Source organism: Anolis sagrei, chromosome 4 (genome assembly GCF_037176765.1).
Source record: "Anolis sagrei isolate rAnoSag1 chromosome 4, rAnoSag1.mat, whole genome shotgun sequence".
Taxonomy (NCBI): domain Eukaryota; kingdom Metazoa; phylum Chordata; class Lepidosauria; order Squamata; family Dactyloidae; genus Anolis; species Anolis sagrei.
The window spans coordinates 166,664,790-166,953,147 of NC_090024.1; the positions used below are offsets into that span (position 1 = coordinate 166,664,790).

Here is a 288,358-nt window from a genome sequence, read left to right on the forward strand (position 1 = left end):
ACAGAACAGACTGGCTTTCCATAGCAGATTTTCAATATGAGACATGTCAGATGGAGTTCATGTACATTGTAAGAACAAGATTCTATTTTTGGGTTGTTGGAGATATATTTTGACCAGAGCTCACTCTTTCCAGAACTGTTAGGAATGCATTGCTTTAAGGCAGAGAAAGGAGTCATATAGCCCTCCAGATGTTGTTAGATTACAAGTTCCATCAGTTCCTTCGAGCACAGTCAATAGTAAAGACTCTATGAGTTCTAAAGGGACTTTCTGCCCATTTTAATTTACATATAGCTGCAGCCTACTTCCAAGGCAGAATATTTAGTAGACCATTACTATTGCTGATCACATCGTACCAATTACTTTCCAATCTATACTGACTGAAAATTATGGAAAATACAATCCAACATATCTGTAACATGCCAGATGGTTGAGACGGACCTCATCACATGGATCCACTTTAAATTCAGTTTCTGCCTCCTGCAGAATTCTGGGGCTTGTAGTTTAGGGAGGGTTCTTTAAACTGCTCAGCCAACAGGTCCTGGGCCTCACTAAACTACAAACCCCAGATTTCTGCAGGAGGCAGAAACTGAATTTAAAGTGGATCCATTATCTGGTGTGATGAGACTACTAGGTCTAAATGTATGTTACCACACTGGCATTTGGGTGGCAGACCAAACCATGGTATGTGGTGGGAGGTACTAAAATCCCCCAAATTCTGCAGTCAGCATAGCTACTGGCTTAAGCTTCCTGGATTTCATCCTCCCTGCCCCCCCCCCCCCCCAATGGTAATACCAAGACACTACTTTGTTCTCAGAGCGCATTGGAACACTGTTATAACCCACATTATTTTGACTGGACAACAAATTTATTTGTGCAAGCTTCCCACTGTACATGCAAGCAGCACTGAGAAAGATTCTCTACTACAACCTATACCAACATAAAGGCCAGAAGCGTCAAGTTGAGGGAAAGAATTTCAAAGGTGCATGTGATGTATGGCCAATGCAAAGCTATACAACTTGTGAAGGCCTTCAGCTTATATTGACCCACTTCTGCATGTGGCCGTTTTTTTCCTCCCTCTCAGGCATCCAGGCTGAATGACCTCAATTGCCACAGTCAGTAAAAACACAAGGGACAGATTGTTTTGCTCCACCCTACCCTTCCTTCTTTGTGTCATGAGGAGAGTGAACACGTGGGCCATGTTCGGATTTTGCCTTAATAGAAGTTTGGGATCAATGGCTAAGTTGAAAGCGGAGAGGGAAAAAAAACTCCTCAGCAACCAAGTAAACAGCAGCACCCAGTGTATTGTATATTTTGGTCAACTACACAATGAAGAAAACAAGTCCATGAGCCCAGTTGAGGATACAAGAAGCTTATTTAGGCCTCTTGCTAAACTTGGACTGGGGCAGTCTTAAGTTAGGTTAGATGTAGTTATATTGAAGGAGCCAGTGTGGTGTCGGGGTTTGAGCGTTGGACTATGACTTTGGGAATCAGGATTCAAATCCCTGCTTGTCCATGAAACCCAGTGGGTGAGTTTTGGCACGTCACACTTTCGCACTCAGGGGAAGGCAATGCAAATTTCTTCTGAACAGACCTGGCCAAGAAAATGTGATACAATAATAATAATAATAATAATAATAATAATAATACTTTATTTGTAATCCGCCCTATCTCCCCAAGGGGACTCAGGGTGGTTTCTAACAAGATAACAAAATGGCAAGCATCCTAATGCCAAATAAAAACCTATGAACTTCATGGGGTTGCCAACAAGCTGACAGCAATCCACTGACAGTTCAAAATGGTGCAAACCGCATTCGTCCTCCAGTGTAGCTGGTCTTGGGACACTGGGGCAAAACTTCAGGCACCTTCCACCATCAATTGAAGCCTCCCCTCCAGGCCATGCATGGGCAAACATGGGCCCTCCAGGTGTTTTGGACTTCAACTCCCAGAATTCCTAACAGCCTCAGGCCCTTTCCTTTCCCCCTTCAGCCTCTTAAGCAACTTGTTCATGAGTACATAGGTCAGGCATGGGCAAACTTGGGCCCTCCAGGCATACATTCCTCTTAGGGTTGCCACTGATCAGAAACAACAGCATTGTAAACTAAAAGTATATGGAATGAACTAACATGGTGAAAAATCCCTCATTTGCTGCAAAGTCCTACAGCAGAGGTTGAAAACATATACCCCTCCAGAGGTTATGTATTGCAGCTCCCAGCATTCCTCACCTTTGGCAACATGAGACAGGACTTCTGAGAGTTGCAGACCAACATCTAGAGGCCTGTGTGATTCTCACCCTTGGTCTTATTTGTTTAGTTAGTCCCTAGACAGGGTGCAATGGTTTTAAAATTATGAGTCAATTGTTGTAATAAGTATATCTTTAAAGTATAAGTATTCTGATGTTATGCTCTTTTCATTTGTTATATATTTTAATTGGTATTTATGGTTTTAACCATGTCATGTTCTATTTATTGCAGCACAGTACAACCTCTGTATCTGCAGGACAGATACATGGCTTCATTTACCTGCCTCTGACAAAATATGTTCTTTCCATGCATTTTCTAAGTCTTCCTGCAATTTTCTAGTATGCTTCCATCGGAAATGCTGTGTAAGCATTTCTAGATCATCCAGTGCAACTCTGTGGTATGTTTTCATCAGAAGTCATTGCTTTGTCTCTAGAGTAGCTTGCTATGTCTTCCTTTAACATTTAAACATCGCTATCATGTCCCCTCTCAGCCTTCTTTTCTCCAAGCTAAATTCACCTGGCTTGCAGAATCGTTCCTTATAAGGCTTGGCTTCCAGACCTTTGATCATTTTGATTACCATTCTCTGGACATGTTGCAGCTTGTCAATATCCTTCTTGAATTGTGGTGCACAGAAAAGAACACGGTATCCCAGATGAGGTCTGACTAATGTGGAATAGAATGGGACTATTATTTCCCTCAATCTAGATACTATACTCCTATTGATGTAGCCTAGCATAGCAAGTGGGTTTTAAAAAAACCACAGAATATTTAATTTCCAGAAAGCACATGTCGGATTCTAATTTTTAATACAGTGTAAGTTAGTTTTCTGACTTGTTTTACTGTTGGTTTGAATTATGATGAGGCCTTTTAGATTGGAGATAAGCACTGGCAATAAAGCAATGAATTAAGCTGTAAGATCATCAGTTTCTTCTTTGTACACAAGAATACAATCTTCTACTGTTCCACTTTGCCAAAGGGGCTGCTGTGTGGGGGTAATACTAATCATAAAGCCACAACAATAGTGGAGCAGTTGTAACCACAGGGTCCAGATAGGTATGTGACTTGAACATGGTGGCCATGGTGCACATTTCACATCATATTTGTGTAACACAAGCCAATATGTATTTTTCATCATATATAATGGAACCCTTTTGCTGACAGGACTGAAGACCAACAGGTCAGGTTCGAATCCAGAGAGAGCATGGATGAGCTCCCTCTGTCAGCTCCTGCTCCCCATATAGGAATATGAGAGAAGCCTCTCACAAGGATGGTAAAACATCAAAATATCCGGGCATCCCCTGGGCAATGTTCTTGCAGACGGCCAATTCTCTCACACCAGAAGCAACATGCAGTTTCTCAAGTTGCTCCTGACATAAAAAAAAAATCAGAAATAATTTTAGGTCATTCTTATAGACCTTTTTGCGCTGAATTCAAATCTGTGTTTATTTTTTCTCTATCATGTGTAGTTTTTGCAAGGAGGCTAATCACATAATTAATGCAATTATGCACTGATACCAATTAGACTCTATTGATATTGGTGCATAAATGCATTAATTATTCAAATAGCCTCATTGCAAAACTACAAATGATAGAGAAAAAATATACACAGATCTGAATTCAGCGTGAAAAACCGTGTCAGAATGACTTAAAATTATATCTGAAGAAAAATACATGTTGGCTTGTGTTATATACAGCTAGACACAACCCAAATGGGTTCAAATGGCAAAGAGCAAGCTCTTAAGGTACATCTATATTGCAGAATTAATACAGCTTGATACCACTTTAACTGCCATGGGTCAATGCTATGGAATCCTGGACATTGTAATTTGGTGAGGCACCAGCATTCTTTGTTGATGTATTTTATGTATTATATGGCTACGTTGTAAGCTGCCCTGAGTCCCTATGGGAAATAGTGGTGGGGTATAAATAAAGTTTTATTATTATTATTTCTCACATCTTGTTTAGACTCTTGATGCCTATGTTTTAAAGTCATAGTGCTTGTTGTACATATCCAACTGCAAGATCGATTAAGTGAGTTTTGCACATTTTTTTCTGCACTGTAGAATTTTTGAAAAAATATTTTTGAAAAAAGATAAGAACCTAAAAAGGGAAGAGAGCACTGTCTGTTCAGAACGAGATAAAGGAAACCTTTTTAGGTCTATGGGATATAGGAGTCCACCTATACACCTTCTGTATATGAATGCAAGGAAGAAATCTATGATGATGGGGGCAAGAAATGTCTACACTGCCCAATACCCAGGATCTGATCCCAGAGTACATTATCTGGCAGTGTAGACACATATTATCCAGTTCAAATCAGATAATCTGGGATCAGGTTCTGGACTATAGGGCAGTGTAGATCCAGCCTAGGATAAGAGTAAACAACTGTGGCAGCTCTGGATGAAACTACATACATACGCACACAAAATCCTAGAATTCCCCAGGTAGACTGCAAAAAAAGGCGACTAAAATGATCTAGGGTCTGGAGAACAAGCCCTATGAGAAGTGGCTTAAAGAGCTGGGCATGTTTCAGAAGAGAAGGCTGAGAAAAGACATGATAGCCATGTATAAATATGTGAGAGGAAGTCATAGGGAGGAGGGAGCAAGCATGTTTTCTGCTGCCCTGGAGACTAGGGCATGGAACAATGGCTTCAAACTACAAGAAAGGAGATTCCATCTGAACATGAGGAAGAACTTCCTGATTGTGAGAGCCATTCAGCAGTGGAACTCTCTGCCCCGGAGTGTGGTGGAGGTCCCTTCTTTGGAAGCTTTTAAACAGAGGCTGGATGGCCATCTGTCGGGGGTGCTTTGAATGCAATTTTCCTGCTTCTTGGCAGGGGCTTGGACTGGATGGCCTAGGAGGTCTCTTCCAACTTTATGAGTATGATTCTAAAGTGAATGTAAATTGACTTCTTACTATAAAAAACGTTATCTTTGATGGTTAGCTGAAGGAAGCCTTGCAAACTATGTAAAACATAAATTGTGGCACCAAGAATAGCACTTCACCCCCCCCCCCTTAATCTCTGTTTTATATCCAGGGAATCTGGAAGCGTCAGGGTCATGGATACTTACAGCCATTTATCTGTTGTTTAGGTGGATTCTCAGGCAAGAATTGTAATTTACCTGGTCTTACCTGTTTCATCATCAAAACATCAACGTTGTGGCACAAATACAGTTTTGCATGGATCACAGTGACCTCTACAGCCCGTGAATTGTAGTTGTACAGATACATTTATTTTTCATAGGAGGCAAAGATGGATCTGTTAGTCTTTTCATACAAGCTGGGGAGAGGGGAGTGGCTCTTAATTGCTCATATAAAATACCAGTTTTGTTCAAGAGCCTAAAACAAGGCTCCACATGCTCTTCAATTTCACACTACAGAGTTACTCCTAGCACTTTCACAGCCCTAGATCTATCCTGTGGAACCTCAGCATTTCCAGTTTAGGGAGGGACATTTAGAATATTCAGCCAGAGAAATCTAATGCCCCACCAAACTACAAATCCCAGGATACTATAATATGTTGCCACAACAGTAAATGTGGAGTCAAAATGCCTAAATAGCCTGCAAGCATTAGACCTCATCTGACCTTGGAAATTAAGACCCCACCTACACTGCCATATGATACAGTTTCATAGTGTGGTTTAACTGCATTATATTGCAGTGTAGATTCATATAATGCAGTTAAACTGCATTGTATAACAGTGTAGCTAAGTCGGGTCACTTGGCTAGTACTTGGATGGGAGACTGCCACGGATACTAGGTGCTGTGGGCTATATTTCAGAAGAGAGAACTGCAAAACCACCTCTTCAGTATTATTTACCTATGAAAACCCTATGAAATTCACAGGGTGGCCACACATCAACTTGAACACACATACACAAAGTGCTGTAAATGTGTAGTGCTTTGGTTACCAACCTGTGGTCCATGGATTGCCAGTGGTCCGCAAGAACTAAAGTATGGTCTGCGGACTCACTGTTACTTGTACACCGTCGCAACAAGAGTAATTGGTATAGCGAAACCCTTTTATAGTACCAAGGCTTATTAAATATGGTTTTCTGTGGGCAAGCAGATGGCAACTACTGGATGTCATGTGTTCTGCATCGGAAACTAGAGCTGTTGTGATCTATCCAATGCAATTATCTGAATCAGCACCCCAAATAACCAAATTGAATCTAAAGTTGATCAAAAACTAATTTGTAACCCTTTTGGGGAGTGGTCCCTGGTCAAAGTGGTCCCTGGTCATAAAAAGGTTGGGAACCACTGCTGTAGTGCAAGAGGATCCACCATTATTTCACTACAAACTATCCCAACTACGGCAACTACATCAATTTCATATGATTTTCTTAAGCAAAAGTACATCTCATTAAAATATTGTTGAACTTTATTTCAAAGATACCTACAAACCTACAGGATTTCCAGATTTTGAAAAGATATGATTTATATGTTATTACTGAGGGGTTTTATTGACTTTAGCAGGACTCAGTTCTGGGGAAACATGTTTATAAGTGACTTACAAGTTTATAGTTGACTCAGAGCAGTAACGGAGCACCAGACAGATATGGTTTGATCCCAAGAGGCTCAGCATATGTTTAGAAAGGATATCCTTTGGTGCCACTCACTGCTACAATCTAGACAAGGACATTTTTATTGTTATAATGAACAAATAGCAGTCCTTGCTGCTGATATTTGGAGTGAAAATGAGCTATTTTATCATCCAATATTAAGATTTGAAATTGTGTCACAGCATAGAAGGAAGAGCAACTATTTCTCTCCTTCCAGGGACTTGGTATTTGGAATCTGTCACATACAATTATGAGTTGAGTTTTCACATAAAAGGAGTAATGGAGTAAGAGACATCCAAGAGGAATTTAAAGACTTCATTACATGCTCCATCTGGATTCCTTTGGCAATGGGGATTCTGCTTGCAGCATGATTAGCTTTGGAAAAGTCACACCAGTACTTTTTTTAAATGGTTCTTGACATTTGTAGAAAAATAGTACGGTATAGTTTATTGGACTTCAGTTAGTGAGAAAGTGCAAGCAAGTTGGCTACGCAGTTCCTAGAAGCCTTAGAGAAATGTTTCCCAACTCAAATATTTTGGACCTTACTCCCATAATCCCTAACCATGCTGACAGGGGCTTCTGGGAGTTCAAACTTAAACCATCTGGAGGTTTGAAAGGTGAAAACTGGTGCTTTAGAGAAATAAAAAATTAGAGTGTTGCACTGCTCCACCAAGTATATGCTAAAGCGCTGGCCTCTACTGTATCCATGTTCTTAACAAAAAAAAAGTTCTTGAATGCCCTCTTGGGAGCGTGGGGGCATTATTTCCATATTTGGGGGACTTCTTAGACGGCTTTGGACACAACAGTGGCCTTTTCAACAACAGGAAGTGAGCTAAAGTCTCCTCCTGTTTCAGAAAAGCCTTCTCCAGACTTCTTTTATCTCACTTTCCCCTCCACTTCCTGCATGCAGTGAACATAGTTTTTGTAATAGATCCCAGTATATACAGGCAGTCCCCAAGTTACAAACAAAATAGGTTCTGTAGGTGTGTTCTTAAGGTGAATTTGTATGTTAAGTTGGAACAGGTACATTTTCAAGAGCAACTCCAGCAAAATACACAGATATATTAGTTTGGATAGCATAGGGAAGGGAGAATACCCTTGTGATGTTTGTTTTGCTGTCTGTGCCCCCGTTCAGAAGATTTCACCTCATTTTTTGTCCCTCTGAAAATTGAATTTTGAAATATTTGGCTTGTGGAAACAAGGATTTGTGAGAAAGCTTCAGTGGAGACATCTTTTCCCCATGATAACTCTTACAGGAATGAATTTCCCTTTCTAGGGGTAGATTTCTCTTTCTTCTTGTTGTCTTACCCCTTTTTGTAACAAGTCCTGGACGTTTGTAACTCAGGGACTGCGTGTGCATATTATCGCCAATTAAAAACAACATCATTCCATAGTACTGATGGTTCATTTTATTTAAATATCTTGTAATGCTTGTGTTTGGGGTGAATTCTGTGCAAGAGTGGCAGTGCGGTCTTGGTACAAAGACTATGGCACAGAGTCCAACTGAAAGAGACATTCCACAGTGACAAGGAAGAGATAATCATTCACACTGATTGTAAGGAAAACCTACCGATTGCCTTCCCAAAATGCCTTTGTGCAGAAGCAATTCAAAGACACTCTTGAGAAAGAGTTAATGCTATCTCAGAATTGCAAATGCAAAAGGCAGCATATATTAAACAAGTACTATGCACATATTAGAAAGATAATGAGATGACATTAACAAGACAATGTATATTGGCATACAAAGAGTGTAAACTCTTTCAAATGTCAAATCTACCCTTTTATCACTTGTTGGTGCTTTTACAGTGTTAGCATTTCAGGAGTTAAAACCACAACAGAAAATAAGGCTAACTGATTTCAATTGACAGTGGCCTATCACTCGTCAACTCAAATGGCGTCAAGTTCTGTATTTATGTGATAACAGTGGGACCAGTGCGACCAGTTCTTTCATGAAGCTGCGAAAGATTCAGTGCAATAGAGATGAGAGGTGCCAACATTACCTGTAACAAAGGGAAGAAAAGGGAGAAAACTGAGGAGAATCAAAACACCCTGGTCAAAATTTCTTTCATGTTTATTATTCCCATACATCGTAGATTTGGTTGTTAGATCTGTACAGATGGCTACAACTAGAAAACTGGCACTTGAAGCACTATAATCATATGGTCATGGCATCTAGGAATCATAGAAGCAATGACATTGCAATGCAAAACACTAGCTTCTAACTCCTCTAGTTATGTCTTGAAACCCTTGAAGGCACAGATTAGATAAGAATACATTTGAAAGTCTATATCTGGAGTCAGAGCAATTTTAATATTTTGCATGCTTCATAATAACTCTAACTAAATCTTTTATAGAGAAATATGAAGTGTGACTGTCTTTCCCTTTGCCTTTTAAGAACACTATGTACTACTGTTTTGACTTTAAAAGTATGTAATGTACTGTAAATTGATCTGAATATCAAGTCAGTTTTTCAATTTTTATAATATGCATTTGTATTCAAGAGAAAGGATACTATTTATTTTGTAATTAATATATTGCCAGCATAGTATCTCGGTGCTTCAAAGTTATCTTCCTAGGGCTGTATTAAGATAATTCTGGGTTTATTTCAGAAGGAGGGAGTTCAACATTCAAAATGCCTTTCCAGGGAGTCCATTTACAAATCCTTACTAATTACTCTGACATCTAAATTCTTTGCCTTTTATAGCATATGGAAGGTTCACTCTCATTTCAATGGAGAACAAGATTATCAAGAAAAATGAAAAAGAATGAGATGAAAAGCTCAGAAAGAGAAACCTACCTGTGGGTCTTCATATATTTTGGGTGCATCTTTTTCATAGCTATCAATGTACAGTCGTACCGTTGCCCCAGCACTTCCTGTGCCACTTAGTCGGAAGATGATACGAGAGCCATCTGTAAAGATGAGCCTCAGACCCTGAAAATAATAAGGATACAGCCAATGTATAGATTTCCTGAAAGGCCCATTCTCAGTAAACCTTCCTGAATGTACAAACAAGAAAGACCTAAACAAGTAACCCAATAACTATTTTTGGAAGTTCTCCAGCTACCATTTTATGATCTCAGTTACCAGATATTCTCATCCTCATGTATAAGAAAACGACATATTTTGTGGACAAAAATATGAATTCTGATATGACTCAAAACCAAGCTGAGGGTCATTCTGGCCGTGATGGATTATCCAGAAACCATGGAGAACATCAAATTATTAATTATACAATTTATTAGGGTTGCATTTTACTGCCAAAAGGAACATCTTGTGATTTTGTTGCTATCATTTTAAATTTTTTTTGGCCAAAATATGTTGAGTAACTAAGGAGCCTGTGTGCTTTAACTCTAGCTATGCTTGTAGGATATGAGCAATCTGCAGGTCTCTTTCCAGCAGCAAAACATGTTAGGCTGGCCTCGAGGCTATGTGTGGTAAGAAGGGAAAACACTATTAGATGTCAGTGGATCATAATCAGTTACTCGTGTTTTCTAGGGACTTGGCATGACTCAAGTGGTGTGGATGTATCAAAGGATAAAAAGATACCTTTGTTTACGGACAGAATATGCTGGAAAGGGGTTACACAAAAACAAATCTCAACAACATTAAGGGCAAAATAGCCTGAGATAAGGCAAAGTAGGGCATGGAGAAAAATATGAAAAATAAAACAAATTGGGAAATTGAGGGATAAAGTTTTCAGATATGACACAACCAAACAGGGTCACAAAACCAGCCATGAGCTCACTAGCAGTTTCTCACTCTTTCCATTTAGAAAGGTGTAGAGGATTGGGGATGCTGAACCAGGGCTCTGGAGTGTTTGAAATCCTGCTCAGTCATGGATGCTCACTTGGTGACCTTAGGTAAGTCTTAGGCCCGTCGCAAACTCTGTTCCTGCGGGAGGAAAATTGCTAGCAAGTCCCTGACGTCACGAGACTCCGCCTCTCGCCCCGCCCCTTTCTCTGCCCCTTTCTCCGTGCGAGCGTGGTTTTTCCTGTGCTAGGGCAGCATTGCCCGCATTTTCTCTCAGTTGGCAGAATTCAACTGAGAGAAAATGCGGGCAATGCTGCCCTAGCAAAGGAAAAACCACGCTCGCAAAGAGAAAGGGGCGGAGAAAGGGGCGGGGAGAGAGGCGCAGGCTCATGACGTCAGGGACTTGCTAGCAAGGTTTTCTCCAGCAGGAACCTAGTTTGCGACGGGCCTTACAGCCTCAGAGGAAGGCAAAGGCAAGCTGCCTCTGAACAAAACTTGCTAAGAAAACCCCATGATAGGTTCATCTTACAGTCACCACAAGTCAGGAAGGACTTGGAGCTACACAAACAAACCAGGAGTCTCAATCAATGACAGCAGGTCAATATAGTATTCCTAAATAAGTTCAATCAAGAACCGGTATTACAAACATTTCGTAGAGCAGTGGTTCCCAACCTTTGGGCCTCCAGTTGTTTTGGACTTCATCTCCCACAGTTCCTATCAGCTGGTAAACTAGATGGGATTTCTGGAAGTAGATGTCCAAAACACCTGGAGGCCCAAAGGTTGGGAACCACTGTTGTAGAACAATCCCTTTAGGATACTAATCCAACTAGTTTCTCAGCCAAAACAAACTGGTTTTGTCAGGGAACTTTGAAGTGCATTTGCCTTCACCCTGAATGGAGATAAGGTTATAATTATCTTTATCAGCTCCACAAACAGCTAATCTTGTCATGCGTCCCCAAGCTCCCAACTATCTTTGTTCCCTTTATTTTACATATTACAGCAAGATTCTTTGGAGATATAGTGTTAACAAGGTCTCATGGCACTTAAATTCAGCTTCCTAATAGGAGTATAACCAAACAGCAAGGGTCCTAATTTTGGTAATACAAAGCTCAGCCAAACAGTCTTTTATAGTTATGGTAAGTCTAGAAAAGGGTCTCAAGACCTATTGGACTAAAGTGGCATGGCATAATTTGGTTGCAAAATGATAAAATGGGATTAGTGTATAAAGTTGCATGTGAGTAAGGGCATCATCATTAAATAGACTTGCATTGTGTCACTGGTGTCACAACAACATCAGTAATACCAGAACACATTTTTCAGTGAGTACCATCATTTTGTTACCTGGTTCCTTGAGATGCTTCCATCCACAGGATCGCTGTACTCAAAGTTATCTGCTTTCTCCACTGTGTATGACTTATCACCTGCTGATAGCTGCTTCCCCACAAAGGAACGGTCAAAGAACATGGTCTCTAGATCCTTCATCATCTTGTTAGCACCATCAGCATCCACTTCTTCATAGTCATATCTAGAAACAGCAGCCAGGAAGAGTTACTAAGGCAAAGATGGATGTTTGTTTGTACAAAATTACTGAGAAGTTTTTAATACAGTGAAACTCCTTAAAGAATGTCAATCTAATTTGATTTAACCTCTTTTCTTTATTTGGAAGTTTAGATGAAGCTCCAGAGCTTTTGCTCCATCAGATTTCAAGACTTACACAATGTTCAGACATAATGGAGAAATAGAAATGAAATGCTCAGATTATTAATTTGAGTATAAGTGAAGTGATAAAAGATATTGCACAAGATTTAGAGAGATGAGCATGATGGGATGATGTGGGATAAGGTAAACACAATTAAGACAATTAACACAAGATGTATGTATTATAATGTAATACAATATAATACTAATAATAATAATGTTTGTTTGTTTGTTTGTTTGTTTTGTCGTGTCAGGAGCATCCTATTGTGAGAGAATTGGCCGTCTGCAAGGATGTTGCCCAGGGGATGTCCGGATGATTTCTGATGTTTTATCATCCTTGTGGGAGGCTTCTCTCATGTCCCCGCATGAGGAGCTGGAGCTGATAGAGGGAGCTCATCCGCCTCTTCCCGGATTCGAACCTGCAACCTATCGGTCTTCAGTCCTGCCGGCACAGGGCTTTAACCCACTGCGCCACCGGGGGCTCCCAATAATAATGTGATATTATAATTATATATTTTATATTACATGTAATATTACTAAAATATTACAATATAAAGGTATAGTACAATATAGTAATATATAATACTGATATTGTACTATGTTAATAATATAATATATTATATGCTTATATATTTTGTAAGCTGCTCTGAATCCCCTTAGGGGTGAGGAGGGCGGCATATAAATGTCGTAAATAAATAAATAAATAAATACATAAATAAAATATACTGATAATTGTTTGTTATTTGTGGGATTCCTCTACTTCTGCCTTGCAAGTATTTAAAAAACCCTAAATGCATTGTTGAAATGGGGGAAGGGGGTAATCTCCTCTTTGAATCCTGAATGAAAAAGATGCAAAACCAATCAGAAATAGAACCGGTTTTCCGCATCCTACTGATTGCTAAAACAATACTGTTGCTGGTAAGGTCATATTTATCCACCTGTGAGCTAATGAAGAGAACTCCTTACAATGCTTGAAACGCTTGAAAGAATGCAGTACAGACAAAATTTACAAATGGACTTATTTTTAGACATTTATAGAAACTTACAACTAATGTGGTTATTTCCCCTCCTTTTGCCTTTTTAATTTCCTGCTTTTGTTATAGTGGAACATAATTATATTTAACCAAGATGTATTTTGAATGTAAATAAATTTAATTTTTAAAAAAGATGGATGAAAATGGCAAACATCTGGAGATATCTGCATAAGATCTTTTTTATTTGCCATACCTCTGTGCAATGTTTTGCTTCAGAAGAATTTAGTGAAAGGAAAGATATGTATATATAATATCATAGAATTTTAAAACTGGTATGCAATTTTTATTTCTAAATAACAAGCATCACTACAAATAACACCATAGTTGTTTCTTTCTCCAAAGTTGACTAGAAACACCTGTTAATTCTGTTCTATTTAGTGTATCAATATATAAAACATAAACTTCAATGAAGCCATTATTATGACCCCCACCTTGTGAAGAAGTTCCGCCCATATTTTTGCCAGTGGTCTTTCAGGATCTCCTCTACGCTCTGCTTGCGGACAGCTATAATCGAGAGCCATGCCAAGACAGCCCAGAGCCCATCTTTTTCACGGATGTGATCTGACCCTGCAGCAGACAAAAATCACAAGTGAACAGGAGAAAACAACTTGATGAAATACTGTACAAGTTCTTGGCTCAGCTTAATTGTACTTTGTTAGTTTGAGTTTCATGTACCCTCAACGGATGCCTTTGTATACAGATTTTGTATGCTGCTCAGAAGATCTCTATTTTCTTTTCCTCCATGCTTCACGAAGAATGAAGAAATGAAATTGGCATCATCTCAAAAATTTATTTCAGAAAATCATATGGGAACTACATTACAGTGTGGGTGAAGTGAAAGACCAAAGTGTGAGATCCAAATTACTAGAATGCTTTAGTGTAAACTCTTATTACTACTACGGCAAGCTCTCCATCTGATGGAAATTCCTCCATCCATGGAAACTACACTGATAGTGATCTGGTTGAATCTTAATGCATATTTCCTATAAAACCAGGTAGCCTAGAATACAAAACAAGAAATAAGGACTAGTAGACTAGGCCAACTGTATTCCAGAGCAATCTCACTTTACATGAACGTTTAGACCAGTGGTTCTCTACTTGTGAGTCCCCAGATGTTTTGGCCTTCAATTCCCAGAAATCCTAACAGCTGGAAAAACTGGCTAGGATTTCTGGGAGTTGTAGACCAAAACACATGGGGTTGAGAACCACTAATTTAGACATTCTTAATAGCGGACTTTTTAAAAATATAACAAAGAAAGTATCCCTGAGGAGGAGTGAAGCCATGGATCACTACAGTATCATCTTGAAACCCCTTTCCCTGCCCTTTGTCTTTCCCCTGCTACCCTGGATGCCTAAGGAACAGGGGCAAAACTACTGAGATGACAAATTCAATTAATCATTACCAAATTATTCAAGTTAAGAGTGACTTTCAAACCCCCCAATTTGTGCCATTATTGCTGTGTAAATGCATTCTGGCCTGAGTTATTAAGTCAGAGTCAGGCCAGAGTTTGTTGTTTCCAGCAAGCCGTTCCTTTGTTTTCCATTAATGGATGGCTTCACAACAGGCAACCATTAGATGCCATAACATAAATTATAAATAAACAATTACAGATAAAACAAGCAGTTAAAACATCAATTATTAAAACATCCACACTTTCATTTTAGAAGCCAGCATGTGATATGAAATGTAAATCATTAGACACGTAGAATTGTATCCTTACCAGTACCAAAACTCTCCTCTCCACATAGAGAAAGTTTGTTTGCATCCATGAGATTTCCAAAGAACTTCCAGCCTGTTGGTGTTTCATATAATGCAATCTTTGTAGCTTTGGCTACCCTGTAAAAGACAAAATCAGCATGCCAATCCATGATTTAATGGGAAAACATGACAGTGCTAATATGACCTTAGTAGAGAATAATGTTCTTGATCTTATTAACAAGTTCTGTACCCTGTGAACTTGATCTTTCTAAACATTAGTGGTCGTCCAGCATAACACGCATGCAATAACATCCTGCTGAAACATATTGATAGTGCATGGGGTGCAGATCCAAAATTAATAAGAACATCAGCCCTGGCCCTGTCTTATTCAACTGCTGAGTATGCCTGCCTCATCTGGCATAAATCTGCCCACACAAAGCAGGTGAATATAGCACTGAATGAAACATGTAAAATAATCACAGGATGTCTTAAAACTATACCTGCTGATAGATCTTATAAACTAGCTGGCATTGCCCCCCCCCCCCCCCGCCTCCCGATGTGCGATGGGAAGTTGCTGCCAATTGCAAGAGAAATAAATCAAGGAAAAGTTTCATGAGAACCACCATCACTTTTAATGTTTTTCCAGCAACAGCAAGAATATCCCCGTGGACCCTTATGAGGGTCTTCCTCTAGGGCAGTGGTTCTCAATCTGGGGTCCCCAGATGTTTTTGGTCTTCAACTCCCAGAAATCCTAACAGCTGGTAAACCAGCTGGGATTTCTGGGAGTTGTAGGCCAAAAATATCTGGGGACCCCAGATTGAGAACCACTGCTCTAGGGGCAAACCAAGAATGGACAACTTGGAAGTCCCTGAACTGACTCAGAAGTGGAGTGGGCAGATCAAAAGACAACCTGGCAAAATGGCACTGCCTAGAAGAATCCTCCACTTTGTGTGACTGTGGAGCAAAACAAACAACTCAGCTTCTGTATGCTTGCCCACAATGCCCTGCCTCATGCACAGAGGAAGAACTGTTTAAAGCTACAGACAATGTGGTCGCTGTTGCCCATTTTTGGTCTAAAATTATTTAGCTGCTTGTGCTTCTTCTATTTTATCAGTTTTATATATGGAATGCTTTTGACACGAAATGAATAAAAAACAATTTCTCACTTGCCCTATATATTTATTTAGTTACTGAATTTATACCCTTCTTTTCTTCCTTTCCCCTCTCTCAGTATTCAAGGCCTTTTTACCTTTCAAGCAGGTGGGAAAAGGAAAAAATGGTCACTCAAATTTGTAATAAAATAATCAACAATATGACTGGCAGACTTTGATAGATCAATGGTTATTTTGAAATGGAAGCAGAGTTTTCATAAACATTTCAGACGGTACTGCTTTTAGGAATGCACATTTACTGGATTCAAGCCATCATCTAAAGAGGGTTACTGAGCGAAAGTAATCAGATTTCAACATTTTGGAGAACACTGCCCAGCAAGGTCAGGTCCCAAAGGACTACACAGCCTGATCTATGGGCTGAAAAGGGCCTCCTTGGACTTTCTTTCCTGAGTAAAAACCACTCATGTTACATGACAGGACACTTTTGAAACCGGAGACAAATCTCAAAAGCTGTTTTGTTTGGCAAGAAGAGTAAAAAAGTGAAAATCTCATTAGGTAAGTCCAGGCTCCTCAGTCCAAGCCAATATGTTTGCAATATTTGACCTATTATTAATTTTTTGACTTATTTTTAACTTTCTTATAAAGGTATATATTTACGTAGACATACTTTTCCTCTCAATGAGCAAACTAGCTGCTGACATGGCGTATATTATGAATTACAACAGAACTAATGAAAGGAAGTTAAAACAGCAATCCTTCACAGTACAGGCTGAAAGAATTCCAACCAGCTATTTAAAAAAAACAAAACAAAACCCCAGAGCTATCACTCCAAAAGGAAGGAGGATGCATTGGAAGAGGAAGGTTGTATCCTACTAAATCTAAGTAGTGAGTGAATCAGCCAAATCACCACAGTTGGTGAGTTCCACAGATGGAATAGCATCAACAGAGAAACCACATGCTCTACTTCAGCAGGATCTCCAAAATACAAGGAGGATAAGACAAGAACATTACTCCCTCAAATAAGAATTTAGCACTCCCTTCAGTCACTACATTTGTAGCATTGCAGCAATGAACATTTCAACTGGGCATTTAGAAATACAGTTTAGATATCCAAAAACGGTAGATGGGGGAGGCAAAATTATCACTGCAATCATTTCAGATATAAAAGTTCTAAGTGCTTCGTTCTCAGAAATGCTAGAGTTTCATTTCATTTAGAGGAGCAGACTTTGAATTCAAGTGCCCATTGTCCTCATCCCATTTCACCCTTTGCTGTGTTGAAATACAGGGTTAATGCAACAGGGGTTTAAGTGAGGTGAAGGCATTAACCACTCAAATACTTGAGCAGGAATTGGACCCAATATTTTCATGCTTAGTATTAGAAACAAGAAGAAATTCCCACCCAAGGTTTGTGGATTACAAGAATGTTTGGATATAGCAGAGATGGACCAACTGACTAGGCTTAAACAATTGGCGGATTCTTCCAAATTTGAGGAAGAATTGCAGTCTTTTATTAACTATTTAAAAGAAGAAAATAATATTGGGTTTTTAATAGCATTAAGGGAAAAAATTAGTACAGGGATGTAGGAATAACAAGAAAAGAAAAAAGAGATATTAGTGACAAGACTAACAGGATAAATGATGTGAGAATATAAGAGTTCATATATCCCTTTGACTCACCCACAATTAAAGAGAAAATTCAATCAACTCAAAAAGAAAAAAGTTTGACCTTTTATCTCCTACCTATCAATTGCACCACTTGTGGGCATGCTTCGGGCAAATCCTCGAACTCCTGTTTGTTGAAAGTAAGGAATACTAAAAATATTTGCAGCAATAACAGCTACAGAATCTGAGGGATTCACAAAGAATCCATGTTTTCCAAGAATCATGTTGCGATCCTAATGGAGACAGAAGCAAAACATGGTTTTTAGCTTGGTAATACAGCTAGGCATTAATTATATACTTCCTGAAAACTCAGCTTATTTATTTATTGCATCAGAAGCGAACCAAGGGTACAGTTGCAATGTATTTAAAAAACACAAGTTTTAAAGCTTGGCATTATACTAAATGTCCTTAAAACTCAGCTGAGTCTAAAAGATTGAAGTTACTGGGACTTGCTTGTGCAGAGACAATGAATGGTGTAGTTCTAGGACTGCATGCAAGTGTAATTTAATTGAATACTGTCATACAATGATGGAGGTGGTAGATGCAAAAGAAAAACAGGACTTCTGCAGATATGATATTTGCATAGATAGGAAGATTTTGGTAACATTATTAGGGGGAAACCCAATGGACGCATATGTTGCATGTTATATTGATTATTTTGCATAGCATGTGGTTGATATTACTATCCTTATGGAAAATGGAGAACATTAAACAAAACATATGAATCTGAATACACATTTTCATTTGACTAGGTGCTCAAGAATCTCAGCTATCTTTTTAAAAGACTATACAGTGTTCCCTCACTTATCGCGGGTGTTACGTTCCAGGACCACCCGCAAAAAGTGAAAATCCATAAAGTAGGGATTTGTATGTATGGTGAGGGTGAGGTAGAAGCGAGGAGAGATTTAAAGGCACAGCACACTTTTTTTTGCTAGCTATCTCTGCTTTGCTTTGCAATCTCTCTTGATTGGCTGCCTCTCTCCTGAGGGGAGAGGGTGAAACCCCCTTCCACACTCCATCATTGCCAGGAGGAGGAATTAGAATGCCGCTCTTGGCAATGGCAACCATTCTTAAACTGAGAAGCAAAAACCCACGAAACAACAAGTCTGCGAAAAGCAAACCGCGAAGTAGCAAGGGAACACTATTTTGTGGAGAAGGTGTTGAACTGAGATGTCACCTTTTTGTTTTACATTGTGGCCACCTTTTGACAAGGATGGCGAACTTTTGGCTGTACAGATATTTTTGACTATAACCTTCATGCGAGCAGAAAGTACTGAGAGATGAAAGGTCCAGAACATCTGGAAGGCCACTGATGAATGGAAGCCTTACACTAATAGGAGACAACATGCCATAACTTCTAGTATTTTGATTATCATTCTTTCCGGTTTTGCTCATAAAAACATACAAACTACAACTTTATGAAGCGATATTCAGTACGGAATATATTTCCTTCACAGCTCTGAAAAGTTCAATGTAAATTCAATTTGTTTTTACCAAGGGTTCCAGCTATTTATGAAAGCATGAACTGTTTTAGTTCCAGATGTAAGCAAGAACTGTGCTTTCATGAAAAAGGGCGGAAGAACGGAGGACTAGAAGGACAGAGGAACATACCCCATCTCCATCAAAGGCTGCTCCAAAATCATACTCTCCTGTCTTCATAGTCTGAACGAGATCAGCAGCATAGGTTAGGTTTGGATCAGGATGGTGTCCACCAAAGTCCTCAAGAGGTATACAGTTTACAGCTGAATTTGCTGGGGCTCCAAGCTCTTCACAGAGGATCTTTTTTACGTAAGGACCAACAACTGATTCAACAAAACATGGACAAAGGAACAGATAGATGTAAATTACTAACTTTAAAAAATCAATCACAATTTAGTTTTTGCTGTAAAATCTTTGATCATTTAGGAATGTTTGATTTATGTTATTTGTAATGAAAGTTATCAATAGGCTTCTCACAAGTTTTTCAGTATGCATTGAATTATTAATTCCTCATACTGATGAAGGAAAAAGAATTCAACAGCAAAGGAGGTCCTCCACGTTTGCAGAGGCTAGGATCCAGGAACCCCATGAAAGTGGAAAAATAGTGATTTTTTTTATTTGAGATAATACTTTTCAAGGGATCTCAGGGTCCTTTAGCACAACCTTATGGTCATTTTCCAACAGAAATTCATTATAGAATTGCACTGAAACACTTACACATGCCTAGAGATGTGTTCTCTTCCAGCATGACTGAATGATCAGCATTCAATGGACCATAGAGTCATATTGGAGGACCTAGAGATTCCTAAAGAGAACATATTAATTAAATTTGTGAATGATCAAATCCAGAAAAGTTAAACCTGTGTATACAGAGAGTGGACTGTATTGCAATCCAAGGAGTTTGTGTGTTGGTAAAAAGGTAAATGTTTCCCCTGACATTAAATCTAGTCGTGCCCAGCTCTGGAGGGTGGTGCTCATCTCCATTTCTAAGCTGAAGAGCCAGCATTGTCCATAGACACCTCCAAGGACATGTGGCCAGCATGGTGCATCGTTGCCTTCCCACAAAAGCGGTACCTACTGATCTACTCACGTTTGCATGTTTTTAATCTGCTAGCTTGGCAGAAGCTGGGCCTAACAGCAGGAGCTCACTCCACTCCCCAGATTCAAACCACCAATCTCAGCAAGTTCAGCAGCTCAGCAATATAACCTGCTGCGCCACCAGGGGGTCCACTAACACTGGTAAGTGCTGGTAAGTCCTGCTAACACTTTTTAACTGCTGCGAGAATGACATGAATCATGACATCAATCAGTAGGATTTGTTTCTAAAAAAGTGGAAGCAGGATGGCAATATAAATCCTTTTTTTTCAGATTAAACAAGATACATAATCAAACAGTTGCAAAGGGCAGTAGCTGCATTTCTTAATTTATCTTGCATACCTCCATGCATGGCATCTATTCGAATCTTTAGATGGTTTTGACCTGAGAGTAACTCCTTTAGTGCGCTAAAATCAAAAATATTTCTCAACATGTTGCCGTAAGCTTCTACCGAGTCCACAATTTCAACTGGAAAATGAAAAGGAAAGAATTCATTATCTGAACAAATACTAAACAAAAGCAGATAATCAAGTAAGTGCCCTGACCATTTTTTAAGAAAGATAAAAACAGAAAATAATTTTGTCTAGGAATTGCACTCATTTTGAATACTGCCACTTCATTGTTTTGCAGCAAAAAAGAACACATGCAAAAGCTGCAACAAATAACTACCACCCTTCTTCTATATCTCCAAAGTTGTTAATTGCTAATATCTGACTAAATTAGTTCTATTGATCTTTAAGAAGGTAATTTATATTTTCAGTTGAATAAGGAGCAACAGGGCTGGCAAACATTTGCAAATCACTTGATATTTAAAACAGGAAACAATTAGGCATAAAAGGATAGCCCCTGTATCTTTAATAGTGTTGTTTTAAAAAGAATTGTAACTGTTAAAAGTTTCCTGTTCTCTTTTTGCATCTAGCCACCCTACTACAATATCTGACTTGCTAGTTACTACAGCAGGAGGATTATTATTGAGGAAAGTAATACCCAATTGCTGTAATTAATATAAAAAAGAAAACATATTTTGCTTACCTGTAAATGGTTTAAATTTATTTTCTAAATCAAACTGCTGTTTCCCAATGGTACTGAGGTCTACATTTAAATCTGGGCATATAGCATATTCTTCAATAGTTTTACTAATCTGGAAAATTTTGTCAGTAATGCCTTCAGGGGCAGGCCCTAGTAGGAAAGAGCAGGTATTAATGACAGACCACTTGAGGCAGAGTTAGCTTGAAAAGGTGCACAGTGAGAGTATTGCCCTGGGAAAAATATTAGAAAGGAAAAGATTTGATATTGGTATTTTTATCTTAATATAAAACTGTGCAGTTGCCAAAAATCAAATTTGCAAAATCCCTTGATACAAGTACATGTACACATACATATGAGTGAATGGGGGAACACAGACACCTTGGAAACCCAAATGGACAGTTCACTTTTGAATCATTATGAGCTGAGGACAGTACCTGGAAAAATCTGCACTAAAAAAAGTAAAGGTTTCCCCTTGACATTAAGTATAGTCGTGTCCAGCTCTGGGGAGTGGTGCTTATCTCCATTTCTAAGCTGAAGGGCCGACATTATCCACAGACATCTCCAAGGTCATGTGGCCGGCATGACTGCATGGAGCACTGTTACATTCCTGCCAGAGTGGTACTTATTAATCTACTCACATTTGCATGTTTTCAAACTGCTAAGTTTGCAGAAGCTGGGGCTAACAGCAGGAGCTCACCCCGCTCCCCGGATTCAAACAATATGCATATTTTCCATGTTACTGTAAGGCAGTTTCCCATATAGGGTGAGTATAGTCAATGATGAGGCATAATAGGAGTGAAAGTTGATCAACATCCGTAGGGCCACACATTACTCCCCCACCATCACTCACCTCCTGAGGATAGTGCTACCATGTGAATGTTCACAGAGGAAGGAGCAGCTTTGGAGGCTAGTTGTGGGTGTACCACATGTGCCTATTTTGCCCAGTAATTCCCCTTCCTTGCTGAGTTTTACGTTAACCAGATCACCTCTCTGGTAACTTCCAGCAACAGTTGTTCATTTCAATAGAATTTGCAATTATCCACGTTTTCCTGTTCCCACTGTAAGTTCAGGAATGTATTCCCCACAGATATGGGGGTTGTAATGTACACACACACATATATCTCTACAATCTAACCTCCAGTTTTAGAGGTTTTCCCACTATAGTGGGAAAACTAGATGAGGCATTGCAGCTGTGATTCCTAGTGGGAAGTAGTCCAGGGTGAGAGGTGAGGTACAGGGTCAAAATTACCTCCATTTGAAATGTTGTATTTGATACCAAAATCTCCATTAGGTCCACCAGGGTTGTGACTTGCTGTCAGAATGATACCACCAATTGCTTTTATTTTTCGAATAATACAGGAAACAGCTGGAGTAGAGAGAATTCCATTTTGACCAATTACCAGACGGCCAATCTAAAATCAGAATTGAAAAGAAAACTCATAAGAGCTCCCATAAGAAAAATATCGCAAAGTATCAGGAAAATATAGCAGAATATAGCACTGAAGCATTTTTAAAAAGTAGTTCTGTTTGTAATCCTTCCTTAGGTTCTTAGGATCTCAAGCAACCTCTGGGTTAATGACCTCCATGAAATTCAGATACTGCTGACACATCTTTAAGATAACTATCAAATACTGCATATGTGTAATCAATAGGTAAAGGTAAATGTTCCCCTGACATTAAGTCCAGTAGTGTCCGACAACAACTGGAGGTGTCTACGGACAACGCCAGCTTTTCAGTTTCAAAATGGAGATGAGCACCATACTCATCTCCATTTCTAAGCCGAAGAGCCGGCATTGTCCATAGACACCTCCAAGGTCATGTGGCCGGCCTGATTTCACGGAATGCCGTTCCCTTCCCGCCAGAGCAGTACCTATTGATCTACTCACATTTGCATCTTTTTGAACTGCTAGGTTGGCAGAAGCTGGGGCTAACAGCGGGAGCTCACGGCGCTCCCCGGATTTGAACCTGAAACCTTTCGATCAGCAAGTTCAGCAGCTCGGCAATTTATCCTACTGTGCCATCGGGGGTCCCATTAGTACTTTGTTACTACTAATTTTATTTGAAGGAGGATTAATATATTTGTGACATTTGTACCTCACCTTTCCTCCAATGAAATCAAAGTGTTATACATGACACTGATGGTCCCCATTTTCTTACAGCAACAACTGTAGATTATGCTGGGTGTGAATGGCTGAAGGTCAATGAGTTGGCTTAGTAAGGACTAGACCCTGATGTACCGAGCAACAGTCCTATACTCTGAGAAGTGTATCACTTGAAGAAGGCAAATTACAATTACAGGAAGATAACAATGGGACTGATCACATGGAGTTGTCCTCTTCTGTATTTCTTTTACAAAAAACAAATCTTTTTTATTTGTTATTGTAAAAGATATACTTTCCAGGCTTTTCCCAGGCAGGAGAGCAGCGCAAGAGGATAATTCCCAGCCAAAGAAGAACACACTGTTGTCCCATGCTAATTGCAGTTTGCCTGCCCTGTGTAATAAACGACCTAATGCGTTGTTATAGGTTTTTTGGGCTATATTGCCATGTTCTAGATGCATTCTCTCTTGGCGTTTTGCCTGCAACTATGGCAAGCATATTCTGAGGATGCTTGCCATAGATGCAGATGAAACATCAGGAGAGAATGCTTCTAGAACATGGCCATATAGCCTGAAAAACCTACAATCCAGTGATTCCAGCCGTGAAAGCCTTCAACAATACAAACTACCTAATGGCTTTCCATTGTCTGTCCTAAACAATGATGATAGCACTCTCACTTGGGTCTCTGCCAGACAAAATACCCCAGATTTTACACTAAGTAATTTTACATTAAGTAATATAACCAAAGACCAGTCTCAGCCTATTCAGAGTACACAGGTGTTGTCTGCAATATTTAGTCTTCAATAAGGTTCAACATTCAGGTATTTCTGACCTACGTTTGAAGCAAATTAGAATAACTGTGCTGACTTTCCTCCCACTTTGTTATTTGTGTTCTTTCCTTTTAGAGTTAAAAAGAGCGTCATGCCTCTCCTCTGGCCCCTTGGGGTGGGAGGTATGTGAACTTTGACTCAGCTAGCCATATTCAGGAGCAATCTGTAAAGGATAGTGTACAGTGATAGCTTGTTGAGACTCTGTGGAGGTTAATAAGGAGCTTTCTCAGCTAGGGTTCAGTTGGGGCGGGTAGGAAGAGAAAGAGAGAACATAAGTTAGGAAAAGAAAACACGAGCTGAAATTGGTGTAAATTACAACTCACACTTTAAATCGGCACAACACCATTCCATTTCCTCCAGCTATTCAAACAGTTATCTAGATATCCCAGAAGATGAAAGAAGGTCCCTAGCAGAACACAGTTATGGAAATTGTGAACTGACAGATCTGTTGAACTGTAAAGCTGCTGAACTGTAAAGCTAACACGCACACACACACGGAGTACCTTCAACATATTCAATATCCATGAATTCACTTCCTCTTTAAAAAAAAAATATCCCCCCCCCCTTCCTATATCCCTGGAATTGTTGCTGGCTCTCTAGGTCCTCCAGTGAAATTCAAGTCTAGTCAAAATAGAAGGCTCAATATTATCATCTGTTTTGATTTTTTCCACAATGAGTCTTGGCACATATCCTCTGTGGATCTAGTGATTGTATTTTATATACATACACATATGCTTCTATATTTCTACTCTTTTTGGAAGACAGTCTATTGGGAAGACAGGTGGGAAAAAATCAGCATTCTGGAGGAAGCAAAGACATTGAAGTGATTATTATCCACCACCAACTTTGCTGGACTGGCCACATTATCTGAATGCCCAATCAAAGCAGTTACTTTACTCTCAGCTCAAGAATGAAAAATGCTCTAACTGGAGGTCAGCTGTTACCAACAGTGCTGTGGAATTTGAAGAGGCATGAATGGAAGACGAAAGGGAGAAATGTCAAGAAGGAACGTCTAACAAACCCTTGTCATGACTGCCTTTCATGTGCAAATATATGTCCTCATTACGAAATACCATGTGGATCCAGAATAGGTCTCTACAGTCACTTATGGGCCCAATGCCAAAACTCTATCCTTGGAAGACTAGGCCATGAGTTTCCCTGTACTCAGTTATGATGACATAAATAGACAAATCTACAGTGCACTACAGTGGCAACTGTCTTGGACAGCAATGGCTCTCAAAGTGACCCATTTAAGGTGGAATCAGGTATCAAACAGGGATGTGTTATTGCCCCAACCTTATTCTCCATCTTCATCGCTATGTTACTTCATCTTGTTGATAGGAAGCTTCCCCCCGAAGTGGAAATCATCTATCAGACAGATGACAAGCTATTTAAACTCAGCAGACTGAAAGATAAAACCAAGGTCACAGCAACATCTGTTACAGAACTCCAATATGCTGATGACAATGTTGTCTGTCTACATTCAGAGGAAGACCAACATGCCACTCTAAACACCTTCGCAGAAGAATATGAGAAGCTCGGCCTGTCACTGAACATCAAGAAAACCAAAGTACTCTTCCAGCAGTCACCAACCAATCCCTCTCCAATGCCAGAGATACAGCTTAATGGTGCAACATTAGAAAATGTTGACAATTTCCGCTACCTTGGCAGCCACCTCTTCACCAAAGTCAGCACTGACACTGAAACACAACACCGCCTGAGTTCTGCGAGTGCAGCATTTTTCCAAATGAAGCATAGAGTGTTTGAGGACTGGGACATCCGTAGGGATACCACGGTGCTTGATTACAAAGCTATTGTCCTCCCAACCTTGCTATATGCCTGCAAAATGTGGACTACTTACAGACATCACATGCAACTCCTGGAACAATTGCATCAGTGTTGCCTCTGAAAAATCCTGCAAATCTCTTGGGAAGACAGGTGGACAAATGTCAGTGTGCTGGAAGAAGCAAAGACCACCAGCACTGAATCGCTGGTCCTCCGCCATCAACTTCACTGGACCGGCCACGTTGTTCGAATGCCCGACCACAGTCTCCCAAAGCAGCTGCTCTACTCCAAACTCAAGAACGGAAAACTGAATGTTGAAGGACAGGAAAAGAGATTTAAAGATGGGCTCAAAGTCAACCTTAAAAACTCTGGCATTGACACTGAGAACTGGGAAGCCCTGGCCCTTGAGTGCTCCAGCTGGAGGTAAGCTATGACCAACAGTGCTGTAGAAGAGGCATGAATAGAGGGGAAAAGGGAGAAACATGCCAAGAGGAAGGCGCATCAAGCCAACCCCGGTCGGGAACGCCTTCCAACTGGAAACCGATGCCTTCACTGGGGGAGAAGATGCAGATCAAGAATAGGGCTCCATAGTCACCTACGTACCCACCACCAAGACACCGAACTTGGAGGACAATCTTACTTGGACAATGAGGGATCGCCTAAGTAAGTAAGTACTATTCAAATTATAGCTTTCTAACAAGACATTTGTATAAGTGAAGGGGAAAATGTTTAATTAAAACAGCTTTCCTCAACAAGGTTCTCTCTAAGTTGTCATAAATTAGTTAGAATAATATAGAGTTAATCTTAGGGTTGTCATAAGTTGAAACAATGAGAACGCACATAACAACAACAACAAAAAAGTGGGAAATCAAATTACGATATGTGACATTCCTATTTAGAAAAGTGATACAGCTGTGATGGTCTTTTCCCATTCCGATTTACCCTGCTGTATATCTCTCTCATTTGCCTTTTCAGCTGTATTATTGGCCCCTGGGATGGTCCTGGGAGCTCTAAATACCCGAGATCAGATTCCCTAATCGAGTTAGCTGCCATCTGCAGTGCCTTCTTCTTTTGAGAATATATCCCAACAGGAAGGGGACCGGAACTACAGATCAGCATTCTAAATGTGGCTTCAACAGTACTTTAACCATGCTATAGTTGCAACTCTAATTATAGAAATCACAACCTAGGCTTGCCAAGTCAGGGAGCTACTAGCATTATATTTTCCTTGATTAAAATAAAGCATGTACAAAATGGAAAACGTGTTACTTAACTGACCAATCACATATGCTAGTTTAATCTCATAAGAAGAAACAACCTATCTGAAAGGAATCCATGCCTTCTCAAGACTTATTTGGTAAGCTTCTGGATTCATCTTTCCTAAAAGCGTAACTGTACTTGCCTGGATACTTGTAGAACTGCTATTCACACCTATGATGCAATATATTAATATTATCATTTATATTTACAGATTTTCTGAGAAGCATGCCTTGTATTTCACACAGCTACCGATGACTGAAGGCAAAAAGTAGATTCTCTGATGTCATGAAACACACTCCACATGGAATGTAATAACATTATATACTCCAATGGCTGATCATAAGGACAATCAGTGCTAACCTCTGGTTATCTAAACTGTTACTAAGGACTACCAAATGTTATTTTAAAAACCTTTTCAGAATTAAGGTGGCAATAGTATGCTCGGTTACTCACAGAGAAATTCTTCAGATTGTCAATGAGCTATAAACATTCTATAACCACATCCAAGTATAATTAACATTTGGTTGAAATGACCTGCTTTTTGTTTGTTAATTTTAGCTTTATATTTTGTGAGGTGGGGTCTTTCACACATGAAAAGGGTACTTGGAGAGTCTAGTAAGAGAAAAACAGAGGAAATTATGGTATTTTTCCTATTCTAGCCTCTCCTCTCGATTGAAAAATGCACCATTAACACCACTGCCTACTTCCAAATGTACAGAAACTAATATGATGGACTTGAAGGAAGACAAGCAAACAAAGCCCCAAAGCCCCCCAAAACCAAGCAATTCTGCCTCTTTATTCCATTAGCAAAGCCTAACTTAGATCAGATACTCTAAAAATAATGGGAGGTTCAATGTATTGTCAAAGGCTTTTATGGCCAGAATAACTGGATTGTTGTAGGTTTTTCGGGCTGTATGGTCATGTTCTAGAAGCATTCTCTTCTGACATTTCCCCTGCATCTATAGCAGGCAACCTCTGAGGATGCCTGCCATAGATGCAGGCAAAACATCAGGAGAGAATGCTTCTAGAACATGTCCATAAAGCCCGAAAAACCTACAGCAACCCAATTATGGGAGGACTGCTATGCATAGAAGGACACCACAGGAGTCAGAACTTGCAGGTGTAATTTTTAACAGCTCTCATACACACACCTCCACATCAACTCAGGGATTCTGGAGATCGTAAAAAAAAACTTTTTCAAGTTCAAATAGGGTTTAGTCAACATAGTTTAGAATTTACAAATCCATAGACGTCAAACACACTTCAAAACTCTGATCTCCGTATCTAGAAAGGTTCCAAAGTGAGAGGTATCACAATCAGAGGCCAAAAACAAATGAAGAGTCCTTTTATGTTCTGAAGATTGACAAATTTACAGTAGAATAAGATCTTAAAATGACTTAATTAGGGAGTGAAAATAAAGCAAATTCTGATGGCAAATAATAAATGAACAAAAATATGAAATAGTAGTTATAGTAAAACAATGTAAGGTTCTACACAGAGCAAGGATAAACAAGGAATGTACTCAAAGATTTAAATTCTATCAGTGTGGCCCATGCCTCCTCCGATTTGCAATGTTCAGTCCTAAGGAAAAGGTGTAGGAAGATAATAGTGTAAGAAAGGTTCTGGATACTGAATTATAAATTAGTCACTACCAGGATTTGTTAAGAAATACTTTTATGAATTTGTTAAATGTGTTCATAAATTGCAGTTTAATAGCTTCATCATGTTGGGAGTATGGTGACTTTAAGTGATGTGTGTGGAAGTGGACAACACTAGCACTATAGCTCGTGAAGAGGAACATGGGTATGGTAGTCCAACAACCTCTAGAGGACCACATACTCCTCACCCCCACTTTAAAGTCTGTTATAGAATGTTTTGGGCAACTGTAATGCTTCACTATTGGGTAACTTGTTGCTGCCTTTTAGAAACAATCTAATTTGTGTCATTTATCCTTGTACATCCAGACCAAAGTCTCCTTTGAAGAACTGTACAATTAGAAGCACAGTGGAAAAACTGTGAATTAAAAAAGAATGGGATTTTAAAAATCTGAGACAGAACCTCTCTAGGAATCTCTTCATCCTCCAGGACACCACTATGTACAACTTCCACCATCTCTCTTCACAGAATTGGACTGAAGGAAGTATAAATGTCTATAAAAGTGTTCTTTCCAGGGATCTCTGGATCCACCAGTGCATCTTTATAGCCAATTTCTGTGGATTCCGAGAGAACATTTTGAACAAATCTATGAATAACTAAAGCTTCAAAAGTTAAATCTTGAAATGTAGAGAGCTGAATGTAATTATTTTCCAATTAAATGATGCATAGGGGTTCTAAGGTATTTTAAAAAATAAATTGCCAAGAGGCAATTTCATCTTTCTCTTATTCTCTCTTTTCCCACAGAAAAAGTAGCTTAGGGATCCTGGAAGAATCCAGGACCATGCAACCAATCTGGGGTGGGAGCACATGCAGCCCCATTCCGGTACTTTGCATACTCCTGCTTCAATCCATTGATGGAAACAACTTTTAGCATGCTTACTTCATTACAGAAAGTTATCTTCATTTTGAAAATATTGACAAACAGTTATATTGTCAAAATACATGGTCAGCACTCCATTTTTATTCCATGCTTGGGCCTATTAGGTTGTACAAACACAGGTGCACTGGAGATGTTCTCAGTCTGTGTGTCTGTACTATAAAAGGGGAAGCAAAGCCATGACATTCATTTGATCAAGCTAAATATTTTATGCATCAAAGGGGAACAGTTATAATGATGCAGATAGAAGAGAGCCCTTTTCCTGATCTCTTATCTGTTTCTTGTGCATTTAGGAATGCCAGCACTTAACTTTCTGAGAAGATGTCTTGAAGGACCACACTTTTGTAACATACTTGAAAATGTCTAAATCCAAAATCATTTGGATAACATGAGTTACACATGATCAATTTTACTAGTTTGACAGATATTCTCAGAACTACATTTTCATTTTCATATAGAACATATACATAGCTATATAAGTATGGAAAATATTGATAAGAAAATGTTGATAATAAACGGTTCTGGCCCAACTTACCTGTCCAAACGAATCTCCCCTTATGAACCTGCAAGGAATTTAAGATAATCTGGAGAGGCCCTACTCTCGGTCCCGCCATCATCACAAGAATGGTTGGTGGGAACAAGAGACAGGGCCTTCTCAGTGGTGGCCCCTCGGCTATGGAACGCCCTTCCTAGGGAGATTAGATCAGCTTCCTCGCTCCTATCATTCCGGAAGAATCTTAAGACATGGCTATTTGAACGGGCATTTGAAAATACGGAGTAACTGGACATTGTTTTAATGATTATCGATTGAAGTATGTTTCATTATAATGTTTGATTTTATTGTTGCTGATGTTTTTTATTGTATATTGTAATTGTGTCCTTGGTGGCATTGAATTCTTTTGTAAACTGCCTTGAGTCACCGGAAGGCTGAGAGGGGCTGTATAGAAATGCACTAAATAAATAAATAAATATGGGAGAGTTCTAGGACAGAAAATGAAGTCAGCTCTCTACATTTTCGGTTTACCTTGTGTGAGTTGATTATTTGTGGATTTGATTAATACATTCTTTCTAGGTATCTGTAAGTTGTGCAGTGCAAATCTATGATCACTTTCCACCAGAAGCTGGTCAGAGTTCTACTAGAGGACTTTGAGATTCCTTGAGAGAAAATTTCTCTAAGTATTTCTAGACTGACCACAGAGTTGCACTGGAGGAAACAGTGATTCCTAGAGACGTGTTCTTTGAGCTAAAAAATTAGAGGTTTTTAAAATTGCTGTTATCCCTCTTTTGTGAGAGTCCAATGCCCCGAATCCTTGGGGAAATAGAAGCCCTACTGTAGAGAGATTCTTGGACTTTTGGTCCAAAAAGTCACTTTTCCAATCACTGGTAAAATCTGGTAATGATGTCATCATTGTTTTAAAGAGGGATGAAATTAATCCAAAGAAGATACTGCTATCAAGGGATACTGGTAAGGACAGAAAATGCTAATTGCAGGTTCAAGGAAAACCATAGCAGCAGATCGCTATTATATTCACATTCTACTTCTGAGCTTCTGATATGTCAGGTGTCTTTTAGATACTGGTGGATTTACTATCCCATTAGCTCCTGCTAATGTTGATAGATGGTTGTAGTTGTTACCTAATCATGTTGCCCAATAATACCTAAAGAGAAAAATGCTATGTATTCCTGCCATTGGCTTTGGGTTGATCACTATGGGAAACCAGATGCTGAAGAAGACAAGATCTAGGAGAACTCCCCGTACACTCTTAAATCATCAGTAGTTTATGAGAGAACCAGTGGAAGCTGTTTCAGACACCATAATTCCTCAAGCCTTCAACATCTGCTAGAGCACTTAGTACTATAAACTGCTTCATTGTAGCGCAGTCCCTACTTACCACCTTCTGTGTTTTGTGGGAGAAGGAAAGCTTCTCACTTCATAATAAGCTTTGGAACAGGCAGAATATAAGTGTATGTAAAATAATTTGCCCCTGGCTCTGGAGTATATGACAGACATTTACATAGAGCAACAGCCTTTTCTGTGAGAGTCAGCATGGTAAAGTTATTCAGCATTGGACTACAACTGTGGAGACCAAAGTTCAAATCACTGCACAGCCATGGAATCTTACTAGGTGATTCTGGGCAAGCCATACTCTCTCAACCTCAAAAGAAAGGCAAATACAGCCCTCTTCCGAACAAATTTTGCTATGTAAATCTATATCTCATACCCTGTGATAGGTTCACCTTAGAGTTGCCATAGGCTGGAAACAATTTGAAGGCCTAACAACATCATCAACACAAATTGTCCTTACCAGAGTTATGTGAGCTGTGGTACACCAATCTAAGAACAGCTGGTTGATTTTACTTTCTACATTCTAAAGAAATTGGACTTATTCAAATCAGCTGAATGAGAACTCAGCCGAGGTCCCATATTTCCCTTCCCATATCTTCCTCTGGAGCAACTACAAATGGTTTAAATACAAGAAACCATGGTTCATGTTAACAGTTTGTTTCAAGGAAGCCAACTGTAAGCCATGAGTTATAAAAGTGAGTTGTTTAAATAAAGCATAAATATTACCATAGTTTTGCTGTAAATCAAAACTACAGTAAATAAAAAACCTAATGCAAATACTTCTTGTTCTAAGACAGTAGAAGAAGGTGGGGATAGAGGCATATAAGTATAATTTATTTATTTAAATTTAAAGCATTTATATTCCACCCTTCTCACCCCGAAGGGGACTCAGGGCGGAGCACAACATATAAACGGCAAACATTCAATGCCGAAACATATTAGACCATATAAGGATCAATGTGACTAAGGACCTCACCACACTGAGGTCCACATGGCGGGCGATAGCTGCGAGAGTCATCATGCATCATGGCAAAATTGGTGGGCAGTGTGGGGAACCTGTCATCCCACACTGGCCATTACCTGGCTCATGGGGGGAAGGATCACCGCCCAGCTTCTCCCTGCACTCACCCCATTGTAGGCAACGAGAACATGGGAAGCCTCCTGTGTTCTCGTTGCTCTCTCTTACAATGTTTTCACCACAGTTCAGGGACGGAGCCCTGCTGGAAGTAGATGCCCATCATTTGATGAGCTCCGTCAGGCTCCGTCCCTGAATTGTGGTGAAAGTGTCATACAATGGCTAAATTTACCTGTATGATGAAGTCGTTATTCATGTAATGAAACACAGCTTATTGTGATGCTTGACCACTGCTATTGTCTTACATTGGTTCCTCGTTTTCAAATGAATGGTTGCAACTTCCAAATTGCTAATGAACTAATTGAACAACCAACAGAAATTGGCAGATATTTTTCATATGGGAAATAAAAAATACTACTTTGCTAGAATACATATTTGATTCCATTTCTACATGAGTAATATTCACACTTCATACGAGTGACATGCAAGAGACTCAAATAGACTTCTTGGGTCCTTTCTTTTTAAAGTTCACAAAGGATGTAAAATATTGTAATTGACTGTTATGGAATGATAGAAATAAATCCTACCTTATAGAACATAGCCAGAACAAAAAGCTGTTATATAAAAGTGACTATATACCATCTAATCTAGCCAACATCACTGTTTTCAAGCACTCTAGTAATTCTCATTGCACACCTATTTATATCCATTGAGAAACTCAAAACATGCTTTGTCAGTTCAGCTACTAAATGTCTCAGATTGAATAATGAAAGGATTTTTGAGCACAAAATCTGTCCTGTACTGTCTGACTACATCACTGCATTTAAAACCTAAAAGAAGGAAAGAAATGGGAAAAAAGAAGAAAAGGTATGTGATACATTTTCATTCTTGCAAGAGCATTCATTGATATAAATCCACTTCTTTGGATTGCAGTGCTGTTGTTTTTTTCTCCCACCCTTCCTCCTTTTCATCATGCAAGAGACTAACATAGCTACTCGTTTGAAAACTACAGTATTTGAACATATCAAATTAGAATTTGCATCACCTCTTGGAAGCCACACAAAAAGAAACAACTAGAAATACTTCTACATCTGTAAATACTTTCACCAAATATTCCAGCTTCTTAAAGCCAAACCAGAGAAAACATTAAATAACAATTTTAACACCATTATGTCAATTTTCCCTCTAAAATTTCTTTCCTCATTAATCTTTAATAGTCAACTAACAGTATCATTGCAAAAACATGTATTAGTGCATTAAAATTTTAGAGATCTTTGCATATGGTAAGATGGAGCCCATCAGAGATCCATTAGGTATTAGTGATGCAATCATATTTGATATACCAACCCCATTGGCAGCAGCCATCTGAACTATTAGTTTTATTGCAAGCTTATTAAAATATCTCCCATCTCCTCCAACCACCATAGTAGATCCTTGTCGATTCCTTAGGTCTATGGAAAAAAATATACTTTGGATAAAATTATGCAGGTAGTTTAGCCTGGTCTGAAAAATATATGTCTTCTTCCGTAATCCACTAGTTCCTGGTTTCTGATCATAGTAAGGTGCGGTTGACAAAGTCACTATTGGCAGTGGGTTATCTTCCATGATCCTTCTTGTATAAATACATTAAATATATAAAAAGGCAACAACAATAAAAACAATATTTCTTTAAAAATCAGCCTGGATAACTGGCAATTGCAGATCCTGGTTGGAGGTTCAGTGAAGCAGTTCTGTACCCTAAAATAGCTCCTCGAACCTTCAGCTGAACGTAGTTTCTGTAACAGTAGAACTTTTCTTGCACTTGCTTTGAAAGATCACTGTCAGAGAGAATACATACAAATCCACCTTGCAATCCGTTAGGGAAAAAATTGACAATCCTGAGGTTTTAAAAGCTTTTTGATCGTAACGGCAAAGCAGCTTGGTGATTTTGGAGTCACCACCAATGAGATTCAAAAGCAGTGAAACTCTGCCCTGTATTTTTCATTGGATGGAGGAGCTAGGCAGAGAGGGCTGTTATATTAGGTCAGCCTGCCGTCAAAAGCATTGATTGATTTGCTGCCATCAGGCTGAGCTCTCCAAATTCAAAACTAGAATGGTTTCAGTTAGATAAACAGACTCATGAAATGAATGATTTCCACCCATGGCTCTTTGATGTGAATACTGAGAACGTAAGCTTTGTTGGAAAGGTGCCATGCTAAAGTTATTTTGTGGAGTCTAGCAAGCTAAAGGTCACTCTTAAAATGGAAGTCAGGACTTCTCAGTTACCTGTAGTTTCTTTCTCCCTCTGTTACTTTAATAACCAGAAAGCACTGTAAGTGAAGTAGATAACCATCATATAGAAACAGCATAGTACAAATTCTCTCCTTTTTAAGTTTATTTCGAGTGGATATCCTTGTAAATAAGGTAAGATTTCACAGAAGAGCCAGTATGATTGCTGGGTGATTTTGGGCAAGTGACACAAGAAAGCCACATAAAAAACTTGAAGGCACACAACAAAAACAGTATTTCACAGTATCATTACTCAAAATGCCACTACATGCCTACAAATTATTTTGCAATTAAAATGAGTACTTTGCATGAACTGGTTTAAGAACATCTGGATTCTGCTGTCTATTACTAAAGTTTGCATAATGTGTGACTATAAATTCATTTGTGGCAATACAGACTTTTTTAATTTGCAAAAGGAGGGATCAAGGAACATGGAAAACAAAACAATCAAAAAAATTCAAAGGGAATGGCAAAAAGACTGGACACAGAGTCTAACAAACCAGACTAAGGTGTTTGCAATGTAAGAAGCTACACACATAGCATATCAGAAGTAGATGTAGGACCTTTTCCCATGAAGGGGGGCGGGGGAGCAGGGGAAAGCAGAGAGAGCTGTCTTACCTACCATTGAGGTCCCTCTTCTGGGATGGCCAGCCATCCCACATCCTTTCTCTTGTGTTTCTCCCTCTTTTGTTGTTTGGAGTCAGGGAGCACACAAATCCTGAAAACGCATTCTGGATGCTATTTTCATATGTTTTGGAAATGGAGTCCCTCAGAGTCCCACTGAAAGGGTCCTGACATCATGTAATAGCCTCTGTGGGACTCCCATTTCTGAAGCATATGGGGAAAGTGTCCAGAATGTGTGGGATGAAGTCCGTAATTTGCCACATGATTTAAATCCAAACAGCTTCTATTTTGATATATTGTCGAAGGCTTTCATTGCTGGAATCACTAAGTTCTTGTGGGTTTTTTCGGGCTATATGGCCATGTTCTAGAGGCATTTCTCCTGACGTTTCACCTGCATCTATGGCAAGCATCCTCAGAGGTAGTGAGGTCTGTTGGAACTAGGAAAAAGAGTTTATATATCTGTGGAGCTTCTATTTTGCCACAGCTTTTAATTATGGATATTCCTCAGTTCTGCCAAAGGTTCTAAGAGAAAAGTTTATTTTTGTAAAGGCTTTTAACACCTTTTCAGCTTCTCTTTTCCTCTTTATCCTTTGTCTAGCTGGACACTTTTATGTGTGTGGAAACATTGGCACTAAGATGATGAAAGAGGGCTGAAGAAACATAGACTTTCAATGTACGTCTCTGGAGCAAGAAATACGATAGAGTATGAGTACAGGGAAAAATAAGATCACATTACAGCTGATCATATTGCAGCTGTGTGTGCTTCCTACAACAGTCAAGGTAAAGGTGAGGCTCCCTTTTTGAACATTGTGTAAACAGGAAAACAGATGAAAAGTGGGAAATCAGATACGCCTGCTTCTTCTGCAATATGTTTTTAAACAAACAGCATGTTCTTAAAGCACATTGATCTAAACATTTGTTAATCTAAATGTAAATTACAAGAAAAGATGAGGCTGATGAAACCTCCAGCCGAGGTTTTTCAGAGCTATTTTGCAGACAAGATCTCGCTACTTCGCCGGGACCTCCCTGCCACAATTGATACAGTGAGAGAACTTGAGACCCCATGGCCACTTGCTGGGCCCATCCTCGACCGGTTCATCCCGCTGGATGCAGGGGCTGTCGATAGGCTCATAGCTGCAGCTAGACCGACCACTTGCTCCCTCGATCCGTGTCCCTCTTGGTTGGTGAAATCCTGCTTGGAGGGATTACGTGACCCTCTGTTGAAGATCATAAACAGCTCCCTTGAGCAAGGAGTCTTTCCAGAGGGTTTAAAAGAGGCGGTGGTCTCTCCTTTGCTGAAGAAACCAGATTTAGATCCCTCGGTTCCCTCCAGTTACCGCCCAGTTTCAAATCTCTCGTTCCTGGGCAAGGTGATTGAGAGGGCAGCAGCGGAGCAGTTGCAGCAATTCCTAGACAACACAGCCAGACTAGATCCCTTCCAATCTGGCTTCCGTGCAGGGCACGGGACAGAGACTGCTGGTCTCCATCACGGATCACCTTCGATGCCAGCTTGACCAGGGCGGGTCAGCGCTGCTTGTGCTATTGGATCTCACAGCAGCATTTGACACAGTCGACCACAATCTCTTGACCCACCGCCTTGCTGTTGCTGGAATCAGGGGGACAGCTTTAAACTGGCTGTCCTCCTTTCTTCACAACTGTGGACAGCGAGTGGAGAGGGGAGGCCTGGTCTCTGAGAGGTACCCTCTATCTTGTGGGGTTCCTCAGGGGGCCATTCTCTCCCCTCTGTTGTTTAACATCTATATGCAACCACTTGCTCAGCTGGTTCGAGGTTTTGGGCTTGAGTGTTATCAGTATGCCGATGACACTCAGCTGGTGCTGAAGATGGAAGGCCGACCGGACTCTGTACCCGATTGTTTCCATCAGTGCCTCGAGGCCGTTACTGGATGGCTGCGTGCCAGCAGGTTGAGGGTGAATCCAGCAAAGACGGAGATCCTATGGCTGGGTGGACCGGGCAGTGGGGACATCCATCTGCCCACCCTGGATGGCGAGGCATTACGGCCGTCATCATTGGAAAAGAGTCTGGGAGTCCTTTTGGATCCTCTGCTCACAATGGAGGCCCAGGTCTCCGCCGTGAGCAAAACCGCCTTCTTTCACCTGCGGCAGGCTAGACGGCTGGCCCCCTACCTGTCCAGGGACGACCTAGCTATGGTGATCCAGGCCACGGTCATCTCAAGGCTGGACTACTGTAACGCCCTCTACATTGGCCTCCCTCTGTCGGTGATTCGGAAGCTCAAGTTGGTACAAAACGCAGCTGCTCGGCTTCTTGCGGGAATTCCGATGAGATGCCACATAACACCAATCTTACTACAGCTGCATTGGTTACCAATTGAGCACCGGATCACTTTCAAAGTGATGGTACTCACCTTTAAGGCCTTGCATGGTCTGGGGCCAATGTATCTAAGGGATCGTCTCACCCCCTACCAACCCCAGAGATCCCTCCGCTCTGAGGACCAAGATCTATTGGAAGTCCCCAGTGTCAAGACCTTGCGTCTAACGGCAACCAGACGCAGAGCCTTCACAGCAGTGGCGCCATCAGTCTGGAATGCTCTGCCACCTGAAGTTCGTGCCCTGCGGGACTTACCAGCTTTCTGCAGGGCATGTAAGACATACCTGTTCCGACAGGCTTTTAATGTTTGATACTGTTGTTTTTAAATTGCTTTAAATTGCTTTTAAACTTTGTTAGATTTTAGCTATTCTTGTAAGCCGCTCCAAGCCCCAGGGGAGTGGCGGCATATAAGTTTAAATAATAAATAAATAAATAAATAAAAAGAAAAGTCATTCCTGGATGTATTTAGGAGAGCTCTGTAAAGTGATCTCTAGAAAGTCCAAAATGTCTTTATGTATCTACGCAAACCATACCAGATTTAGTTTTGCTTTTTTTTTTTTACTTTTGAAGAAAAGGTTTGCTTCCTCCCTCCTCCCCCTCCATTATTATTTATGACTCTGGAAGCAAATTTTCTGTTAAAGAAGTAATGCCCAGGAACACATCTATTTCATTAACTAAAGTACAGTCAGCTTTCTATAATCACAGATTCTGCGTGCACAACTTGGAAATACCCCCCCCCCCCTTTCTCCCATCCCTCAAAAACGAAGTGATTTTGTTATTTTACATTAGAGACACCATTTTACTACTCTATTGTATATAACAGGACGTGAGTAGTTACAGAGGAGAAACAAAATTCCAAAGGATACTAAAGGAAAAGTGTAAATCAGTATATGATATTCACATAGGACACCAATATGTATTTTCTCTGTTGCCTCATCTCTGACAAAACAGTGCTTACAATACAAAATACTGAAAATAATAACTAAAGGCAAAAGATGAAAGGAGAGTATATTTCTATAAAATCCTGTCTTTTCCAAAAATCCTGGAACACATGAACTTTGAAATGAGGCTAATTTCATAGGTAGAGGTTTCCCTCTTGTGGCTTATAGTGCAAATGCACACCCCAGAGGAAAAGTTATGGACATTTCTGGTATGCAACAGGATCTTCTGTTCGGTGCAGAACATGATTTACATATGACTTTGAAAAAAATATTTTCTTGAACTATTTTCTACTGGCACTATGGCACAAAACACTTTCTCTCTCTCCGAAAAGCAGAACCTAACTGAAGCACACTTATCGAAATACAGTCTACATAGTGTAGATTCAGAGATCTAACCTGCCATAGGGATTTGAAGCTGCTGGTAGAGATCTAGTTCCTCTTCTTGGTCATTCTTATTACAATGCATTTGACATACCCATATTTATTCGAGTCTAATGTGCCATTGAATCTAATGTGCATCTCAATTTTGAAACCCTGAAACCAAAAGAAAGTTTTGTTGCCAAATGTAATGCACATTGGCAAAAAGTGCACTCTTTATAATTAGGCCAAAAATGTGCACATTGCAGTTGCTGCCTGCTTAGAATTCGTTCTTTAAAAACAAAAGTGTTAGAACACCAAAGCTTTCAGCAATGGAAAAGAAACCTTGGGGTGAATCTATGCTTTAAAATGAATCCACTTTAAGTGCCCTGGCTCAATGAGATGAAATCATGTAGTTTTATAAGGTCTTTAGCCTTCTCTGCCAAAGAGTACTGGTGGCTCACTAAATTACAAATCCCAGCCATGGCAATTAAATTAAAGATGATGGTCCCTCAAAGAGGCGCTCCAGGTGTAGTTCCTGAAGCAGCTTCCCCTTTGGCTTGGGCTCAGCACTATGATTACAGTATAACACAATCATAGGCAAACTTGGGACCTCCAAGCGTTTTGGACTTCAATTCCCACAATTCCTAAACTGCTGGTATCCCAAGTTTGCTCATACCCGGTGTAATGCAAATCTAATGCATACTGTAATTTTGCTGATGTCATTTAGCCAATAAAGGTGAGATTCAGATTTAGGTAAATAGGGTAGTTTCATACAAATGCATAAAACATATTGTATGTTCAAAGCGGCAGGAACAACAAACTATCCAAAACACTTGCACTTTGCAACTTCCATTTATAAACAAGAGGTCTGAACTTATATATCAAATCCTGAGTCCACTGTCCTCTGTTTTCTTTCACAGTCTGATTAATAGTAGAGCTTCATTTTTCAAGGGACTGTATGTGGTTTGGGAAAACGTTAGAATTAAGTTTCTTAAAGCCACCATTTATACCCCCACTATCACTATTTATACCCTACTATCACAGCCACCACAGATATGCACAAAAGGACTATATGACCACGAAACATTTTAATACTTCACAACCTAATGAGCAACACAGGGAATTTTAAATGCTATCTGTCTGCTGCATAGATCAAGAACAGAAAGCAAGTCTTGTAAAAATATGTTAAAAATTCTAGGAAGTGATATGCTACAACAGAACACAGTTATGCACACTGATGTACACTTGGTCTCTTTAGATTCAAATCCCGGCTCAGACATGAATCTCAATGTACCTTGTCAGGTCTCTGAAAATGTAATATACTAAATAGACCTATGTATAATTGATTTTTTTTAGACAAAAATCCCCTTCCAAAAAAAATGGGTCATGTTTTTCATGGGTTAGTGTTGGAAGGTTGTGAGAAGAGGCTGAGGTAAGAATTGCCCCCTATGAACTTTCAGACAAGAAAATAAAACCAAATCAGTTTGTTTTCAATGACTTAAATTAGAGAGTACTTCCTAGGAATAATCCTCACTAGGAATAACCTCCATTACACATAGTGAGATTTACATCTAGGGAAAGATGCATAGGAACACACGAGGATGCGGAACAATGGCTTCAAACTACAGGAAACGAAATTCCACCTGAACATTAGGAAGAACTTCCTAACTGTGAGCACTGTTCAGCAGTGGAACTCTCTGCCCTGGAGTGTGGTGGAGGCTCCTTCTTTGGAGGCTTTCAAACAGAGGTTGGATGGACATCTGTCAGGGGTGTCTTGAATGTGATTTTCATGCTTCTTGGCAGGGGGTTGGACTGGATGGCACACGAAGTCTCTTCCAACTCTATGGTCCTATGATTCTACTTGTTTTGCATAACCTCATCAGTCCATCTTAAAATGTTATAGAAAAGTCATTTTGACCCGGAAGGTCATCTTTCCCTGAGCCACTTTGTTTTTAAATTCTAGCTATTCTAACAATATCTGCTTAGACAAACGATAGGAGAGTTCATACGGCCTACAATATTATCTTCAAACCAGTCACAATAAAAGTCTTAAAATAATTTGGAGCATTTCAATTTATAGTGCTTCCAGTTTTAAACTTCTTGACTATTTCATATAGTGATTTGATAAGTAGCAAATATAGAGATATCATACTTTTTAGAAAACAAATAAAAGTGTTTAACAAGTCACAATTAAAGTACTAACTACTTTCACTTAATGAGCCATCAAAATATACACAACGCTGGGTTGCTGTGAGTTTTCTGGGCTGTATGGCCATGTTCCAGAAGCATTTCAGAATGCTTCTGGAACATGACCATACAGCCTGGAAAACTCACAGCAACCCAGTGATTCCAGCCATGAAAGCCTTCGACATACAGAATGTTATCAATGTAATCTTCCCTGTATATGGTCAGAAACAAGTCTCATTAGTTTCTTCACAGGAAAAGCATGCACTGGATTACAGCTCAAATGGTAGTGAACACACATGCAGTGAAGAAAGAATATATTAAGGGTTTGTTTGTTTGTTTTTTTGCTACACTAGAGGTATAACATCTCAGAAGTAGTTATAATAAGTAGGTTCTTGTGGGTTTTTTCAGGCTATATGGCCATGTTCTAGAGGCATTTTTCCTGACGTTTCGCCTGCATCTATGGCAAGCATCCTCAGAGGTCACTACCTCTGAGGATGCTTGCCATAGATGCAGGCGAAACGTCAGGAAAAATGCCTCTAGATCATGGCTCTATAGCCCGAAAAAACCCACAATAACCTAGTGATTCCAGCCATGAAAGCCTGCGACAATACAGTAGTTATAATGTTTGAGGGCTGAACAGCGGCTGAACTTTTACACCTTATGCTATCACATATTTTCTATTACCTTTCATTGAAATTACATACTTTGCAATATGTTAATTATGATTGGTTTTAATGAAGACAACCTCTGTGGTGATTTTTCACCATGCCTAAAACCAGAGAAGGAAAATGTTTCACAGTGATAGAAGCACTGGGATTTCTAAAGTGATTTCTAAAGTGCAGAGTTCAAACCCCTCCATAAGTTAAGTCAGTGGTTCTTAACATGTGGGTCCCCAGGTGTTTTGGCCTACAACTCCCAGAAATCCCAGCCAATTTACCAGCTGTCAGGATTTCTGGGAGTTGAAGGCCAAAACATCTGGGGACCCACAGGTTGAGAACCACTGAGTTAAGTGATTCATCATTAGCAAAGAAGTTCTAAAATCTTTGTAATTTGGAAACATGTTTGATCCATTCTACACAGAGGTGGTGTACAGGGATGAAACAATACTAATAGTGGTATAATTGTCTAGTGTGCAAGGGCTCCAAATAGAAAGCATGGGAATGTTTTAGAAATTCATAAAGTCATAAAGAAATTCATAAGACTCTAGGTGAGTCTGCAGAACTTGCACACAGAACTTGACAAATGTCAGTCACCAGATATATGCCTATGTCTCACTAAATGTGAGCATTTTGCTTAAGAGAATGCCATTTGAAGAAAAGTAGATAATGTTAAATCTGATGCATTTTTCTGAGAGGTTGAAGTAAATGTAATAAGAATCCTGGGAGACAGGGCCTTCTCAGTAACGGCCCCTCGTCTGTGGAATTCCCTCTCCAACAAAATTAGATCACCCTTTCTCTCATGACCTTCAGGAAAAAAAACTTAAGACATGACTTTGGGACCAAGCTTTTTGTCAAATAATTGAAGCAATGCATTAAGTGGCCATGAATCAATGTGATTGACAAATGGAATGGCCCTGGATTATGTTTTGGATGACGTGATTTTAATTGAAGTTTTAGTAATTCATGTTTTAATTGTTAGGTTTTAATTGTAATTGTTTGTTTGATACATGCATGTATGACATCAAATACACCTTTATTGCTTATGCAGTAGGGAAATATTCAGTTGTGTGTGTGTGTGAAGGATTCTCTTTTTTACATTTTTGCTTTATGTTTATAGAGATCCATCCCTTCTCGAGCTATGCATAACTGAAAACTTAAGATACATTTATTTGCTCATCATTTACTATGTTAATTATTTTCTGTTAGTCAACAGGAATTCTCTGTATCCCAGAGTAGTTATAAACCTAACAATCCTTGAATGGGAAATTAAAACGCTCAGTCAGTGTAGACTAAGTCTGCACAATTTGTGAGCCATCAGTTTGGACATAGGCAACTTGCTACATATGCTACTCTATCAGTGACTCACACATCAGTTTGGCTGGAAAATCCAAAATATTAAATACTTGGAGGCTATAACCATAGCTTTGAAAAGTCACTTTGTTACAAGTTGTACTCCAAAGGAGGAATTTCCCCAAGTTTTTGCTACAATACATAGTAAACTGTCTGTCTGTCTGTCTGTCTGTCTATTTGTGGCAGCACCATGAATTTCATTGGGTTTTCTTGGGCAAGTAACACTCAGACATAATTTTGACAAACACTTCCTTTGAAATGCAAGAGTATTGTAAATTGAGTATCCCTTATCTGAAATGCCTGGGTTCTAAAGAGGCTGATATTTTCGATATTTTCAAATTTATTTTGGAATATATTGTTGAAGGCTTTCACAGCCAAAATCACTAGGTTGTTGTAAGTTTTTTGGTCTGTATGGCCATGTTCCAGAAGCAGTCTCTCCTGATGTTTCTCCTGCATCTATGGCAGGCATCCTCAGAGGTTGTGAGGTCTGTTGGAAACGAGGAAATTGGAGTTTATATATCCGTAGGTAGAATGTCCGGGGTGGGAGAAAGAACTCTTGTCTGTCGGAGGTAGGTATGAATATTTCAACTGCCCACGTTGATTAACACTGAATGGCCTAGTAATTTCAAAGTGTGGCTTCTTACTGTATGGGGGAATCCTTTGTTGAGAGGTGATTAGGTGTCATTATTTCTTGTCCGGAGTTCCCCTGTTTTTGAGTGTTGTTCTTTATTTATTTTAGAGTTTTTAATACTGGTAGCCAGATTGTGTTCATTTTCATGGCTTCTTCCTTTCTGTTGAAAGGAAGGTATTTTGCAATACTTTAATAAGCACTTTTGGACTCTCGCTTGCTGAGGTGTTCCTGCAAGTTTTTCCAAATCAGACAGGATATTTTAGGTATGTTTAAGGTATTTAGGCTGCTAATGCAGAGTGTCTACAAGTTAATATTTTTTAGAGATAAGAGTAAGAAAGTCAGGTACTAAGATATTTCCAGCTTCTGCTCCTCCTTTTGAAAGACTTCAGAAACTCTGTTCACTGTCACTTCCCAGGAGTAGAACATTCCATCCAGTTCTTGTCCCATTAATCCTTGCATAAGATACATGCCTGAAGGATAGTTACTTTGAATGAATGCTAATTGCTATTTGAATTGCTGGCAGGCATGATGCCAGGAATCGTTACTGAGGAAGCCACTAGTTTTTATAACTGTGCCAACAGTCCTAGCAATGAAGTTGGCAAAGAAATTGTTTTAAAAGAGGTGGGGAGGGGGAAGCATGAGGTGAGTTCATAGAAACATGAGATTTGAACTTTTAGCTATCAAGAGTGACTTAACTGCAGGGGTTTTTTTGCAAAGTAGAGGGCTGTGCAAATGGTTGCAATGCAACAAATAGGCACAGAGGTTAGTAGGAAGGCTTTCTGATTTCAAAAGAGGTATTTGAAATAAAGGCAACTTCTCAAAGTTACCAAAAAGAAATAGACTATTTGTAATTGAGAGTAACCTTTGGATGGAGACTCAAAGTAGGAGAAACCATATCTCTAATGCCTGAAAGGTTAACTTAAATGTCAAAGATTCACAGTGAGCAAAGAAGAGTGCTATCACAACACAGATGGTAACGAATCTGTGTGTAAAAATAATCCATTTGCTTAATCCGCACCACAATCCCAACAAGCACCCTAACTTCACAAGCACTAAGGGAGCTCAGGATTGTCTTTTACTTTGAATGCATCCTTTATGAGCATCTTTGTTGTTATGTATGCCTTCAATTCCACTCTGACTTATGGTGACCCTATCCTAAAAGTTCCTCGGAAGGACTGACTAGAGCAGTGTTTCTCAACCTTCCTAATGCCATGACCCCTTAAAACAGTTCCTCATGTTGTGGTGACCCCCGACCATAAAATTATATTTGTTGCTACTTCATAACTGTAATTTTGTTACTCTTTGTTATTGTAATGCAAATATCCAATATCAAGGATGTATTTTCATTCACTGGACCAAATTTGGCATTCACTGGACCAAATATCCGATGCGCCCAAATTTGAATGCTAGGGTTGGGTTTGGGGATTGATTTTGTCATTTGGGAGTTGTAGTTGCTGAGATTTATAGTTCAACTACAATCAACAAGCACTATGAATTCCACCAATAATGGAATTGGACCAAACTTGGCACATAGAACCCCCATGACTAACAGAAAATACTGGAAGGGTTTGGTGGGCACTGACCTTGAGTTTTGGAGTTGTAGTTCACCTACATCCAGAGAGCACTGTGAACTCAAACAATGATGGATCCGGACCAAACTTGGTACAAATACTCAACATACCCAAATGTGAACACTGGTGAAGGTTGAGGAAAATAGATTTGACATTTGTGAGTTTTAGTTGCTGGGATTTATAGTTCACCTACAATCAAAGAGCATTCTGAACCCCACCAGCGATAGAATTGGGCCAAACTTCCCACACAGAACTGCCATGACCAACAGAATACTGTGTTTTCTGATGTTCTTTGGTGACCCCTCTGACACCCCATCATGACCCCCAAGGATCCCGATCTCCAGATTAAGAAATGCTGGACTGGACAACATCAAATTAGAAATTACAATTTCAAAAGTTAGATGCACATTCATCCCCTTCCTAGGACCTACAAATACAAGATTAAAGATTTCATTTTTATTGCTCTTTTGGTCCAGTACCAAAAGTGTCAACAGAAAGGTTAGTTACACAACCCAGGGAGCGAATGTGGCATAGTAGTTTGAGTGTTCAACCATGCTGTAGAATTCATTCAGTTGAACACTTTAGCTGCCATGGGTCAATGCTATAAAATCCTGGGAGTTGAAGTTTGGTGAGGCCCCTGGACTCTTGGGCAGAGAAAATTAAAGTTGTTCCTCAGTTTTTTTAAACAACCCCCATGATGCCATACTATTGAGCTATAGTTGTTACAGTTGTATCAAATTGTATTAAATGTAGAGTGTAGGAAGCATTCTAAGACTCTGGAGAACAGCGCTAGAATCATCACTAAGCCATGGATACCCGCTGGGTGACCTTTGGCAAAATCTCATATTCTTGGCCCCATAAAACCCCTTTAAGGTTGCCATAAATCTTTAGTGCCTTGAAGACACACAACATTAACAAGCAACAAGACTCCACGATTTATTTCCTTGGCTTTCAACAGAACCCCTTCAAACTCTGCCATAATAAGAGTGAAGGTTACAAAGAAAGAAAATTAGTTAAAATTAAGAGTGCGCCTACACTGTGGATTTCATGCAGTGGTTTGCTCTTGATAGTATAGAGCAGGAGTCCACAAACTTTTTAAACAGAGGGCCAGGTCACAGTCCCTCAAACTGTTGGAGGGCCAGATTATAATTTGGAAAAAAAAAAGAATGAATTCCTATGCACACTGAACATATCCTACTCGCAGTGCAAAAAAAACACTTAAAAACAGTACAAGAATTAAAATGAAGAACAATTTTAACAAATATAAACTTATTAGCATTTCAATGGGAAACTGTGGGCCTGCTTTTGAGATAGGATTGTTGTTATTGTGTGCTTTCAAGTCATTTCGGACTTAGGTTGACCCTGAGCGAGGGCTGGGCCTTAGTTTGAGGATCCCTGGCATAGAGTCATGGAATTCAAGTGGTGCCAAACTGGATTAATTTTACAATGTAGATCAGTGCTGCACCCCTTTAATACAGTTCCTCATGTTGTGGTGACCCCCACCATAACATTGTTTTAGTTGCTACTTCATAACTGTAATTTTGCTACTCTTATGAATCGTAATGTAGATATCTGATATGCACAATGTATTTTGATTCACTGGATGAAACTTGGCGCAAATACCCAATACACCCAAATCTGAATACTGGTTGTGTTTAGGGGGATTGATTTTGTTATTTGGGAATTGCAGTTGCTGGGATTTATAGTTCATGTAAATCAAAGAGCATTCTGAACTCCACCAATAATAGCATTGAACCAAACTTGACACACAGAACTCCCAGACCAACAGAAAATACTGGAAGGGTTTTGGTGGGCCCTGACCTTGAGTTTTGGAGTTGTAGTTCACCTACATCTAGAGAGCACTGTGGACTCAAACAATGATGGATCTGGACCAAACTTGGTACAAATCCTCAATATGCCCAAATGTGAACATTGGTGGAGTTTGGAGAAAATAGACCTTGACATTTGGGAGTTGTGGTTACTGGGATTTATAGTTCACCTACAATCAAAGAGCATTTGATCCCCACAAACGACAGAATTGGGCCAAAATTACCACACAGAATCCCCATGACCAACAGAAAATACTGTTTTCTGATGGTCTTCGGTGACCCATCTGACACTGCCTTGCAACCTCCAAGTTGAAAACTGCTGATGTAGATGCACCCTGAGTCAATTAAATATCCCTTCAGCAGCCAACCTGGGCATTTCCAGAGGTTATGGGTGACCACAGGAGTTGGCCAAGTTTCTGGTTTGTAGGCCAACAAAATGACCAGCAAGGGAGGCCCCTGGCTTCAAGAGTGACACCATTTCCTTTTGCCCAGCAGACACGTGTCAAACATGTTTGTGTGCATGGAAAGGGAGTTGGGGAGGGATAGAAGGGAAGCAAAGAGTGACTCTGCTATGGAACTGATTGCAATTTGACACCACTGTTAACTGCCATGGCTCATGCGAGTTGCAGCCTTGCAAAGCCTTTCTCTGCCTCCCCAAAGGACAGCTCCCGGGGTTGCATAGCTTGGGATCAAGCTGCCTTCACTCTACACCAGACCAGGGCAAACTTGGGCCCTCCAGGTGCTTTGGACTTCAACTCCCACCATTCCTAAGTGCCTGTCGGCTGTTAGGAATGGTGGGAGTTGAAGTCCAAAGCACCTGGAGGGCCCAAGTTTGCCCTGGCCTGCTCTCCCCAGTGTGGATGGAGGAAAGGGCTTGCTGCTCACCCCGTTGGCGGCGGCGATGCGGATGATGAGCTGGATGGCCTCCTTCATGTAAAACCTGCCGTCTCCGCCGACCACCACGGTGGCCTCCTGCCTCTGGCCCGGCTCGATGACGGAGAGAATGCTCTGGATGAAATTCTCGGCGTAGTTGGCGCTGCCCTGGAAGACCTTGACCCGCTTGCGGAGCCCGCTGGTGCCGGGCTTCTGGTCCGGGTAGGCTTGCGTCTTCACGGTCACGATCTTCACCATGGTTGCTGGACGGAGGGAGCTGGCCTGCCTGCCTGCCTGCCTGGCCAAAGGGAAACTCGCCTACTTCTCCTCCTGCTGCTGCTGCTGCTGCTTCCTCCTTCGCCGCCTCTCGTGGCAGCCCCTTGGGCCGGGCTTCGGCTCCGAGCCGCCTTCTCTTCTTCTTAAAGGCGCAGAGGCCCTTTAAGAAGGGGCTGAAGGGGCATCTACAGCAGCAGGCATGGGCAAACTCTCTAACTTGGCGGGCCGGGAGAGAGGGGTTTCTCCCTAAGTCTCCTTCCTGCCCTTTCCTCCCTTTTCCTCTTCTCTCTTGGAGGCAGAAAGTGAAGACGGAAAACGTGTGGATCCCAAACGGGTTATTTATTTATTTGAAACTTTTCTATCCCGATCTTCTCTACCTCCATTGAGGGACTCAGACCGGTTCACAGCAAAGATTCAATGCTAATAATACAATCTAAAACAGGGGTCCACAAACGTTTTAAACAGAGGGCCAGGTCACAGTCCCTCAAACTGTTGGAGAGCAGGATTATAATTTGAAGGAAAAAAAAAACATGAATGAATTTCTATGCACATAGCACATATTTTATTTTTAGTGTAAAAAAACACTTTAAAACAATACAATAATTAAAATGAGGAACAATGTTAACAAATATAAATTTATTAGTATTACAATGGGAAGTGTGGGCCTGCATTTGGCTGATGAGATAGGATTGTTGTTGTTGTTGTGTGCTTTCAAGTCGTTTCAGACTTAGGTTGACCCTGAGCGAGGGCCGGGTAAATGACCTTGGAGGGCTGCATCCGGCCCCCGGGTCTTAGTTTGAGGACCCCTTATCTAAAACATCATACAACAGCAAAAGATTAAAATACATATAGAATACAATACATATAAATCAAACAGCCAAGATAATATCATGTCCAACTCAGTCTATATATGTGGTCCATAACTTTTGTCTGTAGCCACTCTCAGCCATTATTCTGGGAATGCTTTGTTCCATAGCCAGGATTTCACTAGCCTCCTGAAGGTCAGGAGGGAGAGGGCAGATCTGATTTCAATCTGGAGAGTTCCGTAGCCAAGGGGCCAACAAGGAAAAGGCCCTGTCTCTCGTTCCCACCAGATGTGATTGTGAAAGTGGCGGGACCAAAAGCAGGGCCCCACCAGAAGATCTTAACAGCCTCAATGGTTCATAGGGGAGAATACGTTCAGACAGGTAAACCGGGCAGAACCGTATAGGGTTTTGTAAGTTAAAACCAGCACTTTTAATTGTGCTCGGAAACTGATTGGCAGCCAGTGGAGCTGGCGCAAGAAAAGTTGTGCACTCCCTGTACCCCACTCCCATCAGTAACCTCGTTGCCAAGCATTGGACTAATTGCAGCTTCTGGGCAGTCTTCAGAGGCAACCCCACATAGAGAGCGTTGGCCTTGGTCAGGTTGAGATGGTGGGCAGGAGAGGAAAAGTGTATCCAGAGACCTCACAACCTCTGAGGATGCCTGCCACAGATACAGGCGAAACGTCAGGAGAGAATGCTTCTAGAATATGGCCATACAGCCTGAAAAACCTACAACAGCCCACTGTCTCAATTAAGATCCCGTATTGCCTACTCCTGATACAGAATTCTAGAGCTGGAAAAGACCCCCCCCCCCTCCCAAGGGCCATCTAGTCCAACCTCCTGCCATGCAAGAAGACACAATCAAACCACTCCCAATAGACAGGCTCTGAGGGAAAGGTTCTGGAGAAGGAGACTCCACACTCCAAGGCAGCTTATGCCACTCTCCAGGAAGTTGTTCCTAATCTTTTCAGTCGAAACTCTTTCCCTGCCATTTGAACCCATTGCGCTCCCTTGTGGCCTGGTCTCTAGAGCAGCAGAAAGCCAGTTTTCCCCCTCCCTCCCTCCTCCTCCTCCTCCTCCTCCTCCTCCTCAATGGGACATCCTTTGAAATCTTGAAACATGGTTCTCATGTTCCCTCCCTACCTTCTGTTTTCCTCCCAGCTCCCCAGGAGGAAAGGAAAAAGAGAAGGAAGAGAAGGATAGATGGAAGGAAGGGTGGAAGGGAATAGAGGGAGGGAAGGGAGAAGGAAGGAAAAGCAAAAGGATGGAGAAAGGCAGAGAGGGAAGAAGGGAGGAAAGGAAGGAAGGAAGGACTAAAGGGTGGAAGAGAAGGATGGAAGGAGAAAGAGGGAGGGAAGGGAGGGAGGTAATGAGGAAGGAATGAGAGAAGGAAGGAAAGACAAGGGAAGGAGGAAGGAACGAGAGATGGAAGGATGAAAGGGAGGAAGGGAAGAATGGAAGCAGAAAGAGGGAGAGAGGGGAGGGAGGAAAGGGAAGGAAGGATGGATGAGTGGAAGTGAAGGAAGGAGGGAAGGAGAAAGAGGGAGGTAAGGAAGGGAAGGATGGAAGGAAAGAGAGAAGGAAGAAAAGGATGGTGAGAGAGTGAAAGTCTGAGAAAAGGGTCCAGAGGGCCACATCTGTTTTGGACGTCAACTCTCACCATTCCTAACAGCTAGTAAGTTGTCAGGGAGTTGAAGTTCAAAACACCTGGAAGGCCCAAGTTTGCTTATGCCTGATCTAAAATGACCTTAACAGTTTAGAGAGCTGGGCCAAAACGAACAAAAATGAAACACGCCTGGCTTGATAACAGTACATGTGAAAGGGATCTCAAAGTCTTAGTAGGCCACAAGCTGAACATGAGTCAACAGTGTGCCGTGGCAAACTAGAAAAGCTAATAGCTGTCCTCTGCAGAAATAAACCGCTAAAACAAGCCAGTGGAGTTCTAGGCTGCATCAATAGGAGTGTAGTGTCTACTCTAGTCATATTCCAACTCTATTCTGCTCAGTTCAGGCCTCACCTGGAATAACACTGTGTCAGAGAAGGATAAACAACCAAGTGGCATGCAGCCATGCTTCTTGCTAGAAGTTGCAGAATTAAAAGGAGTTGCCACTATGAAGTTCCTGGACCCCATTCACACTACAAAATTATAGCACTAATATCCCACTTTAACATTGAATAATAAAATCATAGAGTTGGAGGAGACCTCGTGGGCCATCCAGTCCAACCCCCTGCCAAGTTGCAGGAAAATTGCATTCAAAGCACCCCTGACAGATGACCATCCAGCCTCTGTTTAAAGGCGTCTAAAGAAGGAGCCGCTGCCACACTCCAGGGCAGAGAGTTTCACATCCATGGTTCAGTTCCAAGGAATCCCAAGGCTTTAAGGAGAGGCATTTAGAATTGCAGGTATAGCACTCTGGTGCCAAACTACAAACCCCAGAATTCCATAGGATGGAACCATGGAACTCAAAGTAGAGTCACTGCACTGTAAATGTGTAGTGTGAATGAGTTCCAAGTGGAACTCTCCCTTTTCCAGCAGGGGAATAAGAGGGAGAAATGGCTGTTTATTGTTTGATTATTTACTCTCCACACCAGTTGGATGAATTCAAACAGTGCTAATGTCACATGTAGTCAAGTTCAGAAAAGATCCCCTTTATTTAAGTTGTGTTTATACTTAAGAGTATATGCATATATAAGATAGTATTGTTGCTGTTGACATTGGAGAGGTACATATCAAGGCATGTTTCAACAGGCTTAAGCTGTACTCTGTTCAACACAGGCACACTTAAATTGCAGCCTTCATCAAAGTCAGTAAATGCATTAATTTAATTTAATTCTGTGCAAATGTTAGATAAGTGTGTTCTGCTGTATTGTATGGTTCTTCGTTATATTAAAAAAAGCATATGAGGCTTTAAATATACTTTTTTAATATAACAAAAAGCATATTTAAAGCATATTTAAAGGCTGGCTGTATTCAGATAAATATTCAGTTTTCTAATACACCCAAGGCCAGATCTCCCATCAGGCAGTGAAGTAAGCCTGCCTCAGGGGAAAGAATAGAAAAGGGCAAATTGTGGGCTCCCCTTACCAGAAAGCCATTAATGCCATGAGAGTGGATGTGAGTGTGTTCTCCATAAAAAGCTGCTGATTGCTTCCATTGTTTCTGCTGATCTCACCCTTCAAATGACTACATTTTAACAGTTATGGCTACTTCCCATGGAATCCTGTCATTTGCTAAGGGACCACATAATTATAAATTATTATTTTTCTGGATTTACCAATCTGAAAGCAAACCTGTCACAGTTTCCTCAACAAGATTTGTTCAGTTGCCATTGTCTTCCTCTAAGCCTGAGAGAGTATGACTGAGAGTCTGAGGCTGAGAGAGTATGACTGAGGGGGCATGATGGCGCAGTGGGTTAAACCGTTGAGCTAGTGAACTTGCTGGCCTGAAGGTTTGCAGTTTGAATCCATGGGACAAAGTGAGCTCCCGCTGTTAGCCCCAGCTTCTGCCAACCTAGCAGTTTGAAAACATGCAAATGGAGTAGATTAATAGGTACCACCTCAGCAGGAAGATAAACAGGTGCTCCATGAAATCATGCTGGCCACATGACCAGGAGGTGTCTATAGACAACACAGGCTCCTTGGCTTGGAAATGGAGATGAGCACCTCCCCTAGGGTCAGAGATGGGCACCACCTCCAGAGCTGGAGATGAAAGGGGAAGCCTTTGCCTTTTTTGTGTATTTGTGTTTCATTGTATCAAGATATTGAATGTTTGCCCGTGTCTGTATATATACTGGAACCCACTCTGAGTCCCCTCAGGGAGATAGGGTGGAATATAAATAAAGTGTTGTTGTTGTTGTTGTTGTTGTTGTTGTTGTTGTTGTTGTGACTTGTCCAAGGTTACCCAGTGGCATCCTAGACCAACAGTCAAACAATTATACCACTTTTGCTTTCAATGTTCTAACACAGTTATAGCACTATGTCTCACTTTAATTCTGCCTAGATACCCTAAAGGCATCAAATTCCATCTGATTCTGGAAACTAAGCAGGTAGACCACCAACAAATACCAGGTGCTGTGGCCTATATTTCAAAGGAAAGACCTGGCAAACCACCTCTGAGTATTTGTTGCCCAAGAAAAGCCTATCAAATGCATGAGCTGAGTTGCCATAACCTTTGGTGGTCTCCTATCAGGGCTGATTTTTCTTTGGCCCCTTCCCCACAGCTGAATAAAATCCCACATTGTCTGTTTTGAACTGGAATATGTGGCAGTGTGAAGCAGATATTGTGGGATTTTCTGCCTTGCTATTCTGGGTTATATGGCTGTGTGGAAAGGTCCTAAATTTGCTAAATCAGGCAGGATTTCTACTACTGGTCCAGAGTACTGTAAAATTAATTTCAAAACATTAAGACATACACTCCTTATCATGAGCTAAAAGCTGCAAAACCATAGCATTTCACCCCAGAGAGCAGAAGTTTTACCCCAAGGCAATTATTGCTTACTGCTTTCTAGCCAATATTTCTATTCTGGTATCAACTTTTGAAAATCTGGTAGCAGTACTTCCAAAACCTGCAAAACATGTTTCTCCGACTACTAGATAATGGGACAAAAGAACTGTGTATTCAAACTATAAGCAATGATAGTTTGCCTTACTGCTTTCAACCACCTTACCAACTATTGTCTGTTCAGAAACATAGCGCCAGAAGAATTAATCTGATGCCCAAGTGTGGTTTGCTTAGTCATGTAAGGTGTGCCATCTTAGTTCTATCTAAAACCAACACAAATAATTCTACTCATACTCATACCACTCAGTAAGTGAACCCTACTAAGGAATAGCAACCCTATAAACAGGAGTGTGGGATAAATTCAAGTACCAACAATTCCTGTATTTTGAATGTGAACCTAAAGAACTAGACAGTGGTAATATATTAATCATTAAGTCAGGTAGTAAACTATCATGGATAAAGTCCAAGATTTTATTTGTCTACTGCCTTGAGTTTTGGATTGCAGAGCCAAAACGGAGCCCCTGATCTGTACCCTCTTTACTGTTAACAAATACGTATGGTCACACATAGATATATACAATACAGGTTCTGCTAGAGAAGCAGTTTGTTTGCTTGTGATGTGTATAGTGTTTGAACTATGACACAATCCACTGAGTCAACCTGTATATTATTTATGTTAACTCAAATTTCGAATTCTTCTCAACTGTTAGTCCTGTGTCAGAAACTTTGCTGTGACAGAAATCTATTACAAGTCATGCTGATTACACTATATAAATTATTGTTATTTCTTATCATTAATAATTTATTTTTCTTAAATTGCAAAAAGAGAAAGATTGGGGGTTTTTTTAAAAAAAAATGTTTAAAATACTTCAAGATTCCGTGTACTAGAGCCAGGTTCATGGTTCAACAGAGGTGAGCAGGGGCAGGTATTAGGTGTGCCATAATTGAGGGTGCATTGTTCCCTGAGGAACCCTCTTTCTACCCAAAAGAAGTAATGCATACCTGTGTGTGCATGGTGGATAACACTGTGAGGAGGGCGTGAATTTGGTTTCCCGCCAAGGACAGAGGTCAGAGATTGTTGTGTGTAGCAATAGGTGAAAACACACCGAATGTGATGAGGCACAGCCAGAGACTATTTAAGGTCTTCATACACAGTAGTTGGATCTTTACTTTGTGGCCTATTCTCCTACTTCTAGAGCAGACAGTTTTGGCTGGTCACTTCAGGACTGGGTAGGAATTTTCTTCCCTTTAACTGTTGTTTGTTTGTTTTGCCTATCCTCCCATCTGCAGGACTTTGATGTTATGGCTAAGTGTGGTGCCTGTAAATAGGCTGCTACTGGCAGATAACGGTGGAAGAAGACATGGTTTTGTATACCTTAATACCCTGTTGATGGAAGATAGACTTTTGGAACTATCTCTTTAGATCCTGGGACCTAGTGAGTAGGGAAGAAGTCTATCTTTGACCTGGTTGTTTGCTCTCTCTTGTAGAGTCCAGGGACATTGGTGGGGGTGTCCTGGGTTTGCCTTCCAGTAAATGGCTGACTGGGAAAATTGTTGGATTGTCCTCAGGGCTTAAGTGTTTCACTGAGGAGATAATCTACCCTCGACAACTGTTTTCAGCTGGGCCTACATAAGGTTGCCCCTCTGCCTTGTTCCTTTCTAGGTTTGACACAAATTAAATAAATTAGGTCAAATAAAGTGGCTCTTATTTAACCCCTCTTTCTGTGTCTGGTCCAATAGTTTTTTGAGCTTACAGGAGTTCTGAGAGTTCTTGTCAAATAATAAAGCTTGCCAAAATTAAAATTTAAAAACCTTAGAAAAGGGTTGCCAGAAGCTGAAAGGCACATAAAAACAAAATAGGTGGGGCCTGACCTGTGTCAAGACCATGGCACACAAGTGGATAAGGTTTAAACTTCTCCTCCTAACTATTTTTTCTTCTGGATTTAACTGCCTTTTTAGCCAGAGGCTAAACAGAAAAAGAATTCCAACAGTCACCAATCTTGGTAAATGCAGAATTGTAGGGAGAGGGTAAACTTTCTCCACTTGTGCGTGAGGGTTCCAGTTTGTGGACTCATTGTCCAAGTATGGATGGCCTTCCAAGTTCTTGTAAGATGCCTATGCATTAGGTTTTTTAATGTGTGGAGATCGGTGCACAGTGGATCAACCTACAGAGTGAGGGTCCCAGCCAGTGACATAGTTAACATGATGACAGTGGCTTCTTAATCTGTTGCAGCCTTCTTCCACCTTCACAGTTGCTGTAACGTGTATCATGTTATCTTCTGCTGCATCCGCTGTTGAGGTCTTTGGATTGTGCTCGGTCTGGAACCTCCCCCCCCCCTCCTCGGGAGTGCATAACTGGTGGTTATGCCCACAGGTTCATTGGAACACGCAAGCCCCCTCACCACGACAAGGTGACAATCCATTGAGGAAGGGCCACACAGGCTTAAGAATAAAACCAAGCAGAGAGACTAACCTAGACCTGATCTACTTAATATATTGGGTTGTTTGATCCTGAGTGGAAATCTGAACTGCTCTGATCTGGCACTATTTCCTATATTAGTAAAATGTACGAAGAGTTTATAGTTTCAGAAATGGTTGAAATAGTTTGGGTATTGAATTAGGGCAAGTTTTTGTTCTCCTGCAGGTATCCCAGTTTGTCCGTCCTCCTAAGCATCAGCAATCAGAGAGAAGAGCATGCTTTCTAAACCCAGAGATGCTATAGTTGTTCCACTCTGCCTAACATCTGTGTCATGGAATCCCAAGCATTCTCTATTCTATGTTATTGAGTTTGCACAAGGCTTTCCTGCCTTGAGATGCTTGTAATAGTGGATGCATCCAACTGCTGTTATACAGCTTTTGTTGTTGTTCTGTTACTTCAAGTAATTTCTGACTTACACCGACCCTAAGTCAACCTTATTATGGGGTTTTCTGGGGTTGAAAATATGTGGCTTGCCCAAGGCCACCCAGTAATTGAAAATAAAGTGCATAATATGATAGGTACATTGTGTTGACCAATTTACTCTTTGTTACAAAGGTAATCCTTGGACCAACATCCTGGTCTAAATCTAGAGCAGTTTCTCAACTAGGGTATTCTCGAATCCTTGGAATCTGCAAGTAGTTGGTGAGAGATTGTGACTGAAAGAAATTTCCCTCTCGTTTTGAGATGTATGTTTTATATGCAAGGGCTTTCTGAAACCTGCAAATTATTTAAAGAATTCCCCTATAGTTTTTTAAAAAGTCAAGATTAGCGATCTAATATTCTTTTTCTATTCTATTACATTCTGTCTCAAAGTCTACATCCAGGAAAACTGATGCACAGTGATGTAAGGTTCAATAGCAGAAGACTACAATACAACCCTTTTATTCCCAGAGAATATGTTCCTGAACTTATCATGGACGCAGGAAACCCTGTTGAAATGAATAACTTTTACTGGATACCTCTCTAAGATTTTCCTACGTCCTTCATGACCACTCTGTGGTAACATTTGGAGAAAGCATGCCATAGGACTGCCAAGATTTAGAACATTTCTAGAGAACGTATTTTACTGGGCGCAGGGAAGTGAAACATGAGTTGTACTGTACATCTGTGTTGATTTTTAATTTGTATATTCTAATAACTTGTAATAAATTTTGAGTCAAATCCAACTAGCAGATACTGAAATTATTTTCCATTTCATAGTTAAGCCTTTAAGAAAGAACTTGGAGGAGAATTTGGGAGTCCATCATTTAAGGGAAATGACTCCTAATTGCCTATTGCCTACAAGGGATGACAGGCCATCTTAGAAGATGAGGACTCTGAAAAAGGCAATTGAGACCCAAAGGCAATTGAGGCAGAAGCCTGTGCATTTCTGTGTATGCTCCTAGCTATGAACTCTGAAGGTTGACTTTCAGCTCTCAAGTGTGCCGAGTGAGTGATTGGCCTAACTGAGGGAAGTAGGCAAGAGCTCAAGAAAAAAAAATTGCCACACTCATTCCTATATAAAGGTTCATGATCAAAAGTCAGAGAAAGTTGCAGAATCTAAAGTTATGTAGGTCTCATGGAATCATGGGAGTTCCGGTTTTATAAAATCTTTAGTGTTCTCTGCCAAAGAGTGCTGGTGCCTCAGCAAACGACAGCTCCCAATATTATTTGCTTGGAATCTGACCTGAGTCCCCTTGGGGAGATAGGGTGGAATATAAAATAAAGTTGTTATTATTATTCAACAGCATTGAGCCAGGACTGTTAAAGTGGTGTCAAACTGCATTATTCTGCAGTGTAGATGCACCTGAATATTTGAAAGGGCAGCTATGACTTCAGGAAGATTCTCAAATGTAAAAAAAATATGTAAGTACCGAAGTCACAATAATCCATGCCATCATTTTTTCCAGTTTCCATCTGTTGTTCCGAAAGCTAGAAAGAGATGAAAGCTGACAGAAAGCGAAATCTTATGATTTGTTTTGAGTACAGTGACTGGTTAATAATGAAGCCAAAATGTGTAGCAATTGGATATCTGCATTTACAGAAGTGATCAGATAGAGGTAACTAAAATATTGTATATTTGTAAACACAAATATGTACAAAGTGGTTTAGAAAAAATATAAACAAAAGCAAACTATAACTGTAATACAAAATAACATTGCAATTATTTAAAACTAAGGCAGAGTAAAATTCAGATAAAAACAATCTTGTGAAAATGCCATGGGAGTAACGGTATCTTCTCTACTGCTTAAAAAGAGAGTAGTGATACACCTAGGTATAACATTCTGGTGCCCCTGCTGCCCCTAATTCGAAGTGCCACATCTGCCTTTACTAAATCATGAACATCTGGCAGAAAGATACAAAGCAAATATTTTAGATAAGCTCAAATGGGAGAAGGCTATTTTGTAAGTACTCTTGCTGCTGGGAGTTTAGGTTGTGTGAAAGGGTAAAAACAAAGTGTTAAATAGGTTTAATATTAACTGTGTGTTTGTATGGAGACAGAGATACACATGAGTACATATACACATATACCAAAAACATGTACCAGTAGGAACTTTTTCAGCCAGACTTACACAGACAGACTCTGCACTAATACTGTATTAAGCATGGTTTTAATTTTAGAACTGACATTTGCTTGCCTGGCATCCTGTTACAGTAGAAGAAGTCCAAGTACAAGACTGGCTGCAAGATAAATATAGCTTTTAAGACTTCTTGCACTTTCTTAGACAAGGTCATATAAATCTGATATCTCATTTAAATTATAAGCAGTAGTACCATTCTTTAAACTAATATATTTAAATGAATTAGTAAAATGCCCAATGTACAAAGTGCCCTCATAGCGGCAGATTAAAAGTGGATTAGTTTTTCATTTGCATTTTATTTTGCAGCAATAATATTTTGCATTGCAAATTGAAACATTCAAACCACATGTTCATGTTACAGTTTTTAAATGCCAAAGATTTCTCTAAAGAATTCTGGCAATTACAGTTTGAGATTTTTTCCACATCAATGTGTCTTAAGCTTTCTTTGAGAGATAAAAGGTTAGGTAGGTAAAGGTAAAGGTTTTCTCCTGACATTAAGTCTAATCATGTCTGACTCTGGGGGGTGGTGCTCATCTCCATTTCTAAGCCGTAGAGCCGGCATTGTTCATAGACACCTCCAAGGTCATGCGGCCAGCATGACTGCAAGGAGCACTGTTACCTTCCCGCCCGGAGCAGTACCTATTGAGTTACTCACATTTGCATGTTTTCAAACTGCTATGTTGGCAGAAGCTGAGGCTGACAGCGGAAGCTCATACCGCTCCCCAGATTCGAATCTGCAACCTTTCGGTCAACAAGCTCACCGGCTCAGTTGACTGAGTCTCTCATTTGGTATCAGCAATGGATTGAGGTTTTGGGTTTTAGCCTGCCACTTTTGGACTCTCACTTGCTGAGGTTCCTGCAAGTATTTCAGTTGGCATATGACAATGGTGGAATGAATTCTCCATTTTTACTGTTCTATACAAACGTTTCTGCAAACAAGCAAAATTAACAATGCTCTGTTTTTAAGCCTTTAACTGCCCCTGTTTGAATGTCCAGGATAAAAAGCTTTAAACCTACTTGTGTATACAAAGCTGTCCATAAATGGAAAAAAGTAAGAACAAGCAGTTATTTTATGCTGTCAAAAATTTGAAGGTAATGAGAATCATAACTATTATGAGGATATTCGAAATATGGAAGAGTGTTTCTGTTTTAAAAATGATGAGATAACTCAAACCATCCTCACATTGGAGAGCAGAAGCTGAAGCTTTCTTCATGAATCAGGAGAATGCCAGTTTCTAACCATAATAACTTAAGTCAGGGCAGAATAAATACAACTGTATATCCATTCTTCTTTATCATTCAGTGGCATTATGTGCTGACAAACCTGCATATAAAATATAGAAAAGAGAAAATAGCCATTTCTGTCTTCCATAATTTTTTGAAGTGTGACTCAATTATATATTTATATTGATTATAAAATTAATTATATGATATTAATTATATATTAATTATAACATTATTTTATTTTTTATGTTTTTCAGATATTATCCCAGGCTAGGTATAACACTTTTAAAGAAGACAAACCATAAATGAATCTGTATAGCTATACAATAACTTGATAATAGTTAATACAGTAGAAGAAAGACAAAATTAGTGTTGGTGTAAAAAAAAAGTAGGAAAAAGTCCTCTTGCAATGGCATGTTGCTACCAGTAGTAGCATGTTGCTACTACTGGTCCTTTCACATTTACTTGTGAGTATGTTGGAAGAGTTGCTAATAACATACCTCACAACATTTCACAGTTTAAAAAAAAGACTGAATAACATCCTAGTTTTAATATATACTGCAGATTGCCAGCAGGCTCAGGAAGAAGAAGAGAAAGAAAGAAGGACCATCTTCTTACATATACTATATTCTATCATCTACTGGTTTAAAAAAGCTCACTGATTTCTTCCTTTGAGTAAAGATATACTAGAAAAACATAACAATTTGATATATACCGCAGCATTTGGTGCGGCAGGAGAACTACAGATATCATGGGTTGTCAAAATGACCAATACATGGGATCTAAACACTTCCTGGAGTCTAAAATGATGAAACTGAGGCTATTGTATTTTGGCTATATCATTAGATGATATGACCCATTAGAAAAGATATTAATGATTGTCAAAGTGGGAGGCAGCAGGAAAAGAAAATTGCTTTATATGTGGATGGGCTTGGATATGATCAAGGAGCTCATAGCCCTGAGTTCGCAGGATTTGAACAGGATGATGACATGGTGTTTTGGAGATTTTTCATTCATACAATAAACATAAATTGAAGCTGATTTGATGGCAATAACAACAATCTTCCATATGTAGAATGGCAGGCTGTGAACTGCATGCACATTACTATCATATGCATATCTTTAAAGATTAATTCATTTACACCAAGCTGAAATGAGAGGTGGGTAATAAAAATATGTGTTGTTGTTGTTATTATTAAATTCTAGAGATACTGAAAAACCTAAACTCTGAAGAAATGACAAATTTAGAAACTTGCACTAACAACATTTCAAAAATTGATCCTTTAAATGTAAATAATATCTGCCCCTCTCATCCCTCTGTCCCATGGTGAATGAAAATTGATTGTTAACATTTTATATTTAACTAGCTTTCCCCTGCCACGCATTGCTGTGGCCCAGTCTGTGTATATGCGTTTTGTGTGTGTACATCAATGAGGAGAAGTGGTTTGTATTGGTTTTATTGGTTTTATTGCTTTTATGGTTGTTTTTGCCTTACAATAATTATTGTTTTCTGTTAATTGATGTTATCGCTAGAATTGCTGTTTTCTGTTAACTGATGTTATTTGTCCTACTGCTGTTATGAGATGCGGGCATTAAATTGTGCCTTGCTTTTGTAAGCCACCCTGAGTCCCCTCCGGGGATTAGAAGGGCGGGGTAGAAGCAACCGAAATAAATAAATAAATATGTGTATATGTGTATTTATGTGGTTATGTGCATGTGTCGTAATGTATTTTTTTGTTTTTTGGCTTTTTAGATTTCTTCTGTTGCGTTTTTCAGTGTCTTTATGAGTGATGGTCACTAGTTGTCCTGATTGGTGTATTGTGTCCAAATTTGGTGTCAATTAGCCCAGTGGTTTTTTGAGTTATGTTAATCCCACAAATGAACATTAAATTTTTATTTATATAGATGAATAGCTTTTTAAAACATTAACTTATTGTTGGTTCGTTTAGGATATACTGTATAGCCCCTCTCTGTCCACTTTCCATAAAGACTTGAAAACTGGGATGTTCCAATGTGCCTTTGAATAATGGTTTAGCTTCCGATCAGGCCCACCTAGCCCTAATTCTTGTTTTGGGTTTTTTTTTCCAGCACTTTACTTCCAGCCCCAGCCCTATTGTTCTGCATTTTGCACAAGCCTTGCCCTGCCATCTTGAATCAGAACATGCCCACTTTTTCCGGTTACAGGGAGTTGATGTTGATTTATATGTTTTCTGATGTTTTATTTTTCTGATTTAAGTTTTTAAAATTTTTAATTAAGTAACTTTCAATTCCTTGTTTATGGTGAGCGTGGTCCCCATGTAAACCACCCTGAGTTCCTTTGGAGAGATGGTGGCGGGATATAAAAATAAAGGTATTATTATTATTATTATTATTATTATTATTATTTTCAGAGTTGTCTTGTAAGCTGTTTCTACCCTGGCAAATGGTGAAATATAAGTATTTTAAACAAATTTATTTTAAATAAATACACAATTACCATCATGGATTTGGGTGCCACTTCAACAGCAAAAGTATTGAGTCCTCTATTATTTACGCAGTTCTTACTTTGCTCACTATTGAGATGGATGAGTGCTTTGCTTTCAGACTATTAAGAGAAAAGTAATATTAGTATCAAGATATTTAGAAACAACTATCAGCACAATTCATATTTGATACATTTGAATAACAACACATGAAAAAGTGAGATTAATAAGGAATGACTATCTCTTGGAAATATTACAACCACCTAGGAGAACCTAGAGATTTCTAGAGAAGTGTTCTTCTATCTGCCTATCTATCTATCTATCTATCTATCTATCTATCTATCTATCTATCTATCTATCCCAATCACATACACACACATACCACAGCTGTGGGGATCCTACAATTCTAACCCTTACAAAAAATTGAAGAAAATAGTCAGAAAAAAAGAAACTAATAGTTTTCATTAGGATGATTCATGTGATCCTTTCTTATACTCAAAGACCATCATTTATTTCCTGCCAGCTTGGCTTGAATTTGCATGTAATTTAGGTATGCTCCTTATGTGACCAGACGGAACACATAAACATAACTATTAATTACTACTAAATTTATGGAAGGTAAGCCGATCCATCTTTTCTTTTTTTTTAAAAGGAAAACAATAAAGACCAACCCAGGTTTATGGATCAGATTTCAACACAGAAATATTATGCTCAGCAAAAGGAACCCATGGTAATGTTGGAGATTTTACGGTTGGAGTTCTATAGCTGAACTACCATGTACATTGACTTTCAGCTTCAGTAGAAAACAGAAAAATTTAATACATATAGGGAGATGAACTATACGAATAGCTAAATCGGTTTTGTATATTAAATTCTAGGGTGGGGTGTTTTGTTTTTGTTTTTTGTTTGGCCTCTGCCTAGTTAATATGATCTGCTTGCTTCAATTAGCAGTTTGAATCACTAGCATCTGTGTCCCCAAACTGTGAATTCCCAGCCTGACACACAAACATACACATAAAAATAAAAATGTAAAATAAAAAGCTTTGACAAACACTGAACCCATTATATGCATTATACCTTGTTTTCAATAACAGCTGTGATACGTGTATCACTTTTGTATGTATGGATAATGATATTTTCACTGCGATCCATTGGCTTGGCATCTCCTTTATTAACAACACTCACACAGATGGCATTCTTAAGCTGTTCTCCACCGGTTTCCAAACAAACTGGCATAATTTGGGGCTTACATTTTTCTGCATAGATGTGAATAGAAAAAGGACATGCCTATAGAGAAAGAAGAGGAAAATAATTCCATATACTGTACTCACTATCACATTATGATTAGTAATGACCCACATCCTTGCAATATCCTTGTCTACTACTTCAAAAATGATTTACAGGCTGTCCCCAAGTTACAAACATTCCACTAACATACAACTTCTAGTTACAAAATGGGGTGAGACAACAGGAAATGAGAGAAATCTACCTCCAGGAAGGGAAATTCACTCCTGAAAACATTATCACGGGAAAAAGGTGTCTCTACTGAAACTTTCTCACCAATCCTTGCCTTGTTTCCTCAACAAGCCAAATTATCAAAAATCTGTTATCACAGAGACAGAAAATGCGGTGAAAGTTCAAGCCTGCCCTGAAATGTGTCAGGTTAAAAAAGAAACCTGTTTACTCATAACTTGATTAACCAGTTAAAATTCTTGCGTAAACCAGGTTTGGGGAGGGTTAGAACCCCCCCCCCCCCGGCTACAGCCCTGCTAGTAACTAATGATTTTAAAACAATTATTTTACACAATTATCTCTCATACCTCCACCAACTCCATTGCTCTGTTATAGCCCATTGACAGCAAAGTATTCCAGAGGATACTAAGTTCTCCGCTTTGTTCATTAGCTTCCATGAGATTCAGATCCATAAATCCTTGTTTTGTGAGTTCATCATTCTTCATTTCAAAATTCTCTAATTAAACGAAAATAAAAAGTAGATAATGTATGGCAACATTGGAAATAAGTAAAAGTGTCCTTTACTGTATCAAAAACAAATGTTAAGAATTTAGATATTACTCCTTAAGAACATAAGAAAAGGTATGCTGGCCAGGACCCAATGCCCATCTTGTGCTCTAGCTTATTTACTTAGTGATCAGTCAGTTGCCTATGAAAGGCATGAGTACAATTACACTCTTCATCTCAGGCTCTCCAGCATCTGATATACAGATGGATAGTCTTCTGGTATTAGGAACAAAATGAAGACAGTGAAATAGTTGAAGATTTTTCATACTTTGGTTCACTTACTAATTAGAATGGACACTGCTGTCAAGAGATCAGAGGACGACTACGACTTGGAAAAGCAATTATGAAGGAACTAGACAAGACCTTTAGTATCTCATTGAATACTAAAGTTAGTATTGTCCAAGCCATAGTATTTCCAATTTCTATGTACTGTTGTACAAAGCTGACTGCATCCTCTTGGACGAACCTGCCCAAGCTCTGAGATCTTAAAGAGAGACCCTTCTCTCAGTCCCACCTTCATCTCAAACTTGGTTGGTGGAAACTAGAGAGTGGGCCTTCCTTCTCAGTGGCTACCCCTCAGCTCTAGAACTCCCTGCCCAGAGAAGCCCTCCCTGATGTCCTTCCGGCAGTTGGCTAAACCCTTTCTATTCAGACAGGCTTTTAAAGACGAAGGTTTTAAAGAACAAATCAGAGGGTACTGTGGTTTTTAATGTTTTAATGTTTTAATGTTTTTTTACTGGTTTTTTATTATTTATTTATTATTTATTTATTATTCAAACTTATATGCCGCCACTCCCCTGGGGCTCGGAGCGACTTACAAGAATGGCTAAAATCTAACACAATTTAAAAACAATTAAAAAAATTTAAAAACAGCAATATAAAAAATCAAAGGCCTATCGAAACAAATATGTCTTACATGCCCTGTGGAAAGCTGATAAGTCCCGCAAGGCACGGATTTCAGGTGGCAGGGTATTCCATAGTGATGGTGCCACTGCTGTAAAGGCTCTGTGTCTGGTTGCTGTTAGATGCAAGGTCTTGACACTGGGAATTTCCAATAGATCTTGGTCCTCAGAACGGAGGGATCTCTGGGGTTGGTAGGGTCCCTCATGTACATCAGCCCCAGACCATGCAAGGCCTTAAAGGTGAGTACCATCACTTTGAAAGTGCTCAATTGGTAACCTATGCAGCTGCAGTAAGATTGGTGTTATGTGGCATCTCATCGGAATTCCTGCAAGAAGCCAAGCAGCTGCATTTTGTACCAACCCGAGCTTCTGGATCACCGACAGAGAAAGGCCAATGTAGAGGGCGTTACAGTAGTCCAGTCTTGAGATGACAGTAGCCTGGATCACCGTAGCTAGGTCGTCCCTGGACAGGTAGGGGACGTCTAGCCTGCCGCAGATGAAAAAAGGCGGTTCTGCTAATGGCGCAGACCTGGGCCTCCATCATCAGCAGGGGGTCCAAAAGGACTCCCAGACACTTTACCAATGATGACGGGCGTAGCGCCTCGCCATCTAGGGTAGGCAGCTGGATATCCCCACTGCCCGGTTGACCCAGCCATAGGATCTCCGTCTTTGCTGGATTCGCCCTCAACCTACTGGCACGCAGCCATCTAGTAACGGCCTCGAGGCACTGATGGAAATAATCGGGTATAGAGTCCGGTCGGCCTTCCATCGTCAGCACCAGCTGAGTGTCATCAGCGTACTGATAACACTCAAGCCCAAAACCTTGAACCAGCTGAGCAAGTGGTCGCATATAGATGTTAAAGAACAGAGGGGAGAGAATGGCCCCCTGAGGAACCCCACAAGATAGAGGGGACCTCTCAGAGACCAGGCCTCCCCTCTCCACTCGCTGTCCACGGTTGTGAAGAAAGGAGGACAGCCAATTTAAAGCTGTTCCTCTGACTCCAACAGCAGCAAGGCGGTGGGTCAAAAGATTGTGGTTGACTGTGTCAAATGCTGCTGTGAGATCCAATAACACAAGCAGCGCTGACCCGCCCTGGTCAAGCTGGCATCGAAGGTGATCCGTGATGGAGACCAGCACAGTCTCTGTCCCGTGCCCCACACGGAAGCCGGACTGGAAGGGATCTAGTCCGGCTGTGTCGTCTAGGAATCGCGGCAACTGCTCCGCTGCTGCCCTCTCAATCACCTTGCCCAGGAACGAGAGATTTGAAACTGGGCAGTAACTGGAGGGAACCGAACAATCTAAGTCTGGCCTCTTTTAAACCCTCTGGAAAAACTCCTTGCTCAAGGGAGCTGTTTATAATCTTCAACAGAGGGTCACGTAATCCCTCCAAGCAGGATTTCACCAACCAAGAGGGACACGGATCGAGGGAGCAAGTGGTCGGTCTAGCTGCAGCTATGAGCCTATCGACAGCCCCTGCGTCCAACAGGATAAACCGGTCGAGGATGGGTCCAGCAAGTGGCCACGGAGTCTCAAGTTCTCTCACTGTATCACTTGTGGCGGGGAGGTCCCGGTGAAGTAGCGAGATCTTGTCTGCAAAATAGCTCTGAAAAACCTTGGCTGAAGGGGCCTGATCACCACTTTTTGGGACGGTAGGAACCATCATTAGAGATTGAATTATTTATATTATAATCCTGTTTTAATGTTTACATATTGGTATATTTAAATGGTATACTAATGCTTTTATGTTAAGCCACTTCAAGTCTCCTTCAGGAGAGATAAAGTGGGGTATAAATAAATATAACAACAATGACAACAACAACAACAAATGAATGCTAAGGCACCATATACTGCAGCTGTAGGAAGTATTTCAACCTAGTATTAATCTGTTAGAGCAGATTAATTAGTTTCTCGTTAAGAACTAATGTCCTCTTTTTAAACAAATCATTGGAATAAGAAGATATTGAAAAGGAAAGGAACACAGCACAGAAAACTTCTCAGGAAATAATCCTTGATTTGACAAACAAAAATGTATCTATATAATTCTAGAGATTATAACATTCAGTTTCTTTATTGAGCAAGCCTTTTATGCTGCGAAAGCTGCTCAGTTCTACATCTTAGAATAGTACAATTTATGAAAAGCAATATATCTCAACTAACACTCAGATGTTCCCATTGCAGCTAATGAACTACACTGGTTTCTGTAAGCAATTGAAACATTCTCGCTTTGCAGAATATTGAAAATTGTTTTCTCATCTCCATAACAATACTAAATCTGTGCTTTATGTTATTTAAGAAGAGATTACCAGTTTATCAATCTTAAGGTTCAGGGGCTAATACAAACTGCTTGCACTTTGTTCTGAAGATTTATGGTGTCCATTTGAACCCTCCAGCTGATTAATTGCCCTGTAATCCATTTACAGCTTTCTCAGTTGCTTCCTTCTGACAAGCATATAAATATATGTTGACTGTTATGTTTGTTCCAGAACATGTGAAACAAAGGACGACTTGCTCTGTAAAGCCAAGTTGGAAATAAGGACTTGGGATTTCCAGGGGGAGTTTGACTTTTGCCTCTTTGAACAACAGACTTTGATGCCATAGCACAAACTGCTTTTGGAACTCCCTTCAGTTTCATTCTTCCTCAGGCACAGACTTAGTCACGCTATTCTTTGTGGATGCATGGCATTATATTAAAATGTGCCTGAGAAGTCCTGAATATTTTTTCAGAACAATATGGGACAGAATCTATCAAATAGTGAATATTTATGCCAGAATTAAGAAAGCACTGCAGATCTTTAAATTTCTAGTGAGGCTTTTATAGTCTTATCCAAATGTTGGATCCATTTTATGTGCTGTAATTTTTTATATAATAATAATAATTAATAAATTCATCTGCCTGACATCCATATAAGTCAGAATGTATTACTATCCTGTTTCCCCTAATATGTGATAATGAAGACCAAATAAAAAGGGGAAACACTATTTGTTTTTATTATCGCCTTTCATACCTCACCTTTCTCCACTCTGCCCCCAAAAGCTCAGACTTATACTTTTGGGGTAAATACTAATGGCTGGAGAGGAAAAGGAGGGCTCAATCTGCACAATGCTCCCTGAGCCAGAACACAACCCACGGTTAGGTTCATCTACACTAGAGAATTAATGCCTTGACACCACTTTAACTGCCTTGGCTCAGTGTTATGGGATCATGGGAGTTGTAGTTTTATAAGGGCTTTAGCCTTTGCCAAATAGAGCTGGTGCCTCACTAAACTACAACTCCTATGACTCCACAGCATTGAGAAAAAGTGGTGTCAAACCGTTCTAATTTTAAAGTGTAGATGTGAATCCAGTTAGGTATGTCCAGTTTTTTAGGGAGACATGAAACCTTAGAATTCACTTTAAAAATGAATTTGCTACCGAGCACAATTCAAAGTGCTGGCTTTAGCCTATAAAGCCCTAAATGGTTCTGGCCCAGCTTACTTGTTTGAATGCATCTCCCCCTATGAACCATTCCGGGCGATAAGATCTACTGGGGGGAGGGGGGGCTGCTCTCTGTCCCACCTTCTTCACAGGTGCAGCTGATGGGGGTGAGGGAAAGCGCCTTCTCAGTGGTGGCCCCTCAGCTGTGGAGCTCCCTTGCCAGTGAAATTAGATTAGCCCCCTTCTTCCTATCCTTTAGAAAACAAGTTAAAACCTGGCTATGGAACCAAGCGTTTGGAAAGCTGCACAGGGCTATATACAGCTACAAAGTGAATGGCAATGTGATTGGAACGGCTTCTAGATTATAATGTTTAGTCTATGTATAATCTTTTAACAGCTTGTTTATGTATTTATATGTTAGTGTTTTATGATTTTCATGATTTAACATACAATATATATTGTATTTTCTTTGTCTTATGTTAATGTGGCATTAAACTATTGCCAATTTGGAAGCCACTCTGAGTCCCCTTGGGGGTTGAGATAGAGCGGGGTAAAAATACATACATACATATACAGAAAAGTGATGCATTCATTTTTCTCTATAGGAATAACATCAGAAGACAACTTGAGATCAAAAACAAAAACTACATGATAAAAGGTCCCTCCAAATAAAACAGAAGAAGAGCTATCAGTGCTAACAGTCAAACAGACAAGGGACTTTGTATAGTATTTTAGCAGTGCTGGACTTCAAATAGTATTTTAGAAAATAACTAAGGGATGACTCCAAAGAGCAAGGGATGGCACCAAAGACCATGGAAAGAGCCCCGCCATTTTTAAAGACTGTACAAATTTGCCTTTGCTGTATACCTGCCTGTATATGAACTAGAAATAAAAAATAACCTAAAATTTGCCTTCCCCAAATAGCAAGAAAAAAGAAGGGAGTCATAGCAAGCACAACTGCTGATGTCATGAACATTTAACAAATGTCCATGACATGAACTCCAGAAGGCATTTCAAATGATAAAAAAGATGTACTAACTGGGAGGAAAAAAAACCCCAAGATTTTCTCATTAACAAAGGACTGCTGCTTGAATGGTTACAAAACGACAAAGAAACCTTACTATAGGAAAATAGGCATTTAGATCCCCTACAGTAAATGAATACAACTATATCTTTATTGTGGAATAAAATGGCCCCATAAAATGCTACCCAAGTCTGATATGAGATTTACAGAAACTACAGGAGCAGAGCCCATTGAGAAGATAAAGCAATGGAAGGGCTGATCTTTCCTCCCTTTTTTTGTTATCCTCTAACACAACACCCCATTAAGGACATCTGACAGTCTGACCTCAGGCAGTAGCAAAATAAAGCAAAAGGAAATGGAGCTGCCTGAAGAGGGAATGAAAATGACAGCCAGGGGACTAAAAGAGCTGCCTTTGATACTACAGAGGTGGAATCTAATGATGAGAAGGAAAAGAAATGAATGTGTGAAGAAATAAAAAGTAGTAACAATGGCACAAAGCAACTGCACATTCAGGAGTATCTGCCACAGTCTGCTTGAGATATTGAGTTATATTGATACATAAATGTATGATACAGTTGATACATTTTAATTAAATATTATATGGTGTATTGAATATGTTTAAACCACATAAGCAGTTAATTGAAAATTAAATTATAAATGTCTGTGTCACCTTCCTTCCACATTGCCTTTTCCTTGTTAATATACTATGGAATCAGCATTTCTGTTTAATCAGATATTCAGTTATCTAAATAGTATTTGCATATTCAGCTGCAGTCTTTCAGTTTAATGAGGATGTATCTACATATAGATAAATTTCAATTTTACCTTTGCACATGGCCCAAGTGTTTTCATCACATTTCTCACCACTGGTTCTCATTTCAAAGAAGTTGTATTCTTCCAGGCTGATGAAGCCATTTCCATCCAAATCAATCATTTCAAATATTTCTGATAAGACAGCTCTGAAAAGATGGGGAAGCAAAAGAGTCCAATAGATCATTTGCTGTCATCGTCATTTCATTTGTGAGACTCATCAATACAAGAGACTGTTTTGGGGCAATAAATATGAAAGGTATGAAGATCAAGACTGGAAATTTTCACAAAACTTGGTTTGCCTTACCTGAACTCTTCAGTAAGTTCCAACTTTCTGCTGCCATCTCTATATATGAGTTTGGCTTCTCCTCTTATTTCCTTTTTCACTTTGTTGAACCTACATCCTGTGGTAAAAGGGATTAACCAATAGCTTCCTGCACCAAGTTCCCCTCTCCAACCAAACACCTATGTGAAGAAAAAAGATAAATGTGGGATATTTTGATATTCTAAGGGCCCTTCTACACATAAAGTAAAACTCAGAAGTAACCAGAATTAAAAAGGAGTGGGTGAGTGGCTAAATGATGTTTGGAGAAAGTGTTTGGGGAACAGCTTTTCAGCTGCCAACAAAAATTGGGTTAGCAGCTGAAAAGCACGTGTTAAAAAGGTGCACTTAAAACCTGATTCTGTCCCCCAAAATGCACAACTTCGCATGACTGTATATCCCTGCAACCATGGAAAACATGTGACTTCCTTCCCATCCCCCTGTGTAGACTGTTCCAGAGCACAGGTTTATTTTAAAAGCTTGAAACCACTGTCAAAGACACACAAAGACACTGTCAAAGAGCCACAGACACACAGGTGGCTAAGGGAAGCAAACTGGAAAGCAATCAGAACTCTTTGTAGCGATTCCTTTATTTCTTATAATATTAAACAGAGCTTGAATTAACAGTTGGGTGAAGAGAGACAAGAAATCTGCTTGTGTGTACATTGAGATCTCCGCATGTGTGCATATGAGGTCCAGCACATCTCGGGAAGAATAAAAAAAACTTCCACCAGATATCCTGTATCCATTCTCCATCTTGATCTGCTTCAAAGGAAGATGTGAGGATGGTGGGGGACCACATCCCAGGACTGAGAGGTTTGTGTGTGGACTTCCTGTCAGGTCCAGGGATTTTTTGCCCCACTTCCAAAACCCGCATTTTGATACTGTCTGAAAACGCCCTAAAGATATCACCATTACTTGACATGTATTTCAAAGGTTTAGATATTGAAAGCATTCCCAGTGTGAAGAGCATGAAATCTAAAAAGAATCTAAATCAAAGATAATGAAAAATTAAAGTGAAGTATTAGGCTCAGAAATTGGAAACTTCGCTCCAAACTATGAGCCATCTACATTGCCATATAATGCAGTTTAACTACATTGAACTGGATTATATGGCAGTGTGGCCTCATATAATGCAGCTCAATTCAGTTAAACTGCATGATTTGGTAGATGGGGCCTATTACTCAAAAGTGCTTTTTTTTTTTAAGTGGCCGATGTGGATGCCACTGTATGCTGCAAACAGAGTGAATATACATTGTTTGGCACCTCTCCTCTGCAAGTCTGAGGTGTGCATATTCTCAAGACACCTTTCATGTTTACTGCCTAGAGCTGGTATGCAAATGGTGAAATGACTCTGTATAAAAGTACCATATATTTAGTCTAGAATAACACCTTTAAAAAAGATAAAGGTTTCCCCTGACATTAAGACTAGTCGTGTCCGACTCTGAGGGGTGGTGCTCATCTCCTGAAGACCCGGCATTGTCCGTAGACGCCTCCAAGTTCATGTGGCTGGCGTGACTGCATGGAGCACCGTTACCTTCCCATCAAAGCAGTACCTATTGATCTACTCACATTTGTATGTTTTTGAACTGCTAGGCTGGCAGAAGCTGGGGCTCTGCTCCGTGGATTCACCCCGCTCTGTGGATTCAAACTGCCAAATTTCGTTCAGCAAATTCATCAGCTCACCGGGGGCTCCAAAAAGGCTTAGCGTTTCATTAATAGTGATTGAGTCACTTTCTTGGATAAATGGCTTTACAAACTTGCTTATATGCCTTTATTATGCTCTAACCCTTATTTTAAAACCTGGTGCACATACCAGTATTAAAATGGTTACTCCCTTCAATGTAAGAGACTTAAAATGTTCTGACCTCTTTATTGCGTTGCTCAGTGAAGTTCATAAGCTGTAAGTAGTCTTCTGTTTCACTGTCTTTAAATATATACAAAGCTGAGTCCACTGCTAACCATGGTGAGCATTTCTCTGCAAAGAGTGACAAAATCATAGCTTTAGTTATTTCTTTGTTTGTTTATTTATACCTCTTTTCATCCAATGTGGAGCAAAAGAATCTAGCAATACGTTTGGAAAGGTTTTTTTTAAAGCTATAGTTCTAAGACACATAAAATAAAGTAGCATTTTTTTTGTTTCTCAAAAGCAACTGAAATGGTTGCTGTTCCCAGGAAGAAGGACATTCTCTGTCCATCTCATCTGGAAATCTAAAAGGCAATTTATTTGGTAAAAGGTACATATTCTTACCTTCCCTTTGGTGAAGCTTTAAAGGCTTAATGGTGATACATACTGTAGACGTTTGGGGTAAAGACAACTTGTATTTATGACTAATTATCTCACCACTGTCTTGCAAGAAGAAGCATCCTTTGGAGAGTACACAATGCCATTCCTAGAAACAAAATAAATAGGACACGAGATGGCACGCTGTTAGGCAATGACCTGGGTAGTGATATCTATACTCTGTGCTTCTTCTGGTGCTGAAATATTAGTACTTCTCCTTTTTGGGTAATTTAGTTGCTAAACTGACTTTATGGTACATATAATTTTATAAAAGTTCATCAGAGTTTATAAAAGTTACTTTTAGCACTATAGTTTTCATTATCCCAGTCTATAGTGGCTAGATACTGGGAGTTGTCATGCAAAAATTTACATTTCCAAGTTCTGAGGCTAATTGGACAACTGGGAGTATGCATCATCTAATCCCGTGTATTGTCAAAAGTTTTCATGACTGCAATAACTGGGTTATTCTAAGTTTTTGGACTGTATGGCCATGTTCCAGAAACATTCTCTCCTGACGTTTCGCCTGCATCTATGGCAGGCATGCTCAGAGGTTGTGAGGTCTATTGGAATCTAGGAAAATGGGGTTTATATATCTGTGGAATGTCCAGGGTGAGAGGAAGAATGCTGGTCTGTTGGAGGTAGGTGTGAATGTTTCAATTGGCAGTAAGAAGCCACACCTTGAAACTGCTAGGCCATTAAATGCTAATCAAGGTGGCCAATTGAAACATTCACACCTACCTCCAACTTTTCTTTATAAATAAACTCAAAGCTATCACTTGTCTTTAAGCCATGTGGGTATTACTATTCCTCATTCCAGTTGATAACTGAAAAAACAGCAACTTGTTAAGGCCTCCTTTGCAGTTAAGGTAATACTTCAATCAAAAACTTTCCATCTCACAGTGTACTTTCTTTGTGATTACAATGTATTGGTTTTTGTTTTATAAATATCCAGTTTAAAACTTAAGGTTTCACAAGTAAATGTTTGTGGATATTTTACCATATTTGAAAACGCAGAGGAAAATGGTTGCAATAATTTCATCCTTGTATAAAGGCATAAGAAGCCTGCTATCCTCTTAGAAACCATAAGATGGTGCTATTGGCCCCTTAATCCAAGACTCAGAGACTAGCTCTTTTTCAACTAATATAGGTAAGTATTTCTGCGTTTGCAGCAGGATATATGATATGGAGGAATAGGAATATTTTAAATTATAAGGAAAATGTATACAAACAAATGTGAGAAAGTAACAGTATCACAGTGATGTAACATCAAGAAGGTAAAATATATTTAAGCTATGACCATGGCTTTCAGTTTGGGATGCAAACATCTGAACAACTACTATGCATCTTGCCTGGATATTTCCACATAAGCTCCTGTTGAAAGGAATTTTGAAGTGGTGTCTGCAATCTTACCCACACTTACGGCATGTAAGGCCCACTCAAAGTGGAGGGTTGTAATGCACAATGCAGAAGAAGTCCACTGCTCTTTTCTACAAGTTTTGCTTAATACAAATCATTGTGAGAACAGCTGTGTTGTGAAAGGTTTCAGTACATATGCTGAAATCCAATGGAAAAGTCAAATGCAATGAAAAATAAAATATTGGTTTCTGGCAACTTTTGCCACACATTGGAGTGCAACTGCATTAACGAAGTACAACTGCACTGAACTGCTTTTCTAGTTTACAACACTGTAGATCTATTTTATTTTCTTACATATTTATTTCCAGTGGTTTTATAAGAATTTATTCCTGTATTGACCATATGCTACCATTCACAATATATCTGCAGATGACTCTTGTTCTTTATATCGTCGGGTTCTATCTTTAGTGAAGTGCAATGGGCTAAAGCAGGGCTTTTTAAACTTTACTACTGCCAACCTCTTTTCACCTGAATTTTTTTACATTAATGAGTATATAAAATAGGTTAAAAAATCAAGCATTTGCAAGGATTGCTAAACAGGCTGATTTTTCTTTTTATCAAGCACTAGCCGTCCCCTGCCATGTGTTGCTGTGGCCCAGTCTGTGTACATGTTTTTTTTTTTGTGTGTATATGCATATGTGTGTGTGAATACAGTATTTGTGTATATATGTGTGTTTGTGTATATATGTGGTTTTGCGTATGAGTTGTAATGCATTTTTTGTTTTTTGGCTTTTAAGTCTCTTCCACTGTGTTCTTCAGTGTTTTTATGAGTGATGGTCACTCGTTGGCCTGATAGGTGTATGGTGTCCAAATTTGGTGTCAATTCACCCAGTGGTTTTTGAGTTATGTTAATCCCACAAACTAACATTATATTTTTATTTATTTATTTATTTATTTATTTATTTATTTATTGTATTTCTACTCCATTCTATCTCACCCTGGAGGGGATTCATAGAAACTTCCAGCCTTGGCAAATATTAAAACTAAAATATAAAATAGTAATATTAAATTAATATTAAAATATAAAACCCTACAATACATGACGCATAAAACTTTAAAATCAAATAAAAACATATCAATACAATTAAAAACTGTTAAAAACACAGCACCTAATCCTGCTGTACAGCTGAAGCATTTTCTGCAGAATCCACTGTAAACAAACACTGCACAACAGATTTGTGTAAATATCGAAAACAGCCACTAGGTGATGTTCAGAAAACTTTTACTGTTGCCAATTTTTTCTTAACCCAAACATTTTGGGTTGGTACTCACAATTTAAATAGCAGTGATCTAGAGAACCATCAGAAGCATTTCATATTAATTTAAAACATTTATTATATGCCACCAAACATTATGAAAGCAAATTAATGTAAACGAAACAATAAACATGTTTTTAATAAGATGGACAGATCAGCTGAGCTCTATTTCATTTCCGAATTTATTTTGCAAATGTTACTAAAATTTTGAATAAATTAAAGGCAATAGTATGATAGCTGGGACCCTACGCTACGCTGCTTGCACAACATGGGTCTGAATTCGGGGAACACATGCGCGAGTGGGCGCACCTAGTGAGAGATGCAGCTGCGGTGGAGTCGTTGCAATGGAAGGAAGGATAAAAAGGAGGGGGTAAAGACGACTGATGGAAGGAAGGATAAAAAGGAGGGGGGGGAATACTGTTACATTACCTCACCCTCATCCTGTCCCTCCTGAGTTAAATTACTTCACTGCTATCCTGTCAGTTCACAGCGGTTGCTCCCAATGAAAACACAGGACTGCGCTCTGGTATCAAAGAGAAACTTTACTGATGGAAACATGGACATGCAAAAAGCTGAGATTGCTTGGAACCAGTTGGTCACTCCTTATATACACACACTCCCTTACTAGAAAATGCATTTCCCGCCAACCAAAAACCCAGCGCAATATCCCTGCAAAACTGCTAGCCGTTTTCTTCCAAGATCGGAAGCTGCAAGTTCCTTATCGATGTCCTATGTCAGGTCCCTGGTTCTCAGCGCCAAATCCAAGGCCCTGGAAACTGGGTTCTGACACTATCCTGCCACAGCTGCATCTTTCACTAGCTTCGCTGTCTCGCGCACGTGTTCATTAATTCTGACCCACATTGCGCAACTAGCATAGGGTCCCAGCTATCATACTATGGCCTAATTAAGTTTGCTTTTTTCTTCTATGACATGGTCAGATCAAGGGGTGCTTTTTTGTCTTAACTAAGCCCCAATTACAATAGAAAGTATGTGCCTGGTGATGCTAAGCAGCGATGCTGTGAAAGTATGAGGAAGGGATATGGGTCTGAGGATGCTGAACATTTCACAGCCAAAAATGATTATTAATAGCAGAAAGGGGAGGAACACAGATTAATTATCAGTTTGACTGTTCACTAATAATACTTTAGAAAGGCAGTATTCATTACTAATTTATGAAACCATTGAAACAGAACCAGTTATTACTAGTAGAAAACTATATATTTCCACACACAACATATCACCCTTGAACATACTGGAATTACAGGCTAAATTGCACAGGGGTTCAGATACCTAAACACACATAGACACATAAATCCTCAGAGAGGATGTTTTAAAATTTTAATATAGAACAAATGTCACTGTCTAGCAATGTTAAAGATATAAAGGACTTCAGAGTTCAATAACAAATACAGAGTTGTTATTTGAAACAAAAATGTAGCTCAAGAGAACAATCAGTTCAGTCTTCTAGCTGCAGTTATATTATGTGGTCATAACCATTCTTTCCCCCTCACACAAAGGTCTCAAGGTACACATTTTTAATGTATCTTAGTGGTTTCCAGCTAATGTTTTATATTTCTCTAGCTATTATTTTCTGTTGAAAGAAAACTAGTAAAGGCCAAATCAGGAAAGGGAAAACAAAGGGGGAAAGATCAATATTAACACTCTACAAATATTGACTTAGCAAAGTGACTTTGTTGTCTTTCTCTCAGAGGAATGGATATTGAATGAATGACTTATTTAAAATAAATTACTTGTAAAACTTATTAGTGTAAATAATAGTCAATATTTTCTGGCTACGGCATATATTTACCAATTAATGTCTTCTGATCTGGGTACGTTTGAAGATATTAATTTTCAATTATCCTTCCTATAGAGAATTGTGATACATAATCTTTCAGGCTACTTAAGCATTTAAAGTACTAATAAATTATTCAATTTTGCATTTCTCACAGAGTCATTAACAATTTTATCCAAGACTGATTTTCTTTATGGAAAACGTGGTTTGTTCTAGCAAACCTTCACACCTGAAAAATGATCCTAAATAATGGGATGTCAGCAAAACCAACATAATATAAAAATGTTTATAGTGTTTTTCAACCAGTAATGTCTATGTGCTATACTGTTGCCCTTGACAAGCAGTTAATAAGCTATATGCTGCAAGAGAAAGAATAATTGTTTTCTATTTAAAATGTACAATTTCCACCTGGTGAGGGGGAGCACAAGCCAAACTGAATTAACAGACAAAATTTACCTTTGTTGTATTTGCCTCAATTAGCCTTGAATTTTTGTTGTAGCTGGCACCCATACTGATAGTTGTGGAAACACAGGTTTTGTAACTTGGAACTGAAGAGCCTCTCACTTCTGTAACAGATTTATTCACTTGGCTGTTATTTCATAAAATGCAGAAATGCTTAGGCACACTAAAAAGAAAACTTATTTTATGTGTTGTCAAATGCTTTCATGGCTGGAATCACAGGAACTACCTAAACTGGGCTCTACAGGGCCAATGGAAGCTCCACCACAGATATCAGAAGAGCTGCAAGGCCAAGAAAAAGCTACGAGAGTAAAAACAAGGATCAACCTAGAGGAAAAGTGTTCTTACCATTCATCAAGGGAACCACTTACTTATTTAATTATTTATTTACGACACTTATATGCCGTCTTTCTCTCCCCAAAGGGGACTCAGAATGGCTTATACATACAATATATTATATCATTAGCATAGTACAATATCAGTATTATATTATATGTAAAGCACAGGAGACAAGATGGAACTGTCTTCCGCCCCTCTCTCTCTTCACTCTGGCCCAGATCAGCAGTTGGTGCCGGGGGCGGAGGCTCCCAACTCATGATATAGGCAGGAGACAAGATGGAACTGTCTTCTGCCCCCCTCTCTCTGTACTCTGGCCCATAAATATTTATTTATTTATTGTATCAGAAGCTAAATGAGGATATAGTTGTAATGCAGTGGTTCTCAACCTGGGGTCCCCAGATGTTTTTGGCCTTCAACTCCCAAAAATCCTAACAGCTAGTAAACTGGCTGGGAGTTGTAGGCCAGAAACATCTGGGGACCCCAGGTTGAGAACCACTGTTGTAATGTATTTTCTTTTTTAAAAAAACTCAGAGTTTAAAAACTTGGCATTATACGAAATGTCCTTTGACCAGTATCAGGCCACTTGGAGTACCTCTGGTGTTGCTGTAAGGGGGCCCTCCATTGTGCATGTGGCAGGTCTCAGACTGCATTGTAATAGGTAGTCTTCTACACACTCACATGTCACCATAAGTCGCAAACAACTTGAACACTCAGAACAAAAAAAGCATACATTCTAACCACCTAAACTGGGCCCTACATGCCAATGGATACTCCACCAAAGACATCAGAAGAGCTGCAATACCAAGAACAAGCCATGAGGGTAAAGACAAAGATCCACCCAGAGGAAAAGTGTTCTTACATACAGCAAAGGAATAACTGACTGCATAGGGAAGCTGATGAGGAAACAGACCCACTAAGAAATCCAGCAGATGCTACGTTCAGCAAAGGACAAGAGGGATCTTCTTACCTCTGCAGGAGTCTACCATATACCATGCAGCTGTGGAGAAGTATAGAACACCAAATGCAGCATTGCCCAAACACGAATCAAGGAATACACTGCAGGCTACTTCAACCAGAGAAGTCAACCGTAGCAGAGCACCTGATGAACCAACCTGAACACAGCATATTATTTGAGAACACAGAAATGCTTGACCACTCTAACAACCATATCATACTAGACAGAGAAGCCATTGAAATCCACAAGCATGTAGACAATTTCAACAAAAAGGAGGAAAACATGAAAATGAACAAAATCTGGCTACCAGTATTTAAAAAAAAACCCTCTAAATCGGGACAGTACATTAAGAGGAACCCCCCCCCCCCCACCCAAACACATACACACACACACACACACACACACACACACACAAACCAGGAGGATTCCTGACATGAAATCATCAGGGCCAGCTATCACTTCCAACAAAGGATCCTCAGGCAGCAATCAGCCAGGCTTTGAAGCTACAGGGGCATTAAATGCTAATCAAGGTGGCAAACTGCAACATTCATACTTGCCTCAAGCAGACACAAGTTCTTCCTCCCATCATGGACATTCCACAGATAAACCTCACTTGTCTAGTTTCCAACAACCTCACAGCCTCTGAGGATGCCTGCTACAGATGTGGGTGAAATGTCAGGAGAGAATGGTTCTGGAACATGGCCATACAGCCCAGAAAACTCACAGCAATGCAATTTGGACCAGATGAGCCTGCTTGGGCTTTAAGATCTTGGTGGTCCATTTTTAGTCCAGCATCTTCAGGGACACATCCAGTGGAGATACAAGGAAGGGATTCTTTCTGCCAAAGAATGCTGGGGCCTCATTAAACTACAACTCCCATGATTCCATAGCATTGAGTCATAGTAGTTAGAAGTGGTGTCAAGCTCCATTAATTCAATAGTGGAAATGAACCCACAGATGGAAAAGATACTTGGGAGAAGGCTACAATTTAGTAGAGACAATACAGAATTAAACAAATTCATGGTCTAACTATGAATAAGGCAACATGCTGTCTTCATATTGCTTATTCAGTATCATAATTATGATTGCTAAATAAAAATGTTAAAAAACCTGCAAACGACAAGGGGAACTGTTAGCACTACAGGGGCTACCAGAAATGGAAATGAGAGGCCAAACTGGGAAATGGATCTGTCACAACAAGGTATTATTTAGCTGTTTATTTCAGAAATCGAATGCATGCGCTAATCAAGATGTTCAAGGGAAATCAATGGAAAGGACTTACTATGTTTAAATATAAATACCGTTTTTAAGCATTGGTCCGAATTCTGTTTTCCTTGTAGCTTTTGGTAATGGTTTTGAAACTGGAGATCTTGTCATTTCTGACGAATTCTCAAGCTGGCTTCCAAACTGCTGACGCTTCAGTTTACTGTCAGCCTCCAGTTTCTCTAGTGCAGTCTTCAGACATTGTTCATTGACTGTCATATACAATTTACAAAACTGTAAACGAAAACAGACACACACCTTGGTCTCTTAAGTATTCTAGATGAAAAATAAACACAGGCACAACTAAGCAGGAAAAAGATCAATAGGTAAAGAATATTTTCCTCTGGAAACACCATCCTCATTTTATTTTCATGAATCACACTGAGCACTTTTGAGTGAAACAGTAAAATGGAGCCATGATTCAATGAGGAGATCATACATCCAAGAGAAAATAGAGTCAAAAAGTTACCCCAAGGTAAGATTTATACTATTGGACACATTCGTGGAAAGACTTGCTTTTTCATCATCATGGGTGATCACTCGTGGCTGAGTATGACTGTCTTTCAAGAGTTGAGTATTGGTGATGGATCTATAAATGACTACATATTCATAGTCTTTCACAATGACATAGATTTGAAGATGGAAGGCGATCACAACAAGGATCTGCTTCATGTGCCTTTCTCTTAGGACGTTTCTTTGTGTCTCTTTATGCTATTCTTGGAATGACTTGTTTATGTATAATTTTTAATGGATCAAAATGGGAAGCTCTAATGAACAATGTAGTCACTGTATATAGACAAGATAAAACCATGAGATAAAATAAACAAACCAAAGATGTGAACACAGAATGAATAGTTATATTTTTATAAAAAGACAATGCTTCTGTTATATTCACAAAGATAATATTGTGATAGCTCTACAGACAGTATAAAGTATTTGTAACAAAAAGCCTGTGAGCATCTCACACTCTGCACTTGTATTTTCTCCCATTTCTCTTTGCTATAAAAGGGGTATTCCTATATCTGCACTACAAACTCTTGAAGTAAAAGGCAGTCAAAAAGAGACTTTGGTGGAATATTATTCCTATTCGTAAACTCTCTATTTCAGCCATGGCAAAATGTGACACGTCAGATATTGTTTGATTGCAACTTCTAACATCTTAGCCAGTGTAACCAGGGTGATGGATGATGGGAGTCAAACAACTAACAATATCTATAGTGTTGTGTTTGGCCATATCTGAAACATTACTACTGTCATTCTCTAAGTATTCATTTTGCAATATGTCAAGCATGTATAGATCCTAACACTGTTATAGGCACACTTTTGATGAAACAGGAAAAAGCCTTCTTAACAACCTGATCACATTGGCCACTCTTTCGCCCCACGTCCTGCATCGCCTGACTTACCCCAAACCCCACCCCACTGGGGGGGGGGGGGAAGCAACGCTGCTGTTGATCCCTATGCAACATGGGAAGCCTCCCATGTTGCTGCCACAGTGGCACCTGCCAGTTCCATTTGTGCTACAGAGCCCCATCAGAAGTAGCTTTATGTTGTGGAATGGGAACCGGTGGGCTCCGTGGGGCGAATGGAGAGGAAACAGCATATGCTGCCAAATTTAAGCCCATCTGATGAGGTCCTAGGTGGCCTGTACAGGAGTCTCAGTTGGCTCCCACTCTGATCTCTTCTGGTAATTAACAGGTTATGGCAGAAGGGAATTCTCATCCAGAGAGCCTCATCAAACTACAAATCTCCGGATTCTACACAATGGCACTGTCAGTTCAAGAGGATCAATAGTGCTTTAATAGTATAGAGTGAAAAGACCTTACATCTCTTGTTGGTTATATAGTAACACAACCTCCGATGGTGCTATGGTACTTCATGTGAGAAATCTTGAACTAGGTTGTTGAAGAGTTCACAGTACAGCACCAATTCATTTCTCCTTCCACTCACAGTACTTTGCATCCAAGGCATAACTTGTGATAAGATATTTATAAGTAACCACTACATTATCATATTAATAAGCATATCTCAAATTCAGAACCATTGCACCTTTCGTTGTCAAAGGCCAACTCCAAATCGGGCTGCACTGTTGAAGGCTTCAATATGAAAAGCCATTCTAATATATCACTACTAAAAAGGCTCCGTTTATTAGTTCTTGACATACTGCCTTTTCTCTGAATGCCTGCCATCCCTATATTCACTGATTATCACATCTTTTCACATCTACATACATAATGGAATATCCTCCAATTGAGACAGGGTGATACCAATAAAATAATGTGTAGATACTATCACGGGTGAATCCTTCAGTTACAATCTTTAAGTTATCTTGTTCAATTAACTTTTATCCAGATTGGGTTGTTGTCTATCCAGATTGATTGTTAAAATTTAGCAGACAAAGACTCATTGGTTGGGTCAGACTAATGCAATATGTTCTATGCTGGACTGGGTGGCTGCCCAGTTGTGTAATACCCTCTTCTTGGAATCCTATTGTCATCAAGGCTGGTATCATTTCACTGTCAAGTCAAAACATGGATTTTATTAAAGCCTTGGGACCCATTTTTATTCAGTTCATATAATATGGTTAGAACTATATTAAATTGTTTTAAAACTGCCTGGTTTAATATATTTTAGTCTTAAATTATTTTTATTATTTATTGTTTTAAACTGAGCTGGTTGTAAGTTGCCCTGTAAGATACAAGGTGAGATGTAAATATTTTAATAGATAATAATAATAATAATAATAATAATAATAATAATAATAATAATAATGGATCCTATTTATTTTATGCCTAGTTATATGTTGTTGGTTTAAGTTTTGGTTTATGTATGTAAAGCATTGAATTTTGCCGTTATTTTTATGTAAACCACTTTGAGTGCCCTCAGGGGTGAGAAAAGGGGTATATAAATTCTGTAAATAAATTTAAAAAATTATTACCTGCCTCTCCCTGCAGTTTGAGGCAGGATAAAAAATTAGAGATAAAACATTATTAAAAGACATACAACAAGATACACAGAGTTAAAATAAAAGTTAAAATCCACTGATGAAATGCAGATTAAAATTCACAACTTAAAATTATACCTTGTAATAGTCAAACTTGCCATCACTGTTGACTTCAGCCAATTCAAAAATTGCATTAACTTCATCTAGAGTCATTTTGTCACCTCTCTGCAAAACAACGTCAGTCTACATTACTGATAATGGATGCATCAGTGTAATATTCTATAGTACAGAAAAAAATTAAAATAGTTAATACTTGCTAAATACATTTCAGTTGAAGTATACTTGAACTTGAAAATGTATGGGCCGTTATACCAACACAACTTTTTAAATTACCCTCCTTGGTCACTTACAGTTGTAAGGATTTTAGAAAGTTCACTATGGAGAAGACATCCATCATTATTTGTATCTGCACTTGCAAATGCTTTAAGTAGCTCTGTGCTCTTAATGGGTTCTTCTTGTTTTAAGATGGAACAAAAATCATCAAAATTCAATGAGAAAGTCTGAGGAGTCCAATATTTATCAACTGTCTTCTGAGATGGATTTCTTCCTGCTTGCTGAAGTACTGCATAATAAAGCAAAATAGTTGCATGTATTGATACTGATAATACTTTTGTCAAAATAGTATATATGGATGCAAATCCCCTTTTCTAGTAGTCTAAAAGCCTAGCAGTCTAAAGCCAGAAAAATTTGGCAACTAGCATTCACTCAGTGGCGTATCATTTCTTGGCTTACCTTCTGTACTTTACTTATTCCTGGAAGCAAGAACTCTGACTCTTGTTCAGGAAATATTTGTATTTTGTGTGAAGGTACAAACAAAATACAAATATGAAATCCTGGGATTGTAGTGTGATGAGGCACTATTTGGTAGAAAATGCTGAAGATCATGTAAAACTACAGGTCCCATGATTCTATAGCATTGAGCCATGGCTGTTACATTCTATAGTGCATTAATTCTATAATGTAGATGTGCTCCATATTTTAACTACAATTGCAGAGAAGTATAACAAGGGTGACATTTGTTGCTGATACAGTATTACGAAGTAGATTAGTACGGACATTTTTGACATTTGTTCCCTAGTATCGTTCCGTCTAACCAATGGTGTATCTAAATTTCAAAATTTTATGTGGAAGCATTCATCACACCCCAGAAGGCATATGTTCTATGGTAGCCTGTAGTTGCCTAACAAAACATTTGGGTCTTTTCCTTTTAACAGCAAACCCACAGACCTAGTCAAAACTCCTTTTTAAACCTACAGCTGCAAGCATAATTTGTCAAATAGGTTTCTCTGTAAAAAAGCAAACTGATAAGACATTTGAATCTGTTTATGTAGATCACTGAATAAAGGTAAATGCCCATAAGAGACTTTTATTATGTAGGTATTTTAGTTTTCTGAGGGACAACCCAGCATCCTACTTTAACCTTGTGTTCATATTCTTAAAAGACAATAAATAAATAAAATCCCACCCCACCTCCCCAGAGATAGACTAAAAAACTCTGCTGCTTGGTGCATTATTTAGACATACTAGGAAACCAGTACTTATGATCTGTTTACCAGATTCTTCATATTACTTTTTAAAGAAAGGTCTACTATGCATTAAATGTACCTTTTCTATAAAAAATGTGTGGGTTCTGATAAGTGACTATAGGAACATTTTAGTCTAGAACAATGTATCATATTTCTTAACTGCAAGTCATAAAAACAAAGATTTGAAGAAGTATATTGTAAATGTCAGTGTAGGACTTGTAGTATATCATAGTAATCAATATGGTATGTCACAAGATATTAATCAAATATCATATGTCACAACCGAGGTCACCTTGGTTTCTTGTCAAAACTGAATCAAAAGTTTGCAATGGACTAAAATACACATTTTTATTTGTTTGTTTTTTAAACAGTTTCAGAGGTCTCTAGAAATGAAATGGCCTTGAACTCTTGTCTTCTGTAATCTGACCTTGAAATAGACATGGCCAAACACTTGCCGTGTACCCAAGTGACATATGGACACAGATGAAAGAAGTAGCATGGAACGGAGAGAAAGCATTTGTTCACACCATTCATATTTAACGTCCTGATTAGTGGAAGATAATACTGAGATTTTACAAGCAGCAGTCCTGAAAATCTAATAGAGCTACATAACATATAAGGATATGGTAAAAAGAATTTAGATTGTCCCACGAAAATAGAATGTAGATGATTATAAACAGTAGATTACAATGGTCATTTTGTGTACATTTGTAGTCATGTATGTAAGTATACACATAGCAGCAGCTGTAGCATTAGGTCCTCTGTCTCAGAATGAGCATTTCTCAAACCACTGAAAATGCTATTCTCAAATCGTTAAAATCCTATTAAAACACTGCACCAGAAATGGGCAACCTCCAGTTGTTGTTGAGGATGGAGAACCACCACCTCACTGGCTTTACTGGGCAGACCTAATTATATCCCAATCGCCCCTGCTCAGCCCTGTTTTAATTGTATATTATTTCTGGAGCACCCCAGCCTTGTATTTGTTCCCACTCTGGTCATAGAAACACATGCCTTTGTTACATCCCATCTGGATTAGTGTAACATTCTCTTAATGGAGCTGCTTTTGAAAGTGCTCAGAAACATCCGCTGGTTCACAGAGCTGCCCAAAGAGCCTACTAGATTGGCTTGTTACGTAACAGGAGGTGGCTGCGAAGAACACGTAATGCCTTTTTTGCAACAGCTCCATGGGTTGCCAGTCCATTTTCGGACATAATTCAAAATGTTGTTTCTAACTTATAAAGCACTACCCAGCTCAAGTCCATGCTATTTCAGGAAGTTCCTTCTTATATGTACTTGTTTAGGCTTTAGCATCTTCAGGGCAGGAATATTCAAAACATGTTTGTTAGGAAGAAAAGAGACTGGAAAAAGATTTATTTTATTTTTTATGTACATGATTTTCTGATGCTAAGATACGGGATGCCCAAATGGTATACTTTAATGAGCAGCCTATAAACACAGAGGTATAGAAATATAAAATACAAGACAGTTTCACAGATATACTGAACAGTTAAAACACACAAGAAATATTTGGGATTTTAAGATATCATTCACATCCTGACAGTTTCCTCTCGTACAGCCCGAAATTTAAAATAAATAAAACTTACCCAAACACAGTTGCTCTTTTGATTTAATGTTTTCTAAACTGCTTTTAAAGACTGCTAGATAGGCTGCTCGGCAGTTCTTATAAAACATTTCCTCTTCATAATTCTGGAATCTCTTTGAATGAGAGTTTTCTGCTGTTTGTTCACTGAAGGGGGATGCATTGCTCTTCTCACTGCCAGCCATCCTGTGAATAATGAAAACATATTGAGAGACTCTTTCTTTTATTTGCATACCTCAATATTGGATCACCATCTGTCCACCCGCTCAGGTGGGAGGGGATATTCTCTGTATACTTCACTGTCTACAACAACAGCAAAGGGACTGGGGTGAGAGAATGTATAAATATTGTTCAACATGCATTACTATTTTTAAAACTTCTTTATTTGTATTTCTTAACCAATTCAAGGCAGTACACAACAGTAAATCAGATTTGTAGGTTGATTATATGACATACCAGGTGATATCCCAATGAAATCAAATGAGTGTGCCTGCTTATTCTGCTTCTTCCATATAGAATGGGTACAAAGAAGGCCAAGGGGAAAGGTAGCTTTGCAGACACTTATCCTCATTCTACCACCATGCCATCCTGAAAAGGTATTAGTGGCTCCCAACTCTTACATCATTCAGGAGAAATGAGTGTTCAGAGAATGTGGGGGCATTTACTCTGTAGAATTAACACATTTCAACATGACTTTAACTGCCATGGTTAAATGTTATGGAATCCTGGATTTGTAGTTTGGTGGGGCAGCAGCATTCTTGAGCAGAGAAGGATAAAACCTTGTAAAACTACTACTCTCATAATTCCATAGCATTGGGACATGGCAGTGAAAGTGGTATCAAAATGCACTCATTCACCTCATGATCTAGCAACATCTTTCCTAGTTCTTGTGCTGGTGTTTATGGAAGCAAACAGAGATCCACAATGGGAAGGAAGATGTTGTTTGCCATACTTTTCCCTTTATGCAGATCTGTACATGCCTCTTTAGCTTTTCTCTTGCACATGTAAAAAAAGAGGGCTTTAATAACAAATATATGAATAGATGGTTGCTTATACATCGAATATGTATATATACATTGATATATGGCATCGAATTGTGCCAACTCTGCACGCTGCCCTGAGTTGCCTTTGGATTGATATGGATGGGATAGAAATAGCATAAATAAATAAATAAATAAATAAACCACCTACAAAATTCTGGCACAGCCTATGTAACGTAACTTTCAGATCATACTGATTTAAGTCTCCCCTTCTTAAGAAATCAACATATTCAACAATGACTGTGAATTCAGGGGCAATTTCAGCTCCACATGAAATAATATGCCATACATACCAGATAGGTAGGCCACAGCTATAAATAAGATTAGCAAATGTGTGGGTCTAGATTCAGGTATCAACCAACCTACCTGTGGGTCAATGAGCCCAAAGAATCAGCCTGATCCCTGAACCCTTAGGAGTTACAGGGAAGGATCTCCTGGGCAGATGCTCCCCACGTATTCCCTGACCAACCAGAGAGTGTAGAAAAGGCATCTACTTCCAGACCTCTTCTATCCCATATCTCCTGAATCTCAAGAGTCCTCCATAGGCTATTAATATCAGGGAGGCACCAGTAATAGCAGTCTTGGATCCAAAACCCAAGCAAACTACTCTTAAAGTTATGATGAGTAAAGCAATGCAGTAAGTATTGGTGGTGTGGATGCTCAAAAGCAACTGATGAGTTCCTGAAAGATCCAGTCTTAAACACCCTCCCACGACCTGGGTGGAACTCGCATCTGGGCACTTTGGCCAGATCTCCTAGCCAATAAGCATGACCCAATTCAAACTCATTGGCTAGCACTTCTTGCCTTCTGCCAAGATTGCACCAGAACTACCCGGGGAAAAACTACCCGGGAAAAAAAAGAATTAGATGTCATACCCAAACCATTGCTATACTGTACCTTCCACAAATTCCCTGCTCACTTTCCTCCAGTGAGTAGCATATATGAATTTAATTCTCCTCACTTTACCTAACTCTGTGAGGTAGTTCTGGCTGAAAATATGTGATCTTTTTCTTATAATTAGTTATTATAGTGAACATGATTTCTTAGAATAACAAGTGAACCTGAATAATAATGACAAGATACAGATATTTTACAGGAATTAGAAATTCACTCATTAGCTTAACTTGGCATTTACATATAATTACAATGTAGCAATTGCACTGGAAAACAGGCCACGATAGCTAAGGTATGTAATATATATCATTATATATCTGGTACTTCTTGCACAACCAAGTATTCTTATTGCCTTGCTAATTTTAATCCCTCTCAAGGTTAATTCATAGGGCTGATTATTTTGTGCACGGTAGTTTGCATAGTAAATACCAGAAATTCTTGTATGCGCGAGCTTCCTAAATTGCACATGGTGTGCTGCCACACACCAGATACAACTTTTTGGCATACCACTGAAGATGCCATTTTTTCCAGCGTCCACCAATGCGTGTTGAAAGATTAATTTTGAATGTAGCTGACAGGTGCAGTTGACCAGCTGCCTATGGGCAAGCAGCCAGTATACGCTGGATTGTCATGTGAAGAGGCTGTTCATCCTATTGAAATGAAGTTGATTAAGCTCAAATCCCAGCTTTGATGAGATGTATGGGAAATTTTGTTAGCAGCAAAAGACCAATTTTCCCCAAGGCACATCCTAGAGCCACAAAGCCTCCAAGTTTAAAAGGCAGTCGTTTCCAAATCTTTGACCTTCCGAGTACATTTTTCAAAACAGTGTGGAAACTCTATCATGGAACCACCTGAACTGTAGATCGTGGGACAAGTTCTGTCTAGAATGAACTGAATGTACACAAACCACTACATATACCTGTTTACCTTACCACAACATCATGAATTTTGCCTTAGACATTCTCAACACTTCCCAATACTTGCTATTTGTGGTAAGTAATGGCCAGGAATCTATATTTTAGAAGTTTATTTATGATTAACTGATATTTTAATCTTCAACAAAAAAAATGATGGTTCCTAGACTAATGCCAGCCCATGACAGTGGTGCAACACCTGAAGAGTTTCCAAGTAAGAAAAATACAATTGCAGCCAATATACACAAATATGGCACTAGTCTCTGGCACGAGGGGGCAGGGTAATTAGCAATCTGCTACATCAAATAGTTTAAGAGTCATTGCTCTATAGCAAAGATCCTCAAACGTTTTTAGTGAAGGGTCAGTTCCCAGTCCCCCAGACTATTGAGTGGGGTGGGCGGCTGTAGTTTGAAAAAAAGCATGAATGAATCACACTACACATATCTTATTTGTAGTGCAAAAATGCATGAAAGAGCAATATAATATTTAAAGTGAAGAACAATTTTAACTTACCAGTACTTCGGTGGGAAGTGTGCGCCTACTTTTGGTTGATAATCTAGTCAAGTTAATTAGGATTGTTATTGATCTGTGTCTTCAAGTAATTTCAGACTTAGGCTGATCCTAGGTCTAAAGTTTAGGGCTGTGTCTGGCCCGTGGGCCTTAATTTGTGAACCCCAGATCTGTAGTTTCCCTTTGATTTTTTGGATCTTGTGGAAGAGGCTTCATGTCTTCTTTGTTCTTGTTGTCTTCTTTTTCCCTGCACTGATTATTATTGTCCTTGCACACAAGTAACGGAACATTCACCTTCAGGGTTGTGACTCTATTTTGGTCACTTTTTACTTTTGCTTCTTGTTTCTCCTCAACTGCTTGGGGAGTTTGGTCTACTGAGGCTTCCTATTCTTTTTGTGGCTACAGATATTGGATTTTGCATTTTCTCCTGACAGTGTCCCTAGTTTCAATCCAGAGTTCTTCTAGTCCTCATTCAGTTGGGCTTAAAAATGCAAAAATATTTTTACATTCCCTTTAAATTCTACAAGTAGGTTGTATTTTGGCATGATGTATGATTTAGTTTTTCTTCTTTAACTTTATTCCCATTCTTGACATTAGTAGTTTGGGATCTGTGCCACAATTTGACCATGGCCTTGTTTCTTGGCAGAGAATGGAGCTTCTCTATTTTCTGCTTATAATTATGTAGTCTATTTTATTTTTATATTGGTGATCAGATGGTTACCATACATATAGTCACCACTTGGGTTGCCTGAAGAATGTGTTTGCAATGACCAAATGGTTGGCTTCACAAAAGTCAATCAGGCACTCTCAATTTCTTGATCCAAGGCTAAATTTTCCTACAATCTTTGACTCTGCTCTTTTCATACTTTTGCTTTCCAATTGCCTGTGATTAATAAGCCCTATTTTGGTATATGATCAGTTTCCTCCTGGACTCCAGCACAGAATCTTTCTTCTTCTTGTGGCTCTGTAGTTGCTGCATAGACCTGGATTACTGTTATTCTGATGTGGTTTCCTGAAGACTTATTGATAGGATTTGGTGAGACTTTGCATTATGTCCCTTGACTGTATTTGCTACATCTCTCTTCACTATTAATAGCACTCAATTTTTCTTAGATTTCTGCTTCCTGAGTTAAACACAGTGTGGCTAAAATGTGGCTAATACACTGTGTTTGGCTAAAATGCCCTTGCCCTGCCCACTCTAGCTTGCTCATCCCAAGTATTACAATGTTCATACATTACATTTCTTGTTTTACTATATCAAGCTTCCCCCCTGACTCATGCACCTCATAATCTATACTCCTATGTGTTGCACAACTTTGGGCTTTCCTCCACCTCTGAGCACAACAGCCCATCAGAGTGAGTCCATCTGCATCATTGGCCACATTACTAGTTGCAGCTGTCCTCTGCTGTGCCACAGTGGCTCACTGAGTACAATCAGAAGTTTCAACTTCTTCCATTATCTCGTTTTATCTTGGATTACCTTACCACAGGGTTTTTAATGGTAAAAGACATTCAAAAGGAGATTAACATACCTCCTTTGCGAAGTACTAACAAGCATTAACCATGGTCCCACTACCAACTCTGAGAGATCTTTCACCAATGTCATCTTCCATTACAACTACTACTCAATAGTTGTTCAGAACATTCAGGCTAGCTCCACAGCAAATGTCTGCCTGACGAAGCAGCCCTGCTGCTGTAAGTAATGCCTCTTCACTCATAGGACCATGCAATCCCACCACCATGGAAAGTTAATGCCATTGGTGGTATTGTTTCATCTAAAGTCAATGGTTCTCAACCTGTGGGTCCCCAGGTGCCAGTTTACAGTTGTTAGGATTTCTGGAAGTTGAAGGCCACAACATCTGGGGACCCACAGGTTGAGAACCATGGATAACTGGTCATATTTCTTCCATTGGGCTAAAAGCAGCTAAAGGATGGGGAATGGTAATTTACATTGTGAAAATTGTTTTTGGAAGGATTAACAACATTTCCAGCTGCTGTGGTGCAGGTATTTGAATTTTACTTTCATGCTGAGTGGCAGTCAGTCTGATTCAATGTGCGTTTAATCAGAAATGCCCCACTGAACTGTACCATTACTTTCTAATAAGGGGGCTTCTGCTCTGCAGAAATTAACTGTACTTTTGGCCAAGTAAAAGCATTCCAAGCATGAGATGCAGATTGTCTTCACTATAGTTATTTCAAGAGGGCCAAGTGGATTTAAAGCTACATTTTCTGCCTCAGTGGGTTTGGGGACTTGGCAGCTTATCATGTGCCTGGATGCAGACCCTAAGAGTGCAACAGAAGAAAACCAAACTCACCTGAATGAAAGGACCAAAGAAAGGAATTTTCTTTTTAAATAACTGAAATAATTCAACACTACTTTTTGCTCATATATGGTTAGTAAATGTCAATAGTAATTTTGTTCTTTACCAAAGGTGGGGCGGGTTTTTAGAAGGCCATCATAGAGAGGCATATAATTGTGTTGGATTGTTGGTCTAACCGCCTGCAACATTATTTTATCCAGTGCTGACTTCTGAAAATATATTCCAGTATAATAAATTGAATATTTCAAGTTCAATAACAACACAACAACATAGGTAGGGTCCCCTTCAGGACTCATTGGAGCCTTACTCGGGAGACCTAAATCACTCGCACCTTCTTGAGTTATATAGGCCTTTTACACTTGGGAAAGAAAGATAATAATCGCTTATCATGGATGAAGTACCCTATTTATAATACACAGACCGCCTTGCCTGACAGTTTCATATTACAGTGGCATAAGAAGGACCCCACAGGGACACAGTCCAGTTACTGCAAACGGGTGTCACTATAATAATTAAGCACCACTGTTAGCACACACAAAGGAAAGTGAGTTCTAGCCAATGAGGGAAAAAGAGAATAAATGTTAATTTTCCAGTAGCCAGTTTTATCAAATATGAACACTTGTTTATGCTCCTCAGCTCTCTCATTACTTAGCCATTCCTTATTTGGGCAGCTGTGCAGCACAGAGATGTCTTGAATATGTTACTCAAAGCATAGCATGCAAGAAATTATTTGGGAGATGAAAGCTAAGGTTATTAAAATATAGGCTACATTCACAGTTCACTAGAAAAATATAGAGAGAAAAATACGTGGAATCTGAGATAGGTAAATGATGATCTGATGATCTGATCAGATTTTCAAATTTTAATTCCATTACTTCAGAACAAAATAAATAATACAAAAATAATCTCATGTACAGAAGTTTTTCAAATCAATTCCCCATCTCCCTCCTCCCAGCAGTCTTCACAAATCATGAGACTCTCCAGAAGGTTGCTGGATCCCCCCCCCCCCCCCAAGGCGAGGATAAGGTAGGTGTTTGTGTTGCGGCTGAAGACAGTTGGCAATCATTGCTGGCCCTTTTAATAGGCCTTAACTTGAGTCTACACTGACCATACATGAAATGCAGTTTCACACAGTGTAGATGGGGCCTTAAGCAGCTTCCCTTGGATTAATCTAGATCAGTCCATGTGTAGTGTGTAGTCACCATGAGGTTGACTGCATCACCTGCCAACTTAAGCAGTCAGTATTGATGTGCCCAGAGTTTAAAAATAAATGGATAAATAAATATATTTAGTACCTTAACAGTGACTGCTCCTAAAATACGGGAGGCTCCATTGTCCTCTTCTTTGCTGTCATTCTGCTATCTGACAAATACATTTTTATTTCTAGATGGTGTGGGAAATCTAAAGCCATTTCAGATGAGAAAAAAATAATCCCCAGTATTCTTTGTTCCAGCATAGATTTTATTGTGGACATCCACATGACGTTTTGTTCATCCTAAAGTTTTTCCTGTGAACTCCTAGCAATAGCAAGCACTTTTCTTTCCCATGCTCCTCATTGGTTTAAATTAACCCAGTGCTTTCTGACACACAATGTATCTGTGCTTGCTTGAGTGTTTAATACATCTTGAAAAAAGTAAAGTAGCTCGCTTCTAGTAAACATGGTCACTGTTTTCAGGAGATACATTCAACTGAGATCAAGCAAGGTAAAACACTAAAGCTAAATGTTAAACTGCAACACTGATAAAATATTTGGCACTTGCACAATAATTCCTGAAAAATAACTTAAAATCACTCAGAGAATGTTGGTAAAAATCAATTTCTGAAATGTTGTATGAGACTGGATGTGACACATGATCAGTGGGAAGGGCATAGAGGAGAAAGCGGGTGGAAAATGCAGCATATTTTGAGAAAGACTCCATGCAAATCATAAACCATATATTAATCAAAACAAAACTGGAAACTCTCAACATTCTCAAAGCCCCTTTGTCTCATTCATTGGATTTTTTTTAAAAATGTAGAATTAACAGATTCCATTGGTTAACATTTATGTTGGGATCATCCCATTTACTCAATTTCTACGACTTTACTTATAGAGGTCTGACTTCTGTTAATAATTCTACCTTTGAATCAACAGGATTTATCTATGTGTTGACTACAGTTCAAGAATTCATTGAGCAGATACACTCTATTTGGGACTATCCAACAAGAATTCTGCCATTACCAACATTGATGACAGATAGACCTTGACAAAAGCTTGTTTGGACATTGTACAGTATTTTTATCTATTAAAGTTGTTACTTAGTCTTGACTTCTTTCAGTATGTTGAACAGATTTTTCCGTTTCATAAAGTGTTTTGAAAGTCTGTTAGGAGACACTGATCACCTTCTAACTGTCTACTCTTTATGTCCCAAAGAACTCTTAAGTCAGTTATGTATTACAAAATGAAAATGTCAAAGCAAGTTGAGGAAAAACCACAAATCAATGTGATTGACAAAATGGAATGGCCCTGGATTATGTTTTGGATGGCGTGATTTTAATTGCTGTTTTAATAATTCATGTTTTAATATTCTGGTTTTAATTTTAATTGTTTATTTTATGTCGTATGGCATCAAATTGCTGCCTGTTGTAAGGCTGCCTTGAGTCCCCTCTGGGATGAGAAATGCGGGATATAAATATGGCTTATTATTATTATTATTATTATTATTACTGTATGTGGGTCATTTTTAAATTTAAAAATGGCTCCACCTTACAAAATAACCACGTGCCCCCAAGGCCCTATCTATATTGCCATATAATGTGGTTTGAAGCTGCATTATATGGTCATTGTAGACTCATATAATGCAATTTAACTGCACTGGGCTGCATCATGAGTCTACACTGACCATACGATGCAGTTTCAAACTGCATTACATGGCAGTGTAAAAGGGGGGAGGGGCAATGCACTTGAAACTACATTGTATGGTCAGTGTAGACTCAGGTCCCTTCTACATTGCCATAAAACAGATTATCAACGAAAACCATCCACATTATGTTTTGAACTGTATTATAGGAATCTACACTGCCACATAATCCAGTTCAAAGCAGATAATCTGGATTTAAGGTACTGTTATATTATCTGGGAAGAGGCTAAAAGGGGGTGCTAGAAAGAGAATAGTCTTGGGGAAGGGTTGAAGGAGTAAAATAATTTCCCCCTGCTTTCTTATTATCCCCCCCCCCCCCCCGCCGCCCATTTCACCCTGGAGGAAACAACCCTTGTTTATGAAATGGGAACTGGGGAGGGAGAATAATTTGCAAAATTGGGGAAAATTGTTTTTCTCTATCAACTCCCCCTCCTGTAGAATGGACTATCCTCTATCTAGTGCCTCCTTTTGGCCTGTGACCAGATAAATTAAATTTTATATGGCAGTGTAGAATGGGCCTCCTGCATTGGACTGCATCACAAGTCTACACTGGCCATATGATGCAGCTTCAAACTAAATTATATGGCAGTGTAAAAGGGGCTCCATATAATACAGTTTAAACTGCATTATATGGCATTGTAACATACTCTTAGCTGCCCAAGGGTCGCCATAAATCACAAATGACTGGAACGCACAGAACAAAAAAAGCATACAGTCTAACTACCTAAACTGGGCTCTACAGGCCAATGGGTACTCCACCAAAGACATCAGAAGAGCTGCAAGACCGAGGACAAGCCACGAGAGTAAAGACAAAGATCCACCCAGAAGAAAAGTGTTCTTGCCATACATCAAGGGAACCACTGACTGCATTGGGAAGCTGATGAGGAAACACAACATACAAACTATCTACAGACCCACCAAGAAAGTCCAACAAATGCTACGGTCAGCAAAGCAAATAGTATATGGTAGACCTCTGCAGGAGTCGACCCTGTACCATGTAGCTGTGGACAAGTCTACATAGGGACCACCAAATGTCGCATTGCCCAAACACAAATCAAGGAACACAAAAGGCACTGCAGACTACTTCAACCAGAGAAGTCAGCCATAGCAGAGCACCCGATGAACCAACCTGGACACAGCATATTATTTGAGAACACAGAAATGCTTGACCACTCTGACAACCACCATGTCATACTAGACAGAGAAGCCATTGAAATCCAAAAGCATGTAGACAATTTCAACAGAAAGGAGGAAACTATGAAAATGAACAAAATCTAGCTACCAGTATTTTAAAAAGCTCTAAAATCAGGACAGTAAATAAACAGTAACCCTCAAATAAAACATGGGAATTCTAGACAAGAATCAATCAGGGCCAGCTAACACCTCCCAACAAAGGATTCCCTCAGACAAGAATCAGCCAGGCTTTGAAGCTGCAAGGTCATTCAGTGCTAATCAAGGTGGCCAACTGCAACATTCAGACCTACCTCACACAAGAGTTCTTTCTCCCACCCTGGATATTCCACAAACATATAAACATCACCTGCCTAGTTTTCAACAGACCTCACAACCTCTGAGGATGCCTGCCATAGATGCAGGCGAAACGTCAGGACAGAATGCTTCTGGAACATGGCCATACAGCCCGGAAAATTCACAGCAACCCATACATTCTATATCTTTCTAAAAAGTTTTTACGACTCTCAGTTTCGCAGGCCTATTTTATGGTGATGAACGCTATCCCCTTCCCTCAGAGAACAAAAACAAAGGAAGGCGGAGACAGCAGCAAAGGGAAGCGAGTCCAACCTGGCTGAGGCCTTTGTCAGGCCTGTGCTTTCCCGGAGGTCCTTTGTCGCCGTTGCTTAGCAACCCGCTGGGCTCCGCCTCGAGCGGCGCTTCCCCGGCCCTTTCGACGCCGTCAGCGGGGGAGCCTGTTTCCGGCCGGGCGAGTTTGAGCGACGCACCGCCTCGGCATTAGGCGGGAGGCTTCGCTTTCTTGGCACTCCGCGCTGCTTCGGGACTGGCCGTCATGCCGTAAGTACCGGAGCAGCCCAGGAGGCCGGGCGGGGAGGCCTGTCCCGCGTGTGCGAGGCGGGGCCTGCTGAAGTCTCAGCCCTTCCCTTCGGAGAATGGTTAAGATTCAAACAGGCATGGGCTGAGCCAATGGTTTCAGCGTTTGCCTCAGACAGCGTGCATCCACATTGTAGTTCAGGCATGGGCAAATTTGGGCCCTCCAAGTGTTTTGGACTTCAACTCCCACCATTCCTAACAGCCTCAGGCTCCTTCCTTTTCTCCCTCGGCCGAAAAGGAAAGGACCTGAGGCTGTTAGGAATGGTGGGAGTTGAAGTCCAAAACACTTGGAGGGCCCAAGTTTGCCCATGCTTGGTGTGGAATGAATGCAGTTTGATACCAATTTAACTGCCACGGCTACCAGTGCTAGGGACTCACGGGAGCTATATTTTTGAGGGGAACCAGCACACTGGCAGAAAACCATGTAAAACGACTTTTAAAAACTTAGTATTGAACACTGACCTTAAGGTACAGTATGTGAAATTACTAAATAACCCGGTTTTCAGACAGAAGGAGGTGCGTTCCCAAGCATTTCCCGCAGAGAGCTGTTTTACATGTATATTTACTTGCCTGTTCCTCACCGAGTGCGGTGGGATTTACTTTCTAATGAGTGCGCCCCCTTCCACACAGTTGAATAATATCCCACATTGTCTGCTTTGCACTGGAATATATCTTAGTATAATAATAATAATAAACTTTATTTATACCCCGCCACCATCTCCCCAATGGGGACTCAGAGCGGCTTACATGGGGCCAAGCCCAAACAAGAATTACAATATAACAATACAAATTGCAATAAAATAAACAACATAACATTAAAATATAAAACATCAAAGCATATAAAACAATATACACAGAACATAGGAACTAAACATAATAACAGAATGACAGAGGGCAGGCCACATGTACATAAAATGATTTAAAAACTCAGGGTGAGATAAGGGGGCAGAACTAATTGTAAGGGAGAACTCATAGAGAGATAGGAAAATTAGCAAACCTTCGTACATGGGGAGCAGGGACTCCTGGGACAAGAACGTTGGAGGAGCACTGGCATAAAATTTTGTGGCTACTCTCCGAAAGCGCAACGGCAGAGCCAGGTCTTGAGACTCTTTTTAAAGGTTTCCAAGGTAGGGGCTCTCCGGGCAATGAATTCCAGAGTCGGGGGGGGGGGGTGCCACAGAGGAGAAGGCTCTCTCCCTTGTACCCACAAGGTAAGGGCAAAAGGAGGGGCTCGCCTGAAGATCAAAGTATGGACTCAGGGCACTTCCACACAGCCATATAGCCCAGAATATCAAGGCACAAAATCCCACAATATATGCATTGAACTGGGACCCCTTCCACACAGCTGAATAAAGTCCCACATTATCTGCTTTGCACTGGAATTATCGCAGTGTGGACTCAGGGCCCTTCCACGCAGCCATATAGCCCAGAATATCAAAGCAGAAAATCCCATAATATCTGCATTGAACTGGGGACCCTTCTACACAGCTGAATAAAATCCCACATTATATGCTTTGAACTGTAATATATCTCAGTGTGGACTCAGGTCCTTCCACACAGCCATATAGCCCAGAATTTCAAGGCAGAAAATCCCACAGTATCGGCATTGAACTGGGACCCCTTCTACACAGCTGAATAAAATCCCACATTTTCTGCTTTGAAATAGGATGTATGGCAGTGTGGACTCAGATAACCCAGTTCAAAGCAGATATTTTGGGATTCTCTGCCTTGATATTCTGGGATATAGGGCTGTGTGAAAGGGCCCTCTGTTTGCAGGTCATATTTGAAATGCATTGACCCTCTCCCACCACCTTTTTATTTTGGGTGTCCCAAAACAATGTCTACACCCAGTGGTTCACAGCCTTTTTTGGCTATGACCACCTAAGCATCTCTAAAACCCTGATTTCCTCCCCCCCCCCCCCCCACACACACATATAATTATTATTATTCAAAAAATGCCTCCCAAATGAACTATTAGGAGGGAGCCTAAAAAGCCATAAACGTGGTCTAAACAAGCTTCCAAAGAACATGGCATCCATGAAAGAGAAAAACAAAAGAACAAAAACACAGTTGAAGTACTGAGGAAATAAATCACCAAGAAATTGTTTTTCATAGCTATTTGTTATCATAACTATTAAAATGTTTAAAAGCAATGCTTTTGGATTTGGAAAGATTTCGTCGTTTACAAGAAACGTTGGCCAGGAGATGCCCAACTGTATTTACTCAGTCTTCGAGGAGGCTCTTTCCATGTCCCCCATTACTATTAATATAGAAGGTTTGTCGCTTGCTAAGGAAGAACTACTGGCCAAAATGTCTGAGGACATTTCATGTAACATCTTATGTATACAGGAAAGACACAGAGACATCACAATGAGAAGACCAAAAATCCTCGGAATGCAACTGGCAGTGGAATGATCTCACAGACAATATGGTAGTGCCCTTTTTGTACGATCTGGTATAGCAATCTCTGCAACCTCTCTCACAGAAGGGAACAACATTGAAATCCTATCTGTGGAACTTGATAACTGCAGTGTATCATCACTCTATAAACCACCTGGGGTTGATTTCTATTTTACGCCCCCAACCAATTGCCACAACCATCAAGCCAATTTTATTGTGGGAGATTTCAGTAGCCATAGCTGTGTCTGGGGCTATGATGATGATAGGAATGGTGAAGCAGTTCTAATGTAGGCCGACAATAGTAAAATCAGCCTCCTTCATGACAGTAAATTACTGCCATCATTTAATAGTGATCGATGGAAGCGTGGTTATAACCCTGATCTGATTTTTGTAAGTGACAGCATAGTCCACCATTGCATTAAAAGGGTATTAAACCCAATACCTAATACACAACACAGACCAATATGCTGCCAAACATATGCAACTGTAAGACCACAAAATGTCCCTTTCTGCAGAAGATATAATTTCAATAAAGCTAGCTGGACAAAGTTTACAGAGAACTTGGAAGCAGCTATTTCTGATATAGAACCATCTATAGAAGACTATGCTCTTTTTTGTAGAAGCTGTGAAAAGATCTTCCAGGCTCTCAATCCCTAGAGGCGGCTATACAAGCTACCTACCAGGCCTAAACAAAGAATCGCAAAACCAGCTACAGGAATATCTCAGACTATTTCAAGAAAATCCATACAGCAATGAGACTACAGCAGCAGGCCAGAAATTATCTACAGCCATAGCTAAAACTAAAAAAGACCGCAGGATAGAACTACTTGAGAATCTTCACATCTCTAAGAGTAGCTGAAGAGCCTGGCAATTGCTGAAGCACCTGGATAGTGACCTTCTGGTCAATTGTGGACATGTAAACGTAACACCAGACCAGATAGCACACCGGCTAATTCAGAATGGGAAAACCAACTGCAGGAAAGTAAATGTGAAAATCAGAAATTGAAACCCACCAGTTGACATCCCCCATAAACCTGAAAGAACTTAGAAGCTATTAAGCAATGTAAAACTGGTAAAGCACCTGGCCTAGATGACTTAATGAGGGAGCAAATCAAACACTTTGGGCCCAAAGCTGAAAACAGGCTTTTGAAATTTTACGATCAATGGCACACAAACAGATTCCCAGACTATGGAGGAAAACTAAGACCATTGCCATTTTAAAACCTGGCAAAGACGCCTCCAATGCCAGGAACTACCGGCCTATCTCACTCCTATGTCATCTATATAAAGTATATGAGAGGATACTACTAAATTGATTAGGACCTGTAATTGAACCCCGGCTTATTGCACAACAAGCAGGTTTCAGACCAGGGGAAAACTGCACAGCCCAAATTCTTAATCTGATCGAGTACATCGAGGAAGGATATGAGAAAGGTTGCATTACTGGAACAATTTTTATTGACCTTACAGCAGCCTACGACACGGTGCAACATAGGAAAACACTGCAGAAAGTCTACCATATTACCCGAGACTATGATTTCACAAAAACTATCCAGACTCTCCTAGAAAACCGTAGCTTCTATGTGAAGTTTCAGGGCAGCAAAAGTAGATGGAGGAGGCAAAAGAATGGCTTAACCCAAGGCAGCGTTCTTGCACCGACCTTGTTTAATATCTTTACAAATCAGCCACAACCACCACTCACAAAGACCTTTCTATATGCTGATGACCTGATGAACAACACAAGCAAAAGACTTTGTAGCAGTGGAAATCCAACTTACTAATGCCTTGAAAGATCTCTCCAGCTGCTACAAATATAACCACCTGAAGCCTAACCCTGCCAAAACAAAAGTATGTGCTTTCCATATACGCAATTGTGAAGCCAACAGGAAATTGAAAGTCACCTGGGAAGGTCAACAACTTGAACATTGTTTCCATCCTAAATATCTCGGTGTCACCTTAGATCGAACACTACATATAGGAAACATGGCTTGAATACCAAGCACAAAGTAGCTGCATGCAATAACATCATGCGAAAATTTACTGGCAGCACATGGGGTACAGACCCAAAATTAGTAAGAACATCAGTCCTGGCCTTGTCTTACTCAACTGCTGAGTATGCCTGCCCTGTTTGGCATAGGTCTGCCCATGCAAAGCAGGTGAACATAGCATTGAATGAAACATGCAGAATAATCACAGGGTGTCTTAAACCTACACCTGTTGATAAACTCTATAAGCTAGCTGGCATTCCCCCCCCCCCCCCCCGATGTGCGACGAGAAGTTGCTGCTAAATGTGAGAGAAATAAGGTTGAACACTGTGAAAGCCGCCCGCTACATGGTTACCAGCCTCCTCCCAATAGACTCAAATCAAGAAAAAGCTTTATGACAACTACCACTCCTCTTGGCATCCCTCCAGCAACAGCAAGGATATCCTTCTGGGCAGCTAAATCAGGAAATCCCAACTGGATGGCCCCCCGCAAGGGTCTTCCTCCAGGGGCAAACCAAGAATGGGCAACCTGGAAGTCCCTGAATAGATTCAGAAGCGGAGTGGGCAGATCAAAAGACAACCTGGCAAAATGGCACTACCTAAAAGAATCCCATACCTTGTGTGACTGTGGAGCAGAACAGACAACTCTGCATCTGTATGCTTGTCCATTGTGCCCTGCCTCATGTAGAGAGGAGGAATTGTTGGAGGCTACAGGCAATGCCGTTGCTGTTGCCCGTTTTTGGTCAAAAGATATTTAGCTGCCTGCACTCCTATTTTTATCAGTTTTATACTAATTTATGCAATGCTTTTGATACAAAATAAATTTTAAAAATTGCTATTAACTGGTATGATAAGTGTATACCATACATTTTATATTTCCACTTGGTGCTAATCTAAGCCAGCACTTCTTAAAAAAACCTTTTCTACTTGCGATCCCCTTTGGCCTAAGAAATGTATTTCTGACCCCAAGTGTATAAGTATAGGTATAACATCAATCATTTACTGATGATAAATCAGAATTTACAATGCTTGCTTAACAGGCTGATTTTCCCCTTTTATGAAATAGAGCAGAAGCATTTTCTGCAGAGTCCATCCTAAACTCCGAGAATGCTGCTAACAGATTTGTGTAATGTCTAAATTATCCACTAGCTGGTGTTCAGAATCCTTTTATTGTTGCCAATTTTTGCACAACCTCAACATTGGCAATTGTTCTCCAGGTGCTTTGGACTTCAACTCCCAGAAATCCTTGCCATCTTATCAGCTGTTAGGATTTGTGGGAGTTGAAGTCCAAAACACCTGGAGACCCATTTTACTACATTTTAAGTTTTTAAAAAAATATCATTTGTTGATGTTGTCTGTTCACTTGTACTTGGTTAAATTTATTTTGTACTATTTTTATGCTTATGTATTTCTATTTTATGTGTGGCACCTTAGAGTGCTTTTGTGAGCCGCCCCAAGTCTCGTCAGGGAGATGGTGGCAGGGTATATATGAAGCTTATTATTTATTATTATCATTGCCCTGAATTTGCCACCCAATTTTAGTAGTGAACAAGCCAATGAGATACGAGGGATAAAAAGAAATATCAGCTACTTCTCCTATGGATACTTTTGACTTCTACTTTTTTCATATCTACTCAAGTGAAGGCCCATTCCATTACATGCTTCCATGTAATAAATTTGCTTGTTAAAATTCTTCAACATAGAAGCACAGCACTTACAGGGTGGTTGCACTGTACAGTAGCTTATATATTCATTGGCCAAATGCATTGCTTTCACTGTAAAAAGTTTCCCATTGACCACTAGGTGTCCTGTTAACAGCTATGAGATTCCTTTCTAGATTTGAGCGTGCTCCTGAAAGAAGGGTTGGGTGACCACCTTTCTTTTCTTATTAATGCAAGTTTGCACCTTTAAGTCTTTATAGCTTGTGCTTCCCCAGTTCTCAGAAATATTTATATACAAAGCAGCTCAGTTATCAAAATGTAGTCAGGTATATTTATATGCCTGCATTTGTGAGATAAAGTAGATGCTTGGCAAGAAATATAAAAGATACTGACACAGACAAGATTCAGACTGATATCGTTCCAAAATGACTGCAGAAGTTCCCACAATAGTGTTTATTTCATACAGTCATAATTGCTCAAAAGATACAATGTCCTTGTTTATCGAAACACTTAAATAATAATTTGCAATGTGGTACCATTGCTTATTTGCTGTATGCACTTCTATCTGACCAAAGTCTTTAAACCCATAAATGATAAATATATCATGACTACCCTTAGGCAACTGATAGCTGCCACTATAACACTATAGTGTTATAGTGGCAGCTATGTTGAAAGGGCTACTACAGGCTTTATGTGGCGGCTGTGATACTCTGGCATTAGTGTTTGCTGTAGTTGCCACAAGAAATATGAAAGAGATATCCACTCCTAAATATAGCAGAAAAAGCAGCATTTATATAAAAGAGAAATGTCAGTTGTAAGGGGAAATCTGAAGAAGCCAATTTCATTTTTTTAAAAATATGTGGAGGCAGGGAAGGGGATAGCATAGAGGTGGGCTAGGCCACTCAGCTGCCTCCCCCCTCAAGCAACCTCAGTGTGGGATTTTAGGTAGTCTTCTGATTTTTAAAAATGGGACAGGGATTCAGGGAACTGCCATCAGGGTTCAGGGGCACAAAGGGTTCAGGGAGTTCACGTGGCCTGTACCTTCTCCTCCCTTTAACCAGACCATTATGGAGATAGGTGTAAATGGCAGGCTGGAATGGATTCCTCAGTGGGAATACACATACACTATACAACAATATTTTAAAGTGAGGTTGTGGCTACAGAAACACGAAGAAAAGATATTCAGTGCACATCTTATAATTTAGTGGCATTGCCTGAGATGTCCATCTCTCAGTATTCTCCTATCTTCATTTATTTTCTCATAGCTTGTTTTTCACTAACTCATATGCAAAAAAAAAATGACATTTGTGTTTTGGCTCAATATGTATAAATTGAAGGAAACATGGTGATCACTTATGGTATCCATACAGGAAATTAAGGTAATTTCTATTTTTGACAGAATTTAAGCTATCATTTCTTTGTTTTCTAGAGCTAGTTTATGTTAATCCACGTTCCAAGCTTAGCTTCATTCTGCTCAGAACACAAGAAAAGTAATTATTCACATGCCATAGCATATGAGTTGCAAGAGGTTTTAGTCTACCAGTAGGTATTTTGAGGGTTTTTGCTGACTGGAGATTTTGAGACTTGTAGACCCTAAAAGTAACTGTTTCAATATCTCAATATGCGTCAAGGAAAAGAAGGTGAATAAACCTATTTTTTAAAGTCCATTGTTGATACTGTTTGCAGAGAGTGGTATCTGAGCGCCAAGATCCAGAAGAAGATGTGGACTGCAGCTCATCAGCAGAACAAACTCAAGGCACCACATAGTATTTGGCGTAATTGCTACCTAAAACCCTGGAAAAATAAAACCAGGCATTGTAGATTTGTTTCGCCTTTCCCCCCCTCTAGATAGTTTTAACTATAAGACCTGATATTCCTGACTCTGAGCTATAGTTGATAGGATTTGAAGTCATGAATATCGGGAGGGCATTTCATTGGCAAAGGTGATTCTAACTAGGTGACCTGTCATTTTCATTTATTCAGTTTCATATTTGGCTAGTTGATTCGAATAATTATTTTGCTTGCTTATATAAAATTGATTCCTTATCAAATAGAAAGGTTATATTAAAAACAACTACAACAATGCTCCCTCTGTAAGCCTGTCCCCCCCCCCCCTTCTGTACAGTTTTTAAATACAGACTTGGTCCTGTCTTTGTATTATTCATACATTTCTAAAAGGCTTTATTTCTAGTAACCTGAAGAATTACACTCCAGAAATAATATTTGTAGCTCAAATGAGTCAACACTAGCATCATCAAATGCATTGGCAACAATGTTCTTGTCTCTATTTCTAGCGTGGTTTTCCCCCTTAGAATATAAAGAGCTAGTTGGCTCAGTTTTGTTGGTGTTTACAGTGTCTCCACAGGCAAAATATGGGAACACCGTAACTCTACTATCATCCGGAGTCACTGACAGATTTTAAATAGTATACTGCTTGACCACTGCCATTTTTGACAAGATTGGCCCCCTAGTTTGTTATAATTTAATGGGATTTTCATATAGCTTTTCATTTATCCTAATCATAAAGCTACCTTGAGTCCAGATTCAGCTGTACTTTGGCTTCCAGCTTCCGTTGAAGTCAGTCATAAAAACCTTCATCATAACATGCCTTAGTGTAGCATGCAAATACATGGTCCCCTAGAGCACCTTTGCAGAGTGAATGTATTAACGTATAAAATGTTTCTTTGCTGCCATTGGGGTGAAAGATGTAATGGAGTCTGCATTCCTTAAGCAATACAGGGGCACTATATTTTAAAAGAAACATGCTGTTAAGAATTTTTCGGCTTTGATTGTCCCATGGCAAGAAGGTGGTGACTTTAATATTAAAAATAAATAAATAATCTCACATAGTAAATCTGATCTGTTTTTTAAGGCAGAAGTGTTTGGGGTGATCCTTTTCAACCTAAAGGTTTTAACTTGGAACCAGTGTCAAAAAGTTATATTTTAAAGATGCTGTTAAACTTTTCTCTGTGTTGTGAGACAGGTTGTTCCAGGCTCTGTTCTTACTTGAATCTTTGGCCATTTCTGTCTTTAGAGGCTGATCTATAGCTAAGGTCTTCTCAACATTTTCAGAATGAGTTTCCAAATCAAAATGGCCCATTTCCAACATGGTGCTTGAGCTCTTCTATTTTGTAATGAAATGTTTCTGCAAACCTTGTTTAATCTAAAATAATCTTCTGAAGCTTTTATAGAATGATTTTAAAGGTTTTTAGTTGCTTTATATAAAAGAAGTCTTTAAGTGTTGTTTAAGATTTAAGAATGTACTAGGAAAGTTGGAGTTGTCTCTGGGAAAAATAGTCTTAATTTATGTTGACCTTTCTTTCCTTTGAGTATTTAGCCGGCATTCAATAAAATTTTGATGACTGCTCTTTAGAAGACAGCTGTATGGTGTATAGTATTATAAATATTCCACTTTCCATTCCTAGTGTTGCCATTAACAGCTGGGCATCCAGTTCAGCAGAACAGATTTTACAGACGAAGCCTGGCATGTTCCTGAATCAGTATAGTGAAGAACATGAGAAAATAGTTTCTTATGGTTTGGGGACCTGTAAAGGCATTGAGCATCTGTTCCCTAGTTAAGTCATAGTCTAGCAGCATTGAATCATGTTAAGAGCTAAAATGATGAGAACTACTTTTTTCACCTTGAATGTACTAGTGTTTAAATGCCTGGTGTGTTTTTGTGTGTGTGACTGGCACAGAAATTGTATCATGTATACAGAAGGTAAGTTGTTGGGAACTTGTGTGCAGTTATATTCATTATTAATGGTTTATAGGAAACAAAATATGTTTTTAACAAATTGTTTTTACTTTGTGACATTGGTATGCCAGTTGAACTGTTTCCTATTAGTCTGCATAATTGGAGAAGTGTTGTTTGGGGTTGGAAACTAATAAGGTTTCAAAGTAGTGCTGATAAACTGGTTAATACATTTGCTTTGTCTGTGCTTAGTTTCTGTAAGTGTGATAAAAACCTTAAACATAAGCTATGTGGATAGATAATCACTGAACTGGCGCCTTTTTTTTAGAACATTGTTTTGAAGTTTTTCTCATCTTTCTCTTCTAGCGCCAAGAGAGCTCTGAAGCTGGATAAACCTACTGTGGAGAAAGTAAGTCTTTGTCTGTATGTGGGTTGTTCCTATGATTAAATAATGTTCTAGGATATATTCATTTACCTCTAGGATCAGTAGTTCATTGAGACTATAGCTTGCCAGTCTGGAATACAGCTCACTGAATATGAGGAAAAATTAATTGCTGGGCATCTTAGAGTTAAAAACTATGATTATATATTTCTGCTATTTTAAGTTCATTGGCATGACACTACTGGCTATAAGTGAAGGACTAGCAGTGTCATTTTTTAAAAAAATAAACCTGTTATTATGTACTTACTCTTCTCAATTAGTGAGTGTGTTAGGGACCTTTCTGAAATCATTATTAGAAATTAGTTCTATAATTGGTGAAGCAAATGCACTGCCCTCTCACTGTACATATAACAATATGGGATTATGATGGTGCTATAATCTGCATATTATAAACTGCAAAATTGAAATGAAAACATTAAAGACATTTTATGTTGAAACTGTAATTACCTCTCTCAGTTAATCTAACATAATGAAACAATAAAATACTAACACTGCAATAAATTTTTCCTACAGTTATCACAATAAAAATAAAATTGACTGTTGCTTCAGTTTCTCTTCCTTTTTGTAAAATGTGGTTATCGCATATTTTCAGTACATTATGTCATGACATATGCTAATTTATTGTCTTCCCATACCAACTGTAGGTGTTACTATGAACATTGATGTAGACGGGTTGGAGAGATAGGTAGTCCAAAAGGAAATTAAAAAAATCGTTGGGGAAGTGTGTATACGTAAATAGCTGGTAAATAAAATCATCCCCAGTTTTGTCTGCACACACCAGTGGTTTCTTTATAGATGGTAGCCTTTAGAGGTCTCGGTGTTATTTAGCAAAATTAGAAACTTGGCAGTGTTAAAAAAGATTCTCTGTGTTGTTTGTATTTAAGCAAAGGTGACAAAATACAGTAGTGGCACTAACAAAAATCATTAGCAATTTAATTAGCAATTTAGTTTTCCATTACCCACCTTGTTGTGCTCTGAATACAGCTGTGACTGTAATTTTGCATCTGCTTCCTTGCTCAGAGTAACATTTCTGGAGGTGAGCGTTCCAGCTTGAAATTACTCTGTTCCACCCTAAAGCTGTTTTTTTCCTCCTGAAATGAAAATTAAAAAGGAAAAAATGCATGTTTTGAGAATACAATTTAGGATGCTTGCAGTGTCAAAATATCTCTACTGAAAGCTTGCGCTTTTATTTGGTTTTCAAAAATCCGGTGACAGTACTGATCACTAATGCTGTTTATGAACTAGGAAATCATCCTTTTGCTTTGTGTGAATGCTGCATAAAGATTCTTAAAATAATTGAAATCATTAAAAAATGAAAAATTGCAGATTTGTATATTACTTGAAAATGGTTCACGTGAATAATTTGAATATGTTAGTAGGAAAGTATGCATAGAGGAAGAGTGTAGCTCAAATCAAGAGGAAGAGTAGAAACTTGTAGTTGTAACATTTAGAATTGTTATTAGTGTCTGCTTCCTTCTCTATCTTTTTTGCCCTGTTGTAGGGTCCGATTCTCTTATTAATAACAACATCTTAAAATGGCAGGAAGAATTTTCAAGTACAGTGTTTTCAGTATTTGAAAATTATGGAATCAAGATTTTCATCAACATGAGAATACAAAGAACAAAAGCTGAGTTAATCAGTAGAACTGTGATATTTTGCAATTATATTCAGTTCTGTCACTTCACTAAAATGTTTGAACAAAAAATGGACTCTGGCCTCATATAATTGTAAAATGGTTAATTCTTTAGTGCAGTCATTTATAATGATTAATCATTGTTGTTATGTTAAAAGAAGCATTCCTATTCTATGTAAAAGGGTGCCTCTTCTGAGATTTGTATCTCCTTCGACAGATATGTGGATAACAAGTATATTTCCCCCTTGGTAGCATAATTTATTTCTGTGCAAATGTATTCTGATTTACATGCATAGATATTCCATTATGTTCACTACAGCTTATTCTAAGGTGTGTTTAGAATTGCATCCTAAATGGGTTGATGTTTTGTTAATGATATATGATTTTGGAAACCATACATACACATGAAGGGTGAAAGGCAGTGACTATAAACAGTATCACTGATTTTGTTTGTTTTGCAGTGCAGGGTTTATCTGCATGTCTGGGGTTGCTCTTTTAAAATAATAATAAGAAGAAACAGTTTTACATGTGTTATGCAATAAGTTTTTTTCATGTTAGAAGCAACTTGAGAAACTGGAAGTCACTTCTGGTGTGAGAAAGCTGGCCTTCTGCAAGGACATTGCTCAGGGGACGCCTGGACGATTGATGTTTTACCATCCTATGGGAGGCTTTTCTCATGTCCCCACATGAGAAGCTAGAGCTTGACAGACAGGAGCTTACCCCACTCCCTGGATTTGAACTGCCCACCTTTCTGTCAACCAGTCCTACCGGCACAAGGGCTTCACTCATTACGCCATCGGGGCTCAATAAGTGTGCTTGGGTTTTTCATATTAGCTGCTTTGCAAATTCATTGCAAGCTTGGAACTTGGATCCAGAACCACATTTTATTGGAAATGATGACTTGTACAAATTGTACATGCTCACTAGTAAGTTAAATGAGTAAAGAATTGAACCATTAATTAACCTTCAGTTATTCCAGTAGGGCTTCTATATCTAAACTTTCTAATAATATATTTGATCTTATATGTCACTTCTTTCTAAAACATCAATATTTGGTGATATAATAACTTCCATTGCCAGAATCCCTGATCATTAGCAATGCTGACTGGGGCCTCTGGGAGCTGAAATCCATTGACAGTTGGGGATCCATGAAAAGCCCCCAAAACCACTTGATGGAGGCTGAGCATGTCCATTGACCATGATCTTAGGTAGAAACCTTTGATGGTGAATGGACAGCAGGAATGTAGTGTTCTGACCAGGTGTGTTCTACATTTTATGAAATGAGCCTGGATTGTTAATTTTTGGATAGCAGCTGTCAATATCTCTCAGCCAGCATGGCTTCTAGCCATATTGGCTTCGGCAGTCAGGCCATAGTGGCTTGGAAATGCCATACAGTGCACTTCACTACAACATTTTGAATGCAGATTCTACTTTTTTAAATTAAATTGTATTTAAGTCTCTTGGGAAAGCTGGTTTGAGAGTTGAGGTATAAATAACCTGGAGGAAAAGCAATAAATCATTCTGCTAGATGTTCTTTACATGAAGTATCTTGGCTCAATTCCATGCCATACTGATATCAGTTAAATGAAGGGATCCCATTGATGAAGTGATCATGTGTGAAACCACCACCTCAGTTCTGTATCTCCCTGGGGCCTTGCAGGGCTGAAATGGTTGTTTCCACATGATTCTTTCATCCAGGCATTGTTGATGTCACGTAGAATCCACTGGAACCAGAAATGATGCACACTGGTCATGTTTACTATGGACTTTTTTCTGGATTAGCATAAACATGCCACAGACCACTCAAATGAATGACTGTATTAGAACTTATACATTAGAAAGACTGGGCAGTTTTTGAAGAATGGATTTTCGCATCCCATTCTAGTGTGCGTGGTTTTGTTTTCAGAAACATCAAAGCTGAAATAATTGGAACTTTATCAAAATAATCATAGTTTGGTTCTGGTTAGAATTGTTTCCCTGTAGGGCAGGGAGGGGTGAGCATTTTCCTCCTAAGAGCCTTTACAGAGGCTAGTGATGGGTCAGGGCCTGTTTATTAATGAGATTGGGGCAAAGCCAAGGCAGAGAGTTGGGTCTTTGAACAGCAGTCCCTATGGCCAAGCTGGCATCGCCTTCTCTAGTTTACTAGCATAGTGGTGCCCAAATCTTTTGGTCATGTAAACACTTTTCTCCACGGGACTCTGACTCTGTTCCTAAGCATTGTGAACTCACAATGTTATACCTTCTTTCATCTACTTTTATTGCTTGGGTGTTTTGTATAATGTAGTAGGTTTGGAAATAGAGAGTTTCAAATTTTGTTTTTTAACTAGAGTTACACTGAATTTAAATATTGTGGCATGGGCTTTCAAAAAAGTTTTAAAAATATTGTTTGTGTGTGTGTGTGTGTGTGTGTGTGGAATCTCTTTGATTTTGTGGAACCCTAGGTTTGCGTGGAACATAGTTTGGGAACCACTGCCCTAGCATTCGTATGCACATGAACACTATGTTTCTCTCTCATACACACACCTTCCCTTCCTATAGTAATGCAGGAATATGAAGATTTTAATTCTCTGCATGATAAAAACACATTGGTCTTCCTGTAGTGCTGGTCAGGTGGGTAGGGGAAGAATTAAAGAATTTAAATGAGGATGAGTCTTTCCATAATTGTCTTTTCTACTGAGGGAAACGTGATCTATTATGTTGTTGTTGTTACTGTTACTACTACTGTACTTTTAAATGCCCCCTCATCAGTGTGGGAAGCAATTTTGCTATGTTTTGTGCCCCAGGGCATTTTAACCTTTGGTGTCGGTAGGCAGACCTCAGCACTACATAGAGAGAGCAGCATGGCCCCTCAACCATGGCAATTGTCCACCCCAACATAAACTCAGAACGATAGTTTAAATTGACAATAATGGTTTGATGAACTGACAGGAGCACATTGGTGCTGGGGAAGATGGTGCACGCAAAAAAAAACTTTGTCTATTTAAATTTTGCTCCATTTGGCAGACCAAGTCATCTGTGATTGTGCCATTTAGAAAACATCAGACTTCTATACTTGAAAAAGAAGACTAAAGCTGGCTTGCTTATTTTAATATGCATTTGATTTTCACTAATATGATTAATATAAATAAAAAAACCCCACCAGTCTTTCTTTCCCTAATCATGTAAATATTGGTAGATTTGGATTTAAAAATAAACTGAAACTAGATTCTCACCCATGACAGATTTCTATAGATTTATAGTTTTTATTTTTCTTAATCGGAAATGGTTAAACTTTCAAAGATGACATTTTCTTTTAAGGTCATGTTTCAAAGTATTCCTTTGGAATAAATGAGTAGGGTCCAAAAGCTTATTGTTTTACTTGCAATATGTTACCATCATGAAGTCTAGAAACAATTCTTTATCAGGCATGAATTCAGATGTAAAAGAGTTCCTGAAATTACATCAAAAGAGACACGATGGCTGTTTTTTTTCTTTTGGAAGATTGTATGAAAAAATATGGATAGCATTAAGAGTTTTCAGAAGTGAAGGAGAGAATGTTGGAGCATAATTTTAAAGTGTTTTGATTTGTTTTTTTTATTACTTAGATGCCAACAACACCTTTAGTGAGCAGCAAGAAAAATCTCCAGCCTTATTCACCGACAACAGGAACATGTCAAATGAGTCCATTTTCAAGTCCCAGGAGCAATAATGTACAAGAGCACAGAAATGGCCTATCAAATGGTTAGTTGAACATTCTCTTCTGCTTATTGCAGAATTTTTCTGGTTATTGACCAAGTAAAATTCTTGATCTGTAATTTATATCTTAGGCAGTAGCCCCCCCCCCCCCCCCCGAATATGAATTAGGATCTTTATGAGAAAGTTAAAGCTAAGAAGACGTATTTAGACATCTCTTCTATGACTGGTTTTGCTTTCTTTTGTTCCCCAGAAAATGAAAACCTAATTGATAGAGACTATTTTTTCTGAAAAGAGTGGTCAAAATTTGCTAGTCCAGATACTTTTTGTTCTTACCATTTACAATTTGATCCTTTCTAACAAGTTCAATGTTGGCATTTTTAAATTAAAGAAGGACTATGCTGCTCTGTAATGATGTCGAGTTATATTTTAATAATGTCCAGCATTGCATTAATTTATTGGCACATCTGTTACTGGGCTTGTGTAAATCATGTAACCTTTCATGGAAGGTCTATATCATTATATATGCACAATTTTGCCAGTTTTATGCAGGTTCTTTCCAATGAATGGTTGTACTATATTGTGACATAGAATTGTGCAGAATGAAGGTAATTTTAATGTTGTCTTCTACAAGAAGACTTAATAATCCATCAAGATTTAAACTTTTATGTATTTATTTTCATCACTGTCTTCATTTGTCTTGAAAGAGGCATTTAAATGTTTACTTGATTGCTTGGTATTTATTTTATTCCCTTTCAAAATCTTAATTGAGTTGAGACGTAGTATTGGTGAAATTCTAAAGCAGTGGTCCTCAACCTGCACTACATGTATGGGATGGAGATATTTTATTTGGAAAAAACTAAAATCCAATGATTTACAGCATTTTAATTTATATTTTTATGTTGTATTGCTACTTTACCAATAAAATTCATGTCCAACAGTTTCTTACCGTTTTTCACTATTAATGGAATGGAATATTTAATTTTTAATGTTCTTTCCCAACAATACTATTACTCTTTTAAAAATTAACGTAAGTGATAAATGTAATAGTACCTCTAAACAAATTTCCTTCTTCCAAAAATTGGGCTTACTGTTTGTATCATGTTGGAAACAGAGGCAGCCCTAGGTAATTTTCAACAGTAAGCAAACAGTATTTTGCCCCCCCCCCCCCCCCCCAATCACTGATATACATATTTTCTGTTCGTCGTGGGAGTTCTGGTGCCATATTTGGTTCAATTCCATCATTGGTGGAGTTCAGAATGCTCTTTGATTGTAGGTGAACTATACATCCCAGTAACTACAACTCACATATGTCAAGGTCTATTTTCCCCCAAGAGCGCCTCAAGAGCACCCCTGGGCAAAATCAACTATACTGCAAATGCTTACTTTGTGTAATGGGTTGAGCTGCCCCTGGTTGGAAACAAGATTGTTCAACAGCGTAATCAGTTTGATTAGGATAAGTTAAAAAAAAAGATTGAAAGACACGACTTTAAAGTATATATTTTTGAAGAAATAGCTTGCTGTTATGGATGTAGAAGCTTAAATGTTCTGACTGAGACGCTTTGCCACATGGTCACACTTTATCTGCAAGCAATTACTGGTAGTTAAACTCCTTTTCTTCTAAATGGAAAAAACTCAGATGGGAGTCTGCTGGAGTGGAAAACATTTCATACATAAGCTAGATTTCTTTAGTTGTCTTTGAGTTGGTAGAAGCAGTTGCACTTTCAGTATCCTATGTATAGTCTTATCAATTAGTATCAGTAAAGCTCTATAATGAAAAGGACATATAATCATGGGGAGAAACATTTAACTGTATCAAATCTGTAGTATACCAAAGTCAATTAGGTTTGATTGGCATAAATTGTCACATTGCATGGATGGGTTTGGGGTAGATCTTCTCAGCAACACTTAAAAGTATGCCTCAGTTAACAAAGTAGATATATTTCTGGCCATTAGTTCTTTAATAGGAGATTCAGTCCCAGAGACAAAATAACTTGGGGGAAAATAGGGATAGATTTCTATAACATAAAAAGAAGCATGTTTCAGCAAACTTTCTACTCAAAATGAACAATATGCGCAAATGAATTTGAAACAACTTGGCCAGGCAAGCCTTGCTTAAGTAAATGAATTCAAAAAACATGGACATGTTAGTCTGGAATATCAGTATGCAAAGGGATATTTAGCACTATAGAGACTAACAGAGAGAATGAACTTGGTAACTAGCTTTCGTAGACTGAGGAAGTAAACTTAGGCTGGATATACAGTGCTAAATAATGCAGTTTAACTTCATTGTCTGGTCAGTATGTAGACCCATATAATGCAGTTCAATGCAGTTCAAACTGCATTATATGGGTCTACTGATCCAGCCTCTGTGTAGATCAAGCCTTACTCTATGAAAGTTTGTTACCAGCTTTATTGTTAGTCAGTCTTCAAGGTACTCCAAGATCCTTTTTGCATACTGTTAAGTAAGCAAAAGTAATGTGAACATTCCACTGACCCCTTTTCAACAGACCAAAATTTATCCAGCTTCAACTTTTCTTATTATTTACATTTTGGTACCTAAACTTATAGAACTAGTTTTGATTTGTTAAATGCTGGAAGTAGATCGTAAGGTGAAATTATCTGTTATCGCCTTTTCTTTGTTTCGTTAATTGTAGTTGCTTAGTAAGGGATTCTGGAGGTAACTGATGTTTAACTTTGCCTTTTGTAGGTGGGCACAAACAGCGATAATAGGATTGACTTCTATAGAATCCTGATAAAACTCAGATCAGACTTTATTGTATTGTTTACTACTGACCGACTGCTACAATCCAACAGTGAAGGTCTTGTTGGAACTCAACCACATCCTGCACTAAGTTTGTAGTCGTCATCAAGGACTTAACATAGATAAGCTGATGAGTTAGTTGGCAGGGGAAAGCCCTTTCCCCATTGGTCTGCTTGTCACTCTGTTCTCTCCTCCTATCACCTTTCCTGTTAGACATGTTTCTTCTTCTGAGCATTTGACAAGTCCCTGAGTCTTCCACGTTGTTCTTCTGTGAACATAGAGAGACAAGATGTCTGCTGTGAGTTAGTTGGTTAGTTAGATGCCTGAGCCCCATTTAATTTTCTATCTAGTTATATAGCCCTTTGAATAAAGCCTTTTATACCGTTTAAGCTTGACACTGCTCCTGAATTGCTTAAGCTCATGACTCTACTGTTGGCACTAGAAGCTTCTGATTTGTCGAACTGCTGTTACTGCTGTTGTTGCTGCTTTACCATTTTTGAATGCCTTTTCCTTCTGGGAAATTATCCGTCAACTGCTCTGTGTTTCTCCATTTCGCATACACCATTCTCTAAGCATTGATATTGTTTAAAAAAAACTTTCCTGCAAATAGAGGACACGAATAAAAGAGATTTGGATGGACATAAATAGACCTTATACAAGGAGCTTTTTTGTCAGATGCTTTGTTAACTGAGGTACGCTTGGATATTCTTGCAGTAGGAAATATTTTGGGTCTTGGATTCATCTTGAATAAGCAATATAAAACCCATTAGTTTTCTAAAATACCTGTTTATGATAGGGATGAAAACTGCTGGAGTTGATTTAGTGGTACAAATAAACACAGCTGCCTGCACTTTTGGATTTTCCCTGAAGGCATGGCTTATGGGTACTGTCATGGTGAGACTTCAAAACTTAGCACTACATCGCTGCATAAAAGTGAAGTGACAAGGAGCAACAACTTTTATCTTTACAATGTGCAGTTCTGCAGGTGATAATCAAACCTACTGTAGTCTTAGCACTCACAGTTGTGCCAAAATAAAAGTGTGTTGTCTGATATTACTTCTTTCTACACTATGACAGTGGCTGCTAATATTCGGGTAAGTCTTTTCTGAGACTACTTTCATTAGGGGAATTATGAGTTTTATATTTAACTGCCACCTTATCATGAGTAGAGGATAATTCAGTGAAATATGGAATGACTCCCTCCTCCCTGGAGAGAATTCATCAGAAATTGAATTTAGCTTTCAAGAAGAAAGAAGTTTTCTATTCCCTATCCTGGCACTAAAGTGTATGTTAATTCTGACAGATCAAGTGATACCGTTCTTCTCCTTAAGTGGAATGTACAAAGAAGGTACGTAGTGGAGAGAACAAGCTTGCTTTGATATCAGAACAGACAGTCCCCAGGTTACGAACAAAATCGGTTCTGTAGGTTTCTTCTTCAGTTGAATTTGCTTGTAAGTTGGAATAGGTACATTTTAAAGTGTAACACCAGCCTATATTTCTATATATTCGCTTTGGATAGCAAAGGCATTTACACCCCGTGGTGTCTGTTTTGCTGCTTGTGCCCCTGTTCAGAAGATTTCACTGCACTTTCTGTCCCTGTGATAATTGGATTTTGAAAAATGTGGCTTGTTGTGGATTGGTTAGAAAGCTTCAGTGGAGACACCTTTCCCCCATGATAATTCTTTTAGGAGTTAAATTCCCTTCCTAGGGATAGATTTCTCTCACTTCCTGCTGTCTCACCCTCGTTCTTAACTAGGAGTAATTTGTAAGTTTGATGTTTGTAACTCGGGGGCTGTGATTGTAATTATAGTATATTTTATTTTTCATTGAGCAATCAGTTCTAACTCAGTTGAGCTGTTTGTTGAGATGGGAGTCTTAAGAATGATTTCCCCCACTGACTTTCATTGTAATCTTTCTTCATGTCTAGCTTATTATTATTCCTTCCCTTATCAGCATTGGTCATGAATAATAATTGATTTGAATTTTTATTTTATTTTTTGGAGTTTGAAAGAGGCTTTTTTCTGTTCTTTTGCTCTCAATTTCCCTCTGCTAGATACATTTTAAAATATTTGATTATATTTATGGAAGTGATTAACAACTGAATTAAAAAAATATAAACAAAGTTTCAGTTTTCACTTCAGATTCTGAAGACAAAAGTGAGCTGTAAACAAGGTTCAGAACACTGTTTCTAAACAGTTTAGTTTATGATGGGCACTGTCCTTTAAACTGAGGCGCTAATGTTAGGGACCTAAGTCTATAAAACCAAAAATTCTGTCCTTCTTCCAAAATGTCTGAATGAGAAGGCGTCTCGCTACCAAACAGGAACAAATCAGATATTTAGAATTGATATTTAGAATTAAAATGCCTGGTTACTGGTTGCTCTAGCTTCCTGGTCATTATTGTAGACTTATGGTTCCTGAAGTATGTGTGTTGGTAAATTGTATTTATTGGTTGGTTTTGCATTATTTTATATGCACATTTATTTTGATGCAGTATGGTTGCATTCTCTGGACTGAGGTTTAAATTTCATTATGCAACTTGGTCCAGAATTAGCTACATTTCCATAGTAGCCAAAACTATTCATATCCCAGCTGCCTTATTTTTAGCATAGGATGAACATTCATTTCATTTGAAATATGTGAGCAAAGAATTGTTGTAGAAGTCAAGAATGGAAACTCATTCAGTTTTCCATGTGACTAACATGGGTTAGTTGAAAATAAGGACGATATTGGCTATACAAAGTCCTGCTATCTTGTGCAAAGCAAATAGCTGTGTACAGGGAAAAATATACTTTGACAAATCAGGAATTTATAAAGACACATCTTTGGTTGTTTGATTCAGACCTCTTCAGCTAAAAACTGATCATAATTCTAACTAGCATTTATAATAATGTAATATGTAACATTTAAATCTCCAGATGCTGCAGTTGGCAGATATGTCTCTTTTGTTTATTCTTGACCCAATAATCTATGTTTGAGAACATATGGATTTTGCTTTCACCACTCTTATGATGAGTCCCAGTGAAGGTTGTTTTCCAGTGTGCATATATGTGTGTAAAAGAGAGAGAGAGAGATATGTTGGGATTTTGTTCCACTCTTATTTCTGACAAAAAAGGAGGGAAATGCCTGAAGGAGTGAAATGGTTGTGTATTGGGATGTCAAAGGCAAAGGTGAGTGTGTGCTATATTTCCATATTGTAATTAAATATGGGCATAAGGGAACAGTTCTTTTGCACATAAAAAGAGAAATCACGTGTCCGCAGCTGACATTTAGATGGATAATTATTCAGCAAAGTACAAAGTAGCAATAGCTTTCCTTTTCGAGTTTCATCAAGCTACAAAATGGTGTCAAGGACTCAGAATCCAAATTCTCATAAGAAAGCCGTATTACTTTGTTTTTCTCATCAAATGTTAAAATTAATTTGCTACTGATACTGATATGAATGGAGTTATATCATTTCTGTTTTTATTACAATAAAGATATAGTAGTTAACATCCAAAGCATTTTTATATTTTAAAAGCCCTGAAGGTGTGTCACATTTACTTACGTTATGCTCATTTTTTATGAAGCCTTGAGTCTTCACATTAGACTTGGATAGATTTGCAATAGAAATCATGTGTTTTACTTTTTCATTAGAAGTACTGTATTTACTGATCAGATCCTTTTATGTACCATGCACATTAAGTAGTACATTGATTAACACACTTCTTGGACTCGGCAACAAACATCTATTATAATAGGCAACACAAGCTTTGAGTGTTTTAATTTGGAAGCCTTGGGCTTTTGAAATTTTGTTTCAACTTGGTTAAGTAAATATTTTTAAGGACGGTGTGTACACTATTTAGAAAATGTCTGCCAGAGAAGGTCAAAATTGCCTACAATGGAATAGTGTGTGATGTCTTAGAAAAGAGATGCCCCTTTCAAATCAAATGTTTGTAGAAATCCTGAAAATCCTTCTTGTGTAATCATATTTGTGAAAGTTGTATTGAAAATTCTTTAATGAGTGTTGTAGTGGTATATTTTGAAGTTCAGGCCCTTCATAGCAGTCACTTTATCCTCCTGAGAGTAAAAAAATTAAAGTAGTTTCATTTATTATTTTGGCTACAGCATTCCTAGCATTTTCATTTGCGTCATCAGCAGGTAAAAACCTACCGCTTAAGACCAAGATACCCCAAGTAGTTGGGATTGCAACTCATTCATGCATCATAGAATCATAGAGTTGGAAGAGACCACATGGGCTATCCAGTCCAACCTCCTGCCATGCAGGAATAGCACAGTCAACACATCCCCAACAGATGACCATTCAGTCTTTGTTTAAAACCTTCAAAAAAAGAAGCCTTCATCATGCTCTGAGACAGTGAGTTCCACTCACTAATGTGTTTCATTCCCCCAGTCCAGCCACTACTTCAGACAAATGGACACAAATCTGAAATTAGAAATGACAGTACCCAAAAATGTGCGAAACATTTCAAAACCCCTGGACATACAGTAAGGAGTTTACAGATCACAGTCCTTCAACAAGGAAATTGCAGAGCTTCCTGGAAAGAGAAATAGCTGAATTGAACTATATTTTTAAAATTGAACCCATTTGCAGAAATATAAATTAAAAGAATGGCTTCATTGTGCACTACTTATAATGATACAAGAATGCTCACTACTGCACATATAATATATGAAATCGTCTTGGTGAGAGTTTTGAACCCAGGGAAACTTGACTTTTGATTGGCAGATTTCACATATCAGCACTAAGTGCCCCCCATTGTGAAGATCTGTATCTCTATGCTCAACCATTTGAAAATTTAGGGAAAGGGACATAATTTGCGTCTTTCTGGATTTTACTTATTTATTTATGACATTTCTACTCCGCCTTTCTCCACCCAGGAGACGGCTTACACATAGGCCACTACTCAATGCTGCAAAACAATGTACAATTAAAATAAACATTTAGATAGAATTATAAAATATATTAAAACAATTAAAAACATTTAAAACAATACCTTCACAATTAATCTTGTAATCCTCAAGTGTAATCCAGGCTTCTCAAATAGTCATTGCACATCATTCCATATCTATTTATTGCACAAGTTCACCAAAGTCTTGGTCACAAAGCTACATTTTCACTCTCTTACTAAAGGTCAGGAGGGAGGGAGCTGATCTTATATTCCTGAGGTGGGAATTCCACAGCCAAGGGACCACCACTAAGAAGGCCCTGTCTCTCGTCCCTGCCAATCGTGCCTGCAAAGGAGGCAGGACCAAGAGTAGTGCTTCCCCAGATGATCTTAAGCTCCAAGAGCTTATTACATTATATCTCATTCCCACAACTATATAAATATACTTTACAAGATCTAAAGTTCTGATATTATTCTGCATTGCATCTGAAGAAGACTTATATTCACAAAAGCTTGTGCTAAAACCCAAACTACTCAATCTTAAAGATGCAGTCATGTTCCTTTTTTCCCTCCCCCTCCCCTGCTCCTTTTTTTTTCCCACAGCCTGGATAAGTGGGAAGAAATAAAGCAGCATAGGTTTGACAGCACTGGATTCAGAAAAAGCCTTGTTAGATTTTCTTCTATGCAGTATCAAAACTCAAAAGAGAGGCCACACTAAAAAGCACTGTGCTGCCTCGGTTTGACATAGTTGTGTCAGCTGGATGCTTGGTAACATGTTGCATGCACAAAGGATGTCAACTCCACAGAGAAGGGCATGTGTGGTCACAGTCCAGAATTGCTGTGGCCTTACATTCCTATAGGCTTTTTGTTTTGTGGTTTTCTTAGTTTGATGGTTTTGGAAACAACATGACATTTGGATTTCCCTGTTACATTTATAACCCACCAGAGATCTAGTGTTACCTCCAGATCAGGGCTTCTTAATTATTTTCCACTTACACCTCCTTTCCACTTCAGAAATTTTATGTAACCCCAGTTATATAGGTATATGAAATAGGAATAAAATAAAACATTTACTGATAGCAAACCAGAATTTGCAAGTTTTCCTTAACAATAGTATAGTTGAAGCATCATATGCAGAGTCCACTATAAACACTGCATAGATTTGTGTAAATATCTAACAGTTACTTGGTGGTGTTCAGAAACCTTTTAATGTTGCCAGTTTTTTGCAATCTCAACATTGACTCCTTTGGGGTCAGGACCCACAGTTTAAGAAGCAGTGTTCTAGGTCAAAACAAAATTATTTCTATTAAAGAGCACCATATTCTCTTCTTAGGGATGCATCCTACCTATAGAGAATCATCTTTTTAAAAATGCTATAATGGCCCTGCATACTAAGTATGTGTTGATCAAAGGAATGACATGATCATTTCTTTCTGTGCTTTTTTGCACATACTTTCATTAACTTAACCAACATAAAAATGTGTGTCTTTGTAATCCTTGTTAGGGTTTAATTAGTGTATTTGAACATAAAGGAAAAATTGTACAAGAACATAATTCTCGATTGTCAAGAATGCAGACAAGAAGAATCCTGGACTGTTGAGAATCTTTGCAGTTTGAGATGTATTCTAAAGAAAAAATAGTATGTGGTTGTTTTGCAAAGAAAACAGCATTTTCTGAATCGAAAATAACATTTCTTCCTATATCATATCAAGAGCCATTCTGGGAAATAAAATAAAACCACTTCCAAGCCCTTCCTTGTGCAGGGGGAGTGCAGGAAATGCCAGTTGTTTCAAGGTCTGGCTCAAGATAAGGAATCCAGTCTACAAAAGCTTCCATTCCATTGATTCTACTTCCCGCCAGTTGATGACATACTCTAGATTCTAGGCTCTTCATTCTAGAGTTGGAGAGGCAGAAGAAGTTATGGATGGAATTAAAAGTGGAGAGCAATGGTTGATTCTCCAATTTCCTTCGCCCTTTCAAAATGATCTGTTTCCAGAATATACAGTTTTCACACCTATGTTTTTTAGACTCAGCCTTTGTTTTCTAATAGCTTTGGTTTCTGTGGGTCCCTTATTTCTTATACCAGTACAACAGCATTAGCACTAGGTCACACGTAACTGTCCACCAACATTTCCTCTTCTTATTTTTGTGTCATTTTTTGTCTTTTCTTTCTATTGTAATTATATTTGTTTGACAAGCTATAATCAATCAATTCCAAGTCAGTGGCACATTTGCTTAGCAAAATACATTTTTTGCAAATGAATATGCAAATTTGTGTTGCATTCAAGATAGGAAGTTTCAATTTTTTTTAAAAAAAACTACTAGCAGTTTTGCACAGAAAAGAAATAAATTTTTGTTTATTTAATGTCTTATTCCTAGGAAAGACGACTGAACCAAAAGATTTGATCAGATCATCGAGAAAGGCACAACCCCAAACAGAAGCAAGTGACATGATCAAATCAGCCAGAAAGGGGCATCCTAGCATGAGTCAGAATGACACGTAAGGGCCTGTTTTGATTCAGGATGGTGAGGACAAAATAGTGTAAGATACATGATACAGATGGGAGTCGTGGTGATTTTTCCATTGGAAATTAAATGAAAAGAGCATTAATTGACTTTCTTATGTGAGTAATAGCAATATTGAAAAGATGTTAGATTGGAATAGTAATATATGGCAAAGGTTATGCCCACCTTTCATTAGCAGTGCTTTTTGGTACCACAGATGTGTAGGGGCAGTTGCATTACCAATTGAGCAGTTGGAGCTTTTGTTACCAAGTATTGTGTGTAAACAATATATCTTGCAGAGGATGAAAAAGTGACCTGAACTGATAGATCATGTATAGATGATTATTTACATTATCTCAGAAGACTTGGCAGGAGTAGGTGAACATACTGCAAAACATCACTTTTCCCTTCAGTGAAATGTGAGCAAACCAGTGTTTGCATGAGTTGCATTTTTCTGTAAGAACAGAATTCTATTTCTTGAGTGCAGTCCCACAGACAGTGGAAGAAAGTGCAGGTTTGTTGGGAGAAACTGTAAAAATAAAAAATGCTCTGATTACCACCATAAAGATCTTGATTTTAAGATATATTTTTTTAAAAAAACAGGGATTTATATTTCTTCAGAATCTTACCAGAGATGCAATCTTTATCCTATTGTGCTACTTGCAGCAGGGCTAAATCTCACTCAGTTTCTATGTCCTCATCAGAGCTGTTAAAGAAACAATTTTTGCAACTCCATAGCTACCAAGGAAGTCAAGCATATTGTTTTAAAGGAGGTGTACTTTGAAAGAAACAGCCTCTTTAGGTCTCTTATTTTAAAGAGGAAGAACTTCCAAACATGGTTCTTTTGTGTCTGCTGAACGTCCACATTTTGGTGAGAGCTAGATATAGCAGGATTGACCATGGAAGCTGTCCACTTTCAGCCTTTCAAAAGCTTTAAGCATTGAAGAAAAATAGCATTCACTAATTGACAGATCTTATTTATGACCTCATTGTCATAGGTAGTTTCATTTATATGTATTTTGCCTTTGTGATTACTGATCTTTTTTTTTTTTTACTGTACAGCAAGCTTATTTTTGTTCTGTGGCAATGTTTCAGTTGTTTCACTTGCTGTGAACAAGCCAGGGTTTTACGTCACTACAGGTAAAGTGATATCCTATGAGAAGAAAAGGCATAACATGGCTTGAGCTCCTGCCATCTTTTTACTTTATTACAGAGGATTTTTTTTCATGAATTGTCGTGCTTCTATCTATTGAAACTGGGCTCATTGCAAGCTTTTGGATGCTGTAGAATTGCCAAGAGTTCTGTATCATCTACAATAACTATTATTGTTTTTGTTTGTTATTTCCCAGTGGCTTGAAACAAACAAAAAACATATCATTGAAAAATCTAAGATACAAAAGTTAAAACAATCAAAAATTAAAAACAAGTTGAATAATAAAAAAAATAAAAACAAGTTTAAAACATATTTAATTGAACACATAAGTGTGCACACATACCAGCACTATTAGCAAAATCTATCATATTGTTTTGATAAGGGAGGCCATATATCATCACCTGCCTAAACAGAAAAGGAGTTTCGACACCAGCTGAAAATGCTCTCTTCCGCGTTTCCAATTGGATTTTCCTGTGAGAGTGGCAGGAGAGAAAGGAAGAATTCCCTGGGAGATCTGAAAGCACAGGCTGGTTATTGTTTCAGTGTCATTTGATGTTTGGTTGTTTGGCTCTTTTTAAAAATGTTTCAGTTAAATTAAATAAGTAATACCATGTTACTTTCTATATTTAGACTTTTAATGCTACCGTCTGCTGTTGAAGATTCTCTAGAAAGATTCATCCATATCAGAAAAAACTTAACCAGTCTACAGGTCTGAAGTCTTTCTTACTATTTTTCTCCAGTTCCATTTAATTGAGCAATTTTTTTTAAGGTATTCATTTTCTAACAGCTTGAGATTTGCAATATACACTACATATTGTTAGCTGAATACAAATATATTGAAAATCTGGGTTCCAGAGTAGCAGTTTAAAAAGCTTTTTCTACAGATGCTCACTATGGGTAAAGTGACTAGAGAATTGGGTTGGAATGGAAGAGGGGTATTTCTCTATACCGAAATACCCCTCACATCAATAAATATGCTCCCACCTCCTCATAACTACTGACCTTTATAGTGATGCTGTTTGGCCAAATTAGAGATGGGAAGGCCTGCAAAAAATGGAAAATTGGGGGGGGGGGGACAGGATTGTTTCTGCTTTTTCCAAAGCCATGAAAATTGAGAAGTGTGTAGAATATGTTCTTTTTCAATGATAAATAATATATCTGTGACATGGTATTCAATTCATATAACACGAAGACCTGGAAGATTTCTGAGACTTTGTTTCTATACACTTATCTTTTCCATTTTTCTGGGGAAAAGGACTTTGGAAAAATCTGTTTTTTATCCCAGTTTTTCCAGTTTTTCTCCAGGCCTTTCCATCTCTAGCCCAAGTATTGTGAGAGTGCCTGCCTTTCCTGCTAAATAAATGATGAAACTACTTTTTAGCTTCCAAAGTTTAATTCTGCTATAGAATTTATTTTTGGGCACTTCTAGCCAAATGTGTGACTGATAGAAGACTTTGTAGCATGTGATGAAGCAGCTGGTTTAAAATAACAAATCTGCCATGCATTTTGTATCTTCTTCAAATAAAAAAGCCAAACTTTTTACAGGAAGAATGCTGTGTACTTTTTGCCTTTTTAATATGGTAAGCCAGCTGCCTATAAAAGATATTAATAAAGAAGACCTTTTAGAGAGAAAATTCCAGAGAGATCTTTTCTTAAGTGTGCCGTTTTATCAAGTTTTGTTATTTTAAAAATATTTCTGAAAAGGTATTTCTAGAATTAAACAAATTCAACAAATATAGAGGGCCTCTCAGATTGTTCTGGTTGTACTTTTTTCAGAGTGCAATTTGTTGCTTCCCACCATAGAGGGAAATACGATTCAAAAATGAGTTTGATAAGATGTGAAGAGCTTCCTCAAGAAAGTCTTCAGCACTGAGTACATCTCTTTCTAGACCTCCAATATAATATCTGTATGTCATAATAGTAAGGAGCCAGTTTGGTCCTCACTTTTCTAAAAGTACCCCATTCCATCTTGAGACCTGCAAGTATCCATTGTGTGCTTTTCTGTGGAGTTGTGTCTAATGCCCTGACTGGTTATTTTACAAGATTAAAGTGTTCCTACGATATGATCTGCCTTGGATTTAGCAAATTCCTCCAAAATAAGTTTTTGGGGAATTACTGTATCACCTGAATCGAATGCTCACATTTTTCACAAAATTAAGTCTCCAAAATTAGCATGCACATTAGAATGGAGTTTGTATATGGTGCCCTCCCCCTTTGCCTACAGAACTGCCCAAAAGGTATAATCACCCCTCGCTGCCGGAAGGCGCTGTTGCTGTTGCTTCAGGCAGCAGGGAAGTGACCATCTCTGCCTGAGCCCAGGAGGAGTGGAAGGAAAAGGCATCTGATGGAGGGAGAGGAGCAGGCCCCAGAGGCTGATTGGCTGAACAGGCAGCTAGAGGGCTTGGCTGCCTCTTGCCTATTGCTATTCCATTGCCTGTCTCCCTGATGTGACCTTGCTTCTAATCAGGAATGCAGGCAGTAGAATGGGCAAGAGGCAAGAGGAAGCCTAGCCCCTCCATTAGGTCCTCGCCTTGCCTGCGCTGTTGGGTCAGATGTGGCTGGATGTTCCCAAGGATTCATTTAGCGCTGAGAAAGAAGCCAATCCATGAGGACAGCAAGAGGTGGAGGTAAAGCTGGTTTTGAAAAGTGTGGAAGGGAAGGCAAAAGCTTGGCCAAAGTTGGCTGGTGAATGAAGTCAGTTGGGAACCACGTTACATTTGCCAGATAATATTTTTTTTTGCAAATTAGGGTTTTAAAATTAGGGTGCGCATTGCATGCAGTGGCACACTAGACTCAAGTAAATATGGGTATTTTTCCAGCGCTGGAAGTAGAGACATTACAACACCATGGGAAATCTATCTTTGTAGATTACAACATTCACTCGGTCATGTGTAGGCTTGTTTCTCTAAATTTTTGGCTGTTGATATGCATTTGCTATTTACTTATCCACTGCTCCCCTATCCTAAACGTACTCTGTCCAGCAGATAGTACTATCTGGATTACCTTGCTCACGGCTTCTACATAGTACCTCAGCTTGGAATAGTTACTTGTTTGAGATTACAGTTTCCAGAAGCTGCTAACCAAATTTGGAATACTGGGAGTTGTAGTCTTTAAAAAGTAACTTATTGTAGTCCAGATATTGCAAACGTATTTTGCTAGTCATTCCATGCCTCCTTGGGCATCTCACCAGGAGAAATGCAGCTTATAAATACAGTAAATAAATTAATACTTGAGAGTTGATCGGGTCAGATTCCAATGGCAAGGCAAGGGAGAAGAGATGCTGGGCTGGGATGAAATGTATCCTCCAGCCAACGTCTTAGTTCTTTTGCCTTGCAGAGTATATGTGTCAGGATACAGAGAGGTTGGGTAAACTGAGAAACAGCTCAGGCGGTTGGCATTCAGGCAAGTAAACAATTTAGAAATGTGATGGGTAGCAATTTGTTTTCCCTTGTTAATAATTTCTTCAGACTGCAAAAGCCTGACATGTCTTTGAACTTCACAACATAGATAAAACTGGGCATGCACACAACCATTTAATTTCTAATGTCAGATATTAGCAGTTGTCTTGGCTATTTAAACTAAAGAAGCAAAACAAGTATAAAGTAATAGAAATGTCATTCTTTTCTTACATTAAATTCTTCTTTCAGGCTTTAGAGGGCATCAGAGAGCTTGAGAATATTGTTGGAGTTTCAGACAACTCTGGTAACATAAAAGAAGAAGTGAGAAAAACTAGGAAGCTGAGTAAGAAATACTTTTCTTCTTTTCCTTTCTGTAGGATGTTTAATATATCTTCTTTCACATAATTAAAATTTACATTTTGTATGAGCATCCATAGCAGATATTGGAGCACATCATAATGCAATACAGATCACTCATAATTTATTTGACTCATGCCATCATACAACTCAAAGAGATTTTCTAGAAAATCCATTAGGTAAGAATGTTGATCATAATGGACAAAACTTCTATTTTACAGCACAACCCTATATATTTGAAAGGGGAGTAGTGCTCGACATAGTTCCTGTTAGAACTTGGGATGGGTCAGTGCTAGAGTTTTAATTTTGACCTAACGTGGACCCAGCCAAGGTTTTCTTGAGCAAGTGTGTTCTTGCAGACTTCATTTTCCACCTTCAGACTTCCCAAGTCTTGGATGCTTTTCCCTGGGGGAAAGAGGTGGAGGAAACCTTTGAAACTGGATAGTGGGACTCTGAATTCAGTCAAGAACATTTCAATCATATTTCTCTGGATTCTAAGGATAAAAAGATATATTTTTACTGCTCTTCTACATGAACATCGCACAAGTAGAGTTTTCATACTATCTAAATATATTTTTTTCCATAGTAGAGAAAGCTAGACAACAAAAGCTGCTGAGAAAGAGCAACGTAAGATTTCCGACCCAAGGTAATTTCCCCTTTTCTTAAAATTGACATAGTAATTACTTTGATGTTCCATTTAGGATTTTTCTTCTGGCAGGCTTAAAATACTCCTTTTCAAGAGGTCAGAACAGATTTGTTCTTCATGTAGCAAAACCAAACTTGTATATGTATGCATGTGTAACGTCAGGGAGCTCTCTTTGGTGATGTTAATCTTAAACTATTTGACAAGAAAAAGACATTTGCTCATTTTTGCTTTCAGACTGCTTAAGTTCCCAACTGACCTAAGTAGAATTGTGGCAAAAGTTGAACTTTAGACAGTCATTCCGGAATCCGGTGATATTAATATATATGTGGGCATATGCAGCTCTCTTCCAGTGTTCACATGTACAGTACATTGCAGATGTATGCAATCTAATATACATACAGCTGTACATTCATGGATCCCCTTATGCAGGCATTTGTGCCATGAAGAGCAATGTATCCTTCTGGGGAGGCTCGCTAGGATGGGACTCAGAGGCACGGTTTTACTGTGGCTCCGGTCCTTCCTGGAGGGTCGTTCCCAGTTGGTGAAGCTGGGGGACTCCTGCTCGGACCCCTGGCCATTGACATGTGGGGTCCCGCAAGGTTCTATTCTGTCCCCCATGCTATTTAACATCTACATGAAACTGCTGGGAGAGGTCATCCGGAGTTTTGGAGTGCGGTGCCATCTCTACACAGATGACACCCAACTCCACTACTCTTTTCCATCTGACTCCAAGGAAGCCCCGCCTGGCTGCTGTGACGACCTGGGTGAGGAAGAACAAGCTGAGGATCAATCCTGACAAGACAGAGGTCCTCCAGGTCAGTCATTCGGCTGATCGGGTTATTGGGTAGAAACCTGTGCTGGATGGGGTTGCACTCCCCCTGAAATCACAGGTCTGCAGTTTGGGGGTCCTCCTGGACTCAGCACTGACGCTTGATGTGCAGGTGTCGGCAGTAACCGGGAGGGCCTTCCCACAATTAAGTCGTGAAGTCTGACCTCGTGACCTTACCTCATGAAGTCTGATTTGACCATGGGGGTCCATGCCTTAGTTACCTCTAGACTGGATTACTGTAATGCTCTCTACGTGGGGCTACCCTTGAAGACGGCCCGGAAATTACAACTTGTCCAACATTCAGCAGCCAGACTAATAACTGGGGCAACTTACAGGGAGCGGTCAACCCTCCTGTTCAAGGAGTTCCACTGGCTGTTTATTTTCCGGTCCCAATTCAAGGTACAGGTTATCACCTATAAAGTCCTAAACGGTTTGGGACCCGACTACCTTTATGACCGTATCTCCCTCCATAAACCAACTCGGGCCCTCCATTCTTCTGAGGAGGCCCTTTTTTTGCCCCTGCCAGTCTCACAGACTCGCCTGGTGAGTACAAGGGAGAGAGCTTTTTCCTCTGTGGCCCCCCGACTCTGGAACTCACTACCTGGAGAGATTAGGAAAACCCTTACCCTAGAAACCTTTAAAAAGAACCTCAAAACCTGGCTCTTCCACTGCGCATTTGATGAATAGATTTATATCCTCACACTAGTGTTTAGCCTCAACGTTTTTTTATCATTGGAGTACATTCCCCCCTTATGGGAAAGCTTGGTTCCACAACCTCCACTATAATGAGCTCTCCTCCGCAAATAATCTGTCTCTGTTTTATCTCGCCTGAGTTTTTATTCTGCTTTTAATCAGCCTTTCTTTTATCCATTACATGTAGCTTGCCCATTGTCATTGTGATTGTGCTTATTGTAATCTTATATTGCTATGTTTTCATTTGTTTTATGTAATTACGTTATTATTGTTCATTATTTGTGTTTTCGGTTTTATTTTATGTAATTGTTGTTTGGGCTTGGCCTCATGTAAGCCACACCGAGTCCCCATCGGGGAGATGGTGGCTGGGTACAAATAAAGTTTTATTATTATTTAAAGATAGGCATCCGAGAGAAGTACCAACTGCAGAAGCACCACACAGGCTTTCCACTAGAAAATGTATTCTGATGGTTGGGGGACATTCAACAAAAGCCTGGTGTATGGATTAGGGATTGCAATGAAGTGGAGAATATGAGGATAAGAAATGGTTTTCCTACATTCTACCATCTCTCTAAGGCAGTGATTCTAAACTTTTGGCCCTCCGGGTGTTTTGGACTCCAGCTCCCACAGTTCCTAACAGCTGGTAAACTGGCTGGGATTTCTGGGAGTTGAAGTCCAAAACAATTGGAGGACCAAAGCTTGGGAACTACTGCTCTAAGGGAAAGCAAGATTTATACCATGCTGTGTGACATACATTTGGTGTGGTGGTCGTGCTTATATTTTGCAAGTGTGGTTAATCTTCCTCTTTTTGTTGTTCTTGTGTGCCTTCAAGTTGCTTTCAACTTAATATGACCCTATCATGGGGTTTTCTTGGTAAACTTTGTTCAGAGAAGTTTTGCCTTTCTCTGAAGCTGAGAGAATGAGTTGCCCAAGGTCACCCAGTGGATTTTCATAGCTAAGCAGGTATTCAAATGTTGTTCTCCAGAGCTGTAGCCCAGTGTTTAAACCACAACATCATGTCTGTGCACAGCATGAAATAGTCATCAACATTTGCCAAATGTGGAAATGTAGATGTAGGTTTTTTTTCTACAAATGGAAATAAGTAATTTAGATGTTAAAAAAAAATAGTCATATGAAATGGCATTGCTGATGTGGAGAATCAACTCTGTACACTTATACCATCTCAGATAGCTTGATATAGGATTCCACTTAGAATTGTGCCAGTCTGGCTAGAATACACATTTTAATTCTCTGGGTACAGACTGCCTCTGTTCATAACTTTTTTTTTAACCTTTTCCTCCTTATCCATATCACCTTGTCTTAACTTCAGGTTTTGAGTGAACAGTAAAGCCTTGATGCATCTCAAGGCTTTAATAATGATAATAATATTTCTCTAGTGCCTATTACTGGAGGACCTGAGAGCACTTTACAAACATTTATGAATACAGCCTTGCCACATCTCAGAGACGTATGATCTCTATTTTACCAAGTTCCATCTCAGCAAAGTGCTTAAGAACATGTCTTGCATTAAGCACATGAGGCGCATCGTTGACGTCACTGCTTCTCTGAGTTGAGGTCCAACTCAACGTTTTAAGCAGTTTTTTCCCCCTGAAAACAGGTACATGTATAGTTTGGTATTATACATCTGAGTGGCTCATAATGAACTTACGAGTGGGTTAAATTAATGAGCTGCTTCCATGAGGTCTTATGGAATACTTCCCATTCATTCATTCATTCATTCATTCATAGACAGTATTTATTAAATACTCTTTTGCCCCTGGGGCTCCTAAGCAACATTGTATATATCTGTTTGAATACATGACAAACACAACATTTTTATAGCAGTTTTAAAACTCAGACTGCATTGACCAATACAGTTTTGACTGCCTGTTGAATGTCTGTTCACTTTTGCAAAAATGGTCTAAAACGGAAGTTGCATGCATCTGATGAATGTATAAGACATATGTTGAAATAAATCCAATAATTAAGGTGCCCTAAGAGTTTTGTTCTTTAAGTTTTGAGAAACTTAAAAGAAAACACTTTTTCAAGCAGATGTCATATGTGATTCTGCGTGTCATGGACCAGTTTTTCTTCTTCCAACCCATGATGCCATTGTCCAATGATGTCCATGTTTATAGGAAGGTTTGAGCAGTTGTTTCTCTCTCTGTTTCAAGTTCTTCGATATACAAGCAAAGATTCAAAAAATATTTGGAAATGCTATTACGCAAGCTAAGAAGCTGATTCCATAATGACACTCTTGCTACTAAGGTTGCTGGGTTTCTTACTTGGAGAAATAGCATCAGCTCTTACAGGACATGCGTATCTTTGATGACAAACGTACAGTTAAAGGCTATGAAGATGAGTGACTTGTCTGACTGTGTTAAGTTCAAATTGAGAGGACAGCTGACTCCTGGTTCTGTGCCTTAAACTCAAGGCAATACTTCCTTCCTCCTAAGCTTGAAGTCATTTAGCATTTATATTGATAAGTTCTGAAATCTCTTTAGCTCAGCAATGTGTTCTTGCTGCCAGACAGCCAGCCACACATCTTGATCAAATAGATTAATTTTCTCTCATGGTTATGATTTAGTTTTTAAAAGACACAGAATAAAGGACATTTTAACTATGACAACTTAGCTTGCCTAGTGTCAGATGTGTTGAGTGGTGTTTTCTCATTTTTTATTTTTTACGTGTTGTGAACAAATAGCATCCTTTTCTTACTGTCCCCCTCCCCCTTTATTACTTTATATTTGTTTCTTATCTGTTGATAAGACTCTTGAACCAAGAGGTCTTTGGTGAATTATATAATTTCAAGCAGTATACTACATTGAACAGCAATGACTTAGTTTCTTAGTTAAAATTTTTAAAAGCAACAATTATCTTTCACGAAAGATGGCTACTCTTTATTACATTTAAGAAGGGGAAACCTCGAATGCCATAAGCTACATACTGCATACCCTTAACTTCAGTGTTGGCTTAGTACCTGTAATGGACCATAACCCATCACTTAAATTATGTGATATTCCTCCTTTGCCATTGAGTGAATCCACATTCCACTGTAAAAGTAACTGTACAGTTGTTTATACAGGTTGATTTTCCTTATCCAAAATGCTTGACATTAGAAGTGTTTTGGATTTTGGATTTATTCCTGCTATTTTGAAATATCAGTATTTAGGTATACAAGTATTATGTATGGAGATGGAACCCAAGATTAAACATGAAATTTGTTTATGTTTCAAATATACTTTATGCACTAAGCTTGAAGGCGATTTTGTACAGTATTTTTCATAATGTTGTGCATGCAACAAAGTTTGTGTACATTAAATTGTCATAAAGCAAAGCTGTCACTGTGTGAATCATTTTGTGTTTCTGATTATTTCAGATTTTGGAATTATGGAGAAGGGGTGCTAAATTTGTACTGAAAAGAGCTGAATATATTCTTATAGTTATAATATGTAATCATATCATAGGCTGTATACCTAGGAAGGCAGTGGTAAGTAATCTCTGAGTGTTCCTTGCCTGGGAAAACCCTGTGAAATTCATAGTTGCCATAGGTTCACAGGTGAATTAAAGGTACATATTATACATTTTAATTTTTACCTTAATTACTGGGCAATGAAATTAATTAGAATACATTTGTTATTTGTAGTTACTTACTGACAAGCTGCAAATAGATTCTAGAAATTGGTTGTCATTCAGTCAGTCAGTAGACTTTATTTCGGTCAACAAACCATCGGCTAAGTCAAGTGAAAGTAGAATAATGGAATATAACATTTAAGTAATCAATAACATCAAATTTGGCTTATGATTAATGAAAACAAGGTTGTAAGAGTTGTGCGGTGTAAGAGTGACTTTTGGTGTATATGCCACGGTGTTTATGCTATAGCATTTTGTAGGATTTATTCTGCTCCTCCCCCCATGCTGTTCACATTCTCCATGTATCCACAGGGGGTTTGAAGCCATCACCAACCTGCTAAGGACATAGAGCTGTCTTTCTCTGTTTTGTCAGATTAAAAAGAGAAATGGTAGAAATTTTGAACTGGTACTTGAAGTCAGAAGTAGACAGGATAAAAGCTAACAAACCAAAGACAAAGTCATTGTTGGAAGCTTGTTTCATTTGGTTAGAAAGATTGTATTCAGTGTGTTCTGAGTGAGGTTATCATTGCCAGAAATTTGTAATCGGGGCAATGCTAATGTGTCCTGTAGGAATCTTTGGCATCTATGGCAGAATAAAGTGTAGCATAGGCAGTGGTATCTATGAGCTTAGGAGAGAAAATATACAGGATGCTCTGGTGAGGTTAAAAAGATAAAGACTTACTTGTAATGTCCCAGGTAATTCATCTCAGATGAAGGAGTGGATAGACAAAGAGAGTTACCTAATTTTGAAAGAGAAGTCCCTTATGCTGACTCTCATGCCTCTTGAAGGAGAGAGAAACCTTCTCAAGAAAGGGTAATAAAGCACTAAATAGTTTTTGGAAAAGAGGGGAAGGTGTCTCAGCATGCAGGCAGGAAGCAAAGTACTTTGAGTTACAGAGATCTAAGAAACCAAGGTGAAAACAAAGCAGAAGGCATGCATCACAGGGTTCTCTCTGTCATTAGTTGCTCTATATACAACTGTTGGTGCCTTTTCTCTTCCGATAAGTCCAATGCTTAGAAAGCTCCTACTGGTCTTGCATCAGCTTGGGCTGCTGGACCAGTTGCAGCCCTCTTGGGCAGAGGGGGCCTGGTCACAGTTGCTGATGATCTCTGACCCACAGATTTGACTACTAGGACACATTGTATTTTTTTTGGATGGCTATTTGGGAACTTCATGTGGTAGAAAATATGGACAGATCTGTATCAAAGAAGCCCCACTGTACTAAAGAGCTCCCTCTTTGCTTCTGGGAAAAATTGGAAACCCATTAAGACATTGGACCAAGATATGCAACCACCTTGTCCATGAACATTGTATTGGGATATTTGCCATTTTTAGTGACCCTATCTTCAGAGATGAGTAGATGGAAACTGAAGAGAGGAACTTTCCTGTATTAATCACCAGTTTATGGTTTGTTCTTCTCGGAGGAGTATCTTTTGTTAACCATCAGCATCAGGTTAAGATCTTCATAGTTGTTTGATCTATTAGTGAGCTGTGGCCTTTTATATAGTTTTTCTGTTTTCACCTGATGTTTTTAAAAACATTTTTTCTGTGACAACGTATATTTATATCTTTTATTTCTTTCAGTTAATGTCAGTTGGTAACTACTTTATGAACTTCATTTAAAAGGCAGACTATTAATTATTGAAATGTAAATATAATGCAATATATGCATAACAATGTTGTAATTCTCAACCAGAACTGAAAACATAGCTTATATTGTGGTTTCCAGTTTTGGTTTGGAAGAACCAGAATTGTTGCAAGCAATATTGTTGTCTTTGTTTTGAATAATAAAAGCATAACGTCAAAAGTAACCTAAGAAATGGGAACATTGTTTGGTTTTTTGGTGAGTGGGATGAGTAATGTTTTCTTTAAAGGACATTTTGCATAGATTTTTAAAAGGGTTTTATATACGTCTTTGAACAATCCTGACAATCATGTTATTAGTAAGCCCATATTTATATTTATAACAGCCAAAATATGTCTGTTTGTCTGTACTACAAGGACTGTTGCTAATTGACCCTTTGTGATGTCACCAAATTGGCTGTTGCTAGGTGAATGGTTGGATGTTGCTATGCAGAGCGGCCCTCTGTGATGACACTAGAAAAGAAAGGTGACCGAAAGTGAGGAGGAGCTGAGGAGCCTTCTAATCAAGGTGAAAGAAGAAAGTGCAAAAGCTGGGTTGCAGTTAAACATAACCCCCCCCCCCCCCCCGCAAGATTCTGGCAACCGGACTGATTGATAACTGGCAAATAGAGGGAGAAAACGAGGCAGTGACAGACTTTGTATTTCTAGGTGCAAAGATTACTGCAGACGCAGACTGCAGCCAGGAAATCAGAAGATGTTTACTTCTTGGGAGGAGAAGAATGATCACTCTCGATAAAGTAGAGAAGGTTAGAGACATCACACTGGCAATGAAGATCCGCATAGTTGAAGCAGTGGTATTCCTCATAGTAACCTATGGATGTGAGAGCTGGACCATAAGGAAGGCTGAGCAAAGGAAGATAGATGCTTTTGAATGGCGGTGTTGGAGGAAAATTCTGAGAGTGCCTTGGACCATAAGAAGATCAAACCAGTCCATACTTGAGGAAATAAAGCCCGACTGCTCACTGGAGGGAAGGATATTAGAGGCAAAGATGAAATAGTTTGGCCACATGATGAGAAGACAGGAAAGCTTGGAGAAGACAATGATGCTAGGGAAAGTGTAAGGAAAAAGGAAGAGGGGCCGACCAAGGACAAGATGATGGATGGTATCCTTGAAGTGACTGGCTTGACACTGAAGGAGCTGGGGGTGGCCACGGCCAACAGGGAGCTCTGGCTTGGGATGGTCTATGAGGTCATGAACAGTTGGAAGCGACTGAATGAATAAAGAACAACAACATGAGAGGACGTGAGGAAGGAAGGAAAGAGCCACACAGAGCGCTATATTGTCATAATGACATTGTGAGGCCTCTCAGAGCTCTGGAGTAGGTGAAAAGAGTAGAGGAAGGAAAGACAGAAAAAGAAGGGAAGGAGAAGGAAGGGAGAAAGGGAGGGGTAGAAATAAAAGAAGATAAAGGAAAGGGGAAGAGTTATGAGGGGAGGGCAGAAAAGAAGGAGGAAGGAAGGAAGGAAGGAAGGAAGGAAGGAAGGAAGTGAGGAAGGAAGTGGGGGACAGCAGTCGAGCATTATTGAGTATATAAAATATATATATAATGTTTACATAGCTACAAAGTTACTGCTTTTGGTAATGTTAGTAAGGTTATATTACTTGAGGGGAAGGATAGCCTTCACAGTGAATTACATGATAAACTACCTCAAACGTACTTTTCAGATCTCATCACATTATTAAATTCTCTGTTTCTATTAGTATGCATCCCATAGTTTTTTTTAACTTAATACATACTGAGTGGGATGCATACTGACTGCCTCACACCCAAATACTGTGATTCTTACATTCAGAAAATGTTGCCCTTTGTCTCATCACACCTCAGAAGGTTAGCTCCTCCCAATCCATTCAGAAACAGGATTCTGGGGAGTCCTGAGAGTTTTTTTTTCATCCCTCTATCCCCCCCCCCCCCGTGTTTTTCCTTTTTTCTTAATCTTTTTCCCACGTTTGCCAGGTTTTCTGTTGAAATTTCCGACTTTACTAAACATTGTTCCCACTCTTTTTATGCAATAAGACAAAATATGTACTATTACTCCAAGTCTACTGGAAGCGCCTTTCTTTATAGAGCAATCTTTTACTTGCAATAAAAAAAAAATTTTTAAAAAAGAAGACTCCTTATGTCACTTCCTGACCTTTAAACATTTTCCCCCCTAAAGCTGCTTAGTAACATACCCTCCAGTGTCTCGGAACTACCACTCTTGCAAGATTTGAAAACCTACTCGCATCTGTGCAGTAAATGCATTTGCCTGATCTCTACCTTTTGGTGTAAAATACGGAGTTCTGAAGAATCTAATGTGATGAGGTCCTTTCAAAATCTGTTTTGGTGTTACTAATGATAAGGGTTAGAGGGAGGGAGGGAGGACAGGAGGAAGGAAGAAAGGAAGGAAGGAGGAAATGGAATACATGCAAGCCTTGAAGCATGATCCCAGGTAAATTGTGTTTCCTCCACTATTCCAGGCCTGCACAACCTTTGGCCCTCCAAGTGTTTAGGCTTCCACCTCCCAGAAGCCCTAGCCAGTTTCTCCAGTGGTCAGGAATTCTGGGAGCTGAAGTCCAAACCACCTGGAGGACCACAGGTTGTGCAGGCCTGCTCTGATCACTAGAAAAAAATAAACATATACTGTCATACTTCATAGCTGCAGGAGAAGGCTACCACTAACAAAGCCAACATAAGTCCTCCCAGGGGTGAGAAAGGCGGTATATAAATACTGTAAATAAATAAATAAGCATCTACATCCAAAATCAAACTAGCTAGTTCCCTCTGGGTCACATGTATGAATCCTTTGCTGCTTCTAGGTTAGGAAATTGGGTGTTTATTCCCCAAACCTTAGGCTGTCAAAGTAGAAGAGGTGTGAAATGTAAGCATTTTCATTAGACACAGTTATTCTTTACTGGGAAACCAGTGGTATCCTTAAAAAATGGCCCACATCTCATCTTTCCTAACAAAGCCAACGTCAACAGCATGGTATACTTAGTCTCATTTTGAGATAGCTTCTCCTTAGCTATCATAGCTACAGTATTCATTAAACATTCCAGGTCATGATGTTTTTTTCAGTTTTAAATGCTAACTACTTTATCAGCTCATAAAGCAGCTATTGCTTACTGTGATGTTTAGAAGTGCATATGAATCAAAACAATACTTTTGAATTTTAACTGCACAGCACAAACATGGCTGGGGGGGGGGGGGGGCTGGAGATCTATTTTGCTGTCCTAATCAGAATTGGACAGAAGTAAATGCATAATGGAGAAAAAGGCTAGGGGTGGAGGCCAGAGAGAGAACTCTTATTTTGCTTCTAACTCTTGGATGTGGCTTTCCATCATTATTTTTAATTAGTTACGCTCAAGACATAAAACTTATGACTATTCTTTGGCTTGATACAGATGGAATGTCACATTATCATCACATGGTGAGACATGAAATTTATTTACTTTACGTAAACAGCCTCTACTTAAAACAACTTAATTCAGAACATTCCTTCATCAATGGGCAGCATTATGTGGATCTTAGTATATCATTTTGCATTAGCAGCATAAAAAATGGCACCATTGTTTGTCCATGACTAGCATTTACAGTAAACAAAAATGTTTTTGAAGAGAATGTAAGCAAAGTCAAGAGCAGCTGCCAGAAGATTAAATCTTGCTGGGTTGCTGCTGTCCAAAGCATGCTTTCTGAATGTGTAGGTTGCTCCCTGCATATTTCAAAGAAGACTTTCAACAGTTTTAGCCTTTTGAAGGGCTGAGTGCAAACAAAATGAACCTTCACCCCACTGACTCTTTGAACATACTTGAATGTCCTTCAAGATCTAAAAGTGATGCTTTACTTGCTAGACAATTCTTTAATCAACCAGAATTAAAGTATCTGTTTATCAATATACTTGGGTAGACAAGACAAATACAGAAGTTTTTCAGGCTTTTAGAAAAGTACTTTCGTGTGTCCTGTTATATACTTCATACAGTCCCATTTTCTCAGTAGGTTTCAAGACAGATTTTCTGTCATGTAAGAGCATGGAGCAGTGGGAGGCCAGCAGACAATATTGGACCCAACAGCGATTTTGTTCCTAGCCTTTTGCATCTACTTTGTGATTCACCTGCATGATACAGCCATTTTGCTGAAGTTAAGCAGATCTATGTCAAGACTTTGCCTGATTGAAAGACAACCTGGGAATCACATATTTGTCACAGTGCTTTGAGTTCATGATGGAATCACAGAATAGAAATATACTAGATAAAATGACTAAATTGAGCAGAGAAAGAGCAGATATTTGGGAGTGGTGGTGGTTGGGTAGCAGTAGGGAAATAGATGTGTCCTGTGCTGCACATTTAGGACAATACACAATATAATATTTTCTCTACATTTTAGTGTTTAGGGCCTTTTTGTGAAAGGTAGCCTATTGAGTCAGATTGTTGATTCATCTGGCTCAGTACTGTTTTCACCAGAGTTAAGCAATCTAGTGGTTTTCAGTTGTTTTGAATCATAATTCCCAACAGTTCCATGCAGAATGGCTCTGGTCTGGAATGATGTGAGTTACGTGCTAAAACATACATTGACTAATTGATTTTCAAGTTTTTGGTAGAAGGTTTTCCATCCCAGTTTGGAAGTACTGAACTTGGAGCTTTCTGCTGGAAGACCAGGCACTGTCAGTGAGCTATGGCTGTGCTTCTCTCTGATCATGTGAGAAGTGATCTAAAAGTCTGATACTGTGGTTGTACAATTGGATGGCATCTTTATCTGTTCCATCCATTACATAAATCCTTTGCCACAGTGTCTTCCAGTGTGTTGGAGAAAAACAATAGGTCTCAGCTGATGATCTTGACCAGTAGGTCATCCACAGATTGCTGGAAGGTTCCCATATTAGGGTCATTCAAACATCCCTCAATGGTACACTTGTAGAAGAAAGAGGAATAGCTGCTACCTTCATTGGAAACCAGATCAAGGAACAGTTTTGCTGTTGTAGTAATGATGAGAGAGTGGTTTGAATTATTTACTACAATCTACTCTGGGGGTGATAAGCAGAGCCCTCAACCACTCCCAAAATTTCAGCCTACAGTTTCCAGCAGATAAATCCTCCATAGCAAATGAGTGAAGGAGTTGCAATTTGAAGACATGGGAGTGCCACAGCTGCCCAATTCTGATTCCAACAAATAAAAATCTGTATTCTGAGCTTTGTTAGATAAAGTATGCAATTCTTTCCCACTTTATAAACCAGCTGAGTCTACATGTATTCTCTTCTTGTCGTTCTTGAAGAACTGTGCATATGTCCTACACAGTTTTCCTGTATCATTAAGATTTGAGAGTGCACCCTTCTTTCAAGGTTGTTCACTGCCAGAGATGTACTTGGTTTGAGGCATTTCATCAATCTACACAGTAAGGGAAGTAGTGTTTGGATTTTCTATGTGTAGTCATCTTCACAGTTTTACTAGATATCAGTATATTGGCTCATTTAAAAAAGTTTGCAAATAGACAGATCAGGTGCTAAATAGTCATATTTATATTTGTAAAAAGAGTTTTCTTATTTTCTTTTTACATTTATGATGCTCTTGTGTTGCAGTCCTATGTATGTGTAAACTGCCTATAGAGCTTTGGAGATAAATAATTGATTTGGAGATAATTTATTTACCAAATAAATAATGAAATAAAATAAATGTGCATTCAGGTCTGAGAGCCTGGTGTAGAGGTTTGCATGTTGAACCAGGACACTGGAGGACAAAGTGTGAATCCCCGTTCAGCTATGGAAACCTACTGGGTGATTTTGAAGAGTCAAATTGTCTCAGCCTTGGAGGAAGGCAAGGGCAAACATTCTCTGAACAAATACTGCCTAGAAAACCTCATATAGGCTCACCTTAGGGCAGTAGTGTCAAACTTGTAGCCCTCCAGGTATTTTATATGTCAGTTCCCAGAATTCCTGGCCATTGGACAAACTGGCTAGGGCTTCTGGGAGTTGGAATCTGAAACATCTGGAGGGCCGTGAGTTTGACACGTCTGCCTTAAGGTCATCATAAGTCAGATGTGACTTGAAGGCACACAACAACAACACTCAGACATAATCTACCCTGTATTTTTGCACTTTCTTTGGTGGGGGGAGGGAATCCATGAATGCAGAATTCATGGATACAGAATACAGACTGTATTTATCCACATTTTCAAAGTGTGTGCAGTAGTGCTTCATAGCCTCAGGGCAGGGGAGGCTTTTTAAAAAGCTAAAAGGGAGCACATTTTATGTGTGTTTACTCAGAAGTAAATGTGTCCAGAACTGCAATCGTGTTCCTTCAGAGTGGCTTAGGGATATATCCCTATAGTAAAATCTTGTACATGCCTACTGAGAAGTGAGCTGCGCTTGAGTTCCCCCTAGGTAAACACATAGTGTAGTTCATTTGAAAGCTGTGCCATTCTTAAGATTATTTTGTAAGAGGCAAAGTTTTGGCTGTATTGATTTTTGTGGAGATTTTTTTTGTGTGCTTCAGGTGAGACTTTAATCTGTCTCGTAGAGGGATGCTACTTAACAGGAAGAAAAATGGTTGGTACTCAGTTATTCTTTTGACCTATAAATACAAAGTGGTTTGGTCCCCCTTTTCCCCCTCATTCTTTATATGAAAGAACACTTTGTTTCCTACAAGACACTTGTCTTAATAGTTGGCACAGCTGTAATTAGGGTGTGGATTTTAAAATATAGCCTTCAATGTGTGCTGCATTGCAGGCCGAGGCTACCTTTATGATAGATATTTTGGAGGCAAACCACAAACCTCTCCAGTGATTTAATAGCCTATGCTATGTAGATGAAATATTAAGCTATTAACTTTGGTGGCAGACATACAAATGCATATGAGACATATGGTTGTAAGGCTTGAGACATACACACAACTAACCATACATACACACCTATGCACATATTGACTTGTCAAAGTGTGTTGCTTGTGTGAGATTCTACCAACATTCTGTATCATGTCCTTTATACTTTTGTTTTAATGCCTTCTCTTGGAGGACCCTCATCTCATAAGATGCAGTAGCACTCAAATGTGAGGATTTAATGAAAAGTTAAACTGTTACTAATTATATTGGTCCTGTATATGATCACTTGTATGTAACTATAAGTACTCTAAATACCTGTTTCTTCTTTGAGATGTATAATAGTTATTTTAAATAAAAAAGGCAAGGCACATCGGTTTAGTCTCACTTAATAGCAATTACATTTTAAGAGACGTAAATAACTTTCCATCTAGACATTACAAATATCCAGGTGCTCTGTATGTGCTGATGACAACAAAATTGAAAAGAAAGACTGTAATAATTCTGACTGGTTTTCTCTGCAGAAGATATTGATTATTTGTGTGTGGTGAGAGATTTGGAAAATTCAATTAAAGGAGTTGTGCAAAGGTTTCATAAATTTTCCTTGTACAGCGTGTACACAGACACTGTTGCGTATTAAATCAATGCAGCACTTCACAATATATTTTCTTTGAAACATAAAAATAAATAACATTTAAACAGTTCTGCTTACTACAGAAACAAGTTTTATTTTCTGTGAAGCATTTAGTCATGTGCTATCACTGACTCATACACATTTGCCAGCTGTAACAAATTTTATAGACATTTTCTCCAGAGACATCGCTCATGTACTATGAATTTTTAAATGAGCAAATGGTGAAGACGGGATGTCAGCAATATAAAAATTGATCAGTTAAAAGATAAAAGCATAAGTAAAGAGATTTGTATGGTAGTCTTAATAGGTTTTATTAAATAAAAATACTATAAAAGGACAGTAATGAATAGACTGAAGACTTTAACTGTGGTTGAGGTGGAGAAAAATTATTCTGGCACGTTTAAGAGAAGATTGGTTTTATATCACTAGACAGGTGGCCATTTTTCCCCTCTCTCCTTCTCCAGTTGAGAGCTTTACGTGGTTTAAAGCATTCAAAGTTGCACACACATGCACAAAACAGAGTAAACTTTCTGCTAGATCATGACCTCTTATTGTGAGGTTCCCTACCTTCCCTACCTTTCTATAAAACTCTTGAAGCTGCTGCACTGTGGGTTGAGGCCTTTTGGACACTACCACAGTAAATTCCAACTATGAACTGTTGGTCCTTTGTGGAAAGATAAGGTACAGTGATAGCAAACCCAGTGGGAAGACTTGCGGGCCAGATCATATAATGTAGCCATAATAAGTAGTGAACAATACGTGTATGGTTAAACTGGCAATAGACTTGATATATGTTTCCTTTCAGCTTTTTGTAAAAAATCACCCTGTTCTGAGAATATGAAGCATTGCTGCACACTTCGAAAATATCTATTCAGCCCCCTGTATCCACATATTCTGCATGCACAGGTTTCCTCTCCATAGAAAATCCAAACAGAAAACTTGTCTTTTGCCATTTTATATAAATTATTCCATTTTATGATGCCATTGTATATAATGGGACTTGAGCATCCATATATTTTGGTATTCGTGGAGTGGAGGTGGATCCTGGAACCAAACCCCAACAGATCCCAAGGGCCCATTGGCAATTATTGTTAACAGTTAAAACTGAAATCTTCAGCACTTGGAGTTATTTGTTCTTTAAGGTAAACTGTATTTTACAATAGAAAGTGGTCATTTTCCATTGAGATCTATGGACCTAGCTGTATTGACTGTGGCTAGTGATTCTTGTTTCTAATGTCATGTTTTGTATTTTTTATACAGTTAGATATGAAGTATAGTGAAAAAACATGTCATTTTTGTTCTCTAGATTATCACAGACCACTTAACAGCTTTGCGTTCCTTAAATCCATCATTGACTAAGGTGAGAAGACTTTCCTGTTTGAACAAATGAGTCTAAAATTTGTGATTAAACATGTAATTGAAAACATTATTTTTGAAGAATTGCAGATCAGTGGAGATAAATTTGTATTTTGATCAGATTTTTTACGGGTGGCTGTGGGGGAGTGTTAGCTATCCTTTTAGGAGACTTTTCAATTCTACAATTATTTTGATTTTATCATAACTCATAATGTGAAATAGACACTATTTTCACTTGGACACACTTTATTGAATGTGCTAGAGTGTTGTGAATGGAAAAGGAATTCAAATTTCATCATCATCAATATTTGCTTTGAAAGTAACACTCCTTTCAATTGTATCAGAGTAAATATATGGTGTTTATTTGGATGTAATGTTTTACCGAAAAACATTATTTTATCTATTTATGTCTCTATCAGAATGTAATCCCATGTTTGCATTCTTCAGATGGAACATTTGCTTTTTCAAAAAAGCTTTTCCTTTGTGTTTGCAAATACTCATTCAAATATTACCACATGAAGTGTCTTCTTTTTCCTCTTTTGGAAATACATCAAAGCAAAGTTTGCAAATATTATACCCCTTTTTTCTGCCAACTTTGGAAATTCTAGTTTTCTTGAGAGCTCAATGTATAACCTTAAATTTGTTTTCCAAATAGTATTATTTCCAACTTTGATCTGAATGTTATTTCAGAGCTATTCTTGCCTCTTGGTGGTCCCTTTCAGCGTAATGCTGACTCATGAAGTGTAGTGTGGTAACATAATGGTACCATTCCCATATTGTAGGTAGATTCTGCATTATGTATGGATACATGGAAGTCTTTCCTTTTCCTTAGAGCCTCTCCATGGCATTGTTTTTTTTATTCAACATTAAACATCCTAAAGTGTAATGAAGATAGCACAATTCTTGCCATGCAGGGCAGGCAAACATTAAGTCCATTGTGTGTGTCAAATGTGTCAACCAGATACCCCAAGCAAAACAAGGAGATTTTGTCACAGAATATGACAAATGTATACAAATGTATAGTACACTTCTAAGTTCACAGATGCTTACGATGCTGGCAAGGATTTTCTTTAATATATAAAGCTGATTTTTCACAGCTGTGTAAGAATTACACATGGCCCATTTAAATTTGATTTTTGAAGTGATACCCAATACCCCCAGAGGCAACAGCCTTTGTTCATTCCGCATGACCAGTGTTTAGCTTTGAAATAAAACGTCATGAATCTTCAAACAGTATAGTAGGTTTAAGCGAAAATTTTGTTCACATATATGTGGATGTCAGTCCCATTTAACAAAATGAGCTATACTTTTGAAACATTTAGATTTCATGGGTAGACTCAAATTCTGTGCATTCTTACCTGGGTATTGAACTCAGTAGAACATAATTCTGAATCAATGTGAATATAATGGTAATGCAATTGAACGTTTTCATTTATCTTTAAAGGGAAGATGTCTTTGCAAACAGTATTTTTAACAACTAGTTATGCAAGTTTGTAGTAGTCACATCTTGCACCTTCTCAGAGGAAAATTTGGCCACAGGGATCATGGCAAGTGGGAGGTGAGACTGTGGAGAGCCATACCTTTATGCTATTGCTGTGTAAACAGTTTTTTTTTTTTTTGTGGAATGGAATTCACCAATGGATTTCTTACACATAACAGACACAGCTATCATGTTTTCAATAAGCATCTACAAGTACGTTGCAGCTAGATTTAGCATTAATCCTTCTCCCTGCTCTGTGCTCCATGTACATTTACCAACTATGTCCTGAAGCCATGTCTACTTTTGATACTTGCTAACAGGCATGATATTCTAGAATATCCATGCCAGAAAAAGAGTTGAAGTTTCAACATGAAAGACAGAATTCTCTTTAGAATGCTAGTTGATGGTTCCTGTTCTGCTAATTGATATAAAAAACGTGAAGCCAGCATCACCTAGTTTAATCAATTGATAAAGTATCACTTACATGTAAGACAAATTATACCACAAATTGTTAGTTAAATATACATCACTGTATGAAAAGTTTCTCTGTCATGCTTCCCTCTAGTTCAGTGGTTCTCAACCTCCCTAATGTCATGACCCCTTAATACAGTTCCTCATGTTGTGGTGACCCCCAACCATAAAGTTATTTTCTTTGCTACTTCATAACTGTAATTTGTCTACTGTTATGAACCGTAATGTAAATATCTGATGTGTAGGGTGTATTTTCATTCACTGGACCAAATTTGGCACAAATACCCGATACGCCCAAATTTGAATACTGGTTGGATTGCGGGGGATTGATTTTTGTTATTTGGGAGTTGTAGTTGTTGGGATTTATTGTTCACCTACAATCAAAGAGCGTTCTGAAATCCACCAATGATGAAATTGAACCAAAGTTGACACGTAGAACTCCCATGACCAACAGAAAATACTGGAAGGGTTTGGTGGGCATTGACCTTGAGTTTTGGAGTTGCAGTTCACCTGCATTCAGAGAGCACTGTTGACTCAAACAATGATGGCTCTGGAACAAACTTGGCACGAATACTCAATATGCCCAAATGTGAACACCGGTGGAGCTTGGGGAAAATAGACCTTGATATTTGGGAGTTGTAGTTGCTGGGATTTATAGTTAAGCTACAAAGAGCATTATGAACTCCACCAACGATAGAATTGGGCCAAACTTCCCACACAGAACCCCCATGACCAACAGAAAATACGGTGTTTTCTGATGGTCTTTAGCGACCCCTGTAACATCCCCTCGCAACCCCTCCCCAGGATCCTAGGTTGATAAATGCAACTCTAGTTCCTATTAGTCAACAAAGTATAAAGCTTTTTAAAAACTAGAATATCGCTTTCTTTTATTCCAAAGTAATCATAAAAAAAAACAATTACAGGACATATACAAGCCCAAGGATATTATATAACATGTGTTTGTATACATTTCAAGTATAACCCTCAGTTTCAAAGCTGAAGAACTTATTGGTAGCAACCCACAAACAAAATGAAAGGTGTTTTTAAAAAGCATTTTGTGCTAAAATTGGTTGTCTTGAAATATCAGGATAATGCCTGGCTTTCCTTCTGTCGACTTCTGAGCTAAGATAGTAATGGGATGTATTTATAACCCCCAATATATTGTTATATTTAAAAAGAAACACTTTTTTGTATTGTGTAGCTAAAAGAAAGCTAGAGAAAGCTATGTTATTATTGGTAAACTGTAATGTCTATTTGCTATTTAACCTTTTTTTTTAACCCTCACAGGTCTTACTTGAAGAATATATTCCGCTTGCTTGCTGGCTCTACAACTGCCTGATGCTACTTAAAAGGTTAAAAAGAAACGCCTGTAAATCTATCTCTCCAGCAAATACCAACTAAGGATTGCTCAGTGCACTAGGCAGGTGCACATCTAGATACAGTTTCTAGCATCTAATTTAAACTTTACAATCTGCACAAGCAGATAATCTCTAAGTAAATAATACACTTCGTGATAGCTCTTTTATGCAAATGTGAAAAGGTCCAAGATGTATTATTTCTGTGTAGTTCTAAACACTATATTTGCTCAACATTAATAAAATACTATTCTGAACTTTTTGTAATGTTTGGGAAGAAGAGTTGCACTTAATGGTGGGCACTGTTTCCCAGGACTTCAAACAAACTGAATTTCACAGTGATGATATGCCCCTTGCTTTCTCTGAAGGAGTGCCAGCTTTACCGTAAACAATGACGACTGCTTGCCAATTTGTGGCATATTGTTTATGCAACGGCCTCTACGCCCAAAAGCAAATTTGCCATTTCTGTCAATGCAGTCCTTTTGCTAGCAAAGACATTGCCAATGTAGCATTTGCAAATACCCTTTTAGTTAATGTTCTGTTTTTTAAAAGTCCTCTGCTAGTGAAAATATATTCTTTTTTCTACTTTGTGGTGCTTGAATTCATACTATGAAATGCCTTGAAATTCATTCCAATAAAAACTACCATTTGTGCGCAATACTACCTTCAGGCCTCGAAATCAGTAAAATGACTCCCAGAACGTACAAAGATCCACAAATGATCTCACATTTCAGTCTAAATAAATGTGATGTATCTTGGACATTTGGAGGATGCAGTACATCTTGAGCACATTTTTCAATATAAAGATTATTTTTAATGAGAGTTCAGGTAGTGCAGATATTTTCTTTTTGCCTGTGTGTAAAAGCATGAACCTTTTCAAATGGTTGACACTAAAAGAGTAGCTTAGCTGTTTAAGAATAAGCAAAGAGTGACACTTGATGTAATAAAAAGAGAGAAAAGCAAGTGGTATTGAGTAGGCTTGTGTGCAGATCCATTTTAGCTGTTTTCCTTCGGCTAATGTGGCTTCTTTGGCTTGGCCTGGTGGCTGTAATGGCAAGGGCCCAGCCGTCACGGATTTCTGTCCGTAACAGGACCACGTAACAGCTGATCACGGCTCCTCCTTGGCTTGGCCTCTCTTGAATCTTTTTGATTTTCCTTTATTTTCTAGATTCTTATCATTAGCGGAACTGACTGGGATTTGGGAGTGTGCAGAACGGGTGGATGGGGTGCGTGCATGCGTTTGGGGCCTTGGAAAGTCTCTTTTAGCTTATTTTTCTCCTCTCCTTCAAAAAAAACTTCTCAAAGATTATTATTATTATCGCAACGAACAAAAAGAAAAGCCTAATTCTCAGAAAACAACTACCACCTAGTTACCTCTTCTATAGAGTAGAATAATTAAACCTGAAGCAGAAAGGCATGGGGGGGGGGGCACCCTTCCAGCCAGGGCTTGCAGTGCAAGTCAAGAGAGAAGAGAGTGTTTTTTAAAGGAAGTCCAGAGAGATAGCTCCAGGTCAATGGCTCTTTCTTCCCTGGGAAGTGGGAAACTTCCTTAAATGTCTTGGAAAGTTGCATGCAGGGAGAATGCATGCCTACGGCCTGTCTCCTCTAGACTAGAAAGAAACAGCTTTAATGAAGTGTTAAACGCGGTCTCCTCTACAGACAGAAGGGAAAGGATCACAGAAAGAGTGGTATCTTAACTCTGATGTTTTTAATCCAGGTCTTAATGAAGGGTATAAGGACAAACAATGCCTAAAAAGACGGGAAGAGGAGCCTGGGAAGTCCCCCTCCCCCCATAATGGGCAGGATAGGGTGCTTCCTTAACCTCATTTCTGAAACCTTGAAGAGAAAAAAGGAAAGGGTCCCAGGAACGGGAAGAGTTAGGGTTGTAAGTTCCCCATTTCTGCCAATGGGCCGAATCTAGCCCTATTTTTCGGCCCCAGAACGAAAACAGCTATCCAGCTATAAAAACTGATATAGGTATCTACCTGAATCCAGCCAGCAGAAACTGATTGAGGTTCAGCCGAAATGCACAAGCCATTATTGAGTACTGCTTGATTTTTTTATATATATAAGCCCTTCCTTATCATAAAGTTTAATTGAAAAATGTGAGTAAAGTTAAACCACCCTTGGAAGCAAATTTCCCCATTCTTTTTGCTCATCAACTATTTAATCTCTCCTCAAAGTCACTTCTGTGGAAATTCATTGAAACAGTGTAAAAATAGCAATGAGAGCATGGGGCAGGGGAGAAAACTGGAGACTCCAGATGCATCTGGATGGTAGAATTGATGCAGTATGACACCAATGTAACTACCATTGCTCAATGCTATGGAATCATGAGAGTTGTGGTTTTACAGTCTTTAACCTTTGCCGAAGAGGGCTGGTGCCTCACCAAACTACAATTCCCAGGATTCCGTAGCATTGAACCATGACAGTTTAAGTGACGTTAAATTCCATATTTTCTTTTGGCAATGTCAGTGTCTCCCCGCCCCCGCCCAGCCAGACAGTAATCTTTTGATTCTGTAGGAAAATCATCAGCTGGTTTTAAAATAAGTTATTGCTTCCGTAAGGCCACAACTGTTGTTTTTAATGTAACAAAACTGTAGAAGGATAATTTCACATTACCAGATTACTGGACAGGCTCATTTTTCACTTTGGCATTTCAATGTCAAAGATGGAGGTTTAAGGTTATAATTCAAAGGAATCAGTGCTAGATACCTCCAAGTAAGTATCTCCAGGGGCATGTTCTTCAAAGGAAAAAAGGGTGGAACATGAGGTATTTGGAGTTGGGTACTGATCATTTTCACTGGTGCATTTCCAAAGAGTTTTATATGCCACTGTGAGTGATGACAGCTTTTCTTTTTCATTTGTTTGTATAATTTAATTCTAAACATGTCTGGGCATAAGTAAGTCTCACTGGTCTCCATGAAACACATACTGTTGCAGGCAGTCCAAGGCTATTAAAGCAGTTACTGCTTCAGGGCCACTTGTACTAAGCTTTTCCCCTTTTTGAAAACAGCTGGGTCTGTTAAGAACCATTTCCTAGTTCAAGATAAGGTGGATCGGATAACTCTCACTTTAGCACCCTTGAAGGCCATCTGAAGGACAAAGTAGAGAGATACGCATAAAACTAATGTTTTTGTATGCCACAGAACACTTGCTATAGTCTTCCAATTACTACATTGGGGGAAAGGGCTAATGGAAACGTGAGACGGTTGCCCTGCCTTGCTCATTCTTTCCCTTGGAAGATTATTGCAGTGTCTTGGCTTCCTAGAAGATTTTATTGGAGTTCTCTGCAGTGAATGTGCATTCCACAATCTAAAATTATGCACTATGAAGACTGTTTTTGCAGTGATTGGATTTTTTTTTCCATGTCAAGAATGACTTGAGAAACTGCAAGTTGCTTCTGGTGTGAGAGAATTGGCCGTCTGCATGGACGTTGCCCAGGGAACGCCCGGATGTTTTGCTGTTTTATAATCCTTGTGGGAGGCTTCTCTCATGTCCCCGCATGGGAAGCCGGAGCTGACAGAGGGAGCTTATCCACGCTCTCCCCGGATTCGAACCTGCTACCTGTTGGTCTTCAGTCCTCCCGGCACAAGGGTTTAACCCATTGCGCCACCGGGAGCTTGGTGATTGGATATTCCACAGACTAAAATTGTTCTTGAAAATATGACAGAATTTGGTAGCTCTTTCCATCAGTGGCTAAAGCCTTGGGTGACAGGAAGCAAAGTGAGGTCTCAACCAGATTAAAGTTGCTGCTTTTTTCTGGATCTCTTGTGACAAACCCTCACAAGGAAGAGTTCCAAGCACAGCAGCAGAACAGAGTTAGGCTTTCTGTTGCTTAATAAGATAAATGTGAGAGCTTTCAGATGTAGCCTTTCAAGTAGTCAATTAAAGTCTTGACATCATTGTTACACTCACACACACCCTTTTAAGTCTTGAATCAATAAAACAGAAGTTTGGATGCAGAAAGTGACTTTCAAATGGAAATTTACTGATATCTTTTGTGCTGGAGCATCCTATAACTCACTTGATGTTTTATTATTTTGGGAAGTAGTATGACAAATGGCACGGTAAATAAGTGTGGTAACTGGTAAGGGATCTGGCAAAAGAAATAAAATGTAGCTGCATGCTTATGAACAAAACATGTATAAAGTTGAAGTTTGACTATGTCTGTGCTTAAAGCCACTCATTTGATGAGATTTGATAGGATCCTCCTGAGGTCTCAGCAGATGGTGTATATTTGCTAGAGTTAGGGTTGCAGGACATTTCCAGGAAAATGCAAATAAGCCATTATTGCGTTTACCTGAGAGAACATTTCTCTAGGTCCCTCACTGTGACTCTATAGTCAAAGTTTTCCAGAAGTGGACCATAGAATTGTGCTGGAGGACCTACTAATATCCTGAGAAGTAGTCTCACTAGGAATGTTTAGGGTCTCGAAGCATTACTCTGTTGTCAATATGGAGGACTGACTGTAATCATTGTGCATCTGGCAAGGGGGACAGTTCTCCTTTTTGGTCATTTGCATAGGAAAACGTAAAATGCCAACCACCACAATAGAGACATACAGAAACATATGGATTAATTTACACTTAATTTGCCATTAACTGGATGCCAACCACAATATGTTAATTATTGAAGTACATGCGAGTTGAATGAAGATGTTTGTGACTTTGACTGTTTTCACTGAAATGAATCTTTTTACAGAAAAGCTGTTAAACTTTTGCCAAAACAAAAATGAGTTAGGGTGTTGCCACTCCCTGCCTACTCACACTTGCAGGACACCTCAAGATCTAACTCACAGCTTAGGAACAAATTCACTTTTTTATATGTTATAACATGATGCATCTAACACATAATACCTCTTCCCATAAATAATAAATCTTTATTCTGTAGGAACGCTGGGGCTTCAATCTAGAGACAACTGTATGCACTCTTTCACACAAATCTGAGCAACAACTAGCCATTGAACAGATGGTCAATGCTGAGCATAGTTTGGCTGGATTCAGGCCACACCCAATAAAGAGGTGATAGCACAAGGGAAAGCTGATGGTGCCAACCATCTGCTTGGCATAGTGTGCATAGTCTCAGATCAAATATTGGGAACTGTGTGCTAGATATAGACATCTAGTATTCGGAACTAAATAGGCAGCAACCTTTTATATACAAGAGTTCATAATCCTTTGGCACACTTCACCTTTGCTGGACTGATAGGCAAGGCTAAAGTTTGCAGGCTGAAAACATATATTCAAAGAAAATAGCACTGTACATGGCATATACGTTTGAATAGATGCATATTGAAAAATTCCTAAATATATAATTCTTATTTAAATTTGTGTAGAACAGGGAATCCCCAACTCTATGTGCAGGGCTGGTTCACGGACCCTCAAACTGTTTCGGGGCCAGACTTTCATTGTATGCGTGCCTGTGCGTGTTGTGCATGCATCAGTTGTATGTGCAGCAGCCATGCCACACACACGCTGGCGTACACATTCCCTTGCCACTGCCATGCCTGCTATCCTTCACTTACCCTCACTGCCACTGCCACATGCATGTGTGCACTGGCCGTGCAGTGTGCACACGTGATGGCAGCTGCAAGAGCCGGGAAAAAGACCTTAAGTGGTTGGATGTGGCCCACAGGCCTTAGTTTGGATAACTCTGGTTTAGAATTTTCTGCAATTTAATTCAAGAAATTATGTACTGTGTTACAACAGGGACTGGATATTTACCTCAAGCCAAACTTCTAAATATCCAGTCCCTGTGATTTACATGATTTTGATTTACATCTGTACTTCACTGTTTTAATAAAGGATTGGGGGCAAAGTAGAGGGAAAGAAATACATTAATGTGTATAGTAATTTATGACATCCTGCATCCAGGATGTTGGATTTTCCAAGCTTGGGATACCAAATCCTCAGCACTTCACAACAAATTACGTTGAGATTAATCTGCATTGTGTGTGGAAACAAATTTACATTTACGCTGCTTTTATGACTGTATTTTTTATACATTTGTCTTTTATCAATACATATATTTTCAGACCAGCAGAAAGTAATACACTGTGTGGAGTTGTCCTGCCTGTACTGAATAAAATGTTGATTGCCTTGATGCTTAAAATACTGTGCTGCAACATGGCAACCAATCAGTCATGACCCAATTCATAAAAGATAACTGAATGTTAAAATGACCATATAATGAAAGAGAAGTTGTACTGAACATGAACCTTTGGGTAGAAACAATTAGCTACTTATTCATGTGCCTTATAAAGAGATCATTTCAAGTAATCCACAAGCAGCTGTCAGGATTTGCTTTGGCTTTTTTTTTAACATTGTGTAAAGGCAACCCTGTGGGACATACTGCTATAGAGAAAGCTGTAAGATGCCAAAGAATTCCAGATGGAACAGTTGCTTTGTATACTTAGAAGGTATATTTTCATTGTATGAAATTTCCGAAGGATTACCTAAGAGTGGTAAACAACTTGACTTCAGGATCTTAGTAATCTGCTGTTCTGGAAACATATAAGTGCTAGGTTAGTATAAGTATATATAAAGGCAGAGAATGTTACTGTGGCTGTAAAATTTGTAGATCTCCATGACAGTAAAGCTTATGTGTTGATACATATAAAAAATGTTAGCGATGACAGCAGCTTGGAACTCTAGTTATGGACTTCGGCTAGTATAGAGGTTAATGCTGAAATAAGACTGTCATGTAAGCATGAACCATGACACTGAATCATGAATATTAGTGCAGTGACCTTGATGATTTTAAGCATATCACATGAAGGATAATGAAATATTGAACAAGGCAACTTAATGCATGTAATCAAATAGGCTGTAAGAAACAGCGTTTAGTGGCAACAGACATGAGTGATTGCTCTAACATATAGTTTTGTATTCAGTGCTGTTCTTTTTTTAAAAAAAAGCACCTATACTGATACGCCTATCTTTAAATTAAATGTGGAGATTTTGCTTAAAACCAGAAGAGGTTGAGAAGTCGTTCCTTTATTATTTTCATATAAAAATATGAGTAGCTTTTTCTTTTGAACAAATCACGTATTACTTTTTTATTGCATACATACTGCAGAGAGCTCATTTCTAACCATTTAGAGGTATGGCTATTTGCATTCTTGAAACAGCACAAAATTAATTGTAAACATTTTGAGTCTGGGTTTCCACAGAAAATACATAAAACAAGGAAGCAACTGAAGAGTTCCAATATTTAAAATATTAGCCATCAGTTTTGCAGGTTGGTTCAAACTAATTGGTTTTTTTCAGATTTGGGCTACTTTTTGATTTCCATATTGCAATGACATTAAAATATAGCAAGAAGAATAGAAAGTGCAAGCAGGATACAACAGAGACAGTTAGAGGAAATAAATCTGGCAGCTTCTGTGGAGGATCCAGTGTGGCACTCATTAAAGTCAGGATGCACATCACAGTTATTGAAACCAGAAACTGAAAGAAGGAGAGAGAAAGGTACATTGGTTACTACTGATTTACAACGCCCAATGAGTAGCTTCATTGTTAAGTCCCCCATTTTCATGATGGAAGATATTTCAGTAAATAGAAGTGTCTCTAAGCTTGACATCTTATGCATCGGTTGCCAAAGTTGATGTAAACGCAGTCATACTAAGTAGCTGAAGAATTTCAAAAAGGAAAACAACGTCTATTATTGGCAAAGCTCATGATATACCTCACAGTCAATACTGAAGTACCTTGAAAATTGACTCTTTCAACTTGAATGGTTACAATTCTGAAGTGTTAGATACTGCCTAGAAGAACTGCTTTTCCAGCAATTCTCTGTATGGTATAGAGGAACAATGCACGATAATTTGGGCTATATCTCTTCACACCAATTCCAGAAATAAGGAACTCTCTTTCCTGTGTTTCTTCTGTCTTGCCTTGCCACTGATACAGCTTCTTCAATTTTGATCTGCCTTTCAACTTTCTATATAATCTATATAATGTCTGGCTCGTAGGTACATTTCTCCTTTTTTTTTTTAATAAAGAAGAAAACAAACTTACTTTTTAAAAATTTCAGTGAGGTGGGCAGTGTTAGTCTCTTGCAAGACAAAAGGAAGGAAAGCAGAGGAAAAAGGGAAATGTGATTGCAGCTTTAAGACTATTTTCTTTTATTTTAGAATGAGCTTTCATGGATTCAGATATTTACAGCAGTCAGTCAGTGCTGACATAATTGATATGTGAAAGTAATGAAGTAGCTCACCAAAAGTTGCTTTTAATTGATTCAAAACTGATGAGATGCAATTTGTTACACGGGTTGAGTTTCTTTTATCCAAAATGCCAGAACTTTTTTCATATTTTGGACTTTTTTTGGAATAACTGTATTTTCTTATACATAGTGAACAAAGGATGGGGGAAATGGTGTTGGTCATATATCCAGCCCCCCCCCCCCCCCCCGGAGTCCTTACATCACCACTGAGGGAATCCCAACAGGTGAAAGAGAAGATATGCGTATGCTTTCTGCTCTTTTAGCAAAGTTAACAGGAAAGGAGGGGAAATCTTCCTCTCATCAGTCTTTCATCCTCTCTGTGCTAGATACAGGCGGTAGCAAATCGAGTTGCTCCGCACCCATGGACATTTCCAGGACATCCTCCCCACCACAGCCCACCATTCAGGCAGAAAGGGGAATGCAGAAACATATGGGGTGCCTTTTTTACAGGTGCCTCATGCTGGCAAATTACTCCGCTGCCTCCCCCTCTTCTTTTCACTCATCCGGGCTCTTAAAGGATAAACTCAGCCCGTGCTAGGCATGTGAATAGCTCCCTTTCCCCAAAGGCATAAGTGGACAAATGGCAGAAAAAAATAGATTTGGGGAGGATTTAATATTTTGGATAAGGGAGACTCAACCTGTATGTGCAGTAGCTCTTATATTAATATATATAGATTGCTAAGAAGCCATTGTCTTTATTCACACCTCTGCTTTTGGATTGGAATTGGTGAATATAATTCAGTTCATCCTTTTGGTACTTACCTTTTCCAATGAGGCAAGAGTATAGATATGGCATGGGAGGCAGCAAGACCTCAACAAATTCAGATTATGCTTAATATTACATCAAGAAAAAAGCAAAGTATACATTTATCCCTTCGCCAAAGTAGCACTAAGGCATAAATAGGACAATATTATTCTAAGAGTTACTCACCAAATATTTCATAGTCTTTGGGAATATTTTAAACCAAGGAATGTAATTTCTAATAGAAGCGGAAAACATTTTCAGCTTCAGATCAGCTTCAGAGGTCTTTTCAAGTATTGAAAAAGAAGCTCCACACACCATGAGAAAAGCCAGTGTTGTCACAATATAAGAAAAAAGCAGGCCATCCTTCAGGAGAAGTGGTAGCATGCTGTTGAAAAAGAGACATGAATTAATGTACTTTATTTCAAGGTTGCATACCCAACAACTAGTGATAAGAACAGATCTCAAAAATTGCTCAGCAAACTCAAATTGGGAAGAATGATTTAGAGATAGTAACGATGTAACTTACCTAAATGTTGAAACGAGCAAAAACCATGCAGACATAAAGGGGATTTCATTTATAAGTAAGCAGACTGGTCTATAGGGGAAAATATAAAGAATATAAGAATTATATATATTGTTTTATCACTCTCACTACAGTGGGTAAGGAGCTATTGATAAGTAAGGTGTTAACACAAGAGAATACCTTCACAAGAGGGAGGTGTTGGGATACCTAGAGAAATGTCGATTTGCAGGAGTGGGGAAAAAAATCTTAGGTGAGGGAAACTTGGGGTAAGGGAACACCATTTTTGCCATATTGCAACATACTCTCAGTAATAATCTATGACACGTATTCATTGTATTTCATGTGAGCAGATTTTGCAGACTCCCTCAAATGCAGAGTCCAAATTATTTATTTGGGGTCTTGACATAAACCTTACATAATGCCAATCTGCAATCACCCATTGAGTCAAAAATAGACTATGTATTAAGTAAATCCTAGCATTATGATACAGGAACCTAGTCACTCTTGAACAAACCTTACTTTATATGTCCCAGATTTTGTGGAACTAAGAAAATGTAGTATTTTGCTATTTCCTAAGCTGCTTTCACATTCTTGATAGAAAGTGAGACTACTCCAAGATTTAAGAATATACTAGTCCAAAATATGCCCTCACACAGGCATTAAAACATAATTTTGGATCAACTCTCATGACCTGCTTCTAGATAATGGTGCAAATGCCATCCAAGTACGGAATATCACTTACATTGAAACCAGAAGAATAGACTTTTCGTGCACTTGGAATGAAAACAGAAAGAAGGATAATGCACAGCAAACCTTTTAAAAAGAAAATTAACCAGTATTAATATGTGATACAAAAAGAACTGCTCATATTTCCCATTGTGGGGGTACGTTTGTGCTGTTCAACTACAGTGGCCATCCCAGGCCTGTAAAAGGGGAAAGAGAGAAACTAAATAAAATTATGTTGCTCTTAAAGTAATAGTACATTCCAGATCTTTTGCCAAAAATACCAGGAATTATTTGACGTAAATGATTCCTACTATATATACCTCACCTTCCCAAAGACCCTGCCCACTTTCTAAGAAATTGACATATTCAAAGATGCCAAAATCCCTGTCCAGTTTTCAGGAACTTAGACATCATCAAAGATGCTTTGTGGTAGGTAGATTGAGTTCAGTTGCACATTAAGAGAAACATACTGACAGAAAGAGCAACAGAAGCAATTATCTAGGAAGAATGGGCCACTCTCCCTTAATGGAGGTCTTCAAGTAGTGACTGAACAGCCACCTGTTAAGAATATTTTAGTTCTGTTTCCTCTATTGAATAGGTGGTTGGAATAGATGGCCTATATAGTACTATCTAACTCTTATGTTAACTAAATGCCATCCTCAACTGGTACATGTGGTAAGCAGAATCAGCTTAATCTTACCTTCTTCCCCAAGTGACTGAAAATTAAATCTCTGTGGACATGACGTGCTAAGAATTATAACTGAAGGACTGTAGCTTCACAATTTGAGGGCTCAACACAATTGCAACTAATTCCACACTTTTTAGTGTGACAAGCAAGAATAAGGGTCAGTCAGGCTGGTCCATCCTGAAACAGCACCAGTGACCAATAAGACATTAGTGAGCTTTTGGGTCATTTTGTTTAAGAGCTCGTGGACTATGGATTGTTCTACCAATCCTGAATGCTACCACGAGTACTGGCTTGAGAAATGTGCATTTATTATTGTTGAGCCTTCAAGTTTCCAGATTATGGCAACTCTAAGGCGATCCTATTGCATGCTTTTCTTACAATATTTGTTTGAAAGGGGGTTGCTTTTGCCTTCCTCTGAAGCTGAGAGAATGTGACTTGCCCAAGGTCAGCCAATGAGTTTACATATCTGAGTGGGGATTTGCGCTCTGGTCTCCACAATCCAGTGCTCAGACCACCACACTACATTGTCTCTCACAAACTTCGTAGACTAACCTACAAAGGTAAAGGTTAGGGATAGCAGACAAGAAGTTGTCCTTGTCATACAGTTCACATTACTGAACCTGCTATAATTCTTAATGCTTAGAACTGCCATTCTTTTTATCTGCCTTTTAAAAAATTTCAAGACTTCCTTTGTTTAGGCAAAGTAAGGGTGGCAAAGGAGAAAGATAGAAATGTCCTTTGTATTATAAAACTACAAAGGTTACATTTAAATATAGGAGCTTTGTCATACACTTACCAGACTGTATTTAAATCCCCCATGAGAAGGCTGCAGAGTTAATTTTATGCAGCTTGGAAGTATGGCCAGGAATGTTAAAACCAAGCTGAAAGCAAAATAGCAATTGTATGATATTAAAATGTTGATTTCAATAACAGTAGATTCAGTTGATTTTAATAATACTGGGTTCATGGATCAGACCTCAGTTACTACTGGTAGCTCGTATAACTTTAGTATGGATCAGCTTTTATACTTTCTGCAGAGAAATAAACAATATGATGCTTATGTCCAATTTACTAATTTGTACATTCATAAATTATTCTTAAAAACAGAATGAAACAACAAACTGTTTAAATTATCCGTCTTTGTACACGAGTGGTTGAATGTAACGTTACTACACTGTGAAACAGCCTTTTACAATTGTCCCAAAAGTTTCATTAACACTGATATTAGCTCAGACTTCTGTTCTTACTTACCTTAATTTAAATTGGGTTTCTGCTGATAGAATTGTCTTTATTTTGAAAAAGACACTTATGGTACACCAAATATTGGCTACTTTATCCTGAAAATATATTTAACATGTTGCATTAATGTTTTTGTTAGTGGGCATTATTTACATGTTGACTAGCAAAAGCCCTTCGACATATCTGAACATCTGACGCTGCAATTAAATCCAAATGTTTCAAAATGTTCCAAATCTTGGCTAAAAACACCTGACCAAAATAAACATTGATAACTACAGTCTTGAATAGGAGAACACATAGGTTGTGAATATAATAAAATAACCTGTAATCAGGCATTTATCATTAAATAAACCCATTAAATTTTGCCACATTCTGTAACAAGAACATATATAGCTCAGCGTGCTAGTTGCTAGCAATGACAGAGTTAACCTATAATAAATCAAGAAGTCTAAAGACATTAGCAGTTGTGCTAGGATCACTTTCCAAATTAAATTTGTAACCACACAGCTAGCATGCTCATGAAACTCATCCCTAAACAGCTGCTTGGATCACAGCTGTGTAGACATAACAGCAAGAAAGCTACTACCAACAACTGAGCCAAGCCTCCTTGTACGCTTACAAGTATACAGAACACACACTGCAAAATTGCTGAAGGTGACAAGTGCTTGGCAACACTCACAAACGTATAAGATGCCTGCTTAATAGCCAGCAACGCTTTACAACTACCAACATTTGTAGGCATCTCTGTAAATGGGAACCAATTCAAAGAACCTGACACAGGGACCCCAGTATAAACTTACTATGCATTGCTTACGTAGACAGTTTCTCTGCTTATCCAGATAAATATCCAAATCAGTAATTCCTCTGCCAGCTCCAAAAATATTTCAGCTAACATTAGACCCCAATTCCTGAGCTACCGTGGATAAATTCTGTGAGGATTCTTTCTTGTAAAACACAAGACTTACCTCTGTTAAAACCCACCAGTGTGTCTTAATAACCCCATTAAAATGGACATGTAAACAAACCAAATTGGTTGACAGTTCTTTGGCTGATGATTTTCTATATACTTCACACTTTGTGTAACATCTTAATGTACAACTGGGGAATAAGTTCCTAATTTTTTCTCCAGTGTACCAGTATCTCTGCTGTGGATGTTAATGGTTTTCAAAAGATGGTCTGCTGTACAGTTGTAATACTATTTCTCACCCCCTCACTCTCTCTCTGTTGCAAACCAGTTAATAGATGTCATCTCTGCAATAAAACCATCGACTTTATGCTCAACACCTTTAGGCTTTGCTCAGCAATGTAAGTTGCAACTTTTCCTTACAGCACATCAGGACTTTTAATGCATTTTAAAACATGAAGCATTTGAACAGAAATCTAATGGCTACTTGGGAAAGTAAAACAGGAAGCCAGGGATGGAATTAATTCATTTTTAAAGATCCTATAGCTAATATGGTGCAAGGGCATTGTTAATTACGGTGGAATCTGCTGGAATGGAAATATGTACAACTGAACTATAGATCTGACGATGGGATAAATGTTGCCTATTTGTGTATTATCCTGGAAGATGCCAGCTGAGCTAGGGGTTAAATGCTGGATTAAATAACTGGCAAGAAACGACAGTAGGAGAAGCCAGATCATATTACTAGCCTTCTGGTGTATCTTCCACATTAAATCCCTAAGGGTCAAAGTGAAGGTTTCTCAAGGGAGCTAAAAATATAAAACATTTACAAGAAGCTTGTAAAGGGAGAGGGGGGCATGAGGCATACCTCAAACAAACCTCGATCAACTGGAAAGAGCCTCCTGAGCACTTGCAAAATTTGCCTTATGTCCGTGCAAAATGGGAGCCAACAGAAAGCAAAGGAAATAACTACGGTAAACCCCAGCTTCATTAACGACAATAATCTGAAAGAAAAAGAATACATTTATCCAAGCTCCAAAGAAGAAACACGAGAAAGAGTAGAAGAATATAATATATATATCTGCCCTTCATAATTGGGGATGACTTGAAAACAAATAGGAAGTAGATAATCTAAAATAGGAAATCCACCAACAGGATCTCCAGGATAAAACTGTTAAATGTTTTTTTAGAAAAGCTATGCTAAACTCTTATCTTCTAAATCTGGGTGCCCATTTGTGACCTGTGCTTAAGTAATGACAGGTGTTGAAGAGAAAAGATAGTTGTGTGTATTTTGATACACTACAGACACTCTTTAAACTATTTAGTATGTTATTTAATGACTTAGGAGAAACACGCTCTACCGGGGGAGGGAGGAGTAAAGAATTATAATGACATGAATCCCTTCTCCAAAAGCTTAATCGAGAAATGGAAGACATGCACAAATTCCCAAGGCAAAGCTGCCTAAATGCATTCCAGGGCCATTTTCTGGATGTCAAATTTTAAAGACACTCACCCTTTCCCCATCAGGCCTTTTTTGAAGCACTTTCCCAAGAGATAGCAGAAGAAAGGCAGGGAGTGGTAGAGCTCCATTTGTTTGTAGTTAAGAGCAAGGCAAAATGCTATTGCACCCCAAACATCCAAATCGTAGGAGAGGAAAAGTACTCCCCACAAAGCAAAACCAAGGCTCACGGAATTATACATGATTTTAATGTTAAGGACAAAAGTGTGGTTGTTAAAAATAAATGGCATCAAGATAATACTTCAAGTGGTCTTTTGATGTTACTAAATTCAGCAATATTGGGGTATTGCAATTTTAGCACTGAACTACAGCTCTGGAGACCAGGGTTTGATTTTCAACTCGGACGATGAAACCCACTGGCTGACCTTGAGCAAGTCGTACACTCTCGGCCAGAGAAAATCCCATGACAGATTCCTTTTAGAGTCACGATAAGTTGGAAATTATGGAAAGGCGCCCAACAACAAATAATTTTCACAATAAAACAAGATAATATCAAAATACTTAATTTTGGCTACATTATGGAGCCTGAAGCAGTTGCACTGTCCATCCTTGCATGACAATATTGCAGCACCAAGGAAAGCAATGTCAATAAAGTAGATTCTGCATTGCTTGGAAACATTTAAAGAAAACTGTTTACTCATATAGCTGTAACTATCATGATGACATGTAGCTTAACTAATGTTCCATAAATTACTATAATATACACAAAATGCATACAAGATCCTAAAAATTGCCTCCATGGACCTGTATTTTGTGGCAATCTTAAGAGATAAAACTTAGTTATCTTGTGCTAAAGCTCTGTATTGTTGAAGGCTTTCATGGCCGGACTCACTGGAGTGTTGTGTGGCTGTGTTCTAGCAGCATTTTCTCCTGATGGTTTGCCTATATCTGTGGCTGGCATCTTCAGAGGATCTTCAAAACGTCAGGAGAAAATGCTGCTACAATATGGCAATATAGCCCGGAAACCACACATCACTCCTTTGATGACTCTTTCACACAACTTGGGCATTTATCATCTAGAGAAAAATGTGTATGTTAATAAAAAATTGGATACATATTTATACCATCTGCTTATCTGTTTGAACAAATGTTTAACAACACATTCCATGCAATAAACAATATAAGATCAAAATTATGCAGTTAGCCCTCTGTACTGCAGACTCAGTATTCATGAATTTATCTAACCATGCCATGAAAATATTTGAAAAAATGTAAATCTGCTTAATCCCATGTCAGCGTATACAAAAGATTGCCATCTTGTGCTTAACCTAAGGCTACATTCTGTACCACTTAACTGAAAATGAACCTCACTGGGAGCCCTAGCCAACAGAGTGAATTATGAAGTATAGTGGGAGTTTCAGACCAAAAGCATTAGGTGAGTCACATATTACCTACCTTGAGATAAGTACTTCCATTCAAAGTGCTCTATCATGTTGGGTTAAACTAGTGGTTCTCTACCTGTGGGTTCCCAGATGTTTTGGCTTTCAACTCCCAGAAATCCTAACAGCTAGTAAAGTGGCTAGGATTTCTGGGAGTTGTAGGCCAAAACATCTTGGGACCCATAGGTTGAGAAACAACCTGTGGGTTAGACCAAGGATGTGTGAATCCCAACCTCTTCTTTGCAATCCCAAGTCTACATCAATTCTCTTCCAAAACACCCCAGAAAATATAAACCTGAAAATGCCTGAAAATAATTGTTTATCATTGCCATTCCCTAACGCTGGATTTAGGAAAAAAATATAATGGCCTGGTTTCACATAATATTCAAGGATACTGAAAATGTCCATAATCAATCAAAATGAGGCCTGGATAAAGCAATATGCAGAGAGCAATAGAAATCTGGGAAAGAAAGAAAAAAGACAATGAAACATTTGCAAACAATTAATTTTAATAGCTTTGTGCCCTAGGAAGAGTACCTACAGTAACTGGTAGCATACTATACACTTTGCCATTTGAAAAGACGAAACTAAGACAACGCTAAAGCTCAGCACATCACTTGTGTTACTTGTCAAACTCCAATTAAATTAAAATTATTACTGATGGTAAAATTTAGGAGTACAAATATGTATGATATATAAACGTTAAAATGTTGCAATACTATGCAAACATACAAGGCAGTAAATTATACTAAATTAAATAGCATTGAATTTACTTCTGAGTAAATATATTTGGAATTGTATTAGATAATATATATAATTTGCCCCAAAAGCTCAATTATATCTTGTATTATTGGTTCTATTAATAATTGCTGTTAATTTATTGTGCTTAAACACTAATAAATGCTTATTGTTATCTATTTTAAATCAACAGGGAGTATTTTTGATGCTATAGTTTTATATTAGTACACTTCTGATATTCACCCTGGATGAAATAATTTTACTCACAATTGGAGAAAAAAGCTACCAACCTTTTTGTTGTTTGATGTGTCTTTTAAATAATAGCAGTATAAGACTACTGCTGGTATATAAATCAGCAAATCTGCAACAAGAACTGCAAAACAAATTATTTATAAAATTCAAGTGGACAGTTTTTAATCAGTATATTCTTTTGTTTATCTTGCTTCCTATTTTGTCACCTGTCAACTTGTTGTTCACTGTATTGTCTCTTTACTGTTTTCAGTTTTAACACACATTTGACTGATTTAAAATACAAAATACACATGACTTCTACGTGTCATTGTCTCAGGCATAGTCTTCAATTTACATGCAAATGTTAGACTACTCATATACTCATGCCTTGATGAAAACATACTTCTAAGAGATCTTGTTGTCTCAAGAGAACACAGACATTGCTATTTATTAAAGTCACCAGATCCTCCATTGGCGATGAAACCTATACTATAAAATGCTGTAGGCATGAAAAGGATGCCACATCTCATTCTGTTGCTCCAATTTTCCCTTTCCCTAAGTTCTCAACAGGATTGGTACCAACACTGAAAGGGAATGACAAGTGCAATTCAAACACTTCTGAGCAAAACTAGGCTGCTGGAATCTCTTTGGCGTGATTCATTTTGGAAGGACCAAGATAAAATGTTACTTAAACAAAACAGCAATCTATGCTGATCTGTGGGCAAATGATAGTCTAGGCAAATTATAGTTTCCCCAGACTGGACAAAAGGATGAAGTATAGTATGTAAAGGAATTGTGGAAAAGGAGCAGATGAAGGAGAGGGCAATCCAATGCTCATTTCCATGCTTCAAGGCCCATTTATGTAATGTCAAACCATGGTGCCTGAATCAGCCATAAGTCTCCTTTTAAAAAAATTCTCTGGCAGAGTTTATCATCTGTGTGTGCAATCCACAGAGAGAGAATTTTCTGAAATGTATAAAACTAATGGTCAACATTTAACTGTATTGGATTTTGTAACCTTGATGCACTAGTTTAATGGCTATTGTTAAAAGAATGTCTATCCATTTTCTTAGTTTGTACATCAATGGTTTGTCAAGCGTGTTGATTTGAACATTATTAAAGACCATTTCAAGGGTAATTTGGTTCTAGTGATTTTTAAAATGTAATCAATTACTGGAGACCAGATGGAAATGTTTGTGGCCAACGTAAGAGGTGGTGTGGAGGAGTGGCTGATTCTCCCCAGGATAATCAGCAATAAGGAAGATGTTGACACATCGTTCGGGTCTCCACTCAGTCCTATGAAGCAGAGGATGACTGAACATAAACTAATAAATGGGTTGTTTGGCATGTCTGCTAATAACTCTTGCAGTACTGGTGTTCTTTTCCCCTTCTCCTTCACTCATGCCAATCTACTAATTATCAATTAGTACACTTCCGAAAATGATAAAGCTCATCAAAACATATTAAAAGTTAAAAACCACAGCACCCCCTGAGTAGATCTTGAACACCATCTTTAAATGCCTGTTTGAATAAAAAAAGTTTTAGCCTGCCGCCAAAAGGACAGCAGGGAGGGGCCGTTCTGACTTCCCTGGGCAGGGAGTTCCAGAGTCGAGGGACAGCCACCCACTCTCGTTCCCACCAACCGAGCTTGAGATGGAGGTGGGACTAAGAGAAGGGCCTCTCCTAAAGATCACAGGGCTCAGGCAGGTTCGTACAAGGGGATGTGGTTGGTCAAATAGCCTGGACCTGAACAGGCTTGAAAGGTCATAGACAGCACTTTGAATTGTTCCCAGTTAACAGACTGGCAGCCAGTGTATCCAGCCCCAGTGAGCAACCTGCTGCAGCATTTTGGAGGTTTCCAAAAACTCTTCAGAGGCAGCCCCACGTAGAGCGTGTTACAGTAATTCAGATGGGATATAACTAAGGCATGTAACACCATGGCCAGATCTGGCTTCCCAATGAACGGGTGCACAAGTTTTAATTGTGCAAAAGCCACTGCTGACACCTGGACCTCCAGGTTCAATGCCGAGTCCAGGAGAACCCCCCGGACTCAGCATTGCTTTTGGCTGATTCCGTCTTATTGTTTCTGAGATACATTGTGTCCCATGCTGGGAGAAATGCAGGATATAAATACAATTGATCAATCAATAGAGGTGTGTAATTTGGCCAAAAGGCATGCCGTTTTGGGGTCCATTTTCAGCTAACCCTTCATTCTGTTTACCAGGAAATTACTTGAATCTGGAGGAGTGTTGCCGTTTTCATTTGACAAGGATTCGGCTACAATGGGAAACTTTGAAAGGCTCAATTCTCAGTCATTTTAAGTCCTATCTGCATGAAACCTACCTCAGTTTTAGACCCCATTTAGAACTGCAGGCCTGCCAAGTTTCAGAACAATTCACCAATTTACTGAATGTTTTGGAATTAGTTTAAGTTTTTACCATAACATTTTTTTAAAAAATAAGACAAACCGCAAGAGAGGGTTCTGGGAATTGTAGTCGCCGCTCGTGTCCATTCTCAGTCAATCAGAGCATGGACACAACTAGACCTTTTATTGGCTGAGAAGCAGAGAGAGAGAGAAACTTCAACTCCATCATGCTTCGAGAGGAACTCAGAGACTTTTCAATACCTGTCCCATGCAAATGCTGCTGAGAAAGCAGGACCCTCTCTGGACCTTAGGGAACTTTTCCACCATGAGAGGGGGGGGGGGGGGGGAGAGAGAGAGAGAAAAGATGCTGCAGTATCTTCTCCAAGAGCCCCACGGTAGACCCCGCCTCAGTTATAATGCAGACTTAACTTCATCCTCTCCAATAGCCAATAAATCCTGCTCTCTCAATCGTTTTGCCAAGCTTTTCGGTTCCCTCCTCCCCATTCTGTTTTCAGGGGATTACATGAAATGGACCACCAAATATTACAAATCACTTTCAGTCAAACAGATTCAGGTCCAAGCCAATCAATCAATACTTTTTGAGCTTTTGCTGAAAATAATTCCTACCTGTTGTACGCATGAATAACTTGTGTGGCTGGCTCTCATACCCATGAGATGTGTGGAGAGCGACCCAACTTGGATCTATTAATTGCGCTCTGTTAAACAAAGTGTAAGACCACTCAGAGTTGATTCATAATTTAATAGTGTATTATTAGCAATACAGGTGACATAAATTGAACCAAACATCTTCACAATTATACTTCATTCAAGATTAAACACTGACTACCAACAAAGAAAACAGAAAATAATTCGTCTTTCACATATTGTAATAAATTATTAAAGGTTTTTTAAATATAAAGAAAGAAGCTGAAGACAAGAGATTTTAAGCAAAACTTTCCATCATGCCAATATACAGTATAATTTTAAACACATACACACACACATTTTTTTACAATTACAGTTACTGGCTACAGGAAAACAAAGTATTCAGACAGGGTTTATTCTTGGTTTATGACCTGTAAGAATTTCCAGTTTACTAAACAGAATACTAAACAATCGTGGATAGCTGGTAGGAGGAGCCAAGTAAGAACAATTAAGCTGTCTTTACTGTCATAAGTGATCATTCCTAGTATGACAGTGTAGATGTGGCCTTTTATCCCGAAAGGAGTGTGTGTGGAATCAGCTTCATAGTATCTGCATGAGCTGATTCAGGTTCATGCTGGCTGAGGCCGCTAAATGTGGTCTTGAACCGCATTTTAAAAAATCAAGGGCTACTCTAAATTTTCCCCAAGAATGTGAAGCAGAGATTTGGGTCCATGTAAACAGTTGTTCCAGTTCTGAGAAGGCGCTGGTTTGGAGTACCCCACTCCAGATAAACTTGGAGGTGTGTGGCCCATGTAGGTAGGCTCTTAATCTTTGAGAGAGACTTGATGTATGGGACTGATTCTTGTTCACCTTCTGCTTGTAAATACTAATAATTCTACTTTTCTGGTACACAACTATTTCTGAAATTTTCCAACAATATCCATCACGGACACCTAATCATGTATGCATTACATTCTTAGTGCATGCAAAGAGCCTCTACTTCAGTTACATTTTTCTCTTTGTTCTAGGAAACAAGATTATAAAAGTGGAATATGACTTACACATAAGCACACAAAAGACTGTGATAAGCAGTAAGAGGTGGGTAGTCGAGGCCCCAGTACTGCAAATTATTATCAGTGGTGTTGAAGTACCTGGAAAACAGATTGAAACAATGAATAAATATAAGTCTATAATATCTTTTAACGACACTGTTAACATGCAAGTCTGCTGTTAGTATGGAGAGCTTTAGTATAAAGTTACTTTTAAAAAATATTCTTCTATTTTTATTGTAGATTTTTTTCTTTTTTACAAAATCAGAAAGAATTACTTTGCAATGACTTGGAAGCAATTGCCAGTATGTATGGAAAAAGAGAGAAGGGGCGGTATGATTTAAAAAAATACTAAATGTGTGGCCATTACCAGTGAAATTCCTCAGAAAATGTTAACAGCTGTCCCTCCCCATTTGTGGTTTTGATTTTTGTGGATTTGATTATTCACATGTTTAAAATATTCTCCTAAAAATCTCTAGGTCCTCTAGTGCGACTTTATAATCAGCTTCCTCCAATCATGTTGGAGAACATTAAGATTGATAGAAATAGCACTCTTGAGGAATCTCTCGTAAGGCCCTTCAGTGCAATTCTATGGACAGCTTCCAGAAGAAGCTGACCATAGTGTTTTGTTGGAATTTTATTTATTTATTTCCTTCATTTCTACCCCGCCCTTCTCCCACAAGGGGACTCAGGGCAGCTTTACATAATCATCAGTGATGCTGTCAACATATACTTTCGATTAAAACAGTAAAGCTTGATTAAAACATTATAAAAATCATCAAAAATTCATTTAACATTCAGCTAACACAAGACTAAAACCAAGATCCAGCCAAACAAATCCAATGTAGTAATGTCGTAATGTTCAAGTTTCCTTTCCAAGCTGCCATTGTCCTCTGGTCGATGCCTCTAGTCGAATGCCTGGTCCCACAGCCAGGTCTTCAGTTGTCTCCTGAAGGACAGGAGGGAGGTGGCCAGCCTGATGTCCTTAGGGAGCAAGTTCTACAGACGGGGGGCCACTGCTGAGAATGGCCTGTCTCTCGTTCCCACCAACCACGTTTGCGAGAGTGGCGGGATCGAGGGCAGGACCTCTCCTGACGATCTTAAGCTGCATGATGATTCATAGCAGGAGATACATTCAGACAGGTAAACTGGGGCAGAACCGTTTAGGGCTTTAAAGGTTAAAACCAGCACTTTGAATTGTGCCCGGAAGCCAATCGGCTGCCAGTGAAGCTGGCGCAACAAAGGAGTGGTGTGCTCCCTGTACACCACTCCCATTAGCAATGTGGCTGCCGACAGTTGGACTAATTGAAGCTTACAAGTAGTTTTCGAAGGCAGACCCACGTAGAGAGTGTTGCAGTAGTCCAATCGGGATGTAACCAGAGCGTGGACCACTGTGGCCAAATCAGACTTCCCAAGGAATGGCACAGCTGGCGCACAAGTTTTAATTGTGCAAAAGCTCTCCCGAATGTGGAGGACTAACGATATTCAAAATCTAATAGGATATGAATTATTTGTGCTTACTTTAGTTCCAAACAGTATTATTCAGCAAAATCAAATCCAAATGATTCATACTGCCATGCACTGAGCACGTCTGCTCTTCTCTCCCCGCTTGGAGTCTCAGAAACAGCCCTCCCCTTAGCTGAGAGTCCGGCCAATCACAGCAGGAGGGCTTTTGGTGGGAAGATTTGTCCTCTATTTCCAAAAAGGATGAGATAGACAGGCGGAGATCTTCAGCCTTCTCTGCCAAAGGGGTTTCTAAGACCATCAGAAATATGTGTTTTTTGATGGTCTTTGGCGACCCATCCGAAACCCCCCTTGCGAACCCCCCAGGGGTCCTGACCCCCAGGTTGAGAAACACTGGTCTATCAGGAACATTTCTTAGCTCAAAGTTGGATTTAGATTTGTGAGCATATGAACTAGTTCAGCAGCTAGTACAATACAATCTTGTTACATTAAGCACACAAGTTCCTTACTATCGTTATATACAAATAAAAGTTGTTGCTTTGTCCCTTCAAGTCACTTCTGATTTAGGGCAACTCTCAGATGAAATTATCACAGTTTTATTTAGTAAGAGTTGTTCAAAGTGAAAATCCACTTGGGATGTGGTCCTGGTAAAGTAGTATAAGATCTTTATGTTGCAGAGTTGATTTCATGTTGCCACTTTCCCAAAGGGATTTAAAATGATTCCTTTCTTTCCGGGCCCAAAACCATAGAGCTTAAACACTGACTGTTCTTGTCGGCAAACATATACTGGTGCGCTTTTTTTGGTTGGGTTGGCTGAGTGGGGGGATTATTCCATATTAAGCATATCCACATGGCCCTGCTTGGTTTGGAGAATTAACAGGAGTTTCTAAAAATTAAATCTATTTCAAAACCAGCTTTAACTAAGTTATGGGCACAATAGGTTTAATTTTATACACTTATAATTTGTACAAATTATGACACATCAGTGTGGAATGTGTAATTATAATTTGTACATATTATCATAGTGAAATAGTTTGATCAGGGTTTGGGTGGGAGCCACAGTGGTGCAATGAGTTAAAACCTTGTGCCAGCTGAATCTGCAAGATGGGGTGAGTTCCCATTTGTTAGTCCCAGCTTCCCATGCAAGGACATGAAAGAAGCCTCCCACAGGATGATAACATATCTGGGCATCCCCTAGGCAGCGTCTTTGCAGATGACCAATTCTCTCACACCAGAAGCAACTTACAATATATTCTCAGGTCGCTTCAGACACAGATTTAAAAAAAAGAATTTGGGTTTGCCACAGCAGCAAACAAATTTGTATTCCGCAAAAGATCACAAAGATCACAAACATGCTCAAGAAACATATCAGTAAGACCAGCTTCAACTAGGGAAACTACATTATATCTAAAGGACAATATGAAAGTGCACAAGCAAAATGTCATTCGTGTGACTCTTTTGTAGTTATGTTTCTGCAGAAAGCAGTCAGAATTTAGACACATCTTCAAGTTGAAAGCAGAAGGTTTTATTCAATGAAAATAAAAGTTACGAAAATAAGACATCAGGACCTTTAAATCTCTGTGAAACAGTGACTACTATTTTATAATTGCTGGGGGCAAGTTCTTAGCTTTTCCAGTCTATCCACTCAAATGCAGCCAATTTTTGACATTTATTACAATAAATGATATTTCTTGAATACCTTATGAGAAGCCTGAAGTATCTTATGAACAATTCATGATAAATCATATTTCTTAAAGCTGTATCTCTGCCTCCTACCTCACCATTTAAGATTTCTCATGCTAACATACTTAAACTCTTTCATTTGGATTCTAATACTCTACGATTTACTAATTAACACCCCACACACTTCATGGGCTCTTACTACGTCTTCAATTGCATAGGAAATGTTTGCATATGCTGATAAGGGTAAGGGCAATGTCTGCCCTATTTCTGACTAGAAATATAAGGAGAAAAGGTGCTGTCAAGATTGTCTATGATAAATGTATGCATGGGCTCCAAAGAAAGAAAGGAGATGCAGAAAGATTTAAATTTGTGCCTCCAGCTCAGGAAAAAAATGCATGTGGGAAAACTACATACAAATCATATTTCTAGTTTACTGCCTACCTTTTTAGTATACCTTGCTTCTGAACAAAGGAAATGAATGTGAAGAACATGGCCATATCATTTGAACATATCTGAACAATTCTTAATACCACAGCCTCTTTGAAGACAAACTTTCTAAAAATAGGATCCTCTACAAATATTTGTGTGCTGATCTTGCCAAACCAAACTGGGATCAAATTATTTCTGGTTACACTTTTCACACTGTTATACAGTTATTTATACAAATCATAAATGTTTAAAATTAAACTAGAGCATGTATTTTCTGACTGCAGTCTTTGGTTCTAGTCACGTGGTCATTAGTATTTGTTCCTTTGCTTGTAAGTTCCCGTTTCTTACTAATTTTTCACAAACAAGTAGTCATTCCCTCTCCACTATCCATATTACTGAAATATTTAGACAACACCAAAACATCCCTACAATTTGATTATAGTTTAAATCTCTATATTACTTATTAATAAAATAATATTTATTATTAATATATTATTGTTGTTGTCGTTATTGTTGTTGTTTGTTTATTTGTTCAGTGCTTCAGACTCTTCATGACCTCATGGACCAGCCCATGCCAGAGCTCCCTGTCAGCCGTGGCCACCCCCAGTTCCTTCAAGGTTAAGCCAGTCACTTCAAGGATACCATACATCCACCTTGCCCTTGGTTGGTCCCTCTTCCTTTTTCCTTCCATTTTCCCCAGCATCATTGTCTTCTCCAAGCTTTCCTGTCTTCTCATTATGTGGCCAAAGTACTTCATCTTGGCCTCTAATATCCTTCCCTCCAGTGAGCAGTCGGGCTTTATTTCCTGGAGTATGGACTGGTATGATCTTCTTGCGCTCCAAGGCACTCTCAGAATTTTCCTCCAACACCACCGTTCAAAAAAGTCTATCTTCCTTCGCTCAGCCTTCCTTATGGTCCAGCTCTTGCATCCATAGGTTACTACGGGGAATACCACTGCTTTAACTATGTGGATCTTCATTGCCGATGTAATGTCTCTCCTCTTTACTATTTTATTGAGATTGGTCATTGCTTTCCTCCCAAGAAGTAAATGTCTTCTGATTTCCTGGCTGCAGTCTGCACCTGCAGTAATCTTTGCACTTAGAAATACAAAGTCTGTCACTGCCTCCACGTTTTCTCCCTCTATTTGCCAGTTATCAATCAGTCTGGTTGCCATAATCTTGTTTTTGTATGTTTAACTGCAACCCAACTTTTGCACTTTCTTCTTTCACCTTGGTTAGAAGGCTCCTCGGCTCCTCACTTTCGACCATCAAAGTTGGCATCATTTCCTGCTTCTTGGCAGGAGGTTGGACTGGATGGCCTATGAGGTCTCTTCCAACTCTATGATTCTATCTGCATTATTATTATTATTATTATTATTATTATTATTACCTTTATTTTTAACCCATCTTTCTCCCTGTGGGGACTCAAAGTGGCTAACAATTTCACACTTAGTCAAGTTTAAAAAGCGGACTACAAAAGTTAAAAAACAATAAATTGTAACATATGAAAATACAAGAAATACACTTAAAATAGCCTTTAAAACTCACGGCTTCCCCCACCCAATCCCACCTGCACCTCCTTCCCCAAATGCCGGCTGCCAGAAGAAGGTCTTGACTTGTCTGCAGAAGGCCAGCAGGGATGGGGTGATTGCTACTTCATCACACTAGAGAAAATATCCACTTAAAATCCAGTTTCTGCAGAATTCTGGGGTTTGTAGTTTAGTGAGGCCTTTCCCTAAACTACAACCCCAGAATTCTGCAGGAGGCAGAAACTGAGTTTTAAGTGGATATTTTCTCTAGTGTGATGAGGCCTGAGGGTGGTCTCTCTTCGGAGGGAGTTCCACAGTCTGGGAGTAGCTACCAAAAAGCCCTCTCCCATGTTCCCACCAAATGTGCTTGCGTGGGTGGTAGGACCCAGAGAAGGGCCTCCCCAGTAGATTATAGATGTCTCCCAGGTTCATAGAAAGAGATACGGTCCTTCAGATAACCTGGATCTTTACCAATATTATATTCAAGCTAACTTACACTGAAAGATGCCATTGATTAATATATAAGATGTTAACTATAGGCAAGAATTCCCAGTTCCCAGAAAGCCTTTCCCATTCTTGCCATTGCCTTTTGCTTTTAACAGGAGACACCAAGATTGGGATTTCATCTGTTCTACCTATGGGCCCCAACTTTTCAGGGGAAATTTTTGCTTTGCTTATTAGCTATTAATGTAAAATGGTTATGCATGCACTGTGCATTGCATGTTAAAAGGTAAAGAGCTGTCTGGATGGAGTGAAAGAATGCAATGTTGAGAGGGACTGAAGGTAGGTTGGATGTCTGAGGGCATTTTGAAAAGGCAGGTGGGTACAGCAGTCAGAGTGATTGAGGGCTGGATCTGTCAAGGTTAGGATTAGTAGTCTGTCGGGATTAGGAATCAGTGGGTTTTAGGAATATGAGTGGCAGGAGAGTCATGGTCAGAGTTAGCTGTAAGACTAGAATTAGACAAGAGTGTGGAATGTGATTTAGATGTATTAAATAATGAATCTGTGATGTTACGTGCAAATTCTGCTTAATAAATCATTGTTTTTGTATTATATACTTTTGCCTCCGGGAATGCTACATATTGCAAAATTGAGTTCAGACATGGTGTCTGTGGTGGCAACAGATTAAAATAAAGAATGGTGGCTTTTGGTGGAGATAGAAAATAAATAAAATCTAAGACGGCAACCGCAACAGCATCTAAGAGGTCCTCACAATTGGTGGCCACGGCAATAAGACAGGAAGAGGTCCACACATTAGAGGCAGAAATGAGGATAAAGGGAAAGCCCTCACATTTGTGACAGTGGTTGAGATAAGTGGAAGTCACCTAAAGAAGAAATAGAAAACCTTTGCATTTGGTGGCAGTAGTGCAATAAACCACAATGTGGCAAAGAGTTATCCCTCCCCTAAGGCAGCCTCTTCTAAGCCATGTTTATAAATTCCACTTTCCAAGCTCTCCTTGTCCCGTCATAGTTAATGCCACAGCAACAACGCTGTGCTTTCTGTCTTCCACCCTGAACTGAGCCATTTTGTACTTTGAGAATCTCAATACATCCTAAGTATCAGTTTCTCCTTTAAAGATTATTTCATTCTTTGTCTTTCCCTTTTGGGCTCTTGCGTATTAATACCAATACAAATGTCATCCATCATCTCTTGTATCCAATGGTACAAACTTCCAAGACAGTTTAAAGTAAAGCAATGGCACAAAGGGCATCAAAGTTCCTATCTAAATACCTGGCGATACATAAAATGTCACACTAGATAGATAAAAATCAGAAATTGCTCCTTTGGCATCAACTCCAGATTCCAGAGATTTCATATTTGTATCCATCTGTACAAATAACGGTAAAAGATGGTTTATATATGCATACTAAACTTCAGTGGCAGTACATCACATTATTATTTTAAGGCATAAAGAGATGGGAATTTTGTATGGGGTTTCGTCTCATATTATGGTGCACAACATTTCCAAACAATTTAGACACATCAATCAAATGTAAGTTTATTGCAGTAGAGTCTCACTTATCCAAGCTTCGCTCATCCAACGTTCTGTATTATCCCGCCCGGATCCACAGCTGCTTCAATATATTGCAATGTTTTGGTGCTAAATTCGTAAATACAGTAATTTATACATAAAAACCCCATGTATTGAGCTGCTTTTTCTATTGTTTTGTTGTAAAACATGATGTTTTGGTGCATAATTTGTAAAATTATAACACAATTTGACATTTAATAGTCTTTTCCTTAATTCCTCCTTATTATTCACCATTTTCACTCATCCAACACTCTGCTGGCCCATTTACGTTGGATAAGCAAGACTTTACTGCAATTGTAATTTCACAATAAGAAATAAATACATATAATAATCATAAATATGACTGGAATAATTTAACAAATGCAGTTATTTGAAACTTGGCACACTTGCCTGTAAATAAGTCCACTGGATATTATGATGGCTACTTTTGAGTAAGCTATGTAAGTCGCAATATTGAATGAGTTGTACCTTTAGATTTTTCCAATATATACAGCCCAGGATTATAAGTTTCCTTATTTGAGGGGAAAATAAACATTTTCAAAATGAGAACATACCAGTGTTTGACTGGCAGGTTATAAGTAATCTCTTGCCAGTGTCTTTGAGCTTCATAGTCCCCATACATAGGTGGCTTCCCTGCACCTATAAAAAAGGGGTGAAATTGCATAAATCAGCATGCATTAGCTTCTTCATTGTGATTACTTTTAACTGCTTGCAAATCAATCTGATATTGTGCTTCCAGTATTTACAGCAGAGCCCCCCACCCCACCCCAAATAATGGTTGCCTTTGAGGCAGAATAATATTTCACTGTGACATTTGGATACTTGGTGCCTTGAAGGCTTCTTTTAGCAATGTTCTAATTCATTTGCTCAAAAAACAGATACAAAGGGCGTTCTGATGCTACACAATTATAGTTTTGTAATTCCACTGCAGTTGATATGCTTCCATCCTATGGCATCTTGGGGTTTCCACTTTAGGAAATGATAGTTATAATTCTCAGACAGATATTATGAATGCTTCACCAAACTACAACTCCTAGGATTCTAGAGCACGTTGCCATATTAGTTACAATGACATGATAGTCTTATAATTGTACAGTGTAAAGGGGCCCAAGTCCATATTAAATGCACAAAGTTGGACTGCAGCAATCATTGGTATTAGTATTTATATCCTGCTTTTTATATCTAAAAAAGCATCTCAAAACAACTCACAATTAAACCAATACAATTAAATTCAAACCTAAAAATATACGAACATTAAAATGGAATTTAAAATGAACAGTACTCCAAATAAACAGTTAAACTCCTAAAAACCAATTAAAATCTATTCATAGCTAATGCCACAGCACCCTCTGATTTGATCATAAAAACTCCTCATCATTGTTTTTCCCACACACCCCATCTCACAGATTTCCACTTCTCTGATGAAGGGCATGTAGTCATTTCATTTCAGTCTTCAAACATTCAGGAACACATTTCTTAATGCTGCAGGAGGATAATATATGAACCAGAATGCAGTATGAACCAGAGCTTCGCTCAAGCTTGCCTCAATCAAACTGTTGTTTTCCTTAGAATAGTGGTTCCCATCACCAGTGGTCTACAAGGACTAAAATATGGTTTGCGGCATCACTGTTACTACACTGTTGCAATGAGAGCGACTGGTCTCGCAAAATCCTCTTATAGTGCCGAGACTTATTAAATATAGTTTTCTTTGAGTGAGCAGATGGGGACTACTGGATGGCATATGTTCTGTATCAGAAACTAGAGTTGATTTTGTGTGTGTGTGTCAGAAGTGACTTGAGAAACTGCAAGTTGCTTCTGGTGTGAGATAATTGGCCGTCTGCAAGGACGTTGCCCAGGGGACGCCCAGATGTTTTTTTGATGTTTTTACCATCCTTGTGGGAGGCTTATCTCATTTCCTGGCATGAGGAGCTGGAGCTGATAGAGGGAGCTCATCCATTCCCTCCCCGGATTTGAACCTGCGACCTGTCGGTCTTCAGTCCTGCCAGCACAGGGGTTTAACCCACTGTGCCACCGGGGGCTCGTATACTAGAGTTGATCTATCCAATGCAATTTTCTGAATCAGCATCGCAAATAAGCAAACCGAATCTAAAGTTGACCAAAAACCAATTCATAACTCTTTTGGTACCAATGTTGGAGAGTGACTCCTGGTCAAAGTGGTCCCTGGTCAAAAAAAGGTTGAGGACCACTGTCTTAGACATAAAGTGCAATGCTAGACATTTCTAGTCAACTTTCAATCATTTACATTAGAGTTTTCTTCTCATTTAGTCTTTCTATAAATAGCTGATGTTCTTATTTGCAATGTTATAGAGTCCTCTTCCAAGTCTCTCTTTCTAATTCTCATATGAAACTGGAGTTATGTCTACCAGAGCTGTGTTTCACTTTGAGTAACTGGGATTGTTCCCTACTCACTCCTCTTTCTCTGCCATTATTTCTCTTTGACATATGTTCTTATAATTTTGCATGGGTTTTTTTTATCAATAGAAAGTTTCTGAGTGTTTTTAAAATCAGTATTTTACAGAATGTTCTAATTGTGATAGTATCACTTTAAAAACCTAGGCATACAGATTATTCACCTCCTGTCTCCTCTGATTACCTATTGAAAGCACATACTTGTTTCTCTTAAGATATTGACGCTAACTTCATGGAGATTGAACAGTTTCTTTTAAATATAGGAAAGCCATCTATACTTCTTGATATGATCTATGTTTGGACAATTTGCACAAGCAGAGAAGGATACAACCTGAAGCATTGGGATCATATCTTTTCTACAAAAAAGGAATCTTCAGAGACAAGGACAGTCCCACATTTATGAAAAGTCTGCCAACTGACTCAGGCAGCAGATTTTGAATGTCACCACCAAAGGGAAGCAAATGCTCATTACTTAATTTCTAATGATAGTATTTGTACTATCAGGTGTGCAAAGAGATGTGCATTTTAGATTAATATGCTTCATATCCCAAAATTACTTAGTTGGTTTTAGCTATTATACAATAATTGTTAAATAAAGTGGTTTTCAATTGCATTTGCTTTTCTGCCCCATGCAGCAAAAATAACTTTGTCTGGCTTTCTTCAGATATGAGGTTTTCAATAAGGTCAGTTTCCTTATGAACAGAAGTGTTCACAGTGGTCATCTGGAGAGGAAAAAACAGCAAAGGAAAAGACTAACAGCACAGATATCCCAAATGATCTGTATTATTACTTTTGCTCATGGATCAAATGAAAGCCATACAAAGCAATAGGGTCCAAATGGATCTCTTTGTCTGAGATCTCTACTGCATGTCTGCTGCCATCAGTTCAGCATGTCATATTCATGGGACTGAAATCGTTGCAAAAGTGCCAATGATGTTTATTTCTAGACACAGTTTATTATAATCTCCTTAATATCATTGCAACACTAAGGCAGTATTGTGCTGTTGAAGGCTTTCATGGCCAGAATCACTGAGTTGCTGTAGTTTTCCAGGCTGTATGGCCATGTTCCAGAAGCATTCTCTCCTGATGTTTCACCCACATCTATGGCAGGCATCCTCAGAAGTTTTGAGGTTTGTTGGAAATAAGGCAAGTGATGTTGATATATCTGTGGAATATCCAGGGTGAGAGAAAAAACTCTTTGTCTGTTTGAGGCAAATGTGAATGTTGCAGCCGATCACCTTGATTAGCACTGAATGGCCTTGCAGCTTCAAGGCTTGGCTGCTTCCTGCCCGGGGGAATCCTTTGTTGGGATTAGCTGGCCCTGATTATTTCTTGTCTGGAATTCCCCTATCTTTGAGTGTTCCTCTTTATTTACTGTCCTGATTTTAATACTGGTATCCAGATTTTGTTCGTTTTCATGGTTTCCTCCTTTCTGTTGGAATTGTCCACATGCTTGTGGATTTCAATGGCTTCTCTGTGTAGTCTGAATGATATTTGTTAGAGTGGTCCAGCATTTCTGTATTCTCAGATAATATGATATGTCCAGGTTGGTTCATCAGGTGCTCTGCTATGGCTGATTTCACTGGTTGAAGTAGTGTGCAGTGCCTTCCATGTTCCTTGATTCGTGTTTGGGCCATGTGTCCAGAGGAGGGCGAGTAAAATGATCAAGGGTCTGGAGAACAAGTCCTATGAGGAGCGGCTTAAAGAGCTGGGCATGTTTAGCCTGAAGAAGAGAAGGCTGAGAGGAGACATGGTGGCCATGTATAAATATGTGAGGGGAAGTCATAGGGAGAAGGGAGCAAGCTTGTTTTCTGCTGCCCCGGAGACTAGGATGTGGAACATTAGGAAGAACTTCCTGACTGTGAGAACTGTTCAGCAGTAGAACTTTCTGCCCCGGAGTGTGGGGGAGGCTCCTTCTTTGGAGGCTTTTAAACAGAGGCTGGATGGTCATCTATGGGGGTGCTTTGAATGTGATTTTCCTGCTTCTTGGGAGAGGGTCCTCTTTCAACTCAAGGATTCTATGATTCTAGGTCAACTCAAATCACATGATTCTCAACATTCAGAATAGGAAACAAAACAGAGGTTTGCTTTTTAGCCTCTAGTGCATTCTTTGCTGGCTTAGCCAAGCAAAATGCATTAAAGTTTAGAATCCCATTTCAGATCTTGGCTGAAATATATCAAAGAGAGAAGAATGTGAATCTCAGTTCACTGGTGGTAGGTAACTAAGTATTAAATTCAACAGCGATACCAACCCGTTACTCCTTTCATTTTAGCGATGTGCTTCCTATATTGTCTTGGGGTTTTGTTCTGGATAATTAGGCTACCTAAATCTCCCTGAAATTATTGGGCTTTAAGCATCCAGTGTGTAGGACTGTAGCCTTTAAGTTATAAGTAGGGAGCCACTTCCAAAGCAGAGAATAATAATTCCACAATCTTATTCTGGGGGTGGGGAGGGAGCAGTAAAGTGTAACATTTTAAAAATTATTACTAAGCAGGCCTCAAAGCAGCACATTTATATTGCTTTATTATAAGGACTAAGCTTTGTGTTTAAAGTACTAAAAGATTCCTAAGTTTAAAAAGTAAAATTTAAAATGATTGGTCAAATGCCAGGATATTTCTAGCCAGTTTTCTATCCAGTCAACATACAGAAGTAATTAATGGTGCATAACATAAGCTCCTTATGACAAACCATTATTTTGTAATTATTCAGCAATTTCAATATTCTTAAATGTGAAAAATGACTAATAGGCAATGAGTAGGTCAGTTACACTTTTACTAAAAATAATCTTGAGAAATACAGCACAAGTTGCAAGATAGACAACTACAAAAAAAACAAGCTTAGCTTTTAATAAGTTGAACGTTTGTTTCAGGGATGTACTTGATAGTTATCTTTTAAAATTGTTAATGTTGGCATTATAATTAGATAATGGTTGCAACTTAATATTAAAACACTGCTGTGCATGGAAACAAAGCTTTGCTAGGGTAGCACAACTCATTAACACTTTATATATAGCAAACTTGGGTTTAATCAAAGCTTTTACTGCCTGCTGTACAAACAGCCAGAGGGCAAGTAGAGAGAAGACACCTCTTTATTATCTGCTTGGTATCATATGTTATTTTTTGTGACGCATATATGATAAAGCCCAGATGTTGGAAAAATCTGGGTTTTCTGGCTGTAGCATATGAAGGAGGTTCAAATGAAAGTAGAGATGATGCCAGCCTAACATTTCTGGGAAGGAAATTCCAGAGTCCACGGAGGATAAACCACCTTAGAGGTCAGGAATGAGAAATATGCGACTCTGCAAATACTGCTGGACTCTAGCTACTATAGTCTCTGAGTAATAGCTAAAATGGATGGGGTAATGGGATTTGCAGTGCTATGGCTGCAATATACAACCACACATTCCCTTCCCAGATATATTTCATAACTGTAACTTCCACAAAAGAATTATCCCCGAGTACTATTTCAGACACATTTTGAATATGAAGTACCTGAATAAGAACCAAGGGACACAGCCCAACGGATAGTAAGTCCTAATAACACAGTAATTGTCATTGAGCTCCATTTTTCCATAGCTGGTCTTCACACATCAGAAGGCACCTTGAAACAAGAACAGAAACAATGATTCCACACACTTTTTGACTCTAAAGTCCACACAATTAGTTTATTTACATACTGGAGATATCTTCTAAAACAGAATAATGACTCAGTATTTACCTCTTTGATTATGGGAACGGTGCCTCCAATAGAAAGCATTAATGAAACTTGGCAAAGTATTTTATTTTATTCCCGAAAGTCTGCTTTTTTCTATGTTAAAAAAAACCACTATTATACACTTAGGTATAAAGTATATAAAGTGTTTAATTGCTGTTTAAAATCTTGTTTTGATTATATTTGTATGTTATTGTTTTATGTTTAATTATTTACTGTTTTATGTATTTATAGTTTGTTGTGTTTATGTTTCAATGTGGCATTGAATTGCGCCAATATGTAAGGCACTCTGAGTCCCCCTTGGGGTGAGAAGAGTAAGATACAAATATGGTAAATAAATAAAATACATAAATAAAGCAAAATATGAAAAACTGACAAACACACATTTGTAAACACGGAATCATGAAATGTTAGTCCTACTATGATCTAAAATGATTATAGGATGAACTACATGTTAGAGGACATATGGGTTCAAAATTGGCATCTGTGTCTTGTGTTTGTTTCCTTGTGTGTTGTGGTTTCTAGCTGGGTGGTAGGCTTCATTTTGCTTATAAAAGTTAACCTTGAATTATCCATCAATTATATCAAAAAATCCATATTTTGGGCCTCAAAACCTGCTCTCGACTTATACATGCAGTTGACTTATACATTAGTATATATGGTAATTCACTTGCTCATCTTCCTGTGTGATGTTGGAATCTGAACACAGATCAACCACTGCAAAAGAATAAATGGACACACAATGTACAAACAAATAGCAGTGTTCACAAAAAAACCAATGGCAGAATATTTCAGCCTCCTCTAAACACTGACCTTAAAGTAGCTCTTGTAGAGCAAAGAAATTTCAAAAGGACAGTCAAGAATTTCAGAACATACGATTTGAGATTCAGCATCTCTTTGACTTCACTGTCTAGAGTCCCACACTCAAACGTGTGTTATGCCTCTGACACCTGAAATTCTGTATAACTCTCCATGCTGTTGCCCACAGTCCTTGAACAACATGCTTTTTATAGTTATGGTATAAGAAATGTGCTCCTCTTTAAACAGACTAATTTTTTATTATTTTATTTCAAACATTTATACCCCATCCTTCTCGACCTCCGCAGAGGGACTCGAGAACGGAATCCAAACAGGCAACAGTTTGAAGCCAAACATAATATAAAACACATAATAAATACATCCACAAAATTTAAATAATTCTAAATATACATTAAGAACCCATTTGCCAGCTTAAAATCACTAGAATTAAAATCTTCATCCAAAGCAGTCCAAGTTCAGTCCAATAAATCTTGTCTTTCCCAGTAAACAAACTATTATGTGAACGCCTGATCCCATAACCAGGGTTTAGTCTCTGCTAACACAGCTGTCTTTTTGAAAATGTATCATACAGGTTTGTAAGAAGACATGAAACACTGCAGCTTCCAAGCTAACTTTACATTGCTTTATTATAATGCATTAAACAGCTCTAAAATCCCTAAAAATGAGATGAAAATATATTCTAGAAATCAGTAAAAACAGCATTTTATTCCAAAAGAGAGTTATCTAAAACAGAATTGTCCCTATAAAAGCTGTTTTGCATCAAACAATTATAGAACTATAGTCCACTTTAATTGCCATGGCAGCATCCTGGAAATTATAGTTTGTTGAGGCATTAAATTTGTCTGATATTTCTAAATACTCCTCCCTAAACTGGAAATCCCACAATTCCATATTATCGAACCATGACAGTTAAAGTGGAATCATAGGATACATATCCGCTGTAGAATTAATGAAGTTGGGCACCAGTTTAACTGACATGGCTCAAGACTATGGAAACAAGGATTTGTAGTTGGTGAAGAACCAGCCCTCTTTGGAAGAAAGGGGTCACATGCTTTTTAAAATCACATCTCCCATGATCCCATAGCCTTGAGCCATGGCAGTTAAAGTGGCATCAAACTGCATTCATTCTACAATGTACATGCATCCATAGTGCTAAATATGAAACGCCCTCATATCATCAGGCAATCCAAAGCAGATCTGCAATAACTGCCCTGCAGAATTGCCATTGAAACAGAAATTTAAAACCTGTGATATTCTGTAACGCTCTGTAAGGCTATGTCATATGTAAAGAAATGCAAAACTTTTAGATATCACACTGACTTGCCCAAACACAGCCTCTAATGCTAGAAGAGTATGTTCAGGATTCAGAATGTTCAGTGCCAATTGATGGCCATTGATTTGTAAATCAATTGAACTCTGCACATTCCCAAAACTTGCTATCATGGTGTGTTTTAACAGTCCCCATATTGTTGGTCTGAAAATTAACATTCAGAGATGCCACTAGGAGTGTGGAGTATGAGCGAACCACGTTGAATGACACTATCAGAAAATGCAATAGCGGAATGACCGTCTATATTTTTATTGTGTGCAGGGTTTCAACAGAAATGTATTAATTTTTACTAAAAAAAATCCCTGTAGTTAACTATAACAAAAAACAACAACATTTTTTATAAGTCTACATATGCTGTATATACCCACAAGGCTAAAACACCATGCTAATTTGCTTTTGGAATCTTCTAATGTGCCTGCATTTTGGCGAGAGTTGTCATTATTACTCAATTGGTTATGCTTCAAATCATGTGGTCTGCACACACTACAAGCAAACAGTGCTGTTTTCGTTATTACTTGGATTTTCTTTTAGTCTCTGCTAATGTAAAATCTTCTGGTATTTTAGCAGCAACATTGTTATGTTCTGGTACAGGATGAGTTCTATGGGGCTAGTGACAATGACTTTAGTGACACAATTGCTACTATTCAGAACAAACTCAAAACCAAATCTACATTATAATATCCAGTACAGTTATAGGTCTAGCTTCTCTTTTATCTGGAATTCTGATTTCCAAAATTGTCCACCTGGGTGAAGAAAAAACTGACACCTTTACTTTCTGGTGGTATACTTTAAACAAACTTTATTCCGTGCACAACATTATTACAAACATTGTGCATACAATTACCTATGTGTACAAAGTGTTTACGAAACGTAATTCTTGTCTGGATGTTCCCAGAGGGTTAGATTAGGTAATCATATCTCATCAGCTCTCACTCAATACTGGGACGCCACAGGGCTGTGTGTTGATCCCTGTTTTATACCCTTTACACATATAATTGCACCCCCATCCACCATAGCAATATAATTACCAAATGTGCAGATGATACAACCGTGGTGGGGCTTATCTCTAAAGGGGATGAGCCTTCCTATTGGGATGAGGTGGATCAGCTGCTCCTGTGGTGAAGTGACAATAATCTGGTTTTTAACATCAATGAGACCAAGGAGCTCAGAGTGGACTACAGAAAGAACAGACCAGAAATTCAGCCCTTTGTCATAAATTGAGACCAAGTGGAGCAGGTGGCCAGTTTTAGGTTCCTGTGTGTTATTTAAAGAAGATATGACCTGGGGCATCCATACGGCATGGTTGGTTAAGAGGGCCCAGCAGAGACTACTACCTGAGACTTCTAAGGAACCAGCAACTGAATGAAAAACTGCTGGTGACTTTCTATAAAGAGTGTCCTGTGCATGGTTTGCTAACTGCACAGTGGCAGACAGGAAGGCAAAGGATCACACACTACTGCACAGAGAATCATTGGTTGCCCTCTCCCCTCTTTGGAAGAACTTTATAGGTCCCACTGCCGTAAGAAAACTCAGAGCATTCTTGGGGATCCATCTCACCAGGCATATTTTTTTTTGAGTTATTGCCATATGGCAGACAGTACAGGATGATAAAGACAAGGACAAACAGACTGAGAGATAGCTTATATCCAAGAGCTATGGCTATGATGAAATCCATGGTTTCACATTGATGTGGCATTCAGGGCTGTGAGGTGGTGCTTAGTGTGGAGGAATGGGTGTTTTGTTTTGTGATGTGAGCTGGGGAAAGCATTTAGTTTTGTTGTGAAATAGTACAACAAAAAGTTATTTTATTCTAATTGAATTGTGTGTCCCATCTCCAAGATGCCTCATTATGTGTATATGTGTGTGTGTGTGTGTGTGTGTGTGTGTGTGTGTGGAGCTTGTTTCAAAAAGGTACCAAATCAATCAGAACAATTTTTTACAGGAAATGGAAAAAAGTGCTTGTGCATTCTTTTGCTATAAAATACATTTTTCAAAGCTCAAGTGATTTGAGATGTTTGACAGTTTAAATCTGTGCATACTATTCTACTCCTAGCCAACAGTGTGCTACTACCTATGTTTTAATTGTGTTGTGTTTTCATTGGGGGGGGACCTTTTGGAAATGAACTCATATGCAAATAAAGCTATTCCAAAAATAAATAAATAAATAAATAAATAAATAAATAAATGCATTTGAAATCCAGAGCACATCTGGTTCTAAGCTCTATGGGATAAGGGATATTCCATCTTCAGTAATATAGGGGTACTTATTTATGGTATGGAATATGTTGCCAGGGATAGTGACAGCCACTTTTGTGCTTAATGTTAATCTTTGTTGTATGTATTTTTGGTATATGTATTTAAATGATGTTGTTTTATCTGTCAGTTTCAACTGTGTTGTACCACACCTCGAGGTGGGTAACATCATCATAGTTGTTGTTATTGGCAGTCCACAAGTTAAAAACAAGGCTTGTTCTTAGGTTGAGCAACCCTTGTTCATCACTTGCCGGAACAGTTACATTTTAAAAGTGTAACTTCAGCCAAATATATATATTTATTAGTTTTGGATAGCATTGGGAAGAGTTAACACCCTGTGGTGTTTGTTTTTCTGCCTGTAACCTGTTCAGAAGATTTCGTCTCACTTTCTGTCGCTGTGATAATTGGATTTTGAAAACTTTGGCTTGTTGTGGAAACCAGGACTGGTGAGAAAGCTTCAGTGGAGTCTTATCCCCATGATAACTCTTCCAGAAGTTAACTTCCCTTCCCAGAAGGAGATTTCTCTCACTTCCTGTTGTCTCGCCCTCATTCTTAATTATCAGTCATTTGTAAGTGAGGTATTTGTAACTCAGGGACTGCTTGTATTCTGAAAATGAGGAATAATTGATTTCATTTTATATAAACATCAACACTCTTCAGAAATGGCAAGGATAGGTTCCCCATGACGACTTTTCCAGGAGTATATTTCCCTTCCATTGTCTTACCCCGTTCTTAACTATGAGTCATTTGTAAGTTGGATGTTCGTAACTCAAAGATTGCCTATATATCTATATAAATAAAAATGTAATGTTCATTTGTGGGATTAAAATAATTCAAAAACCACTGGGCAAATTGACACCAAATTTGGACACAATACACTTATCAGGCCAACAAGTGTCCATCACTCATTAAAATATTGAAAAACACAGCAGAAGAAACTTAAAAAGCAAAAAAACAAACAAGCCCCAAACATTACATTACAACGATGCACAAAACTACATAAGCAAACACACATATACATGCACAAAACACATATAGACAGACTGGGCCACAGCAACGCGTGCCAGGGGAACAGCTGGTATATATGTGTGGGTATGTATGTATATGTATGTATGTATGTATATGTGTGTGTGTGTATATATATATGGTGGTAGTGTGCTTAAATGTGTTTTATGATGATGTGTTTTAATTGTGTTGCGCCATGAAGAGAGGCGGGTAACAAAACAAAATGTATTATCGTTATAGACAGATGCAAGTATTCTAAAATATCTTTAGTCCCAAGTATTTAGGAGAAATAATATGCAATGAGTGTTTGTCTATGAGTGAGCTGACACAATACACTCCTCCAGAGATAGGTAAGAGTTCCTGAAAAGAGAAATGAAGCCTTCAATGAAACTTTCAATGGAAAAGAATGAAGATAACCCTGGCATGGGCGAACTTGGGCCCTCCAGGTGTTTTGGACTTCAACTCCCACAATTCCTAACAGGCTACAGGCTGTTAGGAATTGTGGGAGTTGAAGTCCAAAACACCTGGAGGGCCCAAGTTCGCCCATGCCTGCACCCATTGGCTCCTCCCTTCCTAAAAGTGGCGAGAAAGGGGGGCTGTGTCCAGGCAAGAGACTCAATGACACCCAAAGACTCCTCTCCTCTCCTCTCCTTCCTTCCTTGCTTCCTAGCTTGCTTTCGCTCTCTGGCGCCTGGGCCTCTCAGCCCCTCCCCATCCCCTCAGACATTCCTCGAACTCACCGAGAGTGACAGGAGCGGAAAGGGAGATGAATGGGCACGCCACCGCTCGGCCTGCTTCCTGGACCCGCCTCCTCTGGTAGGGCGCATGCGCAGTATCTTCCCCATGGTTTAATAGGCGTGTGTACGCATGCGCGCAAGCAAACACTCTTTTTTTTCCCTTTCTATCCATGAGGTTGACGTTGGTAACCTCCTCAAAAGAAAAAAAAGACTTCCCCCAAACACGCTCCTCCGAAAATAGATTCCAGGGGGAAATAAGAAAACGTCGTATTCCTCAAAGTTTGGTGTTCCAGATGATTTGGACTTCAGCTCCCAGAATGCCTTGCCATTGGCCAAGCTGGCTGAGGATTCTGGGAGTTGGAGTCTATAAACAAAAGTTTGGGAAACAATTCTGTACAGCAGGCATGTGCAATCTTGGGCCCTCCAGGTGTTTTGGACTTCAACTCTCACAATTCCTAACAGCCTGTGGGAGTTGTGGGAGTTGAAGTCCAAAACTCCTGGAGGACCTGAATCCAAATTCCTATATTTGATTACTACATTTTTAAGTTAAGCTAAATTGTTCCTGTTTAATTGCTCAATTTCTATGCTACTATTTCTGTGCTACTATAAATTTCTATCCACCTTATTGACCACTCTATCCTTTAACTAGTTTTGCATATTGGCCCCTTCCATCCTCTCCAAAAATGAGTCTGTTGTTTGTATTGTCGAAGGCTTTCATGGCCGGAATCACTCAGCTCTTGTGGGTTTTTTCGGGCTATATGGCCATGTTCTAGAGGCATTTCTCCTGACGTTTCGCCTGTATCTATGGCAAGCATCCTCAGAAGTGAGGTCCTGAGGATGCTTGCCATAGATGCAGGCGAAACGTCAGGAGAAATGCCTCTAGAACATGGCCATATAGCCCGAAAAAACCCACAAGAACTGAGTCTGTTGTTGCTTATGATGCTTGTTTATTATTGTTTATGCTATTTTAATATGCTATTGTTTTGTTTTTAATTGTATGCTGCCTTGGGCTTGGCCCCATGTAAGCCGCCCTGAGTCCCCTCAGGGAGATGGAGGCAGGGTAGAAAAGTAAAGTTCTTCTTCTTCAAGTTTGCCCATGCCTGCTGTACAACGAAGGCGGCTTATGCTTGTTGAATGAATAATAAACATGTATTCATAGAACTCCCCTGTGCATTTGATTCTTACTATTTTAGAAGAAATCCTCTAAACATTTTCTTTTTAAAAATGATGCAAAGTCAAGCAGAATATCAAGCTATTAATTTATATACCAAAGATAGATAGGTGTCAGGTAAATGTTGATTCTGTTATTTGAGAGTTATTATTAAAAATAGGCCTAACTAATACTAATATAACACTAATAATAACCCCCATACTATACCATCCCATACCATAAACTCTCTATTGACTTGATATTAATACTGAGATGCACATTAAGACCAAAAAAATTACACAAACTACATCTAATATAGTTTTACTGTTTTACCATGTTCTAATAACGGTTTTTAATTTTTAAGTGTTATTTCTTTGATTTTTTTTTTTGCTTCACAACTCCAATTGTTGGAGTAAACTGAAAATATAATCTACTGTAATTTTTTTCATTGAACAGCTACTAGTTGTCCTTGTTCAAACCAGCACAATCCATATCTAGGGTTGTGAGGTCACAAGCTTGAGGATGCTTGCCATAGATGCAGGTGAAACGTCTGGAGAGAATGGTTCTAGAACATGGCTATACAGCCCGAAAAACCTACAACAACCCAGTGATTCCGGCCATGAAAGCTTTCGACAATACAATGCATATCTATGCTGACCTTATTGGCCTGAATACTCTAAAGCAGAGCTTTCCAAATATTTCATGTTTGTGACACACTTTATAGACATGCAACGTTTCGCAATACAGTAATTCAGTTTAACTGGCAAACCGGAAGTGAAAGCAACCCCTTATAAGTGATACAGACACATACATAAATTATAAATATGGGGACAAAACGTGTCTCATGATTAACCCTCGTTTATATTTTAAAAATATATTTAATAGGTTATTTTGCACAGACCCAGAGATTTCTTGTTATGTTTGCACAACACACCTACACACTGCAGCTGACAAACTTAACATGTCATGACACATAGTTTGGAAAGCTCTGCACTCAAGGCACCAGATCCCATCTGCTCTTGGAAGCTAAGCAGTCACTTCTGGCAAAACCACTTCTGAGTAGTCCTTGTCTAAGAAAACCCTATGACATTCATCAGTTACAATCAATTGACAGGACATGCATACAGGTCGAATAATAAGAGAAGCACTATTACCACCTATTTCACTCTGGTCAAACCTCACATGGAATACTATGTCCAGTTTTGGGCACCATAGTTCAAGAAGGATATCAGCAGCATGCAATGTATCCTGAGAAGGGTGACCAAGATGATAATGGGTGGCAAAGGTCTAGAAACCAAGCCTTATTAGGAATTACTTAGGGAGCTGAGTATGTTTAGCTTGGGAAAGAGAAGACTGAAGTTGGCTCTACACTGCCCTATATCCCAAGATCTGATCCCAAATTATCTGCTTATCCTAGATTATGTGGCAGTGGAGACTCATATAATCCAGTTCAAAGCAGATAATCTGTGATCAGATCTTGGTATATAGGTCAGTGTAGATCCAGCCTTAGAGGTAACATGAAGTCATCTTGATATATCTGAAAGAATGGCACGTGGGACATGGATTAAGCTTTTTTAATGCCTCAGACACTATTAATTCAAATTTCAAGAAAAGATATTTCACTTAAAAATTAGGAAACCTTTTTTTACTGAAACAACTTTTCAGCAGTGGAATAGACTGCCTCAAAGGGTAGTGGGCTCTCCTACTTTGGACATCTGTAAATAGAGGTTGAATAGCTGAATCTTTCAAGAGTGCTGTAATCACGTGTTCCTGCGTGGCAGCAGGGTTGGACCAGATGGTTCTTGAAGGTCCTTCCAACTCTAAGAGTCTATGATTCTACAAATAAACCATTTAATGATCTCTGAGATTGAGAATGTGTCAATACATGTCAACAACAGTCATATCAGTCAATGCTTAGCCTTGCTCTGCCTATATCTTGACTGAAAATAAGGCATTCCCATCAGATCAACTGTCTACTCTGTGAGAAATAAGAACATAGAAGGTAATATTCTTGATTTTCGTTTGGATTTCCTTCTCTCTTTTGTTCTCCTTTGCTTAGAACTCTCAGCCTATGCAGCTTCTTATTCTTACCATCCAAAGTCTATCCATTGCCCTGTTCTCCTCCTGCTCCTAATTCTCTCCTTTTAAATGTCTGTACATTCCTGCTTCTCCTCAAATATTCTCCCTCCTCTTTGCATACCCCTTTCTCCCTGTTTGTTCTGGGAACAAACTCCCAACATTTTTTCATGATGTCACTTCTCTTGTCTCATCCAAATTCCTCTACAAAGACACCTTTATCATGAACACCTTTGGCATATCCCTCGAGAACCCAAAGTACACTGCTATCAGGCTAATATCAAGATTCCCAAGTGGAAAACCCCAATCTTTTCCCTGTTTATGTTTGATTATCCTTTTTTATGTATGCATTTATTATCTACATATATACATGGGTAAGATCAGCCCCTTCATTGATGACATTCCGAAGAAGATTGAAGACCTGGATGTTTAAGCAGGCATTTGGTTAACCCAATGCAATGAATGGTAACTGACTAAAGGACTGGCAACATGGATGACGAACTGGATCACGTTTTTAGTTAAGAGTCGAACTGGATTGGTATTGATGTATGAATTGTGTTTTTATGTTTTTTATGTTTTTTATGCTTTTAACTGTATACTGTTGATTGTTATATTATGTTGTAAACCGCGTTGAGTCGCCGGCTAGGCTGAGAAACAGCGGTATATAAATATAGCAAATAAATATTCCTTATGAACAACAATCCTGAAAAGTGGCTTAGACTGAGAGGGAGAGTGCCTAGTTTAAAGTCACTCAGTGTGATTCAGTGCTGAGTGGAAACTTGAATTTGGATCTTCCAGATCCTAGTTTGATGTTTCAACCATTCATGATAGTTGTATGAAACTAGAGTGCAAGCTCCTTGAAGCTATCATGTCATATTCTGTATATTACAATGCATACTGACAATAAAGCAACATTATCATTTCACATGCAGCATAACAATAATCCTTTCAACAATGCTATAAGGGAGGCTAATATTATTCCCTTACAACTAGGGTAGGTGCAGCCTCCAAGCAAGCTACTAATAGTTGTGATGACTTGAACTTTCCACACTTTCCAATTCACAGCTTGTTCTTTTTTTTTTTTTTACCTATACCATCTCTCAAACGAAATCTTCATGGATCTGGTTATGTAAGACCTAAATCGGATTGCAAAAAGACTAACTGAATACATGGAAGTTATATAAATAACTTACTATTCAGTAAGTCCATCTATTCTAGTTGTGACTAGCAATTGGATTTAGATATCTGACATATATCTTAAGTTTTCCTCCCCTTCCTCTTCATTACACACTGAGTGTTCAATTATGGCAACAGGTATTTCCAAGCACACTCATAAATCATATTAATCAGAGAAGTACTTTTGTTTGTGGTCTCCCATTGGATGGCAAAGCTAGTTTAACTGATGCGAAATTTGTAAAACTGAACAAAGGATACACATTGTTATCTAAATCTGAACCATACTTTTTTTCCTGCAGGGACAACACTTAAGTTAGCAGGACCTTTTATGGAGTTAGGTTTTACTAGCACTAAAACAGTTAGCGTTATGTACTAAAAAGATACAGAGCATTGGTATTACATCCACAGGAAGTATTTTAGTCAGTGAGTGTGTAATGTAGCAAGTAGACATGAACTTAGTATGCCTTTCCAGACAGAAGTGGGAACAGCCTCCCCAAGCCATAAAATGCACTTAACAGTCTATTTAATAGTGGCAAGGTCCTTGGAAATGCAATATCCATGCTAATCCAGCCTCCCTTTCTCTCTACTTTTTCTTAAATCAGAAATAAAAATTTTAAAAAATAGATTAGTATGGTAAAGCTTGCCTCCTGCCACATTTCCCTTGTGATACTCAAACAGCTTGAGTAAACTAGTATAATTCAGCAAAGTTTCATAAGCAAAGCTGAAATATCTTGCAGAGTTTGCTGAGATAGGGAAGGATAGTGCTTTTGAACTAAAGATGCAATTAAATCCATCTTTTGACTAAAAGAATGGGAGTAGGGGAGATGATCCTAGGAAACAAGGAAAATAAAATACATTTCTTCATCTTTCTTCAGTTAAGTATAGACCTTGGAGAAGTTATTGCTGTGCACATCTCCTGGAATTAACTAACCCACTGTCCTAGCCAGCATGGCCACTGAGGCCCCATCTACACTGAATAAATCAATTTCTCTAGCACCTGATTGTCACCCTGTAACTGTGGTACAGTGTCAACCAACCACTGGTTTCAGGAAGAACTGCAGTGTGCCAACACAGCTATTGCAGCTCTGGACTCGGTTTGCATAACTGGAGATCAGAATCGCTTCACCTGGAATGAGAAGTGTCATTTGTCATAGGGAAGCTTGATTGGGCTGTGCCATATGTGAAACCACACAATTCACAATTGAATGCTGTAATCTTCCAGCGATGAAACGGGATATATGAGCTCAGCCTCCAAACTTTGACAAGACAAGATTTTCCAGTGATTGTTCAGATTGCTTGAAAGTTCATTTTAGATACATATACACAAATCATACATAGATAGAACAAACATTGGCTGTAAAATTTATTTTATAGACTGGATTTGTACACTATCATATCCTATCATGCACTACATATTCTATCATAGCCTGAATATATAGTTCTATGCACACTCACAGAGAATTCATGGCAAAGTTTTACATGTAATTTCTCAAAATCATGCCAATATCTTAAATCAAGAAACAGCTTCCTAAGATCTACAGAGAAACTCTCAGGAACACCTCAGCAAGCGAGAGTCCAAAAGTGACAGGCCAAAACCCAACACATCAGTGGCTGAGAAACTCCCTCCTGGGCACACAGAAGAATGGACGACTTGGAAGGCACTGAACAGGTTGCACTCTGGCACCACAAGATCCAGAGCTAATCTTAAGAAATGAAGCTACAAAGTGGAGTCCTTGACATGCAAGTGCGGTAGAAGTGCAAGCCACACACCACCTGCTACAATTCTTGCTGCGCTCTGGCACCACAAGATGCAGAGCCAACCTCAAGAAATGGGGCTACAAAGTGGAATCCACGACATGTGAGTGTGGAGAGGAGCAAACCACCGACCACCTGCTGCAATGCAACCTGAGCCCTGCCTCATGCACAGTGGAGGACCTTCTTGCAACAACACCAGAAGCACTCCAAGTGGCCAGCTACTGGTCAAAGGGCATTTAATTAACTACCAAACTCACAAATTTTTTATTTTGTCTGTTTGTTTGCTTTGTTCTGTTAGAAATATAATATAATTGACTGGTTGCCCAGACACGACAAATAGGGGAAAAAAAACCTGCTACAATGTAACCTGAGCCCTGCCACATGCACAATGGAGGACCTTCTCACAGTGACACCAGAGGCACTCGAAGTGGCCAGCTTCTGGTCAAAGGACATTTAGTATCATGCCAAGTTCTTTTTTAAAAACTTGGTTTGTGTTTTTAAATGCATTTTTAACTGTACCCTCAACTCGCTTCTGACATGATAAACAAACAAACAAACAAACAAACAAATAAATAAATAAATAGTCAAACATAATTGCCATTGTGCTGAATGAAACACCCAAGTTTGTGTATAAGATTGCACCCTAAAATGCTATTGTTTTTGATAGAGCAGGGCTTTTCAATTTTTTTCAGCCACAGAACCCTTTTGAAGCAAAAGTTTATCACAGAGCCTCAATAAATGTTTATATATTATATTATATATAATGTATATATCAGGCATGGCCCAGGCCAGTAGCAGTTGGTTGGAGAGTGTTTATGCGAACTAATTCATACAGTGCAGAAAAAGGGAAGCAAGAAAGAACAATACAATATTTAAAATGAAGAACAATTTTAACTAACATTAACTTAAGAGTGTTTCAGTGGAAAACCCTTGGGGCCATCCAGTCCAAAACCCTTCTGCCATGCAGGAATAGCACAATCAAAGCACCCCAACAAATGGCCATCCAGCCTTTGTAGTAGTAGTAGTAGTAGTAGTAGTAATAATAATAATAATAATAATAATAATTAGCAGAAAACTCAGGGGCCATCCAGTACCACCCCGTTTTGCCATGCAGGAAAAACACAGTTAAAGCACCCTCTGAGGGGTGGGAGGGAAATAGGGTTTTGGAAGCAAAGAAAGTAGAGGGAGGGGGCTTCTGGGGTGGCAAGGAAAAGAGTTTGGGCAGTGAAGGAGGCAGGGAGAAAGGGTCTGTGCTTCACGAGGATGCTGCTGCTGCAGCTGTTTCCAGCAGCATAAAACTTTAATTTCCCTGCATTTCTCATGAAGAAAGAGGAGGCAGGAAGCAGCATGGCTCCGCAGAGTCCCTCACTATTACTGGAGGAGCCACAAGGGCTCCATGGAGCACAGTTTGAGAACCCCTGCGATAGAGCTTACTCCTTTTAAAATTATCTATTAGGAAATCCCATTGAATTGAATAGTAAATACATCTAATTAACCATGGCTAGTACTGATGCAGGCCTCCATGACGCATTTTAGTTAACACCTTGGGTTATTAAGCCATCGCATTTATATTGTTGTTCTATTGTATTGTGTTAAAACACCATCCGTAATTTAACAGCGTAATCCCTGCTCTAACTGTGTGTAACTTCTACCACCCATGCTTCCATCTGCTCCTTGGCAGCTGTTGACTTGGCTGCTAATTGTATATGTGGGTAAGGATAAATGGAATAGTGCGAGGGATCTTGAATATAGCTTAACGGGACTGAAGAACACTTGGAAGGATAAGCTATGGCAAAATGCAATTATAACATGGTATGCAAACCATAACGATCCCTGGCTTATTAATATAAGCACCAAAAGCGTCATGGAGGAGGGAGAGGCTTCCGTTAACCGAGGAGCCCCCATAGAAGTCGTGGTGGGGAAGGGGAGATACGGGAAAAGGAGACCTTTAATTCGGCCTAGGGAACGCGGAACAACTTTAGTAATCCCAAATCGGTCTCCTGATACGGTAAGTAGGTGTAACCAGGATGGCGGTCCCTCGGGATTGAAAGTGGTGCTGTTGAACGCCAGATCTGTCAACGGCAAAACAACTGTCATCCAGGATTTAATCTTGGATGAGCGGGCAGATCTGGCGTGCATCACGGAGACCTGGCTGGACGAAGCTGGAGGTGTAAATCTGACCCAGCTTTGTCCACCCGGGTTCTCTGTGCAGCATCAACCGAGATCCGGAGGGCGGGGAGGCGGGGTTGCAGTAGTCTATAGAGATTCTATTCCTCTGACCAGGACCCCCATCCCGCAGTCAACAAATTTTGAATGCGTCCACCTGAGGGTGGGTGACCGGGACAGATTAGGGATTCTGTTAGTGTACCGTCCACCTCGCTGCACTACAGTCTCCCTACCTGAGCTAGCGGGGGTAGTCTCGGACCTGGCATTGGAGTCCCAGCGGCTGCTTGTGCTGGGGGACTTCAATGTCCATGCTGAGGCTGCCCTAACGGGAGCGGCTCAGGACTTCATGTCTACCATGGCGACCATGGGTCTGTCCCAACAAGTATCTGGCCCCACCCACAGTGCTGGACATACATTGGACTTGGTTTTCTGTCAGGGATGGGAGGAAGGTGGCGGTGTTGAGGAGTTATCCATCTCTCCGTTGCCATGGACCGACCACTTCCTGGTCAGCTTTAGACTTACTGCGCCCCCTAACCTCCGCAGAGGTGGAGGACCTATTAAATTGGTCCGCCCCAGGAGGCTTATGGATCCGGAAGGATTCCTGACGGCTCTTGGGGATTTTCCCGCCACCGCGGTTGGTGATCCTGTTGATGCCCTGGTCGCTCTCTGGAATGGGGAGATGACTAGGGCAATAGACACGATCGCTCCAGAACGTCCCCTCTCAAGTAGCCGATCTAAACCGGCCCCTTGGTTTACTGAGGAGCTGGCGGTGTTGAAGCGAAAGAAGAGGGAACTAGAGAGCGTGTGGCGTTCGGATCCGAGCGAGTCAAACCGAACACGGTTTGTGGCCTTTTTAAGGTCATATGCCGCGGCAATAAGAGCCGCTAAGAAAACTTTCTTCGCGGCCACTATTGCGTCTGCAAAGAACCGTCCGGCTGAACTGTTCCGAGTTGTCAGAGGCCTTTTAAAACCCACCACTCAGGATGGGTGCCCTGATGACTCGGCTGCTCGCTGTGAAGCTTTTGCTCGGTTCTTTGCAGACAAAGTCGCCTTGATCCGCTCTGGACTGGACGCCGCATTAACGGCAGTCTCTGAGGATGTAACACGAGCATCTGCTTGTCCGATTTTGATGGATTCATTTCAATTGGTTCAATCCGAGGATGTGGACAAGGTGCTTGGAGGAATGAGAGCTACCACATGCATCCTAGACCCCTGCCCATCCTGGCTTCTAAAGGAGGCCAGAGGGGGATTGGCCGAGTGGGTTAAGGTGGTGGTTAATGCCTCCCTTCGGGAAGGCATTTTTCCAGCCAGCTTAAAGCAAGCTGTAATAAAACCGCTGTTGAAGAAGCCATCACTGGACCCCACTCAATTGGTAAACTATCGGCCTGTTTCCAATCTTCCCTTTTTGGGCAAAGTCATGGAACGTGTGGTGGCCTCACAACTCCAGGCATTCTTGGTAGACACGGATTATCTAGATCCGGCACAGTCTGGCTTTAGGCCGGGACATGGTACCGAGACAGCCTTGGTCGCCTTAGTGGATGATCTCCGTCGGGAGCTCGACAGGGGGAGTGTGTCCCTGTTGGTGCTACTCGACCTCTCAGCGGCCTTCGATACCGTCGACCACGGTATCCTTCTGGGACGCCTCGCGGGAATGGGTCTCGGAGGTACTGCTCTGCAGTGGCTCCGGTCATTCCTCGTGGGTCGGTCTCAGAAGGTGTCACTGGGGGACTCCTGTTCTACCCCACAACCTTTGTTTTGTGGGGTTCCTCAGGGTTCAATACTGTCTCCCATGTTGTTCAACATCTACATGAAGCCGCTGGGCGAGATCATCCGGAGTTTCGGGGTGCGGTGTCATCTGTACGCAGATGATGTCCAGCTCTGTCACTCCTTCCCACCCGCTACTAAGGAGGCTGTCGAGGTCCTGAACCGGTGCTTGGCCGCTGTGACGGTCTGGATGGGGGCGAACAAATTGAAATTGAATCCAGACAAGACAGAGGTGCTCCTGGTCAGTCGCAAGGCCGAACAGGGTATAGGGTTACAGCCTGTGTTAGACGGGGTCGCACTCCCCCTGAAGACACAGGTTCGCAGTTTGGGTGTGATCCTGGACTCATCGCTGAGCCTGGAGCCCCAGGTTTCGGCGGTGACCAGGGGAGCATTCGCACAGTTAAGACTCGTGCGCCAACTGCGACCGTACCTTGGGAAGTCTGACTTGGCCACGGTAGTCCACGCTCTGGTTACATCCCGTCTTGATTACTGCAACGCTCTCTACGTGGGGTTGCCTTTGAAGACGGCCCGGAAGCTCCAACTAGTCCAACGGGCGGCAGCCATGGTATTAACAGGGGCTGGGCGCAGGGAGCACACAACTCCTCTGCTGTACCAGCTTCACTGGCTACCGATTAGCTACCGAGCCCAATTCAAAGTGCTGGTTTTGACCTTTAAAGCCCTAAACGGTTCTGGCCCTACATACCTATCCGAACGTATCTCGGCCTATCAGCCCACCAGGACCCTTAGATCTTCAGGAGAAGCCCTTCTCTCTATCCCACCTGCTTCACAGGTGCGGCTCGTGGGAACGAGAGATAGGGCCTTTTCTGCGGTGGCCCCCCGGCTTTGGAATGCCCTCCCTACTGAATTAAGATCAGCGACCTCGCTAATGGCATTTAGGAAAAAACTAAAAACCTGGATGTTTGAGCAAGTCTTCAATTGACCTTTGTCGTGATGTTCTATCTGACCATGGATTAGCAATCAAGACAACGAATTGGATGACGATTTTAACTATGAGATGTCCCGATCTGTATTGGTGGCCCAATACTGCGTATGTTTTTTGTATGTATTCTTAATTTTAATTTTTATATGCTCAAGTGAATTGTATTTTTTAACATTGTATATTTTAACATGTTGTAAACCGCAATGAGTCGCCGCACAGGCTGAGATATTAGCGGTATACAAACATACCAAATAAAATAAATAAAAATGGCTGGTATTGGCCCCAATGCGTATCTTTCCTGCCAATTCTACAGTTCTCCCATTTGCAGCAGTGGTCTGGTGACAGTTGAGTTTAGCTGCCTTCTATTTTATAGGTTTCCCTAACTTGTAAAATCCAGGCTGCACTATTGACTTTTAAATAGTATGCTTTCCAGCCATATATACTTTATGGTTACAATTCAGCAAAGGTAACTTGATGACAAAGTCCCACTGAAAGCATTCATCACATGAAGTTAAATACATTTATTTCATGGTATGACCTAAGTGTTCAATTCATCAAGGCTAACTTTTTGAGAGAACCCCTCTGAAGGAGGCTGGCCAAAGTGATCAATTTGGCTGCCTGTTTCAGAGGTTCTCAAGGATTTCGTGTTTTCTACTTGTCTCCAGGAACCTAGCCTTGAAAGAAAGTCCCACAAACAATCACAAATATATTTGGGTTGGGATGTAGATCTGTAAAAACATTTGTACCCTGTAGCTACACACAACTCATCCTATGTTGTAATAATAGTGGGAGAGATGAAAACCTTGCATAGTCAGAAAATTATTTTTTTTTTGTATGGAAGGTGCATCAGTCCTGCTACAAAGAGCAAAATCCTCAGAATATTTTGAACTCAGAATGTCTTGTGCACCAGTTCTGTTTAGTGGGCCTCAGTGGTCTAGCAAGAACAACAAGAACTGAGAATGAATCTTGCAGTCCTGATGTCTTTCCTTCCAGCAGTAGAAAGTCTAGTGAGAATGATTTAGGGATAGGACTATCAAGTTGGGCTGCCTCATGTTTTAAAATACGTATATTAATTAATCGTAAGCATTTTTAACAGCAATTTTCTCTTCACTAACTTTGGAGTGAGCCTTGCTGAATTTAGTGGAACTTGCTTCTGAAGAGACAGATGTAAGAGAGCGTGCTGTGCAAATTGGATTAAACATTTATTTGGATGAAAAGGTTCCATATGTCAGTGGCAGAGCATTGACTTTTATTAGTTTTGCAAAGAGAAACGGCAAAAAACTGGCTGCACGGGAAACTGGATATATGTACTACTCATGAAGATGTTTCCTCAGCCTAGACAATCTTCCAAGACTTTGTATCCTCTTTGTACATGCATCTTGAACCTGCTTCATGGATTCCTCAGTGATGACATGTTATGCACTTTTGTGTTTTATTACGTTGTACATTTTACTGTGTAAAGCAGTGTTCTCAGTTATAATAAAATATGGTGTACTAAGAAAAAGAAAGCAGCATTGCTAAACTAGAGCACAAGCAGGGAAGATGTGTTCCCTCCAGATGTTGTTGAACTATAGTTCCTACCAACTCTAAGGTCACATTTTACCAAGCTGTCGATGCCATAGTAGTAAATGGCCCATTCTGAAATAAGATAGAATTGGCTGCTATTTTTTTTTCTACCAGATAATGTGGGTATGCCTTCCTTCTTGATGTCTTTATTTATTTATTTACGATATTTCTACCCCGCCTTTCTCCACCCCGGAGGGGACTCAAGGCAGCTTACACATAGGCAACTATTCGATGCCATATGAAAAATGAAAAATTGAAGAAGGGAGGGAGAAGTGGTGGAGGCTCCTTCTTTGGAAGCTTTTAAACAGAGGCTGGATGGCCATCTGTCAGGGGTGATTTGAATGCAATATTCCTGCTTCTTGGCAGGGGGTTGGACTGGATGGCCCATGAGGTCTCTTCCAACTCTTTGATTCTATGATTCTAAGTATGATAAAAAGAAGAAAAACAACAAAAAGGAGGAAAAGGGAAAGACCTCAGGAAGATGCCTGGAAGTCAAGAATCTTTTATTCAATATCTAATTTTCACAGCTATTTTATTTCTTTATTTATCTATTTCTATATCCCTTTTTTCTTTTAGTTTTAATTATAAACTTCAATAAAGATTATTTTAAAATGAGTACAATTAAAACTAACATTTAAATAGAATTATAAAATACATTAAAACAATTAAAACATTTAAGACAATATCTTCACAATTAATCACGTTATCCTCAAAAGTAATTAGGGCCATTCGAATAGTCATTGCACATCATTCCATATCTATCTATTGCACAAGTTCTCCAAATCTTGGTCACAAAGCTACATTTTCACTCTCTGATGGAAGGTCAGGATGGAGGGGGCTGATCTAATATCCCTGGGGTGGGAATTCCACAGCCGAGAGACCACCACAGAGAAGTCCCTGTCTCTCATCCCCACTAATCATGCCTGCAAAGGAGGCAGGACTGAAACCAGGGCCTCCCCCAATGATCTTAAACTCAGAGATAGTTCATAGAGGGAGAAATGTTTGGACAGGCAAGCTGGGCAGGAACAGTTTATCCACAATGCTTATTTTATTTCTCCTTCAACCTTTTTTCTCTGCTTCTCAGTGGAATGAAGATGTTTGGGATTCCTTGTGTACACTTTCCCTCCACTGTGAATGATGTTTATAAATTTATGTCATGTTCTTAGGGTAAAGGTTTTTCCTGACATTAAGTCTAGTCATGTCAGACTCTGGGGAGTGGTGCTCATCTCCATTTCTACGCCAAAGAGCCGGCGTTATCCATAGACACCTCCAAGGTCATGCGGCTGGCATGACTGTATGGAGTGCTGTTAGGTTGACGGTTTTCCCACAAAAGAGATGCCTATTGATCTACTAACATTTGCATGTTGTTAAATTGCTAAGTTGGCAAAAGCTGAACCTAACAACGGGAGCTCACCGCACTCCCTGGATTCAAACCGCCAACCTTTCAGTCAGCAAGTTCAGCAGCTCAGCAGTTTAACCTGCTGCCCCTCCAGGGTGTTCTTATTCACCATTTCATTTAAAAAAGTAAATAAAAATATTTTTCAATTAAAAACTCCCAAACTTTCTTCCGAGGGAACTTTTTCAAATAGCTTTGAACATTCTGGTTTTCTTTTCTACATCGTTTCCATCTCTATCATACTATTTTTCAAAGGAACCAGTCAAAACTACAAGAGCCTTCTTAGTATTTTCACTTGTATATTCTTTTGCTTTTTCTAAAGATCAATTGCAAGGACTTAGCCTTTTTCTTAACCGTGGCACACGGGCTCATTGTTTTCATTGTGCAAGCAACTATAACCCCGAGTCACTGCTTGTGTACATGTGAAATTTGGATTTATTTCCCTATAACTTTGGATGTATTTCCAAAGTTCAGCTTTTTAATTTATATTGAAATGTACGTATATATTATCATTTTTCCTGTGACTCGGTCTTGAGCTCTTTGCAATTTGCTGCGGTTTTCACATTTCCACGCAAGTCTGCATATATGTGCAATTGAATTTCTGAATGTGATGTCTCATATGTAAGGGAAACCTTTCCAAAGCGATGAGTGAAACAGACAAAAGACCTTATACAAGAATTTCATTTGAATCCACCTTCGACAGATTCTGTATGATATTAATGGTTTGATGATTTAATTAATAAATAATAATAAATGAAATATATTTTTATAATGCAGTATGATGGAGCCGTCTTGTGCTTTACCATTTCAATCATCCATGTTCTTCATAACTATTATTCCCATTCTACACATGAAGAATTGGGACTGAACACTGTGAAGATCAGCTGCTTTTGTTTCCTGTCTTTTTTCAAAGGAGCTTGGCACTATTTTAGGCCCCTTCTACACTGCCATATAATCCAGATTATCAAATAAAATAATCCACATTATCTGTTTGGAACTGGATTATATGAGTCTACACTGACATATAATCCGGTTCAAATCAGGTGATCTGGATTTTATATGGCAGTGTTGAAGGGGCCTCAGTTTCCCAACAACCCTGTGTCATGGGCCAGGCTGAGAAATAATTAAGCCCAAGGATACCACAGCTTGTTTTCATGTGATTTTTTGTAGACAATGACTGACACTCAAGCATAACGCATAACTATTCCATACCCATATGCCTTTCATATTTTTGTTAGAAGTACTTGGTTTGTTTTAAATCTCTCCTTCCGTATGTCCCTTTAAACACAGAAACCTACTTACTGCTTGCATATCCTATTTTAATTGGATGTTTTGTATTTGATATTTTAACTATTTGTTTGAAATGTAAACTGTTATTATAATTGTATTTGTTTGGACATCTAAGGGTTGCTGGTTGTGAGGCCACCCTGAGTCCCAACCTGGGGGTGAGAAGGACGGAATATAAATGTACGGAATACTAATACTACTAATAATAATAATTTAAAGTAGAAGATATAATGTATGGGATTCTTACCTTTCTGTAATGGAGGGATTGCATACTCCTGAGTCAAAAGGTTATGCATCAGGAGTGCTGCTAGCAAAGAGTCTCTATGTCAAATAGGCTTTTGCTGAGGAGTCAGAGTAAATGCACAAAATGGTTACTGGACAGTAGCAGTAGTAGTAAGGAGCCCCTGGTGGCGCAATGGGTTAAACCTTGTAGCAGCAGCACTGAAGACAGACAGGTCAGCTATTCAAATCCAGGAAGAACTCAGATGAGCTCCCTATGTCAGCTCCAGTTCCCTGTGCAGTGACATGAGAGAAGCCTCCCACAAGGATGGTAAAACATCAAAACATCTGGGCATCCCCTGAGCAATGTCCTTGCAGACAGCCAATTCTCTCACACCAGAAGTGACTTGCAGATTCTCAAATTGCTCCCGACATGAAAATAGCACCAGTAGTGAAGGGTGACACTGGTGAAGGATCTCTTGGAGACAATTATAGTGGTCCCATAGCTTGGGCTTGTTAGTACTGCACAGAAAGAGGCACAGATAAATGGCTTTGGGATCTCTTTTACCATGAAAACTATTTGATGAGGCAGTCTAAAATGAAATGAGAATAACAAGTACCAGATAGTACTCTGAAGCTAGAGGGCAAACAATGAAAAGCAAAGGACGAGTATGATTAGCCAATGACATAACCAGCCAATGATATAACTGAACTCAAGCTGTAAGGATGTTCAGTTGTAGACATGGTGAAAAGGTCTGAAGCTATTCATATCCTATAAAAACATGGAATGTGAGAAGGATGAATGAGAGAAAGCTAGATATAGTAAAAGAAGAAACCGAATGTATAAACATTGCTATACTTGTGGTGAATGAATTACAGGGAGCAGGATTTGGACTTTTTGAGTTAGATAATTATGCAGTATTTATTTAACGGAAATCTAAGAAATGGGTTACATTAATAGTTAAGAGAAATGGAGAAAAAGCAGTCAAAAGATATAATGCAAAGTCTTAATAAGGGAAAATTGATCAATATTACCTTAATCCCAGTTTATGTTACAATTACAGAGGGAGAGAAAGATAAGATTCTGCACTTGAAACCAGGAGGAAATGGATCACTTATCAAAACAAAGAATGTTGATACTCACAGGTGACTGGAATGCAAAAGTAGGAAACAGAGCAGGTGAAAGGCTCAAGTAAAGAAGTAGGAGAGTGACTGAATTTTTCCAGGCCATCAGTTTGCTTATCATAAGCACATTCTTCAGGCAACCTGTGAGGCGACTGTATACAGTATGTGTGCATTGGACATCACCTGATGACCAATGTAGAAATCAAACAGGCTACATAATTAGAAGTAGAAGATGGGGAGGCTCAATTCCCTCTCCTAAAGCATGACCAGGCATCCATTGTGGCACAGACCATGAATTGTTAATGTCAAAAATTAGAGAAAAGCTAAAGGAGAACTCTGAACCAACCACCATGCCAAAACACAACATGCAGAACTCCTTTGCAAAATTTAATGTAGAAATAAATGTGCATTATGAAGATTGGAAGTCAGAATAAATATGGATTGTAGCCAGGGATCATGTGTGAGATAAATGTAAAATGTAGCTTGATGGATGACATATGAAACTCTTCAAGCAGTTAAGAAGAAATAAAAAGCAATATTAAAAGGTCATAGATTTTGGATCAGAACCCAGAATGGAAATGTTCAGTGACATATGCTTAGGAAGAAAGAGAACTACTATAATAATCAATGGAGATACAAAAAGGTATGGCACCAAAAAAGAAAGATCAGGAGACTTCTTCCATAAGATCTAAGAAATCAAAGGGAAATTTAAACCAAGATTGGGGATGCTATATGGTTAGGGCAAAGATAATGGGGGGAAATGGGGAAAATACACAGACAATCTATATAAATAAAATGAGAGGATTGCAGAGCCATTCAAGGAAGAACCATTTGAAAATGAACATATAATTTTAGAAAGTGAAGTGGAACTGCACACAGTGCATTTGAGAGAAATAAACCAATAGCAACAGGTAGCACACTAATATCACTGCTTCAGTCTAAAGTGGCAAAATCTCCTCTAATTCTAAATAAAATCTAAAAAATAAATATATAAAACAAAGCATAGCTTGGAAACAACTCTCATGCAAGCAAAGTGATGCTCAAAATTATATAAGAAAAACTTTTTCCATCATGAGAAATGCCAGCTGTCCAAACTGGGTTTATGAAAGGAAGAGGCACTAGGAACTGTATTGCAAACATATATTGGATAATGGAGCACACCAAAAAAATTCAGAAGAAAGCAAGCCTATACTTTATAATTTATGGTAAAGTCTTTGATTGTGTAGATCATGAACATGATAGGCTCTTAAAATATCAGTATGCCATAGCATTTCATTATCTTGATGTGTAATCCATATCCAGGAAAGATACTACGGTCAAGACTGAATACAGAGAAACAAAATGATTTCCAGTTTTCAAGAGGATCAGACAAGGTGGCATTTCATCACCTTATTGGTTTAACAGAAGAAGGAGATGTGAAAACTGGAACATGAACAATTTAAGATATGTAGCTGACACCATATTATTGACAGAAATTCGCAAAAACTTAATAATGACAGATGATTCACAATATTTCCATACCTTGACTCAGTTATTAATCAGAATGGAGACTGCAAGCAAGAAAACAGAAGAAGACAGGACTTAACAGAGTACCTGTGAAGGAACCCTATACATCTGAAGTGTCAATATTAAAGTTTGGATAGCCCCTGCCATCATATTTCCCAGTTATATGTATGGATGTGAAAACTAGATAGTGAAGAAAGGTGACAATAAGAAAACCAACGCATTTTAAATGTTCTGGAAAAGAGTTCTGTGGATACCATGGAATGCTAAAAAGACAAATAAGTGGGGCCTACAGCAAGTTAAGGCAGAACTGTCTTTGGAAACCAAGATGAGTAAACTAAGATTGATGTATTTTTGACATAGCATAAGAAGAAATGACTCACTAGAATACACAATGATGTTTAGTAAGGCAGTAGGAAAAGGGAACGACACCATTCCAGATAAACAGACTTAACTGAGCAGGCTGTTGATGATAGGGTGTCTTGGAGGTTCCTTTTTCATAGGGCTGGTATGAGCTGAAGTTCACTTGATGGCAGTTAACCACAAATATACATTACGAACTCTGAACAAGTGTATGTTAGTTCAAAATGCCATTTGAGAAACAGACTTCAGAACTGCATTATTTCCATGGTACCACAATGAGTTAGTGTGTTTCTATAATAAATCCATAATTCATAATATGTAAGGAGATATGTGGGCATTCCCATTTGTTTAGGAAGATGTGATTGGCTAAGATTTTGTAGCCCCTTTTCATTGAGTGTTCAGAGCTGTGTATCTCCCACTTAAGTGCAAAGCATTGCAAATACTGGTGTAATCACTTAACATGCAAGAAAGCTCTTAGATAAGTTAACTTATGTTTCCATAGCCAACTATTCAGCATTCTATCAATTACACTTCACTCTGTCTCTAAGGAATAGCACCTATTCAGCTATGCTCATATACACCTGAATCAAAGTAAGTAGAAATTTCAGCAGTGTTTGAAAGCATGTTGTTTTAAGACTATATCTCCCAGAATCCTCCTAAAGTAGCTATGCTGGTTGGAGATTTCAAGGAACGACAGTTTTTAAAACATGCTTTGAATTTAAGATTTTCACAGTCCCTCCAAAACATCAGTATCTTCTCAACATGTGATGTGAAAATACATATCTGAAAGGTGTCTATCTCCTTTCTTAAACACTGGTTAGATACATGTCTTACTGATACATAGATCCATTCTGTTTCCTCAACATTTCCCTTTTGATGCTGTGATGTTACCTCAAGTGACACTCTTTTCAGAGGGAGGATTTGAGTTGCATTTGAGATTCATAACCTAGAATAACCTTCCTCTTCTTCACATCCTCTAAATGTGTTGGACTGCCCCTCAGCCTGCCTCATGCTCATCTATAGCCCCATTTGCTTGTTCTCTTCCATATTATCCATATCAAAGTTTGTGAAACCAAGTTGTCAGAGGACAGATCCCTAAATGTTGACAAGCTGGAAGGTGTCCAGAGGAGGATGACTAAAATGATCAAGGGTTTGGAGAACAAGCCCTGTGAGGAGCAGCTTAAAGAGCTGGGAATGTTTAGCCTGAAGAAGAGAAGGCTGAGAGGAGACATGATGCCCATGTATAAATATGTGAAGAAAAGTCATAGAGAGGAGGGAAGCTAGCTTGTTTTCTGCTGCCCTGGAGACTAGAATTCAGAACAATGGCTTCAAATTACAGGAAAGGAGATTCCACCTGAACATTAGGAAGAACTTCCTAACTATGAGAACTGTTCAGCAGTGGAACTCTCTGCCCCGGAATGTGGTGGAGGCTCCTTCTTTGGAGGCTTTTAAACAGAGACTGGATGGCCATCTGACAGGGTGCTTTGAATATGATTTTCCTGCTTCTTGGCAGGGGGTTGGATTGGATGGTCCATGAGGTATCTTCCAACTCTATGATTCTATGAAATCTCTGATGTTGGTGGAGAGATATTTTTGGTTGTAGACTAAAAAGGTAACTTTTTCAAAGTTTAGATTCATCTGTCTTTTCCAAGACTAGTTAACATGTAGACTTAACAAAATGCCCTAACAGGGTATGTAGAAGACAGTATTAGGGTCAGCATACAACTCTAAAGACCAGAGCTCAAATTCCCCACTTGACCATGGAAACCCACTGAGTGACCTTGGGCAAGTCACATACTTTCTGCCTCAGAGGAAAACAAAGAAAACTTATCTTGATAAATCTTGCCCAGAACACGCTTGTCAAGTTCACCTAAGGCTGCTGTAAGTCAGAAATGACCTGAACACACACAAGAAGAAGGTACTTTAGAGTTCTGTTACTTAGAATTGGGGAGATAGGGCGGAATATAAATAAGGCCTTACGTTGTTATTATTGTTGTCATTATTATCATTATTTGAAACACAACAAGATGAATCCACAGCAAACAAGATCCCTCTGCTGGCTGTTGTATTGGATCATATGTTGGACAGTTCCCAAGTGTCTAGGACTGAGTGATGTACTGGCGAATAATGCATGCAGATCCCAGTAAGGTGGCCTTTTGCAGCTGGTAGATGGTAATTTTGTCAGCGCCGATTGTGTTTAAGAGCCTTAGGGACTGCACCCAGTGTACCGAATTATCATTATCATCATTATTATTATCATTATTATTATTATTAGACCATCTGATGTGGGGCTCCATACCACCTTCTCCCCAAACTTAAATGAAATATATGCCAGTTGGGAACTGCTGCTTTTTTTCTTTGATGGAAAATTGCCAGCCAAGGACTACTATTTTCATCTAGAGCAGCATATACAAAGTCCATGGACAAGATAAAGTAATTTTAAAAAATCCTGATTTGGAGAGACAAAGTGGCTGTTTTCATGTTGATATCCTAGACATTTTTTATTCCTAGACCTATCATCCACTCCTAGAGACTTTGGCCAAGATGGTCAGTGGCCAGGGATAGTTGAAGCCTAAAACACCTGGACTATGGCCCCTTCCCCACAGCTGAATAAAATCCCACCTTTTCTACTTTGAACTGGAATATATGGCAGCGAGGACTTGGATAATCCAATTCAAAGCAGATATTGTGGGGTTTCCTGCCTTGATATTCTGGGATATAGGGCTGTGTGGAAGGGTTCTACATCCACTGCTCTTTCCCTGATGTCTCTGGCTAAGGGCCCTTCCACACAGCCATAAAACCCAGACTATCAAGGCAGAAAATCCCACATTATCCGAGTGTGGACTCAGATAACCCAGTTCAAAGCAGATCTTGTGGGATTTTCTGCCTTGATATTCTGAGATATAGGGCTGCGTGGAAGGGCCCTAAGCGTCCACACTTAATATTCATCCCAAGATGCCAGAATGAGTGAGACCTTCACGTCTTCCATTTCCAAGACTCTTTCAATGGGTCTCCTCGAGAGGCAAAGGCGCAGTGCCCCCTACAGGCGCTACCCAGACACTACAACGCTGCCTCTTTTCACCTGCCTTTGTTTTTGACTTCTTTGACCCTTTTCTTGAACATGAAGCGCCTTTCCAAAGCCAGGTCTTCTTGTTCCAACAATAGTTTGGAGTATATCTATTTCCATTTTTTGTGGCCTGCAAGCCAAGCCAAGGCCTTTTTAACGTCGTACCTGAACGTCATCGCAGAAGAAATAACTGTTTCCAACATCCGGATGCCATTGAATGCAATGCGCTCCTGGCTTCGTGTAAAAGACGCATCTTAAGCGTTTGACAAGCCCTAATGGAGTAACAGGGAATGGGATGAGAAACACCCGGTGGTAGTCGTGTTCTTGTTCTTTTATATAGCTAACTGGCTAGAATTCCTTTTAAACTATTGGACCACAAGAAATGCAATCCCATTTCTTCCTTTCCGTTTACCTATCCCACTTTCCTCACCTTCAATAAAAACAGTTAGCTGGTTCATAAAGACAACAGAAAGACGGGATAAGCACTCATATGTATCTTGTTGATTTTTTTCCCTTTATTTAAATGCCCAGCCCTTTAAATGTCCAGCCCTTTCCATCCTAAGGCCTTAATATAAGAATATGAATAATAATTAGTAATCATTAATGTTATTAATAACAACAATAACTGATATTATTGTTAATAATAGTTATTGTTGTTATTATTGGTAATAATAATAATAATTGTTAATAATAATAATAATAATAATAATAATCACAAAGTCCTAGATGCTTGGGAAGTGTTCGACTTGTGATTTTGTGATACGAAATCCAGCATATAGATCATACTGTGGTTTTGTGTCAGTAAAATAATAATAATAATAATAATAATAATAATAATAATAATTGTTATTCTCTTTTCTCTCTGGATTGAGACCAAAAGCGCCATGCAATCTTGGCATAGGAAGAACTGTGCATTTTTATATATGCACTCACACACTGAGTAAATAGATTTATGTGTGCGCGCATTATATAGATAGACAGACCACGTGTAAATCTGCAATACTACTCTCTCTGCATAGTGAATGGGCACAGAAACATATACACAACTATGGGTGTGTTCCTACGCGACACACACACACACAATAGATTATACACAAAGCGAGATTCACACACACACGTGTGTGTGCCCATATTAAATGTACCATGTAGTTGAGTGTACATACAATTTTATATTCTTGCCTAGACGGAAACCTTTCCTAACTTGTTCTCGGGCGCCATCCCTCCCTCTTAAGGTGTATATTTATTTCATGTACACAGAGAGAGAGGTTGAGGCTGGGTCTACACTGCCCTGTACCCCAGGATCTAATCCCAGATTCAAGCAAACAAGAGTTTTGTCTCCCACCCTGGACATTCCATAGATATGTTGAATGCCTAGTTTCCAACTGACCTCACAACTTCTGAGGATGCCTGCCATAGATGTGGGTGGAACGTCAGGAGAGAATGCTTCCGGAACATGGCCGTACAGTCCGGAAAACTCACAGCAACCCAGTATAACAGATTATTTGGCAGTGTAGACTCATACAATCCAGTTCAAATGAGATAATTTGGGATAAGATCCTGGGACATACAGCCACATATATGGGTATGTCTACAAAATGTATTAGACATAATATTGTTCTTGCTGGGCTGGGAAACATCTCTAACTTTTTCAAGTTATGCATCCGACCTCACTCACTGTCAAAGGCAAGACCGGATCCTCTCCACCGTCAAAAGGTGCATCTAAACTGCCCAAAGCAAGCAGTGTTGTAGTTTTACAAGATCCTTAGCCTTCTCCTCCAAGGAGTGATGGTGTCTTCCCAAACTACAGATCCCCAGGGTTCTCTAACATTGAGCCATGGCAGTTAAAGTGTAGATCAAGTCCACACTGGGTAGAAATGCAGCCAAAGTCCAAAATTTAGACAGAAAGCTGACTGATGACTCTCTCTCCTCTTTTCTCCACACTTCTAAAGGGCACCTGACCTGACTACCATCTTCCCAACCCCAAAGGGTGCTCTTTTGGGGTGGGATGTGGGGGAGGGAAAAGGCTTCTGTTGACCCCAAAGCCACACAAACACAGGCACCCAGAAGCAGGCAATCCGGGCCGCGCAAGGCATGGCAGCTATGCGCGGAGGTATGCGGGGCGTAATTTTCTGAGCAACAAAGGCTCAGGGCTGGAATGAGCCCCCTGTCCTGCCACGTCAAGGCGAAGAAGGGCTGCCGCCTCCCCAGCCCCAGAAGGGAATCCAAGAACATCTCCCCCTGCCTTCCTCTACAACCCCCTATCATCTCCCCCCCCCCCCCCAAAGCCACTCCCGGCCTCTTTTCCCAGGAGTATCAGCTAAATATAGCCGGGCTGGATTTCTGGCCCCGCCACCACGGACCATTTGCTGTTTGTGTAAAAACCGATTAGCCAGACACAACTGTGGAACAACTTGGGATTTTGAGAGCGGAGGGGTGGGAAGGGGGGGGAGGAAGAGGAAGAAAAGGAAGGAGAAGGAGAAGGAGAAGAATTGGAAGTGGAGGAGGAGGAGGAGGAAGAAGAAGGAGAAGAAGAAGAAGAGGAAGAAGAGAAGGAAGAGGAAGTGGAGGAGGAGGAGGCGAAAGAGGAAGAGGGGAGGGAGAAGAAGAAGGAAGAGGAGGAGGAGGGGAGGAGGAGGAGAAAGAAGAAGCTGAAGAGGGGGAGGGAGAAGAAGGAGGAGGAGGAGAGGAGGAGGAAGAACAAGAAGTGAATTTCTGGTTCTATGGTCTCTACTACAATGTGTGTAGCCTAGCTACTTTTCTCTATCCACTACCTTGGCCTTTTCCAGACAGACCCTATATCCCAGGATCTGATCCCAGGTTTTCTATATAATCCAGTTTAAAGCAGAAAGCCTGGGACCAGATTGGATGGTCCCTAGGCCCCTTCCACACAGCCATATAAACCAGAATATCAAGGCAGAAAATCCCACAATACCTGCCTTGGACTGGGTTATCTGAGTCAACACTGCCGTTATTCCCGTTCAAAGCAGAAAATGTGGGGTTTTATTCAGCTATGTAGAAGGGGCCCCAGTTCTCCTAAATAAAGGCTTGTTTATAACTTTGGTTACTCGTTTTTGCTCCTTACTTGCGGCATATGTCTCATAATTCCTCTGATATGCCGCTCTCTGCTAACAAGGAAGGAAAAGTGGGGAGGAAGAAGATGGGGAGAAGAAGGGACGGAAGAAAAGGAGAGGAAGAGAAAGAGGAAGAGGAGAAAGCAAAGGAGGAGGCAGAAGAAGAGGAGGAAGAGGAGAGGGAGAAATAGGAGAAAGAGAAGGAAGCAAAGGAGGAGGAAGAAGAACAGAAGAAAGGAAGAGGGAAAATAAGAAGACAAAGAATCAGAAAAGGAGGAGGACAAGGAGGAGGAAAAAGAGGAAGAGAGGAAGGAGAAAAAAGAAAGGGGAAGAGGAAGAGGAGAGGGAGAAATAAGGAAAGGAAAAGGATGAAGCAAGGGAAGAGGAAGAAGAGGAGGAAGAGGAACAAAAAGAAGGGGAGGAGAGGGAGAAATAGGAGAAAGAGAAGGAAGCAAAGGAGGAGGAAGAAGAACAGAAGGAAGGAAGAGGGAAAATAAGAAGACAAAGAATCAGAAAAGGAGGAGGACAAGGAGGAGGAAAAAGAGGAAGAGAGGAAGGAGAAAAAAGAAAGGGGAAGAGGAAGAGGAGAGGGAGAAATAAGGAAAGGAAAAGGATGAAGCAAGGGAAGAGGAAGAAGAGGAGGAAGAGGAACAAAAAGAAGGGGAGGAGAGGGAGAAATAAGAAGAGGAAGAAGAATCAGAAGAAGAGGAGGATAGGAAGGAGAAAGAAGTAAAGGCTAGAGAAGGAGGAGAGGGAGAAATAAAAGTAAGAGAAAGACGGGGAGGATGCAAAGGAGAAGAGGAGGAGGAGGAGGAGGAAGAGATAGAGGAGGAGAGGGAGAAATAAGAAGACGAGGAAGCAGAAGAGAAGGAGGAGGAGAGTAAGGAGAAGGAAGAAAAGAAGAGAGAAAGAGGAGCGGGAGAAATAGGAAGAGAAGGAATAGGAGGAAGCAAAGGAGGAAGAAGAAGAGGAAGAAGAAGAGGAAGAGAGGAAGAAATAAGAAGGCAAAGAAGCAGAAGAAGAGGAGGAACAGGAGGAAGAAAAAGAGGAGGGGCGGAAGGGGAAGAAAGAAAAGAAGAGAGAAGGAGGAGAGGGAGAAATAAGAAGCGGAGAAGGAAGAGGAGGAAGAGAAAGGAGAGGAAAGAGAAGGAAGAAAAGGAGAGAGAAAGAGGAGGGGGAGAAAGAAGAAGAGAAAGAAGAAGAAGAGGAGGAGGAGAGGAGAGGAAGAAATAAGAAGACGAAGAAGCAGAGGAGGAGGAGAAGTAAGAAGAAGAGAAAGAAGTAGATTGGAAAGAGAAGGAAGAAAAGGAGAGAGAAAGAGGAGAGGGAGAAATAAGAAGACGAAAAAGAGGAGGAGGAGGAAGAGAAACAGAAGGAAAAGGAGGAAGGGGAAGAGGAGGAGGAAGGCAACAGCGACGGCAGCGGAGAGCCGCAAATCTGCGACTCCCAAAGAACCCAAGTGTGGATGAAAGGCGCTGGGTGGGCAGGCGGCGAGGCCATGGGCTCCAAAGCGGAGCCTGCCTGCTCACCTCCGCCTGGGACGAGAGCGTCTCCCGCCTCCAGTGCTTGGCAGCTCCTTTATTTCTCAAGTTCAGCCCCTCCGCTCCCCCCTCTCCCCCGCCCCTCCCCGGTCAGCAGGACTTTATTTTCGTCCGCAGATCCCGAGGTGTATAAATGTTGACTTAGGGCGGAATAATATTGACGGTTTCTTCGCGGGGGAGGAAGGCCAGCGCCTCCTTCTCTCCTTCCCTCCCTCCCTCCTTCCTTGGAGGCCAGCCTTTGCGCCTTTGCAAAAGGAGAAGTTTCCCTCCTCGGAGAGGAAGCCGGCGGGAGAGGACTGCCTGCAGGCCTGCTTGGGAGGCGCCCCTCGGTTGCTCTTGTCCTGTCCTCTTGCCCGCATTTCGAAGGCGCATCGTTTGTAAAAAGAAGCAAAACAAGATTGAAACAACGGACACAACATTCTCTTCAAACTACTGCAGGTTGCAAACCTCCAGCCCTTTGTTTTCGAAGGAACCTCGCCCATTTCTCTGTACCCTAAATCTACTCATATAGAGATATTTCGATCCTATAAAGTCTCCAAAAAGAAAACCCCCCGGGCATCCTCACAATTTTCTTTCCCTCGACGTGCGACATTGATTTTGGGGATCCTAGCCATTCAAATCCACAGCCTCCCTATTCTGTGACTGCTTTTGCAGTCATGGGGCCGACAGACTTTTCTTTCATTTGCCTCAAATCAGAAACCAAGCATTAGATAGATACTCTGGTAACACAGAATAACATATATCCACATATTTATAAACCTCACTTGCCTAGTTTCCAACAGACCTCACAACCTCTGAGGATGCCAGTCATAGATGTGGCTGAAACGTCAGGAGAGAATGCTTCTGGAACATGGCCATACAGCCCGGAAAACTCACCCAGAATAATAGAGAGAGAGAGAGAGAGAACAGAAAACTCACAGCAAACCCAGAATAACATATATATATAGAGAGAGAGAGAGAGAGAGAGAACAGAATAGACATGTTTTACCTTGGAGAAAAATGTCGAGAGAGAGAGAGAGAGAGAGAGAGAGAGAAATAAATCCGATACATTAAGGTTTGTTAACTCATTGGAAATAGGCTTGAAAACATTTTTTTAAACTAAGATTCTGCACTAATTCGATTTCGTCCCGCTCTGAAACCAGAATTGGTTTGTTGTTTACCCTCCTCAATTTTTTGAGTCTCTATTTCAAATCAGGTTTCTTTATATAATAATAATAATAATAATAATAATAATAATAATAATAATTGTATTTATTGACCTACCGAAATCTGTTAAGATCGATATCAGATCCACAAATCCCTCCTCCGGAAATTAGAATAAATCTTTTTCCCCGCCACGTTAAAGCCATTTAAAGAGGGAAAAAGGACGAGGACACCTATCATGGGAAATTTTACCCCAAAAGGAGGGAAAATATTGATCTTTCTCATTGATTTTCTCGGGATCTACTTCCACTTCAGGTTAGGCATCGGAATGTTGCATCCCATTGACTTCTTGGTTTGCATTGAAATCCAGATTTTTTGCTTTGGAAGTCAATCTCACTGATTTCAAATAGAAAATCAATGTATATATTGAGAACCGCACAACTTCGGAGGATGCCTGCAATAGATGCAGGCGAAACGTCAGGAGATAATGCTTCTGGAACATGACCATACAACAACCCAATGTATATATTGTCGAATGCTTTCATGACTGAGAATCACTGGGTTGCTGTGAGTTTTCCGGGCTGTATAGCCATGTTCCAGAAGCATTCTCTCCTGACGTTTCACCTCGGAGGATGCCTGCCATAGATGTGGGCGAAACGTCAGGAGAGAATGCTTCTGGAACATGGCTATACGGTCCGGAAAACTCACAGCAACGCAATGTATATATTCTCGACCTGTTATTCAACCCTATCCACCTCGCCCGTTCTTTTTCCTGCCTTTGGATATTTCTCCCCGATTTCCAGAATTAGCCAGCCAACAATCCATAAAGCACCATTTTAAAAATTTATTTACAAAGCTGTGTACAATACGGAGGAATAACATTGAGAACACATATAAGTCATTCAATATATAAACAGGCTTCTGTCATTGAACCACAGGGGTCTTTCCTCCCTTCTCCCCATCTCTTTTCATTTCTTTTCATAATAATAAAAATCCCCAATTTCCCCATATTTTAAGCCTTTCCGTTGTGGCTGAAACGACCGGAGGAATTAAGAGTCTTCAACAAAAGTGAAGGCTCGAGGGTCCCCAACCTTTCCCATCGTACATTCTGGGGCTTGGGGTCTCTTTCCCCCCTTTGCTCTTGCTTCCTTTTTTTTTGAATGTCTTAAAAAAATAAAAAGTGGAAAGGGGAGTCCGTCATTTCCCTTTTCTCCCCTTCCAAATAGGTACCTTTATGTCTCCCGCATTGTGAGGTTTCCCTCTACAGACTAGATAGAGAGACATCCTTGCTTTGCTTTGTTTTGCAGGCGGTTGAGTGACAGTCAACCAGGGACCCTTGCCCCCATCTGCACTGACCATTTAATGCGGTTTTGAGGCTAGCTTGGAACTGGGGCAGCCAGGCAACCAACTCTTCCAAAAAGGCATGTGAAAGAAAGAAAGAAAGCCCTTACATAACGCGCGTCAGTGCTCTGCAGTCGCCATCCGGGTCTCAGACCTGGATTTCCATGGAATCATTTTAAGGCCCTTCCGGACAACCATATAAACCAGAATATCAAGGCAGAAAATCCCACAATATCTGCTTTGAACTGGAATATATGGTAGTGTGGACTCTGGGAACCCAGGGCCCTTCCACACAGCCCTATATACCAGAATATCAAGGCAGAAAATTCCACAATATCTGCTTTGAACTGGGTTATCTGAGTCCACACTCAGATAATGTGGGATTTCCTACCTTGATATTCTGGGATATAGGGCTGTGTGGAAGGGCCCTGGGTTATCTGAGTCCACACTACCATATATTCCAGTTCAAAGCAGATAATGTGGGATTTTATTCAGCCGTGTAAAAAAAACAACAACCCCCCACTTTCTTGAAACTGCATTAAATGGTCAAAATGCCTCTTTGCGATACTTCTTTTCCTTTTCTTTCCCTTCCTTATTTTTCTCCACAAAATAAAACCCGGAAAAGGAAGGAAGCCCAGCGTTTCCCCTTCCTGACCCAAATGAGGAAATTTCTGTTTTTAGCTTGACTTGCACAGAGACATAGAAAGAGGCCCCATTCCACGCAGCTGAACAAAATCCCACATTATCTGCTTTGAACTGTAATATATAGCAGTGTGGACTCAGATAACCCAGTTCAAAGCACATATTGTGGGATTTTCTGCCTAGATATTCTGAGTTATATGGCTGTGTGGAAGGGTCCAGAGAGCATTCTGTGTGAGAGAGAGAGTGAGAAGAATTGTGGCATTATTATTATCCCCGTCTACATTGACTATTTAATGCAGTTTCAAGCTAGCTCCAAAACGCCCGCGGCCAGGCAACAAACTCTGGATCTACACCGCCATATAAAATCCTACATCGTGCCCATCACGTTGGCCACCCTCCAGTGTAAACTAATGTACATATAATCCAGATAATCTGGATTGTATGGCAGTGTAGATCCAGCTTCCCACCGCACTGAATGCAGTTTGTTGTCCACGCCTCCAAACTATGGATCCACCTGCAGAGCCGGGAAACACACTTCCTTCAGCAACAGTTCGAAACTGCATTAAGTGTCCATCTTGGAGAGGATTTATTTCCCTGTGGTTTGTTGTCCTCACCATCCCGGTCTCGGAGCAGGGTCTCCTCAGAGGGAGCGCCTGCAGAGCAGTGGCCAGGGCCTGAGAAGTTCTTTCAAGTCCCAAAGTGAGGCTGTTGTCTGTTGACATATATATATCTATTTATATATATTGTTTGGAGTCCCAGGAAAGAACAAAGGCGTCCCTCTCCTGGAGGACAAGGTCTTTCCGGCCAAGAGTCAATCAAAGGGAAGGAGGGAGGGAGGAAGGGAGACGGGGGCTACTGGGCCTACTGGGCGGGCCACTTGGCGGCGGAGGGTGGCAGGAACTGTCCCGAGAGCAGGTTCGTGGGCACGGAGAGCAGGGGCCCGATGGCCGCCGTGCTGCGGGACAGCGAGAGCGGCTGGTGGGCGAGCAGGCTCGACTGGACGCTCACCGGCGGCCGCAGGAAAGTCTGGCTGATGGAGGAGGAAGAGGAAGAGGAAGTGGAGGAAGAGCTGGCGGCGGCTGCGGCGGCGGCTGCGGCGACCCCGACGCCGCCGATGATGTTCTCGATGCTGAAGGAGGGCCGGCTGGAGGCGGAGGGCTCGGCCTTGATGGGCCCGGCCCCGGCGGCGCCGAGCCCGCTGAGCTGGATGCCGAGCTGGGCGTTGAAGGCCTTGCGGCTGAGCTCGGCCCCGGAGGCGGGCAGGAGGGGCACGGCGGGCGGCAGCATGGGCCCCACGGGCGGGATGTAGGGGTAAGGCACGGCGGCCGGGTGCGGGTAGGCGCCGTGGGGCAGCCCGTAGGCCCGCCCGTAGGGAGAGCCCCCTCCCCCGGCCACGGCGGCGGCGGCGGCGGCCAGGCTGTAGGCGCCGAAGCTGTGCATCATGAGCGCGGTCTGCTCGCGGAGCTGCTCCTGCTGGTGCCGCTTGAAGCGCTTCCGTCGGCGGAGGAAGGAGCCGTTGTCGAACATGTCCTCGGACTGCGGGTCCAGGGTCCAGTAGTTGCCCTTGCCCGGGTTGCCCGGCTCGCGGGGGATCTTGACGAAGCAGTCGTTGAGAGAGAGGTTGTGCCGGATGGAGTTCTGCCAGGCCGGGAACTTCTCCCGGTAGTACGGGAAGCGCCCGCTGATGAACTCGCAGATCCCGCTCAGCGTCAGCTTCTTCTGCGGGCTCTGCAGGATGGCCATCGTGATCAGCGCGATGTACGAGTAGGGCGGCTTCACCAGGCTGCTCTTGGGCTTCGACGAGGCCGCCGAGGAGGAAGACGAAGAGGAGGAAGAAGAGGAAGAGGAAGCCGAGCTGGCCCCTTCCTCGCCGGCGGCGCCCTTCTCGCCCTCCTCGGCCCCGGGCTCCTTGGCCTCGGGCGCCTCCTCCTCCGCCTGCGAGGCGGGCAAGGGCAAGGGCAGGGGCACCCGGGGACCCTCCAGCAGGCCGACCGCCCCGTCCGGGCCCTCCTCCGCCGCCGACGCCTCGTCACCCTCGTCGCCCACCACGTCGATGTCCACGTCCTCGGCCGTCAGCACCGTCTGGCCGGACATGTCGCTGGCGCTCAGGCTGCCGGACAGGGTCATCCCCGCGCCGGAGAAGAGCAGCAGCAGGAGGAGGAGGAGGAGGAGGAAGGAGGAGGAAGACTTCTCCCGAGGAGGAGGAGGAGGAGGGTCTTGGGAAAAGGAGGGGGGAGAACAGCAGCCCCCCGCCTCCCCAAGTGCCTCAACAACAGGTAGCGGGGCTGGAGGGGAAAGAAGGGATCCCACTGCCTGCCTGGCCCTTCCTTTCTACTGATCGAAGGCAATTATCCTCTCTCAAGCTCTTCTCCGGCCATCTCAACTTCTTATAGGAATAGGTGTGTGGAGAGCAAGCAAAGCTAGACCTCCACAAAAAGGGGGAGGGGGTCTATTTTCTTTTTCTCCCTCCCCCTTTCCTTTTCTTCTTTCCTCCCTCCTCCCTTCCTCTAGTCTTTCCTCCCTCCCTCCCTCCCTCTATCTATTCCTCTCTTCCTTCCTCTAACTATTCCTTCCTTCCTCTCTCTGTTCCTTCCTCCCTCTATTCCTCCCTCCCTTCCTCTATTCCTTCCTTCCTTTATCTATTCCTCCCTCCCTCTATCTATTCCTCTCTTCCTTCCTCTAACTATTCCTTCCTTCCTCTCTCTATTCCTTCCTTCTTCTATCTATTCCTCCCTCCCTCTATCTATTCCTTCCTTCCTCTATCTATTCCTCCCTCCCTTCCTCTATTCCTTCCTTCTTCTATTCCTCCCTCTCTTCCTCTATTCCTTCTTTCTCCTATCTATTCCTTCCTTTCTCTATCTATTCCTCCCATCTTTCCTGCTCTAGGGTCCAGCTCGGGCGGCCTCTTCTCCCCTCAGTGGCATCTGGGGCTGGGCTCCGGGCGTCGGGGAGTCGGAGGTCTCTCCTTTCGGCAGAGGGAGGGGGGGCCTGTGGGTGGGGGTCTCCCCTCCCTCTCTCCCTCCTCCTCCTCCTCCTCCTCCCTCTCTCTCGCTCCTCTCCCGATCTGCTCACCTCGAGGGGAGGGAGGGGAAGCAAGCAGGGGCGTCGTCGAGGCTGCTGCTGCTGGTGTTGGTGGTCTGGGAGGCTGCGGAGACGGGTCTGCGCTCTCTGGTCCCGGCGGAGCTCCTTTCCCAGCTCTGCCTCGGCCTCGGGATCGCGGGGAGAGGAAGAAGAGGAAGAGGCGGAGAGATCCCCTCAAAGAAGCGCCTCCGGACCTGCGATCCGACCCGATCCCTTCTCAGCGCCGCAGGTTAGATCTCTGTCCATCCGCTCTTGCCATCTCGACTCTTTTCCTTGCCTTCCCCTCTCTTTAACCCCCGAAACGCAGACAGGCACCCCCTTTCCCCTCTCTTTTCTTCTTTTCTGTATTGGGTGTCAGAGAAGAGAGAGATTCCTCCTTGCAGGAAACAGGGGGGGGGGGGTGTTAAAGAAAAACCAGCGGCGTGACCAGGACCCTTTGAAAGTCCCCCTTTTTTAAAAGGCTGCCTGATAGATTACTTTCCCGTTCCAGATATACTCCGAGGAGGCGGGGCCACGTGACGCTGTGACGTCAGCGCCCCACAACCGAGCCGGGCAAAACTCAAGTTGTTTCAGGGGATTGTCAACAAAGAGAGAGAGGGAGAGAGAGAGAGACTGAGAGAGATTGAGAGAGGCCGGCTAGGCTTTCCCCTAGTCCCCTCCCTTGACATCCTTGAGTGAGGCACTTTCTCTTTCCTTCCAAACCAAAACAAACCCTAGAACCTATTGCACTTTCCCACCGCCACACTTTTGTGCAGTTTGCTTTGGAAAAACAACAACAACCAATTGATTTTACTTGCAAAGGGCTTTCTTTGCAAGGAAGGAGCAAAAGGAATGAATTGGACCTTCTTGGGAGCCGAGAGCAGGGAGGTAACACCATTATATAGCAGGCATGGGCAAACCTAGGCCCTCCAGGTGTTTTGGACTTCAACTCCCACAATTCCTGGCCTCGGGCCCCTTCCTTTTCCCCCTTAAGCGGCTGAGGGGGAAAAGGAAAGGGCCTGAGGCCAGGAATTGTGGGAGTTGAAGTCCAAAACACCTGGAGGGCCGAGGTTTGCCCATGCCAGGCGTATAGGGATAAAGCCTCTGTTTTCTTTCTCTGCCCCTCTCTTCTCGTCCTAACGTCCCAAAACAGCATCAGCTGGGAAGAGGGGATCAGGAAATGGCTATCGATTTCTCTATTAGCTTCCTTGCAAATAGGAATAAAACAAAAAGGCGTAAAACAACAAAAGGAGAGACGAGAAAATATTCAAGGAGGAAGAGAGCTTTGTGATTAGTAGGGCTTCGTGGAGGTTGTTGAGGACGTCACCGTCGCTCATTTGCATATTAAAATAGAGGAAAAGAGGAGAGGGCTGAGTGGGAAGGAAGGAGAGCCAAGGTGGAAGGCCAACGACGTCCCGAGGAAAAAGGGGGGGGGGGGGGGGGAGAGAATTGGGGAAAAAATGGACGGGGAGAGAGTTGTCAAAAGTTGGTGGCGAATTTCGATTTCCTCTTGTATTGTCAAAGGTATCGATTTCCACGGAGAACCATCACTTTGGGGCTTAGGAAGGGAACGCTTTGCTCCGTGGGTGGCTTTAGGTTTTCTCTTCGTTATCCTGGGGGTTGTTGTTGTCATCACCGTCCGTGGTTTCGGTCCACACCAATCTCGACAGACCCGTGGCTTCTGAATCCTCCCTGGGAAAAAAAAGAACAAAACGATTTCCCCTCGCCCCAAATAAAGGCTTCCTTCTAGTTTTTTGTTTTCTCCGATTGTACGTCATCCCCACCCAAGACAAGATAGAGAACATTTTACAGTATTACAGGAAAAATACAATAATCTTTCTTTTTTAAATGTAGGGGTTTTAATTTTTTTATATATAAAAGGAGATAAAAGGATGGCGGGGATGCAATAGGGAAGGAGAGAAGGGCCCTGTTACGATTGAATTGGAGGGAAACGAAAGAAAAAATGGAGGGAAGAGTGAGGAATAAAGGAGGCTGATTTATTCTCTACCTAAAGGGGAGGAGAAGGAGAAAGGAAAGAGGGAAGGAAGGAAGGAAGGAAGGAAGGAAGGAAGGAAGACTCCCGTCCGGTTGTTGAGTCGGGAGGTCTGGTTGTTCCAGTTGTTTCTTCTAGGAGAATCTGGTATCCCTCTCTTCCTTCCTCCTTTCTTTCGTCTTTTCCTTCCCTCCTTCAATTCTTCCTCCCTTCCTTCCTTCCTTCCTTCAATCCTTCCTTCTTTCCTTCCCTCAATCCTCCCTCCCTTCCTTCCATCAATCCTTCCTTCTTCCCTCCCTCCCTCTTCCTTCAATTCTTCCTTCCTTCTTCCCTTCCATCCTCCCTCCTTTCTTTCCTTCCTCCCTTCCTCCCTTCAGTCCTTCCTTCCTTCTTCCCTTCCTTCAATCTTTCCTTCAATCCTTTCTTTCTTCAATCCTTCGTTCCTTCTTTCCTCCCTTCCTTCAATCCTCCCTTCCTCCCTTCCTTCAGTCCTTTTTTCCTTCCTTCTTCCCTTCTTTCCTCCCTTCCTCCAATCCTCCCTCCCTTCCTTCAATCCTTTCTTCTCCCCTTCCTTCCTTTTTGGTGAAGTCTGAAGGTGATTAGTCCATGTAAGGTCTTCAGCCATCTCAACTTGTCACCGGATTTGTCCTGGGAACAGGAATGGAAGAAACAAGCAGAAACAGTTCCCCAGGAAAATAATAGTTTTGTCTTTTGTTTTCCTTCCTTCCTTCCTCCTTATTACCCTTTCTGTCCCTTTTCCTTTGCTTCCCATTTCTCCATCCTGCCTTCTTTTCTTCCCTCTATTTCTCTCCTTCCCTCACTTCCTATTTCCCCTCCCCCTTCCTTCTTTCCTTCCTCTATTTGCTTCCCTTCTTATTCCCCCTCTCCTTCTTTCCTGTTTCTTCTCTCTCTTTTAGGACTGAGTTATATTTTGGCCATTTTTGTCTGTGCTGTGCATTCGCCTCCTTTTTCTTGGTTATAAATGACCCCCCCCCCCCAATCCTACCTTCGCCTAAAAGTGGGGGAAGCAGAAAGGGCCTGCTCTAAAAATGTCTCTAAAAATCGATCCCGAGAGTGAAGGAATTCCCCCTTTCCAAGCCTGGGAAAGAAGGACCTTGAGCAGGGTTAGGGATGTTCCAAAGAGAGCCTACTTTGGGGGAAACCCATGGAACAAGACTCGGGCTGGGATAAGAGATTTCCCCTCTACACTCCTTTGTAAACGTTGCTTTTGTCCAAAACTCCTGGAAGTAACTGCGGGCCCCTTCCACACAGCTGAATAAAACCCCACATTGAATAGGAATATATGGCAGTGGACTCACGGCCGTTCCACACATAATATCAAGGCTGATAATCCCACAATATCTGCTTTGAACTGGGTTATCTAAGTCCACACTGCCATATATTCCTGTTCAAAGCAGATAATGTGGAATTATATTCAGCTGTGTGGAACGGCCTTCAGATAACCAAGTTCAAAGCAGATATTGTGGGATTTTCTGCCTTGATATTCTGGGTTATATGGCTGTGTGGAAGGGCCCTGACTTTTTTTTTTTGTTTCGTTTCCTTTTCCGGACCCCTTCCTTCACGTTTTGTTGATCTTGGGCTCCTTGAGGCTTTGCCTTTCCACTTCCCTTCCAAGAGACCTTCTAGACGGGATCGCAGAGACTTCTTTGCCCACGCGTGTAGAGGAAGGAGTGGGCACACGTCCACGCTCGACCCACAAGGCAGTGTATTTTAAATCATTCAGTCTCAACTACAAAAAAAATGCACACCAACATCAACTGGATAATATTCTTGTTATGCGTGTTTTTTTTTCCTTCCCCGAAGCTAAACCTTGCCAAAGTTGGTCTCTTTGCGCCTCTTGGTGAGAGATCCTTCTGGACTTGTCTTGAGGGGTTTCCATCAAATCTCAGGGGAAAACATAACGCGGGGTGGAAGGCAGGGAGAGGGAAATCCTCCCTTCCCTCCGTGGCGCTTTCCCCTCCCTTCTCCCCCTCTTTCGACACAATAAAAGTCAAATTAATTGATTCATACTATTAATTAGGGCGCTTAGCGTGAAAAGAAACGTTTCCCCTCGATTAGGGCTCTATTGTAGGAACCTCTTGTTCGGGCGAGGTTGCCATCTGAGACGGGGAGGAGAGGGAGGGAGGCTCTCCCAGGCTCCAGAGTGGGGAGGGAGCTCCACATTTTCCCTCGCTTTGGGTGCACCTACACGGCAGAATGAATGCAGTTTGGACTGCCATGGCTCAGTGGGTGATATTGAAAAGGTAAAAATGATGTCACGTCCGTTTGGCAAATGTGAATCTCCATAGAGACCACCTTTTGAAAACTACTAGTCAGGTAAATCATGACCTTGTGAGAATTCAACTCTTTGAACAGCAGTAATGTAATGGCACACAGGTAACTCAGTTGTTAGACTGAAGAACCATGTTTTTAAACTGCCAAAGATAAAGACATGCCATTACAAAAATATATTCGGTTAGCATGGTTGTTTCTTTGAAGTTGAGTTTACAGTTGCCCACCTGTCCTCCCTTAAAACCTCTTAGTTAAAATATACTCTCAGGAGACAAAAGCAAAGTAATCTTCTTTTAAAAATATCCCCTCAGTTTACTAACAAGCTTATTCTATATATACAGAATACTAGTCCATAAACCAATGTTTTTAAGCATATAGATATAGTCCAGTGGTTCTCAACCTTCCTAATGCCACAACCACTTAATACAGTTCCTCATGTTGTGGTGACCCCCAACCATAACATTATTTTCGTTGCTACTTCATAACTGCAATTTGTTGCTGTTATGAATTATAATTTAAATATCTGATATGCAGGATGCATTCTCATTCATTGGACCAAATTTGGCATAAATACCGGATAGGTCCAAATTTGAATACCGGTGGGGTTGGGGGGGGGCGGGGTTGGTTTTGTTATTTGGAAGTTGAAGTTTGTGGGATGTATAGTTCACCTACAATCAAGGAGCATTCTGAACTCCACCAAGGATGGAATTGAACCAAACTTAGCACACAGAACTCCCATGACCAACAGAAAATACTGGAAGGGTTTGGTGGGCATGGACCTTTAGTTTAGAAGTTGTAGTTCACCTACATCCAGAGAGCACTTTGAACTCAAACAATGATGGATCTGGACAAAACTTGGCAGGAATACTCAGTATGCCCAAATGTGAACACTGGTGGAGTTTGAGGAAATAGACCTTGACTTTGGGGAATTGTAGTTGCTGGGATTTATAGTTTATCTACAATCAAATAGCATTCTGAACCCCACCAACGATAGAATAGGCCCAAGCTTCCCACACAGAACCTCCACGACCAACAGAAAATACGTGTTTTCTGATGGTCTTTGGCGACTCCCCTGACACTCCCTTGCAACCTCCCCAGGGGTCCCGACCCCCAGGTTAAGAAACACTGACATATTCCAAACTGTATAACTGTATTGTCGAAAGCTTTCATAGCCGGAATCACTGGGTTGTAGTAAGTTTTTTGGGCTGTATAACCATGTTCCAGAAGCATTCTCTCCTGACGTTTCGCCTGCATCTATAGCAGGCATCCTCAGAGGTTGTGAGGGTGCCTGCCATAGATGCAGGTGAAAAGTCAGGAGAGAATGCTTCTGGAACATGACTCTTTGACCAGTGGTTCTCAACTTGTGGGTCCCCAGGTGTTTTGGCCCACAACTCCCAGAAATCCCGGCCAGTTTACCAGGTGTTAGGATTTCTGGGAGTTGAAGGCCAAAACATCTGGGGAGAGAACCACTGTCTTTGACTCTAAGTAAACTATATATCCCAGCAACCACAACTCCCGGAAAGCAAGGTCTATTTCCCCCCAATTCCACCAGTGTTCACATTTGGGCATACTGAGTATTCGTGCCAAGTTAGGTCCAGATCCCTCATTGTTTGAGTCCACGGTGCTCTCTGGATGTAGGTGAACTACAACTCCAAAACTCAAGGTCAATGACCCAGTATTTTCTGTCGGTCATGGGAGTTCTGTGTGCCAAGTCTGGTTCAATCCCATCCTTGGTGGAGTTCAGGATGCTCTTTGATTGTAGGTGAACTATAAATCCCAGAAACTCCAACTTCCAAATGACAACATCAACCTTCCCCAATCCCACCAGTATTCAAATTTGGGCTTATCGGGTATTTGTGCCAAATTTGGTCCAGGAATGAAAATACATTCTGCATATCAGATATTTGCATCACGATTAATAACAGTAGCAAAATTACTGTTTATGAAGTAGCAACGAAAATAATGTTATGGTAGGGTGTCACCACAACATGAGGAACTGTATGAAGGGGTCGTGGCATGAGGAAGGTTGAGAGCCACTGGTCTAGATGCACTTGTTGTCTACTCAGATGGAGTTGTTAGATGGGAAAGGAGGAGGGGAAGAGGGAATCCTCTTCCAAAGATGGAGCTCAGCTCTGTCCCAGCCTCCCTGCCAGTGTGTGAGCGTTAAGTAAATCCTATTTTAAGCCTAATTGAAGTTTGCTCTTAAAACCCACACGTCTTCAATCATCAGCGCTAAGCTTAGCCAGGGTGTCGTGGGGAGGGAGGGGGAGAGGGAGACGGGAAAACCTTTCATAATAATCACCAAACTTTCCCCAAGGAGGGGGGAGCTGGGCAACAGAAGCCCCGAAGGAGGCCTTTAGGGGTGGTCTCCCTTTCGGGGAGGCCAAAGAAGACGAGGATGGACGAGGTTGCGACGGTGTGCGCCTCTGGCACACAAATACACACGAGCACACTGCCCGGCGACAGGGGAAACTGGATCGATATGGAGCCAGATAGAGACATAACTCGGCCCAAAGAGGTGGCGGAAGGAGGGAGGCGGATGAGAGAAAGAGAGAGAGAGAGGGAACAACTTATGATGGAAGAGAGGAAATTAATTACAGCTCACTTTGGTCCTAATGTGTCCGAGCGCGTGTGTCGGGGCCGGGAAAAATGAATCCGGAGACTAGGTGGGATTGGAGGTGGAAGTGGGAGGGGGGAAGGAAGGAAAGGGCCAGCCTGAGTGAAGAGGCCTCTCTTCTGTAATCGTTTTAAGAGGAAGGGAGGCACTCGAGGGGGTCCCTTAGCCTCGCCTCGGCCCCCTCACTTTCCCTAATTGGGGAGCTAAAGCGCAGGCTTGACTTGAAGCATTGGGTGGCCTTGGTGGTTTTGTTCTAATTATAATAATTATAATAATAACCCAATAATAACAACCCAATAATAATAATAATAATAATAATAATAATAATAATAATAATAATCCAATACAACAGCCAGCAGAGTGTCTGCTGTGGACTCATCTTGTTGTGTTTCTAATAATAATAATAATAATAATAATAATAATAATAATGTTTTGATTCTGTAGCCCACTTGTCGATGGATGGAGTCCTTTTTATCCTGGGCGATGTCCAAGCCAGTCTAGACGTCGTTTAGGTTTGTTTCTCCACAGTGCTAATGGGTTAGGTGCTCTTAGTTCCACTCCTCAGCTGAGATCTCTCTGACTTGGTTGGACCTGCTGTGGTAGTTAGACCAATGCCAATAATAATAATAATAATAATAATAATAATAATAATAATAATAAGGATTTAAAGATCAAACTCCAAAGACTCTGGCACAAGCCAGTCAAGGTGGTCCCAGTGGTGATAGGCACACTGGGTGCAGTGCCGAAAGACCTTGGTCTGCACTTAAAAACAATTGGCGCTGACAAAATTACTATCTGCCAGCTGCAAAAGCCAATGCATGCATTATTCTTCAATATATGCACAGTCCTAGACACTTGGGAAGTGTCTGAGGTGTGATCAAATACAAAAGTCATCATAGTGATATTGTATGCTGTGCACTAATCTTATTGTGCATCAAATAATAATAATGAAGGCTTTCGTGGCTGGAATCCCTGGGTTGCTGTGAGTTTTCCGGGCTGTATGGCCATGTTCCAGACGCATTCTCACCTGAAGTTTCGCCCAAATCTTTGACAGGCATCCTCAGAGGTTGTGAGGTCTGGTGGAAACTAGACAAGTGGTGTTTATATACCTGAAATACCCAAGGTGTGAGAAAGAACTCTTGTCTGTTTGAGGCAAGTATGGATGTTACAATTGGCCACCTTGATTAGCTTTTAATGGCCTTGCAAGTTTCAAGGTCTGGTTGTTTGCTGCCTGGGGAATCCTTTGTTGGGAGGTGATTAACTGTGACCAGTAGCTGGCCACAAAGAGGAGTCTACGACATGCGAGTGTGGAGAAGAGCAAATCACAGGCCACCTATTATTACAATGCAGTCTGAGCCCTACCATATGCACAATGGAGGACTTAAAGCAACACCACAAACACTCCAAATAGCTAGCTACTGGTCAAAGGACATTTTTAGTATGTCAACTTTTAAAATACATTACAGCAGTACCCTCGGTTTGCTTCTGATACGATAAATAAAAATGGAACTGATTGTTTCTTGTCTGGAATTCTAAAATCGTAACAGTAAATAAAGAACAGTAGCCAAAAATTGACTAATCAATAATGAATCGTTGTTTTAGTCAAAAATAGGAGAATTCCAGACAAGAAACAGTCAGGGCCAGCTAATAACCTCCCAACAAAGGATTCCCCCAGACAGGAAGCAGACAGACTCCGAAGTTGCAAGGCTATTCAATGCTAATCAAAGTGGCCAACTGCAACATCCACACTTGCCTCAAACAGACAAGAGTTCTTTTTCCCACCCTGGACATTCCACAGATATATAAACCCCACTTGCCTAGCTTCCAACAGATCTTTGAACAAATAATAATTTAATAATAATAATAATAGTTCTTTTTCCCACCATGGACATTCCACAGATATAGAAACCCCACTTGTCTAGCTTCCAACAGATCTTTGAACAAACCTCTTAGGATGCCTGCCATAGATACAGGAGAAATGTCAGGAGGGAATGCTTCTGGAGCATGGCCATATAGCCCGGAAAACTCACAGCAACCCAATAATAATAATAATAATAATAATAATAATAATAAGATTATTATTACACAACAAGATTAGTACACAGCAAACGAGATCATAAAATTATTTATTATTATTATTTATTTACTATATTTATAGCCAGCATAGTGATCTTGTTATGTATCTAATAATAATAATAATAATAATAATAATAATAATAATAAGAGTGTGTGTTGTGTCTCTGTGCTGTGCTCCCCTCCTCCGACAAGGAAAATCAGGGTCCACCAAGAGATGGAAATCTTTATTAATCGTGGAAAAGGACCGAGGTTGAGAGGGGAAATAATTTTCGTTGCTGTAAGGAAATTGGCCAGGCGTTAGAAAGCGAGGCAGATGAGGCATCATCTTCTCTACTTGGCCTCTTCTTCAGGGTGGGAAGCAGCTTTGCAGAAATGGAGGTGGGGGAGGGGGTCTTTCAAGAGGCCCTCCTGAATCCCACCCTCTCTCTTCTGCCACCCCCATCCAATGTAACGACTTGAGATCTATCTAGCTCTCTACCCACCCGGCTTGAGGTTTTCTCCAACGCAATTTTATAAACACAACACCACCCTTTCCTTCAAAGAGGCTCAGCTTATAATCAAAGCGAGAGAAAGGCGTCCTCAACCGCGCATTCAAAGGACCAAGAATTCGAGAGACCCACGCAAGCAGAGGAAGGTGCTTTGGACAAACAAACCAACCAACCCCACATCACCTTCCTCATGTTGCCAAACCGGGTCTTGATTCGTCCTGGAAATGTACAAACGGTTAAAAAAAGGCAACACGTTTAATTCACGAGGAGAGGAGAGAGAGAGAGAGAGAGAGCAGTTAGGGGCAGCAAGCCAGTAAAACGGGGTGATAAATCCACGGCGTTGTTAGCGCTGCTTTTAATTATGGCTATTATGTTAATTATTCCGCATTAGCATGGAGTTATCAACGGCATGTCAGCTTTCATCCAAAGTGGGCTTTCTCTCCAAAAGGGGTCTTTTTCCTCCGTTGTCAGGAGAAAGAAAAAAAGAGAGCAGGAAAAGGTGGGGAGAGATGGAAAGAGAGAGAGAGGCCGGAGCTGTCTTGAGAGCAAAACAAATGACTTCCCCCATTGAAAGAACCGCCTTGGACGTGATCCTGCCTCCACTTCTGTCCTTTCCCGCTGATCCCCGCCAGGCAGGGAAAAGGGGGGGGGGCATGGGGAAGAAAGAGCATAGGTTGCTTTTGTTACTATTGTTAATAGTATCAATACAATACAATATAATATAATATTAGTTGGGGAGGGGAGCATAGGTTGTTTTTATTATTAATATAACATAATAGTGGGGGGAGAGCATAGGTTGTTTTGTTATTATTAATAGTACTCATATAACGTAATGTAATATGAAATTGGGGAGAGCATAGGTTGTGTTTGTTATTATTAATATAATATAATATCAAATTGGGGGGAGCATACGTTGTTTTCGTTATTATTAATAATATAATATAATACGAAAGTGGGGGAGAGCATAGGTTGTGTTTGTTATTATTAATATAATATAATATAAAAGTGGGAAGAGTAGAGGTTGTTTTTGTTATTATTAATAATATTAATACAATACAATACAATACAATACAATATTAAAGTGGGGGAGGGCATAGGTTGTTTTTGTTATTATTAATAATATTAATATAATATTAGTGGGGGAGAGCATAGGTTGTTTTTCTTATTATACTGATATTTAATGATTTATGTTACAATTGTTTTTAATTGCCCTATAATTGTCTCTTGATGTTTTGTTTCATGTTGTTCACAGCTTTGAGTCGCCTGAGGGCTGAGAAAAGCGGTATATAAAATAAATAAATAAATAAATAAATAAACACATAAATAAATAAATTATTATTAATAATAATATAAATCTAATATAATATGAAAGTGGGGGAGAGCATAGGTTTTTTTCTTATTATTAATAGTATTAATATAATATAATATAATATTAGTGGGGGGGGGAGAGCATAGGTTGTGTGTTATTATTATTAATATAATATAATAAGTATTTTGGCCACATAATGAGAAGACATGAAAGCTTAGAGAAGACAATGATGCTGGGGAAAATGGAAGGAAAAAGGAAGAGGGGCCGACCAAGGGCAAGATGGATGGATGGCATCCTTGAAGTGACTGGCTTGACCTTGAAGGAGCTGGGGGTGGTGACAGCGAACAGGGAGCTCTGGCGTGGGCTGGTCCATGAGGTCAGCGTGGGCTGGTACAAGAGTCGGAAGCGACTGAACGAATGAACAACAACATAATATTAAAGGGGGGGGGGGGGAGCATAGGTTGCTTTTGTTTTATTATTAATAGTATTAATATAATATATAAGTGGGGAGAGCATAGGTTGTATTTGTTATTATTAATATAATATAACATAATAGAATACAATAGAATATTAAAGTGGGGTAGAGAGCATGGTTGTTGTTGTTCCTATTATTCTTATTCTTAGTATCAATATAATATAATAGTGCTTTGAATGCAATTTTCCCTGCTTCTTGGGAGGGGGTTGGACTAGATGGCCCAAGAGGTGTCTCCCAACTCTAAGATTCTATGATTCTATAATGAAATATAATAATTAACATTATTAATATAAAATTATTAATAGTATTAGTGGTTAGGGTTATTATTATGATGATTGTTATTATTATTATTATTAAAAGACTTACCAATTTTGCCTGCTTCCCCCCCCCCCCCCCACTTTCCTCATATACACACAGCCCGTCCGCCCCCGTTTGGAGAAGGCATTTTATCATCTTGGATCCTTCTGTCAAACATTATGTTCCTGCTCGTTTTTATCTGTCCCGTTTTACAAAACCCTTTTTCAACGCTTGCAAAATAATAAAAATAAAATAAAACAATCTATCTATCTATCTATCTATCTATCTATCTATCTATCTATCTATCTATCTATCTAGTATCCATCTATCCAACTACTGCTAAGAATTGCGCACAAACGCACCTGCGCTTCCAAAGATGTGCAGAGTTGAGTAAACCAAACAATAACAAGGCCGGATTGCAGAGCTCTCTCCCATAGAGAGTCACGCCAAAGGTAGCCTGAGCCTCCCTCCATTAAGGTCAGGAGGGAAAGGCGGAGGAGGCAGGCAAAGAGAAAAAGAGGAGCTGTGTCTCATAAGCGGCTGATGGGAGAAAGGAAAGGGCCTGAGGCTGTTAGGAATTGTGGGAGTTGAAGTCCAAAACACCTGGAGGGCCCAAGCTTGCCCAGGCCTGTTGTAGCCTGTGTGTTCGCCTCTACACTGCCCAATGAATGCCATTTGACACCACTTGGCCTGCCATGGCTCCATGCCATGGAATGATGGGAGATGAAGATTGGTGAGGCAACACCTCTCTTTGGAAGAGAAAACGAATGACTGTAAAACGACATGATTCTATAGAGCCAATGCAGTTAAAGTGGTGTCAAACTGCACTAGTTCTACGGTGTAGAATACACTTTAAACTGGGTTCCAATCGCATGGTTGCCACAATCTCGTAAAGCAAGGCATTCTTAATATCTGGTGCTTCAGTTCAAATCCATTCCCCATTTGCAATACGGAGAGGGGGAAAACCATTCTGTGTTTCAGGATTCTTATTTGGGATAAACAGCCTCGGGGAAATAAGGCGGGTTATAAATAAACTTTATTATTATTATTATTATTATTATTATTATTATCATTATTATTGGAGCCCCCAGTGACGCGATGGGTTAAACCCTTGTGCCGGCAGGACTGAAGACGGACAGGTCGGAGGTTCGAATCCGGGGAGAGTGCGGATGAGCTCCCTCTGTCAGCTCCAGCTCCACATGCGGGGACAGGAGAGAAGCCTCCCACAAGGATGATGAAAACATCAAAACATCCGGGCGTCCCCTGGGCAACGTCCTTGCATATGGCCAATTCTCTCACACCAGAAGCGACTTGCAGTTTCTCAAGCTGCTCCTGACACGATTTTTTAATTATATTATATGTTGTTGTTATTATTACTATTATATTACTATTATAATATTCTTATATTATTCTTATTATATTATTGTATAATTATAATATTCATTATAATAATTATTGTGATATTTATATTATTATAATAATGCACCATATTATTATTATTATTTCAGATATTTGTACCCCGCTCTTCTCAACCCCCTTGGGGAACTTATTTTTTATTATTTATTTATTATACGCATATTTATTATTATGATATTATTATTATTATTATGCACCATATTCTAATTGTTTTTAAGTATTTGAAAATCATGTTGACTAGTTTTTTCTGAATCCAAACTCGTAATAGTTTTCAATAAGGATCAAAGCGTTTAAATTGCCATTCTAAGATGTTTTGAGTGATTTTATAAGACCCTTGGGAACCATGTGTTTTTAAAATGGAATTGCTGTTTAATTATTTTTGAAAAAAAAGTTTATAAAATTAGATTTTAGCTGATTTCTTTTTTTGTTTTCTTGAAAGACATAGCCGGGTTAGTCTGGAGTATCAGTGCGCAAACACCAGCCTGTCGCATTTTAGAAATTAGCTGAGAGAAAAAAGCTTTCCTAGGCCATGGCAGTTGAGGAAGGAAATTTGGGTGCATCCGCACTGTGGAATTAATCCAGGTTGACGACACTTTAACGGCCACGGGTCTTTAGCTTTCTCTGCCAACGTGTTGTGTGTGTTTGCCTCATTTCCTTTTCTTTCAACGAGGTAACCTTCAGCTTGGAGAGCCTCAGCTTGCCATGTGAGGTAATGCGGCCAGAAGCAGGTCAGTGAGAACTAATCCTCCTAGTCCACCTTAATCAATTCTTCCGTGGTTTCATCCACTCCCTTCTGCTTGCAGGCTTTGTAATCCTCTCCATACCAACTCAAAGCAACTCCTATTGAGCTCAGTGCAGTTTATTCGACAAACATTGGTACAGGACTGCAGCCCACAGCAGTAAACAACATCTTGAGGTTGTGTTGTTGTTGTTGATTTGTAAAAACAACCTGTCACTGCTTCGAAGCCTTTTCCAATGGTACAGCTACACTGTAGAGTTAACCCACTTCGACACCACTGCCTTGGCTCAATGCTATGGAATCTTGGGAGTTGTAGTTTGGGGAGGCAACAGCACTCATTGGCTGAGTCCCCTGGGGAGAGAGGATGGAATATAAATATAAATAAAGTTTTTATTAATTAATTAATCTGAGGATGCCTGCCATAGATGTGGTTGAAACGTCAGGAGAGAATGCTTCTGGGACATGGCCATACAACCCGGAAAACTCACAGCAACCCATTTAGTTATTATTATTGTTTATAAGGCTAAGGACATTGTAAAACTACAATGGGATGTAAGTGGTGGAGGCTCCGTCTTTGGAGGCTTTTAAGCAGAGGCTGGATGACCTCCTGTCGAGGAGCTTTGAATGCGATTTTCCTGCTTCTTGGCGGGGGGTTGGACTGGATGGCCCAGGAGGCCTCTTCCAACTCTACGATTTTATGATTCTCCTTCCAGTTTCTCAGCCCTGTCTCATAAAAACAAATGCTGGTGTGTGAAAGCGTCTGTAATATCAATGGATTTGCTCTGGATTAGAGTCTGAATCTTAAAGCATCCCTCTGAGGCGCTGACGCCCAGGCGAAATGGTTTCAGCACCCTGGAGAGCCCCACAAAGCCCGGAGATTCTGGCTAATGAACTTCACCCGCCCTGAGTTTCTGGGGTGTATCTACTTCAGGCATGAGCAAACTTGGGCCCTCCAGGTGGTGTGGACTTCAACTCCCACCATTCCTAACAGCCCCAGCTCTCCAGGTGCTGTGGACTTCAACTCCCACCATTCCTAACAGCCTCAGCTCTCCAGGTGCTGTGGATTTCAACTCCCACCATTCCTAACAGCCTCAGCCCTCCAGGTGTTGTGGATTTCAACTCCCACCATTCCCAACAGCCTCAGGTCCCTTCCTTTCCCCCCTCAGCCACTTAAGCAGGGCCTGAGGCTGTTAGGAATGGTGGGAGTTGAAGTCCAAAACACTTGGAGGGGCCAAGTTTGCCCATGCCTGTATATATCATGCTCCATGTTCTTCACAATTCTTGAATGATGTGGATGCTTTTTGCAAGTGAGAGTGAGGGTGGTAGTTATGTCGCAGTATTTAAAAAGGTGCTCTTTTCTCATTGTTACAGATTTCATATTTTGGGGAGATTCGGGCATATATTCTGGTAGCTGCTCTGCTCAAAAAGCAGGCTTGCTATCTCTAAAGGCTGAAGAAAGAAATACAGAAAGGTGTGGTGTTGTGTCCTCTTCCCCAGCAGAACATCCAATTCTTTTTGGTTTTGTATCATTACCGCAAAGACCCAGGAGACAGATAGATAGATGGATGGATGGATAGATTCCTCTTGAGCATCAGGTGGGAAAGGACTTGGACATTTCTAGGAAAAAGTATAAAAATTCAGGCTGCATCCTTGACCATTTTGGAACAAAGAGATGAGAAAGGCAGGGCCTGATTCTTCACAGAACATAGATTTGCTCTCACCCTGCTCCTTTTATCTTAAGCATCCAACCATGTGATCTGATGGATTCACAGCAAGAGTGGCTTCCCATCATCTTCACCATCTCATACAGGGCTGTTTTTGTTTCTATTCTTTCCAGGTGAATGGCCTCCTAGAGGGATTTCTTCTCAAGCATTGGGATGGGCAACCTTCTCCAAAGAGAGCTTGCATTGACTTCCAGGGGATTTGTGAGTCCCAGAAAGAAAGGAGAATTCCATTTCCTAAACCAACAGAAGAGCTTGAAGTCTTCTCTTCCCTTTCAGGCTATGGGTACATCTGCACAGGCGAAGTAGTGCAGCTTGATACCACTTTGATTGCTTCAGTGCTATGGAATCATAGGAGCTGTCATTTTAAAGGGCTTTCAGCTTTCTCTGCCAAAGAGTGCTAGTGCCTTACCAAACTACTGATCCCAGAATCCCATAACATTAAGCCATTGCAGTAGACATGCAATGGGTTAAACCTTTGTGCTAGCAGGACTGCCGACCAATAGATTAGTGGTTAGAATCCGGGGAGAGCAGGTTGAGCTCCCTCTGTCAGCTCCAGCCAGGGAGAATGGGTTGAGCTCCCTCTGTCAGCTCCAGCTCCCCATCCATGGAGATGAGAGAAGCCTTCCACAAGGATGATAAAACATCAAAAACATCTGGGCATCCCCTGGACAATGTCCTTGCAAATGGTCAATTCTCTCATACCAGAAATGACTTGCAGTTTCTCAAGTTGCTCCTGAAAAAAAGTCACTGCAGTTAAAGTGGTGTTAAATTTTACCAATTCTACAGTGTATCTCAGGCATGGGCAGACTTCAGCTTTCCAAGTGTTTTGAACTTCAACTCCTACAATTCCTAACAATCTCAGGCCCCTTCCCTTTTGCTTAAGTGGCTGAGGGGGAAAAAGGAAAGGGCCTGAAGCTATTAGAAATGGTGGGAGTTGAAGTCCAAAACGCCTGTTTTCATCCTCCAAGATCCAGCATTTACACTTCCTCTGAAATAAATTGGACAAATACACAAAAACATAAAGTCCAACGAGACTGTGTCTCTTTCCCCCTTCCTGTGGAACTATGGATAAGGCAGACAAATGCAATAACTCCCTGTTTTGTCAAGAAATTTGGCATTTTGATACTTTGAAATAAAAATAATGTTGTTGCTTTGGGGGTTGATTCTCAAGTTCTTTCCGCCAGGGTACGGGTTCTGCTGGTCTCTGTAGGAGGAGGAAAAAGAAAAGTGTATTGCAAGGATTCCCCTAGGCAGGGAGCAGCCAAGCCTTGAAGCTGTAAGGCTATTCAGTGCTAAACAAGGTGATCAATTGCAGCATGTACATGTGCCTCAAACAGACAAGAGTTCTTTCTCCCACCCTGGAGATTCCACAGATATATAATCCCCGCTTGCCTTGTTTCCAACAAACCTCACAGCAACCTAGTGATTCCAGCCATGAAAACCTCTTGGGTTCTTGATAGGAATGCCAGAGTGGAGACAACAATGGTTGTTCAATAGTTGTGGACCCTAAAGGCACCCCCACCCCATCTTGGGAGGTAAATGTTATGGAAAACTCCCAAAATAGCAGAGCATCCAAAAACACAAACAGAATACTTATAGTTGAGCATTCAGTTCACAGTGAGCAGTGTGTGAAGTGTTGTGGCTGTAAAGAATTTAGATTTTAGGAGGCAAAGATGTCATAGTTCAATCTTTATAGTTACAAAAGGTTTATTTACAAAAATAATAACTACAGAACTGGTCTGAGCTACTCTATACTCGATCTCTTCTAGGGTTCAAAGGGAGGGAAAAATCTTCAAGTACTAGATCTCTCCTGACACACACAAACATTAAGTCTAGTAATTAAGTCTAGTCTTGTTAGACTCTGGAGGTTGGTGCCCACCTCCATTTCTAAGTCAAAGAGCTGACATTGTCCGTAGACACCTCCAAGGTCCTGTGACTGACATGATTTCATGGAGTACCGTTACCTTCCCACAGAAGTGATACCTATTGATCTACTCACATTTGCATGTTTTTGAACTGCTAGGTTGGCAGAAACTGGGCCTAACATCGGGAGCTTACCCCGCTCCCCAGATTCGAACTGCTGACCTTTTGGTCAGCAAGTTCAGCAGCTCAGTGGTTTAACCCACATACACCTGTAAAGTATCCATTCTGCACAACCAATCAGAATATGAGTAGAAACAGAGAGAAGAGAACAAATAGATACATTCCAACTGTCATTCAGGAGTCAAGGGAGAAGGAATTCCTTCAGCCTATTCAAAAGCTACCTGTTCCTCATTGAGACTTGGGCAGTGTGGGGTTGAATTCTAAGAATAAGCAGGGCCAAACCTGGATGGTACTTGGATGGGAGACCGCCAACGAATGCCAAGTGCAGTAGGCTACAGTTCAAAGGAACTGAAAAAAACCTTGTAGTATCCCACTCCAGAAAAAGCATGAAGAGGAAGGGAGGGGAGGAGGCTGGCATTTGCTATTGTTATGTCTCCTTTTTCCAAGAAAACTCCATAATAGACTTGTCACACATTGGAAAAGGTTTTGAAAGTACACAGCAGGATAACTCCAGGTAGCAAAGTCAATCATAGATGATGTCTGCTTCTTACCACAGCCCTAAATAATAATAATAATAATAATAATAATAATAATAATAATAATAATAATAATAATAATGTTTATTTATATCCCACTCCCTCTCCTCAGGGGACTCGGATGGGTCACTACCCACAAAAAACACAATGAAGTGCAATACAGTAAAATACATAAAATGGAATAAACAATAACACATCCAGTCAATACAAAACACAAAGGCATTTTTATTTTCACAGCTCCTGCAATTCCTTCCCAGAATAGCAAGAGGCTATGTTGTATCTTTTCAAACCTCTGGTGCCACTGTCCTGTGCTTGCTTTTCACCTCACAACCAGATGTTTTCTTCTTTCTGTAGGACAACACCAGTTGGATCCCTCTGCCTGCTCACATACACACCACTGCTGCTGCCACATCAGTGCTCAGAAGAATTGGCTCTTGGTGTGACTGAATGATCACAAAGCTGCACCCAATTTGTATTTGAATATTGCATATCAATTCACAGGCTCACAGAGTAATTCATGAAAAAGTAATCAAGCCACACTGAAATGATGTGGTGCCTACTATGAAGAGAAGAAAGAGTTAGCCACTAGGCACAAAGGGAATTAAATTATTTGCAGTAATCTATTTTCTCTCCTCTAATCAAAATCCTGGTATGTGACCACCCATTCCTTAAAAAAGGAGGCCACTATGTCAGTGAACAACACAAACTGTAATCTTATATATTCATTTGCCTAGAAGGAGCCCCTGGTGGTGCAATGGGTTAAACCATTGTGCTGGCAGGACTGCTGACCAAAAGGTTGGTGGTTCGAATCTGGGGAGTGGGGTGAGCTCCCATCTGTCAGCTCCAGCTTCCCGTGCAGGGACATGAGGGAAGCCTCCCACAGGATGGTAAAACATCCAGGCATCGAATCTGGGAAGCGTGGTGAGCTCCTGTTTGTCAACTCCAGCTTTCCATACAGGTGAAACAACCAGGTGTCCCCTGGGCAATGTCCTTGTGGATGGCTAATTCTCTCACACCCAAAGCTACTTGCAGTTTCTCAAGTTGCTCCTGACATGAAAAAAATATATCTGGAAGTAAGCTCCATATGACAGAATTTGGAATCTAGAAGTAGGTATTTATTTATCGTGTCATCAGCAACCATACCATTGTGTTACAATTCTAACAGAACAAAACAAACACACAGATTAATAAGAAAAAGAAAGAAAGAAAAAACACACACAGATTCCTGAACCTTGCTGTGTATTCTTGATACCAGAGTTATTTCACACTACATAACACTTTTAATAAAAGTGGCCTGGTCCACAGGAACTCTAAATTAGATGACAAAACTGACTCTGGATTGTACAATTGCCACCACTTGGTGGTGGTGGATGTCATGCTGTTAAACATCACCGTTGTCAGAAGAAATATTATAGAGAGAAATCTTGTTTGCCACCAAGGCTAGTTGTTAGAACCAGTGGCAGCTTGCCTTAAACATTACACTATGGAACATGATCTTTGTTTCTGTTATGAATATCATTTCTTAATGGTTTTATCTTTAAAACATGAAATAAGTTTATTAGAGATCTCCTTCAGCACATTTTACTATAGTTTTGCTGTATCTCTTGGAGTCTCAACCAAACATAGTTTGTGGCAGCCAGAAAAACAAAGTTTCTGAAGTATAAAAAGTACTTTCAAAGCAAGTACCACACAACTGAACAGGAAATAACACTTTCACACCAGAAACGTATTTTTCTCTCAAAATTTGTTACATAGTGTTATTGTATTTACATTTAGTTGCCATATATTGCCAGGAATGTGTACAAATATGTGCATTTTAAATGATTAAAATGCACATTTATTTCACAATAATTTTGATTGTATTTTTCCATTTATGTATTTTTTAAAAATAATTTATTTCTTATACAAATTAAATGATAGCCTTATGGTGGTGGGTGGACCTCTTTTGTTTCCTTGCAACCAATATTATTATACCAAGTCCATCATGGGTTAGAGCCTCACATTTATTTCTAGTTTCCTGTAACTAGAATGTTCCTTATATATCATGTATATACCTAAGGAGCTGCAGTGGCTCAGTGGGTTAAACCCTTGTGCCGGCTGAACTGCTGACCTTAAGACTTGAAGGTTGGTGGTTCGAATTCGTGAGATGGGGTAAGTTCCTGTCTGTTAGCACCAGCTTCCCATGCGAGGACATGAGAGAAGCCTCCCACAGGATGATAACACAGCCGGACATCTCCTGGGAACGTCCTTGCAGATGGCCGATACTCTCACACCAGAAGTGACTTGCAGTATATTCCCAATTTGCCTCTGACACAATAAAATGCATATGCCTATGAGCTAAATCTGACTGCTCAATCTAATTATAACAGACCCAACCAATCAATGGGAACTTGGTAAGTCAACACCCATAAAACCTCCATAGAGTCAATGAATTTGCTTTAATTAGATATCTTTCAGAGTCTTTTACAGTCCTCAGTGGACCAAACAAGGACAAGCCTGATCTTTCTTGACAACTGCTCATTGTCAGCCTAAACTCAGATGTGGCCATGATGAACCAGTTGCAGATGAAAAGGTTCCTCATGATCAAAGATGACAATTTTCTTCATTCTGCTTTATGGAGGGTATCAAAAGTATGTTTAAACTAGTTCTCATCCAAGAAGATCAAATGAATTACAGGCATGGAACTGATGTCTCTGATGACAATGAGGAGATGGATGAGAATTATTGGAGAGACCTTATCCCAAGAAAACATGAGTAATAAGTCAGGACTAGGCTAAAGGTGGGAAGGGATGGGGAACATGGGTCTTCTAATCTGTCTCTGTTTCAACAACAGTTCCATTCAGTTTGCAATCCTATGCATACTTAATTCAGACTGAGTTCTACTGAATGCCTTCTATGCAAACATCCATACAATTACATGGTCTGAGCCACATGAACTTTAACAATGATCTCAAATGCATTTGAGCAAATATTGAAAATTTCTTCCGATTTCTTTACTTGTTTGAACAGGTAAAACAAAAACTGAATTTGGCAATGATGAAAGTAACCTAAATTTTACCAAGACGGGGCATGCATGTATTTTAAAATAAAACACAGTAAAAAGTATGGATTTCAAATGATGCAATGTAACAATATGGGGAAAGAAAAGAATGCATTAATAGTCTGAACTTTGGGATATATCCAAATTATCAAGGTAAATTATATTTTTAGATGCATCTCCCAGAATCTGCAGGCCATCTTATCCCCCAAAGCAGTGGAAGCAGATGGTTCACATATATGGTAAATCCACTCTTGCATGTATTTTGAGCTTTAAAGGAGCAATCTAAGGTGCTGAATTTTCAAAGTAGGTTCAGCACCCTGGATAGGAATCCACTGTAAAATTAAGAGTGGTTTCATAGTCCTACCATCCTACCAGTTTTTCCCAAGGCCTGATTACCACTGCTTTCCAGAATATCAATGACTGTATTTGAAATGATCTACATTGATAATTTTCAACAGATGGCTTTGCATGCAAAATCATGGTTCTTCATGTGAGCTATTTGGAGCTTTCTCAAAAAAGGAACACATTTTTAAAGTGTTCTTTTTCTGGTTAAAGGTAAAAGTAAAATTAAGTGTTTTCCCCTGACATTAAGTCAAATTGAGTCTGACTCTGGGTGGTGGTGCTCATCTCCATTTCTAATTCAAAGAGCCAGTGTTGTCCATAGATGCCTCCTAGGTCATGTGGCTAACATGACCATACGGAGTGCCATTACCTTCCTGCCAAAGTGGTACCTATTGATCTACTCACATTTGCATGTTTTTGAACTGCAAGGTTGACAGAAGCTGAGGCTAACAACAGTAGCTCACCCCATCCTACATATTTAAACCACCAACCAAATTATGCAGCTTAGTGGTTTAACCGGTTGTGCCACCGTGGCCCCTTTTTCTGGATATGATTGCAATCCCTACACTGTTTGCTTTGCTTTTGTGTGTATTGCACAGATAGTTATAATGCATGGCATTTATACCTGTAACCTTGTACAGGAGACCAATGTTATTGCCCTATGACACACATATGCACTATAAGGCTGATGGCAGAATGGCTCACCTGGTGAAACTGTGACATTTGAACCAATGTTTTCTCTGATCACAATTCACACTGTAACAATCCATGCCACATGCTTCCAGCTTCTAACATTAGGAGGCAACTACCCATATATTTAAACTTCACATTGCAGTAAAGGGATAACTACACATCTGAGGGGAGAGTATATCTCATAGATGGGGGTAATAGTTTACAGGTAAAAGGCTTTGCATGCTGAAGTTCCAATCCCTAGCATTTCCAGTTTTGAGAGAGAGAGAGAGAGAGAGAGAGAGAGAGAGAGAGAATTGGTAATAGCTGATAGGAAATGTTTCTACCTGACAGTCTAGAAAATTGTAGCCAGTCAAAATAAACAATATGTTGGATGAACCATGGTCTACAACAACTTCGTGCCGCAGACAGTGTGTGTCTGTATGCTCAAAACAGTGGCTTTCTTGAAAAATAAAGCATGGTGTGCCGAACAGTCTGCTTTATCCCACTTTATCTGAAACTGCTTTTTCATTTCCCAACATTTCTGTATATTTGCAAGCATGAAGGGAGATCCATACCAGAAAAAAAGAGTAGGCAGGCAGAAACATCAAAACTTTTATTCCCTAACTGAAATGTTTAAGGTAATGGGTAGGCTTGATAACTGACACAGAAATTAACTTTGATGCTCAAATATCCTGATGAGATTTGAAGATTGGTTCTAGTTGGCTTTAATGTCTCCCCCTCCCCAACCAAATCTTCACTGGCATTTCTTTCACGGTCCTGTGGGAGTGACAGGCCAAAGTTCCAATTTTGCCCTTTCACATGTTCCGTTGTTTCCATGGCAGTCAATGGAAGCTTTGTGTACAATTTTCCAAATACATTTTTCAGGCCTGTAGCCATACCACATGGACAACATCCTTGGTTTCTTTTATTACCCGGAACAGAAGATGGGTTGAAAAGCAAAGTCCATAAATAGAAAGATTCTAAACATATAAACACACAAGGAAGGGACACACAGTACTGTCAATATTAATTCATTCTGGGTAAAAGATTTCCACACACATAACTTCAGCTCTAGGGCTATCTTATAAACCATGCTAACAAAGCCTTGAACAAAGGCTTAGTTTGGACTAATGCATATGTGTTTAGAACTGTTTCCTTGTATGAAATGGGAACTTCTTTCTCAGGAGGTAGGTTAACAACAACCACTTTTCATGCCCATTTTAAGAGCTAGTATGAAGAAAATCAGTTGCACTTAACAATCAAGAGTTAAATCACAATAACTTTGTAAATATACTCAGTGATTTTCCCATAGACACTTTTGACTGCGCTGTTATTTTGGTGGCACTGCCTGCCTGGGAAGAAAGTACTGAATTAAAATCCAAGCAAGCTTCCTTGTTCTGCATGGATTTGTTCAGGGGATACTCTAAAGCAGTGGTTCTCAACTTGTGGCTCCTCAGGTGTTTTGGCTACAACTCCCAGAAATCCCAGCTAGTTTACCAGCTGTAGGGATTTCTGGGAATTGAAGGCCAAAACATCTGGGGACCAACAGGTTGAGAACCGCTGCTCTAAAGGCAGAAGATCTCCTCTATTCTTGAAGGTTTAGCAGAATTAGCCCTAGTTAATACTTTGAGACTGCCAATGAATACAAGGTGCTGTAGGCTATATTTCAGAAGAAGGATGTGACAAAACCACCTCTAAGAATTCTTCACTTCAGAAAAAACCTTATGAAATTCATGCTGGTGTCATAAGTCATAAATCGATAGGCTACTTTGAAGGTGCATGCACAACATGGTTGGCCTTAAATGGAAAAGCTTTATAGCACCCAGGAGCTGTTGAAAATATGCTGTGAATTAGTCCCATCAACACAATATCATAGGATGAATGACTCAAAATCTTAACTGGGTGGGAAGTTTGCTGTAGTCGTATTCAAGGAGGGAGGTTACTCTTTTACAGAGAATTACCACTGACTGTTTTGGATCACAGAGATAAAGTGATTGAATGCTGCTGAAGTGATCGAATGATCCTGTCTAGTAGAGATAGCCTTCCCATCTAGTTAAGGTGCATGATATCCAAAGCCTCAGGCAGCAGTGTTATAAAAAGGCAATGAAAGTACAGAACAACAACAACAACAACATTCACAACAGACCAGCTGTTGCATTATATCATGTCCCATAACTAGTAGAAGCACTGGAGTGACTCAAATTTGTAGTCCTAGCCTGATAAGAGAAGCATTTTTGTACTTAACGTTGTGAAAAATGCCCTCAAGCTGCCATGTGCTAATGACTGTAAAGGGTGGATTGTCACTTACTGGTTTATTACTGTTTCTATTTTAATTTATCCTGGTTTGTGGCTTGTTTTCTGTTTTGGTGACACTGGTTCATTGTTTGGTTCCTGTCTCTTGATGAGGACTGTTGTTTTTTGCACAGTGAACTGGAACAATAGTCTGTGTTAAACAGGCGCTTAGATATTTTAAGGTGAAGACAATGGCCTTCTTAGAAACTGAACACAAGACTTTATAGAATAGGATGTCATTGGTTTCCACTCTTATCATCCCTTGCCATTGGCTATGCTGGCAAAAGCTAATGGGAAATCTCCTTCCCCTTTTCTCTGTATAGAAGCTTGAGATCTAGAGTTCCATTTGGAACATTTCTCTTTGGTATAGAAAGATCAGACAAGATAACTACAAATAAAAATAATCAAATTGTAATATGCTTTTTAGTAGACTTCTACCATAATGCCACTTATTAGACTTCTACTTCTGTTGTGAGATAATTAATTAACATTTCTCATTACTCATTTAATCCATATATATAGGAGTACAATGCAATCCTATATGTGTCTGTGAAGAACTGTATATTCCAGCAAATCATGGAGTCTTCTTCCTTGATAAGTGCGTAAAAATGCAGCATTAATAGCTTCCACCTTAATTTGTGAACCAGCTCCATTAGATTGCAGTGTTTGAAATCCCAGTATACGATATGAAAATCTAATATTAATTGTTAAATGGCTTCAATCAAAATCATGATATTTTTCAGATCATCAGGGCAATAAATCCACTTTAGGTTTTAGTCCAAATTTTCTGGACTTATTTTAGAGATAGACTTTAGCATTTTAGATAGGACCTTCAAAGATTTGCTGGTCCACTTATAACTACTTGTTGGCCAAAGATCTGTTAGACCGGAGGTTCCCCACCTTTGGTCTTCCACCTGATGTTGCAATTAGTAAATGACATGCAGCTCTAAATACATCATTTCAATATGTGCATTTCTTATCTACTTGAACTTCCTTTTATGGATGCTTTCCTTGGCTAAATTTAGTTTTTAAATTCTGTGAATCTTGGGCTGTCATAGCCCCGCATATATGCACTGTATTTTTAAAGATTCAACACCAAGGCAAGATACCTCTATCTCTTGCCTAGTGTGTAGAAATTATTCTACATAATAAAGTAAAACATAGCACCATCAACATTAGATTCTGCTCTTCTGCTGCTAAATTGAACTAGCACTTAATCCCCCATCCCTCCAGACTTGAGTACCTTGTTGCACTTTAAGACCTTTGCACTTTATGAACTGCTTCAGTGGCATGCAGCTGTGACGCCTACTGTGTTTGCACTTTAAGACTCTTGCACCTTATGAACTGTCCCAACTGTTCGCAGTTGTGACACTTACTGCACTTTGCTATTGTCAGTCCTATTGAATTGTTCCATCATTACCCATGCGGTACCCTATCCCCCTATTTGTACTGTCCTTGGTATTAGTGACCTGTGGAAGGGGCAAGGGACGAAGCGGGCTGGAGGCTGTGGGTAACAATAAGGTGGGGAGGGGGGAGAAAGGGAATGGAGGAAGTTGGCAAGAAAAAACTCCAACAAACCAAACAACCATTAATGGAACAGAAATTGAGACCAGGGACTTGGACTGCGGCATGGAGGAGGGGAGGTGTTCCACTAGCCGAGGGGCCCCCATAGAAGTCGTGGTGGGGAAGGGGAGATGCGGGAAAAGGAGACCACAAATTCGGCCTAATTCGGATCGCATATCTACATTAATAATTCCAAACCGGTCTCCTATGGTAAATTGGTGTAACCAGGTTGGCGGTCCCTCCGGATTGAAGGTGATGCTGTTGAACGCCAGATCTGTCAACGGAAAAACAACCTTTATCCAGGACCTAATCCTGGATGAGCGGGCAGATCTGGCGTGCATTACGGAGACCTGGTTGGATGAAGTTGGAGGTGTGAATTTAACTCAGCTTTGTCCTCCAGGGTTCTCCGTGCAGCATCAACCGAGATCCGGAGGGCGGGGAGGCGGGGTCGCAGTGGTCTATAGAGATTCCATCCATCTGACCAGGAGTCCCATCCCGCAGACCACAAATTTTGAATGCATCCACCTGAGGGTGGGTGACCGGGACAGAATAGGGATTCTGTTAGTGTACCGTCCACCTCGCTGCACTACAGTCTCCCTACCTGAGCTAGCGGGGGTGGTCTCGAGACTGGCGTTGGAGTCTCAACGGCTTCTTGTGCTGGGAGACTTCAATATCCATGCCGAGACGGCCCTCACAGGAGCAGCTCAGGACTTCATGTCTGCCATGGCAACCATGGGGCTGTCCCAACAAATATCTGGCCCCACCCACTGTGCTGGACATACATTGGACTTGGTTTTCTGCCAGGGATGGGAGCAAGGTGGCGGTGTTGAGGAGTTGACCATCTCTCCGTTGCCATGGACCGACCATTTCCTGGTCAGATTTAGGCTCGCTGCGCCCCCCAACCTCTGCAAAAGTGGAGGACCCATTAAGTTGGTCCGCCCCAGGAGGCTTATGGATCCGAATGGATTCCTGACGGCTCTTGGGGATTTTCCCGCCACCTCGGTAGGTGACCCTGTCGATGCCTTGGTCGCTCTCTGGAATGGAGAGATGACCAGGGCAATTGACACGATCGCTCCGGAACGTCCCCTCTCAAGTAGCCGAGCTAATCCAGCTCCTTGATTTACTGAGGAGTTGGCAGTGATGAAGCGAAGGAAGAGGGAACTAGAGAGCGTGTGGCGTTCAGATCCGAGCGAGTCAAATCGAGCACGGTTTGTGTCCTTTTTAAGGGCATATGCCGCGGCAATAAAAGCCGCAAAGAAAACTTTCTTTGCGGCTACTATTGCGTCTGCAAGGAACCGTCCGGCGGAGTTGTTCCGGATTGTCAGAGGTCTTTTAACTCCCGCCTCCTCAGGCGGGAGCCCTGACAATTCGGCCACGCGCTGTGAAGCATTTGCTCGGTTCTTTGCAGACAAAGTCGCTTTGATCCGTTCCGGTCTGGACACCATATTAAATGCAGTCTCCGAGGATGTGACACGAGCACCTGCTTGTCCTATTTTGATGGATTCGTTTCAATTGGTGAAGCCCGAGGATGTGGAAAAGATACTTGGAGGAATGAGGCCTACTACGTCCATCTTAGACCCCTGCCCATCCTGGCTTCTGAAGGAGGCCAGAGGGGGATTGGCTGAGTGGGTAACGGTGGTGGTTAACGCCTCCCTTCGGGAAGGCAAGATTCCAGCGAGCTTAAAACAAGCTATCATAAAACCTCTGTTGAAAAAACCATCACTGGATCCCACTAGATTTGACAACTTTCGGCCAGTTTCCAATCTCCCCTTTTTGGGCAAAGTCATGGAAAGCGTAGTGGCCTCACAACTCCAGGTATTCTTGAGAGACACGGATTATCTGGATTCGGCACAGTTTGGTTTCAGACCGGGACATGGTACTGAGATGGTCTTGGTCGCCTTAGTGGATGATCTGTGCCGGGAGCTAGACAGGGGGAGTGTGTCCCTGTTGGTGCTCCTGGACCTCTCAGCGGCCTTCGATACCGTTGACCACGGTATCCTTCTGGGGCGTCTTGCGGAGATGGGCCTCGGGGGCACTGTTCTACAGTGGCTCCGGTCATTTCTGTAGGGTCGCACCCAGAAGGTGTTATTGGGGGACACCTGTTCAACGCCACAGCCTTTGACTTGTGGGGTTCCACAGGGCTCTATACTGTCCCCCATGCTGTTTAATATCTACATGAAGCCGCTGGGTGAGATCATTCGGAGTTTCGGGGTGCGGTGTCATCTGTACACAGATGATGTCCAACTCTGTCACTCCTTCTCACCTGCTACTAAGGAGGCTGTCGAGGTCCTGAACCGGTGCCTGGCCGCTGTAACGGTCTGGATGAGGGCGAACAAATTGAAATTGAATCCAGACAAGACAGAGGTACTCCTGGTCAGTCGCAAGGCCGAACAGGGTATAGGGTTACAGCCTGTGCTGGATGGGGTCGCACTCCCCTTGAAGGCGCAGGTTCGCAGCTTGGGTGTGATCCTGGATTCATCGTTGAGCCTGGATCCCCAGGTTTCAGCGGTGACCAGGGGAGCATTTGCACAGCTTAGGCTCATGCGCCAGCTGCGCCCGTACCTTGGGAAGTCTGACTTGGCCACGGTAGTACACGCTCTGGTCACATCCCGCCTGGACTACTGCAATGCTCTCTACGTGGGGCTGCCCTTGAAGACGGCCCGGAAGCTCCTGCTAGTCCAGCGCTCAGCAGCCATGTTACTAACGGGAGCGGAACGCAGGGAGCACACAACGCCCTTGCTGTACCAGCTCCACTGGCTGCCGATTTGCTACCGGGCCCAATTCAAGGTGCTGGTGTTGGCCTACAAAGCCCTAAACGGTTCCGGCCCAAAATACCTGTCTGACCGCATCTCGGCTTATGAGCCCACGAGGACTTTGAGATCGTCCGGGGAGGCCCTTCTCTCGATCCCGCCCGCCTCTCAGGCACGCCTGGCGGGGACTAGGGATAGGGCCTTCTCGGTGGTGGTCCCCCGACTGTGGAACACCCTCCCTGTGGACATCAGAGTGGCGCCCTCCCTTATGACATTCCGCAAGAGACTAAAGACGTGGTTCTTTGAGAAGGCGTTTGTGTAAGTGCTGCAACAATTGGCAATGACGATTAGAACGGAACATGGATAATGAGATTCGGATTATGATTCAACGATGAGACGTGGCGAATGATTTAGTGTAACTGTATTATCGATAGTGCTGTTGTTTATTGTTGATGTGTAATTGCTTTGTTGAAATTGTACCTGGTTTTTATATGTTGTACACCGCCGTGAGTCGCCCTAGGGCTGAGAACAAATTAACAAATAAAAACATAAGGCTTTAGTCCTTTATGTATTATGCAGTCTACATATGGCACCTTTGCGTGCTATTTTGTAAGTTGCCCCAAGTCCCTATGGGAGACGGTGGTGGGTACAAATGAAGTTTATTTATTTATTTATTTATTATCCATTTATGTGAAAATTCATCTTACTGCCTGTGTGTGTGTGTTTATGTTTTTGCAGGATCTCATTGTCAATGACACTTCCAAGTTGATGATTGTTATATAAATCTGTTAGCCAGACACTAAATAGATGTTTTATACCACAGCTCCGTCCATTTTTGACAATTGGTTATTTTGGTTGGGAATGACAATCAAAACATTTGTAGTGTATTGGTGTGGGAAAGGCTGTAGTAACTAAAATCTAAAAGTATATTAAACTATGGAATTCTGGGATTTTAATTGCTTTACAATATGTTTACTGTTGTGCCATCAAGTTGTTCCTGATGCATGGTGACCTGTAGGTGAACCAATCATGGTGTTTTCTTGAAAAGATATGTTCAGAAGAGGTTTACTTTTGTTTTCCTCTGAGGCTGAGGCTATGACTTTCCCAAGATCACCCAGTGGGTCTCCATGTCCAAATGGGGGATTTCAACCCTGGCCTCCCAGTGTCCTAGTCCATCACTGAAATCACTATACTATGCTGGCTGTCAGTGAAAAATATATGTATATAAAATCCCAAGTTACAACAATGTAGGTCACCACCTGGTATCCCGAATGCAATGTCAGTAATGTGAACAAAAGCCCAAACTGGATTTGATGTGATACACAGAGAAAGCTGCAATTCCATTTATAATAAACTTTCCTTCACAATGAAACTGATCTATGGAAGAAAAAGAATCCTACAAATGTTTCCGCTTATCTAGATTTAAGTAGTCACATTAAATATAGATTCATCAAATCAATATGATGTGATTTATGCCTGTTTGCCTATAATTGACTGATATGTAGAAATGCCAGGCAATCAGTCTGCACATGAAACTATATTTTATTCCCTACCTGCTCAAGAGGCTTTATAGGCCAGTCTCCAGGGGCCATTTCCACTTTGATTATTCTTAAACAGTGGTATGCTTTGTGCCCTTGGCCGGATTTGGCAGAAAACAGATTAGTGCAGCAGTTAATTTGATTAGGGAAAACATAGTTTTCATAGATTAAAATGTCATTGCTTCATTTTAAAATCAGTCAAGCAAACTGTTACTCAATTCAGCATCTCACACAAGTTTTACATCAATTCTACCATGTATAAATAAAATCAGAAAACACCAGTAAGGAAAAGTGAGTAATCTGAACACGTATGTATAAAATAATAATAATAATAATAATAACAACAACAACAACAACAACAATTAACAACTAAGCAGCAGATATGAGGGATGGAAACTGAATGAACTATAGGCATAAAAAGCATTTACGCACAATTCTTACTTGATAACTTGCGTTTGTTTTTGATCTGTGCCTTCAATTGGTTCCAACCTATGGTCATCCTATCACAGGGTTTACTTGGCAAGATTTCCTCAGAAGAGTTTGTCATTGCCTTCCTCTGAGGATGAAATAATGTGACTTGTCCAAGGTCACCTTATGGGTTTCCATGACTGAGTGAGGATGTTGGTTTTTTAACATGATACACCACAGAATTAAAATTATAAAAACATATTCCATTTCCAAACATTCATTTCTAGCAAGATTAAATTCATTGACAAAGTCACCCAGTGGATTTTACGGCTGAGCAGGGATTTGAACACAGGTTTTCAGATTCATAGCCCAGTGCTCCACTAATATCTACTAAGTTCTAATATTAAATAAAGCAAAATAGAAATTTTAGTTCTGCAAAATAAGCTTTATCACAGCTGTATCTCATTCTTCCTTTAAGGAGTTCATTTCTCAGCATTAGTGATTTTTGCCTGTAAACTATTAGTATTTGTCTACAAACTCAGTATTAATTCAGATGTAGATTTGGACTGATATTTGCAGGGTAACCACAGGAATGCAGCAGATTCATGCCTCTAACACAAAAGCAACTATTTTGCAAATCATTTGGAGGGACAGAATATGAGAGTCTAGTTAAAAAGTTGATTTGGAAATCTGCTTATCCTTATCATAAGGTCCACAGACATGATTAAATGAAGACTCTCTACTTTTTATTATACTGTCCAGGGCTGGTATAAAGCATTTTGCTACTGGACGTGAAGTACAACTTGGTTCCCTCTCTCATTTTATGGACAAAAGCTGATTTGATGGGTTATTGATAGGCCAGGACATTCTGTTGCACCCCATGGCATCAATCTAGTTTAGGTACATTGGGCAAGCCCCATTATATAGATATCTCTCTCAAAAGGACTGTGTCAATTTGAATTACAGAGCCCCTGGTGGTGCAATGGGTTAAACCTTTTTTGCCAGCAGGATTGCTGACCAACAGGTCAGCGGTAGGAATCTGGGGAGACCACGTTGAGCTCCATCTGTCCACTCCAGCTCCCCATGCGGGGATATGAGAGAAGCCTCCCACAAGGATGGTAAAAAACATCCGGGCATCCCCTGGGCAACGTCCTTGCAGAAGGCCAATTCTCTCACACCAGAAGCAACTTGAAGTTTCTCAAGTCACTCCTGACATAAAAACAAAACTTTAAATTACAGACTGATTCAGATCATTAGTCCATTGAGCCTTGATTTGACATGATTGATCCGATGGCTCTCATAAAGCTTCTCTAGACCTACTGGAGGTGCCAAGGTTTGAACCTAGAACCTTCCACACATTGTTCTACTACAATGCTATATCTTTTTACTACCCATAAGGAAAGATGTTGTCCTTCAGTATCTTGCCAATCCTATCCATCACCCAGCATCTGCTTCTGGAGGTGACTACCTCACTCACATCTGTCCTTTATCAGTGTCTGAGATAAATATTGTATATAAGAAGGAAACTACATTTCTTTTTCTCACTTCCAGAATTGGGGATGTAATTTGTTGTAGTATAACTACAAAGAATTAAATTTATTATAGCATGAGCTTTCATGACAACAGTCTACTTCCACACGTGTATCAACATCCCTCCCAAATGATGTGCTCTGCATATATAGCTATTCTTCTATATAAACCTGTAATGCTCTTTATCTGAGGAAATGGGCTGTTGTTTATGAAAGATTATAGGGAGCCTATAATCATGCAAATGTGAATAGATCAATAGGTACTGCTCCGGAGGGAAGGAAAGCAACGGTGCTCCATGCAGTCATGCCAGCCACATGACCTTGGAGGTGTCTACGGATAACGCCGGCTCTTCAGATTAGAAATGGAGATGAGCACCAACCCTCAGACTTAATGTCTGGACTTAATGTCGGGGGACAACCTTTACCTTTACCTTATGAAAGATTGTGCCCAAAGGAATCTATGAGCCTTAAATGTATCATGTGACTCTGCCCTTATTCTTTCTTTTTGTGAAGGATGTATTAATTTCCTATCACTTAAAGTTTACTCACAACTTTGATTTTTAAAAGAACCGAGAGCCCTTTACTATAGTTTCCCCTGTTAAGCTTTCCATTCTGCTGTCCTGATTTACAAGCCGATTTTGTGCCTCCCACAGTACTAATCAGTCCGGAGATTGATATTTGGGTTAGTAAACTCTAATTTCTGTCACAAGTAACTGTCACCTTTTGTTTCATTCCAGGCTTTTATTTTTCAAGCACCACAGCTGACCCCTGAACTCAATTTGCACTTGCCTATTGATGCATAAATATCTATAATATCACAGTAAATTAAATTCCATTTTAAAGGGTTTCTATTTAACACTCTGTCAGAACTTTCACAGTATTTGATTTCTGGTTCCTCTGTCCACTGACAGGTTTATCTCAATAGTGTGTGATTAATGGAACCTTATATTTAGGGGAAAGCATACCTATCATTACCATAATCTCTTAATGCTTGCTTAGGCAACATTGTTTTCTGCCAGCAGGGCTCCAAAAACTTCCAGGCTCTTTAGTTCTAGCAGAACAAGCAGGAAAGATTAGCAGATTTGTGGAATGTGGAGGATTGTGATGCACAGTGATCTGATGGCTGTGTTAGTCTGTTGCAACTTCTCACTTCAATGGATCATGCAGAGCACACGGGAGATGTTTGTTCCTTTTAAAGCCATCTTCTCTCAGAGGAAGAGGGGAAACCATCAGGATGTTTGAGGAGGGTGGTCTTTGTCAAACCTTATAGATTTCTAAAGGAGTACTTAGTCTTTTGTAGCAAAACCAACAGAGTCTTTTGTTAGAAGTGTGGTTAAACCAGCCAACTGAGGATAACCCTTCTTGTACCGAGGAGGGCAACATGCAGATATTGATATGAGTGCTGCTCCTGGCTGCCTGCTGTGCCATAGGCTAGAAAAACAAGAACTGCATTTCAAAAAAGGCCACAGTTGTGTGCCTCTGGGATATGTGTGTGCAGTGTGTCTTCGCATCATGTTTCCTGATGACACCATGAATTTCAGAGGGTTTACTTAGGCAAGGAATCCTCAGAGGTGGCTTGCCACTTCTTTTCTTTGCCCTGGAGACTAGAACGTGGAACAATGGCTTCAAACTACAGGAAAAGGGGATTCCACTGAACATTAGGAAGAACTTCCTAACTGTGAGAGGTGTTTGGCAGTGGAACTCTCTGCCCCGGAGTGTGGTGGTGGCTCCTTCTTTAGAGGCTTTTAAACAGAGGCTGAATGGGCATCTGTCAGGGGTGCTTTGAATGCAATTTTCCTGCTTCTTGGCAGGGGGTTGGGCTGGATGGCCCATGAGGTTTCTTCCAACTCTAGGATTTTATGATTCTATGGAATACAGTCTAAAACACTTGGAGTTCATTGAAGGTTCCTCACTCAAGTAGTGTGATCTGGGCCTCCTCACACGGAGGCTCAGATCACTGCCATAAGTAAGCAGGCCTTTTTTCATCTTCGCCAGGCAAGGAAATTGGCATCCTACCTTTCAGTAGAAGCATTGGCAATGGTAATCCATGCAACAGTCACCACTAGGTTGGACTATTGCAACGCCTTATATGCCAGCCTTCTGAAGTCAACAACCCAGAAGATTCAGATGGTCCAAAATGCGGCGGCCAGGCTGCTAGCGGGATCATCTATAAGATCCCATATTACACCGATTCTGCAACAACTGCATTGGCTACCAATAGAACATCGGATCTCTTACAAGATACTGATCCTGACATTTAAAGCTCAAAATGGCCAAGGACCTTTATATCTTAGGGACCGCCTCATTCCTTTTTCCTGTCAGTGCTTACCTCGATCAACCCAAGAAAATCTCCTATACATACTGGGCCCTAGGGAGGTACACCTGGAAGCTACAAGGTGTAGAGTTTTTTCGAGCTATGCTCCAATTCTGTGGAACTCATTGCCTCCATATATTAGAGCAATGTCGGAGTTGCGACCTTTTGTAAAGGCGCTCAAGACTTGGCTGTTTGGCTGTGCATTTAAGTGATCAGACCTAATTTGCCAAATAGTCACTGTTGGATGTTTTTATGTTGAATGTTTTTATATTGTGTAAATGCTATTTCAAATTGTAAGTCGCTCGGAGCACCTTGGTGGAGAGTGACTAATTAAGAAATGAAGTGAAGTGAAGTGAAGTACTAACCAGGACTAAACAGAAATTCATCTAAAAGCAAATATAGTCTGTTCAGTTCATGAAAGTACAGCCAAAACCAAATCTACAAGTAGGCAATTACTATACCATGATAAAATAAAATTCTACAAAATGTAGAATAAAAACACATTGAAACATTAGCAACATGCCTCATTTTTGCCATTTAGCTCAATGAAAAGTTGGAAGAATTTTTAAAGTTTAATACAAGTTAATAGTAATATATACATTGTCTATCTGTAGGTAAGTTAATGTGTATTTGTTTCTTAGATAGTACAAGACTCTTTGCAGGGCAGGTTCCTCTGAGATGTTTGCAGAACAAACCCATGCTTGGCACATCCTATGTGTAACTCAGGGTCCTCCCACATAGTCATAAAACCCAGCATATCAAGGCAGAAAATCCCACAATATCTGCTTTGAACTGGCCCTCCTTCCACACAGCCCTATATCCCAGAATATTAAGACAGAAAATCCCATATTATCTGAGTGTGGACTCAGATAACCCAGTTCAAAGCAGGTATTGTGGGATTTTCTGCCTTTATATTCTGGGATATAGGACTGAGTCCACACTGCCATGTAACCCAGTTCCCGGATGGGGTTGGCTTGATGTGTCTTCCTCTTGGCACATTTTTCTCCTTTGCCCTCCATTCGTGCCTCTTCAAATTCTACAGCACTGCTGGTCACAGCTGACCTCCGGCTGGAGCGCTCAAGGGGCAGGGACCGCCTTCCACCTGGAAACCAATGTCCTCACTGTGGGAGAAGATCAAGAATAGGGCTCCATCATTACCTACGGACCCACCACCAGAACACCGACCTTGGAGGACCATCATCCTCAGACTATGAGGGATCGCCTAAGTAAGTAAGTAAGTAAGTAAGTAAGTAACCTGTTTAATGCAGATAATGTGGAATCTTATACAGCTGTGTGGAAGGGGCCTCCGTTTTATGTTTGCTCTGAGTCAAGTTCTGTTGACTTAAATTGGGCTTACTGGAATGATAGTGGAATCTTAGGGTTTCCTGGACAGCAATATAAAGCACAGTGGAATCCTATAGATGTTTACTCCAAAGTAAATTTTATTGAATTCAATATCTCTGCTGCATCCAAGCTTTCATTTGCCTTGAACTAATTATAAATATTGTAATTTCAGCCAGTCCTGTTTGTTTGTTTTTCCTCTTGTTGCTTTCAATTCATTTTGCCACATCAGTATTTGAACCACATGACATGGCTTGTAGGGTTCCTCTTTTTGTCTCAGCACCCCACCAACATGGTTGCTTAGCATTTGAAAATTCTGTGAACTCTGCTGAGCACTCACCATATATATGAATAGTTAGACCTGGTAAGAAAATCATTACAAATACTAATACCTAAGTAACAGGATGACTGCAATACAATACAACAATAGAAACCTACACAGCTTTTGTGCTGTAACTACAACTTTTATACCTATAAGAGGTATGCTTGGTGGCACAGCCAAACAACCTAGAGCTTTAAAGAATGTAACTGGTTACTTTTAAATAATAGGAAAGAAAAAAAATTGCCTTGGGGGAAATTAAATTATTAATCCCAAGTAGAGTAGATCCATTAAATCAATGGGACTTATGTAAGTCTTAATTTATCAAGTTATATTTAGTCAAGTAAGAGCTGGATCTACACCTTCAATGTATTCTTGAAAAAACTGTAGAAATACCTGAGTGTCATAGACTTTACTGCAAAACCATTTCCCATTATGGAAAATGTAATTCAGTCTTACAAGCGTGACCCTACATTTGGATATGACCTTTGGCAACCAGTGCTTTTGTGTCAATAAAGCAATGAACTCTTCTCTGTTTTGCTTTAAACTTTCAAGGAGCTACTATAATTGTGTGTGGATCTGTTTTCCTTCATTACATCAATTCTTTCATTACTTTTGTTACCTTCAGGAGGATGTAACAGGAAGCCCCCTCCCGGTACAAAAATCAGCTTGACACAAAAGCAAGTGGGAGCCAATCACGGCTCCTTACCTGCTTTCTGTGAGCAGCCTCCTTGTCTTGGAAAGAGTGCATGTGTGGTGTACAGGTCCAGAAAGCACATGTGCCTGCCTGAAGCCAAGCGCCTCCTCTAGAGTAAGGAATAGGTAAAAAGCCTTGTTAAAGCATGTGCCTGCCTGTAGCTGGGTGCCTCTCCTCTAGAGCTGTAATACCTAAAATGATGGAAAGGGACACCTGGGAAGCCCCCCCCCCCACTCATAATGGGCCAATAAAAATGTATCTTTCAGCACCCCAGAGTGAAAACAGATATCTGCCCTCCTGATTTCAGGAGACTCCCAAAAAAATGATCAGGGCCCCAACCAAAAGCTGGGACACAAAACGGGTCAAGGTTTACCCAGATTCTACAAGCCTAGGAGCTATCCAAGGCTCTGAACACTATGTGAAGAACAAGCGCAGCACCTTGGATAGCTCATTTAAAATATGGGTTGAAACCTGGTACAGATTATCATATCATGTACAGATTATCACAACCCTGACATACAAACTGCCAGTTGTTGATGTACATAATGGCTGGAGCCATGTGGATAGGACTGATCATGACCACACATTTCTTCTAACCCACTCTTCATACGTATTTCACAGAATGTGGGACCTGTCTCTTAACGCTTGTAAATAGCCAACAACTAGAGTCAGGGAATAAATACATGTATAAATAAGTAGTGGAATATTTAATAAATAAATGTTTTTTTCTTCAATATTCTTCTATACAATTTATCTCTTAAATACTTTGCACCAATTTATCTAGAACAGGTTTTAATGTAGGCATCTATAGTTTTCTACATAGCCCTTGGATCCCTAAAATTGTGTGCTGTTTCCTATATAGCCTCTGGATTATCATCATCCAGATGTGGAATGTAGGTCTCAATGCGGATAAAAAGTGGGGTATATATAAATATCACTCATGATTTTGCATAAGAATATAAGAAGATGTCTGAAAGTTTATGTAATCCATCATTCAATTCACATAATTACTAACTTGATGCCCACAGAAGAACCACAGACAGGACATATGCAGTATCATGCTTCTACATCTTCTCCTTTGTCTTCATCTTCTCCCTACCTTTATCCTAAAATTGGAATTCAAGGCAGCTAATATCCCTATTCACTCATTTTTATGGCAACTGATGTTGAAAGACACACTGGCTGTGCTCCTGGAGACAATAAATAGCTATTGTGGCTAGTCCTATCCTCCATAAATGTGTTTAATGCCATTTTAATGCTCTTCAAGTTGATGGCCATCACAACCTCCCATGCTGTGTGTAGAAGCACTTCCTTTCCTTTGTTCTGAATCTCCCACTGTTTGGTTGTATGGGATGGCCCCAGGTTTTGTTATTACAAAAGAACTTGTCTCCATACCATGTGTAATGCTCTACACCTGAGGCATGTCTCTATATCTTTTGAGAGCCAAGTGAGAGTTTCCGAGTATGCTTGGAAATAATGTAGCTAACAGGCACAAAGAAGTAGTTCTAGAGCAGGCATGGGCAAACGTTGGTCCTCCGGGTGTTTTGGACTTCAACTACCACAATTCCTAACACTCAGAGGGCTGAAGTTTGCCCATGCCTGTTCTAGAGCTTATGCACTCCATATGTTTAGAGTACAACTCCCACCCTCGCTCACCCTGACTATGCTGTCTGAAGGACATTGGAACTCTTAAAGATTGCTCTAGAGCAACATTTGTGGTTGATGGTGTAGTACAGAAGAATTTAATAATTATTCTCTATATAACCCTATTGAACTTGATTTCCCCCTTAAAAGTTATTGAGTTATTAATTGTAATGTTAATGTCTGCGTAATGGAATCTAATGTAATGTACTATCATAAATGAAACAGAGTGCCTACTGTATATTTGCAATACACACATAATATCTAGATAGAGAGTTTATTGGGTTCATATGTTCTAATGTTTGTCTGATGTTCAAACACAAGTCCCACATGCAAAATGTTTTTATGGGGATGTGTAAGCTGTGAAATCAAGCATGATCTGTTGTGTGTGAATTGACATTTATAATCATATAAGGGTACATAGATATTCTTCATTATCAAGGTCATACAACAACAGCTGCTAATATGGAAGTTTAACCCCCACTTTGCAATTTGATGTTCTTCTAAAAATATTTGTTTTGAAGGAAAAGGGAGACATTTACCTTCCTGAAATCTTTGCTGTGGAGTGATTATAATTCTCCAGCAATTCCTGACTTTTTGAGTAGTTTCCCACCCTGCTTTTTAACCTTCGACAACAAATATTTTTGTATCACGAGGACAGCAAATCCAAACAATTACATATGTAGTCGAAAGGCATACTTGAGAAAATCAATATTTGACATCTTTGCAACTCCTTCTTCTGCACAGCGTTCAATAGCCTTTATTCATTATACACTTATATCTCTTTCAGATTTGCCTTTGTCACTGGAAACCCATTTTCCCCCTCCTTTGACTTCCACATAACTTCTTTGCCCTGTACTTTTACAGATGCCTTCTGGCTATAAATACTAATGAAATCTCTTTGCTTAATTCAATTTTGCTGGTACACTTACAGTTATGACTTAACTTTCCCACGAGAGAGACTGATTGAACATTCCAATACCTTATGGATGGGAGCAAACATTCGACAGAACTGGACTGACAATTTCCATAATTATAGAATTCACAGCCTAATGACCTTAAAAAACAATAAAAAGATCTCTTGTTAATTCAATTTCTGTTACTGACATTCAAGATATTTCATTTTTCACAGGACAACAAATTTACTTTTTATTTTCCAAAGAGCACTCTATCCTTTTCCCCCAGATTACATTTTCTGAATGTTGAAGGATTTCATTGAATATTTAGCATTTCTTTGTCTTTTAAAAGTTAGAATATTTATGATCCTTAGAATGCTTTTGACTGATTTATAGCAATCAATTATAAGACTGCGTTTTCAAATAGCCCCTTTAAAAATGAGGAATAGAATAATTAAAAAGATCAGAAGTCCTCCCTTGCATATAATTATTTCATTATGTCATTACAGAGCAGAAATTGTTTTTGCTGACTGGGAAGTATTTTAATTGAGCAAAATCCACAGTAATATACACGAGCAGGCACTTCTTCCTGAGAATTAAGATCACTAATTGCCTAAATTTTTATGCTGCACGGTCATCCACACTGTGTAAAAAAATTACAACGACCAAGTTCTTTTCCTCTGCTATAGAGAGACTCAAAGCATAACCTTGCAGTACAGCTAATTTATTTCTTCAACATGGTTATTGCTTTATGAAATGCTCATTTGGGTGATGACTAATAATATATTCACTGCAGAAAGCAATACACCTGATCTGTGACAAGCATAACATAAGTCAACTACAGTGTCCAACCCTTTCCCCCTGTGATATTTAATGGTATTCCAAACTATAAATCAGGGGTGGGCAAGGTGTAGGTACCTGCAAGGAACACCATGGAAATCTCCACCCCCAAGGTACTAATAAATGGTCAAAACTCCATAACCAGGTTGGAAAAATACATATTTTTAAAGCTTTACAAGGTACTGGGGGGTTGGGTGGAGAAAACTGTGCACTCAAGTTCATTGCTCAAACAACTACACCATGATGGTTGTCCAATCACAGTGTTTTCTTGACAAAAATTATCTATGAAGGAAGTTGTTTTCTCTGAAGTTGAGAGAGTGTGACTGGCTCAAAGTCACCCATTACACTTGATCTTAGCCAAAAGGCCAAGAATTGTTTCTTAATACCTAAATGTATATGTTCCTATTCTGACATTTGTTCATTTTTTGGTGGTCATTAACCGTAATAAATAAATATATAAAGTCATAAAGTCACCCATTGGAAATCCCTTGGGTTCAAACCCTGGTTTCCCCATACTTAATTGTTACACAAAGGCAATTGAGTCCACATTGATGAGTTACGTATTTCAAAATCCTGCTTAATGCCATAATAGATGCATACCTGAGTGTACTATCATATAGTAGGAATGAAAAGAGGGCCTTTGCTACGCTATTAGGGGATGTGTAGTTCTTCCTTGATAGCCAAAATGGTGCCAGCAGCTATTGGCCATCCTATACTTGGGTTTTCCAGCTCAAGGTGAAGAGGTTCAGGGGAATATGTTACCAAAGGCTTTCATGGCTGGAATCACTGGGTTGCTGTGGGTTTTCTGGGCTGTACGGCCATGTTCCAGAAGCATTATCTCCTGATGTTTCGACCACATCTATGGTAGGCATCCCCTGAGAATTCCTGTCATAGATGTGGGTGAAACGTCAGGAGATGATGCTTCTGGAACATGCCCATACAGCCTGAAAACTCACAGCAACCCAGGTATTTTATCTCTTTCGTCCTGTTCTATAAGTTTTAGTATCTTATTTCCTCTATTGCTTTTTTCTGCAGAAGTTCTGGTCATTACCTTTGGAATCCTATAGGGCATTCTCTTGCATTTCTTCTTCCCTCAGCTTGGTCTTCTATCCCTGGCAAAGTCTAGCCTTTTTTAAAAACTGGAATTGCTGCCTTGCCGAGTGCTGCCAGGATGTCACTACCAGGACCATTTCTTTGCAAGCTGACAGTCCCTGGACAGCTGTGGCCAGAGTGTGTCTATTGCAAAGAGTTTTAGCTGCCATCTGTGCCCTTTGTGCATGCCCAAAGCTTCTCAGAATACCTCTCCCCTCCACATGCCCAGGAAGTCAGGCTTTCAAGTGGTCTCCTTCTGCTAGAGCTCTACTCAATGCCCCGGGTGACTGGCACTTCCTCTGATAGTCTTTGTCATTTTATTCCACAGCCTAGATTTCAAGATACCAAATTCAGCCATAATAGGGGAATCCTAAACAAGAAGGAACCAAAGGACTGCGACTGATCTTTGTTTTTCTTTTTCTTTTTTCTGTCCTCAACAATCGTAGAAGTCTTTCACAGCAATACAATTTTGAACAACAACTTGGCAAGTTTTTCTTTTACAACATGTGATTTTTTTTCAGATGTAACAGAACAGAACCTCCTTGAGAAATTGAATGGGTTTTTGTTTTGGTTTTTTTGCCTAAGAAAGGTGTTTTTAGCTTTGCACAGGATAGGGATATCTGGAGCTCAACAGAAGTTACTTCTCTGTTGCAAATGGAGTTGAAATTGTGTTGTGTCTTTTGTTGAACTTTGTTTCTAGTCCTTACATGGCCAAGAAAGGGAATGACTTCTGCTTGCACTGAAATCCCTCAGTACTACCTTAACTGACAACATAATGTAAGTCAGTGACTCTGATATCATCACAATTTTTCTTTGTTGTGATTTTTAATACCTTTGTATGATGAAAAAGTCGGTGAAGCTTTGAAAGCTTGCATAATGTATTCTATTCTTTGGTGTTGGCCTAATAAATGTATTGTGGCTTGTTGATTTTGGATTTTGTTGTAGTCTAGTCAAAGGACTAATTTGATTTTAGTTGTATTATGGAGTGATTATAATGATTATCTTTATTAATGGTTCACCTAGAACTTTCACTTTCTAAAGCATTTTGTAATGTATGCCTTGCTGGCATTCACAACAATCATGTGAGGACGATCCCTTTAACTTTTCAGACAGGAAGATTGCAAAATATTAGAGTGACATAAATACAGATCCAATCAATGAAATAAACCTAGTTTGAAAGCTCAACTCTCCATAGTCATTTTGTATAAGAGGCATTTGTTCCATCATGTCCCAGTGTGCAGAATTTTAGAATAACTGAACTTGAAATTGGGAAAGTTACTACTTTGGAAAACAACCCCCAGAACACCCCTAGCCCCCTACAATACGTTATAGCTGGGGAAGAATACTAGGGAGGATTACTAGTCTAAAGCAGTAATTTTTGCAAACTCTGAATGAAACATTAGATCCTAGATATAACTTTTGCCAAATTCCAAATCTGACATATTTTTTAAAAGTAGTGGAAGATCTACAACTAAGAAGGTGGAGCAGTATGGATGAACTGGATTTATGAATATTTTAATTTTATTTATCATTATTTATTTATTTGAAACAGGGGACTCAGGGTGGAGCACAACATATATACGGCAAGCATTCAATGCCAGGACATAAAACCGTAAATATACACAAACATTAAAATCATTTATATCTACTTTAAAATCAGTTGCTTAAAAACCATCTCTGACAGGTCAGCAGGTTCAAATCCGGGAAGAGCGAGTTGAGCTGCTTCGGTCAGCTCCAGCTCCCCATGCAGGGACATGAGAGAAGCCTCCCACAAAGATGGTAAAAACATCTGAGCATCCCCTGGGCAATGTCCTTGCAGACGGTCAGTTATCTCACATGAGAAATGATTTGCAGTTTCTCAAGTCACTACTGACATGAAAACAAAACAAAACAAAAAACTGAGGGGTTTTTAACTGAACTTTGTGCTTTAATATGAACACTTTAATTTGTTTTGCACCTACATACAATAATGCTTTTTCAGGTAGTTGCATTTTGAATTATATCAGAAGCTCCCTTACATCTTAGTCACGGGAAAAAGCTGTGATATAATTCTAATAAATAAATAAAAATAAACATAATTCTTTTATCGCAGTATATGAAGTTCTGTTCAGTTTTTTTAAAAAAGGTTACAGATGTAAATATGGAGGAACAGAGGAACGGATAGATGGACTAAATTTATAACTCATCCCATACCAAGACTTCAGGACAAATAACAGTGCATTCTAAACATTTTACCTATCTTTTGTCACCAGACATCAGTGTGAGACTTTGGTGGTCAGTGTCCTTAGTCAAGGAAGATCTCCTGCACAAGCCCCACTGTACTGAATGGGAACCAACAGTTCTTGGTGCCTATTCACATAACAGCAATGTTTTCTATATTCAACAGAACAGAGCCCCTAATTGCTTGAGTCAATGCAGTTACAGCAAGTTGAGTATAGTTTGCATTGTTTTGGAGACATATGTGGTCTGCAGAAAGAACAGCCTCTGAAAAGTTGGGAGATGTCAACAATATCATTGCCATGAGCAAACCTTTGTAGAGTTCTACTAAGCAGCTCTTGAAGCCGAGCAGTTCCTGACTAAGTATCCACAATGTGTGAAAAGAACTATCGATTAGCACCTCTTTCAGTGGTGTTAATGCAGGATATACCGCTATGGAGGCACCTGCCTGGATCATTTTGAATGCAAATAGCTGCCTTCACCACCTCTTTGCAAACAGGGAAATGCCAGGAAGTAGAATCTTTTTGGCAGCCCAGTTAACCATGTTTATTTTGTGAAGGAATATAAAGTACACTACTGAAATTGTAATGAGGAAGGGAATTTTGTTTATACTAAAATCACAGTTAAGTCAGATACATAAGTGCAGAAACTTGGATCTCTCAAAATATTTTGGGTCATAGCTTTCATCAACCTCATAATACTAGAAACACATCCCATAAACCTTTCAGCACTTGAAATGCTAGCAAAGATTTTTGGAGTTTAAGACAAAACAACTGCAAGGTCAAAGGTTGTTCATAGTTGGTTCTGAATATTCTGTCTGATTTATTTCAGATACAGATGAAATAGTGGCCATAGCTCTATATCCATGCAGGAGGATAAGTTTCTTGTTCCGTTTTGCAAACATCTTATGAAGAAAGCAAACTAGTTATTCAGGTTCTATAAATGGGAAATCAAGATTGGAAGAGGGGGGGGCAAAGGTTGAGTACATCTTAGATGAAGGGTTAGAAGGCATGATCATCAAGTTTGCAGATGACACCAAATTGGGTGTCATAGCCAGTACTCCAGAAGACAGGAGGATAATTCAAAAGAATCTTAACAGATTAGAGAGATGGGCCAAAACTAACAAAATGAAGTTCAACAGTGACAAATGCAAGATACTCCACTTAGGCAGATTTTTTATAAAATGCAAAGATACAGAATGGGGGACTCCTGGCTCAAGAGCAGTATGTGTAAAACAGATCTTAGAGTCCTCATGGACAACAAGTTAAACATTAGCCAACAATGTGATGCGGCAGCAAAAATCCAATGGGATTTTTGGCTGCATCAATACTAGTATAGTGTCTAGACACAGTGAAGTCATGCTACCCCTCTATTCTGTTTTGGTCAGACCACACCTGGAATACTATGTCCAATTCTGGGCAACACAATTGAAGGGAGATGTTGACAAGCTGAAATGTGTCCAGAGGAAGGCAACTAAAATGATTAATGGTCTGGAGAACAAGCCCTATGAGGAGCAGCTTGAAGAGCTGGGCATGTTTAGCTTCAGAAGAGAAGGCTGAGAGATGACATGATGGCCCTGTATAAATATGTGAGAGGAAGTCATAGGGAGTAAGCTTGTTTTCTGCTGCCCTGGAGACTAGGATGCAGAAAAATGGCTTCAAACTAAAGGAAAGGAGATTCCATCTGAACATTTGGAAGAACTTCCTGATTGTGAGAGCCGTTCAGCAGTGGAACTTTCTGCCCTGGAGTGTGGTGGAGGATCTTTCTTTGGAGGCTTTTAAACAGAGGCTGGATGGCCATCTGTTGGGAGTACTTTGAATGCTTTGAAGTGTTTTGGATTTCAGCTTTTTTTTTTTTTTTTTGCATTTTAGAATACCTGTATTTGCATATGGGTACATAATGAAATGAGATGGGACCTAAGGCTAAACACAAAATTCATTTATATTTCATATAGTAAAGATAAAGGTTTTCCCCTGACATTAAGTCCAGTCATGTCCGACTTTGGGGTGGTGGTGCTCAACTCTATTTCTAAGCCAAAGAGCCGGTGTTATTGTCTGTAGACACCTCCAATGTCATGTGGCCGGCATGACTACACGGAGCCCTGTTACCTTCCTGCCAGAGTGGTACCTATTGATCTACTCACATTTGCATGTTTTTAAACTGCTAGGTTGGCAGAACCTGGGGCTAATGGTGGAAATTCACACTGCTCCCCGGATTCGAACCTTCAGCCTTTCATCTTATAATATAACCTTTTTTGGTGCATACCGAAGTTTGTGTACACTGAATCATTGGAAAGCAAAGGTGCCACTATCTCAAATAACTCATGTGGACAATTTTGGATTTTAAAGTATTTTGGAATTCAGAATTCCAGATAATGGATGTTCAGCATATACTAATGATTTGATGTATGTCCATATCTGAATTTATGAAAAGGAAGTTTCAAACTTATATTTCTTCTTTTCATGTTATTCTGGGACATTGGACTGAGCAACTTAATTAGCAACGATGAGATGCTTGCCTAATGAGGACAAATACATTTAAGCCCACCAAAGACCTGATAAGTATTAAAGCCAAGGGATTTCTTGAAAAATTAGAGATATAGTCTAAGAACTGAAAGAAAATGATATGGTAGAATTTTACAAAATGAAACTGAAATATTGTGCTAGTGTGAGGAAGGCTTTCAGCACATATACACTTTATATGGTGCCAGACTCAACTTTGATGCATCTACAGCTGTGCATGAAAACTCACTCTCAACCTTGACAAATGTTCTGACTTTATAAAGTGCTTCATATGAAAAATAAATAAATTTAAGGATCTTGGCTATTTTTTAAAAAAAATATTGTATAGACAACAGACAATTTAAATGGGCAATAAACAAAACTGAAGGGATTTAAAGTGGATAGTTTCTCCACAGGTTTGCAGAGAAATCACAGCTCATTAGACTTCATTAACAGGATGATTTATGCAATATGCATTCACTTCCTAGCCACTGTTATTTAGTGCGAGCAACCATTGTGTATGTGAAAATATTAATTTGTTGTTTTTGGAAGCTTTGCAACATGTTTTTAATTGAAATATATTAATTGGAGTTAATTTTTGGCATTCTCAATGAAAATTTCTCCGAATGGGAATCTTTTGTATTTAGGGACCAATTTATTTATTTATCATATTAGGAGTGAACCAAACTGTTGTATTGGTTTTTTTTAAAGCAAAAAACCCCCACAAAGTTTGCAAACTTGGCATTCTATTAAATGTCTTTTGACCAGTACCTGGCCAGTTGGAGTGCCTCTGGTGTCTCTATAAGAAGGTCCTCCATTGTGCATGTGGCAGGACTCAGGCTACATTGTAGTAGGTGATGGTCTGTGGTTTGCTCTTCTCCACCCTTGCATGCTGTGGACTCCAGTTTGTAGCCCAATTTCTTAAGGTTGGCTCTGCATCTCGTGGTGCCAAAGGGCAGTCTGTTCAGTGCCTTCCAAACTGCCCAGTTTTCTGTGTGCCCAGGAGAGAGTCTCTCATTTGGTATCATCCATTGATTGAGATTCTGGGTTTTAGCCTGCCACTTTTGGATTCTCGCTTGCTGAGGTGTTCTAGCTAGTGTTTCTGTAGATCTTAGAAAACTATTTCTTGATTTAAGTTGTTAGCATGCTGGCTGATATCCAAACCAGGGGTGGGGGTGGGGCTGGGGATGTCACTGCCTTGGTCCTTTCCCTTATGGGTCGCTACTTCCCGGCAGATGTCAGCTGGTGTCAACTGGTGCAATACCAGCTAAACGATGTAATTTCTCCAGTTGTGTAGGGAGCAGATACCCTGTGATAATGCAGCATGTCTCATTAAGAGCCACATCTACTGTTTTAATGTGATGAGATGTGTTCCAAACTGGGCATGCATACTATGGGCATGCATCCCAGTAGGCATGCATAGGGACTGATGCCCAAACCCTTTCCACATCCCATTTTTTTCACAACGCCTTATTCAAAATCCCTTGTTACACCCTTGCCACTAGCCAGGTAGCTGAAGCAATTCTGAGAACTGTAGTCATAAAGTAGAATTTCTCCAAGATCTACATAAGCATTGCTTCTATAATTGCACTTAGACTGGACTCTGGTTTGCTGGAATGTAGTTCTCAATAGGTTTTGACTAATACAATGTAGACCTTGACAGGCGAAAAGTTCTTTGCTACTTTGCTCATGACTGGGAAAGGTGATTATGGCCGTTCTACTGGGTACTAGTATGTGTTAGACAGTGAGAACTGATGGATAGCTTCTCTGCCCATATCCAGGCAGATGGAAAAGCTCAGAAGATACATGTTGTACCTTTCCCACCCATCAAAGATAATTAACTTCTGTTGATGCTCCTTTCTTTATAGAATTCTCTTTTATCGTTTCTCATGGAGAACAACATCTATCAGCTAGTAGGATCTTTGGGGACTATAAAGTTCTTAACAAGGGTGAGATCCATAAACCCACATTTTCTTCAAACCCTTTGTTTTATTGTGTAACGAATGAAATTGCCTTGTGTGACTTGCTACAAAAAAGTTTTCTTGGTTGAAACCAAGTTGGCTATCAAGAGGAGAGCCTTCCAGCTGCAGTGTGTAGCTATGTAACACAAACAGAACTAGAAATGACAAAATTCTTGGAAATGTATTTATTATCTTACAAACCATATATTTTTAATACATATTTGAATGGTTTTCATGAGATATGTTGTCTCCCCATACATTTAGTTATTACATTTTATATATGTGTCAGTATCTCTCATAAGAGGTTAGTTAATCTCTGATTTGCTGGTAAAACTGAGGACTTCACCACACGCAATAAAATCAGCATTTCTACACATTTAAGAAATGGCTACCTACAGAGCCCATCACATGACGCAAATTGGTACTATGGGTTCCAGGTATTTCAGTGTTTCTACAGTGTGTTTTTTCCCTACACTTCCTAAGTTGATTGTCAATTGACTTCTTTTTAAATTCCCACTATAAGGTGAAGGTGAAGGTGAAGGTGAAGGTGCAGGTAAAGGTTTCCCCTGACATTAAGTCTAGTTGTGTCCAACTCTAGGGGATGGTGCCCATCTCCATTTCTAAGCCAAAGTGCTGGCATTCTCCATAGACACCTCCAAGGTCATGTGGCCAGCATGACTGCATGAAGTGTCGTTACCTTCCCGCAGAAGCAGTACTGATTTATCTACTCACATTTGCATGTTTCTGAACTGCTAGGTTGGCAGAAACTGCGCCTAACAGTGGGAGCTCATTCCGCTCCCCAGATTCAAACCACCAACCTTTTGGTCAGCAAGTTTAGCAGCTCAGTGATTTAACCCGCTGCACCACCAAGGGGCCCATGTAGAGACATGTAAAAATGTGAAATTTAACATGTTATGAGATTTCCGCATTGTCCACTTGTAAAGATAACAAGGATGTCGTTCTGGAGGGAGGAGCCAAGGTGGTCAGCATATAATCTTTTCTTCTACCATAATCTTTAGAATTGAGAGGGAAGGAACAGTAATGTATATATACTTTAAACAATGTAAATTCAATACATTTTATATTGAGAGGTATTTGTACTTATACATTGTAATATAGAATAATATAGAATAGAAGAAATCTTGTTTAATGATCTCTTTTTAGTACTTCCGAGAGAAGAAACATAGAGGATTTCTTCAAGTAAAAGAAAACGGGGAGGAGACAGTGGGAGGAGAGTGTCTCCTGTGTGATGGGAAGACAAAGGAATAACAACAACAACAACAACTTATTTATAACCTTCCCTCTCTCCCTGAAGGGAATAATTTGAAAAGAAAGCTGAACAAAGGAAAAGGTGTGACGGGGGTAGGAAAATCATTCATTTCAACCTGTTGGAGGCCACATGCCAATGATGGATGGAGCAGAGCTGCAGAAGTCTAAAGTAGTTAGAGCCACTCCCTTTATTTTCCTTTCAGTTTTGTCATACTTTCTCTTTATGTTTCAATCAGCTACCCCCTTTCCTCTTCCTATTCCTTAGTTTATTTATTTATTCATTTTTTCACCCCACAGGGACTCAGGGCAGAGCACAGCATATGTACAGCAAACATTCAATGCTGGGACATTGAAAGTACCACTCTTTCCTCTTTCCCTTCCTCGTCATTTCATGGCATTCTATGGGGAGGAACAAATCATCCAGAGGTCTGAGGCACTCACTTTTTAGATACTGGGAGCCTTTCCAACAGCCCTATATCCCAGAATATCAAGGCAGAAAATCCCACATTATTTGAGTGTGGACTCAGATAATCCAATTTAAAGCAAATATTGTGGGATTTTCTGTCTTGATATTCTGGGATATAGGGCTATGTGGAAGGGCCCTCAAATAACCCAGTTTAAAGCAGAAATTGTGGGATTTTTTGCCTTGATATTCTGGGATATAGGGCTGTGTGGAAGTGTCCTTGGAGGCTCATGGTGTCAGTTACAAGATGACCCTTTCACACCACATTTAGCTTAGGGCTACAAGTTGCCTGTTCCTATTCTAAAACATCAATGACTATAAGGTTTTTAGAACTGTAGCAGAATCACATGAGTAATGACAACACTATTAAGCTGTTACTGCATGTCCTCACTATGCACCTCCAGCAGGAAAAGCAAGAATGAATCTTTTACAAAGGTAAAGAAAATATTCCACCTTTACAACAATATTTCCATGGGCTGAGCAATTGGTTGTAAAACTAAGGAGCAACCTATATCCTTACTACAGAGTGTGAAATTGCAGAAACAAATCCTTCCAAAATCACTATTCTGTGTACTTTATTGGGGGGAAAAGGCTCAATTTGAAAATGTGCTGTATAAATAGTTTTTAAATTTTAAATATATTTTACACAAGACAGCTTTATAACGCAACCTATCAGACGATGGGGAAGGCAGGGGCCGGGAAGCGGGAAGGTAGGGGAGATGTTTGATCATGTTGAGAAGATATTATATTATCTTGTGATACTGACTTATCTTTTTTATAAAACAGAAACTCAAAACAACAATGTCCTTGACCTTCAAAAGAAATTGACTCTCCTAGCTTAACTATTCAAACAAACAACTGTATACTCTCTTCAAGCCCTGTGATGATTTTGATTTACTGTAAATGACTTGGCTTTAATGAACTAAATTACGTTATTGAAATGCATTTAGTGAACGATACTGCCATTTCTTCCTAAGTATGCTTTTGATGCTAAAATGTGCTGTAAATGATATGATATGGAACATATGCGGTGTATTCATAATTTAACTGTTCTATGGAATGCCTACTTAGGATGCCGTGAAAAATGAGTCTTTATTTACCTGCTGAAATGAAGGTGATTTCTCAGGAAATCTCTGTGTCTCCCTGACCTTGATAGAATTACAGTTTTCACATGGATGAACTGTGGGAACAGTTTACCAAAATATTAAAATAAAAAAGAAGAATGACATAAATAAAGTGTGTCCATTAGCATCAGGCACATACAGTATATCTTGACTTTCACTCCTACCCAATGAATTAACAGTGAGGCACACTGTTCCAAAAACAGCCTTGCTTACCTAATCCCTACCTTTGCCTATATATATATATATATATATATATATATATATATATGCCATTCCCTGCCATGCATTGCTGTGGCCCAGTCAATGTATATGTGCTTTGTGTGTGTGTATGTGTATATATGTGTGTTTGTGTATAGAGAGATAGATGTGTGTGTGTGTGGTTTTGTGCATGCGTTGTAATGTATTTTTTTTATTTTTTGGCTTTTAAAGTCTCTTCTGCTGTGTTTTTCAGTGTTTTTATGAGGGATGGTCATTTGTTGGCCTGATACATGTATTGTGTCCAAGTTTGGTGTCAATTCGCCCAGTGGTTTTTGAGTTATGTTAATACCACAAACAAACATTACTTTTTTATTTATATAGATGTCATGTACCTGTATCTGCATATATGTATATAATGAGATATTTTGGAGATAGGACCCAAGTCTGAATATGAAATTAATTTATGTTTCATATATATCATATACACATAGATTATACACGTATACTCAACATTTTATATAATTTTATGCATTAAACAAAGTTTGTGCACACTGAACTATCTGAAACAAAGGTGTCTATCTCAGCCATGTATGTGGACAATTTCAGATTTTGGAGAAATTAGTCAGTGAGGCTTACTCCTTAGTAAGTGTACATAGTTTAGCAACCTTAATATTTTTTCTGTGATGCATGGACAAATGAGTCAAATGATGATCCATTTGTTATTCTTCTGCGTTCACGGAAATAAGGCTGTTGAGAACTGGGAGTTCTTTACTTTCCTATTGAAATTCATTCTAGACAATTAAATGAACCAGAGTAGTTGATATAATTTTAAAGATGATGACAAGAGGTGGCCTTAAATTAAAGGAAAAAAGCCTCGTATAGGTGGACCACGAGACTTAAGACTCAAGCTGTCTGCAGAAACATTTACTTGTTCTCATTTTGTGGAGAAATGAGGATTAATAAATGGGTTAATGTGCTCAATAAAAGGACATGACAGCTGTAAGTAGGATACTAATCACAGCTAAGTAGCCAGTGATAAACCTGCATAAAACCTCCTCAGATAAAAGCAGTATATCTTTGAGTAGTTGGTTGTTGGTTCTGTAGAGTAAATGGATTTTGCTGTGATCCAGAAATGCAATTCTTAGGTTTTTATGTGTCTGGTGGTACATCTACACTGTGGAATGAATACAGTTTTACATCATTCTAACTTCCATGGTTTAATGCTGTGGAACAGTGAAAGTTCTAATTTGGTAAAGTACTAGCACTATTTGACTTTGTAAAACTACAACTCCCATGATTTCATAACATTGACGCATAGCGTTGAAAATGGTGTCAAACTGCATTAATTCTACAATGTAAATGTATGAGCTTAAAGTTAAAGGTAAAGGTTTTCTTTGATATTAAGTCTAGTTGAGTCTGTCTCTGTGGGGTGGTACTCATTTCTATTTCTAAGTCGAAGAGCCAGCATTGCCCATAATGCCTCCTAGGTCATGTGGCCGACCTGACAGCATGGAGTGCCTTTACTTTCCTGCTGGAGCAGTACCTATTGATCTACTCAGATTTGCATGTTTTTGAACTGCTCGGTTGGCAAAAGCTGAGGCTATTTTATTGTGTTGTTTTAATCCTTAATGATGTTGCACTCGGTTGTATTTGTGTACTTTGTAATTGCATATATGCTGTAAACCGACCTGAGTCCCTCGGTTGAGGTGAGAAGGCCGGTATAGAAAACTTCCAAATAAATAAATAAATAAATAAATAAATAAGTATAAGAACTTTGAAAAAATTGTTTTTTAGAAGTCAGTTCCCAGAAATCCCTAGCCATCGCAGGCACTGGTTTGGGGGATTTTGGAAGTTGCAATCCAATAAAGTAATGTTTCTATGCTGTTTTATTCTCCAAGAAACATTTTGCAAAAGTGAGCATTAGTGTTTGGATCATGCTTGCACTGCCTATCACCAGCTAAATCCTGCCCCAGAAATGTCAGTCCCTGCTTGGAGCAGACAGAATAAGCATAATTAGAGATATGCTGGCTGGATATTTTAACACTGATGGTGACAATGTTTAAATTTTTAATCAGGCATGTAACATAAAAAGCACATCACGTGAAATGTGCAAAGAAAATGGGTAACTGCTGATGTGCTGTTTGACACTTTATTTCACTGATGGAAGCGAGCATCGATAAACATTATTTATCATAAATGACAGGAAAGAAGGTGTGCTACTAATAAAACTGACACAGTGAAAATGGTGATTCTCAGAAATAGCTCTCCTATTAAGACAGAGTTTGGGGCAAATTTATTTCTTCTATAATGTGTGTACAAGATATATTCAAGAGAGGGAAGAATATGCACATCTGCTGTCACATTGAGTTCACAATCCTATACTAACATTGATAAGTACAAAATTGCAGCCCCATTCCCACCCCCCTCATGTAAGATCCCCTTCAAATTCTTTACTCTGAGTAGTTAATCATTTTCTGTGACTAAATTAAATTAGACAAACTCGGTGTAATGCTGTGTATTCATCTGCTTGGCTAATAAAATAATATCAACAAGTTTATTTATTAATTTGATTTATATTGTACTTTCCTCCTTATGCAGAATTTATGTTGGTCTTGTTGTTGTGTGCCTTCACATCATTTCCAACAGCCTTGTCACACACATGGTGACCTGTCCGTGCACACCGTTCTGCCCCCCCCCCTCATCAGATGGTTTAAGCCTCCTTAAGCTGTCTCTGTTAGATTTTGGTAAAGTATCTGGCAGATTAATGCTTAATTGTTCTTTGGTCGCTGACCTGCCTTTGATGTTGATTGAGATAACTGTCATAGAGATACTCGCAGGAACACCTCAGCAAGCAAGAGTCCAAAAGTGGCAGGCTAAAACCCAGAACCTCATTCCATGGCTGATACCAATTGAGAGACTCCCTCCTGGGCACACAGAAGACTGGGAAACTTGGAAGGTGCTGAACAGACTGCGCTCTGGCACCACGTGATGTGGAGAAAAGCAAACTGCAGACCATCTACTACAATGCAGCCTGAGCCCTGCCACATGCACAGTGCAAGACCTTCTTATAGCAACACCAGAGGCACTCCAAGTGGCCAGCTACTGGTCAAAGGACATTTAATAGAATGCCAAGCTTTTAAACTTTGTGTTTTCTCAAATACATTGGCTCACTCTTGATATGATAAATAAACAAATGTTTAATTGTAAAGTCAGGAGTGCCTAAGCAATACATAAGTTCTGAGTAAATCACAAAGTAATGAATGAGACCTGTAAGCAATAAAGAATAGGGTGCAGTGAGGATGATGTAACAGGTGACTGGTTAAACTGCAGTGGTTCTCAACCTGTAGGTCCCCAGGGGTTTTGGCCTACAACTCCCAACAATTCCAGCTAGTTTACCAGCTGTTGGGATTTCTGGGAGTTGAAGGCCAAAACATCTAGGGACCCACAGGTTGACAACCATTGGGTTAAAGGGAATATAAATTAAGTAAGCAACCACAGCATGTAAGCTTCCCAATGATAGAGCTTGTGGACTTCCTTGTAGAGGAGTGTTTGGGACTTCCCAATGATAAAGCTTGTGGGCTTCCCTACAGAAGAAATTTTGGTGTGATTCTGTAAAACTGTGAATCAAATGTTGCTTTATAACTAAAGATACAGTGAAAGAGAATGCTGTGAGTAGAAGAAGAACTATATATATTGTACAAAGTGTATATTTTGGATTACAGAACTGTAAAAATAAAAAGCTTTCCTGGTTGGAATAAAGATAATGTCTGCTTGTTTGTTTAATGTTTATACTCCAGAGTTACAAGATTATCAGCACTCACTTTCACTTCATAGCCTGAAGCTTAATAAAGTATTTACAGGCTAGAAAAGAATCCAACAGGCTTAACCCATCTTTCCCTATGGAAAGACGGGGAGCCACCCATTGGCTGTAATCTTTTGGCGACTGCAAGGTTTTTGCTCCAGTTCAGCCACAGAGCTCTCCCTAGAAGTAGTTTTCCACAGGCCTGTAGCGGGCTGAGGGTTAGGGGTTCAACCCCCCCCCCCTCCCAAATTTTTCAGGTTAAAAAAAACCAAACTTTTTTTTGCTATTTTTGGCCTTACTAACCTTGCATACCTTGTATCTTATACCTTTTATGGAGCAATAAGGGTCTTTAGACTGTATTAAAAATGTTGTTGTTGTGTTATCGAACTACTCTTCATGATATTTATTTATTTACTGTATTTGTATACCGCCTTTCTCAGCCAATTGGCGACTCAGCCAAGTGTTGCTGAGAGTGTGTGATTTGACTAAAGGTCAACCAATGGGTTTCCATGGGATTCAAACCCTGGTCTCTCCAAGTCTTAGTCCAATATTCAAGCCACTAAGAGCCACACTTGTTTACAGCATTTTAAAAACTACATACAGTTGAAACATAATTTGTACAAAAGTTTAAAAAGAATTAAATAACAATACAATTATGGATTTTGGTGTGACCAATGGATAAGTCAAGCGTCCTTGGAAAGGGGGAAGCTCCAATGTTGCTTCATGGGCCTTATCACTGCTAGTGGACAACACCATTTCCCCATTTAGGTATTTTAAAAGTCCAGAAGTTGAATTGTAGAAAGGCTGGGTACTTCTTTTAGGTTCTCTTGGTATGGACTAAGCTCTTGCCTTTTGCTATTTTATTCAGACAAAAGGTTCCTTTTAAAATAAGAGTTAATGTACAGTTCCACGGATAAGTTGACCCAGGTTCTTTGGGTTGATTTTTGGCTGTTTCTAGACTTCTACATGAACATATAGGGTACATATCCAAACCAATCTGAGGTCCAGTTCAGTAGTCCATTTAAATACATGTTGAATTTAGTCATACGCTTCGGCCTCATGGGGCCTTTGCACTTTAACTTTGCATGCTTATACAACTTATTGAATTGAGGTCCATTTCCATATTCCAATAGAAAATCTTTAGGTCAGTCAAGGCAGCCCATTGTATAATCAGGCCAGTAGAGTGAGGGATTAGTGAAATCGTTAAATGAAGTTTTTCAATATATACTCAGAAGCATTATTAATTTACTGGGCAGTGATTCTATCACTGCCTTGGACCAGAGCAGTGATAGAATCTAATTTACAGAAGTGGCAGGCAGCTCTTATTAGAGCCTTGGGGGAAAAATATGTTCCAATCTCTCACAGTGGTGAAAGAATTCTAAAATGTAACTTTTCCCCTTCTTTACTCTTGAAGACATTGTAGCTAAGCAGACTCAAAAATACAATTGGGCAGGATGGTGCATTTGGGTTTTCCAAGTTGAACGGGCCCCATCCGTCGAACATTTACATATGCAGCTGAAAAAGAAACCCTATGTTGGGGGAAATTAAAACAACAAAACTTGATTGCATACCATGATTTCCTATTTTGTGGATGTTAATATTTAATCATATGCCAAGCCATTTAGTTTAAGTGCATTAATGTAACTCATTTAAAAGAGACCAGTAATGGTCTCTATTAACTCCCAGCCTGGATGTTATCCATGTTGTGCTGCTGGTAAGGCCAGAGGGAGGCTATCCTATTGGCACCCACTGAGATTGCTCTGATCTGTTGAAAATCCTGTTAAAATCTAATTACTTAGGAGAACCATCCTGGGAATCACTAATGAGCTGCAGGAAGCCCTCTGAAAGAAATTCTCCTTTAATACAGAATGAAATATCCTCTGCCTTTCAATTACAGCTATCCCACGTGAACATAATTATGCTCTGATGGAATGTGACTCTTATTTGTTGTTTTTAATTATGTGGCATTGGCTAAATGCAAAAATGATTTAATTTTCCCATCCTGGATAAATGTTGGTGAAAAGCTTAATATTCAAGCCAATTTAATAATGGTTTATAGCATGATGGTGGGTGATCAGAAGTTAACAACATAAACATGCTAAAAGGATATGGGTAGGCAATATGTTACATGGTGTAGAAGTAGCCACTTTGAGGGAAGTGGTGGAAACTGACTTCTATCTCAGGCCCCTTCTACAGTGCCATATTATCTGCTTCAACTGGATTATATGATTCTACACTGCCAGATAAGCCAGTTGAAAGCAGATAATCTGGATTTTATATGGCACTGTAGAAGGGGCCTCAGTGGCCAATTATTCTGGTTTATTTATTATTTATTTCCAACATTTCTATCTCATCCTTCTCAACCCCTGAAGAGGGACTCAGGGGGGCTTACAAAGGCAGCAATTCATTGCTGACAACATGCAACACATTACGTACAACATTATACAACGTTATACAAAAGATAAAACATTAGATTAAAAAAAACATTTAAAACATCATTATCATGCAGCCAAATCAAAGTCTGGTTTAGCAACCAACAACCCAGTCCAAAGCCTGTCATAGTCAAAATTCCAACATTATGATTACTGCAAAACCTACTGTCCAAAGACCTGGTCCCAAAACCATATTTTGAGCTTCTTTTTAAAATAGAGGAGGGATGGAGCCAACCTAATCTCACTAGGGAGAGCATTCCACAGGTGGGGGACCACCACCGAGAAGGCCCTGTTCCTCGTCCCTACCAAACACACTTGCAAAGAGGTCTAGGTTTTAGTTAGAAAGCTGAAGGACCTGTCTAAGGTTCTGAATCCTTGTGGTGATAGGATTTAGCACCTTTAATACTGTGTTTAAAGTTTGTACTAATACCCAGAACAGATTCACTGTCCTGCTAAAATGTTCCCTGAGGTTTATGGAAACAATAACGATTCTGCAGATATTCTGAATTAAATAGTAATGTTTTTAACTCTGCATAATTCTTAAAATGTGACATCACCTTCAGATGAATAGCAATATTATGCCATATTTATTAAGGGGAGCAAGTCAATGCAAACTTCCACCACAACTCCCATCATCCCGCTGATTGGCTCTATTTGGGCTGACAATGAATTTGATACAGAATATTCCAAATAGAAGTTCTATATTTTCAATACAAAATGATTGTATGTACTCATCTTTCTACACCAGCTCTAATACTATGTGAATAATGTCTTTCATGAAAAAGTTTGATAATCATGACTATGTTTATTTTTCTGTGTATCACTGAGAAAGATTTTTTTTCTGTGTCAGGAGCGACTTGAGAAACTGCAAGTCACTTCTAGTGTGAGAGAATTGGCCATCTACAAGGATGTTACCCAGGGGATGCTTGGATGTTTTATCATCCTTGTGGGAGGCTTCTCTCATGTTCCCACCTGAAGAACTAGAGCTGACAGAGGGAGCTCATCCGCACTCTCCCTGGATTTGACCCTCTGACCTGTCGGTCTTCAGTTCTGCTGGGACAAGAGTTTAACCCATTGTTCCACCAGGGGCTCCACTGAGAAAAATGATATTGTCTACTAACATTTGTGATTATAGTACAGGCCCTGTGTCCATGGAACTATTCATGGGACCATTAGGAAGAACTTCCTGACCATATGAACTGTTCAGCTGTGGAACTCTCTGCCTGATGATATCGAAAAGCAAATGTGTCACCCATGTGAACTATTTTTAATTTTGGAATATTTCATATTTTGGAATTCTGGGTAAGGGATGTTCAGTCTATACAACTGAAAGTTCACATTGTAAAGAAGTTAGAAATATAATTTAACTTCCAGTAGATTAATACATTGATAAAAACATAACTATTAAAATATATTCATGGAGATATTGGGGAGAAGATAAGGAACCCATATAGAAGTAATGAGCAGAGTCCGATATATGCAAAATCCCAACACCAGATCTTTCTGTCTTGACTCTTAACTATCTTCTTTGACTCAGGGTTCTTTAGCCGAATCTTTTTTTTTTAAAAAAAGGAATACCTATTTATGTACATTTATAACCTGCCAAAGTAATTATAACATTTAAAAATAAATTACCATTATAGCCTTAGTACCATAAGGAACCTATAAAACTGACCTCAATGAATCCTAACAAATTAAAAGGTTTTATTAGTTCGTAATTTGAAAATTATTGCTGCGATTATCGCCGGGATGATAATTACGCTGGAGGGAACAACTTAACTGGGTCAAAAGTGCCTCAAACTTTACCGATTGCAAAAGGATAGGTGTGTTCTTTGCCATGTCACATAGCATGGTTGGGAAGTGACTGGCAAAGGAATAGCTTTTTTCTAAGAAATTTTCCCTGTTGATTAGATGCCTGTCTGATATTTTGAAAGATTCTTTGGTGGTTTATCTAGACCATGGGTTCGCAAACGATGCTCCGCAGAGCCCTTGGGGCTCTAAGAGAGATAGTGAGGTGCTTCATGGCACCATGCTGCTTCCTGCCTCTTCCTCTTTCCTCCTCCTCCTGAGAAATTGAGGTAAATTAAAGTTTGGAGCTGCCAAAACAGCACCAGCATCCTCCTGGGGCACAGACCCTTTTCTCCCACCTCCCTTGCTGCCCAGACTCTTTTTCTCACCACCCAGACCCTTATTTATTTATTTACAATATTTATATCCTGCCCTTCTCAACCCGAAAGGGGACTCAGAGAGGCCTTACAATCGGTAGCAATTGGATGCCGTTAACAGACAATAGAAAATAAACATGTATATTAAAACAACACTAAAAACAATAAAACATTAAACACAATCTTAAATTCACATAATCCTTCCCCGTCCCCCTCACCTTCTTTGCTTCCAAAAACCTATTTCCCTCCCATTGCTCAGGGGGTGCTTTGATTGTGCTTTTCCTGCATGGAGGAAGGGAGTTGAAGTGGATGGCCCCTGGGATTGGTATTATTATTATTATTATTATTATTATTATTATTATTATTACAAAGGCTAGATGGCTGCATTGATTGTGCTTTTACTGCATGGCAGAAGGGGTTGGACTCAGTGGCCCCTGGGGTTGCTCCTATTATTATTATTATTATTATTATTATTATTATTATTACAAAGGCTGGGTGGCCATCTGTTGGGGGTGCTTTGATTGTGCAGTTTTTTTGATAAACCTAACCAGAATTGTAAGGATAAAGACAAAGCAACTTGGCTGGAATCTCAGGTAATAGATTTGGATGCATAAGCTGTGCTGGGTCCAAAGACCATGACTAATTTAAATTTGGTACAAAGAATTAATTTAATAGAAACAGACCCAGAAGATCAATGGGATGCTTATAGTGATTGTGCAATGTGCTTCAAGGCCTCAGCGCTCAATAAAAAAATAAATCTACAGGTAGCACCAGTAATTCATGTACCTTGGAAGGTTCCACTGGCATTAAAAGATGAAGTTCAAAATGGACTTAATGGTAGGAAAAAAAAACCTAAAGATGGTTGAGGAAAAGTCACTGTGGATAAATCAAATCGTTGTTGTGGATTAATCTGGAAAAATTCGGATAAGAATATACTAGATTATGGGAGAAATGAACAAAACACTTCAAATAATCATATTTCTTCCCTACTCTCTCCTGCACAAAACCTGTAAAAGACAACAGCCAGGCAGAATGTATGCCCTGTGTAAGTCAGATCCCCAAATGGGTCCTTTTAAAATAATAATAAAAAAGAGAGAGAAGTGCATAAATCATTCATGGAGACAAGGAATAAATAACATTTTATGTCCATATAAATACTGACCCAACACTCATTAGGAAAATTTACATGGAATCCTGTTCAGTATAATAGAGCAGTATTTCACTTTCCTTGCTTTGTTCTGTGAAGACAATACATAAAGGGGTGGAACAAATTTAACCCCCTATTTCCTGTTTCACAGATCATTTCAAACACTTGTTGCTGTTCAGAGGAGTTGTTTTCCTTTGTAGCTGAATGATTCCTTTATGATTTATTGCCATTAATATTATTGCACAGTTTGTTAGCTTGTATGGAACTGCAGACATATAAAAATAGAATTAAAACAGATTAAAATTAAAAACTTGGAAAACACACAATCCAAAGTTCATGGTCTGAGTCCATTCCAAGGTCAAATTGTACAAGATTTTCAGTCAAAATGCTGCATTGTCCTGGTTTCCAAAGGCCTGCTCATAAAGTTTTGACTCTTTTCCTAAAGGCTAATAGGGAGGGAGCTGCTCTGATGTCACTAGGGAGGGAGTTCCACAACCAAGGGGCCACCACTGAGAAGGCCCTGTCTCTCGTCCCTGCCAGCCATGCTTGCAAGGCTGACGGGACTGAGCTCAGGGCCTTTCCAGAAGATCTTAATCTACGTGCTGGTTCATAGGGGACAATACATTCGGACAGGTAGCTGCTCCAGTGAGTAACCTAGCTGCCACTCACTGGACCAATTGAAGCCTTGGAACAGTCTTCAAAGGCAACCCCATGTAGAGTGCATTGCAGTAATCTATACGGGATGTAACCAGAACATGAACCATCGTGGCCAAGTCAGACTTCCTAAGGTACGGGTACAGCTGGCACACAAGTTTTAACTGTGCAAAAGCTGCCCTGGCCACCATCGAAACCTGGGGTTCCAGGCTCAGCGATGAATCCAGGATCACTCCCAAGCTGCAAACCTGTGCCTTTGGCGGGAGTGTAACCTCATCCAGCACAGGCTGTAACCCTATGTCCTGTTTGGCCTTTCAGAGCCCTGCCAGAAGTAGATTGACATCATGGCATGGGAACCAGTGGATTCCTTGCCTCAAGTGAAATAGAAGTGTCATATGATGGGCAATTTTGCCTGTATGATGAGGCTGTAAGTCATCTTCTTGTTCTTTACCTTAAAACGAAAACTGTTTTGGGCTAGCTTTGATTGTTTATGCTTACATCAACTTGAAGCATTTTTAGTTGATGATAATGGTGTTTTATTGTATACTCTGAGTTTCTTGCTTTCGAGAAAAGAATCATGAGAGAACTGTTCTTATGATGCTTGCTACTTGGACTGTTTATCAACATCTTTAAATAAGAACCAGTAATATGTAGAGAAAGGAAACAACACAGAGAAACTAAAAGCAGTGGCCAGAACTAAAAAATTAGTATTAAAACATAATTAGCTAAAGGTCACAGTTCTAACATGGCCAAACTGTTAATATTTAGCAATTTTTGATAGCTGAAATATCAAAGTAACTAAACTATAATTTTAATAGTTATTTTGATTATCTGAAACTTGAAAGCAACTAGTTTTTGGGCTGTGATGAAAATGCTCTCCCATTGTTGTCACCTCAGTTTCCATAACAGATGTTGTCCCTTGTTAAGTTATTGTTGCAAGTTTCTAGTTATTTCTAATAAGCTTGTTTAATGTGTTAGACTTCTAGAACATTTCTTGTGTTCTTTATAGAATTGGGGAGTCAAGCATTCAACAGATGCTTTCAATCTCTACTACTTCAGAACCACGATCAGGTAAGCTGGGGCTTCTGCAGAAACAAAAACAATCTTCACTTGCCTGTGGAAAGATAACAAGAAGGATACCAATCAAACCAATACCTGGAAACAACCACCAAGAAGGTCCTCCCATGTATATTTCCTGCAAATATACTTGCGAGGACAGCATAACAGAGAGAGGGGCCTGCACTAATACTGATAAACTGATATGCAAGTATCTGAAGAATGTGCTAGTACTGATAAACTGATATTTACATTTAAAATCTGAAATTCAAAATGGGAATTAACCCCTTTCTTGCAGGAATGATTAAATTTCCACCTGGCTCAGGCTATCAAACTGTTCTCCCAACTCTTATCCCCTCCAATTCCACACCTATATAATGACACATCAGAGGGCAAATAATAGTGTAGTTTCTCTAGGGATTGTGAAAATATGTCATATGGAGAACAATCTAAATATGATTGACTCCAGGCTTCTGGAATGAGCTATATACAACACACCCTCAGAGGAGACATAATATAAGAGGGGCAGGTTGGCTTCACCTTGAAAGCTGCCTTCTGTTCATGGTCCTTCCAGTTCTAATGTTGCCACCTTCATTTCCACTTCCAGTGCTGCTACTGTTTGGCCCTCATCCAGCTTCTCCATTTCTCCCATCTCTCCAGGTGAGTGCATTGGTCAATCTCTGCTCAGATGGCAGATCACAGATGTGACAAGGAAGCAGTTGGATGGTTGGTTCTCACCTTCATCACAGCTAGGTTTCAGCTGTTGATTCTGAGGCTGGATCTACACTGCCATATAATCCAGATTATCAAATCAGATAATCCAGATTGTCTACTTTGAACTGGGTTATATGAATCTATACTGCCATATAATTCGGTTCAAAGCAGATAATCTGGATTTTGTAAGGCAGTGTAGATGAGGCCTGAGGAAAACATTAAATGGTGGGATCTCACCTGGTACAAAGACCCTTGTAGATCCCTAATCTTACCAAACAATCTTTTAAAATCTTCCACAGTTTAGGTTGTGATTTTTTTCATTTATAAAAGCAGGTTAAGACTTATGGCTCATCAACCATTTTCCTACCTAATTTATTGTTGTTGTGTGCCTTCAAGTTGTTTTCAGTTTATGGTGACACTAAGGCAGAGCTTTCCAAATTGTGTGTCACGACACATTAGTGTGTTGTTTGCAGTGTGTAGGTGTGTCAAGCGAATGTAATGAGAAATCTCTAACTCTGCAATAAATCATGTGTGTGTGTGTATAAATGAAAGATTTTCATGAGATATATTTTGTCTCCATGCATTTTGTTATTAAATTTTATTTATGTGCCCACATCTCATAAGGGATTGGTTCAACCTCTGGTTTGCTAGTAAAACTGAATTACTGTGTTGCAAAATGATGCATGTCTAAAAAGAGTGTCTAAAATATCTGGAAAGGTCTGCTCTAAAGTGACCTCATCACAGAATTTTCTTGTCAATATTATTCAGAAGAAGTCTTCCTTTGAGACTGAGAGCCCAGCTATACTGGCCATTTGATGCAGTTTCAAACTGGATTGAAGAAAGTGGTTTCACTGTGGAGATGATTGCATAGGAAATTCTGGAGCCAGTTTCAGGTCAGGATGGTCATTACACACACCACAGAGTATTGAAGCACATTAAGAGCTTTTATCCTCGTTGAATTTTATTATTGGTTGTTGGTTTGATGCCCACTTTTATATATTGTTATAATGTTGTTTTATTTTGTTTTATACTGTTGTTAAGCATTTTAATGTATTACATTTTAACTCTGTTGATTGGGCTTGGCCCCATGTAAGCCATCCTGAATCCCTTCAGGGAGATAGAGGTGGGGTAAAAAAATAAAGTTGTTGTTATTATTATTGTTGTTGCTATTGTTATTATTATTATTAATCATGCTTTTTGTTGTCTGGCCACTGCAGTTGAATCTAGCTTTGAACTGCATCAAATGATCAATGTACATGAGGGCTGAGAGAGTGTGACTTGCCCAAGGTCTCCCAATGAGAGAATAAGAACAACAGCCTTAAAATAAACATTTTGGACCACTGACTTTAATTTCAACTGCTACAGAGATCTGAGGCACTGAGCAAAAATTAAAAGTGCTGATCTAACTGTATTCCAATTAATGATCTGTGGATGTGTGTTGTATGTGGGCAGAAGTTTTGTGTTCATTATAATCCTTACTGCTTAATACCTGAATGAATTATCACCCTTAATTTAAATTCAGGGTATTTCCCAATTTGGTTGCAAGTAAATTAGACAGAAAACATGGACGTAAAATGCAGTAATTAAATGTAAAAATGTAAGTGCTGCAAATCACAAAAATGATAAAATTAGGGCTGTGAAGTGAAAGACCCATCAAAGTAAGAGGAACTGCGACTAAAGACTATGAAAATAAAAAAGGATTAACATATGTGCTAATGGGGTAATTAAGTCCGTAGCGTTTTCACTGTAATGATTTTATAGCATCTTCTTACGCTTGCCAGTTTGGAGGATGCCAGTAAATATTTTCTTAATTGCAAAAAGAGACAATATGTGTCCCACTGTTTCATTCATAACATTTGATTAACTCGAAGAGGCTCCATTTCTACATTAGAGAACAAAGGGCTCGAAGTGGACACATTAGGAGCTAGAAAAGAGATCCCTGGAACAAATGATTAACCAGAAATTTTACGGCAAGGAAGAATAAATGAGGGAGAGAAAGAGCGAGAAAGAGAAGGAAAGAGGGGGAAAAAAATCTACTCATCTTGACAGAATAGCCTGGTCCTATAATAAACCTCCTCAAAGTCAACAGTTCATAAAGTCTTTTGTTCTAGTAAGAGGGTCTTTAATTTTTAACACAAACTCACAGCTCGGTATGTGCGAGCTTAAGTAAAATTAGAAGACATGTATATAATAGGATTTAATGGATTATCATCTGCATTTTCCAAAGATGTCAGGTTCTCTCAGCTCTGATGGAGTAGCACTTAATGTAAATTTAATTTGAAGTGATGTATGGAAGGCTTGAGGTGATACTCTGTGATTCCCTAGCTGCCTAGAGAGTCTCGGTGGGTAGCATCTGGATTTGGCTGCTCCACATGCCCAGCAGCATCGGCTAACTAGGATTAATGAGGTGGCTTGTTCACCAGTGATCCAAAGGAGGTATGCTACATTTACTCTCAACAATATGAAGAGGAGGGCGAGTTTCCTTTGGGGGCACACTGTTTGATGAGACTTAATGATGGTCTTGTGAGGAGCTGTAATAAATACACGGCGTTGAAGGCTCTTCTGCTCTGTCCGATTTAAACACTGTTGTGCTATAAAATTGTGTTTGGGATGGCAAGTCATCTCTGAGATCTGAATTAACATTGACTGGGCTGCTGTTGCTCCTGTCGCTGGCATAGCTGTGAAAATGCAGTAAATTAAAAACACATATAAATACCCAAATTAGTTTTTTTGGAGATTTTCCCTTATTTTCCCAGAAGACTATGATGGGATGTTATGCGGGGAGTGGGGGGGGGGCACCTCTCAGGCTGTCTGTTTTGGCAAAGTTAAAGGATTCCTGGTGGGTGGTGAATAGAGGGAGGGGGGAGAAAAAAGAAAAGAAAGTCAACAATCTCACTATGATTAAGTGAATGTGTCTCTCTATCTTCTTTAAATGATTGGCTATTAAGTTAGACAAAACTTCTCCATGTGGCCTCGGCTTCATTTAGAGACCGGGATTGTATTTTGCCTTTGTGTCGAACTGAACCCTGAATGAAACCTCAGCTAATTTCAAATTCCCTTTGTCATCCTGGTTTTCAGCCAAAAGTCTATAATAAATGGTCAGAAGATGAGCTGAGACTGAATGAATAGTGAATGGTATTCATCAGCCAAACATAGAGTCCAGATCCAATTATATGTATTCATTAAGTGATAATGATATCATGGTCTTTAACTAGGAAGAAAAGAGTGTAATTGAATAATAACAGTTGTACAATCCCAACGGAACACACTTTCCATCCCAGCATAGCGACCCTTGGGGATGATGCAGGATTGATGGAATTCTATTACTCTTTGATAGATTTATTATGAAAGGCTGAGTGGAGTTGCTACCCTACTTTGTCACTCACACTAATCAGTATCGTAAGGCCCCGAGCGGACAGGCTTTTGTATCCCTTTGACAAAGACAAGGTTAGGGGAGGATGACAGACACCCAGACCTTTACAAAACCATACCGCAAGATGAAATGGGCCAGCTGAGCTCTGTGCTGGGACAGAATTTTAATTTGTTTATCAATGGCTCACATGGGCAACACCATAAGGATATTTGTCAGAGGAGTAACACTGAGGCTAAACTCTTTTGTTTGACAAGTGGAGCTTGGGCAAATATTTATTGAACTGTAAAAATCAGGGGGAAATGAAAGAAGGGTTTTTTTTTTAAAGTGTAAGCTGAGTAGAAAATAACTCACATTACTGGGCATGAAATATAAATATGCTGGTATTTCTTTTTAAAAGCATTTGTTACATAGCGTGTCTTAATTGCCTGGTTTAGTTTTGTTTAAGCCCAGTGTCCCTCTAATGTAGATCTTTTTCAGGGCTTGGATAGGTTGCTTCTGAATCACCTTTACACATTGGTTTGAAAAAACATATTATTTTTTAAAAATAACAATAATATGCTTATGTTTCAGCACAGAAATGTGGAATTTGCACACAGAGGACCTGAAATCATTTCCTCCGGTGTGTACATGAGATAGTCCCATTCAGCCCTTCCGTTTTGAAATTCAAATGCAAGCAATGGTGTCTGTCACTTTGGCCTCCATCTATCCTCAGCCCATATGAATCAGGAGAAGAGACAATTTGTTGTGCTTATGATCAGCGCTGGATCTGCAGCCCTGATTGGCATAAACAAGGCCTTACGTACACTACAGCTGCCAGGGTTTGCTTTTCATTTGTGTTGCTGAGTGATATATATTTGAAGCGTCCTTTTCATGTTGGATCACTTCCCAGCATGGTAACATTTGCAACCTAAGTGGAAGCTGTCAGATGTGTCTCTGGCCACAAGTGGCTCAGACTCTCTGGCCAGGAAAACCTGGCCCAGCAAGGTAAAAAGGTTTATATTGCCTACCCATGCAAATAGATGCTTCTAGCTCTTCTACAAGCAAAATAGCCTACACTGAATGTCGCATGCAACATAAAAACATCTTGGGAGCAGGTGTTGTGTGCAATGCTAGAGCTTCATAGTGAAGGGTCTGAGATGAGTCCTAGTCCTGTGGAACAAGGTATAATAACAATAAAGTGTGTGATAATAATAAATGGTGTAGCATAGAATCTGAATGTACAATGTCCCCATCTAAAATGCCACTTCATCTAGGAACGCACAAGACTTATTTATTTATTTATTTATTTATTTATTTAAAGCATTTATATTCCACCCTTCTCACCCCAAAGGGGACTGGGGCAGAGCACAACATTCAAACAGCAAACATTCAATGCCGAAACATATTAGACTATACACATA

The 288,358-nt window shown here is 39.9% G+C and overlaps 4 protein-coding genes and 1 long non-coding RNA gene across 9 annotated transcripts; 2 read left to right on the top strand and 3 right to left on the bottom strand.

The window, feature by feature from the left end:
- Positions 1–8,197: 8,197 nt before the first annotated feature.
- Positions 8,198–97,617, bottom strand: LOC132774005 (phosphoglucomutase-1). 4 transcript variants are annotated; one of them, XM_060773658.2, is made up of 14 exons: positions 97,511–97,594; positions 87,136–87,317; positions 84,353–84,564; positions 84,081–84,167; positions 22,612–22,774; positions 21,366–21,512; positions 20,676–20,801; positions 19,371–19,561; positions 17,838–17,992; positions 15,008–15,123; positions 13,718–13,853; positions 11,896–12,079; positions 9,601–9,735; positions 8,198–8,803 (listed from the first exon to the last, which is right to left on the bottom strand). In XM_060773658.2, exons 2-14 carry the CDS (start codon positions 87,314–87,316, stop codon positions 8,714–8,716), a joined length of 1,923 nt encoding a protein of 640 aa, XP_060629641.2. In that variant the 5' UTR covers position 87,317; positions 97,511–97,594; the 3' UTR covers positions 8,198–8,713. The 4 variants fall into 4 exon arrangements, with proteins under 4 accessions (XP_060629641.2, XP_060629640.2, XP_060629639.2 ...); XM_060773656.2 differs by lacking the exons at positions 8,198–8,803; positions 9,601–9,735; positions 11,896–12,079; ... (5 more) ...; positions 21,366–21,512; positions 22,612–22,774 and adding exons at positions 59,068–60,377; positions 62,754–62,861; positions 63,817–64,026; ... (5 more) ...; positions 78,439–78,548; positions 81,037–81,232 and having other exon boundaries at positions 97,511–97,617; XM_067467853.1 differs by lacking the exons at positions 8,198–8,803; positions 9,601–9,735; positions 11,896–12,079; ... (6 more) ...; positions 22,612–22,774; positions 97,511–97,594 and adding exons at positions 59,068–60,377; positions 62,754–62,861; positions 63,817–64,026; ... (6 more) ...; positions 81,037–81,232; positions 94,106–94,184.
- Positions 97,618–97,642: 25 nt separating this feature from the next.
- ITGB3BP (integrin subunit beta 3 binding protein) lies at positions 97,643–148,510 on the top strand. The gene is made up of 9 exons (XM_060773660.2): positions 97,643–97,738; positions 107,880–107,922; positions 113,173–113,308; positions 123,292–123,412; positions 125,201–125,279; positions 128,218–128,311; positions 128,912–128,971; positions 144,497–144,550; positions 147,785–148,510. Exons 1-8 carry the CDS (start codon positions 97,734–97,736, stop codon positions 144,547–144,549), a joined length of 591 nt encoding a protein of 196 aa, XP_060629643.2. The 5' UTR covers positions 97,643–97,733; the 3' UTR covers position 144,550; positions 147,785–148,510.
- A 6,320-nt stretch (positions 148,511–154,830) lies between these two features.
- On the bottom strand, positions 154,831–188,336 carry ALG6 (ALG6 alpha-1,3-glucosyltransferase). 2 transcript variants are annotated; one of them, XM_067467854.1, is made up of 15 exons: positions 188,256–188,336; positions 181,889–181,997; positions 176,521–176,605; positions 168,842–168,931; positions 167,763–167,851; positions 164,830–164,912; positions 164,193–164,261; positions 162,417–162,598; positions 161,772–161,907; positions 160,012–160,097; positions 159,557–159,641; positions 158,089–158,159; positions 157,350–157,418; positions 157,010–157,208; positions 154,831–155,303 (listed from the first exon to the last, which is right to left on the bottom strand). In XM_067467854.1, the coding sequence occupies exons 2-15, from the start codon at positions 181,968–181,970 to the stop codon at positions 155,106–155,108; spliced, it is 1,524 nt and encodes a 507-aa protein (XP_067323955.1). In that variant the 5' UTR covers positions 181,971–181,997; positions 188,256–188,336; the 3' UTR covers positions 154,831–155,105. The 2 variants fall into 2 exon arrangements, with proteins under 2 accessions (XP_067323955.1, XP_067323956.1); XM_067467855.1 differs by lacking the exons at positions 176,521–176,605; positions 181,889–181,997.
- Positions 188,337–216,390: 28,054 nt separating this feature from the next.
- FOXD3 (forkhead box D3) lies at positions 216,391–220,206 on the bottom strand. The gene has a single exon (XM_060773653.2). It carries the CDS (start codon positions 219,668–219,670, stop codon positions 218,405–218,407), a length of 1,266 nt encoding a protein of 421 aa, XP_060629636.2. The 5' UTR covers positions 219,671–220,206; the 3' UTR covers positions 216,391–218,404.
- A 357-nt stretch (positions 220,207–220,563) lies between these two features.
- Positions 220,564–237,181, top strand: LOC137096973 (uncharacterized). The gene is made up of 2 exons (XR_010909861.1): positions 220,564–220,853; positions 236,143–237,181. It is a non-coding gene; the product is annotated as an uncharacterized lncRNA (long non-coding RNA).
- The last annotated feature ends 51,177 nt before the right edge of the window (positions 237,182–288,358 follow it).

Coding starts and splice junctions, on each gene's coding strand:
- LOC132774005 (XM_060773658.2), bottom strand. CDS start 87,316: ATGGCTGGCAGTGAGAAGAGCAATGCATCCCCCTTCAGTGAACAAACA. Junction 22,775..84,080: donor GCAAGTTTGACTATTACAAG/GTATAATTTTAA, acceptor TTCTGATTTTAG/ATTGGCCGTCTGGTAATTGG. Junction 12,080..13,717: donor GGGCGGAACTTCTTCACAAG/GTGGGGGTCATA, acceptor TGCTGTTTCTAG/ATATGACTATGAAGAAGTGG.
- ITGB3BP (XM_060773660.2), top strand. Junction 107,923..113,172: donor ATAAACCTACTGTGGAGAAA/GTAAGTCTTTGT, acceptor TTTATTACTTAG/ATGCCAACAACACCTTTAGT. Junction 128,972..144,496: donor CGTAAGATTTCCGACCCAAG/GTAATTTCCCCT, acceptor TTTGTTCTCTAG/ATTATCACAGACCACTTAAC.
- ALG6 (XM_067467854.1), bottom strand. CDS start 181,970: ATGGAAAAATGGAGCTCAATGACAATTACTGTGTTATTAGGACTTACT. Junction 161,908..162,416: donor AAAGGCCTGATGGGGAAAGG/GTGAGTGTCTTT, acceptor TTTTTCTTTCAG/ATTATTGTCGTTAATGAAGC. Junction 157,419..158,088: donor TCTATTCTTCTGGTTTCAAT/GTAAGTGATATT, acceptor TTTCCCCTATAG/ACCAGTCTGCTTACTTATAA.
- FOXD3 (XM_060773653.2), bottom strand. CDS start 219,670: ATGACCCTGTCCGGCAGCCTGAGCGCCAGCGACATGTCCGGCCAGACG.